We start from the raw sequence: 244,604 nt of genomic DNA on the forward strand, positions 1-244,604 counted from the left end.
AACCCGCTTCATATATAAGAACAACCGTGGCACAGTGAGATCGAACGAAGACTCCGGCATTAGCACACCCCAACAGTCCATGATCGAATCCCAAATCAGACCCATTAAAAAGATTTGTGAAAGCTCTGACCTCTGGAAGTTTTGTTTTTTTTATACTTGTCGATCAATTTTTAGAGTCAGTAAAGTAGAAGTCGATAAAGTAGAATACTGTAGAATATTGAACTATGATGTGCAAAGCTATTGATATCACCAAATGAGGCACATAGAATCCAAGTTTGTCACAATTCAAATCCACAGTGTTCAGGCATGATTCATAGCATAAGATACACACATGAAATGGATGTGTGTTCACAATAAGCGCAAAATTAAGTGTTGGACACATGATGATGACGTGTGGAATTTTTTGAGTGTGGTCTATACCAGCCTGGTCTATACAAGGTGTGGAGATCTAGCCCTGACGTATGTGTTGGTAGAGGGAAAAATGTAAACTTTGTGCGAGACGATGGTGACGGCGTCATAACACTCTAAAGCAATTTTGCGAAATAAGAAGGAAAACAAATCCTATCTATTTTTGAATGATGATTTTGCTTGCTTCTTTTGTAAAGTCGTCGGGAAATATCAGCTGGCGATTTGGTTTTTTTTTTAGAGAACTCCTTACTTGAAAACAGGCAAAAACTCACAAACAGGCTGTTTTTTCATGGTATACAGTGTGATAATTCCATAATCAATGAATTATCTTAACATTTAGTGGTAGACCATTCATAAATTTTGGTAGCATTCATAAAATCTAAAATCCATATTAAATTTCCTATGCAAGCGCCAATCGAGACAAACGTTATGACGTCACTACAAGGGTGATTGAGTAAACGAAAGAAACGAATCGTGCGAAGCGGAATGAAAGCCGAGTGAAAAACGAAGTACACCAATACATTCAGGCCTACAATTCCACACCTTGTGTAGATTGCCTTAAGAACTCTGGTGAAGGAGAAGCTTTGCTAGACTGCAGTTCACCGTCGGTCACATCTATCGTGTGCTCTGGAAGAACAACTACGCTGAGTCTGGGTGCCGGTGCCTCAGTCTACTTGGCTGCTGTACAGCAAAAAATTCTGAATTTTAATTTTGATCTGAATATTCATTCACGTAAATTTGTATTTAATTTCACGCAAACGCGCAACTTTTAAGCAATGTTGTTTACAAAAATGGGCTTTTGTATGCAATATTTCCAACATTTCATAAAAAGTATCAGAACTTTACACAGATTACTTTTTTTAAAGAGATTATTGTTTCAATATTCTAAAGGGTGATCGCCTTTCTCCGTCGTCTCCTAAGTCATTTTGTAATATTTGTATTTGGGGCGTACCTTAGCGTATATGATTGGGGCCTCTCTTAGCACTGTCGCACACAAAAAAATATAAATTTTAACTGTCACGTAAAATCTCCACTCGTTTATTTTTAAGTGATAGTTGCTATAAACAACGAAATTTTTTACAAGCTTGCATAACACATTGCTAATCTATGCGATATTTAGCTCAAACTTACATGAACTACCGTGAATTTTTCGTACGGTGTGGTAAAGACGCAGCAATAAAGAAATAACTGGAGGCAGCTGGGTTCGATTACCGGTCCGATCTAAACATTTTTCACGTATACACAAGTATACTAACGCAAAAATGATACAGGCTTACAAAGCTCTCAATTAATAATAATGCAAGTGCTCAAAGAATACTAAGCTGAAGGCTCACGTAAGTCTCAGTGGGAACGTAATAATATCATAGAAGAAAAAGATTTTGCAATTTTAGTTGCGAATCAAAATGGCCAAATTTCAGCACAATATTGACTCACTGCCCGTAGGGAACAATTGTGCAAAGTTTCATTGAAATCGGGATTGGTAAATTTTGATCGATTCCTCACTTGGCGTGGAAATACTCTGCTGCTATTTTCTCAATGTATAATGGTTAGACTAACATTCAATAAAAAAAAAGTTTCAGTAGAGAAATCTTCACCATTTGAAAGAGTGAACTTTTCTCGTTCTTTTGCGACTACTGATTGGTATTTCATATAAAATATAGGCCAATGCGCTTGATTATTTAGATCCTTTTTGTATGATGTCTATGATTTGACTACATCTAACACAGATCCATCGCGTTTCATTCATTGTACTTGAACATTAAGTCAGAGGTGCAAAATTTACATTTTTACTACAGAGATTACACCGCCTTTATCTCCCTAAAATTTTTATGACATTTTTTTTTTTTTTTTAATTCTTTATTTAAGAGATTTTTAGCCTTAGGCTAGTTCATCTCTAAATTTTTATGACACTTACCAGCTCTGCGAGCAGTTTAAAAATGGTTAATATGCGTTTTACGAAAATTCCTCAAACATCGCTCAACCATTCAGGCCTAATCTTGAAAATTCAGTCAACCATCTTACAAAGTTTAAGGAATTTTGATACACATCTTTTGGAGAGACAAAAAAATCACAATAGGGGAAATGGCTCTAATGTTGGCCTATGGATCTAAAATTGGGCCCATCGCTAAAAATCTGCTATTTATCAATTTTATCTAGATGAACGCGTCATTATGAAGGTACTAATTTATGAAGATGAATTTATGTATGGGCCCAAATTAGGGGCATTTAGGCCGACATTACATCCATTTCCCCGATTTGATTTGTTTTCTGTTGATCTTGTTTTCCGTACTGAGTACCAATCCTACCGATGGCCAGGGTTGGTCTCCGGTCCATGAGTTGATGGGTAGATAGGCAGGTTACAGGTGTAGAAGCTACACAGTTCGAAAAAGTAGTGTAAATTTCTGTTCAATATGATGCACATGAATGGAGCGTCACATGTCATATACGTTTACATTATATATCATGTAAAGTTCTGCACAAGCAGAACCCAGGCCTGCTGGGGTGAGAGGCAATCACGCTTACCACTACACCACCGGCGCCGCTGTAAAGACCATATTTGTAAACAACATTATTTGCTAGTTTCTCAGTTGCATGAAATGAAATACAAGTCAGCGTGAATAAATGTTTACATCACAATTAAAATTCAGAATTTTTATCTGTGTGGAGTTATCATACTGTATACCATGAAAAAGCAGCCTGTTTATGAGTTTTTGCCTGTTTCAAGTAAGGAGTTCTCTAAAAAAACCAAATCGCCAGCTTATATTTCCCGACAACTTTACAAAAGAATACAAGCAAGCAAAATCATCATGCAAAAATAGATAGGATTTGTTTTCCTTCTTATTTCGCAAAATTGCTTTAGAATGTTATGACGTCGTCACCATCGTCTTCCACAAAGTTTACATTTTTCCCTCTACCAACACATACGTCAGGGTTAGATCTCCACACCTTGTATAGACCAGGTTGCCCTCAAATGATGTTTCATTCATTTAAATTTCATATTAACATGTCCGCAAATTAGTAGAAGTAAATGAATTTTAATAATCAATGCATGCAGCAAACACGACGTCGTCCCCTACTGGGCGTTATATTGTGATTGCGATGTAGCATTTTTTTCCATCATAGCCAAACACGTGCCTTAATTTAACGTTTGCATTGAGGCACTTTGCTGTAGCTGCAATTTAGTACAGCTCGCGGCATTTTATCGCCTCCTCTATAGCGAGGCTTGATGTGAAAATTTGAAAACCGTTCCACTTTGATAACAAAAAATAAGGATGTTCATTGTTCCTATCATTTCATTGAAACTACGATGCATTGTTCCTCAGATGCATTGAATGAAAACTGTCGTAGTGTTTACAAATATTTTGACATTTTTCTTACACCTCCATTAATCCGAGATCATGAATGAAATGGAAAGCTCTTTCATTTCTCACAGAAACGTCTCTAATTTCCAATTGTGAGCAGTGCTTAATTTAATGTGGAACATTTCTCGCCATTGCTTGAAATTGTAAACCATCCTTTTTAAATTACCTATAAAACAATTGCTGTATTTACAACATGAGGCTGATGTTGTTTATGAACTCATTCACCATAACAGAGGGAGCATACATGCAGATACTTCGCATGGCAGGAGCGTCAACAACGCGAAGCGTGATGTACATATCATAACGAGCATTGTTTTAGAAGTTGTTGTGCTGATGATCACCATTTTTCGCAATGCAGGACGTGCCACAAGCGAAACTAAACTAGTAATGGAAGAATGGAAAGGCGGTCGTTACAATGGCAGTGAAATTGATGCTCACGAGCTTCGAATTTGTTTATGGCTTAATTGTATTTGCCTAAAAACAAAGCTTTCATGTTGTACAAGAGTGGCAGAATGAATGGGACACATTTTTTTTATCGTTTTTTGGGATCAAATTGGCATTAAAAACGCATTGTCGTGAACGGAAAAAATCAATGTTGAAATGTATGATTCTGCGAAATCATGTGTTTGAATGGAAATTATATACTAGTATATATTCTTCAACAGACATTGATATAAGTATGATGAATTGATTTTGTAACCTCCGGGAACTTCATTAGCACAATCTGATAGTGGTGCTACGTTCACGTCATTTAAAAAAATCACTCGTGAGATCCTTCCATTACGAGAGGGTTTTTAAAAATGTATGGGTTGCTGTTCATTTTTGAGTCACCAGCTGCTCCTGTGTGGGCAGCCAAGTTTTGGTAAATCGGGATTTATTTTATTATGGTAGAGCACTATTTCGTCGTAATTGGCTATTTCCGTCATATCGAGTGATAACATCAAAAATATTAATGAATTCACCGTGTACAAATCAACAGAACATTTGTATCGATTCTTCAGTGCTAAGCACCAATGCTAAGTAGCAGTTCCATTCAAAATTCCTGCAAAGATGGAATCTGACGCGTCCGTTTCCGATTTAAATGAAACTTTATCAATTTTTTCAACAGAAGGGTATTTTAATCTTCAATAGCTTTTTAGAGCGTCAAATCTTAAAAGGACGTATGTATTAAATGGGCACTACGTTTGGAAAACGTATCACTCAAACTATTGATTATACCGAAATGGTATCTACGGAGGAGTCATAGAGAATTGATTTTAAAACGTAAAAAATATACCTACATTGAAAAAAATTGAAAATTTATTTTAAAATTTATTAAATTAAACTTCAATTCAAATTATTGAAAACATGTTTATTTTTATTCTCTTTAAAAAAAATTCTGCTTCAAAATGTATTTATAGATTTCGTAGAAGACCAATTTTTCAAGGATTTGATATAGTCTATTTTTTCAATCCACTTATATCGATTTCTGATGTCATTTTTAACAAAAATACTCATGTGAAACATCTTTCTAAATGCATCCATTTTCGAGATATTTAGAAAATACATTCGAAAACTATTTTATTTTTCTGTGTTCAACCCTATTTCATATGTCTGTCATGTTGTACCATACCACCTTGAAGATTCAATTAACCGGTACGAAGTTACTGGCATAAAAGTTTTGTTCAGTTTTACTTTCTCAGATAGAATTTGTTAAACAGCATTGTACGCAGTATTTAAATATCTTTGGTAGGTACTATTATTTCTCTGCAGCTCATCTATTCGTATTAGAAAAAATGTAGGGTAGGTGCACCAGTATTGAAAAACGAGTCATGTGTTTTGTGGGTGATATGTATATGTACCCCGATGAACAAGATTTGAATCAACAATCTTATCACAACTTAAGATCTTAAACATGTAAAAAACGTGAAGTATCATCAAAACATATCCAAAATAGGAGCAAGGCCAAAATATGTTCGTTTCTCCTACCATCGTTTTTACTTAAACTAATTCAGGTGTCATCATCAGCCATCAGTTAGTTACTCACTTTTATCGTTGTAGCATATTAAGGTTTTATTAATTGAAAAAAAGATTTAAGTACTGAAGACCGTAGTAGTAGTAGTAGAAGTGTAGCCTTTGAAGCAATTTCTTTACCTTATTATTACCGGCGACTTAATATAATTTAGCATGAAAAGAACAACATAAATCATTTCAATTGCATAAGGAAATCAGAATGTAGAAAAATGCGAAAAAGTTAGGGATTTATGAATTATCTTAGACTTCAAAATAACTTTCAGAGACCATTACAACACAATTATTCACAGGCCAAATAACATATCCGGCTTTTGCTATAACTTTCAGCAGCCATACACAATTAAACACTATATTTTGCCTATGTGAAGTCAACACTTATTGCAGCATTATATGGTCTCCTTTTTCATTCATGCACGAAGAAAGATCAGTACAAAATCAATTTATATTACGTGCCCTTTGTTAATTAGGTTGGACATCATTTCCTCTTCCATCATATGAAATATGCTGGTGCATACAAACACTCAAATATTAAAAGAGCGTCGTGCACTGTTCGAAAAAGTAGTGTAAATTTCTGTTCAATATTATGCACATAAATGGAGCGTCACATATCATATAAGTTTACATTATATATCATGTCAAGTTCTGACACATTTCGTGCAATGTAGCATATATTGTATGCAAAAGCCCATCTTTGTAAACAACATTGTTTACAAGTTGCTCGGTTACGTGAAGTGAAATTTAAGTTTACGTGAATGAATGTTTACATCACAATTCAAATTCAGAATTTTTATCTGTGTGGATATGCAATGGTTTCAATTGTAAACGATATCGTTTCGCAGCGTATTTACTCAACAGAACTTTTGTCAAAATTACCTACTCGGCAACTCCGAAATAGAAATTCATTTGCCATGATCCATCATCACACAAAATATGCATAATTAAATCGCACGATGGCCTCTTTCAATCAATACGGCATAAATTAAAACAATATTTTAGCTCCATACGGAATTATTTCTCATTAGAAGGAAAGCTGGCACTACTTAATTTTTATTTAATCCTTTATTTATCTTTTCATATTATTAAGACAAAAGTGTTATTTTTATTTATTTATTTATTGAACGCCGTCTTCGACTACGTCGTACAGACTCATAAAACTTAAAACTATAACTTGTTTAATCTAAACCTCTTATTCTATTACTCAACACAAATTTGGACACAGTAAAATCAAATTCATTACAAACATCATTAAAGGAACGCAAACAGGAATTAAAACAGTTGTTGAATCCAAAGTTAGTTCTGTGGAATGGATTTGACAGTTACGGGGAGCTACGAAATCTGCGAGGAGGAATGTTCTATGGAATCCGTTCCAGGAGTTGCGAACAGTACACATTTCCGGTAGTTAGGTCGAAGATGAAAAGTCGTTGCAATTTGATACGCCTTGCTGAGAGAGATTCCAAATGAAACGGTTGGTGACAACGCAGCAGATATCTGCAATCTATTTGCTACTTCCTTCCAAGAAATTTACACCTCTTTTTCAAAAGATGATTGTGATCGTGATTATTTTGAATTCATCTCAATGTGCAGGATATTATGGCAACTATGAACAATTTGGATACTTCCAAAGGCTCTGGATCAGACGGTATTCCACCAGTATTTATGAAGAGCCTGGCACTGGAACTTAAAGCTCCATTATTCTGGCTTTTCAATATGTCACTAGATTCAAGAATCTTTCCAAAACACGAAAAAGCTCCATTTTTTTTTGCCTATTTTCAAAAGTGGCAAAATATCAGGAATTGCTATTATTTCCTGTATCCCAAAGCTTTTTGAAGCGATTGTCAATGAAAAACTATTTAATCATATAAAAAACAGAATCACTAACATGCAACATGGTTTCTTCAAAGGACGATCAACTTATACTAATTTACTTGAATTCGTCAACTATTATTTGATTGTAATGGACAATGTAAACCATGTAGAAGCACTCTATACCGATTTTTAGCAATGCATTTTATCGCATTGATATACCCATGCTTCTTTTTACATTTCATAAAAAGAAGAATTGAACCTAGAATTCTCAAATGGCTTGAGTAATATTTAACTAACTGGATCATTCCATGGGAGCTGACGTAACGCAAACCTCATGAAACTTTTCTGAACCCGTTCAATCGTGAGAGTATGCGTAGTGTAAAATGCAGACCACACTGGCGAAGCATATTCTAAGATACTACAAACCAGCGAGCAGGAGGCAATACACAACGGTGAAACCAGAAGCATGAAGACGAATGGTTTCGTCCAACTGTGTATGTTTTGGCTGTTATGATGCTTATGTGTTCACAAAACGTTAACCTGGAATCGATCGTAACGCCTAGATCGCAGATTGAGTTTACACGTTCTAGGGAATCCGGTCCCATGCTGTATGGATGAAAAGTAACGCTATTGCAGAGGGTGAAGGATATCACTTTACATTTTTTGACGTAGGACTCCGTCTGTGAAGTCTATATGGGGGTACACTTTGTGAAAACAGCAAATGGAACATGTAACAAAATTATGAAAGATTTTGAACGTTAATAACTCAACTGTCCCTGGACCAATTTCAATAATTTTATCACCATTCGATCAGAAATATTTCTACGCTTCTGTTAAATTTAAGACCTTATCATTTTTCAAAATGCCACTATTGAAAACTGCACGATTGTGCAACTGTTGCTGTGATAGTTAAAATTATCACCGATTGCCTGCGAAAAGTGATTTCCCTAACATAGATTTCAAGGTTGAATTCCATCCGGTCTCACCAAACGGTGTTTATCCAATCACCGCATGGTGAGTGGTGCTGTTCGCCAGTACACAACGAAAGGCTGCCTGCAAGCAGCGAGCTACAGCCCGCATGAGCATCCATAGAAGGAGGAAGAAGCCGCACCGCTATTGTTCTGAATCAGTAGCTCTTCGTGAGTCGCTGTTGGCCATCTATGTCAAGCACTTCATACTAAATAGTATAAACAGAGAGAACCTCGCTCAAATGCCTATTCCTTCACAAAACGCAAGCTCCTGGTGCAGATAACAAATAAGATTTATTATATAAGACCACCTAGTCCTACGTCATTGCGTACAACCCCATAGGGCTGTCCCTTGTAGTTTTTTGCTGTTGACTCGCAAGCCGTTGTCGCCGCACCAGACTAGCAAACGATTGATATCTTCTTGTACTGCAACACAGTCGGTAGAAGAAACAATTACACGAAAAGTTTTTAGGTCATCAGCATAAAAAAGGTTGGACGATGAGAGCAGCTCACACAGGTTCTTCACATAGATGATACAAATAAGAGGACAGAGAACACTGCCTTGTGGTACGCCAGATGGAGTGTCGAAGGTCCTGGAGCGTACGGAATTGATCACGACGAAAGCATTTTGGTCAGACACGTACGAGTTGTGCCATTTCGTAATCCAGGTTGGAAATGCTATATGATTCATTTAGCTGATGATGAGGTTGTGCGGTAATATATCGAAACCTTTCGCAAAATCGATGTAAACCGAATCCACTTGTTGTTTTGATGCTATATCACATGATATCGCTGACGCTGATTTGTCTCACAGAGCTTGAAGGACTGTTTTTAATGATTTTGTCTCCAGTCCCATGAAGAATAACCTTTTAGTGCCCCAGGAATGTGTATTAGGGCCTCTTTTATTTATTATGTATATTAATTACAGGCGACGAGTGACATTATTTTTTTTTGCAGATTATACTGTAACTGAAGATTTAGATGATGCCGTTTTAAACTTGAATGAAGATTTTAAGCAATTGTAATTTAATTTAGGCAAAACTAAATTCATGGTAATTTCACGGAATTGAGTTAATGAGAACGTCTCTGATGACGAGACTATTGATCGCGTATGGGAGATTACACATCTTGGCGAGATTATTGACATTAAAATTATGTTAATATCATCGAGATAATTGCCAAGAAGTATGGAATTCTATGTCGATTGAAACACTATTTAACTATTCACAGTAAAATACAGCTACCCAAATCGATCATCTCTACTTATCTAGTCTGTTGTACTTCCATTTTATTTTTGATTAGTGAAACACAAATATCGAGACTACAGCGGTTGCAGAACAAAATAATGCGTTTGATTTTAGGATGTGATAGCTTCACTTCCTCAATTTATATGCTGTACGCTTTGCAGCGGTTGTCGGTGAAGCAAAGAATTTGACTATAGTCCTCAATTTAAAAGTAGCTAACAGTTAACCTCGATATTTCTGCAATCGAATTGAAAGAGCGAGTGACTTTCATACATATAATTCCGTGCTTCACAAAATTCATTATATTATAAAGGATTTTTTTTGACGTAGAACTACGTCTTTGTCGACTATACTGGGGTGCAAGTCAAAAAATATGTGTGGTGAAGGAGTGTTAGGTTTTGAACGCTTGTAACTTTGTCATTTATAGATGAAATTAAAATCCAAATACGCCAATCGATAGGATATTACATTACAAACCTGTTGAAATAAATATTTTTTTCCAATTTTTCTGTAATTAAACTTTTGAAAATGTACAAATGATAATTTTATCACTGATTTCATGAAATAAGCCTTTTTCCCAAACCCAGTCATCATAAACGAATACCACTTGGTTGCACATCATTCTGCTTGAACCTGAAAAGATATACATCAGCGCTGCTCTCATGCCACTGCTCATTACCGCTTCGGACGGCGTGGCGCTTGGTCCTGCAGCAAGCAGGACCAAATCAGCGGCTTAAGGTGGATCACGGCGTGACCACAATGAGGAAAAGCACACACGCCCTTCACAACAATCTCTCGGCCCCCCCTCAACAACCTCTCCTACCCCCCCCCCCACCATCAAACCTCTTCTACCCCTCTCCCCACCATCAAACCCCTCCTACCCCCCCTCAAATACCTCTCCTAAACCCCCCCCCCCCTCAAATACCACTCCTAAACCCCCCCCCCCTCAAATACCTCTCCTAACCCCCCCTCAACAATAACCCGAAAACGAGACAGACTTTGACGATCCCTTTTTTCCGGGAAATAAATTTTAAACAAACCACAATCATTAGTAAAACCAAGTTTTACCAAATTTGAACAAAAAATTGCTTTGAAGACATGTTTGATGACATTCAGTTGGTGAATTACACACAACTGACGGTAAAACATATCTGGTACTATATATGCAATTATATTAACATTTAAAGTCCATCCTATTTTACATATTCTGCACAAAAGAAACTTTCTGCTCCGCCCCATTCATAAAAAACTGCGGGAAATCCTATCAGGTTCTGAACATGAAAAGATATAAAACAGCGCTGCTGTCATGCTTTTGCTCATTGTCGCTTCGGACGGCGTGGCGCTTGGTCCTGCAGTAAGCAGGACCAAATCAGCGGCTAAAGGTGGATCACGGCGTGACCACAATAATGATGTAAACCCCCTCCCCCTTTCACAACAACCTCTCCCCCTCCCCCTTCACAACAATCTCTCCCCCTCCCCCCTTCACAACAATCTCTTCCCCTCCCCCCTTCACAACAATCTCTCCCCTCCCTCAACAACCTCTCCTAACCCCCCACCACCACTCATCAACAACCTTTCCTAACCCCTCCCCCACTCATCAACAACCTTTCCCAACCCCCCCCCCCCCCCACCCCTCAAATACCGCTCCTAACAAATCAATATATATGTGTCGGCCACATACTTTAAATATGTATTTACATATAAAAACCATGCGTGACCACACATACTATTCATTTGCGTGTAAATTTCATGTGTACTTCTGAGTGGATTCTGTTTATGTGTGGTCAAATGAAAATCATGTGGAATTTCACATGGATATTTGTCAAGAAAAATGTGTAAATTGTTTTGAGTCAACCATAACCGAAACATTGAAATACTTGAAAATTTTAAAATAAAGTATAATAGTCAAAAATGCATGAAAAACATCAATTTTGTGTGGTTCTACGTCATACTGCGGTCGTGTCTACTTTTACTTCTTTTTTTTTCAATTCGATGTTCAGCATCAGCTACAGAATTTATGAACATTTGAAAAGCTAGCTAGTGGATTTCCTTTGTATAAATTGACTAATTATCTATATTGTCGATGTAATTTCTAACGGATTATTTTGTATGGATAACTTTCATAACGACTTTGTAATCATTTTTGTTGCACTGCAAAAACCTTTCTTTTTTCTTCACGCTGGTAATGATAGATTTTTTATATTTTATTAAATAGTAGATGTTAATAAAAAAGTAATATTGGGTAGTCTACACAGGTTTGAGCCTTGGGCGTGTATTACAGAGATAAAGGACTGAATTTAACAATTGATGAAAACAAAAATGGAACTTTAAAGCTTATTTGGAAGTAGTTAATTTTCTGGCTGAATAACGGAGGTTCCTTGAAAATACTGACATTGCTGAAAATAATGATACCATAAGATTGCGATTATTCACGAACTCGTGATTGCTGAAAATACTTGTGAATATTTGAGTTGGACAAAAAGGTGAGCAAAGTGGTGAATATCTAAGCATTTTTACATTTATATCGCTGCGAAGTTACTTTAAACTGTAAAGGGAACTTATATCTGTTACTGTTACCAGTTCTACCAGGGGACACCTGTTGATGGGTTTACAAAAATCGATATTTTTTAGCATTTTCGGCATTCTTATACCTTTTAGAATGATGTGTCAACATGCCAATTCGATACACAAAGGATATGGTAAAAAATATGGTTTCGAGAAAAATGCGTTTTTCTCGAAACCATATTTTTTTTACCTTGCGAGAAAAGATCTCGGAGACAATTCGATCATTCCGCTGATTCTTCTGTCCACGATGTAAAATAGAATTATCTAAAATCTGACAGAGGGTTTTTCAATTTTTAACGCGCATTTCCGTAGAATTTTTTTCAATGAAAAATTGAACGCAACCATTTTGGAAATTTTGCGAATTTTGAAAAAAATTCTATGTTAGATTTTAGATATTTTAATGAAGAACTAAAAACACTCATAAATTATTTCTCCGACGTTTCAGTACTGACAACGCTATCCCGCAAGTAACAAACATATCGCCTGCATCTGTCTGGTTGCAGGGCTGTTAACATCGGAAAATCAATATTTTAGGCTGAAATTTTTTGAAAATAAAGCTGAAATGTTGCTTGAAAACCCGAAATGATTGCAATGTTCAAGATCCCAACACGTCCCTTGTCATAATTATCTTAATCGTCCAGATCAAACCATTGCACATTGGTTTAAAAGTGAAAATGAATAAACTTAATTATTTTTTTATGAATGCTTACATTTTGGTGATTAAGTATTTTGAGATTGATATACTTTTCACATTTGTTATATCTTTTCGGCATGTTCAGTATAGTTTTTTGCAATAATTAAACAGGACACTTTGCAGAAGCCACCATGTTTATATATATATATATATATATTCTTGAGATATACGTATATCGATTTATAAGCGGGTGCACTTGCAACAGGTTTCATTTTAAAGCATTAAAAAATAACTTTATCTTTAAGGAGATCATTTTTATCCATATCTGTATTTAGTATCCTGGAAACGATCGGGTTGTAGTTTATAAGAAATTAAGATTAATTATGGCACAATTTACCTATAAGCACAGTTCCAACATTAGTATTAATGATCATCTAGAGCATTTTCATCATTTACAAAAGAAAAGACCACGCGAGTGAAACAAAATTGCCTAACAGGGGGTGCTTCAGTGGAATTATGGCCGTTGATTCGAGTAGTTTTTTCGATGGTTTGGCCCATTGTGCGAGTTTTGGCCCATTGTGCGATGATGGTGTTATTTTGCTTGATTTAATGTTCGTTGTTAAGAAATCTGCAAAAGAAGTGAAAAAAAAATCGACCCCTAATTTTGATCTTGGTATTTTTTTTTTCCTAATTCCTAAATCATGAACTATTCCCCAAATCTACAATCTTGGATAATTTTCGTAGCTTTGTAGCTTTTAATGCTGGGATCATGTTTTTTGTTTAAATTTTATAATTAATTGATTCCAATCTGAGTATGTTAAAATAATAAGTGCGAAATCCTCAAAATACCCTAGAATGTTAAATCCCAAATCGCAGAATTATGAAACAAAATCCAAATGGGCAGTTCCATGCCAAATTGCAAAAGAGTAAAAAACTGAATTTTCGACTCGACTTTCTGCGATTTGCACGAAAATTTGATTAATTGTTTGTTTTGGGCAATTATTTGAGTTTTTGTTATTTTGCCCATTTTGGATCACTGAACATCTGGATATATTGAAATATTTGAGTATTTATCTCTTTTATAAAATTTGTACTAAAAATTACTAAATGTTTGACCGTGTATGATTTTCTCAGGAACACTTTTTTATTCTCTAAAACTTTTTCTCAGAAGTGAGGTTTTCTTGCTACAATTTACTAAAAAATGTCAAAGGTGCAATTTTGAAAAAAGTTTCCAAGATCACCAAAATCAACCGCGTTACGAAAAGTGGTCAGGATTTGACCACTTATAACTCTGTCAATAACGGACAAGCCAATCGATTGGAGTGTCATCTACGAATCTTCTAATATGAACACTTTATCAATTTTTAAAAGGTCACTATTGAAAATTGCACTAATGTGCAACTGTTGCAATAATAATGAAAATTATCACCAATTGACTGCGAAAAACGCTTTCCCTAACACAGATTTAAAACTAAAATTCAGTCCGGTCTCACCCAACGGTGTTTATTCAATCACCTCATGTCGTAAGTGGTGGTATCCAGTGGTCATCATCAACAGCAGCAGCAGTTCTTCCGGCGCGGGTGCGTTGTGGATTGTTCTTCACTACACGACGAAACGCTGCCCGCAAGCGCGAGCTGTAGTCCACTTAGCGGTTCATTCGCCGAAGAAGGAAGTTGCACAGCTACTGATCGGATTTCAGTTGCTCCTCGTGGGCCGCTTTGGGCCATCTATGCCAAGCGCGTTACCCTCGACATACAGCTCACCAATCTTAACTGTGTAAAACATCTTAATAGCCCAGCATTACTCAACCATCACGACAAAACGGCCCTTGTCAGGACCACAATAAATTTTACAAGAGTATTTTCTAGACACTTCTCGCGTTAACTTTCAAATAGACAAATCTAAATTAGTAGATTGGTCTATTTGAAAAGTGACGCGTGACTTGTCAGGGTCATCAATCGGATGTAAGTTCCCATAGGTATAAATCTAAAATACCATGTATTTTAGGGCAACATTAGGGGTGCAATTTCAAAAATCAAAGTCGGCCGCGGCATGAAAGTCGTCTGATTTTGATCCAGAGATGATGAATTCTTATTATTAATACGCCAATCGATAGGATTTTTTTTTACGAATCTGTTAAACTTAAGACATTGTCACTTTTCAAAATGTCTATTGAAAATTGTACGAATGTGCAACTGTTGCTACACTTAAAATTATCACCGATTGCCTGCGAAAAGCGCATTTCCTAACACAGATTTCAAAATTTAATTCCATCTGGACTCACCGAACAGTGTTCATTCAATCACCACGTGTGGTGAGTGGTGGTGTTTTCCAGTACACAACGAAAGGCTCCCCGCAAGCAGCTAGCTATCAGGGCTGCCCTCAACTGCCGATCGGATTCAGTAGCTCGTCGTGAACTGCTGTGGGTCATCTATGCAAAGCGAGTCTCCCCCCAAACAACATACAGCTCAGCATTACTAAACCATCACGATAAAACGGTCCTTTTCAGGATAACCATATATTATTATAATGAGAGAGAGAGAAGGATTAGTATTTTCCATTTAATTCCACTACTTTATTTGCTTATCCTTGACAGATACGCGTATTTCGTCTACAATGTGCAGACTTCTTCAGTGTCTTGTACTAATAGTCGAGTATTAGTACAAGACACTGAAGAAGTCTGCACATTGTAGACGAAATACGCGTATCTGTCAAGGATAAGCAAATAAAGTAGTGGAATTAAATGGAAAATACTAATCCTTCTCTCTCTCATTATACAGGTATTCCACTAAGACGCCCACATTCATCAGGATTCATATATTATTGTTGTTTAAGAGTTGATTTGCATTGAACGTTCGCTCACTTTTCTGCCAGCCTCATCACCTCAAAGCTCTTTGATAATGTACCCAGCAACAAAACTTTCGTGGTCAAATGCGTCAAGTATTGAAGTGGTACATACAAAATTCTCGCAATGACCGAATACCACATGACCTTGTCAATTAGCCAGAAACACTTCAAATTAAGGTAAGGTTTTCTCTAGGATGCTAGAAAAGCAAAAAGAGTCGAATTTTAAATTGTTAATCACGAATAACTCGGGATTGGAAAAAATTAGCAAGAAATTCCTTCAATTAATTTTATTGTCTACACAGCAAAAAATTGATTTTGATATCACATCAAAGTAGTTCAATCGTGTCGAAATTATGGTGTAATATTACTTGCGAAAAAGGACAAAATTATCATTAATACAGTGCATCAACTGGCATTCCGCTGCTTTTACTGCATTTGTTTATTTTTGTGGTCATAAACATTACATGAGATTTTAGACATGATTGAAGAGCATCCTGATATGTAATATTTTGTGCGTTTCCGTGATGTGAAAAGTGGTTTCCCTAACACAGTCACCGAATATTGATTCCGAGCACTGAGCATGCCAGACGCCTTATGCCTTTTGATGCAAATTTTGAGCCTCCTATTAGAGAATTATGCCAAAAAAAATCTTGCCGAAGGAGCTTAAAATTTGCATCAAAAAGCATAAACGTAGGTACATATACGTCCGGTATGCTCAGTTTCTGTGATCTATTTGTTTCCCCTAATTCATATTTCATTTCCGCACCGCTATCATTAAAGAGGGAAAAATTCCACAGCATTGTTCTAAACTGGCTTCCAAGCTTCCAACCCATCGTGAGATAAATGACTGATAAAAAAGTTAACTAAAGAGTTCAAGTAAGAGCTTGTATCCAAGACATATCGTCCAGGACACCAACAGAGCACCTCAAAAACAGAAAATTCAAATTGCTTCTAAATTTCAACCTATCGAACTTTTTCACTGATAACGAGCTAATAAATCAGTTTAATATTTACTATGCTTTTGCTGTGACATCAAAACTACGTTTCGTAATCCTACGTCAAATCTACGGTCGGTCTAAGGAGACGAACCTGCACAGGGCTGAAAGTCTCCTTAATAAAGATATAAAAAATCGACGGTCGTGTCTTGGATACAACCTCTTACTTTTTTTCGATTTTTTTTTTCAATCTAAAGGGTGACAAGTTACGACACCAATATTATGGTTACGTTTTAAAAATTGCGTTATTGGTGGATCAAAGTTATCCCCTGTGGAAAATAGAAGATCTATGAAAGTGTTGATGTTTTCAAACAATTTCACGGGGAGTATACGATTACAATCTTAAAATTCATTTATTTAGCGCACAAAATAATTAAAAAAAAATGTTTTTTGCTACTTTAACATTAGAAGGAAACTCAAGGGCTACTAGATAGACGTATATGTAATATATAAAAAATTATTTCCTGGTTTATTGTCGTATACATAGATTTAAACTTTTCTATCACCACAGCAGCAACCAGATTAAAAAAAAATGCTTCATTTAGAAAATAAAAGCATTTTAAGAACTCACTTTTTTTGAATTCATCATTACTTTCATGGTACTTATAGACCCTTTTCAATTGTCGAGAATTGATCGATTGCGTTTCGATGAAATTTATGTTCAATAGGTACGTGATGTATTTTGTTTTAAATCCGAGTGTAATTAATGTTGCGTACTGCTTGAAAGCTTCTTGTTTCGGTGCTACAAATTATTGTTGCACGACACTCAAAACGTGTATAGAGATCAAATATTTCGCTATTTGCCACTAGAGGCGCATATGTACTGATGAAACGAAAGCTTTACTTCCGCAGCTGAGGCTGTTGCTCGTTGCATACAGCAGCATAGCAGTTTAAGCATTGTGCCTTATGTTGTGCCGTTTTGTAATTATTGAGATGTATTCAATGTTATTGTAAAGCAAATGTAATTCAGATGTTTCTTTTTGCTGACGTAAATAAGATCGTATCTCGTATGTACTTTTTTTAAATCCAGGAGCCTATTGCATAATGAATTTAGAAGATCTTGTAGTTTGAAGTTCCCATTTAAAATTAATTGAATAACATTGCATAAATTTTGCAAAATTGTTTTCTAACAGCCAGTGTTGGAAAAGTTTGCGATATTTCACGAAGTTCACCAAGGGAAAAGTTCGCGAGTCATAGAGAGTTTTCGCGAACTTTTCCATCACTGCTAACAGCAAACATTCCAATTTATGCTAAGCTTCAGCCCTTTTGAATCTTGCAATTTTTTTTTAAATAGGCGTTTTAAATTTTTTTCAATAAATCTTAGAAAGAAACGTCACTTTTAATCAATATGACGTCTGAGACAAAGTGGTAGGGAAAAATAAAGTATTTTTTGGAAAGATATACACGGTTTTTTTAAACAATTGTGAGTAAAAATTCCTTAAAAGTATTAATTATATAAATTTCTTGAAATGCAATAGTTCAAAATTTTTGAAAATATTTTTAATAACAATCGTATAAAAAATAAATATTTTGAAATATTGAAAGCTTTTCACACTTCAATTAACCAACTTCTGGTAAAATTTTCGAAAATAATGTTGTTTTTTATGTTTACACAGAAAACTATTTAATCTGTGCAAACCTTACAGCAATATTACAAACAAAATAAAAAGTTCCAAAGTCGATTACTAAATTTATGTATGGGCACAAATTAGGGGCATTCAGGCCGACATTGCATCCATTTCCCCTACTACAAACAAATTAAAAAAAAAATCAGTAGGCGAACGAGCGTTTCATTCTTCATAACACGCAAGCTACGAATGGGGAGTTAAACATACATTTAATAATTTTATGTACCTATAGCGCTGAGCACTGGCTAACCCCAGTTCTTCGAAATTTTCCCTTCATCTGAGTAGAAGTGGCTGTCTCTTTGAGTTAGCCTCATTGGCCGTGTACTATTCCAGGATGATCTTATTTTTCTTCATAGCTATTACGTCCTTACTGGAACTTTGCGCCTGCCCTCAGTTTAGTGATTTTTACAAAAGTAATCTTTGTCCACGGATGGGGTTTTACTGGTATTATTTTTCCGGATTCCTTTATTCCTTCGAGCTTATTTAATACACGGCCGTTGAATGAATCACAAATTTTATTCCGTTTATTCAAAATCGCAAAAACCACGGTCACTCATATATTGGTCACGCGAATATCAGTGTCTTTACTTTTTTTGAGTAAAATTTTACACAGTATATGAGTAACAGAGGCGTTTTACACACTTAGAAAAACAAATCATGTAAATTTAACTTCTCTGAGAATGACATATACGAGCGTCAATTTTGACATAGAATTGAGTCATAACAGACGCGAAATTCAACTCAATCAAATGTACTTTTCATCGGATAACGAATTTTTCAGTCTCGGAGCACCTAATTTTACATGAAATATTTGTTTACGTCTGATCCTTTATGTCAAAGATAGGTTCCGTCACGTGTAAAATTGGTTATTTCTAAGTGTGTAGGTGAATTTGAGTAAATGACACTCTAATTAGAATCAACTTCAACGAAAGCCTGAATCAATTTGGATGAATAAATTAAAATAAAAGGATACTTTTTGTGATGAATAAGGGGTCCCAGACCCATCAATAAATATTATGCGTGTGTGTGTGTGTGTGTGTGTGTGCGTGTGTGTTTTTTTTTTGCCAAGAAGGCCATCATGTCACCGCTTGACGACCGGGCGCACGGTCGCGGTGACACGGTGTGTGGAATTGTCCCAGTCGGCGTCACCGGGATGTTCTGAGGCATAACATCCCTGATGACGCTGGGAAGTAAAGCCGTTGGTCCACGGCTCATGAGTTGATGGGTCGATAGGTAGGGTCCAGATGTGGGAGCTACCTCCCTGGCGTCATTGCACAGTGGGCTAAACTTGACAAAACCGCGACTAAATTGAATATCTCGGTTGCCAAACGGTTTCAGTCAACATGTTATACATATTCTCAAAGTAAAAACTCTGCTGAATCGATTGGTGGTGGTCTCATTGGCCGGAGACTATTGCGTATCGAGATAGAGGGCTGTGATCAACCCGAGCTCTCAGTCTGAACAAACATGGAAAAAATTGCAAGGTTCTAGGACATTTTTATAATGTGGCCACTTTATCGGTCGTTCCGGGTCCTCCTTTAGGCCAGTAGAGTTTCCCTGAGGGCATATATGGTGTTTTTATGCCATATATACTTACTACTATCAATTTCCAGTAATATACGTTAAGTAAAGTGTAAAATTATGTCGATAGATAGTGGCAATTTCCAACTTTACCGGGAGCTCGGGTTGATCCCGGCCCTCTATCTCGGTACAGCCAATGAGACCACAACCAATCGATTCAGCAGAGTTTTTCCTTTGAGAATATGTTTAACATGTTGACTGAGACCGTTTAAAGCCGAGATATTCAATTTAGTTGCGGTTTTGTCAATTTTTGCCCAGTTTGCATTGGTGCTCAGTAGAGTGTTTCAGCGTTATATGGAAAAAAGTCAAACACAGGAATTTCAAACGCTACCCTCTGGAATGCTAGTTTGGGGGGTCAGAATCACCCTGCCAAAATTTGAAGTCATTTGGTTCACGGGAACCCCTCGCTCAAACGGCTTGAAGTTTGTATGGGGAAAATCGACAAAATGTATGGGGGAGCGAGCCACTTTCACATTCGCGGCTCTAGGTGGCGCTGTAGTGGGTTGATTTTCTTCGTGTACAAAATGTAGCACCTTTGGAGTATTGGGAACATCTTGGCTGAAGACCGGATGTGAATCCGAGTTACCCCCGAAAAGTTATTAGCGTTTCAATCGAACACCAACTGCTTTACTTCTGGTGACGGCCTAACGCGCTTGTGCAGTTTTTATTTTTACGAACAGGTATACGAATAGCAATGTTTGCATAGGTATAACTTTTTTGTTTAACCATGAAATTGGTTGAAATTTTCACAGTGAGTAGAAAAATGTTCGAAATTATGGTCTACTAAAAATTGGAACAGATTGGCCAAGTGGTTCCGGTTTTATTCCGGGTTTCCGAGAGGCCATCGGGGGGAGAAAAGGTACCAGTCGTCTAGAACAAGGTGGTGTTGAAAATCCACAGCAACAGGCATTTATGGGTAGTGCTGATTAATATTTGAACAAAATCAACCCATAACCTGGTTCTAAATACTGAGCGTCCACCGGAAGTCCTTCCGATGACCCGGATCAACCTTAATCTGGATTATTATGTATTTTTTTTTATCAAAGTAGGCCTTGATTATTCTCTGCAACTATATGAAATGTAGTAAATTAATGATTTTAGATATATAAGCGTTTCAATGGCTCCAAGTGGTCACCAGATGATCCGCCGGAAGATCCGAAACATCCGTAAAATTTAGTGCTACATAAATTCAATCAAAGTAGGCGTTGAGTTTTCTCTGCAACAATGAGAAATGTTGTAAAATGGTGAGTTGTTCAATGGCTCCGATTTATCACCAGATGGTCCGCTGGTAGATACGGAACATCCGTAAAATTGATTGCTGTGTAAATTTGATCAAAGTAGGCCTTGATTTCCTCCGCAATTATATGGAATACAGTAAAATGGTGATTTCTGAAATATTAGCTGGTCATTGGCTCCAAATGGTCACCAGATGACCCACCGAAAGATCTGGAACATCCGTAAAATTGATTTATGAGTAAATTTCATCAAAGTATGCCTTGATTTTTCATTGCAACTGTATATAATGTAGTAAAATTATGATTTTTTTTTATATAGGCTCCAAGTGGCTCGCCGAAAGATCCGGAAAATCTGATAAATTTATTGCTGTGTAAATTTGATCAAAGTAGGCCTTGATTTTACTCTGCAACTATGTGGAGTGTAGTAAATGGTGATTTTAGATACATTTGCTGTTCAATGGCTCTGAGTAGTCACCAGATGGTCCGTGAGAAGATCCGGAACATCCGTAAAATTGATTTATGTGTAAATTTTATCAAAGCAGGCCTTGCTTGTTCCCTGCAACTAACTGGAATGTAGTAAAATGGTGATTTTATATATATTCGTTGGTCATGGGCTTCGAGTTATCACCAGGTGGCCCAGAAAATACGGAACATCCGTATAATTTATTGCTGCGTAAATGTGATCAAAGTAGGCCTTGTAAAATGTAGTAAAACGATGCTATTGATGTTGCTTCTTACAGTCGTTAGTTAACTGCCTCCTGTCAAAGTTCATTCATGAATAAATATTCATCTTAGCTTTCTTCAAATTGAATTCAACATTTCAAAACAGCGAAAAAAAATGTGGTAAGTATAGGGTTTAACATATCATCATACTGCAATGCGATTGTATCTTCAAATATTATTACTGCCGCACGGCCGTAGAATTCAAATCAAATTTGCATTCCGCTCACTCAAATTCGCCAAAACACAGGATATTCATAGACTGAGTAGAATTTTTCCCGGTGTTCCTCAAATGAGGATTTTTCTCGATTTTGAGGAAAATGGAGGGAACGTTTGCTCAATCTAGGAGTATACCTGAAGACTGTTTTTATTATTATTATAATTATTACTGAGTCTATAAGTAACCTGCTTTCTAGAGAATATGAGTAACTGGAACTCAAATTTGAGTTGAATTATACAGCCGTGTGTATCTCACTTGTAAGTATATCAATAAAGCAGCACACCATAGTTTTACAAGCACCTATTTAAAATATCATTTTGATACGGATATGAACTTAGTTTAACAGAATAATTAGTATTCCTTAAGTATAATCGCTTATTGCTTTACAATGCATATTCTATCATTTCAAGTTACAATATATTTATTTTTTATTTTTACAACCCGCTCATCAACCAAAAATACGCAGGTTTCAACTGCATGCTTTACGCCGCAATGTTTGTAATGCGATCATGTTTTGAATACAGTCAACTCTCCATATCCTCATGTTCCATATCTCGATATGTGACAACTTTATTCTATATGTCGATGGTTATCTCGGTCCCTTCAAGCGGTCTAGTAGATCAATGGTGTTCTATATCTCGATTTCTCCTTGTCTTTATGTTCCCTTCAATATCGAGATATGGAGAGTTGACTGTATTATCAATTCCTTTGTTACTGATTTCAACTCTTTTATTGTTGATCCTCACTTATGGTTAGTATACCAATAGTAGACAAAGCACCTATTTTTAATAAACGATGTCTAATTCGAATGAAGTGTGAATTGATTGATGGATACATTTTTACTGAATTTTATAGTGTTATTAGTGTTGTTTAATGATTGATAAATGCATTTTCATACAATAATAATAAATACTAAGCTCCGTCTACTACTGAAACAAGTGTATGTTGTATGCGAAAAATAGTTGAAATTCCATTCTAAACAATCCAGATCCTCTTTCAAATAATGTATGTATATCTTGAAGAAACAATAAATACTATGTGTTTTTGTGCGTGCACTCATTGCACTAACTCGACTGCTCGAAGGTTAAATTAAAAATATAAACAAATGATGGTCAACCATATGTCTTTTACCTTAAGAACATCTTTAACAGTAGTGATTTGCCTAAAAGAGGTCAACTTTTTTCAATTGATTATTAATATAGAAGATCTGTCAAGTGTGTAGAAAGTGAGTTTATGTTAATTCGTTTTCAAAATAATCTCTGTGTACGACATCGAAAAGATTGGAAATCATGTCTAAAAGAACAACTCGTGATGAATCGTGCTCGGGAATTGTAATCCCAATACCGTCAATTACAGGGATGAAGCTACCATCGAATAAATACCATGAAGCTCAAGTAGTGGTAAAGAAACGGTGGACGGAAAACGGTGAAAGTAAACAGTAAGTTCACTATGCTTTCAAGTAATGTGGTCGTAAGAACACGAAGGTTCGAAGCAGCAGCATCAACACAATGCGATGTACCTGCTAAACTGGTGTAGTGTGTAACCAGTATCCTGATTAACTGGTTCAGAAGTTATTAGTTAGTAAGTTTTTGAAGGTTAAGGCCCAGTTAGGTCCAGGGGGATTGCCACCGTTTATTGGAACCCTAACCGATGAGTTTAGTTTCCGTCGGCGGGCACTCTCTAAAACTCATCGAGCCGGTACCTCATACACGGAACCATTGGAGTCTTCATTCCTTGAAGGACGACACCCAACAAACCATCCGCGACCCTATGTAGGATGAGCCAAAGAAGCTAAGTCACATACAATAACCGTGAGCCCAGTACCCACGATTCAGAGTACGAAATATCCATCATCTTAGGTATAAGTTTGATCATTTATTCCCTCCTCCTCGTATGTACTAGCGAAGCTCTTACCCTCATTTATGTATTTACCTGAATAACCGTAACCCTAGCAGCACACTTGTCGCAAACGGCAACTCCTATGTGATTTATTCCGGTTACAATCAAGTTGCCTCAACCTTTAGAGACGGAAGTGTTGCTTGGGAAATTATGCTTAGTGAGACTAACACACATTACAACCTGATTGTAAAACTCAATTTTGTGACTTGTTTTGGACACGGTATCTCTGTTCGAAACATAATTAACAGTCAGAGTACTAAGGATGCAAAGCGCGTGACAATGCTGTGAACAAGCATGGTTCTCAATAACGGGACAGTCATGGAGTGTTGCAGCATCGTCATGCATTTTGCTTCCTTGGTCTTCTGACTGATTAAATAAATAGTACCGTAAGACGGGGTGACATTGAAACTAGGAAGTCACATTGGGCCAAAATTGAAAAATGTTTATTGATGCAAATATCTTGAATATACAGAAAATGATGTCTAGTATATGTTTCTTGAGGTTCTGGAGTAAAGTGTAGATAACATTAACTAGATGTTTTATTTAATTTGTGCTGTAAAGTAAAGTGTCATAAACAGTAGTAGATTTTTTTAAATGTCCACAGGCAAACAAATGTTTGAACACACTTTTATGAAAATAGACGAAGGCTACAAGCGATCTTTAACCATACATACGAAGTACATTGTGATCATAACCAAGTGTACTCCTAATAGCTACGATAAATTTACATATTTTAAGATATGTTAAGATATTTTAATTAAATTTATGTGTTGGCCCAATGTCAGCCGCCATAAGGTTTTACATTTGTCTATTTTTTTTAATTAATTTTAGTAAAATGAGCTTTCAATTTCAATCAACCATTTCCATGAAAACCGTAAATATATCATTGATACACGCTTAACATTGTTTTCCTTGCTAAAATGTGAACGTTGTTAGGTAGGGATCGATTTTTTTTTTGATTTTTTGGCCCAATGTCACCTCCACTTCGGTATCACTGAAACACTTACCAAACAAAATCTTAGACTATCCCATTTAGTTTAAGGGTAGTGTCAAAATGTTCCGAAATTACATTTGAACACTACCCTGAAATGAAAGGGGATAACTTAAGGCTTCGTTGGATGTGTGGCTCAGAGCTACTGATTTTTTTTTATTATCCTGAAATATTTTATTTGATGATGAAAATGTGTGCCAACCTGTTTGCCAATCGATTTAAATACATGCGATGTTTGTGTGACTGGCACACCTACACACTTGCTAACGACTACGCCGGAGCTGTCATCATACGAAGCAATTAATTTTACTGATGTTACAATGAACAGCTAATATATAAAAAAAAATCATCATTTTACCACATTCCATATAGTTGCAGAGAAAAAGCAAGGCCTACTTCGTTCAAATTTACACAGAAATCAATTTTACGAATGTTCCAGATCTTATGACGGACCATCTGGTGACTACTCAGAGCCATTGAACAGCTAATGTATCTAAAATCACCATTTTACTACACTCCACATAGTTGCAGAGTAAAATCAAGGCCTACTTTGATCAAATTTACACAGCAATAAATTTATCAGATTTTCCGGATCTTCCAGCGGGTTATGTCGAGACCACTCGGAACAATTGAACAGCTAATATAACAAAAATCACCATTGTACTACATTTCACGTAGTTGCAGAGCAAAATCAAGGCCTACTTTAATTAAATTTACGCAGCAACACATTTTACGGATGTTCCGGATCTTTCGGCGAGCCACTTGGAGCTAGTGAACAGCTACTATATAAAAAATCATAATTTTACTACATTATATACAGTTGCAATGAACAATCAAGACATACTGGATGAAATTTACTTAGCAACCAATTTTACGGATGTTCCAGATCTTTCGGTGGGTCATCTGGTGACCATTTGGAGCCAATGACCAGCTAATATTTCAGAAATCACCATTTTACTTTATTCCATATAATTGCGGAGGAAATCAAGGCCTACTTTGATCGAATTTATGTAGCACTAAATTTTACGGATGTTTCGGATCTTCCGGCGGATCATCTGGTGACCACTTGGAGCCATTGAAACGCTTATATATATCTAAAATCATTAATTCAGTGCCAACATTTCAAAGGGGCGTAATTGCATTTGTAAACAATGGCTTTAGCCATAGATTTCTCGTAAATAAAAGCTCACTCATGAAAAATAATAACACCACCAGGTAGAGGAATGTTTCCTCTACCAGCTAGCATTGTAATTTTGGAGAGGTAAGATATCATTCGCGAGAAATTGACGACTAAAGTCATTGTTCACAAAAGCAATTACGCCCTTTTGAAATGTTGACACTGAATTTACTACATTTCATATAGTTGCAGAGAATAATCAAGGCCTACTTTGATAAAAAAAATACATAATAATCCAGATTAAGGTTGATCCGGGTCATCGGAAGGACTTCCGGTGGACGCTCAGTATTTAGAACCAGGTTATGGGTTGATTTTGTTCAAATATTAATCAGCACTACCCATAAATACCTGTTGCTGTGGATTTTCAACACCACCTTGTTCTAGACGACTGGTACCTTTTCTCCCCCCGATGGCCTCTCGGAAACCCGGAATAAAACCGGAACCACTTGGCCAATCTGTTCCAATTTTTAGTAGACCATAATTTCGAACATTTTTCTACTCACTGTGAAAATTTCAAACAATTTCATGGTTAAACAAAAAAGTTATACCCATGCAAACATTGCTATTCGTATACCTGTTCGTAAAAATAAAAACTGCACAAGCGCGCTAGGCCCTCCCCAGAAGTAAAGATGGTGGTGTTCGTTTGAAACGCTAATAACTTTTCGGGGGTAACTCGGATTCACATTCGGTCTTCAGCCAAGATGTTCCCAATACTCCAAAGGTGCTACATTTTGTACACGAAGAAAATCAACCCACTACAGCGCCACCTAGAGCCGCGAATGTGAAAGTGGCTTGCTCCCCCATACATTTTGTCGATTTTCCCCATACAAACTTCAAGCCGTTTGAGCGAGGGGTTCCCGTGAACCAAATGACTTCAAATTTTGGCAGGGTGTTTCTGACCCCCAAAACTACCATTCCAGAGGGTAGCGTTTGAAATCCCAGATTTGACCTATTTTGAAACACTCTACTGAGCAGTTATAGCATGTTAAAGCCTATCTTGTCGATAATTAATATAACATGTTATAATCATAGGGACCAGAGGATCCCGAAGAAATATGCTCAATTTTTTGGCTCAGCTCAGCTCAGTCCCAAGCTAATTCAAGCACCCCTCGAAACTTAAGAAAATTTCCGTCCCCCTCATTTTATCTATCAAATTTTCATACACCCAAAAATAAACGTTAATAGAATTGAAAAATCCATTGTTACAATTAAAAGTTTTCATTGGTTGTTTTTGACATAAACTCCTGAGCTTTCAATATAAACATGTGTAACCTATCATATCAAAAGTTTCCCTTCTTGTTAATTTTAAAAGTTGCAACATTTGAATAAAATTGTAGACTGATAAAACTGTCAAAATAAAAACCAAGGTTTTTAAATTGTCGTATGAATTGTTTCACACCAAAAGATGCTGGTTTTAAAGCAAGAATGTATATATTTTTTACCTCAATTTGGAATTATTTAAATAAGAGTTAGTTGTCATGATTGAAAAGAAAGTATCCAAACCTAGATCCAACCCCCTTTTTTTAATTTATTTTTTTTATTTTTTTCAATCTGTTTTTGTCTTGTTTATGGCTCATATGTCTAAAAAGACTCAACGGAGCCAAGTATCATAAAAAAAAAACAATTCAAATATTTTTGTCTCGTTCATTTTGCTGCGCTAGGTACAAAGCATCCACTTTCTGCTTGTAATCCTCGATCAAAGCACGTTTCTGAGTGACGAATTTTTGCAGTAAATTTCAAATAGTAATTTCTCATGCTTGTGCATCATGATTTAGATATATTTGGTAGCACTGGATAGCTTATACTGTTAGGTGTTGAGTAAACGTAAAGATGTCGAAACAAGAGAGCAATCTGTCAGCCGTTGTCGCTTTGTTGCGCGCCGGAGTATGCATGAAAGAAATAATTCGGTCGGTAAATGTGTCTGAAAGAACAGTGTATAATATTAAAAAAGGCTTGGGAAAGTGATAAGACGGACCACCTGCTCATACTGCTAATAAAGCACAGAAATGGCTTACGGAAAATATTTCGTAAATTTGGGAGGAAGAAATTTGGCCCCCAAGCAGTCCCGATATCAATCCGTTGGATTATTTTGTATAGGGCGTCGTCCAACGGGATACCAATAGAACCCCTCACACCACACTTAAGTCGCTAAAAGCTAAAATCAAGGCAGTGATGACATCTATGGATCGAAACATTTTAAAACGTGCATACTGCAGTTTCCGGAAGCGTCTAACTACAGTCGTCGAAAGGGAAGGCAATTTTTTTGAATAAATTTACTTACAACTTCCATATGTTGCGAAAGAAAATAAATCGCACAAAATTCATTGCTAGAATAACTAACTGGTGTATTTTTTCTCAAATATGCCATTTACTGCAAAAATTCGTCACGCACCCTGTGTGGTCACTGCGTGTAGGGACAAATGTAACTCACGGTGGTCAGGCTGCAATCACTATCACTGGAAGTTGGATCGTTCGTGTTAACTTTTTTCGTATGGTTGCTTGTTGTTTCCGATTCAACGGACCTTTGTCGCTTGTTCATCACTGCTCTATTGTTTATGTGTAGATCTGCATCAGTTACCGGTTTAGGAAGAGAAGGCCACTGCTTATCTTTAGCTGCGTCCGCAAGCTGGCTATTGCCGTTGGTCTTCATGTTGTTGTTGATGTTACTGTTGCTGTGATTTTTATCGCTGCTGGTGTTATTTTTCCCCATCTCCGATTGTGAATTCTGTTTTTTTGCTGCTGCTACCGCTGTTGCCACTTCGGAGCAACGTTGTTTCGGGTGAGATTTTCGGTCACAGTTACGGCAAGTTTTGACTTGGTGAGAGTCCGCTTTGAGAAGCGTCCGAGAACGGTTGTGTGTTTTTGCTCCGCTGCGTGCTTTTTTTTTAGAGCTCGGGCTATCTTTGTGCTGCCGTGTAGTTTTTCGGTGCTCGCTTTTGAATAGTTTTATGTCCCGGACGCGATAATTCTATTTAGAATGATTTGTGCTGATGTTTTTCCCCTGTTGCTTTGGTGCCTGGTGTGCTCTCGCTCCCTTTGTTGACAGTGTGACTCGACCGCGCTGATCTATTATTAGGTTTTTGCGGTGTGCATTGCTTTTGTGCACAGAGTGACATGAAGAAGAAAAGTGATATTTAGTTATTGTGTGTTTGGATTCGCTGGAGGAGGAATTGTTTAAAAATGACTAGAGAAAATTAAGCATCGAGAATGCGCTCCCGGATGTATTGATTTGGTGAGTACGTTCCAGTTGAAGATTGTTCTCTCTAAATATCCCTTTTTTGAATACGTTTCATCAATCAAACATTATTATATGTTGGGTTTGGGGGGGGGGGCAGCCTAAGGGTTTCAATGGATTTGTAGACTGGACAAGTGTTCGTGGATTTGCCAGTCCCTTGTCACGTGTTGATAGACGTACATCTTGTCGTTTGTCTTCCAAAGGTCTTCAATGAAGTTGATTCACCCAGCTGCAACAAACCATCAGGCAGAACTTTACAACCAGTGAAGTATCTGCAGTCATATGTAATCCTTGCACTGATGGTGGGTTCTATTCACATCACATGTTCCCCTATAAAAAAGTGAATTTGTGTCGCATATATTATAATCTCATCTGATTCTGGATTTTACAGTCAGCTTCACAGGTGTCAACCTCCTGCCCAGGAATAAGGAAAACTTCGTTAAAGTCTCTTATTGTGTTTCCCTTCCGACTGGGGGACTTGTAGACTTCGGGGCAAACTTTCTTTGACGGTGGTGGATTATTCCCTTCGTTCGCCTCCGTATCCGAAACTGGCTACATCTGTTCCAATTCTGCTTCAGCCTCCAAGCGAGTCTTGAACTCTCTTTTTTTCACTCAATTGATACGTTCCCACATTGGGTTTGGCATGGAGAACTCGTCTTGAGAGAGTTTCGCTACCGCGTTTTTTTTCCGGCCAGTGTAGGATTCCAGCTTCTTTCCAACCAGAAAGAATTACGGTTAGGCATGTTTCGCATCTTTCAATTGTTTGTACCACTTTAAATGGCATTTTTTCCGCACTTGAACTTGGACGACACTAGCTGACTCCCTTCCGAAACATTTTGAACTGTCACTTTTCTCCAGGCAACTTTGTCATCATAAAACTGAACGGTACCAAGTCAAGTCAAAATGGATAATAAATAAACAATAAGGTATTCAAATTTACTTTATAAATGCTATAATAAACCATTGTGCAGCGATGATCGAGACGTTTCCGTCGGATAAGATTATTTTGCGGCCGAGTGTCTAGGAAGCTATGGAAACCGAAATGGCTCTTGATTTTGTTTTATGCCCTTATAGTATAAACCACCATCGCACTTTGTGAGTTGCCCCAATAGAACCCTTGCTTTTGGTTTGAATCAGTACAAATTCGTTCTATTACATAAAAAAAAAGAAGTATACATATTCATTTTCTTCCGAACTAAATAAACCACCATCACACTTTGTGAGTGGCCCCAACAGCATCCTTGCTGTTGGTTTAAATCGGTTCAAACCGCTTATAATTAATTATTTTGGTCATTGATAAAATAAAATAAACCATCATCACACTTTGTGAGGGGCCCCAACAGTATCCTTATTGTTGGTTTAAATCGGTATACACACATCTAATAATGATCTACATCTCTAGACAGCCGGCTGTTTAGAGCATAAATCGAAAACACTTATAAATAACTACACAAAACAAAAGATCGCATCACTTATCAAGGTGAATCCTGATCCAACGAACCTAACCCACTAACAAAACCTCCTTCCTGTGACTTTTGTGGGATGCAGAGGTAAACACGGTCCCAAAACAACAAAAGTCACACACTAACATTCCTTCCCTCTCCCACCTGATTGCAAGGACGTGGCCGGTGACGTTATTGATCTTTAAAGGTAGGAGTCACTGGAACATGTACACTGAGAATGGCAGGTTACTACCAAGCCCCATTCAGTTGATTCTTTGTACAATTTCACTGGTTCAGATCAATCACGGAGTGCAACTATCGATACGTGCAGTCAGACTAAGCTAAGCTAAGCTAAAGCTAAGCACAGTTACGGCAAGTTTTGACTTGGTTTTTATATGACACCAAAGTCACTTCGTCTTCCACAGTAATGTAAGAGGGAATCGGATGATTAAGCTCCATCCTTACGACGCGAACTCCATTAATGAAGCCTGGAAAGTAGCTTTTCCAAACTTCACTTCTGATTGCAATTATCTCTCCATACTGGCGCATATGGTTAACGATAACCACATTATCCATATCCGACGGGAGATCGTGAATCCGTACGTCAACAGCACTGCTCTCGACGTAGATGGGTAATGGAAACTTTTCCCCCTCAATTTCAATACAATGCTTCAAATGATGGGCTGAAGCAATGTTGTCGGCCTCGTCCTTGTCTCGCATACCCAGGTACACAACGTTCTTTACGTTGTGAGGCTGGATACTTGTCACAAGCGACATAGTAAAGTAAAAAGCACACGCTCGCACGCCGCACAAAAGAATCTCGAATATAGTGTCTGGTGATAAAGCGACTGATCGGTTCGAGAGATGGATAGCAACTGCGATCCAACCTCACGTTTTTATCATTTTCAAGTATTATGTATATTTACCATTTCAATGAACAATCAAAAACAAACAAAACAAAAATAAGCAATCACCATAGATTGTTCCCGAGTTTTAAGATGACGACGATCGACATGAAGGTGGTGATTAGGGTGAAGGGCCACCCACATAAGATCCGTTTGCGTTGCGTTGACGTAAATTTGACAGCTAGCCAAAAGATTTAGTTGTCACTTTGCCGCAACGCGTCCGATCCGGATCTAATGTGCGTGGGCCTTGACACTTTGAGAAACGGCGTTCCCAATACCTCTCCAAGGTAGGGTTGTATATGGTTTCCCGGTCCAATGGTTCAATGGCATTCTTGCAAGATTGAGATGGAAGTTCTTGTTAATTTGCTCACACCATTCATCACTCCATCACTTGTTCATTCCATCAGTTTCACCGGAACATTATGACAGATGGTTAACAATGCAGAGCGTAGTTTTGTACTATTTTGGAATCTAAAATAACACTTAGTTGCACCAACCAATAAACTCGCCATTAAATATTCCAGCTTCTTACCTCTTTGGACGATAGTCGCTGGGTTTCAAAATCTTCCATGATGGTGATGGTGGTGTGTGTGGTCGACATCCATTTCCACAAATGTTCTACTTCGGGAAAGCAGTGGATACGAGTTTTGTAAATGCCAACAAAATGTCGTAAAACGATTGCTTCTGTGAGGAAAATAATTTTAATTATAAACAAACTCGTGAAACCAACAATGACTCCAACAAATTTTAACTTATTTTTTTGTTTTTTGATCAAACTTTTTGCTGTAGACGGCTGACTTGTAATGTAGTTTTAAAAAAAGCGGCAAATGAAGGCTCAGTGCTCCCAGTAAAAACGTGCTGTGAAGTCGTATTTTTGATAGTTGAACAACTTTTCTTTTCTTTCGAAAAATGCACTTTTATAATTACAAGTCGAAAGTGCAAGAACACTTTCAATAAGGATACATTTAATGTTGAATGTTTTCGTAGTTCAAACTACGGATTTTTGGAAACTTTAAATTTGAAAATGCATTATATTTATTCTGTACTAGGCAAAAAGCACGCGGATAACTTGAAATGCCGTGTACTGAATGTGTTCCAATTGATGTTTTTATTTTACGTTGGCTCTGTTCCACAATCGAATGCTAATCAATAATCGAGTGCCAGGGAGGAGACTTCCACATCTGGATCTTTTCGAACCTATCGGCTTTAGTTCCCTTCCTAAGCAAAACGTTGCGTTAGATTTTTCGGCTCAGAAAAATACCAACGACTTTGACACCAGGCACACTGGGTTGAGAAAGCAGTCACGCTGACTACTCAACCACCGGTTCCGTCAAATTAGTGTTTGTTAGCATTTACTTTTCTAAATTTGATCTGCAAGAAATGATCGCAAGGACACGTGATGCGAAAATTAAAAAAAAAAATGAATGGCAATCGGTGGGATTTTAAACTACAAATTCGATTCAGTTAGTACACGGGACCATTTCCATTTATGCTACGGATACCACTTGACGATACATACGAGTATTTGGCTAATGAACACATGTCGTTGCCACTTGAGAGTTTAAACATTTAAAATGTTAATTTCAACTTCTAATTTAATGTTTGTCTCCTACGGACCATCCTTAAATAACGTAACCGTTTAGGGTATAGAAGTAATCTGCAAAATGTGTGGCTGACGTAAATCGGTTTTCTGCCGTTTATTGAACACACATTAAATGGTACATTTATCAGTCGATGCTGTAAAAACGAGGTCCTGGTGCCCCGCACGGCTGCTCCCCGTGGACGATGTTCTAAAAAACGCTTTTTGCGGTGCCAACTGCGGCTTGTGATGTAATCATCTGAAATAAAAAAAAAAAACCATGCCAAATCGTTAAAGCATGTGTTAAACTAGTCCTTGATCGTTCGGTTTTTTTTTAATTTTTTTTTTGCAAAATGGCGGCCTTGCAAAGTTGAAGTGCTGATTTTTGATCCTTAAATTTTTTTTAAATGATAGACGAAATCCGAACGATCGTGGACTGCACAAAATAGTACTGAACAGAAATCAAAACGAATCGGACGAATCGAATGTATACATTTCGAGAAATTTTTGGCACCGGTTTTGAAAATATGATTCCGAGATAATCGCGTTTAAAGTTTCAAGTTGGGTTTAGTCCACTATAAGTGAATATTTTTGTACGTCGCATAACTTTCACAATTTTCATCGGATCAACTTGATCTTTTGAGGAAATATTCTTGACTTTATATACTTTCGATTAGGACAATAAAAAAATCGATTTTTTTTTTAAAGTTTGCAGGTAGGCGTAACCCCTTAAGCATAAGAAAATACGCTACGCTGAGAGAGAGGGGTCTGAATCAATGACAATTATATAAGGTCTGGGCCAAAGGGCTTATTGGTGTTAGTGAAATGTGCAAATGTTTAGTGGTGTTCGTATTTTATTGCAATGTTTATCTTTTTACACGAAACAGCTGTTTTCAGTGACGTATTTCTATCTGTTCGGAGATGTTCTGCAATGTTTACAACATTTTTGCTTCTAACACCAGCAAGCTGCCTGTTGGCCCAGACCTTATATAAATGTCATTGGGTCTGAAATTGGTCAATAAAATAATACGCTATTTATCGATGTTTTAATACATTGCTTCAAAAAATCAGAAAATATTATAGATAGGTGGCATTGGTGGCAAAACTAGACGAAACTGTTTGGAAACTTGTCCGAAAAACATCCCTTTTGGATTACAACAAAACGGGGCGTCAAGTGTGTCCAGTTTCCTCTAAAAAGTATGTATCAAAATAAAAATTTAATTTCTTGATTTTTTCTCATATCTACAACAAACTACCTACGCTTCGTTCATACTCCTCATTAGTCTACAATGAGCCCCAGACCAATTGAATGCAACCTCTGCGAGCAAGTCTCTTTCAATCTGCTCCCGTTCAGTCTGTCGGTTCGGTACCCGCCTTCCGTTTCGCGGTCGATTTTTCAACTAAAATTGCCATGACAGGTCTCGTATATATTAGGAATCTAGGTGCAGAAATCAAGAGGCAGCAGAAAGCTCCACTTCAATTAAAAAATTTTCTTGTTAATTATATCATAATTTTCCACGATGAATTATTTAATGACTGCTTGATGACTGAGGGCAAAGTCTACACCTCCCATCGCCACTGCCACATCGCTCGTAAACAAATCGTAGGACTATGCTGGTTGGATCGCTCATGCTGTTGTAGCGACAGGCCGACCGTTCTGAAAAGCGAAAGGCGGTTACCCGTATGTGTAGATGCTTTTGAAGAAATGTGCACACAGCGCCGCACTGATTTTTTTTTTCAATACTTAACCACTTTATTGCAGGCGCTACTTTGCACATGGTAACCCTTTCATGAGAGCTTGATGTACTTGGTCTTCGAAAGGGGTGTCCATGTAGACACGGTTTAATTCACGGACAAAAAAGTTGGGCGTTGATTTCACATGTCGTGTTCAATTAGTTTGTGTCCTTTTCAAACATTTTATTTTCGTGATTTATGACAACACTGCCTAATGCCGGTAAGTTCACCCACCAAGGAAATCTCAACTCACATGAGAATGAAAGGTCATTTTTAGTGTCCATATTAGCCACATGTTCCGGAGACTCCCGGGGATGCGATCAAAATCCTTAATTCTACACTATAAATCATATTCCTCACTATTGTGAAACCAGTACCGCGATGATATAATTCATAAATATAACATTTTTTTTTAAATGCAGTTTTGATCATTATCTTAGAACGCATTTTAGTTACACAAACAAAACAAAAGTCTTGTATTTTTATCGTTTTATGGTTTACAAAATAAATGCCTTTTTTTTCTTCCTTGATTAGTTTTCCGTCGATCTGGTTTTCCGTGCTGAGCACCAATGCTACCGACGCCAGGGAGGCAGCTCCCACATCTGGACCCTACCTATCGACTCATCAAGTCATGAACCGGGGACCAACTTCTTCTTCTTGAGTCTTCAGCCTTCTTCACCCGCATCTTCGCCTCTTTACACTTTCTTTAGTAACTGTCGCACATTTCAATAAATGTTCTTCCTGATTCGTCTGCATTTCGCTATTTTTCACTTTATATTCTTGATCTTCTTCCTCTTCTTCAGCGTCATTTTTCGTTCCGGCTTCATCTATGACACTTCGTTTTATCTAAAATCTTCTTTTCACCTTCTGCTTCTTCTTCTTCTACTTCAATGCACAATTCACGTTGTTTCTCCTTAATCGTTTATCCGCTATCCGCTTTGTGTTCTTCATAACATGACCGCATCAATTTTCTCCAGCCTCGTTCACCTTCATCCTGTTACATGTTACATTCTTCCTTCCTTCCTTGCTTCGTTACTGCTTCACCTTCTTGCCGCTACACCGGGTTTCGGCTGCTCCATCTTCTTCACATTATTCCTTCCTTCCTTGCTCCGTCATCAGCTTAACCTCATTGCCGCTACACCGAGTTTCGGCTGCTCCTTCTTCTTTTCTCTATAACCTCAATTTGTTTGGTAAAGTCCAGTTTGGCGTAGAAAATTTAGCAAATTGCTGTTTTGCTCCTCAGAGTTTCCTTACACATCTCGTAAGCTTGTTGTGTCAATGTCGTTGTCTTGTCGTTGCCTTTCGTAGTTTTGTACTGCAAAATCACGTGTCGCACGTCTAAAACCGTTCCACAACAACTGAGCGGTTGATAGCGGTCAATAAGAATGTATGAGACTGATTTTCAGTCGTGTTAGCACACGCTGGTCGAAAGTGCTTCCCCGTTCTGTCCACTTGTGCGTGTCGTCTTTGATCTCTATCAGTTTGGAGTCTCTGGTCGCAAACCATTGGTCGTTCCATCGTTGGCGTATTGTTTGCTTCACCATTCTTAAGGCATCTTCGCCTGGGATTGGTATACAAATAGGAGGTTCTGTTCTCGCCATGTTTGCTAACCGATCAGCTTCGTTGTTTCCGTGGATGCCGGCGTGTCCAGATATCCAGCAGAAATGGACGGATCTGTTTCCTGCTACTTGCTCCACTTCCTGAATCCACGTGTGCTTTCAGAGTCTGTAAGAATTACTAATTCGTTCGAAATGTTCGGGATGGAAACAGCTATCTTAATGGCGTACGCCTCCGCAGAGAAAACGCTACATTCCTTCGGGAGGCTGTACTTTCCCGTTAAACCATTGTTATGGAATGCGGCACCGACAGTTTGGATCCATCGGTGTAGACGACGGTTGATCGGTGGAAGCGGGTCGAAAGTAGTTGTTGCACTACCAGGCGGACTTTCTCTGGCGGATCGGAACTTTTTAAGGCATTTAATAACAGTCTTTTTAATCCTTTGTTCAGCTTTCTAGTTTTATTTCAAAAATTACGTGGAAAGCCGCTTCATATCTTATATTTGCTATGGGACTGCTTAACCTTGATGTTGACTGATTTTATTTTTATATATTTATGTTGTTATTATTAGTCTAAAAATTACCTTTGCATTTCGGTATTTGAACTAGCAGTCACTAATTTACAGGCGTCAAGCATACCTAAGCGTATGTGGGAAAAGCTATGATCGTTAACTAGAAGAACATCAAATGTAAGTTGAAAAACAGCAACCGGAAGAGTATTATACAGCAATGCATAATTGTAAACAACAAATGGTTAAACAACCCTCCCAATTTCAAGTGCAGGAAACACAATGTAGACACAAGTGCGCGATTTATTTTGACGGTGATTTTTGTGCCATAATTGGATTATATATTTGGAATACAGTCTCAAAATTTAGTGCAGTGAGTGTATTTAAAGTAGTGAACAGTCAAAACACAGGAATACAAATGCTAATACTTCCGACATCGTGACAGTCCACTTATATCTGGAGTTATTCCTAAGGAGCTCCTCTTCCTTATGTCTTCTGCTGGCGCTGCATGAGATTAGAAAGGTAGGCAGTGAATTTAGAAGAACTAAAATGTCGAAAATGGTACGCGTAACACTGACGACATTTAACAATATTTTATTAAAGATTCCTTTTCTTATATTAGCCTATCACAATATTTATAGTACATTCCTGATTTGTGGAGTAATTTTCAGCTTTAATAAATCTTGTTCAGGCTTTAGTTCAGCCAATTTTTTCTTTTTTTTTCTTGATTTGTTTTCCATCGATCTTGTTTTCCGTACTGAGTACCAATGCTACCGATGCCAGGGAGGCAGCTCCTACACCTGGACCCTACCTATAGACCCATCAACTCGACCAACGACTTTACTTCCATTTCGAAGGAAGGCGTGATTAGAGATTTTATGCCTCAGAAAATCCCGGCGGCACCAACTGGGATTCAACCCAGGCCTTTTGGGGTGAACGGAAATCACGCTTACCACTACACCACCGGCACCGCTAAGTTCAGCTATTTTAATGAGGTTGAATTATGGGGATTCAATTAGAATTATGCACTACTACTCAACTATATATTCATCCTGGTGTAAATCAGGTTTTTACAGCTTAAATCAACCAATAATCAGATTCTGTTTTTACTGTTCAACTTGAATTGTTACTTGGGTTGCGCTCATAACATATTATTATGCAATGTTAATCGGAGAAGCTCGAGTCTTATTTTTTTTTTAATAAAACAGCAAAAAGTGTTATCTTCCATTTAATTCCACTTAATTAATTTTGGTATCCACGACAGATACGTATTTCGACTACAATTTGCAGTCTTCATCAGTGTCATTCCCACTAAAGTACTTATCAAAATCTAACCCCCTTAAGTACTCATCTCCTAGGTAAAAGCAGGTATAAACATGAAACTACAATGTGTTGAATCGGAACCTACCTAACTAATAAAAACCAAAGATTTAAGTAAAGTTAAGAAGAAGGAATATCCCAAAGGCTTGGTAGCCATAATAAGTAATGAAATTGGGTTGTTAGTGAAATGCTTAAATAAAACCAATGGTGAACCACTGATGAAGACTGCACATTGTAGTCGAAATACGTATCTGTCATGGATACCAAAATTAATAAAGTGGAATTAAATGGAAGATAACCCTTTTTTGCTGTTTTATTTAAGCATTCCGCTAATAACCCAATTTCATTACTTCCTTATTTTTTATTTTTATTTTGACCTAGAGCTGGTCTGTGGTGATTACGTGATTGATCTTGCCGAATGCTGCTGATAAATCAGTGTATATAGATTCGATCTGGTGGCGCTCCACTAGGCTACTCGTACCGTACGATGTGAAACAACGTTCCTCCAAGGTAATCACTAGAAGAGGATGGTGAGCGATTTCCTTTACAAGTGGATCTGGTGCAGCAGATAATCGTACAGTCACGATCACTGAAAAAGCAAAAATCTAGCGTGACGTTGTTTTCGTTCACAACGTCGTTGATTTGCACTGTAGTTGTCTAGTAGTGCAGTGGCTCCACCGTGCAGAACCTAATGTTCAAGGTTTGGATGAAGAAAACCGCTATAGGACGCGCGCCATGCAATTCTCGGCATATTGAAGTCCCCGAGAATAATCACTTCATCGACTGCAGAAGCTTTTTGTAGAACATTCATCGCATAATCGTGGACACGATCGAGAGGGATGTATACAGCACACAGGAAAAGCATATGGTCAGCGAGTTTTATTTCGATCGAAACCTATTCTATGCTTTCCCATAAATTGCTCTCGATAATTCTTGCTATTAGAATGGAGTTAACGGCGATCAGTACACCACCAACGTGTGACATACGGCTGTTGGCTAAATTGCGGTCGCATCGGAATACCTGATAATGATCTGAGAATAATGGATTTAAAATTGATTTTTTCCTAAGAATTATCCCCTGGATTTTTCCCAGATTGTAGTATTTCTATGAATTTTGTAAGTGCTGCTACTTGGAATTCCAGAAAATAACTTTTAACCAGACATTATATAGTACCAAAATCAATCATAATATACCTCAATCCTGACTATGATACCGTAACCTTTTCTACGTGTCACAATTGAGTGGTAAAATAACTTTACAATAATAACAATCCTGATGAATGTGGGCGTCTTAGTGGAATACCTGTATAAAGAGAGAGAAAGAAAGATTAGTAATTTCCATTTAATTCCATTACCTTATTTGCTTACCCTTGACAGATACGCGTATTTCGTCTACAATGTGCAGGCTTCTTCAGCGTCTTGTACTAATACTCGACTGAAGAAAAACATCGCATTTTACCGTACATATTAACACAGGTACATTTTCACTTAAAAGCTAGGTAAACTTAAATTTAATTTTCTGTAGGACCAGGTACTCCGCTGCTTTGATTTGAAATCATATGTTAGGCCTTTTTCCTCTTGCAAGCGACACTGAAGAAGTCTGCCAAGGATAAGCAAATAAGGTAGTAGGATTAAATGGAAATTACAAATCTTTCTCTCTCTCTCTTTATAATAATAACAATACTTCCTAAGTATCATGTTGAAAACTTATTTAAAATAAAAACCTAATTTTGAATGAAAGTTTACGATTTATTTATTGATTTGAGAAGGACAGACCCTGGGAGTGCAGCAATTACATAATAACAATTAAATTAAATTTTTGATGTTGCTAAATTTGAGGTTATTTCGACGTGTCATATTCGAGTACTATAATGACTTAATTGCATTAATAAATGCTTCCTAGAATGTAATTCCATCGAATGTCGCATAATTTGTAAGAAACAATTCAAGTTTAGAATACTATCAGCGGCGCCGGTGGTGAAGTGGTGAGCGTGATAACCTCTCACAGCAGCAGGCCTGGGTTCAATCCCAGTCGGCGCCGCCGGGATGTTCTGAGGCATAACATCTCTGATCACGCCTTCCTTCAGAAGAGAAGTAAAGCCGTTGGTCCCCGGTTCATGACTTGATGAGTTGATAGGTAGGGTCCAGGTATGGGAGTTGCCTCCCTGGCGTCGGTATCATTGGTGCTCAACGCGGAAAACAAGATCGACGGAAAAATAACAAAGGAAAAAAATAGAATACCATCAGAAAATTTAAATTTTTGTGTTGCCAACATGTAGGCAATCTAAAATAGTAATCCTACTGAATTGATTTGTATGTTATGCCCATAAAGGATCACAAGTGTCACTTTGTTCACACAGCAGCTGTCAAAATATAAAAAAAGATTTTTCTTTTTTTCTGAAAAATGTATTAAAAAAAATCATGCAATGGCATCCCTGAGTGATAGTGATATTATTTATAATTTTTCTAACACTATTTGTGATAATGAATTTTTTATATTTTTCATGTTGAACCCGGTTCCAACCCGTGCGAACCTGAATTTTTGTTAGTGCAAACATCGACCCAAGCCAGGTTACAGAAAACAAACGATCAAACTAACGTTTGTCAAAAAATAGCTAGACCCTGTAGACTGCGCTGGTAGCTGAGTAGTAAGTGTGACTGCTTTATCACCCAGTGGCTCTGAGTTCAATCTAAGCCGAGGTAGTCGGGATTTTCTGACAAAAGAGAAAAATATCGAAACAGGGTTTGTCTGTGGCTCTAGCAAAACATGTGAAACAATCTTTTCCATGTCTAACTTTTGAAACATCCCTCTTCAAACAGTTTGCTCAACTATCCAGCTTCTTGTGGTACGCGGTCCGTTCTACAAAAGAAATTAAAAATTTGCATTTAATTTACTCGTCAGCATTCATCATTAAGTATTTAAATTTCCCTTTTGTATCACACGTCGATTCCCATCCTTTAATTGCACTTTCCAAGGTTTCCCGTCTCTATCTTTCAACGCAGCGAGCATATTTCGCCCGCTCTGCTTTTCCGATGTACGTGCATGAGTGAACAGGCAACATAAGAAAAAAAAAATTTTTTTCCATCAGCTCTACCATTTTAGGCCGAACTCATCATGGCTCATAATGCTTGACGGCACTCATAATTCATCAAAACATATACCCACACATACAAAAATCCATGCACGGGGTATGGGCTTTTCTTTATTGCAACCCATCCACAGTAATAATCATCATCCATCATCGTCGTCATTGCTGCAACCTATGAGAGGGCTGATGTATGACGGTCCTTATCAACAGCCAGTCGTGTACAAAGACAAAACCGCACATCCAACAAATTCGCGAAAATTGTTCGCTAGAAAGAGATGTGGCTTGTGGAAATGGAAAAGACACTCAAACTCGCGATATTCCTAAACGGTAAGCGTTTTCAAGATTCATTTTGTGATTTTCGCAATTAAAATAAAATATGCTCTTCCAACTGTTCCCATCGCCCTTTAAAAGTGGTTGGGCAATTTCAGATTTACTGCTAAACTAAAAAAAAAAAAGTACAAGATGTAACCTAATGTTGAAGCTTCTCTAAGCATAGTTGTAAAGGGGTGACTATTTAGCAAAACCATCATTTGTGATTATATGCAATATAGATAGTAATGAAATCAATAAGTATGTAAGAAACTCTTTGAAGCAATACAGTTTGTTAGTAAATGCTAAGATTTGTGGAAAACCATAGCTTTGTAAATATGATTCCATTGCATACTGAAACATTATGGTTAAATAACGTACTATGCAAAAACATAAAATCAAACAGTTATCTCCGAGAATACTATCAAGATAGGCTTATAACTCTGAGTGAGCGAGCGAGTGATCGTTATATCGCTTATTGTGACTATCTGAAAATGTAATTGACAGGTTTTTTTTTGTGTCAAAGGTATACTTTACAGCTTCTTCTTGTAACTAACAAGTACTGTAAAACAAGGTGAAGTTGATCACTACACCGTTCAAGTTTTGTTTCTCAATTATGATATTGTTATATGATAATTTGTTCATTATTTCATAAGGTAGTGATACTTTCCTAAAGATGCATTCTACCACTATATATTAAAAATTTTGTGGATGTGATAAAATATGCAACTTGTTCCTCAAAATCCGATCATAATCAGAATTTATGGCGCAGGGATCGGTAAAATAACTTATTTTATAGTTGAAGATGCTAATTTCAAATAACAGACTGAAGTGGTAATTTTTATACGATAGATGAGGAGATGAAAGTATAGAATTGATAGTTCCGTTTAGAGTACGGCAGTGTGAAAATTGCATATAGAGAGTAGAAAGCGAGCTAGACAACTTTTAGGAAGGTACAAATCATTTCTATCATCTCTCTTAACCAAACTCCCCCTTTGGAGAGGGATGGTCAAGGGTGTCACATAATTTATCAACTAAAGGGTGGAACGGTAAAAAATTGCGTGTTTTTTTTAAATCTTGAATACCTCTCATTTTGTAGGTCTGTACGTACGGAATGTTGCCTCTATTTTGTTTTTGTCATTTTCCATTCAGTTGTCAAAATGGCGTCGAAGCAAGAAATACAGCGTATCCAAATTTTGCTCGCTCATAAGCGAAATCCAAATTATTTCCACGCAGATTGATTGCGTCAGAAATGTGATTGCGTTATAATGAACGAAGAAAAATACATCAAGGCGGATTTCAAGCAGCTCCCAGTTCAAAAGTTTACACGGATAACTGTTCAAGATAAGTTTAAGCAGAAAAAGTTGTCAATGTTTCCAAGAAAATACATAGTTTGGAAGACGATTTGCACCTGTTGGTTGAAAAGCGTAATTTTCGTGACAACTGGCACTGTTAACCAAGATATTTATGAAAAAAGAAATGTTTGCAAAAACGGTTGATGCCTTTTTTGATGAAACACAGTTTTTCCGTGCTGTTTTAGCCAGACCTCTCTTCCCGTCACTACGGGAAAATGGCTCAGGAACGGTATGACGCCAACAACGTGCAAGTCGTACCCAAGGACAAAAACCCTCCAAACACACGCTGCACCCAATTGAAACATATCGGGCATTCGTTAAGCGGAACCTCAAGAAAACTCAGAAAACAGTTGAAAATGAGAAACAGTTCAAAGCAAATTGGCGTTCAGCATCAAATAAGCTTGGTACAACAGCGTTACAAAATATGATGTAAGGTGTGGAACGTAAAACCCGACAATTCGCATTTGGAAGATCGGAAGCCTAATCAAATCATTTTCCTGTATTTTGTAGTCATTGAACTTCAAAAAGAAATAAAGTTTGATAATTTATAAAATAACTTAATCAGTGTGCACTTAATCATCGAACTTTTGCCCACCTTACTCTATCGTTCTCAAGAAACGTGTAAGTTCAACAAGAAATTCAAAGGTGATCGAAAGGTGGAAGCAGTACAACCATAGAAGTAACTCTAAGACCAGAAGGTCCCGAAGAAGCAAGCTCAACTTTTGGCTCAGCTCTGGTACTATTTTCGGTCCCAAGCTAATCGATGCACCCCTCGAAACATAGGAAAATCAACGAACCTCTCAATATATCTGTCAAAGTTTCATAGCGAATCAAAACAAACATAGTGTAGTACTGGAATTTATACTAGAATGGGGTACGTTAATCGATTTGCTTAGGACCAATAGGCTAGTCAAGTAGTGAGCCAATTTAAAATCGTTAGTTTCGTATTGATTTTTGGTATAACGATGAACACCTGAATGGCGCACACTGGGCAGAATCTACTTTTGTTGAACAAAAATCATAGCGCTCCACCTAGAAAATATCATAAAATCAAATCTCACCAAAGATTCAGATCACGCTTGATTTTTGCAAAAAAGCAAACAACTGCGGTTGACATTGCAATATCGCAGCTCAGAATATCAAGCTAACAAATCTCACCAAACTGTGGTGAGATTGGGTTTCATGATTTATACTTTACAGCCGAACTCAACCGAAACTGGAATAACGGATGTCAGCAGTCGCTCCGTGTCTGCCATCGGCAAAAAGAAAAAAGAGATAGGGGAAACGCACCAGTATTGGCCATGTTCCTATTTTGGCCACCTTTTGAAGATATTTCACGTTGTTTACAATTTCGAGATGTTCAGTTGCGTTTAGTTTGTTAGTACAAATCATATTCATCGGTGTACACAAGCAATTCGTCCACAAAATGTACGATAATCGTAATTATATCAGTTTTCTGAAGTGTGATCAAAATAGGAACCTATGGCCAATACTGATGCACTTCCCCTAGCATTATTATACCTTCTCTTTCTAAGAAAACGAGATGCAACGGAATAATGTTTGCTTCAACTTTACACGGTATGAATAGTCTCGCAACATCAAAGGAGCTTTGAAAATCAACATCAAGCATGATATGTTGCTCCAATATCACGCGTGATATTGAGCGCGTATGAGAGCCTAAAAATATCAGTTTGATAATGATTATGTCATCACTGGTTTGGTGACTTCAGCAAAGTTGTTCGGGTGGATAAGAACTTCATTTTAACATAGTTAGTTTAGTTCCAGATCACGCTGTTCAGATTCATCCTAGCAAAAAAAAGTAAAAGATTGTGTCCTAGACACGACCGCAGTATGACGTAGAACCACACAAAATTAATGTTTTTCATGCATTTTTGACTATTATACTTTATTTTAAAATTTTCAAGTATTTCAATGTTTCGGTTATGGTTGACTCAAAACAATTTACACATTTTTCTTGACAAATATCCATGTGAAATTCCACATGATTTTCATTTGACCACACATAAACAGAATCCACTCAGAAGTACACATGAAATTTACACGCAAATGAATAGTGTGTGTTGTCACGCATGGTTTTTATATGTACATATATTAAGTATGTGGCCGACACATAGATATTGATTTGTTGATCACGTTGCAACAACTCATGTGTGGGACACATAAAAACAATATTTGAAATTTTGTTAGTGTTCAATGTTGGTTCAAGTATTTTTCCTGGAATGTAGTAAATTATGAAAGTTCAAATGTATGGTCCTAAACAAGCCGTTACATATTTTGGTGTAGACACTGGTAACTATTTGAATTTCCATTATATGCAATTAAGTTTTAAAATCAACTCTTTTAATTTTATTTGTGGTTCGAAAGAACCGTTGGGTGATGTTGATATTCGTCCCTTCTAGGATGGTATGTTTAAAATTTATTTCCCGGAAAAAAGGGATCGTCAAAGTCTGTCTCGCTTTCGGGTTATTTTTTGTTGTGGGGGGGGGGGGTTAGGAGAGGTATTTGAGGGGGGGGGGTAGGAGGGGTTTGATGGTGGGGAGAGGGGTAGGAGAGGTTTGACGGTGGGGGGGGGGGGGGTAGGAGACTTTATTGAGGGGGAGGCCGAGAGATTGTTGTGAAGGGCGGAGGGGGTTTACATTTATGCTTTTCCTCATTGTGGTCACGCCGTGATCCACCTTAAGCCGCTGATTTGGTCCAGCTTACTGTAGGACCAAGCGCCCCGCCGTCCGAAGCGACAATGAGCAAAAGCATGACTTTGACTTTAAATGATCTATATTTCTTGAATTTGTGTGGTTTACATGTATTACTTATCAAGTGACACAGACGCGTCTTTTCAACTTTAGTTCCTTTGAAATTTCAATTATTATTAATTACAGTTCCTAGTCCTATCAGGCCTGTTTTAAGAATGACCACCTTGGTGGGATTGGTTTGTTTTAAATTTGAAAAAGGAGACTACTTATAACTACTATTTACAACTACAAATAACCTACAACTACTATATACACCTAATCTACTATATACAAATTGCTTATCAAATCATGTTCTGATAAAATACATTTTTGTTTAAATTTGGTGCTAATTTCGTTTAATTTTGGAATCTATTTTGGCAATGTCTGCCTCTTCATGTAAATTTGTTATTCTAGTGTCGAAAGGACGATCAAGAACCATTCTCAGCACTCTATTCTGAGCGACCTGAATTTTGTTCCTGTGAGTTTGTGCACATGATTCCCACACCGTAGCTGCGTAGAGGATCGCAGGTGCTATGATTTGTTTGTAGACAGCCAGTTTGTTCACCCTTGAGAGGCGGGATCTGCGGCAAATCAGCGGATACAGACACCTAACCAAGGCAGAACACTTGACTACTGTTTTCTCTACATGCGAACGGAAGAGGAGCTTTTCATCGAACAACATCCCGAGATAGGTTACTTCGGCGGACCACTCAACCCTTGTGCCATCCATGATTACAGTACAAGATGGAGCCGGTTTAAGTTTGGGCGATTGCCGATGGAGGAACATGATCGCTTGTGTTTTGGAGGCATTGATTTTGATTTTCCACGTGGTGGCATAATCAGCAAAGGCGTTAAGGCATCGTTGAAGTTTGTTCGTTATTTCGCGAGGCATCCTTCCTTTGACGGCTATTGCGGTATCATCTGCGAACAGGAAAAACACGCAACCGTCACCGAGGGGAGGAATTTCGGAAGTGTAAATGCTGTAAAGCAAGGGGCCCAGCAGACTGCCTTGCGGGACTCCTGCTGGGATGGAAAACGTGTCTGAAAGACAACCATTCAACGATACCTTAAACGACCTTTGCTGGAGGTAGTTACGGGTGATTTTAATAAGATGTAAAGGAAAGTTGAAGTTACAAAGCTTGTACACAAGTCCATCATGCCAAACATTGTCAAACGCCTTTTCAACGTCTAACAAGGCCATGGCTGTGGACTTGGATACAGCTTTGTTACTTCGGATGTTATTCATCACCCGCACTAGCTGGTGATTGGTGGAGTGCCCCTTTCTGAACCCAAACTGTTCCGGAAGGAGAATGTTATTTTCCTCGACAAACTTGAGCAAACGATTGAGAATGAGTTTCTCGAACAATTTGCTCAGCACTGAAAGGAGGCTGATTGGTCTGTAGCTTGAAGACAATGTTGGATCCTTACCGGGTTTGCGGATCGGTATGATTTTTGCTACTTTCTAGATGCTTGGAAAGTAGTGCAGTTCCAAACATCTGTTGAAGATAGCGGTTAGAAGAGACTGCACTTTCATGCTGAGTCTCTTCAAGATCAAGTTGAATATACCGTCAAACCCGGGAGCCTTCATGTTCTTGGTGCATTTCAGCGCTGAGCAAATTTGTTGTACTGTAATCATATCCGCCGGAGGCACGACACAAGGGGAGGTATCTAGGTTTTGAACGCATTGCGCAACCTGATCATCGAGCGGACTTTGGATAGTCGAGCCAAGCAAATGCGATGAAGCGACATGCTCGCCGATCGCATTTGCTTTCTCCTGTGGGGTAATTAAAAGCCGATCGTCATCATTTTCGACTTTGAGAGGTGGAACGGGTTTGGGATGATTTTTCAGGACCTTGGCTACCTTGCAGAATAGTCTGGAGCGGTCATCCAGATTCTGGACAACACGCCCGAAACTTTCATTTCGGAGTGAGTCCATTCTGGAAGCAATCTGCCTATTCAGATCGGCCATTTCACGTTTTTTGCCCAGATCTCCAGTTCTCTGAAACTGGCGTCTACGAACATTTCTCAACCGAATCAATAATTGGGTGTGGGAATCAATAGCAACAAACTTACCCCTCACAGGAACTTGTCGAACACACGATTCGTCTGCCACGGATATGGCCTGTTGGAGTCCTTCCAACGCCCGGTCGATGTCATTTACAGTGTCGAGCAGTGGATTTTCATCGATGTTGCTGTCCACCATTCGTCCGTACTGCACCCAGTTGACATGGTGGTAGTCTTTATGCAGGCAGCTTCTAGCAGGAACCACATTGACACCGACTTCAGTCACCACCGATTGGTGGTCGGAGCTGAGATCGTTGTGCGCCTCCGGCTTGGATAGTCCGATGTTTGACAGGAAAAAGTCCAGCGTGGAGGGATTTCCCGCCGGAGAGATGAAAGTTGGTTCGTCCGGAAGTTGCACAGTGTACAGACCATGTTGTGTGTGGTCGAACAATAGACATCCGTTCCGGTTCCTCTGGTAGTTCCTCCAAGCTTCATGGCGGGCGTTCAGGTCACCCCCAACGATGAATCGGGAGCTAGTACGGGTGATGGCGGTCAGGTCCTTCTTGAATTGGATTCCTAATCCGTTGCTTGCGGTACACTGGCGTGGGCAGTAAACAGCGATGAACCGGACGTTTCCAGTTGGTGATTCCACCTCCACACTAATGGCCTCGATGATAGAAGTGCGGATGTGGGGCAGAGTGCAAAACTTGATTCCCTTTCTGACGATGACCGCTACACCACCCCCCCTGGAGCTGGTGCGATCAAGCCGGATAATGTTGTGGTCAGGCAACCAGAAGCTGTCACCGGACTTTAGGTGGGTCTCGGTTAGAAGAACCACGTCGATGCTATGCTTGCGGAGGAAGTCGGCAAGCGTTCCAAGTAGCGATGGTTAGCGGTTTAGACACCATACTGGATGATGAACTTACCGAGCACTTGGATCTGTTCGGTCTTATTGCGGCACTTACGTAGAGCACCGGTCATGTTGACGAAAATTTCCATTAGTTCATCCGCTGAGAACAGATCGGGGTTGTTGTTTTGCGCTGGTGGTTGTCTCCAGAATCCAGGGGGGATGGAGAGCTTTGGCCAGCAGAATCACCAGAAGTTGCTTGAGCGGAATGCACCCGCGAATTCGCTTGCCTTTGCTGAGGAGCACGAAGAGGCGGGAAATCCTCCGTCCGAAATGCCGGGACTTTGTCCTTCTTGCGTCCTGGTTGGTTGTTAGCTGCCACCTGTTTTCGGATGCGTTTGAAGTCCTCGCGTTTGTAGCACTGTCTGTCGGAACCTTGGTGAGCACCACCACAGTTGGCGCATTTTAACGCCACGGCTTCATCCGCAGGGCAGTCGGAAGTGGCGTGGTCTTGAGCGCAATTGCCGCAGCGTGGCTTAATGTTACAGTTGCGGGTGCCGTGTCAAAAGTTCAGACACCGTTGGCACTGAGCCACATCGCGATGGCCGCCACGGTATGGCTCCCAGCGGACGATGATGCAATTGATGGAGCGGATGGCTTTCAGCGCGTTGAGCGTCACCGTTCCCTTCTGGAAGTGTACCAGGAAAAGGCAGTCCGGATACGCCTTCACATTCTCGTCTCTTCTTGTCATCCGATAGACGGCACTTGGGGCCAGCTTGTACCGGTCCCTGATTTCAGCTTCGATAAACTTAAACGGGTCGAAGTTTGGTAGGCCCCTGATGACGACCTTGAATGGTTTCTCACCGGGAATGTCGTGGGTGAAGAATTCCACCTTGGAAGTCCTCAGGTGGGCGACGACCAAGTCATACTCCGCTTTGGTACGGAGCACCACCTTGGTGCCGACTCTGCCCAACTTGTATTCAGCTTTAACGCCCAGCGTCGCTAGATCCGCGATGAGCTCATTAAGATGAGCATTTTTGACTACCAATGGAGGTAGCTTCACTTTTGCCGCACTCGGGCCGGCAGAATTTTCGTTGTCGATGGTGTCGCCGAAATCACCGATGTCGCTGGCGTTCGTTGCTGTGACGTCATCACGTTCACTCGCACCATCGGACTGGCCTTGGTTTTTCTTCCTCTTCTTGGATCGCTTCACCGTGGCGGAGGTGGTATTCCCAACATCGGTGGGAAGAGTAGCGTACCTATTTGAAATAGGTACACTCGTGCTACACTCACCACTGTTCTTTTCCGCTTTCTCACGGAGCCTGCTCCGGGAGCGCTGTCTTCCCATCACACGATGCGACCGACACTACTGACTACGCGAATAAACGTTTGGAATAACTATCGAACAACTCGACAGAGCGAGCAAATACCGGACTGTACTGCTTGACGAACAAGCAGAGAAAATGATCGAGCAAAAGCATGACAGCAGCGCTGTTTTATATCTTTTCAGGTTCAGAACCTGATAGGATTTCCCGCAGTTTTTTTTATGAATGGGGCGGAGCAAAAAGTTTCTTTTGTGCAGAATATGTAAAATAGGATGGACTTTGGATGCATATATAGAAGCACCAGATATGTTTTACCGTCAGTTGTGTGTAATTCACCAACTGAATGTCATCAAACATGTCTTCAAAGCAATTTTTTGTTCAAATTTGGTAAAACTTGGTTTTACTAATGATTGTGGTTTGTATAAAATTTATTTCCCGGAAAAAAGGGATCGTCAAAGTCTGTCTCGTTTTCGGGTTATTGTTGAGGGGGGGGGTTAGGAGAGGTAGTTGAGGGGGGGGGGGGTTTAGGAGTGGTATTTGAGGGGGGGGGTAGGAGAGGTATTTGAGGGGGGGTTTAGGAGTGGTATTTGAGGGGGGGGGTAGGAGAGGTATTTGAGGGGGGGGGGGGGGTTTAGGAGAGGTATTTGAGGGGTGGGTAGGAGGGGTTTGATGGTGGGGAGAGGGGTAGGAGAGGTTTGATGGTGGGGAGAGGGGTAGGAGAGGTTTGATGGTGGGGGGGGTAGGAGAGGTTGTTGAGGGGGGGGCGAGAGATTGTTGTGAAGGGCGGAGGGGGTTTACATTATTGCTTTTCCTCATTGTGGTCACGCCGTGATCCACCTTAAGCCGCTGATTTGGTCCTGCTTGCTGCAGGACCAAGCGCCACGCCTTCCGAAGCGTTAATGAGCAGTGGCATGAGAGCAGCGCTGATTTATATCTTTTCAGGTTCAAGCAGAATGATGTGCAACCAAGTGGTATTTGTTTATGATGACTGGGTTTGGGAAAAAGGCTTATTTCATGAAATCAGTGATAAAATTATCATTTGTACATTTTCAAAAGTTTAATTACAGAAAAATTGGAAAAATATTTATTTCAACAGGTTCGTAATGTAATATCCTATCGATTGGCGTATTTGGATTTTAATTTTATCTATAAATGACAAAGTTACAAGCGTTCAAAACCTAACACTCCTTCACCACACATATTTTTTGACTTGCACCCCAGTATAGTCGACAAAGACGTAGTTCTACGTCAAAAACTTTCTTTGACAAAGTTGTTTGTTTCAACTGTTTTGACAGCTCTTCTCAAAATGCTAAAATTCCACAACCTACTGAGAATGAGATATTCTAAAATTTTATCAAATCCGCGAAAACATTTTTTTATTATTATTTTTGTCTCGAGAATGAACACTTTTAACGAAATACTTATTTTATTTGATGATTTTATTGCTCATTTCGTCAAAATAAGGACAGAATCGTATAAACTTCTGCTCACCATAAATCTAAAAGAGGCAAAAACGGGTAGCTCAGTTTCAGCTAACATATTCAATGCTTTCCAATAACTATCCTGGAGAAGACTATGATCATTTAGGAAACGAAATAGTCGGCAAATGCAACATTGTAAAGGGCTTGGGCGTAATACTGGATACTAAACTTACATTTGAAGAACCTTATAACACAATCATAAGCAAATCAAATAGCATGCTGGACTTCATTAAGAGGTTCAGTTGCAATTTTCAGGACCCATACAGTATAAAATTACTGTACATTACATTCTATCCGTGCCGACCTATTTGCTGCCTAAAGCTGCAACAAATTTAAACAGCACTTTTCAGTGCTCAATATACCTGCAAATTTTCTACCTTTTCCGACTCTTTTTCCTCTTCGATCCTTGTTTGGACCCTACCCGAGGTAATCCTGCTTGGATATCGATTTGAAAATTCCTCTTCAGTCCTTCAGATTCTTATACTAATCTGCTGGGAAGTCGATTTGGATAAAAGTTTTACTGTCGCCATGACATATCTTGATCTCCCTTCTGATGAAATTGATTTGAGCAATCAATTTGATTTGCTCACGCCTGATGAGAATGGTCCATAATCCAGGAAAAATTCTAGTTAACTTTCCCGTCCAAGAAGGAAAAGATTGGGGGTATTTTGATAACCACTTCCGATTTCCATGCTCTTCGCACGGAACTTTTGAACTTCCTGAAATTTAAGTTTTCACTGCAAATTGGCCGTCGGAGTGAATGCCGTGTATTGGTTGAAACCTTCGACGTATTCAAACGTCTTCTCAAGTATCTTACTGAGAAGCAGCACCAATTTTTTACTTACGACACCAAAACTGAACATCAGTTCAAGGTTGTCATGAAAGGACTGCCCAGTGGTGAATCCCTGGATCAGATCAAAAATGAACTGGCAAAATTACTTGGAGTTGTAGTAATCAAAATGAATATGAAATCCCGTCCTGGAGATTCATGCCACGGGATTTCTAATAATTTTTGTTTAGTTCACTTCAAAACTAGTGAACTAAACAACATTAAGGCCATAGAAAAAGCTAACCTTTTGCTCCATGTCCGAGTGAAGTGGGAACACTTTAGGAATACTGGAGGAAATTTCCAACACCTCACCCAGTGCCGTAAATGCCAGGGATGGGGTCACGGAACCAAAAATTGCTACATGCCAGCTAAATGCATGAATTGTGGTGATTCCTCTCACGCAAAGGAAGATCCTAAGAAATTTAAATGTTCAAATTGTGGTGAAAACCACTAATCCAATTTTCGGGAATGTACTGTTAACAACGGTCAGCGAGGAACAAATCCTACATTCCCTAGGTACAAATATCACCCGTGCTTCAAATTCTTCATCTATACCTGATCCCCTCGCTGCTAACAATGTTCAGCGAGTAAATGGAGCTACCTAGTAGGTAGAAATCAAAATACTAGCCAACATAATAATAACGGAAATTTTGATAATTTTGACTGCTCCTAAAATGGAATTTTTACAGAAATCATAATTGACATGATTAAATCTATCTCCATGTTTGATGCTATTCAAACTGGAGTAAAATGTGCAAACAATATTGTCATGACTTTGAAATTCAGCAAGTGATTTTAAATCATTAAATATTTTAAATTGGAATCTCTTAAAGATTATGAAGACGAGCTATTTAACTTTTTGACAGTTCATAACGTGTATATCGCCGTTATAACTGAAACGTTCCCTAAATCTGACCATAAGGTTAAAACGGAAAATTATTTCATTTAAAGAAAACTTAACTTAACTTCGACAGTGTTTGGCATGAAGGTTTGATTGCTAAATTGAAAAAGCTAAATTTTCCACTCTATATTATGAAATTAGTTCAACATTATTGAACTAACAGAACTCTACAGGTAAATTATCAAAATTCCAAATCTGATCGGCTACCTGTTAGAGCTGGAGTTCCTCAGGGTAGCATTCTTGGGCCAATATTGTACAATATTTTCACTTCGGACCTCCCTGATTTGCCTCAGAGTTGCCACTAATCTTTGTTCGCCGATGACACAGGCATTTCTGCTAAAGGAAGAAGTCTTCGTGTTATTTGCAGCAGACTGCTGAACAAATAAAGAGTTATAAAAAAATTAAAAAAAACTGTGCACTACACACTTAGAAAAATTCAATTAAATTTAGGTGCTCTGAGAGTGACATATACGAGCGTCAATTTGACATCAAGTTGAGTCATAATAGAAGCGAAATATAGCTCAATCAAAGGTACTTTTCGTTGAGCAACGAACTTTTCAGTCTCTAAGCATTTAATATTACATGACATGTTTTTTTTTCCTCTGTTCGGGACATAACACCACTGCGACCAGTAATTTGATCTATTGTAGTATAACATTTTTTTTTTACCTATATGTTTTCCAAATTTTCAACGCGATATTTCTATTTGTAGAAGACGCCTCCAATAATACCTATAAATGAAATAATTTTGCTTAATTTTAGGTCTTGTTGATTTTTTTTTTATCACTGTGCATCTTTTCCATAACAAATTATTTAATTAGGAATATATCAGGCTGCATAATTTGTACTTTTGATCCCTTTTGAAAGAAAGCCATGCTATCAAATTTCATTCTTTGTTCGTGCAAACTAATTTCTTCATTGTGTAATGCGATACCTTTCTTTTGAGATAGGTCCACACAATCTTGTGCTATGTTGAGTTTAAAACACGCTGCTGGAAGTTTCGAATAATCGTTGCTTCTGTTAAAACACTTTTCTAAGACTTCATCGAGCTAAATCGTGTTTCTATTCCAGGAACTATTCAGGCACCATAATCAAGCTAGGTCAATAGTCGAGTTGTTCCCACCGTGAATTTTTCCTCAATCCACATTGTTATAAGAAAACTACATTCACTCTCCTCTTGAAACCTGGTTTCCGGTGGGTTCGCATACAATTGTCACTCCAGGTCGGCAATTTCCTCCAATGAAATAATTCGATAATGACCAATGGAATCCGTTCCTTTCCAAATCGAGGCTGCTTTTGTTCGAATACTTAGGAATAAGATGTTAGCACTTTTGGACGTCCTTTCAGTGCATGTCAAATCCATACCGCCTGTACAGGGAATCACAACAGCCGTTGTCTTCTTCCTATCCGTTGTGCTGTGTATTGTAAAGAAAAGAGTGCAAAAGATATGTTTTCAAATATTTTGACGCTGATTCTAAGGCATGTGGACAGGACGTGCAGGATGAATGAGTAAATAAAGGTAAACATGTCTAAATAAGCATGGCAAGGTGGACTAAAAAAACACTCTCGTTCAGTGTGATTCGTTCACACGTTTTTTGTGGCCAGTTGCTCGTAATTTTTCTTTTCAAATCCGTAAAATATAGAGCTGTTAATCTGTATATTAGACTGATGCAAAATTTGAAATTTTCGTTCCACGGTTTTCAAACGGTTTCAAATCAGGTCCTGATTAGCCTCCAAAAGTTTAAACTCATTTGATAACAAACTGACTTGGCACAAACCATTTGAAGTTTATATGGAAATTACTATGGGAAAACAAAACTTTTTGTTCATTGTCTTTTAGCCTTTTTACATATTGTACTGTTAACAAATTCTATTGCCATTCTTATGTGAATTTTTATCAGCTACAACTTTGCAGAAAATTGTTTTTCAGTCAAATGACAAATTAAATAGTTATTAATTGTTTAAGAGATTGATAATCTTATGGCATGATCAAGCAACTGTTCTGTGGGCAACACTGTATTCTGCAGTGTGACATAGTAGGCATGATTTTTGTCCTCTATTCTACGCGCCATAAACACCAATGTTGCCTGCTGAACAGTTGATTGAGCATAATCATAAGACATCAGTGAGTTGAATCATTAATAACTTTTGTTCCTTACATTTGATCGAAAAGTGGTCTTGAACAAAGTTGTAGCTGAAAAAAATTTCAACAAGCTCAGCTATTATTTTCTAAAGTAGAGTAAAGTGGTGAATTTTGAGATAGATATGAACCGAAATTATGGTTTCTCCATAGTAATTCCCATATAAACTTCAAATGGTTTGTGCCAAGTCAGTTTCTCACTAAATGTGTTCCAATTTTGGGAGGCTAATCAGGGCCAAATTTGGAACCGTTTGAGCACTGTGGAGCGAAAATTTCAAATTTTGCATCAGTCTACTGTATATTCGGCTGATATAAGATTTGAATTTTTGGTGACTACCCCAACAAAAATTTCCAGAGTGATTTGAGATTTGGGCGTAATTGCTTTTGTAAACAATCACGTAAATCTCCGATTTCTCGCGATTAAAAGCTCAATCTCGAAAACAAATAACAAAATCAGGTAGAAAAATGCTTCCTCTAAATATCATTTGTTTTAGTTTGTTGACAGTATTGAACATTTATTCTCGAGAAAGCGGTGAATTATCAGTGTTCGGAAAAACTCAAAAACTCAAATCTCATGCATGAGTTTATGCGCTTATGAGTTTTGCCTTGCAAAATTCAACGTCGCAAAAATCACCGATGAATTTTCAAGTTCAAAAATTCATTGCTTTATATTTTGGAGTTATTCATTGTTATTACTATTGTTTGTGCATCAGGGGTTGGAAAACTAACACAACATGCATAGGCATGATATCAATTGACGTTTGAGTGGTTTTTATGAGTTTAAAGCTGGAATGATTGTTTGGCGTTGTGAGTGTGAGTGCGTGAATTTGCATGAGAATCTCAAGCGTGAATTTTGATTACCGCATTCGCACGCGAGTTTATTCTCGCAGGGAGGTTCAATGAATGAGATTTGAGAATGATTTTCCGAACACTGGCGGTGATTGACGTATTTGTTTACAAAAGCAATTACCCATAAATCTCAAATAACTCTGAACCTTCAGCTAGATAGAAATTCGTTTTCCCGGGGAATACCAGGTTCGCGGTAAGTGAATAAAAAAAAAAATGAAATTTTTTAAGAAGGGTTAGTTTCTTATTATTATTTTATTGCTTTTTTCATGTATGTTTAATTTTAAGAAATGATTTTCACCAGTCATTCACAATTACTGGTTTATCTACTATAAGGAATGATCGCAAAAAGGAGATTTTTCAATACTTTCATCAGGACATTCATAAATAATTGCATACATTTTAAGAATAACAAAAGACTCTCTCTTCAGTAGACAGTAACACACATTACTTCAAGGTTCATCTTTCAGGACTTATGGGGAAAGGGTAAATGATAGTTTCTGTTAATCAGTTATGGAGACGGGTCTTACGTAGAGATTAGTACCCATATCTCACACGCTAACGATCACGAGTTCAAATCACATCCCCGACATCCTTTGCGTACCTTAGGACTAAATTTGGATAAATTTCAAAATTTAAATACACTGCCGTTGAATCTGACTCATATTTGAGCTCCGTTCACTCAAATTCACAAAAACGTAGTGTAGGAAATATGAGGGGATGAAGTAGGAGGAAGTAAAGAACACTGACAAATTATCGAAAATTAGGACACAGATAAATTAATCTAGTTTTTTTTTTCAAAGCATCCTATAGAAATTCTTCTGACGTATTGCAGTACGATAAGGAGTGTTTATTATTTATAGTTTTTCGACTCGTAGATCACTCATAGACTGAGTAAAATTTTCCTCAATTGTCCAGGAAAAACTTATTGAATATGAGAAAAATCGAGAAATATTTCACTTTTTTCACTATTAGTAGACTAAAATGAGTAAAATTTTCGTCGATTTACCTTATATCCGCGCAGATTGTTGAGGAAAATCGAAGAAAATTTTACTCAGTGTATGTATGAGTGACCTACACAGATAAACATATTTTGTAATTTTCAACTGCGAACTGGAGCAGGTTTTTCAATATTAAATTACACGTTTATCGATCTGAAATTCAATAAATTAATGCTGAAATATACACGTTCATGTAAATTTATATCATAATTGGTTGAAAATTAATCCCTTTCAATTGAACTTTTGACTTCCATGTAAAAACATACATGCATACAACAATCAAAGCAAATGAATGTATTATTAAATACTTTTATGTAAATTCATGTTTTATTGCTGCATAACTACGTCATAAAATACATCAATGTGCCACATTTAAATGTTCAAAGTTTTAACTGTGTACGTATTTGTGATTGAAAAACCACTCAATTTTGAAAAAAATGTGTACATTTTCTGCACAACAAGTTGCATTTTTTCGGGAGTCTTGTCAGGTTTTTGAATCCATCAAGAAAATTGTGGTTTATTACACCAAACCCTTTTTAAGATGTTCAAATAAAACCAAGTTTGATGCAACTGATGTAAAAAAATCAGTAACAACTCAATGAAAAACATAGTACCTACAGACAACTAAAACTGAAAAATTGTACCCGCGTTAAGATAGGTTGGGTATACATGGAACCCTTTTATGGTTCCATTTGGGTTTTTTTTTTGTCTTTATTATAGAGATTTTTAGCCATATGGCTAGTTCATCTCTTCGATTCGATTTGGGATCCCAAACAACATTTGTTTTTTTTTTTTACTTTATTAAGGATATTTTCAGCCGAAAAACTGTGAAAAAATTTTTGGATGATTGGTTGTGACCCAGCTCTCCGCATTGCGTTTGAAATTCGTATGGAAATTTCAATGGGAAAACCTACTTTTTTGCATTTTCATCCCTAAACACCACAATGTTGAACCTTGCATCTAATGCAACTAATCACGTACAAATTTAGACAAACAAGTGCCTAACAACTTTTCCGAAGCAAGATGCTAGAATGTCTAAAAGAAGTAATAACTCTTTAAAGAGTTATGATATGAATCAAATAGGGGAAATGTCGGCTTCGGCAATACTTTAAACTATTATCGACAGGGGTAACTAAAGTCCTAGAACACTCATATTTGACCAATAAATGCTTTGAAATACAATGTATCCACATGCCAAAATTGAGCTCTCATGATGTTTTTTACCCCCTGACGATAATAGAATAAGGTATTGCCGAAGCTGTCATTTACCCTACCAAAACTCACTTTTCTGCCAACACTGCCGGTATACTAATAGAGCATTTTACTAGACGTTTCTGGTCCAACTTATGAATAAATATCATCAAATTCTGTTAGGTAAACTAGCTCCTGTCATGGCCGAAACGAACTATGGAAGTCAGATTCCAAACTGAAATAATTTCCTAGTTTCTCATCTTAGCGATGTTGTACGTTGACTTGAATGAGAGAGAGGGAGGCTTACTATACCCGACCCCCAAAATTGCATTTTGTCAGAAAACCTGGGAACTCACCCTCCAAATGATAGCTATAGGTGTTACAAACAAACTTTTGTATGACGCAACTTTAGGAAATGTTGTTTAGAGGTCGCCCGGAAAGATTTTTGAAAAAAGTCAATTTTTCATAGCTAACATTGAACACATATTTGTAATTCTTCAAATTTCAGTAAAACCTTTTCCTTTTATATTTTTTAAATATTCCTCAGATTTCAAACTAGAAAAGAAAAATTGTAACGGCATGTTTTGAGTACATTTTTTTGGCATTTAATTCGAAACATCGATCTTTGAACCTTTTTTTAGAGACATTCTAGCACTGTACATCTTTTGTAATTTGTCACTTCATGAACTATACTTTTACATAATTAGTTGCATGGTTCAAGCAACATTGTGGTCCCTACAAATAAAAATGCTAAAAAGAAGGTTTTCCCCTACAAATTTTCATACAAATCAAACGCAATGCGGAAAACCGGGCTACAACCAATCGTCCCCAAGTTTTGCACAGTTCTTTGCGACTCCAAATGAAACCAATATTTAATATTTATTTTTTATTTTTTCTTAAATGCCTTCACGCCGATGGCACAAAAATATTTTTATGTTATTTTTCACATGTTCTGGGCATTATTCTCATTATTTGAAATCATAACTAGCTCATTTATTTACTTCTGTTCATAATTTAATTGTGGTCCTAAAAGTGAAAAATTCGTTCCTATGGGATACAGCCAAAAAGTTGTGCTTTAGAGGTACGATGAAATCAGATAGATAAGCAGGTAGATACAATTTCAGTTGTGGATGAATAGTACTCTTATTTGAGTAATTATTTTTTAGATATACGCTGTAATGTGAACGGGGTATTACATTGGAAGTTCTGATCTACATGATACTAGATTCCCTTTCACAGATTTCATAGTAGAATACCTAACTTTAGATTAGCCCGCCTTTAGAAAACGAGCACCAATCATGCTAGGCAGTCCGAATGACCGAAGTAACAATCATGTACCCATCAGGGTTACCAGTGATATTCCAGTCGAAATACAAAAGAATCAACAAAAACCGCCTGGGTTGTACGCGCCTTGGTTAATCTGAGGGCAATCATAGTCATACTAAAGAGAATAAACAGAGAGAACCCCGCTAAAATTCCTATTCCTACACAAAACACAAGCTCCTGCTGCAGTTAACAAAAATATTTATTATATCATACCACGTTGTCCTACGTCATCATTGCGTACAACCCCATTGGGTTGTCCCTTGTAGCTTTTTTTTTTTCGATAGGTCATATTACCTGCATCTTTTATTCACATGATAAATTTTAAGATTTTTTGATATGCGCAAAGTTTCATACACATCGCTGTTTGGCGTGGAAATGCTCTAATCTATCACAGTAAAAGTCAGTTCAATCGAGCAGATAGCATGTCAAATGGGTGAGATGTCATCTCATTACCCAATGTAATTTTTTTAAACTCTGAAATGTACCAGAAATTGCGCAATCTGTACAAGAATATTCAAATTTATATGTCCTTATGAGATTGATTTACTTAAACATGCCCTGTAATCAATATGGGATAATTCATTCTCTCACGCGAGCACCGCAGAAACTTGCAAACAGATTGCCGAACGAGTGTAAATTCTTCCAGCCTATTGACTCTGCACTGAACTGAACTCGAAACTGATTGCAGTAGAAGGAACGAAGGATGGATAAACTGAATGGTAGCCGAACAATTTTTTCTACCGAGGAGAACCCGATATAATTAGGCGAGTGAGATATTTTTGGCCTCAGTGATTTAAATCAGTTGATTGACAACAGCAACTGATCCATCTGGAGCCCCAGTTGGTCCGAAGAGATACAGCAAGGGCATTGCTAATTGCAGATATTTTGCAAGGACGCACCGATTGCCCTGTTCTTCTTCAGCAAATTGACATCAATCCCAAGTAACAATTATGGTTTTATGAGGGTTCTGTAGATCATGTTTTAGACTTGTAGAATGCTACTTGTTACTTGGGATGTTCAACCCAGAACCCTATACGGAATAATTCAATGCTGCGCCTGTCCATACAGCGAACTAATTATAGCATGTTCAGCGCAATCGGTGGTTTACAAAGACTCTTCAATAGGGTATCCGCACTATTTGACGTTGACCTGACTCGCCAGCTGCTTCGCCGCAGGTTTAGTTCGTTTTTTCTAGATCAGATTTATTGATGTTTAGTTTTAGCATTTTTCATGTTTAGTTTAGGTTACATCATTGGGGCCAATGACGCCTGTTGATGTTAAGTCATAAATAAATAAATAAATAAATACCGATTCAAATGTGTTAATTTATGTTTGAGCTAATAAATATAAAGTGATTCTTTGTGCAAAAAATTTCACACAGATTACAATCATAAAAGACTCAGCATACAAAAAAAAAATGCGGAATCATCCACACTACTGCACTCAAAATCAGTCATGGTACTTACTTTGTTGACTCCATGGAACAGGAAAAGTATAGATATATACTTTATAAGCTGTGATATAACCACAACGGGATGGTTCAACGGATGTGAAATGAGGGAACAATTAAATTTAACACGATTTAAAATATTTCAATGCAACAGTAAATATGTTTACTAACAATTAACACATTTTGCCAACTGTTATCTTAACTAATTTCTGGAAGTATTTACTTCTGTGTTATACAAATAATATCAATGTTCCGTCATATCGTATCTTCAAGTGATCCTCGCAAGCTCCACATTTCATTGAGGCTCTTTGGAACTACATCACTTACTGACACATGAAATCTGCCTCGACCAGCCTGGCAGAACGTGCCCTTATCCTCACTGAAGCAATGGGCAGGGCGGGCAGGGTCAGTGGGAGCTGAATTTATAATAATTATCGATATACCGTTTTATTTGAGTAACTTTTGCTCCACTTGCAAAAATGCAACTCAAGTTCGCAACTCTATTTAACATTTTCAATAAAAAAAACCCGAATTTATCCACCTATGGTGTGATCAGACCCTTCTTACTTATTCAAGTTTATTTATTTTATTGTCATTATCAGTGACCTAGCCCCCCACCACCGTGTCATCCAGTGACGCTACGCCACTGCCTGGGGGTACCCGGAATATATCCGGGTGTAGTCTATTTGGTGAGGCTACCAATCACCTTTTCATCGTATTTTAATGTGATTTAATGGGTTTTAATTCAATTCATATTCAAGCAACTTCCCCGGGGTACCCGGAACATGTCCAAGTGTGTCCAATGTGGTCTGGAACACTTAACACGACTTGCATTGATCTTATTTTTGAATTCTGTAGTAATTTGATGTGTCGCATGATGGTTTTGATACGTTTTCCGTTAAATCCAGCGTGAAGGCCCATATTCACCGGATCTAATTCCGGTCATATCTCCGGAACCGGTTCACTGATTCCAAAACCGTTCAATAGCGTTCAATGGGACCCCAAGACCTATCATTTGGCGCCGAGTTTGTCCAAATCGGTTGAGCGGTTGCTGAGAAACGTGAGCGCATTCATTTCGTTACATACACACACACATACACACATACACACGTACACACACACACACACACATACATGTTCCGATCTCGTCGAGCTGAGTCGAATGGTTTTTCAAGTGATATCTATACCCTTCTTTGTAAGAAGGGTAAAAACCTTCCTCAAACTACGCCAAGTAATTAAGTTGTTTGAAACTAGCGAAGTCAGGAATACTTATTAATAAGTTCCTGTTGCTTTTCATCGAACACGCATTTAAAGATCAATTTAATTGTTTGTTAGTTGGTAGTCTCACCGCCTATGGCGCGTATAATCAATTTCCTTGCGTTTAACGTTTACACACTACTACCATCTGTTGAGCGTAGTGGTTGTGTTTTATTGACGATGTTTTACAGTGAAAAGTACACGATGCGTTATGTCTGTTTGTCTGTGACTAAACTATATATTTAATAATAGGTTAAATGAAAATTCAATTGGATTTTTTCTTAAGCATTATATATTAAAAAATAGTGGAACATTCCGAAAAGAGCGATCCATACCTGGTCGCATCAAACATGCACAGAAAAAAAATCTGAATTACTGGTGATGTAAAAATCCATGCGTTTAATATTGTATTCCATTTCACGTCAATTAGCAACTTTCATATAATATTTGGAATAATTCATTACTTGTCTCATAATTTGATACGATGTATAATATAAACTTGTATAATACATGATACGCCATTTACATATGTGCAACATATTTCCTATTTCCAATTAAACACATATAATCTCATAGTGATAGCAATGTTTAACATATTAAGCAGGGTTTTAATCATACAAAGCAGATTGCTAGCTAGCATGCTAAACATACTGGTTTTTGTTATTATACGTCGTTTGGTGGCTCCCTAATGTTACTTAAGTCAAAGTGTATTTACCAGGATATTCGGGAGAATTATCAATCACGTCTCCTTACGTGCAGCCCATTCATTATTTTAGGACTACCGAAATCATCATAGCAACAAACAGTTCGACTTATTCACTTAAATAATGAGAAAGCGAAATGATGAACGTACACTTTTCACACAATTTGTAATAGCGAACCCCGACTACTTTTTCAATAGGGCCTGTGTAGAAAAGCGCTTATAAAATAAACATTTTAATACATTGCAAAAACGGCTCGCTTGATTGCTATGATGTCTTGGGGAAAGTTGTGCAAAATTAAAATGCGATTCTTGAAAAAATATACACGGTGAAAAAACATGTGTTTTTAATGAAAATATAAAAATAGTAAAATTTTCAAAATACCATAACTTTTTTGTTTTAGAGTTTAACATCACCAAACTTTGCCAGTTAGTAGCAAACATTATGAGCTTCAATGAGGCTTAAAACGAAAATTAAAAAAGAGGGATTTTTGAGAAATTAACCTTTTTTATTAATAAATATTTTTTTTTAATTGATACAAACGAAATTTTTTACAATGTATATTTTTCACACAATTGTCAAAATAATATCTACAACTTTGCTCAAGACACCAAATCAATCGAACAAACCGTTTCGGCAATATATATTTTTAAACTCATTAGTACTATTTTTACTCAGGTCTTTTTTCAAAAAGTAGTCGTGATTCAATATGAAAAACTGAGAGCACAAAATGGCGCCTTTACAAAAAATGAACAACTGTGCAAAGTTTCAGCGTAATTGGAAATGATCGGACAGGATAGATTTGCGAACCTTCGTGGAATGCCTCTGCTGTTACACTATAAACTGTCCGAATTTAGGATCACATCCCATTTTTAAATTTATTTACCAGTCAAATTGTTTTTGACGTAATCGCCTTCTGATCAAAATATTTTTCGATGTTAATTAAGTCACCCGATTTCTATGGAGATGCCGTTTGTCTTAAGTAACAGTGCAGAGAAACCCGTGAAAAGTGTACGTTCGTCATTTCACTTTCTCATTATTTAAGCTAATAAGTCGAAATGTTGCTATGATGATTTCGGTAGTCCTAAAATGATGAATGGGCTACACGTAAGGAGACGTGATTGATAATTCTCCCGATATAAATGCGATTCTTGAAAAAATATACACGGTTGAAAAACATGTGTTTTTAACAAAAATATAAAAATCGTGACAACGGCGCCGGTGGTGTAGTGGTAAGCGTGATTGCCTCTCACCCCAGCAGGCCTGGGTTCAATCCCAGTCGGCGCCGCCGGGATGTTCTGAGGCATAACATCTCTGATCACGCCTTCCTTCGGATGGGAAGTAAAGCCGTTGGTCCCCGGTTCATGAGTTGATGGGTCGATAGGTAGGGTCCAGGTGTAGGAGCTGCCTTCCTGACACGTCGGTAGCATTGGTGCTCAGCACGGAAAACAAGATCGACGGAAAAAACAAAACCAAAGGAAAAAAAAAAAAAAAATAAAAATCGTGAAATTTTCAAAAAAAATCATAACTTTTATGTTTTTGAGTTTACCATCCCCAAACTTTGCCAGTTTGTAGCAAACATTATGAGCTTCAAAAGGCTTAAAACGAAAATTTTCAAAAATGCACTTTTTGAGAAATTAACTTTTTTAATAACAAATATAATTTTTTCATTGAAACAAACGAATTTTTTTACAGTGTATATTTTTAACATTATTGCCAAAATAATATCTACAACTGTGCTGAAGACACCAAATCAATCCAACAAACCTTTTCAGCAATATATATTTTTTAACTCATTAGTACTATTTTTACACAGGCCCTGTTAGAAAAGTAGTCGTGATTCAATTTGAAGAACTGATAACACAAATTGGCATCTTTACTAAAAAAGAACAACTGTGCAAATTTTCATCAAAATCGGAGCCGACAAATTAAAAAAAAAATGAAAAATTCGTCAATCTGTAGAGAATTGCTCAGCAGAAGCATCGATTGACACTGATAGATCAAATTTGTTTACCTGTGTTACTTTCGACGTAATGAAAATTTGCTCTTGAAATATTCTATACCAAAGCCCATTACACCGTTTGAAAAATTCATTTTAATTTCTGCGAGATTATAGCGTACATAAAATTAACGCTTGATTTGGCATAAATTTACGCAATATTTCGTGTAAGCTGGTAAACGATTTCGCTGTTTATGCCAAGTATAGTTCAAAATTTTACGCGATAATTAACATTCAGAATTTTTTTCTGTGTACTTACAAGTTGCTCGTTTATGTGAAATGAAATATAAGATTACGTTAATGAATGTTTATTTATTGCAATTAAAACTCTGAATTATTTTCTGTGCATAGATTTTCACGTCACCAGTAAATTCAGATTTTTTTCCTGTGCAGCTGAGAGCTCTGTAAAACTCATTGCCGAGCAGGCGAGCTGCTCGGCGATGCCAAAATTGCCGACATTCGGCAAACAAAACTAAGTGCGAAGTATTCATTTAACGACTGGCAGACGTCAAGCTCCAGGCAAGTAACAGAGATGGCTCTGATTATCTTGCAACTCCAATGCGAATGTAGCATGAATTTCGCAGGAGAAAAGCAAATAGCAAAACTTCAACCGCGTATCAACACAGCCAATCGATAACGAACTAATTACTGTTTTAATTAACATGTTCTCATTGTTAAATCCGTAATAAAATTACAGATTTTACGAGAGACGCCGGATACCAGCGAGATCGTTTGGAACCCTTAATCACATACGCGTCGCGACGCATACCAGCACATCACTCAAACCATCCGAAACACCTCCATTGTATGGGTTTACTTACAGAATGGTTGATGGTATCCGCGGGCCATGTTCTTTTTCTCCAACCCAACTCTCCTCCTCCGTTATGTATATTCTTGCTTTTCATTCATTCTTTTGGTTTGCCGAAGCGTATCAGTAGTTGTAGTATACACGACACCACTGATTATCCCCACTCTGAAACGATACGATACTTATTAGCAAGTGTGAGTGACATAGTCGTCCGTTGGCTACGCCCCCTTTAACGGCAACACCCATTTTTTTCTTGCAGTTGGAGGGATGATTTCTTGTAGTAGGGCTTTTCGTTTCTGCTCGGAAACCACATGATTATAGGAGACACAGCTAGTCTCAATCGGTGTCTGATGCTTTTGGTTGTGATGGAAATTTGTTTTTCTATCCTACTCACAGTTTGTTTGACGGGTTTACCTCTGCTTCCATTCCTCTCACAAATCTATTCGAAAATGAGTAGCCAATTCATGCTACCAGGCTGCTACCATGAACCATAGCCGGCTCTCGTAGGGCATGTGTGTGCGTGAGAGAGCTGGTTGTTTTTATTTGCGTACGCTTTCTTCCTTCTTTTATTCGTGTACCATATGGATGGATGTGTATTTTTCATATTTTGCATCAAACATAGCTCACTCGCGAGCGTGGTTCTTTCGGAAAAAACTCAGAGCCACATAGAATTTCGACCTCGTCGCGTGTGATGCATCTCGCAGTAGCCCGGGTGTAGTACGAACACGAGATTCCCGCCGCCAACGCCAACTGTGATCGTATATCAGTCCATTTCTGTGTATGCTTTTGTTTATCATCGCGTTCGCGTCGTGTGTACGGTGATAAATTATTTTATGTACGTGCGGTCATGAACATGATTATGATGACATTTAAATTTTAGTTTTACCGTGATATCACAACCGTTCGGATGCTTTCTGCACTTTTCTCCGCGCGATACTCGGTGATGTTATGAGAAAAGTGAGTAAGTTCATGTTCTAATAAGATTATTTGGAACTTGATCGCCGGGGATTGTAACGAATTTCTTGTGCATTTTGCCAGTTTGCAAAGTAGTAATCATAACAACGAAAATTTGTCTGAAAAATATATTGATAGTGATAACAAAAAAAAAAAGAGTGAATACGATGTTGCGTAGTGTGCCGTCGGTTTTTTAGTTTAAATTGTGAAAATACTCTGTACTGTGAATTGTGTCTGTAATAGGATTTATTATATCACGAGGAAAACATTGTTCACCAGAATACTTCAGATCATCAAATGATGCATTAAAAGTGTTCGAGTACAGAAGCCTACCTATAGCTTCGTTAGTGAATTGAAGCAAAGTAAACAATGAATTTGGACTCGATACCTCGGCCCGAGACAATTCACGTTACAGCTCCAGGGGCCACCAGTCGCCCTCCTCAAACCATGCCGCAACGTTCACCGTTTGCTATCCAGGAGCTGCTTGGATTGAGCGACAGTTCCAGACCTAGTGGCGTGGTATCGGCAGTTACTCCGTCTCTCTATCCCAGCGTTGGACAAACTACGTTCTCGGCGGATCAGCATCAGATGCAGATGGCGGCCTCACGGATGGCTTACTTCAATGCTCACGCGGCTGTTGCGGCCGCATTTTTACCACATAATATTGCAGCAAGTGGAGGTCCTCTACAGTTACATCCTCAATCCGCAGGCGGTAAGTTAGCATACAATCGAAAGATACAGTTATATTTATTTGTGAACATTTAGTGGCTAGTTGCCCTAAGAAGGTTGTATTCGCGGATACATAATTTTTGTTTACATTATCCAAAATCTGGTCTTATATAAAGTAAAATTATATTTTTGGTTAATTTTTATACTGCACATAATTGCTGACATTGTCTGATTATGTGAATTGAATTTAATTTCAGTGTCTTTCTGCAAAATTAGCATCTTTCGCCGATTTCTCGTAAACGACAATATTGATTTGTGTGAGTTGTATGTGAGAAATCGATGATAGTGAAAATTTGCAGTTAAGTTGTATTGATAAATGATAATCTTGTATTTCAATCAAACTACAGCATGGTATTATCATTATCCATAGATCAGGTATTCACTCGAAATAATGTTTTCATCAAATCTGTTGAAACTACAGTAATTCCATACATCGGAGCATAGTTGCAGTCAGTAACAGAGCGGCATACCATGCCAGAGGCGGCCGGGTTCGATTCCTGCTCGCTACATTTGAGGGTTGGGCATGCCCTGTTTATTGTTATAGTTTCACATTATACGAATACGAAACAGAATAAAAGCTTCGAATGCTCTCTACATCTACCGTAGAGCTTGAAGATCCAAAAGTTGAAGGCAGGTGTAAAGACTCTTTGGACTTAATAGACTATAAAAAAAAAAGAATGAGAATAATAAGAAGAAGAAAACATTCAATATTTTGATTTTGTTAGTCAATCTAAAGAGTACTTATTAAAATAATTTTAACAGATTGTTACCATTAATTACAAAGTTGGTATTTATTTATTGCACACCGTCTTCAACTACATCATACTGATTACTTAAAAGTAAAACTTGTTTAATCTAAACCTCTTATTCTATTACTAACACATATTTGGACATAGTAAAATCAAATTGATTACAAACATCTTTAAAGGAACGCAAACAGGAATTAAAAAAGTTATTGAATCCAAAATTAGTTCAGTGGAATAGAATTGACAATAACGGGGAGTTACGAAATCTGCGAGAAGGAATTTTCCATGGAATCCGTTCCAGGAGTTCGGGACAGTGCACATTGCCGGTAATTAGGTTGAATATAATTTGATACGCCTTGCTAAGAGAGATTCCAAATCAACCAGCATGCATCCGTCTGGATAGCTAGGAAGAATTACTGGATCATTCCATAGGAGCTGACGTAAAGCAAACGTCATGAAACTTTTCTGAATCCGTTCAATTGTAAGAGTATGCGTAGTGTTAAATGGAGACCACACTGGGGATGCATACTCTAAGATACTACTAACCAGCAAGCAGAATAGTGTCTTGAGGCAATACACATCGGTGAAACCAGAAGCATGACGACGAATAAAACAAAGCAAAGTGTATGCTTTGGTAGTTATTATGCTTATGTGTTCACAAAACGTTAACCTGGAATCGATCGTAACGCCTAGATCGCAGATTGAGTTTACACATTCTAGGGAATCCGGTCTCATGCAGTATGAATGAAGAGTAACGATATTGCAGCGGGTGAAGGATATCACTTTGCATTTTTTGCAGTTGACTTGCATGCCGTTGTCGCCGCACCAGACTAACAAATGATTTTTATCTTCTTGTACTGCAACACAGTCGGCAGGATAAACAATTACACGAAAAAGTTTTAGGTCATCAGCATAAAACAGTTTGGGCTTTTTGTTAAAAATATTTTCAAAATATGACACTCACGAATAACATCTCAAAAGGGTAAAAAATGCTCTAATTATGTGATAAGTAAATTTTAACCTACGAGTATCTCGAAAATAACAACTTTGGGAAATTTAAGCACTGAGAGATTTTTTATTGTAAATTTAATGTGTTTTAATAATCACACCATATCAGAGATATTCGATAAATGTAGGTAGTATTTTGGAAAATAGTACTTTTTCCGATAATTCATCCTGATGAATGTGGTTGCCATGCCGATAATTCATATTTTTTTTGTTTATGAATTGCCTAACAAATACACATTGTCAGTGAGTAGAACTTTATCTAAACTACAATATAAATATAAAAAAATAATTAATTAATTGATTTTTTTGTAAATGCTAAAATAATTTTTTACAGTGTATATTTTTTCTTGAAAGGCACAATACTTGTCCGCAACTTCGCCCAAGACACCATCTCGATCAAACAAAACGTTCGTGAGATATGTGTTTTTCTATTGATACGTATCATTTTTGCATAAGCCCTTGAAAGTTAGTCGTTCCACACTTTTGGTACACTTTCGATATAAATGTCGGTCGAAAACACTGAATTTTTTGCAAAAATAGTTGCGAGCGAACCAACATCAACTCCAACCGTGCCGAGCTCTTTCACGTACCTTACAACGTGTAAATATACTGAAATAAAAACTATCACTCGTGATGCCATCAATGTCTGGTCCAGGAGATAAAAAAAAACAAACAACGCAGATAGCGACATCTCTTCTGATGCTTGCAAACATGATGAATCACGTTTTCTTTATCGATTCTAAAACTTCCCAGAAAGCGACAAAATCACCCATCAAACACGTATAACCGTCCGGAAGGCAGAGTGCCAGAACTAATCAGGCAAATGCAGCCGAAAACTATGAAAGCGAACGCACGCACGAAACAGAGAGCAAACTTAAAACACAACCGTATCCGAAGGGGTTCTAAACTGCACTCCATCAAAAATTGTTTCTTTTAATATTAAAAAAATATCCTATCGACCCATCAACTGATAGACCGTGGACGAACGGTTTAAATTCCAGAGATTGTATGCCTCAGAAAATCCCTGTGGCGCCGACTGGGATTAAACCCAGGGTGAGAGGCGCAGTCAGGCTTACCACTACACCACCGGCGCCGCTAAGAACAATATATTATCTGTCAACTGCTTGGAAAACGTCATTTCAATCGAGGTCAAATGGATAAGATGTCGTCATTCTAAATACTCTACTTGGCGTAAGTGCAAGACCAAAGTCATCATATTAAGAAGACTGGCAACATTGTCGACGGCGGCGCCGGTAGTGTAGTGGTAAGCGTGATTGCCTCTCAAACCAAAAAGCCTGTGTTCAATCCCAGTTGGCACCACTTGGATTTTCTGGGAAGTAAAGCCTTTGGTCCCCGGTCTATGAGTTGATGGGTCGACAGGTAAAATAGATTGTTCCAAATTTAGCGTATCGCTACTCTCCTTCACCTTAACGCCAAGTCCACCAGTTCATAGTGGTTCCAAAGTCCAAGGTCCAGGTGTAGGAGCTGCCTTCACAGTGGTGCTCAGTACGGAAAACAAATCAAGGGAAAAAATTGGTGACAGATACAGTAACACCAACCGGTGGAAACTAACGATTTTAAATTGGCTCACACTTGACTATAGCCTATTGGTCCCAAGCAAATAGAATAACGTACCCCATTCTAGTCGCAATTCTAGTACTACACTATGTTTGTTTTGCTTCGCTATGAAAGTTTGACAGATAAAATGAGGGGTTCATGGATTTTCGTGTGTTTCGAGGGGTGCATCGATAAGCTTGCGACCGAAGATAGTACCAGAGCTGACCCAAAAAGTGGAGCACGTTTCTTCGGGACCTTCTGGTCTCAGGCTTACCTCTATGGTAACACTACGCTTGAGCGAAGGTGGGAGTAAGGCATCTAAAAATGAGTATATACACAAACATGTCTTCTTAGGATACATTTTACTGTCAAATTCGTTTAGAGCATTTACCTTTGAGCGGCAGATGACGCGATTATGTCTGTCTTATAGCGGTCGTATAAGAAAACGGGAGAATTGCCAACCTTCTTGATATGTTGCCCTGAAAGTCGTCGATTAATCATATCAGAAAGTTGTCGGCTTCGAAATCAATCAATAAATAATTATTTTGAAGGTCCATCAAAAAGTGATATTGAGCAAACTGACCAGTTCCAGGCCAAACAGGATAAACAAAATCAAAATTTAAGGTTCGATCTTATCTGATTTGCATGAAATTTTACGTAATTATGTGTTACGAACAAAAATTCGTCCATGTTGGATCCCCAAGTAACAATGTTGGTTTTATGAGGGTTCTGTAGACCATGATTTGGACTTGTAGAATGCTTTAAAACCTCTATAAAGCTTGCAATGTTACTTGGGTCTTGTTACTATATTTTTTTTCCTTTTAATTCCGTTATAATTGCTTATATTTTGACAGATACCCGTATTTCGTCTACTACTTGCAGACTTCATCAGTACCAAGTACTCAACACCTTAGTACTTGGCACTGATTTAGTCTGCAAGTAGTAGACGAAATACGCGTATCTGTCAAAAGATAAAAAAAAATATAACGGAATTAAAACGAAATAAATCAACACACTCAAAAAGCTCTTCATGAAGGGGTTCCGTTAAGAGGTTCGAAAAAATTAAAAGATTTTTTTTTTGTAATTTTTGAGTTAGTTGGGTTTTTAATAATCGTAAATGTTTGCTCAAAATTACTTCATCAAAATACCATGTATATTTTTCCTAGGAAGACATCATCCAACACAGCCGAATTTTTGTAAAAATGTGAATGATTGTCGAAAACACACATTTGTGCAAAGTTTTATGCAGATCGAAAATGGTAAAATTTTTGCGATTCGTCATATGGCATGGATCCACTTGTAGCTGAAATTTCACACAAGCACAGATAACAAGCTTACGCGTAAATTTTAATGGCGAAAGGCTAGGCCGTTGTGTTCAAAAAGGTCACTTTTCCAATAGTAATTCCCATATAAACTTCAAAGGGCTAGTGTAGTATGAGATCGTAACAAAATGAGCTCATGTTTCAGGATCGATATTTTGATACACCTTAATAAATATAAATTGATACTTGGTGGCTTCAGAGTCAACCATTCTTATCTTTTCTTGAACGTTTAATGAACTATGTCTAATGCACAATTTATTACCATTTATTTGCGCAGTTTCTTATTTTAGGGTTATAAAGCGAACTGTGGCTGCCTGTCATGCTTGTGAAGTTTTTTGTGTGTGTCTTATATGCTTGCTTTCGCATTAGATTTATATACAACGATTTATAAGTGCAGGCAGCGTATCCAAAAATGTTAAGCTTGATAGGTATATGCAAATATGGTGATCTTCTTCTTCTTCTTTTTAAGGCTTTTTTGGTTTCTGTAGCGAGCGTTTGGTCGGTCCTCAACTTAGTCTTCTAGATGCACTTCCATTGTTATTAATTGAGAGCTTTCTATGCCAACTATTCATAAATTTGTATATTGTGTGGCAATAATAAAGAAACTCTATGTCCAGGGAAGTCGAGAAAATTTCAAACCCGAAAGATTTTCTCAACTGAACCGCCGAGATTTGGACCCGCCGCCTCCGACTAGGTAATACCGCGACTTTACTGTAGTAAAGTGTAGTAGATAGCGTAGTCGCTATCTGAGGCCCTTGGGTGATACAATGCGTGATTAATGCGATGCCGCCAAATGCAGTTTAACGAGTATTGTTCGTTCGAATGTCGAATATCCTCAAAGCCGACTGAAGAGGCTTCGTATAACGTCACATATAATCTCGTAAAGCGCTAGTGTCAGTGTCTTATACAACGCGAATTGCGTTTTCGTATGCGAGCTATGGGACATCAGCTATCCGTAACGCAGTCCATTACAAGTCCTATTTGCAATAGAAGTTTATGGGGATTAGCCAATTTGGGCCAATCTTACTCAAAATGGCTATTGATGATGATATGGAACTACCAGTCACTGTAGCAAGACAACCGTGGGTAGACTGTGGACTATCCTCGCTGTTCGACGTGATCATGTTTAATAACCTCTAATTGTACTCATTGCCATTGTATGAAGGGCCAAAACGGTTTGGGTGAATCCGTGGGAAACATCACCCACTTGCATCCACGGGATAGATGAGAATCTCCTTCCAAAAACAGGATCATACAACCCGTCAAAAAACAGGCCATCCAACAGAAGGATGCCCCAATGAATGGGGAGAAGAGCCCGGCCTCTTTTCACGAAATGTTGGCATTTTCACTCTCTCCATCCAGTTAGCTTCAATCTGGGCACCCGATCTAGACCCTCCCGTACCCAGCATTTAATGTTTCATATAGTAATGGAATAAAAGTTAAAAGAAAAATAAGTGAAAACTCCCCAACAACAATTAAACACACTGTAACTGCTCCGACTAGAGGGATCTCAGCAGAGAAAAAGGACTGCCACCATTTTCAAACACCAATCTGGAAGACGCAGCACCAGCCTCTCAGCGGCCGAATCAACTCGCGACCAACGCCGATATCAGAACCAACAACTCCAACAATCGAAAACAAACGCCAGCTGACTCAAAATGACTATTCCGCATAAAGTTTTAAAGTTCATTAACGCAACACATAGTCAGATGGAGTAAAACTAAATATTTTTAAGACACGCTGGATCTAGTATAGATTTTAAAACATCCTAGTTAGATGAATTTGAGAACTAATAAGAAAAGTTATACTCTGCCGCTTATTAGAATCGAAATAGGACACGCTGCAAAAATGACGTGATTTTGATTTACTACGTCGTTTTCTTGTAAAAATGTATCAACATTACATTTTCAATAATCAATAAGTAATGCCTTGTTCAGACTGCAGAGATATAACATGTTACAAGGGTGTTATAATAATTATCGACAAGAAAAACGCCAGCAAGATAGCCTTGTAACATGTTATAACTCCGTAGTCTGGTCATATCATAAAATTACTTAAGTGGTATCAAAAAGTGCATTATGTGATAATGATTAACGTCCTTCCTTTCCATTGCATAAACGAAAGACAGCAGTGTGTTCCAACAAGCACTTTGCAACGCTCAGCTAAAAGTAATTTTTCCTTTTCGTCCCTCTAGATTTTATCCGTTTAAATTCAAATGATCATTTTAATACTCATTACAGGTATTGTACGAGTCAATCAGTCAATTTATTACCAGTGGTAAATAAGCATAAATAATGCATTGAAGCGGGGCTAAAGGCCTACTGGATTTACGGTAGAGCTTACTTACTTACAAGTCAGGCTAAGACCTGGGTGTTCTTTGCTGTACACAGAAGTCGCCTCCATTCCACTCGATCCATGGCTGCCCGTCACGAGCTTCGCAGTCCGCAAAAGATCCGCAGATCGCCTTAGCTCGTCGTAGATTAACTTATCACATCCCAGGTTCCGAATTTCCAATCGTAGTCATTTTTATGCCCCCACGTTTGTTAATGCTATTAACGTCAGCAATGCAAATTTCCATTACAGGCGATATCGACCGAAAGGCAGCCATGGGAATGGTGAAGTCGAATTAAATGTAGAAACGGTTGCAGCCATGAATCATTGAATCATGTAAATTATAATTTGCTGCGCGGGTGCCACGATGAAGGAAATTTCTTGTTGTCAATGTTCTCTCTGGAGCATAGATTTCTAGCTCTTCCAATATACTGGGTGCTCTTATCATGATAAATCCTTAATCTTAAAACGGAACGCACAAGAGAACAGTTTTAAGCTCTTAGGCAAGTTGGGTCACGGAATCCTTCGAAGTTATTAAACTCGAGTTGTCTGTTAGTTTTAGCGATGGTCGCAGAATAATTTAGTTTGAATATAATTTTCGAATCGAGCGTAATTATTAAATCACGGTTACTGCCACACGATACAAATGATCATTGATGTTTGTATGGTCAAACATTATTGGCTTTTGCTAATATTGCATTTTTGGAACGTGACAAAGTTCCTGGAATACCAATCCTCGAAATCATCAATCAGATGCCGCAACTGTAATTAGTCAGCAAGGCTTAGAACGACCGCCGATTAGAAGAATCATTCCAATCTCGTGAATGGATATTGAAAATAGGAATAGTTTGATTGCGCAGCACTTATTTTAGACTAAGACCTCGATTTGTCAGGTATGATTTGGACCAACGAATAAAGTCCTGAGATACACCAAGCTTAACCCACCCCTCCCCCCCCCCCCCCCCCAACTAAGCAAAATAGCATCATCAACTTGATCAAAAGCTGCTTTGATATCCATGTAACGGCGCCCCTTTGCACTCCAGCTTCCATAGCATCCGCAAGAGGATATTAATGGTGCAATATTTGTGGAAACAGATCTGCATAAATTTGATTTTTGGACATAAATACGAATATTTGGTAACAGGGGGCGACCCCGGCGTAGTGGTTAGCATCCATACCTCTCACGTTAAAGTCACGAGTTCAAATCTCACCCCCGGACAAGTCACAAATGACCCAAGAGCGTTAAAGTGACTAAAAAAAAAAAAATAATAATATAATAATATGGTTGGTAGTTTTTTGGACTATAAAAGATAGATAAGTTAAACATTTCATAATTTTATAATTCATTTCCTGGTCATAACTCGAGCAAAGCTGGAGATCAAATTGAAATCAAAATTTGCTGTTATGATGTAACTTACTTTGAATACTCCAGTTGATCTAATTTTGGTTGACTTAACGGTTAACACAGCAAAAATGAGAGCAAAACGGAAAACTAATCTTGCAATTTGATTACTGATTTTGCATTCATAATGTTGAACTGAATACGGGCGTGGCGTAAATGGTTAGTATCCATGCTTCTCACGCTGAAAGAGTTGAGCTCAACTCTCACCCCGGGCTAGTCATGAATGACCTTAAATGTGTTAAACAAAACAAATAAACAATAATCATTAGTTCAACGACAGATGAACTTAAATTAAATTTTAAACAAGACGGTAACAGCAAAACTTCAAGTTCGCTTTCATTTAAAAAGTTTGACTGCATAATGAAAGCACAATATGATATCAGACTTATGTCGCGACAATTCAAATTAAAATGAGTTTTCATTATGATAGGAACTGCAAACTTTAATATCGATTTGCTACTACCCAACTAACATTTTCAGCTATATAATTCAACTTTCGCACAGTCATGCGAACAGTAACTAAAAAAAGCAGCAATATTGCTACAAACAGAAGCTAACAATATAGTTTTGGAGAGCGTTTCATCTTGTTCACAACAATTATTCAATCTGTCAGTCGCACTGTATAGCAACATCCAATAAACGGAAATGTCACTTTTATACTGATAATCAACATTCAACTAGTAACTGCAAAGAAATCTGATAAAGTGAGCATACTAGATTACTTATTGGATGGCTTCTACACAACCAACCACTGAATAACATAAACATCAAAAGTGCTTTTTCGACTACTAAACAACTTGTATTCAGCTAATAAACTGTATTAGAACAGTCAACTAGTTCTATTTTTAGATGAGTGCGGTTTTACAGCTTTTACTCCACTCCTTTTTTTCTCTTCATTATAGGACTGGTTCAACTCTTTTCACTCCACTCCTTCTACAAAGCTGAATAAACTAGTCAATACAAGTGTTTCACACCCTTTACTCAGTGATCTTGTAGTAGAATGACAAGTAGATTTTTTCAAGTCAGCTCTAAGTGTTGGCGTAGCGAAGTTGTCCAGGTGCAGATAATTTGGTGGTGTTGCTTAAACTAATTTCGATGAATTCACATACTCAATCAAATAAAATCAACAAATTCCTAAATCATATTTAACTCGACTTCATAATAAAGGTGCACGATGATTATTGAACTATTGGGAAAAGGTTAAATAAGCGCATTTCAAGTTCAATTCCTTCAATTATAATATAAACAGAAGAATAACAGCTGTAAAGAAGCGTCTAATTGATATGCAATAAATACTTTTCCCAACAGTAAAAGTACCTGACTAAGTTCTCTAGATTTGCTTGTATAGAGCTTCAGTACACGTTGCATCGTAACTATAAGCATTTGAATACAGCTTGAAATTGTATAAATGAAATAAGCAAAGCGTTTACATGGAAAATGCTAATTGGGAGAGTTTATGGCCCTAGTGATCCTCTAATTAGCCTCTAAATCAATAATTTCACATTTTTTCATTCTTACTTATAGAGGCTTTTAAAGCTTCTATAGCAAGCGTTTCGCATGCTCTCGATTTTATTGTGTCAATAAATGCATGAAATCGAATATTGTATGGCAATCACAATGATACTCTATGCCCAGGGTAGTCAATAAAATGTCCTACCCGAAACATTTCCTCGACCGGACCGGGAATCGAACCCGTCACCGCAAGCTTGATAATATCAAGCCTTTACTGATTAGGCTATCTGAGGCTTGCAAATACTCAATTCAAATTCAGAATTCTTCAGAATTATGATACATATAAGATATAACAAGAGGTTGCACTAAATTTTAAAAATAATATGCTCAATGGTGTAAGTGGTACCTATTTTGGATTATGAATAAAACTATCGAAAAGTAGAAATTTATGGCAGAAGATCAATTATGCTTACTCAATTTGTCATAGTATAAGTGCTTGAAGGACATATTTTTAGGAATGGATCATCCGGAACGCCCCGTAAAGTTAATCTTTTACATACGAATAGTATAGAATACATCATTTTAACAGAGTCTAAGGTAGCACTTTATGATGAGGGGTAAGTAAAGTTAGTGAATTCAAGCTTTTTCAATACATCAAATGATCGAAGCGCTAAAGTAGCCAACAAAAAGCCTCTCGTAATGTAATTTATGGATAAAGCTATATTTATTACATATACTTATAAGTTATGCATTTATTGATTTGTGTAGCCTAATTGATGATAAAACGAAGGTTTATTGGTCTGAAAATTTTTGTAAACATACTTCTTTCAGATAATCTGGATGCAGTTATTTGCATACATTACTTTACACAGCGAAAAATGTTTTATGTGTAATTATTATATGTGTATCTTGCTAAACTTATCAATGCTGATGGAGAATCACGATTAACTTATGAAAATGGCTTATTTTCTACAAAAAATTGATTTTGATGAAAGTAAATTTGAAATATCTCGAAAACGGTTATATTTAGGAAGTTTATCGTTATGAGCACTATCGTTTGAAATGATTTTTATAATCATATACTAACATCAAACTGAACATTTTGCCGTAAATAATTAAATTTTCAAAAATGCCTCAAAAGTTGCTCTTTTTTATTGAAAGTTTGTCCATCCTAGAGTTGTTTTCAAAACTTCTACTTTCTATTTAAGTTTTTATAAAAATAATATAAAATAAATTAAAAATACATTTTTTTTTTTTATATTTGAATTTTGAGGTTTATTTTTAATTTTTTTTTGTAAAAAAAAACGAAAAAAAATTCCGTGTATATTTTTGTTATAAAGCCTTATTAGTTTCCTACAACTCCTTCTTAGTAAATTTTTTTCTACAACCAACTGTTTTCGAACTAATTTTTTTTTTAAGTACGTGTGCAAAAACACATAGGCCCTTTTCAAAAATTACCCTTGAGTCAAAAGGGTCTCCTCTCCTGCGGAAAATACTTGGTCTATCATACTGAAAATATGGGCAAAGTATGATCCAAATCGAAGATGGTCGAGCACGATTTCAGGTTTTTTCAGCTCATTCTGGATTAAATCCCTCCCTTAAAATTCCTGTTAAAAAGTGTTAAATCCACTGTTCTCACTTACTTCGTATTTTCGCTTGCCCCTGTGTTCTTGTAAGTAAAAAATGGGATCATAACATTTCTTGATTACATTATTCTGAAAAACGTGATATTATGCAAGATGAGAATTTTCAATCCGATATTACTATTGGCAAGCCCAAGTAACATTGCAAGTTTTATCGAGATTTTAACCCTCATAAAACCAAAATTGTTACTTGGGAAACAATTGTGTAAAATGTCAGTCACATCGGAGAAGGTCGTGTCAGATCGATTCGTTATTTGGCGTGGAACTTCTCGACAGTGCTACACTGGAGCATTAGTGCCAAAACTGACACGCTTACCCCAACTATTCTTTAACATAGAATACTAAGCAATAGTATTCTACAAGTTTAGGCTAGTTTTGAAAAATGTCACCACAAATAAAAAATTGATTACTTTTTCATCAGTTTCCTTGAAACTTGTAATAATGGTCAAAGTCTTCTGTGCAATGTGCACATCTTCTTTTCCTACAACTATTAACTCCGGAACAGCTGTCTGTGATTCTGTATGACCCGTCTCGTACACTGAATGCGAGCTTTATTTTTCAAATCGATTCAAATGAAAACAAAATTCCTCAGCTTTTGTTCTGCATAAGTTACTCTCGTAGCACGGTTAATGCACGAAGCACGCTAAACGATAAAGGTAGGGAGCAGTGAAATTTAATACTTTTCAATGGACCCTTTTGTGCGAGAAAATTTCTGTTGTATTTTTCGCATGTTTCACAGTCAAATTGAATGCATTAATTAACTTTACCATTGCTTATTAATTCATCAACGGAGATAGAATTTCTGACCGTGGATTTGATATCCGCAAAAAAGTCTCTTTTGCAACTGGACATTAATTGCCCTGAGGTACTGTGTTGCTATCATTATAGGACAATTTTGCGGTTAAGAATAGGCTGGGATTGAGAACCGTGCCTCTTAAACCCCTGCAGTTACCGATCCTACCGAGATACAAAAGGCAATAAAACATCAGAGATTAACCCACTTTTTCATCTTTGGAATTATGCTAATATGTTCGCACCAAGTGAATTTCTAGCGTTTCTGCTCCAGGACCGACTTCTGCTGCATACGTGGAGGCTGTGTGTGTCCAGGGCTAAATTTAGGCAATCATACCACGGAAGGTGGTTATTGATTCAAGTGCATCTCTGTAGTCGTCTCTGGAAATGAAGGGCATATGAAAACGGATGGAGAGAAGACGTAAAGAATAACTCACAATTCTGTATTAACATAATTGAAAACAAAAACTTCGTACCTACATTGGCGTGGGGGATAATGAGAAAAAGAAGTGTCGCGTGAATTTGCCCTCAACACACACAGACAGCAGAAAATATTCGTAGGGTTTGCTTGTGTTGGAAAACGGTGCACACAACGGGTAATTATAACGAGTGATAAAGTTGACATCAGATCTAGGGTAGAGATCTACTTCGGCCTAAGCGCCCATTTTGGGCCTATTATGCAGAAAACATCAAATAAATGCATGATTTCGGTGTTAACAGGTAAATTATACTTTAGTTCAAATGCTACCGAACGAAATCAATAAGAACGCGTGATATGAATGTTTGCACCCAATATTCTCAAAAACGAACGCTTCGAACGAATCAATTTTTAACTTCATTCATTGGCATTTCAATGCGTTAGAACGAGTTTAGAATATGTAGGCCGAGTTTGGCGTCAAGAAGCAGCGTTAGACTTTTAACAATATCTCAACAATTTGTTTCCCTTCATAAAATCTTACGGTACGTACTGAAAGGTAAATAAATTTAGAAGCCATCAGTAATAATAAAATTCCGTTTGGTGCTAAACTACGTTTTAAATGTTTATGTTTAAAAAATGATTATACTATGGTACTTCAAGCCCCGTAACGTGGGTAGATCACCTTTTTGTGGTACGTTAAGATCTAGCTCCGATTCCTAGTCCTGACTACTTCAAACTAGGGGAACAGGATTTTTTAGTAATCAAAGGAACACATCTTAGTCCTTGTTACTTTTATGCCTTGTTGATAGTGACAAGACTCGGCTTTGTCCACCGAGGATGATCTTGCAACAAGGAAAAAGCTATTTTCAGATGGTCTTCGTTTCTTTTTTAATATTCAACATAGTGTGGGCCTATGAGAGTAACATACTAGGGCACTAGGTATTAAGTTTTTGGCCCTAGAGTCTACATCAAATTTGCAATATTTTTTCATGCACCCAACCGGTGGATGTAAGATTCGCTTACAATTATGTGGGAGTCATCATCAGAGGATGTAAGTGGAGACCGCATGAACCGAGGATGCGATATACCTAGCTGCGGTCCAATGCAAGAAAATTAGAGACCGAAAAATGTAAAGTGTATTAGTGAGGTAAATTTATTATGTCGAAAAAAAATAGGAAAAAGGTTGCCGACTGGACTCGAACCACGAACGTTGCAATTATCAGACCTGTGCTTTCTCCACTGCTCTCTCCATGCTTCTGAATAAGGATAGCCTAAAAGCAAACAAGAAGCGTTCCTTTCTTTTCACACTCGACTTCGTATGCTTTTTCTGCTGGAGAGATTCGCGGCAAGGGTGTGCGTCGTTCTACCATAAAAATCAAGGCAAATGCTTGCTTGTGTAGGTGAAAGCACAGACAGAACACGAAATAAAAAAGGCAAAAAAACCATTACATCGCCTGTAAGGTCAACTTCTAACATTCGCTGCGATGTTCATGAACAAAGGATGATAGGAAATGGAACTAACATTCATTGTAATAGATTTTTGGTTTGCGTGTGCCATATGGATTCATATCAATCTGATGTATTTTATATTCAGAAAAGTTTGGGAGCCATTAACAACTCAAATTTTATGTTATCAAATGTAATAAAATTTCTAAACCAAATGTGCGTATCTTTCAAGAAACTTTAAAGCAGCCCTTGCTTACGATCCTCTCTAAATTAACGCCATTCATTCCTACATTGCATGAGCAAATATGTCCTCACGGTTAGTTAGCTCTGTTGCAGCACAATTATTCCTATCTGTATAAGTGTGCATTCGAGACAAATGTGCATTTCGCAGTGCACCAACACAAATTTATAGGCTCAGCAACAGCATTCATTCATCAGCTGCCGTGGTGAGCACTAGTATCCGCATGAGGAGCAATGAATGGTAGCGATCCTTCAAAATCCGTGATGCACAATCATAACGGGGTGATGGAAATTGAAGTTTCACATACGCGAAGCCAGCTCTCCTACAGTACGTCCCTACAATGTTGTCTGTCATTAAACCGATCTGGAATATAGACAGTGTAGGAAGAAATCACAGCATGGTTCACAGCAGCCGGATAGCACTGTGGCAATTATCCAGAGGTATCAGAGCATAAATCATCGTGACAAGTACAGGTGTGTTCCGGTTTTATCAAGTCTGCCTTTGTTTCTCATTTACCACCCCACAGCGTGCTTACTATGCGTCTCTATAACGGTTTTTGCACCCGGGACAAAAATACAAAGCCGCTGTGCTCTTGTTTGCTGAATGCTAGGAAAATATTATTAAGTGCAAAGTTGCCGGCGAAAATATGTTCTTTATTTGGTGTACAAGGGGGTAGTAAACGTTGCAAAGTAATAAAGGCTACGCGAATTGTCATCTGACTGTTTATTTTAGGTTTTTGGCTGCATTTCTAACACACATATTTCTTGTCATATGTACATTGTTGCAAGATAGTAAGTGCTTGCATTGGTATAGATTCAACACGTAAATATTGGATCGGATTATAATCTGTTAACAACATTTCAGTCGAACAAGCGACTTGTAAATTTAGTCTGACATCAATATGTTCTGGAAAATGCATTCTACACGGAATTATAGTGCGCTAGAAATACATTTTTTTTTTAATTTCATCGTAAATATAAACTATTCGGAAAATGTAACCAGCTGTTAATTTTAAACGGCTATTTCAATGTAATTTAGCTGGAGTTCAAAGTAGTACAAAATGATCAACATTGCAATTGCTTTTATATCGAAATTACATGATTTCAAGTAGCTACTTTGATACGCAAACAACAGTACACTACATTTTCAACATTTCCATTGCTTAATGCATGCAATTCATTTCACGTCAAAGTTTCGGCACATCCACCAAATCTCTTCTTTTTCTTCTTCCTCGAATTCCAAGCTTATTGCTTACCATATATTAACTTATTGTGTGCTCTTTTAGTGTTCTAGAGGCACTTCCACAGTTATTAATTGATAGCTTTCGATGCCATTTTTGTATTAGTATAATTGTGTGACAAGTATGGTACAATCATACTCTATGCCCTGGGAAGTCGAGAAATTTCCAAACCGAAAAATTCCTAGAACGGACCGGGAATTGAACCCAGCCACCTCCTTCACCATGGTCTTGCTTTGTAGCTGCGCCTTTACCGCCTGAGCTAAGGAAGCTAAATCCCATGCAAGTCAATTTGATAATATTTTATTTTATTTATTTGTCGTTAATCAAGAGTACACAGTTTATTTACAATAATAATTACAGAGTGATGACATAATCATTAGCAAATTTATATTTTTCCACTCTCATACGCTATCAATATCACGCGTGATATTGGAGCAAAATATCATGTATGATATTGATTTTACAAGCTCCTTCGATATTGCGAGACTACTCACAACGTGTAAAGTTGAAGTTGAATTAATTTAGCTTTATTTAGGAGGCTTTCAGCCTTAGGCTGGTTCGCCTCCAAGAGTTGAAGTTGATTCCGTTGCACCTCGTGTTCTTAGAATGAGGAGGTATATTAATGCTATCTATTTTTTTTTCTCTTCACCGATGGCAGACACGAAGCGACTGCTGGCAGCCGCTATGGAAGTTTCGGTTGCGTTCGGGTGTAAAGCAAAAATCAAAAGCAAAACTTAATCTCACCAAGTTTGGTGAGATTTGCAGCTGGTGAGTTTTGTTAGCTTGATATTTTGAGCTGAGATATCACAGCTTGCAATGTCAACCGTAGTTGTTTGCTTGTTGATTTTTGTCTACGAAAATCAAGCGTGATCTTGTTCTTTTATGAGATTTGATATTTTGATATTTTTCCAACACTGCAATGATAATTGCATGTTGTTTCAAAAGAACTAGTCCAAACAGTATCTGGTTTACATTGTATTACTTTTGCGTGTTTGTGATTATCGAATAGAATTGAAGTATTGCTTCAATTTGGTTTTTGTCAATGCAAAGTAATGCTTATTATAAGTTGTCATCATCTGATTTAAAAGTCAACATTTGTCATAATTTGTACGACGGTGGCTTGTAATAAAAATATTTCGGTTTCGTAGCAGTGGTAAAGTTTCAAAAATCATCAAAATTACATAAACTCTATTATTTTCTTTCACTCGATGATTTTGAAGATTTGGATAATCCAACAATGTTATTTTTAGACACAATCATAATGTTTAATGATGTTATGAGCAGGGTTGCCAGATATACCGATTTATCGGTATTTATACCTATTTCCAAACTAGATACCGATATACAGATAAGGTTCCTCAGAATACCGATTTTTGAGATTTATACCGATTTTTTTTTCGAATTTCGGAGAAATTTTTTGTTAGAGACTTTTAGCTTTTTGAATAACTCATATTTTTTTAGCCTTTAAAATTCTAAACAATCATCTCTAAAGATGCCTTATGCTTGATACTCTTTCGACTAATGTTTGCATTTCCTCACCGTTTTTTAGCCGTTCAATCGAGAAATAGTCCATGGCTCATTCCGGTAATTCCTAGGAAATCGAGAAATATTTTTTAAACATTATTTAACTTACGTAAGTTTTTATTAATTTTTAAACTTCCTGAAGTTTCATGCAACTTCCTGGAATTTTCTTCCACCTTACCTTGGAAGTTTCTTCAGCCTTCACTCGAATGATTATTTCATCTTCTCCCGCCAGTTTTTTCAACTTTCCCGGAACTTCAAGGATGCTATCAAATTTTTATTGCGGATTCACAATAGCTGCAGGAACATTTAAGAAGTTCTGAAACTTCGGAAAAGTCCAGACTTTGGTGTAAGTTTCGATAAATTAAAGACAGTTTCATTAGCTTCTGTTAATATTCGAAATCCCGGAAATTTCAGAAAAGTCCACCGAACTCAGGAAACATCATAAATATTCATATCTAACTTGGCAAGTCCAAAGAACTTCAGGGAAATTTAATGGTCTTCAGGAACTTTAGTGAAGCTTAGAGAACATCAGGACAGATCAATTAATTTCAATGAAATTGCTGAAATTATAAAGGAATTCCTAGAAACTCAGGCAATTTCCGAAAACTTTAGCAATGCCCTGAGGGGCTCATGCAAATTTAGGAAACGTAAGGGAAGTTACACTAACATTAAAACCTTTTACGGGAAGTTCTATGATTTTTAATGGCAGTGTCGATAACTTGCTGATGCTGATGTTGCAATCAATTCAAGAAAATTGTGAGAACACTTAGAAGATTTCGTAATCTTCAAGAAAGTCCAGAGACCTTCAAAAATTATTAGAGATATTCCGGTAGCCTTGTTATAATCAAGGAAGTTCCGAGCACTTCGAGGATGACCATAGAACTCCAAAACAGCCCCTAATTTCAGGAAAATTACAAGAACTCTTAAGGAATTTCGAGGAATTATGGAATATTCCTAAGTACATTTCAGGAATGTTCCGAAAACTTCAGGGAAATTGAGGAGTCTTCGGGGATGTTTTATGAATATCAGGAAAATTTTCTGGATCATTAGAACATCCCCCAAGAATCTCTTTCTCCCGGAATTATGTCCTTGTTCCTTTCGACTGTTCCGTAAGCGCTCTGGCTTCCGATTTTCTTCAGATGTTTCTTCCAGTCTACCTTAGGAAGTTTCTGTCAGCGTCTCCAGGAAGTTTCATTTGTCTTCTCCAGGAAGTTCAATTAATTCTCCCAGAAATTTAATTCGTTTTCTTCTGGAAGTTTGACCATAAGCCAAAGGTTTTTTTTTTTTTGTTCGACTTCTACTGGAAGGTTTTTTTGGAGCATCTTCTGGCTTTCCCTGGAAATGGGTACTTCTGGAAATTTACTTCCGGTTTTCGAAACTTTTCTGGCTTCCTTTGGTTGTGACATCCGATTTTTTCCCGATAGTTTATTTAAATTTTCGCCACAAGTTTCTCAATTCGTGTCTTGGATGTTTTCCAGTTTTTCTCGAACTTCATCCAGGAGAGCTTCTTTCGTCTTTCTCTGGATGTTTTTTCAGCTCCATTCAGAAGCTAATTCAAAGATTCCCAAGAGTTTTCTTCCGGAATTTTCCGATCATAGTTAAAAAAATGCTTTGATTGACGGCTCAAAGTCTTAAAACACGGCTCTCAGTCTTAAAACACTGCAACGACTACGATGTAATCTGCCGGACACATCGGTCATGGTTTGTGGCTTTTTTTCAAGGGAAAATATTGTTTGTCGTTGTTGTGACTGATTTTCCATATTTTTGTTTCATTTAATGATATTTAATTGAAAAAAACACTGCTTGTTCACAATTTTGATCACCACTTAAACAACGATAATTTAAAAAATTAAATTAAAAAATTAAAGAGTGTTTTAAGACTGAGAAAGCCGTCAAACAAAGCAATTCCCTCAAATCTCAGTCGTCACCATCATTAAAATTTTCGCTTTCAAAAACGGTATAAATATAAAATTAAATAAATAGTATATACCGATAAATACCGATTTTTTAATACCTTTGATACCGATAAGCTTTATAACAATCTGGCAACGCTGGTTATGAGTTTCCGTAAAGCATAAAATGCTCAAAAATTCTGGCTGTGGTGGTCGGGGGAATACCCCTCAACATCCCTCTACAACGGAGGAGTTTGGTAAAGAGAGATGATCAAACCGATTTTACCTTCCTTAAAAGTTGTCCTTGCTCGCTTTCTACTCTCTATTTTTTACTCGTTTTTTACCAGGTTTTTTTACACGGTTTTTCGCGATTTACGTGGTACGTTTTTAACGATATCTCGACAACGATACAACCTATCAACTTGATTTCAATCACATTATCCATTTCAAGCTATAGGTAATCATATGTACTTAGAAAAAAATCAAAATTTTTGGTGTAAATACAGACATTTTTAAAATATTTCTATATGGACCATAGCATGCTATAATTACAAATGGCATGTAAAACATCAAAAGGTTTTTTTTTTACACGGTTTTTTTACACGGTATATATCCCCCGTGTAAAAAAAGACCTGAGTGTATACAATTTTCACACTGCCGTATTCTAACGGAACTATCAACTCTATACTATCATCTCCTCATCTATCGTATAAAAATTACCACTTTAGTCTGTAATTTGAAATTAGCATCTTCAACTATATATAAAATTGATAAATATCAGATTTAGATCTTAGATCAATCTTAGATCCATCGGAAGCTACTACACACTTGACTATTTCACAACTAAAAATTTATAGGTTTTTGAGAATGCACTTAGCTGAAACTGCTACTGTTACTGCGGAGATTCTAGCATACACGTAAAATCTTAAGATTTATGCTCTTGATATTGCGAAGTGTGATAAGAAAAACGACTGTACAAGGAAACATCTGACGAAGCACTCCAATTTTATGAGCAGACTTAAAAATGGCTTCAGATTTGCAGGTCAGAAACAAATAACGGGTCCTTAGTCGATTTAGTAGAAACGAATTTACATTACCGTATCAGGTAAGATGCAGTGCATAAATTTCAAGGTCAGTCTCAAAATTTCCTCAGAACTATCCCAAAATTCCAACAATATCTAGATTAAAAATGGGATTCTTTCGAAATTCCCTTGAAAATCACTTTACTGGTATTTCTCTGCAGAATACTATTCCTATTGTTTTCAGCCATTCACTTTACAATTATCTCACAGGGTATTCAATATTCTCAGAGAAAAGCAAAGCATAATTTGTCAGACAGCTGATTGAGCGTGTGAATAGCCGTTTTCAGCCTGGCTTAAGTGGTAGCTAAATCTGTTTCAAAGAACTACAATCCTAATCCCATTCAAAAACAATGTGATGTTTTCCAGTTCTGCCAATATCACCAGCAGATTATCCACTCAATCATGATGGGACCGATGCTCACTTTGACATCCCGTATCAACAGCAATTTTGCCCAGGAAGAGGAAACGACTGGAAAAGAAGAAAAAAAAAACAAGTTCACCGCAAAATCTCGGTCGGTTTCAAGCAAATTCCGAAAACAAAACGCCTACAGATGTTTTGTGGTACGCTTTCTTCACACTTATGTCTCATTTTTCAGTAGTTTTTTCTTGAGCATCCTTGAACAGCGAGCAAGACAGATGAAAACAAAATGTAATAAACACAAATGAGATTTTTTTTTCTTTCCGTTGATTGTGAGGTAAAGGAAAGTAAGATTAATACCGTACAAATTCTAAAATAGAACAATCATTTCGTTCTGAAGAAGTAAAAAAACCATCGCTATTCATTGACATCCTATTAACTGCATCACATGTCAAAAGGTGGTTTTCTAAGTGGATGATGACGTTGCGCGATAATAGTAGGCGAGCTGAATTCTTCTGAACGTAATGCGTCTCGTTTCAAAAGGTTTTAAACATGTAGTGTGGCACAAGTGAGGAGTATTGTATGTTCCTACGGTAGCATTTTATCGACGTTTTCGTTATTTGATACTTTTTTTTTTGGCAACGAAAGTCTGGAACGCGACCGCGTTTGCCTTTCTTCTGCTTGGGTGTGTTCTATGAATGGCATTTTCGGTTTTCTTTGAATGAACATTGTTCTAAACTCCGCTGGTGTTTCAGTCAGGAAATGATTAAAGTGATATTTTGCTTAACGCGAAGTTTACCACCAAGAGAATAACAAAAGTTTTGCTACGGATTCGATCTTGGAAAAAGATATAAAAAAATCCAAGAAAATCAGTTTTTTTTTGCTGTAATTCTTAAAAAAAAAACTATGTAAAAACATTTATTCCATTTCAAAATTTAAAAAAGTTGTATAAAAAACAAAATCCTAAGGTCTGGTTTTGGGGTATTTTATACCAAACTTTTTGCTATCGTAGAAATATTTTTTTTAGCGTAATTTTTTTTTTTAAAGAATAGCAGGGCTTTGTCAGGGCTCTTTATTTATCCACTGTAAATGTTTTTCGTCCATTACATCTAAATTTTCCCAATATTTCTAATAGTTTTAATCAAATCAACTCGAAAAATATGAATGTGGATAGGATAGTGGCCGTGCGCCACGTAAATTCTTATCATGATCCAGTTGTGCTCCGCCCGTGTCTTGCGTTTAATGTGTGTTGCGTTTAATGTGTACCGAAGCCCTGCTATTGTTCGACCGTAGTAGTGATAGATACTGTGAATACAACTGAACTAGGAGATTCGACGGCTGAAACCACAGGACTGCAACGTCTGTCATCTGCGAACAACTTGAGTGAAGCCAAATTTCTCTGGTGCTCTGGTGCTAATTTGACAGCTCCTCATTTAAATTTTACGTTTTTCATATGTAGATCGGTTTGAAAGTTCTAATTTCAATCCACATACAACTCTTATAAGTAGTATAGGCTTTGGAAGTAAATTCCACTTTATTTTCATGTAGCATCTAAGTGAAAATTAGTCAAAGTGAAAAGATCTTTGCCCAATCCACTAGAAAGCAACATAGATTTTATGGTACTTTCTAAGTAAATTGTATTATGTTTTCACTTAAATTTTAGTGAATTTTTTCTTACCATCATCCATTGTTAGGAATTTTAAAATTATTTTATTGAAATAGTAAAAATTGTATTGTTCTGAAAGCTGATCATACATATCTTATGTATTCCAGCAACCTCCGGCCAGATACACTTCCTCTGCCAATCTTTTGGGTGAGATCATTCCTCGTCCGTCGATTCCTCGTTCTAAAAACATACCATAAACAAATGGTGTATCATGACAAAAATAAAGCAGAAAATTCAACAAATCATAACTCACAACTCTTCAGCAAGCAACGGCGCCGGTGGTGTAGTGGTAAGCGTGATTACCTCTCACCCCAGCAGGCCTGGGTTCAATCCCAGTCGGTGCCGCCGGGATGTTCTGAGGCATAACATCTCTGATCACGCCTTCCTTCGGATGGGAAGTAAAGCTGTTGGTCCCCGGTTCATGAGTTGATGGGTCGATAGGTAGGGTCCAGGTGTGGGAGCTGCCTTCCTGGTATGTCGGTAGCATTGGTGCTCAGCACGGAAAACAAGATCGACGGAAAAAACAAACCAAAGAAAAAAAAAAAAAAACTCTTCAGCAATGTACCGTTCGGACGCCATGTTGGTTTTGTTTGTGCCATCACCACTCAGAAATTTTCACATTATGAATTCATGTAGAATCTAAGTGGAATTCACTTGAAACTTATATACATTAATTTAAGTTTCAAAGCTTATTACATTGCTTTTAATACGATTTGTAATAAATTTTATTAACGTCATGTACTTTACAGACAATTTTTAATATCTGAAGGTTACGTGTTTTTTTTCCAGTGAAATGTATGTGACAAATTTTTTGAGTGTACATAACGTTATAGGAAAGCATGATTCACGCAAATTGTGCTCGTCAATTCGAGAACAACAAAAGTTATTTTTTTAATTCTCAATTAAATGGTTTTGAAGACATTACACTCATAAAATAAATCACATAACCAGCGGAAAATATCCATGTGAATTTCACATAACTTTCATGTGATCCCATAATTGGAAATTGCACCACTAAATCACATGAACGTTATATGTCCAATGAAATCTATATGATTTCTCATATAGAATTTCTAATGCTATGTGATATTCAGGTAATAATCATTGTTTTTATTTTTGGAAAAATACTATGGGCGTTCCTAATAGAAACTAAGTGAAAACTTTTTTCAGTGTACATTTGTTGCCACCTCGTCGCATGTAATGTTACATGGTTGAAGCTTAAATATGTTATGGATCACCAGCGCTGTTGATGTTTTCGGCAGTTTCAAGAACTGGATCGCATTGCAGGGGGTTGGCTGAAACATGAAGATTTCAAGTTTGTCAAATTGAAATAGTTATTTGGTAAAATTGGAGACATAGGGTGAGAGAGGGTCTTGGATAAGAGAGGAACAGATTCAAAATAAGTTGATTTGGCAACCTATGCCTAGGCAGATTATAGCAACACAACTAATGCAATCAAGATAGGTGCTTCTAAAGCCCTACAGTAAAAGTATGGACGTCTGTCAAAAGTTGTACCGTCAAAATGCACCTCTTTGCTCGATTGGAACAGCTTTTTTTCAGTTTTGTGGTGACAGTGTCCATACTTTTACTGTAGAGCTTTAGGTGCTTCTCGATTGGCTCTGGCTTTGACAGTTCGTTTGGTTTAAAATTAGTTTACACACAAAATTTAAATCGCTGAAAATCAGTAAAATTTTGCTGATTTCAGACTTGATGAAAGAGAAGCAAACTTTCTAGCAAAATAATGCTGCTGTATCTTCCAGCAATGCCAGCTTTTGTCAAAATGACAACATATGATCGAAAACCAGGTTTCATTTTTACTGATTTTATCAGCAACCCCAAATTTTGTCATTTAGCAGTATTTTGCTGAATACTCAGTAATGTAGCATGTAGCTTCTGAAGAAGATTGTTGATACAAATATACAAATAATAAAGAATCACCGACAAGATCACCATGATCTTTGCCATATATATTTTATTAGATATAACCAGTGTATTTTTTCCAAAACACATATAAGAAATCCAGTAATGCTCTCGATTTGAACTATTTTTCTTACCTACATGAAGGGGAAAATGACGTATCAGTTAAAAATATCACTGTTAAAGAAATTTTTATGACTTTTGAAAGTCTCGATGCTGGCAAAGGACCTGGTCCTGATGAAATACCTCCATTTTTATTGAAAAAAATAGCAACAAGTTTTGTTAAACCATTGTTTTGGCTTTACAATTTATCTCTCAAAACAGGTGATTTTCCAAAAATTTGGAAGAAATCATTTTTAGTTCCAATATTTAAATCTGGCAAACGGTCAGATATTAAAAACTATAGAGGTATTGCAATTATGTCATGCATTCCTAAAATGTTTGAAGCAATTGTTAACCAGAAAATATTTAACCAGGTTAAGCATCGCATTTCAAATAATCAACATGGTTTTTTTAAAGGTCGGTCAACGTCTACTAATCTGTTGGAATTTGTAAACTTTTCTATTGAAGCAATGGATAGAGGTAATACCGTTGAAACCTTATACACTGACTTTAGTAAGGCCTTTGACAGAGTAGACATTCCCTTACTTCTTTTTAAATTAAAACGTTTAGGTATGACAAGTACACTTTTAAAATGGATTGGATCATACTTGACAGAAAGAACACAGATGGTCCGCTTTAAAGGAAAAATATCTTCGCCAGTTAATGTTACCTCGGGAGTTCCACAGGGATCTCATTTAGGTCCTTTATTATTTATTTTATTGAAGTTTGTGTTAAATCGTTTAAATGTGCTCATATATGCTGACGATATGAAACTGTACATGGAAATCTTTGACAATTCTGATTTTTTTTTTTTTTTTTATCTAGTTCGTTTATTTGGAAGGCTCAATCGCGTTAGCTTTACGGAGCCGATAATTCATTGTTCACTGTGTGTAACAAAATTCACTTAATTCTATGTCTAGTAGGAGTTGGGCCGATTACTCGCGGCTTACTCGAGGTTAGAAGGGTACATTTTCGAAGGATAGGATCAGGGGAGGAGCTTGAGGTAGGGTTTCGTTGTCTCATCAGAGCGTTGTCGCCAGTATGAACGGTAGTGCTGTTCTAGCTTCGTCCGGAGTTTTACCGGCTATAGTGGGTGACCAGTGGGCGACGATGAGACTCATCGAGACGGGGGGACAAGACAAACAAAAACTAATAAAGAGAGACAAAAGACAAAAGGAATTAAATTCTTATACTAGACATTTGAAGAAAGACATAAACGGACTGCATATAGCAGAGATCACGGGTTGCCAACACGTCTCTGATAGGAACATAGGGTTGTCTTCCTTGGGCCTCGAGGGTATTCAAAAGTCGCTCTCTGGCGGCGTCATTATCCGTACATTGCCAAACTGCGTGTTCGATGTCATCGTAACCGTTTCCACACCGACAGATGTTGCTGTCCACGAGGTTTATTCTATTGAGATGAGCATCTAGCGAGTAGTGGTTGGACATAAGTCTACTCATCACGCGAATGAAGTCACGACTTAAGCCCAAGCCTTTAAACCACGCTCTCGAAGAAACATTAGGAATAATTGAATGTAACCACCGCCCAAGATTTCCAGTGTCCCAATCGGTTTGCCAACTCGAAAGGGTACTCTGACGCACTAAATGGTAAAATTCATCGTGTGAAATTTGCCTGTCATACAATTCGCCTTCCTGCGCGCCCACCTTTGCGAGAGAGTCCGCCTTCTCATTGCCTGGGATTGAGCAATGTGAGGGGACCCATACAAAGGTAATCATATATGATCTTTCGACCAGCACACACATCTGCTCCCTTACCTTTGAAAGGAAATAAGATGAGTGCCTACTTGGTTTCATCGACCGAATAGCCTCAATGGACTATGAGACTATCCGAGAAGATGAAGTAATGGTCTGCGGGCATGTTGGACATCATCCCCAATGCGAAGTTGATTGCTGCCAGCTCAGCAACAAAAACGGAACAAGGTTCCTGAAGTTTGCGGAAGGCGCTAGAGTTTTCATTGAAGACACCGAAGCCAGTGGATCCATTGAGACGGGACCCGTCTGTAAAATATCTTTTCATGCAATTGACTTGTTGGTACTTTTCAGTAAAAATACGCGGAATAATAATAGGTCGAAGTTGATCGGGAATCCCATGAGTTGCTTGTTTCATGGTCAGATCATATTCAATTGAGGAACTGCGATTGGTGAAGTGAGCACGGTCTGGAGTGACAATTCTGATTTGCTACATTTTAAAAATGAAATTGATGTTTTCTACAACTGGTGCGTTAAAAGTCTGCTGGATATTAATGTTAAAAAATGCAATATTATATCATATTCCAGAAAAACCACTACTCTAGATTTTACATGTACTCTAGGAAACCAGCTGGTTGTAAGGTGCGATAAAATTAGGGACTTAGGAGTAATTCTTGACTCGAAGTTGACATTTGTAGATCATGTGAATACCACAATTCACAAAGCAAATAATATGTTGGGATTCATAAAAAGATTTAGTTATCATTTTAAAGACCCATATACCATCAAAACACTTTATATAGCTTACGTGAGATCAATTCTCGAATACTGCAGTGTGGTTTGGGCTCCATACCATGAAACTTATATAAATCGTATGGAATCAGTTCAAAAACAGTTTTTGTTATTTGCTCTTAGGAAACTAGGCTGGACTTCTTTTCCCCTTCCTTCTTATGAGTCCCGTTGCATGTTGATAAACATTGAAACACTTAAGAAACGAAGAGAAATTTCCATGATTTCCTTTGTCAATGATATTATCTCACAACGCGTAAATTCAGAAAAAATATTAGCAAGATTAAATTTTTACGTACCATCACGCATGTTAAGAACTCGAAATGTATTTCAACTGTCACCTCACAGAACGAATTATGGTAAAAATGGACCAATTAATAGAATGATGAGAGTGTATAATAATTATTGTGAGCATATAGATCTAACGATGTCTAAAGATACAGTAAGGAGAACACTAACTGCTAGGATTTCATCTCGTTAAGTTTAAAACAATTTTTATTTTTTAGATATTTGTATATGCAGTCTACATTTGCTGACAATTTCAAATAAAACGTATGTTTTAAAATAGTAATAAGGCAACAGCACTATTGTAAAACGGTCTACACTGATTGACGACAAATAAATAAATTTACCAGCATAATTTTAATTATTTCCTCCTCCTCCTCCTCCTCCTCCTCCTCCTCCTCCTCCTCCTCCTCCTCCTCCTCCTCCTCATCCTCCTCCTCCTCCTCCTCCTCCTCCTCCTCCTCCTCTCCTCCTCCTCCTCCTCCTCCTCCTCCTCCTCCTCCTCCTCCTCCTCCTCCTCCTCCTCCTCCTCCTCCTCCTCCTCCTCCTCCTCCTCCTCCTCCTCCTCCTCCTCCTCCTCCTCCTCCTCCTCCTCCTCCTCCTCCTCCTCCTCCTCCTCCTCCTCCTCCTCCTCCTCCTCCTCTCCTCCTCCTCCTCCTCCTCCTCCTCCTCCTCCTCCTCCTCCTCCTCCTCCTCCTCCTCCTCCTCCTCCTCCTCCTCCTCCTCCTCCTCCTCCTCCTCCTCCTCCTCCTCCTCCTCCTCCTCCTCCTCCTCCCTCCTCCTCCTCCTCCTCCCGATGTGAACGGTGGTAGGGGAAAATAAACTTCGGCCTAATCGCCCATTCCCGGCCTATCGAGCACAAAACATCCAATATATCTATGATTTCGGCGTGAACGTGTCAAACAAACATTTAGTACGATGCTTCTATTAAATAGCTTCAATAACGCAAAATAAGATCTCGAAAACAAAAGGCGCACATGAAGTGTACAAAATGCGCACGCGAAATCACTTTTCTTTCCGTTCGATAGGCCAAAGAGAATCCCAATGGCGGTTCAATGGCTTATAGGCCCAAGAAAACCCGCAGACCAAGTTGAGCCGCCAGAAGCAGTTTTGTAGCAGAGCTACATATATGGAAAGGTAAATAAATTTGGAAGCCATCTGTAATAATTACATTTCTTTAGATGCTAAACTACGCTAGATTAAGAAAGACTAAGTGCGGGTTGTGCTTAATAGGCTGGAAATGGGATAGTTTACTCTATGTACGTATGCAAAGATACTTGCGACTGTGACGCTAAAAGTTTGACAGCTAGGAGTCCAGCAAACCATTTATGTTAGCTGAATTTTTCGGTAAAAAATATCGTTTGCTTTTTTTCAGTAAAGCATTGCTTTGCTGATCATGATCCTGCAATCCGTTTTACTGAAATATAAATCTCAAATTTGGTGTGTAGACCCTATCTAGGTCAGATCATTCCAAGGATCATTCCATTATTATATGTTCAATATCATATATACCATGCATTACAGCATAGATAAGTATATTAATATAACTTGAAGCGTTTGGTACGATTTGTCCAAGCATCCTGCCTTTATTTAAACTCGAATCATTTAACATAATCATCTTTGAGGCAAATGCAATGCATTAAGCCTAGCCGTTTTGATGCTTGTGTCATATCTTAGATATGCTACAAACATCAATGTTCGCAAGATATATGTTTGAGGGCTATTAAGGATTTTCCAGGGTGCTATCTCGTACTTGGCTGCGTTTGTATTAGATTAGTAATTTTGTTTAAGAATCACTGAAAAAAAGCTTATTTTCTTGAGTTTTTTTATATCAATTTGGGCTATTTTTAGAAAAATCAAAATGTAATTTTTTTGCCGGCGGCGGTATACTTCGCCTTAAAACCCTTTTTGACTCATTGAAACAGAGAACGGATGAAACATTAATGTACATAAATTGCATGCAACTTTAGCCGAAGTTGACCGAGAAGGGGCGTGTATGTTGTAAGGCCAGCAGGTAAATCCCTGCTACCACAAAAATAGGGCTCAGAAATGGGCCTGATGAAAAAGACTATAGCAATTGGTAGAATGCAAATACGTGCGGAACACCGTTTAACTCGCAACAAGACAAGTACAGTAATTTTCATATTTTTGAAACTCCTTTCCACAGTTTTTCGCGTCCCCAATTGGTTAGTTAGTTTTCTTTATTAACGAGACTTTAGCCGTGGGTGTCCGAATTGGAAATATTTCACCATTTTATAGGCTAGCTTGAATTTTAATCGGTGGAATTTCTGGAAAACCGTATTGAAGAAGAATAAAAATATGTTGAAAAATGGACTGACAAAATCTGATAATTACTGTATTTCATTTCCACCAATCATACATCAATTGTCGATACCACAAAACAAACCAATTGAGTTTTTTTTTTCAAAAACTATTCACTAGAATCGTAAGCCTCCTTCTTAGAAATTCATTCACCCAAGCAAGCGTTTTCCTCTTTGGCAACTCCTCCACTCTTCCACAGTCACCGCCCTCCTACATACGAGATGAGATAGCAGGAGGGCAAAATTGACATTCGAAACCACAGAATAATATTCTTGGTCACAACGTAGGCAGGAGTGAAGCCAAGAAGGAGAAATGTAATTATATCGCCTCCGCTTTCTTATTATTCAATTATATGGGCAATAAAACCAAATCGTATCAACCTGAAAGGTCCGAGTCGTATAAGTTCCTCAGCTAGTCAGTAGTGTTCTTTCCTTCCTTGCACGAATCGGGATAGCACACTTGACAAGCGCTAAAGAAAAAAAAAAAAGGCAACGGTAAAGCGGCAATCGAATTGATTGGATTGTGTGGCATTCGCCGATAAAGTGGAATTTGTTCCTATCAAAAGGTTTCATGTTTTCAGCTATCTTCCTGTATCAGGATTGATTTTTTCAAGCTTCTTTGTTAAGACCAAGTTGTGTTGTTTGCATATTTAAACATGTATGACATTGAATTCCTGGCAGGTTATACCTGTATTTACATGTTCCATCCGATTTTCACTGTTGATAGGATCAGCTTTTCCACTACTGTTCACTAGAATAATGTTCAAGGTGTGTCTTTTCATAGCTGAAAGTCACAAAATATTTTTGTTTAATATTCATAACTTTCATTAAGCTTACAGTAGTTTTGTGTGAAATGCAATTTTTATAGTTTAAATTTTTTATCGATTACAATTATGTTTTTCAACACCTTGAATTGCATGTCTCTTTCTATTCCAAGGTGACCTGGCATTATTGTTTAGGATATGTAATAAACCAAGTAATTCAATGGTAGATGAAAATGTTACATTTGTCTCCCCCTTTATTAATCGGCAATAGGATCGAAGTTTTCCATCTTGAAGGAAATTTGTTCCATTGAAACCTAGGGGTTGAATAGTTTTAAATGAGGGAGAACAGTCCTTAATGCACCCCTGGGTAAAATGCCCACTCATAGAAAAACAACGATAACTTTCCTTCAGATTCATTTTCCGGGTAACGGATTGTGTTTGTTTTCAACTGAAGGTTTCGCAAATAATTTCTGATCATAAAATGATAAATTGATCTACTGATTCCTTTAAAAAATTGCATTTTGTTCCAAACATGACGGAGTTGTTAAGATCATCGACTGCATGTTAAGCTTTTAACAGTTTTACTTCAGTTTAACATTCTATTGAGACCTTATTTCAGATGTAAATTAAAGGAATACTCATTTGAAACACCTCATGCTTTTGCATTCTCTCTTTGCAGGGGTTATGGTTTGTCTACCATGCGGTGCATTTTACCGCAATGTTGTGGTGCGTTTTAGCCATTGTTAACGTGAGTCTTGCACCATGAATCAGGCGGGTTGCCCCGCATTTTGGAACTGATTTATAAAATACCTTGAAAATCATGAAACATCATCGTTTTGTAGTTCGTAATCACTCAATCTTCGTAGAGAACATGGTAATGAACCATACACCATTACTTTTTCCTTGAGTTTAACTTCCATACGCCAGAAATTGACGATTTAACGGTGCGTTTTGCACCATCTTACCCTTCTAATGGCTTAAGCATAGCGCTCGAGCAGTTTTCCAACATAGATGAAGGAATCCCATCGTGCGAATGTGTTTGTTTGTTTGCACTTCCATGCTGAAAGCTGCTCTAATTATTCCAACCAGTTGAATCGTCAAAAACTGTTGTAAATCGTTTTCAAATCGCGTTAAGCTTCTCAGGTGAGTGTGCCTTTCTCGGCAACCGGTTCTCTTCGGTAGACTTTTCATTTTAAACACGTGACAGACTTACAGTGGTTCCTAAGTCTTCTATAGGACGAAGCAATTGTTTGCGCGTAAATCATTAGTTTTACGTTAATAGTGTTGCGGGGAAAACTTTCCATTTGTTCTAGTCAATATTATGATGTAAGTGAAGTTAGAGTCGCAGTGGTTTATGGCTAGCCAAAACCTCAAAAATGTTTCGCAAACCTAAATCTAAATTTTTATGGAATTTCGTCGAAAATCGATTATTCTATTGACGTTTTAGTATACCGTTACCAGCAGTTTCCGGTAAATTTTAATTAAGCTTAATTTTAATGCTTTGCTCCACTAACGATAGAAAGATTGCTCGTGTTGATTTAACCAGTAGTAATGTTCCTGAGCATTTTTTACATCACATGGATAGAAAATATTATGGTCCATGGTTATGGCATTAAAATTGCACGTGCACGTTTTCAATTTAACCCGTTAACGCCTAAGTTGTTTTTGACTTCCGACAATGCGCGATTTTTCAGGAGTAACCCAAGGATTATTCTCACATTATTTGAAAACAAGATGATAAGGATATTCCAAAGATCATTCTAGTGATATTGAAAACATAATTTACGTTCCTAATTTCTGTTAAGACATGATAAATGAAAAATGCTGATCTATAAATAGATCACTGGGCGTTAATGGGTTAATTTCGTTAAAACACAGATTTTGTCAAATGTTTCAGGCTAACAGTTTGCAACATAAGTGCAAAAAAAAACTTAGACTTTTAAATTGCACTGAATTACATATTTGCGCGATTCACATTTTTTGTTGATATATTTCAATCCAGAATCATTAATACATTTCCAATTAAGGACTGTTCATTAATGAAAGTAGACACCTGTTTCTGAAAGCAAAATATTTATTTTCGAACTAATTCAAAAGTTTACTTTATATAAATGAAACTCAACATTCATATGACTGATTTCTCGTGAGTTTGAATGTTAACTTCTCATTTCTGAAGAACACTCGGACTTTTCTCTAGATACCGCCCATTAGCTTCTGCACAACTTTCTACTTAACTTTTCGTTGTGCTACAGACCAAATTCTCTTGAAGCAGTCAACAGAGCTTGCTTCTCTTCCATGTTTCTTAAGATGCCGTTTAATTATTGTATCTTTCGATAGGACGCAGTTCAGGACAATTTGGGGGATTTTGGAATTTTTCAACAAAATCTACTTGTTCCTCCTTGAGCATCTTCAACGTAGCAGAAGCATAGTGAGCAGATGCCAGATCCGGGCAAAACAACACACTTAGAAAAAATCATGTAAATTTAGGTGCTCTAAGAGTGACATATACGAGCGCCAATTTTGACATAAATTTGAGTCATAACAGACGCGAAATATAGTCCAATCAAACGTACTTTTCGTCGAGCAACGAACTTTTCAGTCTCGGAGCACTTAAATTTAACATGACATGTTTGTTTACGTCTCACCTTTTATGTCAAAGACGAATTCCGTCACGTGTAAAATTAGTTATTTCTAAGTGTGAATGGAGGATCCGTATGCTTTCGGTGGATGGGTTAGAAGCTAATTTTTGATGCATTCTTTTCTGTAATTTTCACCATTGATTGTGCCCGTTGTGAATTACGAAGAACTCAGGAGCAAATGGCTTGCCACACCAAAACATTTTTTTTTTTCAATTTTTCGGTTCGGATGTATCGCACATAATCAGGCACATCTGACCTCTCCTCAGCGTTGAAAAATTGCAGCCCGAGAAGTGTACTGGTATCCAATTTGACGTACGTCTTGCCTTCCACCAAAATTCACCGGTTCGGCTTTTGAAGGAGAACGTCATATAAGTTCCGTGCCCGTATTTTCGAAGAAGCTTTATGTGAATCCGTCCTTTTGGGTGCTTTTTGCTTCTTGTAGGTTCTGATATTGTTACGTTTTTTGATATTCTGCACAGTTTCGACGCTAATGTCCAATTTTTTGGCAATTTCTCGAACGGAACACGGTTTATGCGATTTCAAAAGGTGTACTGATGCCAGCTCCTTTTTCTGGTTTGCGCCCAGATTTCGGTAAATCTTCATTAGAAAACGTTTCTCCAAACTTCTTAACAATCTTGAATTAACTCACTGTAGATTTACTGCACTTCACGCTTTTTGCCGAAACGACCACTTTTCGGAAAACCATTTGTGCAGAATTAATCTGCGAGTTGATAAGCTGATCCGACCCATCGTTCGAAATTTCTCACTTTTTTATTTTATTTTTCAGGTGTGTTGCCAAAATAAACAATGTTTTTACACACTGAGCGAAAATTCACAATTTTTCGTTTCGTTTTAACCCTAAACCAATGATAAACAGGTGTCCACTTTCTTTAATGAACAGCCCTTATGTACTCCATATTTGTATTTTTGTTTTCAAAGCAAGCTCCATTCAATAGAAGTTGTAACTTTAGTTTTCATGATCAAAAATGCCATCTTTATTATCGGAACTTGTGTTTGGCGGACGGAGATTGAACTTATCCAAAAATTTAAACTGAACATTGCATTGGGTCCTAGATGGCATTGACGGCTTATCTTCTTCTTTTCCTTTATTTAACGTCGGTCTCTGTTCCGCAATCTAGTGCCAATCACCGACGGACATCGATTGCCATCCATTGACGGCAACCGAACGTGCAGGAAGGCAGCTTCCACACCTGCGTAGGATATCGCACCCATTCACAACACACATGGGCCGGGACCAACGGCTTTACTTCCCTTCCGAAGGAAGACGTGACCAGAGATTTTTATGCCTCAGAAAAATCCCACCGACCTCGGCTGGGATTGAACCCAGACCCACTGGGGTGTTAGAAAGCAGTCACGCTTACCACTACACCACCATCTTCGTAAACCTACTCTTTGCATCCTCACTGTCATGTTAAGACATTCCCAGCTAATTTCAGTACACACAGCGGTGAAACAAGATATTATCTAGCATTTTATACGACAAACACGGCAAGAAAGGATCCATGAGGAGAATCGGTCAATGTTGCTGGGGACCTGATGCATTGTTCAGCTTGAATTGGAAAACAAATGAGGGTAGTGTGAGTGAAGAGATGTCATGGATGTTGGTAGGTTGAGTGAATGATTCATGCTTGGGTGACTTCTCACGCAACATTCTCTTCATCGACTTTCTTTTGGTTTATCATGGCAAAATAAACGTATTTCTCGCTATACTCGCAGCACAGTTCGGCAGCAGATGATGTTAGCTTGTGCGTGAAACAACACACTTGATGGAAAATTCATTTACATTCACGTTGTACGCAAAGGTGAGGGCTAATGAGGAGAGTCGGTCAGCGATGATGGACCCTTTTTCGTGTTACGTATTGTGTTTGTTAGTTAGCGTGTTGCCAACTAAGCAGGCTATTCAACCTGTATATTAAAATAATTATCTATTTTTCAGCCTACGTCTGGCCTTTTAAAAATATTACATGTTAATATATTATATTATTTTATTTGCTTAACAGTACGCAAAATAATTTATTTTTAGTTTCAGGAATTCCTTTCAATGGAACAAAATTCATTGTCGTGAAGCAGGATCTTGCCTCCATATTATTATATTAAACTTCTTTCGGTTGCTCTGCTACATTTTACTCTTCCTTACTCTATCTCTCCCTAACTGGATGACCTCTTCAATATTAATATATATTTATTATTAATACTATACATTTCATTTAATAAATTGTATTCCTGCATCTTTTTATATTGATATATCAGGTTATACTATTCATTTATATCATTCATAAATTTCAAACAATACAATATTAGTTGCTCTCACTAATTACTTGGAATGCCCAAATTAATGCTACATCCATATAAATGCAAAGAGGGCGTTTTGCTTCAGTGGGGCGTTTTATACACTCTTACCCAAATTCTGTTTCGATGAAAGATGTGTAAATAACTGGACTGGAACTGAGTTCAGACCTTGTGGGGTGTGTCACGTTTGTGCCTTTGATTCATATTTAGTTCCGTTGAAAAAGTAACTTCAAACTTTTTCCGACATTTTTGGTTTACAGGCCCACTCTGCTGGTGAAGGTGGAATTTTCTTACGAGAACACCTTCCATCGCTTTTCAAAGAAACCAACGAAAAGCGCAAAAGAAAACTCGACGTGAGTACTGCTACAGGAGAAATACTGCCATTCTCCTCTGGAAGCACTTTTCCAATTGTAGTTACACACGAGTCAGGAACGGTTGACGAACATAAATCTGTATGTGGGTGTATATGTTTACATGCCACTGTACAGTTTGCTGCCATCGATTCCTAGAGTTTCAAGAGTGATTGAGGGGTTCAAATCAATATAATAATGGAGCTTACCTTCAATCAACTCGTTAGATTCGGTTCCACCAAATTGATGTTTATTCAATACGAAAATGTGTTCTCATTGCAAAAACGGGTATAGCGATGGTCGGCTGCTCTTATTTTTTATGTATGACCAACACACTCAATGATTGATAGAATCGCCATTGCGTATCGATGCATATTATCAGCTTTGCCCTTTTCTCTGGGTGATATCGTATGCGGAGTGTAAGATGTCATCCTTGGTATCGGGAAATTTTAAGTGAGAAACCATAAGAAGGGATTTCTTTTCAAATAAATCTGCAGCATCTCATCCAACCTTTATACCTATTTTCAGAACAGGGGTAAGTGGGTAATATAGCTCTATTCATGCTTCAAGTTGTATATTCTCAGCAGTAGCGTTGAAGATAACCACCCATATTCTCGTTTTCGTTCAAACCGTTCTTCCATACAAAAATAAAACATTTGTTTGGAAAATACGGTTCTAACTTGTTACCGAATATGGGTGAATGTGAAAATAATGTTGATGTATTAAGTATCGCCTACAAAAAACCAGGCATTGGCTAATCGCACAGTTAATAAAGTTATTATAATTTTAGATGTGTTACTCTAAAATTATCTCGTATTCAACGCATGATTCGAATTATAGTCATTTGGAAAATCAAAGTAATCAAAAAGCGGAGAATAGAACAACTATGAACATAATGATCATTTCAAAACTTTGCACCGCGCGGTATAGGAGTGAATTCATAAAATGCTTTTATTTTGCGAATGGATTTTTGTTTTCAAATCTGGTTACTGCTACGGCTGATAATAATTGTAGATTAGACAATATTAATTGTTTTCGTGATATAAAGAGCTCAGTGACCTCGTGGTAACCATTTTCGCTTACTGTGCAGAAAAGCATGGGTTCCATTCCAGCGATGCAATCAAACGACCACATCACTTAGGGTCACATTGCGGAATTCGAATCGATATTTTTTAGATTCGAGCATGATGAATCAAATGATCGTGTTGATCATGAGATATTGCTTGAACAGCTTGAAAGACTTGTTCAGATAATAACTAACGGATCGGAAGCTCATTTTAAAGATTAGAAGTGAATCCTCTGACTAACTTATCAGCCTAAGGCAACTTAGGCCCTTTATTGTTTACTATATTCATCAATAAGCAATCTAAGGCACTGTCTTCCGGTTGACGGTTCTATGCTGATGATGTCAAAATGCTGTGACCTCCATCCCCATGCCCAAGGACGATTACTTTTATTTTATTCTGTGGACTACGAATTTTAATTTTTATGTTCTATGTATGCTTCGCTTTCTAAACTTTTTATATAGTGAATTGATACGGAAACTGTCTCAGTAATTCATAGAAATATAGCCTGATAACAAAATTCCACGAACATTTTCAAGGTGGAGGAATAATATAAAAAAAATATATTCTTACTTTAAAATCTCTTATTTTTTAATGATGATAACTTCAAAGTAAACTCTTTCCGTTTTTATGTTAAGGCTCACACACATTGCATGTGTTATTAATACATTGCGACAAACTGAATGCAAAAACAAATTACTGATACTCATACTGACGAAATTTTACCTTAAGCTTAGAATTCTTTTAACATGTTATTTTTTTCTGACGCACAGAAGAGGGGCTCACAAAAAAATCAGGGTATTGGACTAAATCATCATTGTGCTATTAGAGCTTTGGATAACAGAAAATTTTCGGAAAATTCAAGTTCAAAGAAGTCCGGTTACTCATACTAAATATCATACCAATGACTAAATAGTGTAATAACAGTCCGCCACCGTCATATAATTGGTAGCCAAAATTACCCGCCGAAAAAAATCTTCAATCCTAAACGTACAAGTTTCGAAACCATGTTTGAGAAACGTTTTTCGTCTCGTTTATTACATTCAATCGCAGTAATGATCATGTTCAAGCGTTGTTCAAAATAAATACAGTCATGTTCGGTACTAGTGGCTACTGCCGACTAACCGGTCGTTCTATTTAGTTTCACAATACCTCTCTGCCCGCAGATTGCTCCATCCACGAGAAACGGTGGATTGCTTTGTTATACCACGGTCTAATACTTCAACAGAAGAGATAGAGAAAAAGCATTCGATGAAGTAATAATGAGTCAAGAGGTTAAAAATGCGGAATGTAGGCGTATTTTTCTTCGGAAATTATAACCGCTAAAGCAAGCAATACCAAAGTTGCTTCCAGTCATGGACTACCCATCAAAGGCCCTCACCGTACACGGCAGCGGCGGCGGTGTGGTGGTAGCATTAGCATATAATTAATCAATTATTCTATCAATATCGATTTAAAATGATTACTTGTACTCTCCCTTTCCTTGCTTTCCTCCTGCTGCTTACTAGTTTCACGAACAATTCAATAAACAACAAAAAAATCTTGGAAGTTTTTCTGTTGGCTGGTCAGTTGTAGGTACCTTCGTGAAACATTGTTGGTTTTCACCTTAGGAATATGAAATCGAGATTGAGTGTCAGTCATAAATCATATCTATCATTACGGTGTGGTGTATAATTTCAAGTAAGCTTGTTATGCGCAAAGACACACTTACTGGCAACTTTTTGTTCGAAATACGGATCCCAAGGTAGTCATGGTATGGTGTGATTTTACTTATATCCGATGACGAACGAACAATGAGCAAGTTTTATACCGGCTAGAACGTGCGATGATTAGGTGGCTTTGTTGAGTAATTTTATGCTTCTTTCAAGCATTTGTAGCATAATGTTATCGGAAAGATCTGGGGATAATAATTTCAAGTGGGCATTTTTTCCACGCAGTTTCTCAAATGTTTATTTAATAAGCTACCTTTGCGATGTCGCGTCATGGTGATACGTAAAACGAAGAAATGAGTTTACTTGCACACCACTCAAAGTTTGTTTGCAATTACGATTATAGTAATTAAGAGACATGCGGAATCGATGTTTACTGTAAGGTAATTATTTATAACATACATTATAACCAGTTGCGAATCACGATAATTTTAAATTTGAGAAATTTACAAACAATCTTCGTTTAGTTTCACTTTGAACATTTTAATAATTTTAATGTTGTACTTTACAATCATTGTTTTTTTTTCTATTTTCAGGTTTTCCACACCTCAAGCCTACATTTGGTTCCGGTGGAAGTCCATGTTTACCGGGTAAGTTCTAAAATGTGCCAATAAAACAATTATATTTAAGTCGAGTGAGGTAAAACCTTATATAGAATACCTATCTACAAACCAGATATCTTTCAATCTTTAACAAAATTAGGGTTGTGAAAATTCATTCCAGATAATAAAAAATGTTTTTCAAAATTTGAAATCATTAAATTTATTATTTCTATGATACAAGAAGAGTTTGTAAAGAATGCGTTTGACACATTAAACCTGTCCATTCCGCTGAGTCACAATCAGCGATTTTATCAATTATCAGTTACTCACTCACTCAGTGATTCGGAATAACTCTCACTTTTAAAATTCGTCATAACGATTAAACGCTTGCATGAATTTTTCTATATCGATATATTCCAGATATACTACATATATAACCTTCAACTAAGCATGCTTTAATACAAATCTCTCTCCCTTTACCTTTAATTACCAGCCACATTTGTCACGAAAATAAACCAAAGCTGGCAGCATAATTCCTTTTTACCTCTATAATGATGGGAAACATAAATGTTTTATTCTTTCGAAGAGATTTCAGTTTCTAAAAGATAATACACGAATTTATACAGATTTATGACATGCTCCATTTTCAAGTCCATGGCTGCTTGAAATCAAAATAAAAAACGAATGAAATTTCAAATCCTTCTTCCGATACAAGCACACTTTAAAACAAAAATGCTTGAACATATACCCATTTTACTCATTGAGAATTGCGTATTTGGGAAATCGGTGACAGTTATACTGAATAAAGCTGTAAAACCTGTAAAGCTCAACAGTAAACAGTTCTTAGACATCCAGGGATCTCTATTGATTGTGCTAATCATAGTAATTTGATCATATATTATATCTCTTCTTTACAAAAATTGCATTTAGCAATCACAAGTTTTGCCTTTAAATCGTGATTTCTGTAAAATAATCGTTATTTTTTAATATAAAATTCGATGGGTTTCTTATAATTCCCCTTTCGTTTTCAATCAATCAATTGCTATCGAATCAATATCAATATCGAAGACAACATATCAAGGAGTCTTGGATCGCTCCCGTTTTCTCATACGAAGGCACAATCGCTTCATTTGCCGAACGAATTTGTTAACAAAAACCCCAACCTCGGAAGAGAGATTTGTGTATTTGCTCATTTTTCTATGCGTTGCTTCCCCCTTCACTAAAGTGCAATGCTACTGTATCTGTCACTCATATTCTGGCAAAGCTGCCAGTCTTCTTGATGTGATGTCTTCGATAATAACTTCTAATAGGGGCTGTCCATTACGTACGTAGACAGTGTTGACGTAGAACTACGTCTTTGTCGACTAAAGGGTGATACGGTCAAAATTTGGTCAATATCAACTTGACGTATTTCTTTCAATTTTGCATTTAAAAAACCTGAACACCCCTCATTTTGAAGGTGTGTGTGTGTAGAATGTTGCTCCTATTTTGATTTTGGAATTCACTCTTCAGTTGTCAAAATGCCGTCCAAGCAAGAAGAGCAGCGTATCAAAATTTTGCTCGCGCATCGCGAAAATCCGAGCTACTCGCACGCAAAGTTGGCAAAATCGCTAAAAGTTGCCAAATCAACCGTTACAAATGTAATTAAAGTGTTTGGGGAACGTTTGTCGACAGCCAGGAAGTCTGGATCGGGGGGAAATCGAAACCGGAAGCCGCTGAGACGACAAAGAGAGTTGCCGGTAGTTTCAAGCGAAACCCTAACCTCTCTCTCCGAGATGCCGCAAATAAGCTGGGTGTATCGTCTACAACCGTGCATCGAGCCAAAAAACGAGCCGGACTATCGACTTACAAGAAGGTAGTGACTCCAAATCGCGATGATAAACAAAATACGACGGCCAAAGCGCGATCCCGGAGGCTGTACACGACGATGCTGACGAAGTTTGACTGCGTGGTAATGGACGACGAAACCTACGTCAAAGCCGACTACAAGCAGCTTCCGGGACAGGAGTTTTATACGGCAAAAGGAAGGGGAAAGGTAGCAGATGTTTTCAAGCACATGAAACTGTCAAAGTTCGCAATGAAATATCTGGTTTGGCAAGCCATCTGTACCTGTGGCTTGAAAAGCAGCATTTTCATAGCTTCCGGGACTGTCAACCAAGAAATTTACGTGAAAGAGTGTTTGAATAAACGTCTGCTGCCTTTCCTGAAGAAACACGGTTGTTCCGTACTGTTTTGGCCGTATTTGGCATCTTGCCATTACGGTAAAAAGGCCATGGAGTGGTACGCCGCCAACAACGTGCAGGTGGTTCCCAAGGACAAGAACCCTCCCAACACGCCAGAGCTCCGCCCAATTGAGAAATACTGGGCTATTGTCAAGCGGAACCTAAAGAAGACCAAAAAAACTGCTAATGGCGAGCAGCAGTTCAAGGCAAACTGGCTTTCTGCGGCGAAGAAGGTGGACAAGGTGGCTGTACAAAATCTGATGGCAGGGGTCAAGCGTAAGGCCCGGCAATTCGGATTTGGAAAAGCGGAAGCCTAACTGAATATTTTTCCCTTGACCAAATTTTGACCGTATCACCCTTTATACTAGGGTGCAAATCAAAAAATATGTGTGGTGAAATAGTGTTAGGTTTTGAACACTTGTAACTTTGTCATATATAGATGAAATTAAAATCCAAATATGCCAATCGATAGGATATTACATTACAAGTCTGCTGAAAGAAATATTTTATCAATTTTGCATTAAAAACTTTTGAAAAATGTTTAAATGATAATTTTATCACTGTTTTTATGAAAAAAAAAGTTTTCCCCAAACCCAGTCGTCATAATCGAGTATCACTTGGTTGCACATCGCTCTGCTTGAACCTGAAAAGATATAAAACAGCGCTGCTGTCGTGCCTCTGCTCATTTCCGCTTCGGACGGCGAGGAACTGGGTCCTGCAGTAAGCAGGAGCGATTCAGCGGTTAAAGGTGGATCACGGCATGATCACCTTGACAACCAGCGATGGGGTGGAAGCAGACTTGGGCCCGGTGCAACTAAGGGACTATTCATTAACTACATAGAGACTTTAGAGGGGAGGGAGAGGGGGTTTGGCAATTATCCACGGCCCATACAAATTAAAACAAAATGTATGAACAATTGCCTACGCAGGGTGAGGGAGGGGGGCAAGAATCCCTAAAAACTATCTACGAAGTTAATGAACAGCCCCTAATACGAAACGCGCAAAATCAACAATAAAATGTGTGATGAAATAGTGCCAGTTCCTATTGTACACACATAGAAAAATTAATGTAAATTTAGGTGCTCATCCTTTATGTCAAAGATGGATTCCGTCAAGTGTAAGATTAGGTATTTCTAAGTGTGTAGTCGATGTTGATGTCAAATTTAGTGCACATTGATCACAGCAAAATAGCTCAACATTGATCAACCCAATGTAGTTAAGTAGGGAATATTCTGTCAATTCTTAATAATTACATTAAATTTAAATACATTATCTCATGCGTAAGATGAACGCTGGTCTGATTATGCTAACACGAATTGTCGCGAGTTTTGAAATACTTGAAAAATTTAGGATGAAGTATAATAGTCAAAAATGTATGACATACATCAATTTTGCGTAGTTCTACGTTAGACTGCGGTTGTGTCTAGGACGCAAACCTTAAACCTTTTTAAAATTTGTATGGGCCGTGGATAATTGTCCCCCCCTCCTAAACTTTCTACGTAGTTAATGAACAGTCCGAACTGTGTGATGAAAATAGCTTGAAATGGGTTATTGCAAAAAAAAAACCAACTTGTTTTACATGCATTATAACATTTGATTATAAAATTATCCATCACTCTATTATTCCACTGAAGCACAAGTAATTGCTTCCGGTAGTTTATTTTTTTAGTTTTGGATCTCAGAGACACCGTATTCTTCTAAATTGATAATAGACGTTAAAAAACATTTTTACTCTCGTGAACATATTTTAAAACCATACATTCTCGGAACGTTCACGTGCCGTCGGCTTAATTCACTTGATTGTCGAAATTCATAACTAATTTTAAAGCTAAATAATACTAGTTGGTTGTACACATTGTTAACGACCCACAACCCGTAAAATTTTGTAAAACAATACCTCGGAAATCGGAAGAGCTGCTTCAGCCAAAATCCATTTACGACGTTTAAATGTATCAGTGTGTGCTGGGTCATGAAGTATGTGTGTATGAGTATCAGAATACAGATTACTCATCATTATCAAATTACCTCGAGTGCCTTCTATTAGGTAGCAATTTCCAGCTCAGTTAGACACAAATTAGATTCAGTGTGGCGACGACGTCCGAATCTGCTTTTCCTGGCCTGTTGTAACAACCCCTTCCCAAACAGTTCACCATCGACATACGACTGCTTTTGTGTGTAACCTACACATCATTAGAAGATTCCCCTCAAAAGTTGAATCATGCGCAAAATCGTCGTCTATATAATCTACCCTAGCGGTACAACGTTGCATCGATTGGAGGGGTTTCCCTTATATACTTATACGTTGCTACAGATTGTATATACATATAAAATACAAGTTCAAATTGCTCAGCAGTGCCAAGCACCGAACTCTCGAGTAGGTATAATGAGATTGTACAAATTGAGTTTTGCTCTCTTTACTTTTATTACGACCGTCGAGCTAGTTGAATAATTCCCAGACATGGAGTCGACTGCGAGACGAGCTACAATGGCAGGTTTCTTTCGTGATTTTTGCTTCCCCTTGCTTTGTTCGGTCAGAAAGGAGTTCTCAGTGTTTTATGTTTGCCATTCAAAATTTTGCGAGTTGAAAAAATATGGCTGATTATTACCGCAGCATTGCACGCTGACGACCATTTCCGTTCTAGAGAGCATTACAAAGTACTAATAATCTTAAACTGGTTCATATTGTATAGATGGTAGGCAACTTGTTCGAATTATATTAAGAGAAGGATTTAGTATGGCTGGTCTGACTTCCCTGGATGTTGGTTAATTGAATTATTAAATAAGTGATCATTGCAATGTAACTAAATAAAGTTTGAAGCGTGTTTCTGTTTTGTATTAAAAATTCGTACGATTAAAACATGAATTTTATGAGACATGACATGGGTTTTCAGAGCAAATCATGCGAAAACAGAATCTCCTCGAGCGCAATGCATCAATAATTGATGCATTAATTATTGTTCGGCCATGGGTTTAACAAACACTTGTTTATGTACAAGTTTTGATAGAAGTTCGATATTTAGCAAAAAGTAAATAATGACCAAATTGATGAAAACGGAACATAGCACATATTGTTGTTTGTTTTGTTATTTTTTTATGTTGGGGACTCAATGTGCTATGAGCTAACCGGAGCCGAAGAGCAGATTTTTTTTTTACATTTAGGGGGCTTGAGTTTTTTGACGTAGGACTCTTTCGGGAACTGTGCCAATCCAGGAAAATGCATCGAAAATTGGTCAGACCTTAAATGCTAATAACTTGGCCAATAATCAATGGATCTTTACTGATCGATCTTATATTTGGCTCTAGAATCGCTCCACTGATTAAATCGGTACCAAAGAATCGATCTTTGGTAGATCGATCTTTTGATTTTTTTTTAATACGTTGGTATCCCAAGAAATTCTTTTCCTTATAATATTCAAATAAATCACCGGCCAGGAATTTTCCTGTTTGGTTTCGTTTTCGGTCTCCGGGGTCGTCACGTCCATTTTCGCCACCTCTTCATGCAGCACCTCTATCGTTTCCACTGTTTAATGGCTGATGCTGTCCAACGATGCACACCCAGCCGCTACACTAGTGTACGTACTGCTATCAAACGAGCTGTTATTGCCTTGTGCTTCGTCCTTGCTTTATATCGCCTTGTGCTTCGTCCTTGCTTTTTATCAACGTTCAGTTGTTTTTCAAGCGACTGCTGCTGCTTCCGGGCTATCTGCTTGGATTTCTTCCGTTTTACATAGAAAGCATTCATCCTTATGCCCAGCGTAATATATATTCCTCTTCCGATTGATCGATTCCTCATCCATGTACACACTTCGCACACCTGTGTACATGTCGGGCCCATCTCCGTAGGGAATTTCTTCCGGATAACACGTTCTCCGTATTTTCCTGGCACAAACGTAAGATCATCATCTGATACCTCTGATACGATCTTATATTTGGCTCTAGAATCGCTCCACTGATTAAATCGGCAAAAACGTAAGATCACCATCTGATACCTCTGATACGATCTTATATTTGGCTCTAGAATCGCTCCACTGATTAAATCGGTACCAAAGAATCGATCTTATTGCCTTGTGCTTCGTCCTTGCTTTTTATCAACACAGTTCGAAAAAGTAGTGTAAATTTCTGTTACTATGATGCACATAAATGGAGCGTCACATATCATACAAATTCACATTACAGATCGTGTAAATTTATGAGTCATTTAATGAAATATTCTAAATATTGCATGCAACCATCCATCTTTGTAAGCAATATTTCTTGCAAGTTGCTAGTTTACGTTAAAAGGAAATTTACATGTTTCAATTTTAGCATGCATGGATATTTACATCACTATTAAAATTCATAATTATTTGGTGTGAACGTTCAGTTGTTTTTCAAGCGACTGCTGCTGCTTCCGGGCTATCTGCTTGGATTTCTTCCGTTTTACATAGAAAGCATTCATCCTTATGCCCAGCGTAATATATATTCCTCTTCCGATTGATCGATTCCTCATCCATGTACACACTTCGCACACCTGTGTACATGTCGGGCCCATCTCCGTAGGGAATTTCTTCCGGATAACACGTTCTCCGTATTTTCCCGGCACAAATGTAAGATCACCATCTGATACCTCTGGTGGAAAATCGTACACTCGCACTATTGAACGTTGCCTCCGCAAGCGACATCCCTACTTTAACTGCCTTTCCATTAGCAAAATGCAATATTAATTACTCGGGGCTATGCATCAGGGCATAATACAAGACAAAAACCTGCAATGTCACCTGGAGTTGCATCCAATGCTTTCACGAAATTGGCATGGTGAACTTTGCGCTTCCATTTCCAATGGCGATGGCAAAGGGCACTGACCGAGCTGCAGGCAGTGAACAAAGTGCACTAAAAGAATAACGTGACCGAGTAAACAACTTTCGATTGTTCGATCGACACCGAGAGATACCAGTGCAGTTTTGTTATTTTGTGAACCACTAAAACTTAGTGCACGGCAAGCATCGTGAGATTAGTTATAAACATATACTGTGCGGTGCACATGTAAACGGAAGTAGGTTCAGGAATAGCAACCAATTCTCGACCAATAAGAAAGTGGCCGGGTGTTATGGCAGATGGTTCATGGGCGTCTAACGAGTTAGCGAAAAGTGGACGTGAATTGAGTACTGCTTCTATCTGCGTGAGAACAGTGTAGAATTCTTCGAAATTGAGAGAAGCATTGGTCAGAATTTTACGCAAATGGGTTTTTGTACTCTTCACCCCAGCCTCCCACAATACTCCAAAATTGGGTGACCGAGGTGGAATGAATTTCCAAACAATTTCGCGGGCACAACAGAACTCATTGATTTTTCCTTTCGCTTGATCATCACGGAACATCAAAAAAAGTTCGTGAAGATCGGATTTAGCACCAGCAAAATTTGTGCCATTGTCGGAATGTATTTCTTCCACTAGTCCCCGACGGCTGACAAAACGCTGTAATGCAGCTATAAAAGCTACTGACGACAAGTCGGAAACTAATTCCAAATGAATTGCTTTGGTAGCAAGGCAAATGAAAATACAAATATAGGCTTTTGTTCGAACGGTTTTTCGTAGACCGACCTTTATGAATATCGGGATCGTCAAAGGTTTCAAGGGAGCAATTCTTGATTTACTGCATAGCAACGAAATTGTTACATCGGTATCAGAAACAACTCTCAAATAAACAGCTGCTCCGTAAGCACGGTTGGAAGCGTCAGCGAACCCATGTATTTCGACGAATTTAACGTCCGTCAATCCCACGTAGCGGGGAATCTTGACCATATCAATATACTTCAACGAATCTCTAAACGTAAGCCAATACTGCAGAACTTCACCTTCCAATGAGTCATCCCAACCCAAACCATCTTTCCACAAACACTGCATGATTTCCTTTGCCAAAACAATCACCGGAGCAATAAGACCCAAAGGATCAAATATTCGAGCTATCTCAGAGAGGACAACTCGCTTGGTTGAGATAGGCGACGACTGTAACTTCAATTCGCAATGGAAACGGAAAATATCCTCATCTGGATCCCATAATAGACCCAAGGTTTTGATAACCTTGTTGACATCTGAATCCTCAAACTCTAAGAATCTTTCTCGGTCTTCTTCAGGTACAGTATCGAGTATGGCTGGGTCACTTGCACACCATTTATGAACAGGGAAGCCTCCAGAGTTCAACAAGTTTGTCAACTCCAAACGAAGATCCTGATACCACGTCATCCATATAAACATCCTCTTCTAAAACCTTGGAAGCTATTTGAAAATGGTGAGATTCATCACGGGCTAACTGCAACAATGTTCGTGTGGCCAAGAATGGGGCACTGGCTGTTCCATAAGTAACGATTGTCAACTCTAGGATCTGAAGTGGGTCATCAGGGTTTTCCCTCCAATAAATCCTCTGAAGGGGAGAATGATCCTCAGCTATCTTGATTCGCCTAAACAATTTTGAAACATCAACCTTTAATGCAAAACGGTGTGTACGGAACCGCAGGTTTAGTGCAAAAATGTCAGGCTGAACTGTCGGACCAATCATCAAAACATCATTGAGAGATGGACCAGTTGTTCGAGCCGAGGTATCGAAGACAACTCTTAAACGGGTGGTGGAACTACTTGGTTTGAAGACCGCATGGTGAGGTAAATAGTGAACCAACTTCCCAGGGACGTCATCTACCTCGGAAACTTCCTTACAATGGGACAATGATTTATACTCGTTGATGAAATCAACGTAAGCACCTTTCAAATCGGCATTCTTGCTGAATCGATGCTCTAGAATGAAGAAACGCTTTAGGGCCAACGATCGGTTATTACTTAGCTCACTTACAGATTCCTTCAACGGAAGGTGGACAGTGTAGGTACCATCAGGGTTTCGAACAGAAGTGGAACTGAAAAGCTGCTCACAATCTTGCTCCTCCTTAGATACGACATCCGCATCCTCAATGGACTCGACAGACCAAAATCTTTCCATACATTCTGATAGCGGACGTAGTGTGGCTGCATAGCAATGCTGATTCTGATCAATATCCTCAGTACCACCAGCAACAACCCATCCCAGACGGGTTTCCTTAAGAATTGGACAATCATTACCCAACACTAACTGTCCGGGTAGCATCAAGTGGAAGAAGAGTTTAATTCCGATCAAGAGATCAACTTGTCCGGGGATGTGGAAGGAAGGATCGGGGGAATACTCCAAGAAAGAACATCCAATTTTCTACTAGGGATAGGGCCAGTCACCACATTGGTGACCAAACATTCAATCTGGGCTTCATATTCCATACAACGAGAACGGAACGAAAGCTTTACTTTTTTGTCCAACACTGATCGTTTACCAGTTGCTCCGACGACTTCAACATGGGTGGGAACTTCGTCGATTTCCAAACACTCAATCAAGGAACGGGAAACTAAATGTAGTTGGGAACCACAATCGAGGAATGCACGGCAGGGATGCGGATTTCCACGGCTGTCAAGAACATCAACCATGGCCGTTAGCAAAAGCGTGCCATCCGACAAAGGAACCTTATGAATTGAGTTGGACGATCGATGAAACACTTTCAATAAGAGGAATAACTTGGGAACTTGAGACAACTTGGTTTGGTTCAGGCTGGGGATTCAGACCTTCAACTATGGGTTTAGGGTTATCAATGGGCCTTGAACTATCAACGGGCTTTGGATTCTTGGGCTCTGAAGTAGAGTGTTGTGTCTACATTGACACTCCTGGCAAGATTTTCCTGAAGGGCATTTTGAAGCAAGGTGGCCCTTCCGCAAACAATTGAAACAAAGGTTAAGTTCTCTTACCTTAACTCTCCGCTGGGGTACCGTCAAAGAAACAAACCTGTCGCACTTAAAATTGGGATGATTTGCACTACAGACATCACATTTCACTTCACTATTAGCTACGGGTGTAGCCATAGCGAATGACTTTGCTGGTTGGGGTTTTGAGTAGGGTTTCAGGTTTGACACCTTCGATGACTTCGGTTGGCTAACTTCGCAACGTTCCAACAATGAACATCGCTCCTTCAAAAACTTGATGGTATCATCATACGTTGGAATCTCCTTATGGGGAATGGTCACTTCCCACTGCTTTCTCGTTTCCGGATCCAGTGCACCGGATAGGACGACAATAACGAACCTTTCGGAAACTCATTCCAAGTTCTGCTCCAACAGCCTTAATCCTTCCACGTGGTGGGTTACCTCGTTCAAAAGCTCCCTCAGCTGCTTGGAACATTCCTTGCTCATCCGCTTGAGACTCAATAAGCCGTAGATATGAGAGTCAACTGCCTTTCTTTCATCATCGTAAACGTCAAGCAGTAACTCCCAGGCGTGGACGAAATCTCCATCACTAAGCGTCTTTGGGTCGATAAGTTTGGCAGCGGAACCACCCGCTAGTGCTCTTTCAAGGTGGTGTAACTTAACAGCGTTGGAGTCTTTAGACCTTGACATGACATCCGAAAACACTTGCTGGAACCTTGGCCAATTTTCCGGTTTTCCATCGAAGGAAGGGATGGGAACCGGAAGTGGCTGTTGCTGAACGATTATTTGCGGTGGCTAACTACTCAAGGATTGGGACACGGGCACTACCACAGGAGGTGCGGTATTCGGGATCGAATCTTGAATTAGACTTTCCACCAACGCAGAGGTTTCAATGTGGAGGGATTCAAATTGCAAGTACGTAGCGTCGTTGTCATCTATCTTCTCCGGTGGCAACAGGCCGGTGATTTGATGATGTAGTCTAAGATATTCTTGAAAATGTGCCTCCAAATTTCGGGAATACACCTTCAGCTGTGCTAGGGTCAGCTGCACGACGCCAACTTCTGCCAATTCTTCGATTCTTTTCCGAATTCTGGTCACTTTGGCTTTTGCTTGGCCCCGAAGGTGCACAAGCGTCTTTAATTCGGTCATTTTTGATCGTTTCCACTTTTTTTCTTCAGCCTAACTAGGCTCACTAACACTACTACAATGTTCAGCCGAAACTTGTTCGGACGTGTTTCTTCAGCCTCACTAGGCACACAAACTGTTCAACCGATACATGTTCGGACGTGGTTTAGCACAAAAAGTTTCACCAGAGTCACAAAACTCTTCCTCATCAATCCATCCACACACGGGCAAACACACCGATGCTGCTATCCGGGTCGATGGACCAAACTATGTGCGGTGCACATGTAAACGGAACCCGGGCGAAAATTAACTAGGACGATCCAACTTGGCAAAACAACAAATTCCCAACCTACAGCGTCGGGGATAAAGGCAATAGGGTGTCCAATAGGGAAGTCGAACCGGTATTCACACTAGATTACCACGGGTGGGGTCCAGTTGTGAATCGGATCGATCGGACGGGACGCTATTGACCTTCCTGTTGGCTCCAGGTGCAACGGCTAGAATGTGGACTGTATGGCAGCGATTATCAACAGCAGCAATCGTGTGCTCCAGTGGCAATGGACATGAGGATGAAATTATGCTCGTTTGGTGATGGTTTAAATATTAATTTATTTGATGTTTCTCGTTCGGCAGTTACAATACTAATGATGCGCTTCGCGCGAAATGGTTTGCTTTTATACATTTTTATTCTCTGCATTCGTACCGCTGTGTAAAGTTGACTTCTCGTTCTTGCGTGGAATTGACGATACTAGGAGGAGTCTGCTTCGCTTCACAACAGTGCAAATCGTTTATGTAGGGGAGTGTAGGGAGAATTAATACATAGATTAAACGTTCGGAACCGAACATATACCTTATTATAAATCAATGTCAAACATAATAACATAACATAATATAGAATTATTATGGAGTAAAAATCCGTTATTTGTTTTACTATTTTCACTTTAACACATTTTATGTCATACGTGAGTGGTATGGATGCTAACCGACATGTCAAACCCGTCCCGGAATTAAAATTTGTTTGAAAACTTAAAAATCAAATTCATATTGCTTGGTTTGGCTTTCTGTTACTTCCAAAAGAAAACAACCGCTTTTAATCAGCCCAAATTGTTTGTTTACAGGGTAGCTTCCACTCACTTAATTATAGCTTAATAGTGTAATGTAGTGTTATATAATTTTTCGGAATTATGAAATCATAAGATGTTATAATGAAATTTTATACTTGTAAGACACAATAAGAGGTTGTGAAGTATGTGTTTGACGCATAAAACCTGTCAGTTTCGTTTCCAGAGAGTCACAATCAGCGATTTCATTATTCATCAGCGTTCACTCTGAGTGAATGCTTAGCAATCGTAGAATTGATGAGTGTGACTCTGTGAAAGCGAAATTGTAACTAACAAGCACAAAATATCATTAAGGAGAACGGAGGCGTCATTAATTTTTGAAAATTTAAAAACAATTTTATCGTTTAAAGCCGAAATTCTGTCAATGAACATATGTCCACAATGTTCCAGTAGGCAAGAAAAATGCAATGAACGCATTCCCATGAACGTAATTTTAGTGTTGAACGAAAAAACTGATTTTGATTTTTTTTTAGTTTATGAAGTCCACTTTCATCTTAAAACTTATAATCAGTGTTGGGAAAATGCCCTGTCCAAGGATGAGGGGCTTGATGATGATTTTTCAAGTGTCGCTATGATTTTTTTTTTTGCATTTTTTTTTTTAATTTTAGTTTTTCTTCAGTTTATTGATTTGAACGGTTCAAGCGAGTTAATTTCACGGAGCCGTAAATTGTAGTTTTATCATAATTTTAATATTAGCATAAAATAAAATAGTAATTTTAAATTCGCTTTTGTAATGCTAAGGTAAATAGTTTGCTTTGAGTGTAAAGTTAATTTATAAGAAAATTCTAACAGTTTTTTTGCACTTCGAAACTTGACGGGTCATACCTCTAACATAGTAGCAGTGACAGTGTCACATGTCCTAACAACAACTGCCTGCGACTAGTGTTCGAGGGGCCGACAGGGCTGAATAAGCGTCAATCCTAACAAAACTATAACACTAACATGACCCCGAAACTAACGTTCATCCATTGCAGTAATAGTTATAATGTAGTTGTACTTTCCTAATAACCCATCTATCACAGACAAACAGACATAACTCTCGCAGGTTGTTCATTGAACACGCATTTGACGGTCAATTTGAGTGTTTTTGGTTGGTGGTGCTGCCACCTGTAGCGCGCACGGTCGGTTCCCTTGAGTTTGACGTCTGCACACTAGCGCCATCTGTTCAGTGTACTATCCATCACATGATACTCAACAGATGGTGGTAGTGTTTTAGTGACTATGTTTTGTGGAGAGAAATATTAAATGTGTTATTTCTGTTTGTCTGTGCATCTATGTTTATTTTTCGTTGTGTGTGTGTTGGGAGGGGGGGGTTCTCTCTGTTCTTTTATTCGTTTTCTATATCCTTTCACCATCACCCCATATCCCATCATCTTGACGAGAGATGAGTTACTTGCATGGTGCACGCCCAAGTCGTACTACTGGATAATATGCCGAGCGTGGTTATATCACAAAAACCACGCAGGAACGGAAATCGATGGAGCTGAGGAATAATGAGGTGAATTCTACATAGTATTTTAAAGGAGCCAACTCTAAGCAGGTAATAATAGCAATTAATAATCAAACAACCATAAAAAGGTAAGAATGAATTTATTTATTTTAAATACAGTAATGACCCGATTTTGTGAGCCCTTCCGCGCTTCAGACTTTTTTCTTACAATAATTTCACATACCCAAAAATCCAATTTTTTCTCATTCATCGTTAAGAGGGATATTTAAAGTATACTTTGGTCCAATAGGAAGAAGATTACTGAAAAAGGGCATGGGTTTTGTAGAACATTGGAAAACATTTTCAAAAAATGGGGCTGACAAAATCGGGACATTACTGTATTCCATTTACAGATTACTGAAAAAGGGCATGGGTTTTGTAGAACATTAGAAAACATTTTCAAAAAATGGGGCTGACAAAATCGGGACATTACTGTATTCCATTTACATTTACATGATTTATCACATATTTCTGGAGAGCTTCGAGGTTGGAGCGTAGTTGCTTTTGTAGATGGGCACGTCATTTGCCGGTTTCTCGCGAATTGGGGCTCAGCCTGGAAAAAATAATATTTCAATCAGGTAGAGGAATAGTTCCTCTATGATTTGGTATAGTTTGTTTGCAGGATTGGATCTTTTGTTCGCTGGAGACCGACGATTCACGTGTTTGTTTGCAGGGGCGATTGCGCCCAGATCTCGGGGTTCTCCGGATTTATGGTCGTAATTTAATACACACAGTTGATCACAATGCTAGCGTAAAAGCTGCAGCACCATAGCTCGAGTCGTCTGTTAGTATTGTGTATCGCATGGAGACCTCAACCGAGATGCTAGCCTATTAAGACTGCAGTTGGTCAATTCTCGAAAAAAAAAGAAGTCTACTTTCATTTTAAAACTTATAGTCAGTGTTGGGAAAATGTAAAATTTAAATCTCAACAAAGAACATGATCATATTTGATTTTCGTATTCAAAAATCAATATGCAAACAACTGCGGTTGATATTGCACGCTGTGGTGATGTCGAGACTCATGATTTTTGCTTTACATCCGAATACAACTGAAACTTCCATAACGGGTGGCAGCAGTCGCTTCGTGTCTGCCATCGATGAAGAGTAAAAAACAGCATTATTATACCTTCTCTTTCTAAGAAAACGAAATCATTTTTGCTTATCAATTTACTAATGATTATGCCATCACTGCTTATAATTAGTTCATTATTCCAAAAAAAACGGTATAGTAGAGTGAGTGCAAGCATTTCTGTTTGTTGGGTATTCTATTGTAGAAAGAAAACATTGTATCGTCCAAAAAATGCTAGATAGTTATTTTCTTGAAATTTGTGAAGTTTTGTAACAAAGTTTTTCGTAGATCTTCAATAAACGTTATAGCAAAAAAAAAAAACAAAATCGATTTCAAGGTGTTCCCATATCTAATATAATCTAATATAACACCAACACAGCCAGTTCATGAAAGCATTCTGGAAAATGATATATATACCTACATCATTTTTCTTGTCTATTTGATATAACATATTATGTTCCACATCGAAGATACGTCACACATATCAAAACGGCCAGGCCTACTGTGCAGCATTTAAGGGCCAAGATGATTCAGAAAACATCGGGCCTGTTTAAATCGAAGATTTAAACACGATGCTTCAGAATCCAATAAATGGATGAAACGTGGACATCTCGTACCGTACGTTCCGATTTTGGTAATTATATGATTGGTTGGTCGTTGGAAGCATCAAAGCTAGAAAGATTAAGTGATGCTCCATTTTCTTCTGACGGTTGGGACATGAACACTAACTCTTGTCCTAGCCTTTTATGACTTATGGCTATAGCGCCATTATTCGCTTCTGAAAAGAGAAGAGGTAAAGGAAAAGGAGAAGGACAAAGGGAAAAGGATTATGTGAAATCTATGAACACAAACAATATTTTTGATTTGAAATATAAAATATAGAAATGCAAAACGGCGGTGGTCACTACCCGAGTCTTGTCACGATTATCAAGTCATAAAAAGTAACGAGGAATAAAATGTTATCCTTTGATTATTGGAAAATCCTGATTCCCTAGTTTGAATTAGTCACGGCTAGGGTTCGGTGGTCGATCTTATACCAGTAACGCACCACAAAAAGGTGATCTCCCAACGTTACTGGTTTGAAAAGATAAAAATTTAATGGAACGAACTCACCAAGTTTAGCTGCTTGACATGTGTTGATGTAGAAGTCCAAATTGTAGACGAAGATCAACATGAATTTATTAAATTTCATATATAAAAATGAAATTTATACATTGATATTTAAGGGATCATAGAGTTATGGAGAGTTGACTGTAGCAGAGCAACCGAAAAAAGTTTAATATCATCATCATCAATGGAGTTTAGATCCTGCTTCATGACAAGGACCGATCAAACAGATGTCGGAGTTTGACGTCAAAGTCCATCTTCCATCCAAACAACGGGGGAACAAAAGGGACCTCTCATACCACGGCGCATTGCGAAGAGCCCTTCTACCACTTCCGCGAATCATCATTCCGGTGCTCACACTCTAATTCAATTGGCGTTGACGGCACCTTCGAAAAACCGTGTCTTTTAACAATGTTAAATAGAGCGATTACATTCGCAAAAAATACCATCTTAGTGCCCCTCGGTGGGACTTTGTATGGGAGCGAGCTGTCAATTTGATAGTTGAGTGTTTTTTTTTTTCCTTTATTTAACGTCGGTCTCTGTTCCGCAATCTAGTGCCAATCACCGATGGACATCGATTGCCATCCATTGACGGCAATCGAATGTGCAGGAAGGCAGCTTCCACACCTGCGGAAGGGAGCTTCCACACCTGCGGAAGGCAGCTTCCACACCTGCGGAAGGCAGCTTCCACACCTGCGGAAGGCAGCTTCCACACCTGCGGAAGGCAGCTTCCACACCAGCGTAGGATATCGCACCCATTCAACACACATGGGCCGGGACCAATGGCTTTACTTCCTTTCCGAAGAAAGACGTGACCAGAGATTTTTATGCCTCAGAAAAATCCCACCGACCTCGGCTGGGATTGAACCCAGACCCATCGGGTGTTAGAAAGCAGTCACGCTTACCACTACACCACCGGCGCCGGCATATAGTTGAGTGTCAAACAGTGATGTTATTATCTTCTATTAAATCTTGATTTAAAACTCGAGATAAAAGTCTGTGGGATAGAAAAAAATATCGTTGTGCTCAGAAAACAAAGCTCTTTCAGCCTGGATCAGCCTTCAGATGGTGTATAAAAACAGAAAAAAAATTTCTTCCAATTTGGCATTGTCTAAAGGAATCGTTATCAGCTTTTCAAAAATCACATCCCTATGTTTCGGAAACTTTCGAAAGTTAGTGCAAAATTATGTTTTTTTGGTATCAAATCTAATGAAAAAAAAAAAAAAACAAATGATTCGACGCAAATACAAGCCTGGCATCGAAGTAGGCTATGACCATCGGTAATTAAATTGTAATCAAATAACACTCAATTATGTTTTTACGCTATCTCATTTTTTTTATTTTGCCCTTATGCAGGATGGGTACACATTTTTTAATTCCATCATATTATTCTTGGTTTTTATGTTTTGAAACATGTTGCATTACACCTGGTAGCAACTTGAGATTACACGATTAAAAATAGAGACGAAAAAAAAATCACGTTACAGAATTAAGTGTAATGCAATAAAAATGTCTCATGCTGAATTTTATTTCACAACACATTTTGATCATTTCATTGAGAGTGACAGTTCTCGAATTTAGCCAAGTTGGTTGAAAATGGTTCTTAGCCTACACAGTTGAAAAAAGTAATGTGAATTTCTATCACTATGATGCATATTAAAGGAGCGTCATGTATCATACAAGTTAACATTCAAAATATTGTTTGCAACATTTCTTGCAAGTGGTATTATGGAAGAAATATACTTGAAATTATCATATTAGAGATAACTGAAAGCAGCTTTAGTCCGGGAATTAGAAGGTGCTAGCTCTACTATTTATCCAGAAACCCCTTTTAAAATGTTTGATAATTTATACAAATTCCGAAGTCACTTTCAGAAGCCATAAGCTCCACATGTCTACAGTTCCGATATCACATGGCTAATGGAACTGCAAGCACACCTTCAGATTCAGAACAATGCTTTGAATCCAGCGCGTATTTAATAAAGCATGATGTAAAACACGATTGGGAATATCCATTTTCATTAAAATAATATGAAAAGATCTCACCAAATTAAGTGTCTATAGATCCTGTCTTAAGACATTATTGTCGCCATCATCCTCCTCCTTTTGCTTGTAGATGCTTTTTTCGCAGCAGCACATATCAAAAGTTCTATTCAAAGGTACTAATTTCCTACTGTATAGCTTTAGATATTTATAAAAAATGCAAAATATTCGAAAAAAGTGACAGAAGTCAACGAAAAAACAGCGACCGAAAAAAACAAAATTCCATTTGCCATTTTCTTAAAGGCGAAACAGTTGACCGGAAGAATACTGCTTAGACATTTGAATATTTTTTTAAATATTAATTTTTGAAGCGAAAACTGTAATAATAATGGGTAGGACTCTTTCGTAATCAATTCAGGCAGCACCTCTACTAACCGATTTTCTGCACACAAAATAAATCCCCTTAACTTTTATTCACAAGTGTTATCTGCTTCCATTACAAATTGATGTCTTTGGTAATGCTTATGGAAATGTTGACTTTTATGACTTTTTATAACATTTCACAGTCACGCAAACAAGTTAGATTTGTCAAGTAGTATTCTAAGAAATTTATTTTTAGTCCACTCTTTCATCAGATGCGCCTTTAACTTATTAAGCACTTCTTTCAAGACATCTGACTGTACAATAAAACGTATTTTTAGGAATTCCTAAACCATTCTACGTAGATATATAATATGTTCAAGTAATACATCTTGTGATCATAATCACAGAACTGCAATGACTGATTCTCTTCATCGATTTTCTCATTTTTTTAATTAAATCAGCAGAATCAACATTTCTCGTAGCGCTAGCCAATACAACATTTCACATCACGGTATTGGAAAACAAATTTCCAAAAAAATACTTTACTTAACTGTAGAAAATCGATGTAGAGGATTGATCATCGCGGTTAGGTCCTTTTAATTCTGAATTCTAGATATATTCGACCAAAGTTAAGACCTAAAAAGATACTTTAAATACAAAACCGTTCGCATTCAATGTTATACGCAAGAGACTGAGCTGATCCAAGACACGATTAACAAAAAGTAATAAAAAATCTTTATGAACAAAATTTCCTCTTTGAACTGCTTAATGAAAATGCATAGTCCCATAAGCACAAACAGGTTCGATGCGGTGTTGTTCTCAAAAAATCAGCAGCCATCTTGGAACTCATAGGTTCATTCATAACAAACCATCATAACTGGCATTGTTTCAGTGGTAAGCCAATGTGGTAGGGTTACGGCTTCTTTTTTTTGTGTAAAGATTCCTCACCGCGGTTGCTATGTCACCGGGAGTAGGTATTCACAATCATAATCATCATACCTCCCACCGCGGCCCGTCGCAGCCGTCATCAGAAAGTATGTAACACATTAGTCACACGGTCTGCTAATGCGATACCTACCATACTCGCGGAGTCATGATTATGCCTCTTTCGGTTGGGTGTGCCTATGTAGGTACGTATGTATGCAGCCGTACATACATTGACATATGGAACCGTAGTACGTACTGCAGGTATGCAAAAATATGCGAAGCGTGCAACACTCTTTATTATCCAATCTAGCGCAACCCCAATGATGATGTCGACAGTCACAAAATTCTTAATTATCGCGGGGGTTCGTCTATACAAAGATGAACAAAGTGGCACATACATACGCGACGAGTCATAAACATTCTCTCGTTTTCTCTTCACTCTTCTCGTATAGAAGAACCAAGGAGGCTTTCCACGTTGAAACCCACTCCATAATGCTCATTAATGTTTGCCTCTTGTATACACAACAACAACGCGGCCATCATGGAGCATGGCAGATTCTACATAGAATGGCGATTTCATGGTTAGAATTTTGAGAAGTGGGATTATCACAATCATATCTTGAGTAAATCAGCTTTGCGGTTTAAAGAATTACTGATTGTATGAATCATCGGCATTGGCTTTTGCGGCTCTTTAACACATCATTATGTGACTTTGTTAATAATATTAAATATTTCATTCACCATACAGCAATGTTGAGTTAGTATGGTTAACAGTAACACGTAAAAAGGAGTAAAAATATCATGTCGGAATCACCGAACAATAATTGTTTTATTATATATTGTTGGGGCCTGTCCATATTCCTTGTGGACAGTTTAAGTGGAGAGGAGGGTTGGCAAATTTCCAAGGTCTGTACATTTTTATGAACATTTATATGGATAATATGGATCCACGCTGCAGGTGGCGGAGGAAGAGGAGGGAAACCCTCTCAAACACGGTCCACGTGGAATGTGGCAGCGCCTTGGGACATAAAATTGCCTTAAAGGTACCGTAAAACAGAAAGTCATTGCGAATGCAAAAAATCTATGTACACATAACAAATATTTTTAGGAGTCCCTTTAATCTCAGAGATTGAAGATGTTGAATTTCGTTCAGAATTCAGTGTTAACACTTTCGCATAATTCTTGTGGTATTGAATGTCATACTTTCTAAGTGAAGCCAAGTTATTTAAATAAACTTGATAGTCACGTCAAAACTGCTTGACAAAGTGGTTCATTCTGCATGCTCTAAGGTAATATGAAGAAAATTATGGATATTTTTTAATTCCAAATCCATTTAGCTTGTCTAAAGATATTTCTGTAATATGCCATAGGACTGCCGAGCCAGAATCCGAAAGGTCAATAGATTCTAATTCAGTCGTAGATCAGTAACCTAATAATAAAGACGGCCAATATTACGGGAACAAGCTTTAACCAACGCATTCAGGACGCGTTAAGGCGCAGCATAACTAGCAATGTCTTGCTATTTTTTTAAATTTTCTCACGTACGATTGCACCAATTTCAACCATCAACCAAACTTGTCTGAAACTAGAACTCACGAGAAAATTCTGGCTTAAATATTAGATGTATCTGTTCGGTCTAAAGGTTAGTACGTTGGAATTTTCTTTTAGAAGCTTAGAGCATTTTTTCAATGTTTTTTTTTTTTACTGGAAATCATAGAACATATTTTTTCAACATAACTTTACAGAATGATATTGAAACTGATTTATTCCAAATGTTCATGTATGTAAATGGTAGATAAATAGGGTATCTTTTTAACCATTGGTACAACATTTGTTTAACAATTCGATTTTAATTTTGGTCCCAGCTCTTCAGATTTACCCCGGCGAGGTTGGTGTGGTAATCATTATTTTCTTAAGTTTAAAGGCTATATTTTGAACCCCTACCGCAGGTCGCTGGTTGGTTGCGATGAATGCTTCGGAAAAAAAACAAATCTTTGGTAAAGTTGTTCACATGGACAAGACCTATGGGTGGACACATAGACGTTTCAGGAGAGAGTTCCCTCTCCATTCAGCGATAATATTAAATTTTACGTAGACACGGAACGGGGAAGTTTTTACAAATTTCCACAATTTTGAATGGTTTAGAAGGGATACGAGGACACCTGCTTTAACTTGACAGCTCGACTAGGTAGAAGTTTGATATCTTTCGAAAAGTTGTTCATATGGACAAGAAAAATTCATGATGAAAAGTTCAGTTGAGATTTCCCTCACCAGATAGCGCTAGCTGCCATTTACTTTTTACCGTTGAATCTGACTCATATTTGAGTTCCGTTTACTCAAATTCGTAAAAACATATGTTACTGCATTATTTTACACACCACCAAGAGCATTGAGTTTTACGCTCCGTACCAGTGCTCGATAGCAAACACCAAACGTAGCGAACAAGGCACCAACAAGTTACAACCCTACTTTTGAATCAATTTTGAGAAAACATCGTTGGGACTCTGATGGTTGTGCAAAGACGCTTATATTTATTTAGATATAACTCAATGTCCAAATCTGAAAACGTCTTTGATTAATCCTATTTCACTGAATAAAGACGATTTATTGAATACTCAACTTTTCTTTAACCATGAGCTTGTATAATATAAAGGTAGCTTTCACTCAAGGACGAACCTGTCTCTGGCTGAGATCTTATTCAATAGTGGAAATCTCATAATCTAAAGAACAGTAAAACAAATGCAATTTGCTATAAACACTAGAGTGATTCAACATTATAACGGTAAAATATTGCTACCAACATAAACTAACTGAGGAAATTACGATTTGTATGAGGTGAACGTTATAATAGGCTTAAGCAATCAATCCAGTATAATACCGTCTTCAAAGCGTCTCCTCCGAATATCGCCATTGTCGGTGCTCAGTGAAAGTAGCAAAGGAAAAACAGGAAATTTAATGAATGCAAATTGATAAAACCAAATTAGTAATTTATTTTTCCTGCCTTCCCGATTCAATATAGAGCACGCGGTTTGCATCGCAGTAAACCGTGGTTGTTTGTGTTTTCATATTCTGGGAGAATACTCAGATTGTATCCGCAATCTTAAGCGAATCCTTGAAAATTGCAGCAGAGCATGTTTTAGAAGCATCTCGTTCACCGTTAGGTATTTAAAATACTTACTACAGTGCCTTATCGTATTTGGCAACATGTGTGTTTTGTTTTCTTTACTTTCTATAAAATCCATCCAAACAAAATTCCAATTTATTACATTAATAGAATGATCTTTAGAGAACCTTATGGGGAAAAATGCCTCCTCGCCATTTGTCAGCGCTTTACCGTTCGAAATTCGTGAATTTGACGAGTAACTTTAGTGCTCAGTATACCAACTACCATTTCTAGTTACTAAAATCCCACAATTAAGAACAAAACTGCGTTGAAAACCCACGTGGCGCCATTTTACCCCAGGGACGAGGGCGTATTATACAATTTATCCTATATAGATGGATGGAATGAATTAAACATTATCCACATTGGCACAAAACTGGATAAAAACTAATGAAATCGTGATGCCAAAAATAGGAAGGTACTGTATTTTCAATTGCGGGAAAATGAGAAAATCTACATTGAGAGGCAGACGATTTGATTAATAAAAAACCGCTATTCAAAACTAGAGTCTGCCGATGGAGGGTACTAGTAGTACAACCAAGTTTTATTAAGATACCATTGTAAATATGGAATTTCGATTCGCTCAATCAAAAACTTCAAAGCAATAAAAACATAAGAAATTAAAGAAAATAAAAAAACGGCAGCCCATGCTGCATCCAGTAAACGCTGAGCTAAATATGTATGTGTGCGGGCATGAGTATTACCAGACTCAGTAATGGAAAATTGCATAATTGGAAATTGAATTGATGAAAAGATTTGCTCAGCGAAGTGCTCCCTCGAGGGGATGTATTTTTAATGATATTATTCTCGTTTCGCTTTTATTTTCCAAATTTACCTTCCAACCATTGCTGATGGTCGTGTGACGTCTTTTCAAGCTCTATGGCACTTTTTCCATTCGACGTCTTGCTCAGTTTCGTTGTCTGGAGGCATGCTACGTCTCACTTTGACTCACCATAACGTTGCCCGGTGATCGTCAGCGAAATAAGCAAAAGAGGGGGATCCATTCTGTGCGCAAAATACCTTAGAGCTTACCGTCCTACCCATGCATCCTGGCCCCGACTCTATTGGTACTCTTGCTGATTAAATAATTGGATTGGGTAATACAGATGCTGTGTTCATTATGGCGGAGTGTGGAGATATTGTTTTCCAAGTATTTTGTGGTTTGGGAGAACCGTTTTTCACTCCACACCGGCAAACAAAGAAAATGTCTGCCGCTTTCAGACAAGCCCAGTTTGGGTACCTTACGATTGAAACCGCAGTCTTATTGTATTCCAAAATCTTAAATCCTATTAATTAAGATGTTGGAATATTGATCTTTTAAAGTATATAGGAGAATTATTCAAACAATTCATAATCCTTAATTAAACCTGTTAAAGGCTCCATATTACCAGAATAATATTTTCTCGATCGGACCGAGAATCTAACTTGCCGCCCCCATATGTCATGTCGCACTTTTACTGAGTAGGGTGCTTCATTTTGAAAAAAAAGAAAGCTTGATTCATGGCCCCAAAATATGAGTCTGTGCTAAAAATGGTAATGATTGATAAAGGTTTAGAGGTCGCGGAAATGGTTTGAAGTTTAAATGGAGATTTTAGGGAATTACTATGGTAAATTATTTGATTTCATTTACATCATTCTAACTTTGGCTCTAACTGTCCAAACGTTGAACAAAATAATAACATGTGGTTGCCACAGCAATGATCAACACGCCTGCTGTTTTGTGACGATATTGGTGTTGTTGTCTGGCAAATGTTCAACCATCAATTTACCCTCTTTTGATTTTTTTTTTTTTTTTCGCACAGGCAACAACATTGTAATAGCAACCACATATTTCTTTCAGCATTCTAGAACCAAAGTTAGACCGATATAAATTAAATTTAAAACGCTTCCATAGTAGTTCCCATACAAACTTCAATCCATTTGCAGCACTACTTCTAAACCTTCATCAATCTTTACCATTTGTTGCATAGATTGCACTTTTTAAAAATGAACCACCGTAATGGGCAGTCGAAAAACCCTCTACTGGGTTGCATTCGTTGAATTTTGCTAAATAAGCCCGTTATGTAGTGACCATGTTATACATATCTATCGGTTCCGTTTGTTCAATAATAACATGTTTCGCAAAGTTAATCGATAGATCAGGCTCTTGTTGAGAGCAGTTTTGTTGCCTTAGCAATGTTACAGTGGACCAGAAATACAATCTAGCTGGACATAATTAATAACTCCAAAATTTTTTTTTCATTTGCGAGATATGGTGGCTGCAGCAAAGTTTTTTTTATTATAATGAGGACCATCTATTGACAAAACAGATCGTTCGAAACTCACCCATATATATGACACCATAATAGAACGTTTCTCTCTAATCAATGAAAACTCAAAGAGAAGTCCAAATGACTAAAACAATAAAATCTTAATGAAAAAAGTCCTCGAAAAAATATCCAGAAGGCATACTTCAGCAAATTCGGAAGAGTCAAGCCATCAAGTTTTCTGGGCCAGCATTTAAAGCCGGTTGAACTTACTCTCTATTCTATGGATATGTTATGGAAGTGTATCAAACTTACTATTGCTTTTTTTTTTCTGAATCTGATATTAAAATTTTCGAGAACTACCTTCTAAACCACCAAAGTTCATCAGAACCGATACCGTACCTAATTTATAAAGCTCATCGGATATGGCGCTGAAATCCGCAAAACTTGGCTACAAAACTATATTAATCAGTCTTCGTTGCTTATGCTTTGAAATCTTCTGGAATGACAATCTATGTTCCGTGAAACCATCCTCCACAACTTTTTCAATTTCAAGACTTTTATGAGTAAAAGTAAATGGTAACTAAACTAAGAATTCAATTGTAATTGTAAGGACATTATAAATAACAAACGAATTTTGAGGGAAATTTAAATGACAATTCCATGGGGTTTCTGATTTCAATTCCATGAAAATTCTGCTAAGAGCCCCAACGATCTTCTGACATGAATTGCAAGAGAATTGTGATAGTAACTGCAAGGGAATCTGTATCTGAAAACAGTTCCAAAGGAAATCTAAGGAGAAAATTATGTGTTGGATAACTTACCTAGGAAATATTAATTAGGGAATGTTGAGGAGAGTTTCCAAGGAACAGAAATAAGAGTAGTTATTAGCGGCGCTGCCAGGATTACTGAGAAAAAAAGAGGGTTGTAAAAATGACATGATAAAAAATTTAATTGTTATTGCAATTTTATGATTTAGCTGTATTTTGCATACCAGGTACATCCAGGGAAACTATTCCCGTGAATTTTACCAAAAATCACGTATCCCAATTCTAGGGATGCTAGGTCCATTCCCACTTATTCGAACAGTAGAGCAGAACCTTGCCTGATTGGTAATTAAAGGGGGAATCAACTAAAAGGGCATTCTAAATACACATTCTCACTGAGAAAAGAGAACACGGATCAGGAAACCAGGGCCATATTATCCATGTAGATCTATCAAGATCATGAAAAATTTCCAGTGGAAGCTGATGTAAACGGTTTTGAGAGATTTAAAAGGACATAATGATACAACTTTCGAACAAAGTTGGACGAAACATCCAGGGGAATGTTTATAGAAACATGAGGAGGAAATCAGAAGACGTTTTCGGAGCAACTCAGTAGAACTCCTGGGGAAGTCAGAAGTAGTTTTCACGATCAATTGCAATAATCTTCGGTAGGAGTCAGAAGAAACATCTGGATGAAGTCTGGAATAAAAACGCACAGATGATATCGGAAGACACTTTAGAGAAAGTGACCTCTAAAATAAGGTGAAAGAATGTTCCGGTGGAAGTCGTAAGATACTTTCTAATAAAACTGGAACTAGCTAGAAGAGACATCTTGATAAAGTTTTTAAAAACTTCCGGAAGTAGTCAGAAGGTTGAAAATAAGTAAGTAGCTGGAAGTTATAAAAAAAAACTTCAAGGTAATTCGGAAGAGAGAGAGAGAGAGATTTGTTATTTCCAATTAATTCCACTACCTTTTTTTCTTATCCTTGACAGATTCGCATATTTCGTCTACAATGTGCAGACTTTTTCAATACTCGACTGAAGAAAATATCGCAACTTACCGAATACATATTAAGCTAGGTACATTTTAACTTAAAAGCTAGGTAATCTTAAATCTAATCTCCTGTAGAAACAGGTACTCCACTGCTTGCTCGATGATGTGTTCTAGCTAGTAAGTTGAACAGCCATGTGTGTCCTCCGTCGATGTTCGTGGTCCTCTAGTTGCAGAACACATCTTCCTCTGTTCGATTTGTGGTCTTGAGCTGACGACGTGAATACGTTCATTGTCCGATCCGAATACAAATAAGGCTTGTTTCGGTTAGCTCCAACTGGCAATATTAGGGAAAACACCCACTCCTCTGGTGGGGAGTACTCTTGCGGTCAGACTTTCCTCTGGTTGATTGGCGGTCTGAGTTTATGATGTTAGATTCCCAAGTAACAATTTTGGTTTTATGAGGGTTCTGGAGACCATGATTTAGACTTGTAGCATGCTTTAAAACCTCGATAAAACTTGCAATGTTACTTAGGTTGTTTAGGATCTGGCACATTTTTTTTTTCGATAAATCAAATAATGGTGTTCTAAAGATGAATTTGAATTTTGAATTAAAATGTGAAGAAAAATGATGGATATGTGCATGTGATGGATGTCGAAAGTGCAATGTGATGTCGGCCTAAGTGTCCCTAATTTGGGCCCATACATAAATTCAGTAATCGACTAAATTTTCAATAGCGACCAAAAATATCCATTAGTACCGTCCCAATGACGCGTTCATCTGGATAAAATTGATAAATAGCAGATTTTTAGCGATGGGCCCAATCTTAGATCTATAGCCCAACATTAGAGCCATTTCCCCTATATGTCATTTCTAATTAAAAAAAAAACTTGAATTTAATGCAACCTGTGGACAGTCAGAGCTCCAGACGACACTCCACCTTGATGTTGGCATAAGTGTCTCTAATATTGGGCCCATACATAAATTTCGAAGAAAAGCATTTTTTGTAAAATTTTCACTGGCAACCAAACATATCCATTTATATTGTCCAGATGACGCATTGTTCTAAGAAAAAACATTAAATTTAAATGAACGATGTGTGAGTACGATTATGAAATACGTTGCACTTTTCTTGGCGGCACAGTACGTGCGTACGTAAGCCAACTAGAGCTTGTTAATACAACTGAGTCAATAGTGGGTTCTGTTGCTTTTTCAAAACTGTTTTGCATAATTGGTACTGGGTATGCAACTGAATCAATATTGAACAGTGTAGGATCTTGTTATTAGCTCATGACACAGAAACGGGGTTCTTGGAACATGTAGTAAAATAATGAGTGTTTTTATTGTCACAGTTATATTGAACATAACTGTGCTTTTATAGACCCTAATCCTTTAGTGGATCACCTAGCGATAAATATACACAGAAAAAAAAAAAATAATTTTTAAAGGGGAAATGGATTTACATCCATCCTGTCGGCCTAAATGTCCCTAATTTGGGCCCAAACATAAATTCAGCAATCGACTAAATTTTCGATAGCGACCAAAAATATCCATTAGTACCGTCCCAATGACGCGTTCATCTAGGGGAAACAGCCCTATTGTTGCGGTACGTTAGCAGCGCTAGAAGCTTATTGTTGTGTATGGAGACCTCCAGACTCGGTAGAGCTTGTCAAATGCTTTTGAGCTTATGTAGTATAGAATTTGTACGGTACGGTCGGGAAATCTTGAAATGATTGATACGTCCGTTAAATTAACTAATTCGATACAAAGCTCAGTAGTAAGTTGAATATCTCGGGAGGAAACCAAAATTAATACACATGCCAACATAGGCTATCACTTTTATTTTGGTGGCACTCTTTAAATGATAATAAGCCTTTTTTTCGTTTCGGTTGTTTTGCACAACGTTTGGAATTCGCGTGGTTTTCGTAGCTTATGTACATAATTTAGATATTTTGTTCAAACGGATTTACTTATTCAACTGGATTACTACGCGCGTATCTACGCGCACACGTCACAGCATTGTATCACTATCTTGATACAATACACATGGAATCCAGTGTTCCAGCTGCCAACATAGGCTAGTCCTTGTATTGTATTGTCAAAGATAGAAGCACAATTTATTCAAATGGGTCAAGTTTTGAAAACAAAGCTGTCACGCAGCTCCAGCTTGATCACCAATAAAAAAAATCTGGGAGAAGTACACTCAGGTCTTTTTTTACACGGGGGATACGTACCGTGTAAAAAAAACCTACGAGATTTTGATTTTTCACATGTTTAAATGTTTTTAAAAAATCGGATTTTGATGCCATTTGTAATTATAGCATGCTATGGTCCATATAGACATATTTTAAAAATTTCTGTATTTACACCAAAAATTGTGATTTTTTTTCTAAGTATGCCATTCAATTACCTATAGCTTGAAACGGATAATGTGATTGGAATCAAGTCGATAGGTTGTATCGTTGTCGAGAAATCGTTAAAAAAATACCGTGTAAATCGCGAAAAACCGTGTAAAAATAACCGTGTAAAAAAAAAACCGCGTAAAAAAAACCGTGTAAAAAAAGACTTCAGTGTACTTAAATACAACAAAGAATGACTAGGATGAAGAAAAATAAGTAAAGCATCAAGCATTTATTTTCTTTAATTACAATTTCACACATTTTTCTTCCGTTGAAAATAAATACCGTTTGACAATAATATAATTTTTGTTTTGAGGTTTAAAATCATAGAATGACTGTGTCCCAGAAATTTGGTTCACTCGTGTGTAACGATTTTTCAATTTTCTTTCCATTTTATTGTAATCTGGTTTAGAAGTAGCCCATGAATAAAGTTCTTGGGTTGTTGTTATATGATGGCCTTGCAAACTCGCTTTCGCAGCGTTTCGTTTCAATACTCCTCCCAAAGCATCACAAGGACCCTTTCCATGACAAGTAGCGAAAAAATTTCACTCGGCAGGAATGCCAAAATATTTTTGCATGTTGCATAAATTAAAAGCTGTCATCTTATTTTTATATTGGCTTCCTGATCCATCTGCGAAAAGTAAATCGGTTTTAAGTCTGACAATTTACTTTTTATGAACGCTAGACCATGATCCGACAGGATTGTGTTTAGTGAAATCAGTGATTGCAATAAAACTAGTAAATTTCAAATAGTTTGATCCTTCGTCTTTAAAATAAATAGCACAAGGGTGAATAGTACATTGGACGTTTGCCCAATGAAAGCCTTGAATTGCATCCTGCACAACGAAAGAATAATTCTCCGAAAAATCACAAATTATGATGCATTATGTAGCTTTCAAATTTCAATAATTTGCCTGTTACTCAGTTATAAAGTTATGCGGCAATAAATTGAGTAATTTTTCTAAAAAAGTATCAATAAACCCCTGTGTGTCCATTTCAAATAAGTCCATAATGCATTTCTCTACTTGACGCCATCGTTTTAATTGTATTGATTAAACATGGCCGTTACTAAGAATAGTCATTAGTTCTGTGGACAAAATTTGCGTTCCTGCACACTTAGAAATACCTAATCTTACACGTGTCGGAATCCATCTTCGACATAAAGAGACGTAAACAAACATGTCATGTAAAATTAAGTGCTCCGAAACTGAAAAGCTTGAAAGTACGTTTGATTGAGCTGAATTTCGCGTCTATTTGGACTCAATTTTATGGCAAAATTGATGCTCGTATATGTCAGTATCAGAGCACCTAAATTTACATGAATTTTTCTAAGTGTGGTAACAATTTTCGCAAAACTGCAGCCAGCATTGTTCACTTGGATTTTGACAAATTATTTTTATAAACAAATCGTGATAGAAATCAACACCATCTGCGAGTGATTGTCTGTTTTGTAGTGTTTTAAAAATAAGTTTAAAGTTCTGATGATATATACAAACGTATACGGTATGCATGCCACTTCTCTATGCCGAAATGCAGTGTTTCGGACGGTTATTGACGAACATGGAAAATCCTATTTTAATATAAGGATATGGATTTTTAAAGATGGAGTACGCCTCCTGCAAGTTACACAAAACAAATCTTCTTTGTACGTAGATTTCCCCTTCATCATTTTCATATATTAAATAATCTCTTTTCCCCGGACAAACACGACTTATATTGGCACTATTGTAAAAATCACGAACAAGCATTATCGTTCTAATTTGGCTCTGTAAAGTTTATTTGATTGAGCCTGTACAAATAAATAAATTAACAAAAAAAAGCATTATCGTTTGTTCTCCTAATAAAGCTCTGCTTAACCACCTTACAGGCCCCGACATTATTCCGTTTCTCTTGATGCAGTGCTTTTGCTGGTTGGCCATATGTTGAAAAACATTGAACTCCTTCATAATTCTATATGTAGACCAACTTTTGGGAAGTGTGGTTAGAATCCTGTATCGCTCATTGCTCTTTCTTGTTTCTTTTTATTTATCCTTAAATTGTATAAGGAATTCATTTTCGTCCGACAAAGGTGCGTTGTAAGTGGTAACGATCGATTCAGAACTGGTTGTTTCCACTGACTCTGAAAATAAATATAAAAAATATTGATTATTAGAAAAAAAAAAACATACATATTTATTTTTTTATTTTTTATTTTTTATTATTTACCTTGGCAGGGAAAAGGAACCATTCGGAAGGCCCCGCAGCTGGTTGCTTCGATGGAACGGCTTTTTCGGTCACGGCATCATTGATTTCATGATCATACAGTTTGTGGTAGCAACGTTGACAAATGAAAGAGCTACTCTCATCAATTTATCCTTTTTTCCACTGCATAATCGTAAAATTTATTTGTGATTTTTCTGGAACATGAACTCAAAATCCAAACACCACACATTGAACAGATATTCTTCGATTCAACTGTTGTAGAAAGAAAATTTGTTTCTAACTGATAATTTCTTTCATAACATTCCTTGTTTCATGTGAAGCATTATATCGTACCTATGAGTGAGTGATATACCTACGAGACTAAGCTGTAACTCATAGGTATATCACTCGTTCGTAGGCATAGGTAAATAAATGAACATTGCGAAGAAATACAAACACCACCAAACATTTCCAAATGTCACTAACACCACGAAGCCTATTGGGCTGGAGCTTATGTAAAAGTCATTGCCTACGAACGAGTGATATACCTATAGTTACAGCTTGGACTCGTAGGTATAGGGTTAACTACCCCATTCCCGGCCTATTAAGCACAACCCGCACTAAGCCTTTCTTAATCTTGCGCAGTTTAGCACCAAACGGAATGTTATTATTACTGATGGCTTCCAAATTTATTTACCTTTCCGTACGTACCGTAAGATTTGATAAAAAGAAACAAATTGTTGATATATTGTTAAAAGTCTAACTGCTTCTTGACGCCAAACTCGACGTATGGATTCTAAACTCGGCCTAACGCATTGAAACGCCAATAAATTCACTTCGGCCTATCGGATGAAGATAAAGATTGATTCGGTCGGTGCCCTTCATTTGTTTTTGAGAATATTGGGTGCAAACATTCATGTCACGCGTTCTTATTGACTTCGTTTGGTAGCATTTGAACTAAAGTATCGTACCAAACGCATAATTTACCTGTTAACGCCGAAATCATGGATTTATTTGGTGTTTTCTGGTTGATAGGCCCAAAATGGGCGCTTAGGCCGAAGTAGTTCTCTACCCTATCTCTCACTCCTAGGTTCTTATGACGCATTTCACACCAAATCGTATTCGGAGCTGGCAGCACCCTCTAAGATTGTGTCGATTTTTTTCAAAAAAATATTATGGAAAAATGACAACTCCTACAAAAATGTGTTGTATGGATGACTTTTAGGAAATTGTCTAAAAATTCCATTTGAAAAAATCGATTTTTAAAATTTAAATCCGATTAAAAAAAATGGCCATGTTTGATTTGGATGAAACTTTGCCTAAAGATATGTAATTATGTTTACTACCATCCGTCCATACATCGCGAGATGGGCACTTTTAAGGAAAAAAAAAAGTTTTTCTTACAAAATCTTTTTCATGTCTGAACTAATTTTTTTAACGTACCATTTTTACACAAAACTAAACCAGTGAAGCTCAAAATCATCTCAGAACCCAGTGAAGCTCAATTTGTGATACAATTTTGTCTGAGAGGGTGTTGCCAGCTTCGATTCGATTTGGCGCGAAATGCGTCTGATGCAACATGCAAAAAGATTTTGGTATTGCTGCCGTGTGGATTTCTTTTTCTCAACTTGTCATTGAAAGGGCCCTTGTGATACTTTGGGAGGAGTATTGAAACGAAACGCTTTAAAATTTTATTTTAGAAGAGTATACGAGGAGGAAGGTAAGCTAATGCTTAAAATTTGGTCTACGTGGTTTATGGACAGCCCCTAGGCGGAACTGAATGATGCACGCAGCTTGTTAATTACTCATAGATTTCGTTAGTCACAGCTGATGTGACTCGATGGAGACGCATTGTGAACTACCTTGCGTCTTTATTGTTTTCATGCAATTTAAAAAAAAAATTGTTTCCGAAACGACTTCTCCGTCATGGTTATCTTTTTATAACGTTATTAAAGTATATTTCAATTAAAATACTAAAATAAGAAGTTATTGAAGACCCCCGCAGTGAAAATCAAGAAAAAAGGATTTGTAACGTTTTCTTCATTCAAAATCAAATATCACTGAGTGTTTCATAATTTTCCTTAAAACTAAATTAAAACATCTTTCATTGTTGTTTGGGCTCTGAAATTTCATCCATCATGGCTTACACAGTTGCCTTCTGCCATCCATCCTATTTTGATAATATGGGAGATGGGAGTAAAATTGACAGGTACTGTTAAAATAGCAGGTAGAGAGTGGTAGGTGTTTCGTCGGGAAAACGTTTTTCATAGAAGGCTCAATTGTTGAAATTGAAGAAAAACATTAAATATCACTATTTTGATCATTGCTACCTTATTTTATGACAATATAAAAATTCAGCGATTTTCTAAAGCTACCAATTAATGTCCAAATAAATAAATCATGTGCCACCATCATAAACATGCGATCTAATGTTTTTTTTTTTTCAAAATGGAATTTTACATGCAAAAAGTGCAAAAACTGGTATAACCGCTGCCTGATTTAAAAAGTTAAGGTCTTCAGCTTTAAATTTGCAGCTAAAGATGAACAAATTGGCTTATCATAGTTCAATTTCAAACTTTAAAAAATATGCTGACCGATGGATGAAAATAGACACAAGTTTTGCACATGACCAGTTATTTCTAACTTCAGAATTGCATATGATGATCATTAAAAAAATGTTTAAATTTTACTTTGGTAAACACACCTAAAGATAGATTACTATAGTTGCTTATGGATACTCCATATGGCTATGGATTTACCCTCCCTACTAACAAACCTACAAACTCCTGTGATACTTATGAGAGGTCGTAGAGTTTTCAGCTTCTCTCTCAAGTAAGTGTCCAACTAACAATCCTTCCCAGCCTCAGCATTTTCAAGGATGTGGTGAGGAAGTTCTCGATTTTTTTAGATACTGTTACTTCCATCTAAGAGGCCGAGATCAATACGGTAACGAACGGAGGAGGCAATACTGTATAGGACTGGTACCACCTAAGAATTTGTGCATTTTGTTAAAATTATTATTATTAATATTATAATTATTATTATTACATCGCTCCAATAAGTCGAGAGGAAGGGAAAAATATAAATAACAAATAATTATTATTTTGTCAAAAAAAAAAATAATTTGTGTAGTTTTAGGAAAAAGCGCAGGGTGAATAAAAGTTTTGAATAGGGCTGAATATTGTTTGCCTCTTCCATATTTTGTAATTTTTGAAGTGGGAGTAACATCAAATAAAAATAAAATTTTCATGAGCCTTGTGAATAACAAATAATTTCCTTGAAAATCGAATTTAATAATTCCGATCCTTTAATTTATACTGACGTCTTTTTCAAATGTTATGCGTGTATTTCAAGCATGTTGTCCAGCTCCTAAGGCATCACTTTTAGCAACTTCACTATCAAATAACCATCGAAAATGCTTTTACCAACCATTCCATGTTCCCCAACGCTTGTCCGTTTTACCCTCAACGCTTGTCCGTTTTACCCGAAATGAAAATTAAAAAAGTTCTGTTCTGATTAACGCTTGTCCGTTTTACCCGAAATGAAAATTAAAAAAGTTCTGTTCTGATTAAAAAATAACATTATATTTTCAAGAAAATATCTGTACTTAATATCAAAGAACATAAGTTAAGCGAATGCGCATGGTCGGTCCGCCGCACAGTGGGACGAAATAAAAAAATAGTGGGACATGGCTATTTTAAAACTTTCTCATAAACAATTAAATTAACTGCAAAGTCGCTGAACCGTAAAATCAAAGTAAAAGCAATTCATGATATTCATCACTACGGCCCGGTGGTCGGAGGTGAGGCTGGCAGCTCAAATGTTATATTCATACTTAGCATGTAAGATGTACAACAAAAATGAGCTGTGTTTGTTCACATCGACTGATACTGAGTGGTTGCGGTACAAGCACATATCGTCGATAATAGACGATTGTTGTGTATCGGAGAACGCTTGCGCAAAAAGACTAGGTCATTAGCCAAATACATCCGTAGACCATAGGTCCACCGTTTATAATTTGCAATGCACCCGTGTACTGAATGGGAATTGTGGGTTCGAATCCCACCGGTGCCCTTAGATTTTTTCGCAAATTTTCTCACACACACGTCGCTTACCGATGATATGTGCTTACCTCTCAGTATGTTCAAACTTTCTCATAAACAATTAAATTGACTGCAAAGTCGCTAAGCCGTAAAATCAAAGTATTGAGTGTAGTATTTTGATGCAGCAGTTTTTATTAAGGGGGGTATACACTAAGATAAAAAAAATAACTTTTTTATATCTTGTTTAAAATGATAAACATGTATGGAAACATTGTAGAAGCTTTGTACAACATTTAAATTTTCCATCTCTCAAGTGGACGAAGTTATAGGGTGAAAATGGAGTACAAACGCTAGTACCTCCTTAAAAACCGTTTTTTACCCTAACTTTTTAGGTTGAATTTTTAATTTTTGTTTTCAATGTTGTAAAGTTGCAAGAGCTCTAAATGTGCAGTTTTAGAGCACTTACAACTTTGTAGAACATTGAAAAAACATGGAAAATTCAAACTAAAAAGTTATGGCCAAAAACGGGGTTTAAGCTACCGTTTGTACTCCATTTTCACCCTATAAATGTGTCCACTTGAGAGAGAGATCGAAGTAGTCTGCGCTCGAAGACTGACGTGTGAATTTTAGCTGGGTGTTTTTCTTCCGCTGATTTATCAATTTTTAATTTAATGCTGTAATGCTTGTAAAGTGTCGCGAAGCTTTTGAATCAATGTTGAAAAGTGCATAACAGAAACGCGTGTGAATTGTGTGCAAGATCAGTGAGATTCAAAGCTCTTGCTGGGTAGCATGAGCAGCTGGCTTGTGGGGCACGAAGCAGAGGGTTGCCAATATGAATGTTTCGTTCTATTCTGCTAAGTTTCCCGAAATATGTAGCCACTGGGGATCGTCAAAAGCCTGGAGTATGGGGATTTGAAAGGTTCATCCATTCAACATGACGCAAGAAGCAAACAAAGATAAGTTTAGTTCATTTCTAGGAATCTATCATTTGATGTTCACCCATGCAACCATAGGCACGTTATTTCGCCTTTTTGCTATATGCGGGCCTCATCAGAACATACAAACACTGATATAGTCGTTGTTCAGCTGTGCCTATGGTTACTTGGGCAGTTTATAGTCATAAGTACGTGCGTGCGTGCAAAGAATCATTACCAACATAGGAGAAAATTCGGTAAGATCCTTCCATTGCATTATTTTATAATTCTTCAATATTGTACAACTACACGGAAACAAATCCGATTCCATTTTCATGAATTTAGCTCATGATTTCAACTCGGATGATTCAAGATTTTGGTAATGGCGTTACGCAAAAGTTGCTCATGATATCATGAATATTATTCATGGTGTATTTTCATAACAGGAATTTTTCACGTGTATTTTCATAACAGGAATTTTTCCCGTGTATTTACAAATTACACACAACTACACATAGTAACTCGGAGCGTTTGGTACGGTATGTCCACGCATCCTTCCACCCCTGTAGATTCAAGAAATGTTCCCATTCATTTCTAAGAATCATCCCAAGCAATACACTTCCATCAAAATAAGTTTTGCAACTTGTTTGTGACTGGAATAAGTTGCATACAAGTAACAACAATTGTTCAGTGACATGTGTGCTGCTAGGGATATTTGCGGCAAATACAACGCAGTAGTAGCAACAATCAATACGAAACTAACGATTTTAAATTGGCTCACTACTTAACTAGCCTATTGGTCCTAAGCAAACGATTAACGTATCCCATTCTAGTCGAAATTCTAGTACTACGCAATGTTTGTTTTGATTAGCTATGAAAGTTTGACAGATAAAATGAGGGGTTATTGGTTTTTCCTATGTTTCGAGGGGTGAATCGATTAGCTTGGGACCGAAGAGAGTACTAGAGCTGAGCCAAAAAGTTGAGTTCGTTATTTCGGGACCTTCTAGTCTTAGAGTTACCTTAGGTCGTATTGATGTTTATATCATATCTCAGATATGCTGTAAACATCAATTAGACAAGAAAAATGATTAGACCTTATCTATCCTAACCATTTTCCATGATGCTTTCTCCTACTAGCTGCGTTTGTATTAGATTAGATTAGATTAGATCTGAGGATTATAACTTCGTCCACTTGAGAGATAGAAAATTGACGTCGTGGACAAAGCTTCTTAAAATGACTTCATCTACAATGTTGTTTGATGAATGATCATCAATTTTAACAATACACAAAAAAGTTTAAATTTTTATTTTAGCAAAACTATTTCAACATTGCAATAAAGTATTTAAAAATTGAAGAAACATTCTAGAAGACATCAAAATGTTACACTCAATAGTTTCATCGCAAATGGTTATGTTCGTTTTTTATTAATTTCGTCCCACTGTGCGCTATGACGTGCTTTTTTCTGGTTTTGGGTTATTATGGGTTTTTGTGATCGAATTGTTCCATGTTATCAGGAATGACCTCGATCGAGCACGTGGTTGGTGGGATGTGCCAGGTTTTTGTTCGTGCGAGTGTGGTGTGTTTGAAAAAGAATAGATACCGCAAACACGTTCGACCGTGCAGTGTTTGAGATTGGATCTTAGCTAGCTGGACTGAATTACCGGGATTAGCTGTTACAGGGCCCGTCTACTTTATGCATGTATGTATATATACATTGTATATATTTTATATGAGTTGAATGTGGTGCAATTTGAATCTATACCATTAGACATTGATCATGGATTAATTTGGTTAGTTCGTTCCAGGTCAATTTTTTTAAAGTATATTTATTGTAACGGTTATTGATTGCCATTTGCAACCTGGTGTCGTGCGTGATCTATTGTTCGGTTGGTGGTGGTTGGGTATGTGTGATTAGTTGAGCTTTTGTTTTTGTTGAACATACAATCTTGCTACATGACCAATTAGATTTCGATTTGTTTGGAAAAAAAATGGCGAATCCTTACTGTTTTTTCGTAGCTTCATGCCTCCGGAATTGATCGTCGGTCGCAGTGATTTGTTCCAATGGAAGGGGCTCAGTTATCTAGTGCACAACTTCATAATATGCTTCATTTTTTATCGTTTGTTTAGGATTACGTCGCATGTAATTTTCATTATGTTTTAGAGTGTGGATTTTCAGAGGTATACTTGATTCCTTGTAAGAACGTGAATCAAAACAACAATCCCCTCCCGGATGACCATGAGGACCTTGCCAGCGCCGATATTGATCTCTTAAGTACTGGCTCACGCGAGTTTGCACACTGCATCGGGTTTGAATGGTTTTAGTATCAACTCGATGATAAGTTGTGTGCTGTGATATGAGGGACTCGTTTTTGCTTACTGAGTAGAAAATCATGGGATGAAACCCAAGCCCCATCACAATAAGGTGTTTTATAGTCATATAGTCGTCGTCGGTACCGGGTTTGAATGGTTATAACAACAACTCGATCAAAAATGATGTGATGTGATATAAAGGGCTCGGTGGCTTTAGAGCGTCCGTTTTTGATTACTGAGCAGAACATCATGAGTTTAATCTCTGGCCTTATCACAATAAAGTTTCTTTAGTCACTTTCTTTCTTAACATGAACCCATCACGTTAGTTCAGCTTACCGTTTGCCAACTCGAACCCTTGTGCAAAACCGACCCGTTTATCCAACATTCCTGTGATTTATCGTGGAAGTGCAGAGGATTTCTACCACAAGGCGAGTATCAGGTCAACACAGTCCTACTCATTATTTAATTGATCTGCATTCGGATGTGGTGCTGGTATTGCCTATTATATACTTTGAGATCACATTGAGAATATATGCTAATTCCAAGCATCATCTGTTGGTTTTCTGTGTGGCAGTAACGGAGTAGCGACCGCTGGCGATCAACCATGCCTATGCTCATGCTACTTGCTTACTTTTTGAGCATTTAATCCTACATAATTTATCATATTTTCCATTGCATTTGTGCACTACCAGTTGAATACAGAATTACAGCCTAAAATAAATGTCTCTTCTCGAAACTGTAACATCATAACGAGCTTGTTTTAAAAGTGAAATTACAATGCCATGCTCACATATTTACACTGCAACTAGACCAATGAAAACACGACGCACATGTAAGGGTCACACGGTTCCCTTCTTTCCCTAACTCTGCGCTCAGTTGTTCAAACGAGGTGCCAAGAATAACACACTGCACCGACCAACGATGACGACCGACAACGCGTTAATTGTCCCATCTACATCAGCGATACAGCCACCACAACGAATGACACTGACAGCGGACAGACTGTTTGCTATTGATTTACCCTCTGTTGACACTCAGTCACTCGGATATGTGTGTATTATGATCTTCATCAGATTGTAACAAAATATAGTATCGTATTACTTCAAGAAGCATCTCTCCTTGTGTTTCCCGTATGGTAGCCGCCGCTTGTTGTGTATAGCAGAACATGTTGATGTGGGAAAAATGTGAATAATTGATGCATTGCAAACCCCCACTATGTATCGTGCAAACAGATTGCAAGTCAATTAGTAAATATGTTGTGATTGAGTAGGTATGTACCACGATTCGTTTCGCTTGTTAATATCTTGATTTATTTTATGCGTAAGAATTCAACTTTCTATAATTCAAATGCTTATATGATCATCGACAGGCTTGGGACTCATGCCTCGTTCAGACTACAGCCTTATATATATATTTTTTTTAATAATAAACGACAAGTAGAAAAATTCATCAAGGTAGCGTTATAACAATTTGCAACCCCCCAGAAAAGGGACGAACCTTAAATCTCTAACAGACGATATAATTATACTAAACATTCAGAATTTAACATGACGGTAATTTATTTTTCCAGAAATTCAACATCTGAACCTACGGTAAAACTTTTGAAAAATAATTTCAAAACGCATTGAATCTTGTTCAAATAATCAAGTCTTGTAGTCCTATAGTGGAGATTCGTTTTAAAGTAGCTTTAACACAATTAAATTGAGTTGCCCAAATTTTAACGAACAGTTCAGCTAATGAGATTTCGGTTATGTCAGCTATAATTTTTAGCATATACACCCTCAAAGGGTTATTCTGTAAAATACACCCCAAAGGGTTATTCTGTAAACTAGTTGAAAAACGCAAATATTAAACTAGAATATCAAATTAGACAAAGATGAAGAGCCAGGTAGGCTAATCAATTAAAATGTTAAAATCAATGTCAACAGAAATAAACATAGTTTTACTGCTATGGAATTAGAATTCGTTAGGTCGGTGTTTGAATGTGTACTGATTTCTTTCAGTGACACACACAGTGACAGTGACATGACACAGTGGGACGACTCCGTACAAAAAACGGTTGAAATTTTGTTTTTGTTTAAAATCGTAATCAACATCAGTAATTTGATGCTCCGGAATCCAAATTTTGCGTTCAAAATAAGATATTTAAATATTTAATATTCTAGGGTGTCTCTAATTTTTAAGGATGACTTTTTTATATAAAATACCATGTAAAGTTGAAAATAATAATGGCATATTTTTCTGCGTCGCTGTTTAGGGCTGTTTAAACATCCATATTTAAACAGTTTTAGCGCTCTAGGTTGGTTTTAAATATAATCGAAATGGAAATTGTCAATTTAAACACAGAAGCACAAACTTATGCAAAAAGTGGCGCATATATTTAGAAAGGTCACGAAAAACCCTTCTGACGGTTTAACCCCCATATTGATTTAATTGGGCGCATTGTGTAGTTGTCTAAAAATTATTTCGATTTAAAATATTTATTTACTAACATAATAACATAGTTAAACCACGTTAAACAAAGCTTATTGCGGATTTAACGACTATTTTGTTTATAAACTCATAGATTGCATCAATAAGGATGAGAAACAATGATGCCATTTTTTTTTTTCTCCCTTTGGTTTGTTTTTTTTTTGTCGATCTTGTTTTCCGTTCTGAGCACCAATGGAAGGCAGCTCCCACACCTGGACCCTACCTATCGACCCATCAACTCATGAACCGGAGACCAACGGCTTTACTTCCCATCCGAAGGAAGGCGTGATCAGAGATGTTATGCCTCAAGAACATCCCGGCGGCGCCGACTGGGATTGAACCCAGGCCTGCTGGGGTGAGAGGTAATCACGCTTACCACTACACCACCGGCGCCGCTAACCATTGAAATTAACTATTCATATTTATTGAATTTGAGGAAGATCATTGTGTGCCTTGGTCAGAATTTACAGTCTTTCAACGAAGTTCTTATAGAATTATCCTAAAATTTAGCATTAGTGGTTAAACTATATTAGCCTAGGGGCATCCGACTCTAAACTTTAGACCTAATATCAATCAAATATTTTTTAAATCCCCCGTAAGTATTCTTAAGTATTTTTCAGTATTTTAAACCAATATTTTATTTTCATCGTAGTAACACTTGTTTTTCATGTCGGGTTGCTAGTGTAGTTGTTTTTTGTTGACTTGTTGTATGCTAGATAGAGCCGTTCGTCATGCATTTTTACAAATTCATATGAAATTTCATGTTAATGGGTAAGTACTTTTATTATGTCTACAAATATAATAACTTAATTTATATTTTTCAGCGATTCACAATGTAGATGTAAGGAATTAAAAACGTGTCGCAAAATCATCCGAAGGAATTCAAGCTGACCAAACAAAGTCTTCGTGAAGGAAGCGCTGCTAAATCGGCAGGAGTGCGAAAACGTCTGATCGAAAGAAGGAAAAAAGTTTGACGGTCTTTAGGGTGTCTCTATTGACGAAAATGTTCCATTAATATTATAATAAATAATGTTAAACAATGTATTGCTTGTTTTGGATTAACGTAGGAAAAACATAATAGTTAAATCGGATTATTTTAAACATTCCCATAATAGTTTCATGTTATCGTTTAAACATACCGAACAACCCAACGAACAATTTTAGCTGAAGGTTATGCAGCCAAAAATTGGCTGATACAGCTATTTTTTACCTTTATAAGTTAGTCTGCAGCTAAAACTGTTTGTTGGGTAGTCAACCATTATATCATACGTCCACACCTTATTTTTTTTTTACAAAAAATGATTAAGAGATCATGGAGTTCATAATCGATAAGGGATATAAACTATATACTCCCGGGAAGTTAAAAGAGAGCTCTGCTGAAATCATAAAACGGTTCAAAATAATTTAAAAAGAGGTTCCACCTTTGGATCAAAAGGACATCTCGCTTTGATCGTATTCAGGTAAGATGTAAATGAACTCCATTTAGAAGGTGAAAAGCCAAGAACGATTAGTTACAAGATTTGTCTAATTTTCATTTTGCTTAGATTAGGCTATAAACATGTAGTCATTGTCACTCGGGCAAGAATCTAGCGGACGAAAAAAACAATTATATCCTTCATTATAACGAGATAGGAAATAAAAATGTCAGGATTCTAATGTCTATCAGACCAGAATGAATTCCTTCTGGAACAGGACGAACAGATTATACTGAAAACGGTCCGTGACATATACCCAGCTGCTCCTCTCACACTGTTAATAAAATGAACGTTAATTTCTTAACAAATTTTCCAAACTCCACACAATTCTCCTGACATTAGTAAACAAACAAATGAAATCCTTATAGCAACCGAACAAATAATAGAATGCTAGATATTTTTTTAAGTATTTGTAAGTATTTTTAGGTATCTTAGATATCACTGAGAACTTTTTTGGTATACGGGGGAAAATACAAAGTTTAGAGTGGGATGCCCCTAGATATAAGCTAATTTTAAACAAAAATGACAAACATAATAATTCAGGAAAAATAATTTCAATTACTAACGGCTTCGCCCCATTGTGCATGGATCTCAACGACAGTATGAAAATCTTCGGTAACCTTCTATTTTATAAAAAAATAAACTACTAATGACACTGTCTAAAATAGATCAGTGGACAGTTTATTATTTGTGACATGTTTTAAACGATAACTAATACAAGCATTGATCATCGACCGTTTACTGTATATTAAGAATAGTGTGTTATGATGCTGCTTAAACCATATCATTTAAATTTAAATCATAAACAAATCATAACGCATTTTTATCTCTTCTGATAGGTATATTCATGTTTTCATATAGGTAGGGAAAGTGGATGTAACGTCGGCCTAAATACTCCTAATTTGGGCCCATTCAACAATCGACTAAATTTTCAATAGCGATCAAAAATATCCATTTAGCGATGGGCCCAATCTTAGATCCATAGGCCTACATTAGAGCCATTTCCCCTATATCACTTTTACGGAAAGCACTGTATAGCATTGATTAAAGCCTCATCAATTAACGCTCAACCTAATTGTCAAGTCATTGGTTAAGTATAGAATCATCGGTATGCAAATTTGGAAAATTTTCCGCTTGCATTACCGAATGACATTCGATCGGTCTCACTGCACACTCAGCTCTCGCCAGCTGGATAAATATTTAATTTAAACGTTATTTCACAACAATAATTGTTTTAATTAAATCCAATCTAGCACTAGTCTGGTGATTTATCGATTATCTGCCTTAATTAAACGAACCGGCGCTCTCATGTGTGTTGATGGTTAATTTGTGAAATACCATGAATGCCTCAATTTTTCACACACGCATTCCTCTCCTACACCGAGTCCCAATGTATGTCACCCTTTCCCGAATAGATATGATGGTGTGTAGTACACACATGCTAGATTGTCAGTATGACCAGTAAGTTCCGGGTGATACATATGTACGAATACGAACATGCCCGGAAGTTATGTGCCGCACCCACAAAGGTGGTACTACATCTACTGCCGTTGAATTGATGGTTCCAAATGTGTTTAGAGGAAGTGTACACATCCCACGTAGCGTCAGGATTAAAGTATGTTTTCATACAGAGCAAAGGGGTACATAAAACGAACATGAAATGTAATGAAAATGAAAGTTTTGAAGCAATAGCAACACTGTTCAGTAGGGTAGCTTTAGCCGTATAGCCATGGCTAGTACATGTTGGAATTGAGCTAATATTATGTCGGTGTAAATACATCAATACGACCAACGATATGAGCAACTTTCAAAGAAATCAACATATGTTATAAGCTGAACTTTGTGTCCTCCTGGGTCTTGGTTACAGCCTAACTGTTTTGGTCCTATTTACATTTATCACTCCTGATTGAACTGTCAAATCATATCAATCGTGAAAAAATAGCATTGAGGGAAACCCCCGAAAAAACAGAAATAAATAAATATATTAAATCAAACCCTTACGATATCCGAACCAAATTGCATACATCTCTGGTCTACCAAGAACAAGGCATTTCAAAGGTACTGTGTGGTTTCTGACAAAATGACAAATGACTTGGTTTCGAATGGGTAACAAGACAGCTACCTATATTCTGGTTTACTTGCGAAACGGGTTTTTTATGCTAATATAATATACATAAAATTCAAACAAATTAAAGAATATGGATGAGTAGCAATCTACCTCTTTCGACGGTATATTCTTCGCACAGAGCTCCACATATATAGCATCTTAGGGGCTGTTCATAAACCACGTAGATACTTTATGTGGGGGCAGGGGGGGTTGGACGGTTGTCTACAGTCCGGACAAATTATCAAAAATGTGTATGGACGATTGTCTATGCAGGGGGAGGAAGTCTAAAACCTCTCAAAAACGGCCTACGTAGTTTAAGTACAACCCCTTATTCTTTTGCAGCCCGCAGAACATCCTGAAAGGGTTGCAAAATTTATTTTCTAAGTTATATATGTTCATTATTGTGTAATTAATTTTCCTAAAAGGACTAATAAAACGAAATTAGGAAAATTCTTTACACGTATGGTTTCGACATATTAAACCTTTCGTCTCGGTCTCACGTGTCTCGGTACGTTTCCACATACGATGGGTAGCATAAACAACAACACCACCACCATCACCACATCGACCAACGGTATATTTCTACGAACCACAGCTTACAATTCCACCCCACGTTGAAACACATTATTTCGAGCAGTTTTCGGCCAGATCCTTGTCCGAGTCAAGCATGCCATGCCAAAAACGTAACGTGATTTTAGAATGCTTTTCGCCAACTTCGTTACGCGACTAACACACTTACAAGCATTGGCAGTGTGTCATCTCGTAGGGAAGAAGGGACGAAAGAAATTTACTCTGCGCAGAAGCTTCAAATTAGTTATTAGGCTATGGTAAGCGGTGTGGAAGCATTTGAGACGAAGCTTTTTGTTTTATTAGTCAACATTTTCCCCCCCTTACCATCGTTGACAGCGTGCTTATTGACACGAACCATGGCCAAAGGAATGTTCGCAACATGCAGCCTGAGGACTGAAAGTACATAGCATATATGTTCTGCTGCTGTATAGTCGGAGGATGGATTCGCGTCTTGTGTGTACCGTGTAGCTTGGTGCTGAAACGAGCAGGAAGTTTGTCTGTCAGTTAATGGAAGTTAAGATTTAATGGAATAAATAGCTTCTATGCTCCCAGCCTACGCACGATGAAAAGATTCGTAAATTATTGCCTTATCCGACGGCTTCTGACGGATTCAGAGTGTGCGCTCATGAATATTAAAATTGCTGATTACGACTCTCTGAAAGCGAAATTGACAGGTTTTATGTGTCCAACACTTGCTTACCAACCTCTTATTCTATCTTACAAGTACAAAATAGCATTATAACATCTAATGATTTCATAATTCCGAAAAACATTTTTTATAGCTAAATGAGTGGAAGCAAGTAGAGGTAGACAGAAACTTCTAAGTAAGAGCTGAAAAAAAAGTTTCGGAGCACGTTGGAAAAAAATTTCAACAGAACTCGGAAGCCGGGGAATTCAGAAGAAACTTCAGAAGAAAGTCGGAAAACACTTCCAGGGAAAGTCAGCAAGATTACAAAATACCAAAATTTTGGAAGCACCTGTGGAAAGTGACACACTAGGTAAAATTGCTCAAAATAATCGCAGTTTTTGAATTGAAGTTTTATGTACTGCAAATATTTTAAACATTTTTAACTATTATGTACATTTGTTAATTGGGTGGGGATGGTAGAATTTTGAGAAATTTCAAATTTAAAATCTCAAAATTGAGCTGAAATGCAAATTATTAGTATTGCTATTATTTTGAAAAAAAATTAGCTAGTGTCTCACTTTCCGGCAGGTGCTTCCAAAAATTTGGTATTTTGTAATCGTTTTGTAGTTCTGTGGCGAACGTTTCAGCTCAATTTTGTATGGAAATCGGCATGCGCTGCTACTATATTGAACACAGGTGTATGTCTTTCCTGATCGCCTGGTGGCCAAAAATAGCCTGTGAAAGGACCAAACCTGAAGTCACCATCTTGGATATCAAAATAATGTTATACATTGACCATACATTTTGTTAAATGGTAAAAAATTATATAACATATAACAGTCTTATGAACGAATTTCAATAAAATTTATGGCGTTTGACTATAAATATGCAGAATTTCAGTTAATTTGATTAACCTATTTCTTGAAAAAGCTTTAAAAAGGATACTAAAAAACAAAGCATTTTACTAAAATCAATAAATCTTGAATAGTTACTCAAACTGCAGCAAACATTTCAGAAATATTGTTATTTTATGAGAAATAAATCACGATGCTGTAGATTTTAGTCCGGTACTATAGGTACTGGTCTTAGCGGGACACAAATTTATCACCTGGGTAAAATTAATCAAAATGCCTGTTTTTATCTGTCCCGTAGAACATTTTCGGTAATATGTCATGAGAAATCTTTCATCAAGGGACTCTATTGATTATTCTGATGAGTTTTTATCAACAAAAAAGTATATTTTATTGAATAAATTTCAATTTTATTAACCGTTAAATGCATAGTGTTGCCATTTGGCAACATAACTATGTTGTATTTAAACATGGTGAAACAACAATTTAATAGAAAGCGCAATATATAAAACAAGAAAAAAAAAGTCACCCCAAAATAAAATAAAAATCATGCATTTAAGGGTTAAACTGGCGTTCAATAGCATACAATATCATCATTCAATCAAACAGGGCTGCAACGACTGTTGTCATAAACTGGAAAGTGGGTTTTTTGGTAAAATATAGTGTCTTTAAAAACGGAGCACCGTAAGAATGGGTGACATTAAGCTAAAATTAAAATTGTTTATTCCTGGGGGCGAGCCCGGCGTAGTTGTTAGCATCCATACCTCTCACGCTAAAGTCACTAGTTCAAATCTCACCCCCGGACAAGTCACAAATGACCCAAGAGCGTTAAAATAACTAAAATAAAAAAAAATTGTTCGTTGATGCAAATACAGTGCACGACACAGATGTAAATAATTTAAAAAAAATGCGTTCAGATTTTTATAGATTTAATGGTCACATTATAGCTGTATGTACTTCTTTACTCCAGACCACATGTGACCATGAATACACTATTTTATAGTGGGGTTCAATTTAATTTTTGAGCATGGATTGCTTCAAACATGATTAAAGTCAGTTCGGATGGTCTGCCTAATCCCTAATGCATTAATTTCTAAGCATGTCGATATTACTACCATGACAAAACTCGTCGATTTTTTTTGGGTGGCGGGTGGCAAGTTTGTGAATGGTCAAATGCCAAGCAGATCTTCTATCACCTCTTGAAACATACCACAAATTTTCCACGAAACATGGCGGTTTGCACCACTAGTTGTAATTGAAATTTTCAGCAGTGACGCGTCAAACGGGAGCAACACGGAAACAGTAGTCTGGTACGCTTTGGAGGTGTATCATACTTGCAGACCGGCTTGAATGTGTGAGTTTAAATTAGAAGAACATTTCAAGCTGTACATTGCATTAGGTCCTAAGTAACATTGACAGATTCTCTTAATCGACTTTCTCTTTGTATTCCCACGGCCATGTAAAGACATTCCCAGGCATTTTCAGCTCACAGATCGATAAAAGAAGCTATTATCTAGCATCTAAAATGACAAACACAACAAAAAACGGTTATGTGGTCAAGTTATTAACGAAAGAGAAAGTTGACGAAGAGAATCGATCAATGTTACTTAGGACCTAATGCGATGTTCAGCTTGATTTGTGATGTATGGGTGCCTAAGGTGTGCAATTCTCGCAGTGCACTTGGATATCTGATTGCGGGCAAAGAGAGTAATGAAGAAAGAGATCGCAAAAGCTCGCTTTCACTCTATTTACAGTTGTGAATCTCTCAATTACCGATGGTTGCACCGGTGCGCCTGTCAAAACTTATGAGCTTCCCCTGGCTCATTCTGATAGTGTTGTTTTGATGACTAAAGAGTTGATTAATTCAAGTTTTCTACCCACACGGATAGAAATCTCCTTATACCTTTTGGCAAATTTCTATTGCTAATTATTCATAAAATGTATAAGTCAACTAATAAGCAGACGCCTTGCAAAAAGTTTATGAAGATCATGTGTCAAATGAAATGTATAAGGTCACACATACCTTTTATGCATTTTTATAGGACCTATATGGTTTGTCTTACGGAATGTATAAGGCTGATGTTTGGCAAAAATGTATAAGTGAAACACATGAATAAAATAATTGATTTTCGTTTCGTGCAGGGGACTACATCAATTTTTTCTAGATTTTGACACTGTTTTGTATCAAACAATGTTTTCGGAAGTGTTTGACGGATATTCTTCATTACACGTCAATTGAAAGAGTTAGCCTTGTGATAAAAACGAGAATTAGTTAGGTTTTGCAGTTCCTCCTGCTTTGGTTAGCACGAAAAGGGCCATACAAGTGTTGTTTACACAAGATGATAGACCCTTCAAATGTTACGTTAGGTAGTGATTAATATAGTAATTGAGAATATGTCCCTCGAATTCATGGTGATGGTAAACTATAGCGAACAAAGCTAGGTGCACAGGTAAACAAATGAGGCACGCGACGACTCTGTAGCAAATATCTTGAATATACAGAAAATTATAACTAGAACTTGTTTCTTGAACTCCTGGAGTATAATGTATGTAACATTAACCAGTTGCTTTATTTAAATAGTGCTGTACAGTTAAGTTTCATAAATAGTAGCACACACACGTTTTAAAAGTTTCTACCGACAAACAAAAGATTGAACACACTGTTATCTGCATAGACGCGATCTTTAGTCATACATACGAAGCGAATCATGCTGATAATCAAGTGTGCTTCTAATAGCTACGTTACATTAAACTATTTTTACGATATTTTAAGAAAATTAATCCAAACCACCCCACTTCTCCCTGGGGAATTTGTTGGTATTTTGGTTCAATATTTATTGCCGGGACATGTTAGATTCTATCCCAGATTTACATAAAAAGCATACAGAATTTTAAGGTTTCACCGCATGAGCATATGCTGTAATGTAGTTGTTGGAAGTTTTTTTTTTTTATAATTTGGTAATTTTTATGTTAGCAAATTTTTCCAACAAAGTTTGTTTCTCCAAATGAACTGTGTCTAGAAACTCATCTCTTGATGGTTTTATATGAAAACATTAATTCTGAAAAAAAAACTTGCTTGTGCGCTACATTACATTTGCTTTAAGTAATCAAGTAGAAATGGACCCTTGAATTAGATTTTGTTTATAATGCGTTTATTATTCCAAGCTAATTTGCCGTAGCTTTGCGGAGCCGATATTCATTGTTTAGATTACAAAATTACTTAAAACTAACGTTAGTAAAGCTGGGCCGATTACTCGCGGCTATCTCGAAGTTAAGGGTAACAAATTGTAACAAATGGATGGCAGGGTAGGGATTGAGAACACAAGGTTTGGAGAGCAATGTGCTCTTAACAAGGTATGGAGAGCAATGACGCTCTTGTGCGAACTAAGCGACATACTAATGAAAAAGACATACATGGGGGTACACCGATGGGGAGATAACAACTTGGGAGAACTCAAGATGACATTAACTACTAAATCCTCAGATCTATCCATTCTAAAACACATAATCTTGAATTTTACAACAACTTGCTACAAAGATTTCAGCAATTTTGAAGCACGTCTAGAAATATGGAATAGATAAAAAAAAAAACAATCACGATGTTATATTTAGGAACGATTAGGAACCATAATATGCTAATTAATTCCCATTCGTTGTAATTCTCCATCTCGGTTTTAGATTTTTTAAATATCCAATAAGAATATTTTTATTCGATTTATGCATTAGCCTTACAACCCTAATCAAAAACATGGCTTCCTGGATTTTTTATAACAATCGCTCTCACTTTAATGGAACTTCTATACTCGCAAGAAAAAAAAAAGAAAAAAAAATCAACCACAATGATTGCGAAAATCAAAAACAAAGCAATTCGCAGAATTAATGGAAGTAGGGGTAGGAAGTCATTCTCTCGAAACGATCTGTCATGTTACGAGAGGGAGCCAATAGGGTACACTGCGGCAGTGTAAGCTCGATTTTTTAGCTGTACAATATGTTTACACTTTTAAAGCAGACATACGAATGTTGATTACAAATCTAGACTAACATTTGAAAGAGGCGAAAGAGCCAAAATATAGAAAACAACATATTTTGCCACATAATAGAGAAAAGTTCACAAACTACTTGAAAAACACGAAAAAATAAACAGCAAAAAATTCTGAATTTTAATTGTGATGTAAAGATACATTCACGTAAACTTGTTTTCATTTCACGCAAACGAGCAACTTGTAAGCAATGTTGTTTGAAAAGATGGGCATTTGTATACAATAATTGCAACATTTCATGAAATGCATCAGAACATTACACGATTTATAATGTAAACTTATATGATATGTGACGCTCCATTTATGTGCATCGTATTGAACATAAACTTACACTATTTTTTCGAACTGTGTATCATTTCAAATCATCATTTCCAATTTTCAACTCTATGACGCATCTGGTTTGCACCAGAACTACGAAGAATATTGTTGTAATATGCCAAACGTACTGATTCTGTAGTATCTAGTCACGCCCGATTCATTTGAAATGCATACAATTGATATTTCACGTGTAAACAACGAACAAAAAGAAGACCAAAAAAATCTCCGGGCGTAATTCCACTCCCACAATATTTGCGAACGAAGAACAGAGGCGGAACCAAAAATCCCGAGGGTGTATTTCCACGGTGTAGGATTAATTTTTAGGTCATCACAATTCGGAAGCGGTTTTATCGATATGGTGAGTTTGGAATTCCGCCCTTTTCAAATGTTAGTCTGGAAATATAACCAGGTACGAGCTTTATACAAATTTTCCATACTTCCCCGAAATTATCGTATTCAATATCTTCTCGATTACCATGGATTAAGACTCTTTAAAAGTAGCATTGTGCTAGCCATAAAATAAGAATGCATACAGGCTTAGAATCCTAGCACTAATTTGAGAGCACACATATAGTTCCAGTTGGAACGAAGTGGTAAAATAATTAAGAATATGAATAATAATAATAATAAGAGGAAGGCATATTTTACAAAAACAAGCTTTAGGACTTGTAAATGCAAAATAGTAGGTACCGTTGAAATTTGAGTTCCGCAAGAAAATTTTGGCTCAGTCTGTGGAGCGTACATTGATTGCATAAATATGTGCATTTGACACATGTATCAGAACATAAAGAAAAATTTCCCTTTTCAGTGCGAATAAAATTGTCCTGAATAGACAGACATACACTGAGCTGGAAAGTGTCAGTTTGCGAAACACCTCGGAAGCGAACGAAAAAAGCAAAACTACGAAAGGGTATAGAAGGACAGAGAATGCTGCACATAGTAGCACTGCGCGTTGAGAAAGCACTTCCTTTATGTCGCAATGATATTTTGGTTGACAGAACGACAAAAGGCAGAACTCTGCAGACATCGACACAAGCGCAAGCAAAACTGCATTGCTATAGAAATGTTATATTTATTCTTTCGACCTTTCTGCTCCAGCGACACGACGATGACTACCGACGCCCGTTTTAAAAAAGGTGTGTTACTCAAAAGCAATTTCGGTTGACATGATTATAATAATTTTGTGATAGTTATTTAATGCGAGTAAATTGACACGCTTTGAGAACGTAATCAAAGTGTCACAATATTCAACCCTTTTCGCAGATGGCAGGGATGTACCTGGGTAATTTTGTGGTGACTTCCAGGAAATGCGAAAAGAAGGGAATCATGTTCATTGTTGCAAATCGGAAGATGTTTCGGTGTTTGAGTACCAAGTAGACTTTTTCAATGTCGATCTCTTCAATGTTAATGTGATGACATTGACGACCGCTTTGATCAAGACTAGCGAGAATTGTATTAAGTGAGTTCACGAAAGTTCAATTGTTTTCACTTATACGTAAATATCTACTACAGTAGTATGTATTCCGTATTTGGCGACACGCTTCTCGTTTTCAGTTGCCAAAAACGAAATCATGCCAAAAGCGGAATAATTTTCAAATTCAATATATTTTGTAGAAATTGTCAGTACTAAACACATAAAAGCTTAAAACAATATAACAGTAATTCTTTTCTACAAAATGAGTGTATATATGTTATTCCTATTTTTCTGTGTAGATGATAATTTCTTAAGAAATATCATCGGTATGATGATTCCAACGTTGAAAACTCTTTTGAAGCAACTAGCTTCTTAGTGGCCATTGCTTTCTTCGATCATCAACATTGATGGATAGAATTACTTGATTTTAAGAATTAAGTAATGTTTTGTTTGTTCCTGTATCAATTTAAGTGTCTGTTCTCTCATCCTTGAGATCCAGAGCACTTTCTCGTCAGCGCAGTGCACCTCCCACAGTCAATCATCGATAAAAATCAATTCAACGGCGATCGAGATAAATGTATTAATCGCATTCTAGTGTACCTCTTCCATAACCCCTCCTTATCTGTTAAAAGTTTGTGGCCCCTAACCACGAGTAAGCTGCGAGTATTCGGCCCTACGAACTCTAGTGTTAAGAAATATTGTTAAAAGTATATTTCGGCTCCACAAAGCTTCCGCATTTGAGCCTTGGAAAGTAATTAAATTGTACATAATATTATAATGTCTTTAAGTGCTGATTTTTTTTCCTTGATTTGTTTTTCGTCGATCTTGTTTTCCGTGCTGAGCACCAATGCTACCGACGCCAGGGAGGCGTTCCCACACCTGGACCATACTCCCAACTCATGAACCGGGACCAACGGCTTTATTTCCCTTCCGAAGGAAGGTGTGTGATCAGAGATGTTATGCCTCAGAAGATCCCGGCGGCGCCGACTGGGATTGAACCCAGGCCTAGTGGGGTGAGAGGCAATCACGCTTACCACTACACCACAGGCGCCGCTGAGTGCTGAAAATTTGAAAATTGATAACAAATCAGAGGGGAACCCATAATAAAAAAATGAATAAGGGCCCCAAGGGTGGTTAAGACGACTTTGGACTATAAACAAAATCGATTTGTCGATTTTTGCGATTTTGAGTCCAACTTTGTGCCATAATGACATAGATACAAACAGTTTATGCTTGAATTCTCTTTTACAAAAATAGAAAAGAATCTGATTTATTTAGATTATTTATAACTTTTTCCAATATTTTTAGAAAAAAATCAAAACGTATTTTTTATTCGGAGAAGTAAGCTTCCCATTAACAATATCCTTTATACAGGATACCAGGAGGGGCCTACCTCATGGTACGGGCTATTATTATTATTATTATTATTATTATTATTAGTGTTACGTGAACTGTTCTATCCAGCAGATGAATCTCGATTCTTAGATAGTTTCACTTTTGTGAAAATCCAGACAAGGTCAGAATATATAAAAAATAAGATTATCGACACTTTTTCAAAAAATGTTAAAACACTTTAGGAGTTCGTCACCAGTGCACTGCAGTGCTTGAAAAGCTAGTTTGAGTTTTAAGCGTAGGTGAAATCGGCCCTTAGATTGCAAGATTGAAAGCATTGCTCAATTTTTGTTCCGAGTGGGTATTGTTTCCTAATATCGTCTCTATATTCAATTTTTATTTCGAAAACCAAAAACTGGACAACTGTTTCGAAGGTCGCAAATATATAGGAAGCATATTCATGGGGATAGAGATATTGGCCACAATACCGGCTTCGCTGCCCAGAGTGGCCGACTGAAATGTATTACGACATTTGGCCAGCGAATAATACGGCAAACATACTTTTGAGTATAAAAACCAATAAATGATACATAACAAATTTGAAACGCTCCCTAAAATACACCCAAATGATCCATAAAACACCGCAGGAAATCTCTTAAAAAGTGTGAATGATCCTTAAAAAAATATAAATATGATAAATATTTTCAGTAAAATTTAGCAACACTATTGTAAAAATGTACCGCTAAATGTCTAATGAAATGCTCATTCAAATTTTAAGAATTACCCATATACATATTGCAAATGATCCATAAAACATTCAGCAATGAACCTTAAACTAATGAAAGTGATCCATATAAAATCAAGTTTGCGCTCTTAAAAATATAGGCATGATCCATAAATTAGAAATATACTGCTCATTTTTTGGACTCTAACTTTTTGAGTTTGTTCCATAAACCTTGAAAAGATGTTCCATTACTACGTAGCTACTTAGATTTACTGACATACCCGTGTTTTTTTAAAGTTAGAAGTGCCAAGCGACGGGTAAGCGTCTAGAATTAGCTTCCAAAAAAAGATTCTATAAAAATCTTTTTAACACTCTGAGCACGATGCCTCTGGTCAAATGTGTAACGGCAAACTTGTAATGTTTGAAAAACCATAGCTCAGCTATTTATTGACGAATTTCAAATCAATGGGTGCCACTTGAACAAAAGACTTTAAAGATTTATTCGGTATGAATAGGTTTAAAATCTTTTGATAAATAGTTGAGTAATCATTACCAATTTTCCGTTACACATTTTACCGGTTGCATCATGTTCAGAGTGTTCAGAAGCATCCTAGGAAATATTTTTTAGAAGCTTCTTTTAGATGCTTATTCTAGATGCTGGTCCATCGCTCCGCTCTTCTAACAAAAAAAAACACGGGTAGCACAGTAAACCAGAGTAGCTACGTAGTAATGGGGCAATTTTCGAAAGTTAATGGATCAAATTTAAAAAAAAATATATATATATAGTTTTCAAAACATGAACAATACAGGGGAAATGCAGGTAATGTAGGCCTTAGTGTGCCTAATTTGGGCCCATACATAAGCTCAGTAATCGACTAAATTTTCAAAAACAACCAAAAATATCCATTAGTAACGTCCCAATAACGCGTTCATCTAGATAAAATTGATAAAAAAAAGCTTATTTTTAGCGATGGGCCCAATCATAGATCCATAGGCCAACATTAGAGACATTTCCCTCTATGTCTAATTTATGAATCGTGTCTATATTTTTAAGTTTGCAAGCTTGATTTTCACTTTCATTAGTTTAAGGTTCATTGCTGAATGTTTTATGGATCATTTGCAATATGTTTATGAGTAATTCGAGCAATTTCAATGCTCATTCTTTATAATTTAGCGGTACATTTTTACAATTGTGCTGCTAAATTTGACATAAAATATGGATCATATTGATATTTTTTATGGATCATTCACACTTTTTAAGAGATTTCTTGCGGTGTTTTATGGATCATTTGTATGTTTTTTAAAGAACGTTTTTCAATATTTTATGGATCTTTTTTTCAATAATACAAGTTCGGCAGGCCTGCATTAGAGCATTTCTGCTAATTCACAAGTATTTAGTTGTTTTCTTCCAAAGTATGGTGCACTTAAGATATAGGTGTGTCAATGGAAATTTCTCAACAACCACAAGAACATCCTAAACAACCTAAACCACCCACATATCGATATAGTTAATTTTTCAAATGACCCTTCTCTCTCGTCGATTGTACACCGCAACAGTTTCCCTATAGAGATATCGAAGTAAATATTCAAGCTGCTGCTACTCTAGACTGAATGTAAAAAGAAACTCGACATCGAATAATATGATTCTTACAACAGTCAACCTTTCGCAATTCATGCGCATAGAATCCCAAATCACAAAAGCCAAACCATTGCAGGGAAGGAAATTTCGTTCAACTGTGTTATATAATGAATAAAATAGTAGAGCAGGGCTGAGAAAAGGTACTCTCCCGATACGACTTCTTTCAAACGATCGTTATCTACCGTTTCTTTACTCTTCACCTTACAAAGAAGAGAGATAGTTCCTTTCCTGCTTTCCCTGTTGTCAAACGTTTTCATCCCTCTTATTTGGCAAATCTATTTGATTCCCTTTTACGAGCAATCAACTACTTTACATTTTTCTCCTGATCGCTCGTAAAGGCAAACTTAATGAAATGGTTGATTCGGGAACAATTTTCGTCTTCACTTTTCTGCGTTTTCTGCAAGCGTTAGGTAGCTAAACAGACAAGTTGTTCTTTTTTATGCTTATGGTAGCCATTGATCTGAATCATGCTTAGTAAAAGTAAACCAAACATGGAATTGAAATTTCGAAATTTTTAACCTTAATGCGCACGAAATTCACCATCTGTGTTAATAACTAGACTATAAATTTAAATGTTGTAGTTATCGTTGGATTTACAAACCACTATTTTGCTTTCTTTTTCTCTACAGGCGGCATAGATTCTTCCAAAGACTTTACGTTAGAGAATATCAACGGATATGGAAAGAAAAAGAAAAAGAAGCGAAGGCATAGGTAAGATATTGAAATATATACTATTTTGCCCCCATCAAAATAGATCTATGAAATCACAGTGGTCGTAGTGATGAATATACCCAACACGTAATTTATATAACTATTTTTCAGCTACTAGCTCTACACCAAACAAATAGCTCAACTAACTCTCTATGAACATTATCACTGAGTTCAGATAAACTGGTGATAATGTTCATATGGAGTCTGTTTGTGCTTATCTCATGACCCCAGAAAAATCACATGGGCGACATGCATACATGACGTAGCATATTTTTGACCAATTTGAGATCCCCCCTTTGCAATACCTAGGCTGTGTTCCATTTGGTGAATTTTCACTTAAATTTGATATTTCGAAAATAAATTATTATGTTCGAAAATCCATCTGTTGCTGATCGTGTGATTTTCGAGAAGGTGTTTGTCAAAATTGATTCTTGGTCTGTCAGAAATAAGTCAGAAATAATAGCAGGTTTATTTGATAATTTTCTATACGTCAAATCTAAGTGAAAATTCAACAAATGGAACAGAACTCTAATAATGGCCGGTGACAAATTCCACATAACCCCATAAAATGCTACGACATACACTTAGCATGCCTTTGCAGCGATGTCCTGCTAGGATCCTATCCAGCATTCTTGGTAGTAGATTTCGTTTCCGCACATTCGGTGGACATGATATTTTACCCTCGTGTAATTTTAAACTATATTTGGCATAAAGAACGAGCTTGTTTTATGCAAGCATCACATTGAAAATGAAATCGACGCTTTGTTTCCGAAATAATGTTCTAAACAAGTTCTAACATTTTAGTAAAAATTGAACTTCTACAATGTTGTTCAATCTTTAAAAGTTACCATTTTGCAAATTTAAGGGGTCAAGCCTACCTTGGAGGCTAAAAAAAGCGAAATAGTGATTTTTTTTCTTCTCGGAAAGTGAGCGACATATTTCAAATCGGTTTTCACACAATTATTGTTCATACATTCGTCTTTTAAAATTATTACATTATATGGTGGTTGTTCCCTTGTTTCCTGTTTTGAATTGGCTCTTAAAAACGAATTTTAATAATATGATAATATGTGAAATCCTAATGACCAAGGCCTCAATAAAAAGTTCTAAACAATATACAAAAACAACTGAACAAATCGGATGCATTGAATTCGAATAATCACGAACACCGACTTTGAAAACGTGATTTCGAAATGGTCGCTTTAAAAGATTTAAGTTATATTCCCGGTATCATGGACATGGTACTCTTCAAACTCGTATAAGTTCGTCAATTTTTATCGGATCAGTTTCAAATTTTGGGAAAATAATTTTCAATAAAAAATAAATCGATTTTTTGAAACTTTGCAGGTAGCCATGAAGAAGAAGAAAATCTTTATAAAAAATATGTTTAAAAAAATAACAAACATGCTATTGGAGTTTTTATCAGTTTTTTTTAACAACATTTGGGATTACAGCAAAATCTCTGTTTTTTTTTTTCGACATCAGGAGTCGGAATCTGATTAGAAATCGGAGTCGGAATCAGTGTTGGTGAAAGTATTTCTACTCCGACTACGACTCTTATGTATAGAACCAAAGATAGAATTCATATTGAAAATAAAGATCCTCTAAAATTTACATTTTCTGTCAAATTCAATTTTTTAACATCTGGAACGACAAAATTGTTCTGATCGAATTAATTTTACGATGCAGATAGGTACGCGTCCAAGTAATTCAGTTTCTTGACAAACAGTTTGGTCCAATAAGAATCCGTATGCACAGTTTATTTTATATCAGCGGCCCTAGTGGTTGGTTTTGAAATATTGTGAAATCAGTTTGTTTTGACAGTGCTCCTCCTGTTGAACCATCCTGCTGCCAGTCGTCTCTCAATAGTAACGATTCGTACAGTTTAAAAAAAATGTGCCTAGAGAAGAATTTGATCTTGTAGTTACACCTACGTCACAGGCCGATACGTACGATGTGCATGAGGAGACGCCCCAGGCAACTATAAGTTCATTTTCGATTAGAAATTTGCACGGAAATCCATGATCTGGCATGGCATTTGCAGCAGCGGACGAAAATCCCAGACTTTCGTCAAAAACAAGACAATGGACTCGAATGGACAAGCAAGAGCAATCCAGAGATATTCTGCAAATTATCAACCGGAAGTTGAAGAAAACTGATAAGGTGACTCGAGATACTGCAGAGATGGCCAGACGTTGGAACAAACTAACCGCTGTGGTTAACCAGCAGCGTGCGCCGCAGGGTTGTAAAACAAAAAGTCGAGGACAAAAGATCGGAATCGACAACAGGTTGAACGAACAAAAGGTCAAATGGACAGAAATTCGAATGGTCAAAAGGGGATGGCCCCGGCGTAGTGGTTACATACCATACCTCTCACGCCCCGGACAAGTCAAGAATGACCCAAGAGCGTTGAAGTGACTATAATAATAAAAAATGGACAAAAGGTCGACTGTAATTTAAAGGGACGAAATGTCGAAAAGGTCTAATGGGGAAATCATCAACTCATGAATCGGGGACCAACGGCGTTACTACTAGGCGTGATCAGAGATGTTATGCCTCAGAGCATCCCGGCAGCGCCGACTGGGATTGAACCCAGGCGCTGGGGTGAGAGGTAATCACGCTTTCCACTACACCACCGGCACCACGCCTTCTTGGCTCTCTCGACCACTGTCCGAATTTTGTCCACCGTTGATCTCCCTTTCCGGAATCCCATCTACCCAAGGTATGCTTGGCATACACAGTTTTGGTCACGAACTGCTCATTGGTTCTTTTTTAAGCAGTATATATAATAGAGTTTAAACTCGCTATAGATACGTTAAAAAAACGTAGGTTTTTATTCTTGTAATTAACTGTACCTATTTGTTTTTGCGTTGTAAAAATGAAGTGAGAAATGCTCGCTGCACATCACGCACTTTAAGTGCAAAAATTCATTGGTGTTGATTCAAATGTTAAGATTTACCTACTCCCAAGATAAGATCCCAATCTATCAATTACTTAAAAGAAAAACAAATTTCGACAACTGAGTGAAAAGTTATTAACAAATGAGCAGTTAGTGTGTACAACTCTGCATGTAGAGCATGACATAAGGCACGTTATTTTGCTTTTTTGGCTATATACAGCTGAACAACTGCTATACCAGTGTTTGCAAGTTTGGATGAGTCCCGTGTATAGCCAAAAAGGCGAAATAACGTGCCTATGGTTACTTGGGTGCATCTCCGACAATCCGTGCATCTCGTCAGCCTGTTTAGGATGATCCTCTCCAAGAGTTTTCCGAGTGTATCCAGTAAGCATATAGACCTATACACCGCTGGATCCCCAACACTACGTTGGGGATTCTATCCGGACCGAGTGTTTTCTTCACCTTCACTCCTTTCGCCACTGAAACGAGTTCCTCATTGGTGACTTCGACGTTATATTCCTCTCACGCTCCGTGGCCAAGTTGTTAAGTCGTGCTTCGGGGAAAGTCAGCGTCTCGACACAGCTCCTTAAAACAGTTTGACTTGCTCTACTTTATCTCTCGTTTAAGTGAGGCCGCTCGAAACACTCCTCTACGGTCCTCTCTGTCTGCTTCCGTTCTTGATCTCTGTACACGTCTTCTGGCTCTGAGATAACTAGCGCGGAGGTTGCTAAGTGCCTCGTTCCACCAACTCACTAACGTTTCTGTCAGCTCGATCGCGTTCAGATCCACGGGGCCCCTGTCCACACGGAGTGCTTCAACGAAAAGATCCTTGTCGAAAGCCTTCGTCTTTTATCGCTAATCGCAAACTCTCCACTTCTTGTTTGCCACCAGCGAGTGTGTTTGCACTACCATTATCCATTCATATGATAAAGGCATTGTTTACATGCGGGGATTATTGTATGTAAAAGTGACCTCGGAATGGATGTGAATTACCAGGCATTCTGAAATGGGTTGCTGGATCTGCAGTCGAATTATCACCTTCTAACTCCCGGACTAAAGCTGCTTTCAATTGTCACTACAAATATTATTGCTAGCAGATTTCTTCCATACTACCACTGCCGGCCAGTGGGTGTTTGATAGTATTTGAAAATTGGCATTTATAACTGATTTACAATCATATCGTTCCTATTTTTTTAACAACCGAACACTTCACTTAAGCACACGCAAAATTATTGAGAAACTTTCAGTTCGTCAAAAATCCACCAGTTACATCTTTCTTACAAAATTTTCACTGAACAGTAAAATTGTTGTGTTATTTTTCTACCAATAATCTATTTTCAGTCGAACAATTTTTACCAGTTACCAGCTTGACGAATTAGAAAAGGCCTTTAAGGAAGCTCATTACCCCGATGTGTACGCTAGAGAAATGCTTTCGCTGAAAACAGATCTTCCAGAAGATAGGATACAGGTGAGTCAATAAACTATTACCTAACACATTTCTTGGATCACGGTCTTGTATGAACGGCTATGTAGTATGATTTTCTAGGTCAAGGGTTGATTTGCATAATACAATCGTCACAAAGGTAGGGAAAATGTACTCAATTCTACAATGTGTTTCTCGAAAGAATCTGGAGAACTGTATTAACCCTTCTACCGGATAGAATAAAAACTCGCCATGTACATTACTTCACTGTCACTGAAAAATTTGAAAAATGCTAATGCTCTTTGTTCCAAAATTAAACCAAGGATCATGAACCAGCAACGCTGCCTGTGTCGTGTAAACCTATGCCAGGCAGAGAACAATCGTCATTAGGAAAGGAATTTCAGCAGCGTAAATCATCCTACTCTGCGATGCCGTCGGGTGTTACTGCTGCTGCGTGTGAAGAGACACACCAAAACGGTGGTTGTAATTTAATCTCTGCTCTTTCAGGAAGCAAGAAAACGAGCCAACTTCACGCTTGAGAATAAAGCCAAGGTGTTTGTGTTGGCAAAATATTTCCAATATGGCTACGCGCGATATCCCTTTTGTCTTAATTAACAATCACGATCCTTTTGTTATGTCCGTTTCACTTTTTTCGCACTCTCGCTCTGAACTTGAGGTTCAACGTTAAAGCTGCTGCTTTGCTTCGCCTTATGAATCATTCCATGGTGCACAGATGAGAACTTCACTCCCTGTCATGAAGAGCGAACGATGAATTGAATTAAATTCCTTTTGTTGAAGACTTTTCTCCTCCACGGTGCACTGGCACTTATTGAGTTATTTAATTAAAAAAGACAAAAAATCACTTCTCGCTTAGGCTTTTTTACAATCATAAAATGTCACATCACGTTGTCATGTTACGAAAAAAAAGATGAACTCTGGAAATCAAAAAAAGACATCGTCCATCGTGCACAGTTCTCCGAAACGGGCCGTTTTCTGCTAATAAAGTACCGGTACAATTAAAATGTAATACACTTCATATTTTGTGCAATAAATTGAAGCCATTTTGGGATTCATAAATTTACTCTAGTTCACCACTAAAGTGAGCAGGAAAAAATGTGCTAACAAGGGCAACGTCAGAGGATAAAAAACACGTCTGATAAAAGGCAACACTGTAAAATTACCAATTAGTTCGCATGCGCCACCATTCACAGCCTCCTCACGCCACCCACAGTCACCCGTCATCATCGCGTCGTAGCCTGAAGTGGTGTAGACTCTCGGCAGTCTGAGCACGTTGTAGCAGTTTCCCCTTCGTGTAGTAACCGCGCTACATGACATGCTACCATAGAAACCAACCACAGTCGAAGAGAGAATTTATCTCACTAACACAATCTCCGGTCGAGTTACAATCACAACCAAGAGAAAATTGAGTTTGTTCAGATATCTAAGTACAGTCAGGAATCCTTATTGCCGGGGTAACGGGGGCGTGAATAAGGAACCGCGAATAAGGATACCCACAGCTTATGGGATTTTCACTAATGGGGGCTGTAGTGGATTATCTCATTTGTTTCAATTCATAAAGCTATACTGTCTTCGACAAAGTTGCTGTACTGGGTTAGACCAACAAGCCTGTGCCATTGGATTTAGGTTTAAATTGAGAACTACGCCGCTAGAGGCGCTTCACTTTTATGTTACTTATGACGGGCGCTATAATATATGGATCATATTTCCAACATAGAATATTTCGTGATCCTGACCATATAGAAAGTTACTGTCTTCGACAAAGTTGTTCAGGTGACCAAGTCCTTTCAGATGATCGCCATATTAGTTCAGAACTCTCTCACTACGCAGCGCTAGTGTGCATGTGCAATTCCTATATAAACTGTATCTCGAGAGCCTGGCCATATAGAAAGTTGCTGTTTTCAGCAAAGTTGTGCAGGTGAGCAAGTCCTTTCGGATGATGTTCATATTAGTTCAAAACACGCTCACTACGCGGCGCTAGTGAGCAAGTAAATTTCCTGTATAAGCTGTATCTCGAGAACCTGGCCATATAGAAGGTTACTGTCTTCAACAAAGTTGTTCAGATGACTAAGCCCTTTCGGATGATCGTCATATTATTTCAGAACTCTCTCACTACGCAGCGCTAGTGTGCAAGCGAATTTCCTGTATAAGCTGTATCTCGAGAACCTGGCCATATAGAAGGTTACTGTCTTCAACAAAGTTGTTCAGATGACTAAGTCCTTTCGGATGGTCGTCATATTAGTTCAGAACTCTCTCACTACGCAGCGCTAGTGTGCATGTGCAATTCCTATATAAACTGTATCTCGAGAGCCTGGCCATATAAAAAGTTGCTGTTTTCAGCAAAGCTGTGCAGGTGATCAAGTCCTTTTGGATGGTGGCCATATTAGTTCAGAACTCTCTCACTACGCAGCGCTAGTGTGCATGTGCAATTCCTATATAAACTGTATCTCGAGAGCCTGGCCATATAGAAAGTTGCTGTTTTCAGCAAAGTTGTGCAGGTGATCAAGTCCTTTCGGATGATGTTCATATTAGTTCAGAACACGCTCACTACGTGGCGCTAGTGTGCAAGTGAATTTCCTGTATAAGCTGTATCTCGAGAACCTGGCCATATAGAAGGTTACTGTCTTGAGAAAAGTTGTTCAGGTCACTAAGTCCTTTCGGATGATGGTCATATTATTTCAGAACCCTCACACTACGCGGCGCTAGTGTGCACATGAACTTTCTTAATATGTTATGACTCCAAAGCTTGTCCATATAAGATGTTGCTGTGCAATGTGAGAACAGGAATCGGAAAAAGGATGACGTGTAGAGGTCGGAAATCGATGTCAGATGCCATTTTGGAATCCAAGATGGCGGCCATTGGTTCAGGAAAAACTGTCAAATACCGTACAATATGGATATTTTTGGAAAGGGGATGACGTGCAGAGGCCGGAAATCGTTTTTTTTTCCTTTGGTTTGTTTTTTCCGTCGATCTTGTTTTCCGTGCTGAGCACCAATGCTACCGACGTGCCAGGAAGGCAGCTCCCACACCTGGACCCTACCTATTGACCCATCAACTCATGAACCGGGGACCAACGGCTTTACTTCCCATCCGAAGGAAGGCGTGATCAGAGATGTTATGCCTCAGAACATCCCGGCGGCGCCGACTGGGATTGAACCCAGGCCTGCTGGGGTGAGAGGTAATCACGCTTACCACTACACCACCGGCGCCGTTGGCCGGAAATCGTTGCCAGACGTCATTTTGGAATCCAAGATGGCGGCCATCGGGTCAAGAAAAACTGTCAAATACCCTATAATACGGGTATTTCCGGAAAGAGAACGACGTGTAGAGGCCAGAAATCGATGCCAGACGTCATTTTGGAATCCAAGATGGTTGCCATCGGTTCAAGAAAAACTGTCAAATACCCTACAATATGAGTATTTCAGGAAAGAAAACGACGTGTAGAGGCCGAAAATCGATGCCAGATGCCATTTTGAAATTCAAGATGAAGGCCATTGGTTCAATAAAAACTGTCAAATACCCTACAATATGGGTATTTCCGGACGTGTAGAGGCCAGAAACTAATGCCAGACGCCATTTTAAAAACCAAGATGGCGGCCATCGGTTTTAATAAATACTGTCAAATATCCTACAATGTAGGAATTTCCGAAAAGGGACGACGTGTAAAGGTCAGATATACATTCCAGACGCTATTTTGGAATCCAATATGGCGGCAACATGTTTTCCATAAATAAGGCTTACCAAGCATATTGCGTATATTTTATTGTGTATAGCGTATCATTGAGCAAGATCGCAACGTAACGTGGAAAATTCCTCAAAACAATAAAATGCTTTGATTTGTTTTGTTTTTTCTATCGTAAGCTACAGATTTATTCCACATTTTATTTTCACTTTCGATAACAAAGAACCAACCAGCGCTGTCAAGTTTTATGCATTCTAGTCACTCTCGTTCTTCCAACCGTGAGATGGGTCTCGAATTCCCTTAGCAAATCTTGCATTTTTGCACTCCGTTCAACATTGCTGTCCAATGTGCAGAAACTTTCGACCTCGGAGAGTTGATTTAGTTTTAACTCGATTTCTGCCGCACCAGGTGGTGAATGAAAATATCAACCATATTCACTGTAGAGGGGTCCAGGAATAAATTTGTAGCTGACGATAGAAAAAAAAACAAAACAATTAAAAGCGTTTTATTGTTTTGAGGAATTTTCCACGTTATGTTGCGATCTTGCTCAGTGATACGCTATACATAATAAATTATACGCAATATTCTTGGTAAGCCTTATATATGGAAAACATGTTTTTTTAACTAGTTCGTTTATTTGGAAGGCTCAATCACGTTAGCTTTACGGAGTCGATAGTTCATTGTTCTTTGTTTGTAACAACATTCACTTAATTCTATGTCTAGTAGGAGTTGGGCCGAATACTCGCGGCTTACTCGAGGTTAGAGAGGTACATTGTCGAAGGATAGGATCAGGGAAGGAGCTTGGGGGTAAGGTTTTGTTGTCTCATCAGAGCGTTGTCACCAGTATGAACGGTAGTGCGGTTCTAGTTTCGTCTGGAGTTCGATCGGCTATGGTGACCATGGAAAACATGTTGCCGCCATATTGGATTCCAAAATAGCGTCTGGAATCTATATCTGGCCTCTACACGTCGTCCATTTTCGGAAATTCCCACATTGTAGTGTATTTGACAGTTTTTCTTAAACTGATGGCCGCCATCTTGGATTCCAAAATGGCATCTTGCATCGATTTCCGGCCTCTACACGTCGTTTCCTTTCCGGAAATACTCATATTGTAGAGTATTTGACAGTTTTTCTTGACCCGATGGCCACCATCTTGGATCCCAAAATGTCGTCTGGCATCTATTTCCGGTCTCTACACGTCGTTCCTTATCCGGAAATACTCATATGGTAGGGTATTTGACAGTTTTTCTTGACCCGATGGTCACCATCTTGGATTCCAAAATGGCGTCTGGCATCGATTTCCGGCCTCTACACGTCGTCTCCTTTCCAAAAATATCCATATTGCAGGGTATTTGACAGTTTTCTTGAACCGATGGCCGCCATCTTGGATTCCAAAATGGCATCTGACATCGATTTCCGGCCTCTACACGTCATCCCTTTTCCGGTTCCTGTTCTCACATTGCACAGCAACATCTTATATGGACAAGCTTTGGAGACATAACATATTAAGGAAGTTCATGTGTACACTAGCGCCGCGTAGTGTGAGAGTTCTGAAATAATATGACGATCATCCGAAAGGACTTAGTCATCTGAACAACTTTGTTGAAGACAGTAACCTTCTATATGGCCAGGTTCAGCTTATACAGGAAATTTACTTGCTCACTAGCGCCGCGTAGTGAGCGTGTTTTGAACTAATATGAACATCATCCGAAAGGACTTGCTCACCTGCACAACTTTGCTGAAAACAGCAACTTTCTATATGGCCAGGCTCTCGAGATACAGTTTATATAGGAATTGCACATGCACACTAGCGCTGCGTAGTGAGAGAGTTCTGAACAAATATGGCAATCATCTGAAAGGACTTGGTGACCTGAACAACTTTGTCGAAGACAGTAACTTTCTATATGGTCAGGATCACGAAATATTCTATGTTGGAAATATGATCCATATATTATAGCGCCCGTCATAAGTAACATAAAAGCGAAGCGCCTCTAGCGGCGTAGTTCCCAATTTAACCTGAATCCAATGGCACAGGCTTGTTGGTCTAACCCAGTACAGCAACTTTGTCGAAGACAGTATAGCTTTATGTATTGAAACAAATGAGATAATCCACTACAGCCCCCATTAGTGAAAATCTCATAAGCTGTGGGTATCCTTATTCGCGGATAGCCCGGCAATAAGGATCCGGCAATAAGAGATACCGGCAATAAGGAATCCGGCAATAAGGATTCCTGACTGTAATACTACCGCCCGCCGCCGGCTGTAATGCCCAACAGAAGTAGCGCTTTCCAAGGGTGGTAAATATTGCTACGAGCACGAGATTCCTCTGCCTCTTCATCTCGTTTTTAGTCGTCGTAGAATATTGATAGCTAATACTGCAGCACAGGCTAAATACACTGCTACTTACAACACGGCGCGCGCGTTCCATCCTCCACAGCTTCTTTCTGCAACGATAGCAATTTGGTGGCGTCTAGTAAGGTACTATACTACTACAAAGTAGGCCATGTACGACTACAGAAGCGAAGGTGTTTCCAAATTAGTTGATTGGTTTTGTTTGTAGATGACGCGTGTGGGCAGGAAATATGCCAAAAGTAGGAGTACATGAATCCCCCGTATAGCGCGGTGTGTGGTGCAGTCCACCAGCTAAGAACGGTAGACCTTTCACAGATGCGATAGAACTCTACGGTAGCCGCCGGACGGAAATTTTTCTTAAAATTCTCAATCAGCAAATCAGCTCAATTGGGTTGTTTAGGGGTATTGAGGTAAATACATATTCGTTATCTGCATTGAAAATGAAACCGAAATCCAAAATTTCATTAATTTTGGTACACTGGAACTATTTTAAATAAGTACGATTACATTAGCAAAAATCACCATCTTAGCGTCCCTTGGTGGAACTTTGTATGGGAGCGAGCTTTCAACGAATAGATTTAGTGTCAACGATCAAAAATATAAATCTTGGTTTAAAAATCGAGATGAATGTCTACGGGATCGATAAAAATATCGTTGTGCTCAGAAAACGAAGCTCTTTCAGATGATGTATAAAAATTGGTATATTTTTCGACATTAAACAACCCAATTGGACTGCAACATCCATCGTAGTATTCGGGGGATTCCTATAGGTCTACTTGCATTGTATTTTAAATATGATTGTAAGAGATGCGATAATTACACTCAATAAAACTCCTGTTTTGTTGCTCCGGTGGTAGAAATGCGGCTACACGACTAATGAAAAATGCCGTCGGTCTTCGAGCTGTAATCAGTTTTTGATTTAAAAACAAAAGAACAACGGAAGTGAAATACCTAAATGTTTTGCCATTAAGAAGATGCTTTCAATAAGAAATTCAAAATTAATATTATTACAAATCGGTGAAACTTTTCTCAATGGATTAATGTAAGCTGCCAATTTTAATCTCACTGCTACTGACAGCATGGCGCCACATTCCTATGGGCAAAAATCTATTCTAAAATATATAGGGTTAACTACCTCATTTCCGGCCTATTAAGCACAACCCGCACTTAGTCTTTTTTAATCTAGCGCAGTTTAGCACCAAACGGAATGTTATTATTACTGATGGTTTTCAAATGTATTTACCTTTCCGCACGTACCACAAGATTTGAAAAAGAGAAACCAATTGTTGAGATATTGTCAAAAGTCTAACACTGCTTCTTGACGCCAAACTCGGCCTACGGATTATAAACTCGGCCTAACGCACTGACGAGTGCACGGATGGATTTGAGTTCACTCACTCGACAAAAAGTGACACAACAGCGGGGCCCTGTTTACTAAAAATGAACACATATATGTTCATTTTTAGTAAACAGGGCCCCGCTGTTGTGTCACTTTTTGTCGAGTGAGTGAACTCAAATCCATCCGTGCACTCGTCAATTGAAACGCCATCGAAACGCCAATGAATTCCATCGGCCTATCGGAGGAAGATAAAAATTGATTCGGTCGGAGTGTTTCTTTTGTTTTGGGAATAATGGGTGCAAACCTTCATACCACGCGTTCTCATTGACTTCGTTCGGTAGCTTATTTACTCAAGTATCGTAACAAACGCATATTTGACTTGTTAACTCTGAAATCATGGATTTATTTGAAGTATTCTGCTCGATAGGCCCAAAATGGGCGATTAGGCCGAAGTAGTTCTCTACCCTATATTTACGGAGAAATGAATTTTTTTTCCAGAAGTAGCAATTTTAGAAGCGAAACAGAATAAAATATTTGGTGGGCCAGTTCGGTAAAAATAAAAGCTACCCTACCACTCGTACCAAATTTTATTGACATCTGTTGCGAAAATCAACCCCTACTGTTGATCTATTAGCGGTCTATGCTCCTGGTTTCTCGGCTTCCTTCAATCCTCGGGCCTTATTATGGAAGTCGATTCGTAGTAAATTTCGTATAATCACTCGTAATGTTAAAGCTGCGGTTGTCTAACAATCTAATTTTTCTCTGAACTGACAATATTAATAGTAAGTTTCTTAATGATGGAAACATAATGAAAGTAGATTGATGAAAATGTTCAAGATTTCCTGAAAAAATATGGAGCGTGACGAAAGTGAGTGGTAGAACGGCACCGCTTCAGATTTAGAAGCAAGTAATAAAAAAAAAGTTTTTCGCAGATTGATTGAGATTTTTCAAGCATCTTACTAAGGTAAGGTAACCAATCAGGCTAAGGCATTGTTATCCTCTGTTGTCCGCAGAAGTCGTCTTCGCAGCCTCGTAGTCTGCGAAGGGTCCGCAGGTCGCCCACCCCTTGATCGATCCACCGTGCCCGCTGCGCGCCTCTTCTTCTTGTTCCTGTTGGGTCGCTTTCGAAAACCATTTTCACTGAGTCGTCGTGCGACATTCCTGCGACGTGCCCAGCCCACCATAGTCGCCCAATTTTTGCAATGTCGACGATGGATGGTTCTCCCAGCACCTGGTGCAATTCGTGGTATATTCGCCTCCTCCACGTTCCGTCATCCATTTGCACTCTTAGGCTTGCAATTTAGATGTAACACTAAATTCCGGATTTTCCGTGGCAAAAAATCTATTACCATCACGTCTCCTTCGAAATAGTTAAAACACCGTTTCAACACGTTGGTCCCGACCAGAGCTGGTAAATATCACGGTCGTCATGCGACAATCAGCTCCTCTCACTATCACGAGCCGATACTAACTATCATGAGATTTCTTGTCTCTTTCCAATGATCAAGCACTCACGAGAATAATTGTCATACGGTTTTGACATTAAATTTCTAACTGAATTTGGTCAAGCAACAATATGTAATCGGTAGAGTGAATATATATTTAAGATTTACGTGGCACAAGTAACAATAATATTAATAAATGAGTTTTCCGTCGATCTTGTTTTCCGTGCTGAGCACTAATGCTACCGACGCCAGGGAGGCAGCTCCTATAATACCTGGACCCTACCTATCGACTCATCAACTCATGAACCGGGGACCAACGGCTTTACTTCCCTTCCGAAGGAAGGCGTGATCAGAGATGTTATGCCTCAAAACATCCTGGCGGCGCCGACTGGGATTGAACCCAGTCCTGCTGGGGTGAGAGGTAATCACGCTTTCCACTACACCACCGGCCCTGCTAACATAGCCATGTTCTGTCATTACAAAAAAATCGATGAAGCAAACCTCTATCATGGTTTTCTCATCTTATGATAGCGACAGAAGTATCTCTGTAAACATCGCGTGAGATCTTTCATTGAAAATGATATTTGCTTGCCCTGGTCCCGGCCCTTGTGCTGATGGGCTCGAGATGTAGGATCCAGGTGAAGTTGCCTCCCTCGCGACGGATATTTGCATATTTACGAATTGCTTTTTTGTGATGACTTACTTCTAAGCTACTACTATTAGATGGTTACAAAAACTGATGGAATAGAGAAAAATACAGAAGCCCAAACAAATTGATGAGTAACTTCATGTAGACGAGGTTTAATTTGAGGAAGCATATTTTTCAAATTTAACAAGTCCTTGATTGAATAACATAATTTGAAAGTATTTCTTAGAATGAGTTTCATTCTAGGCAGCTGCTTTCTATCACCTCTTGAGTCGACTTGCTTGATTTCCTTGTTGAGGATCCATGAGCCCCTTCTCTGCTAATTATATACCGCCATAATCAGGAATTAGAAGCCTTTTATAGCCTACTTAGTAGAGGAATGGTAACTATATTACCAAGCTGGAGGTTGCGGGTTACATTCTCGGTCCGTTCGAGAAAATCTTTCGATTTAGAAATTGGAAACGCTCCCAAACAAAGCGTAAAAAGCCCAGTAGAGTTTGAGTGTTTTTCGCAGATATGCAACACGTCTTTCTGGCGTATATTAGCACAGATTTCATATTGGGATTGAACATCCAGATTTTGGAGCGTTTACTAATCTGCTTTTATAAAAGCAGCCGTAGCCTACCAGACTGACGCTATCTGGATGCCAAGATAGTGGACACTTCCAACTTACTCACTGCTTGCCCAGCAAATGTTGGAAGGGTTGTCCGTGTTGACATCCAATTATTTGATGGTGATGGTGAGAACTGCCGTAGAAAAGCGTTCGGCTAGGTCGTCGAGCTTAAGATCCACGAACATTGCATCCGTTAAGAACCACCCACATTAGATCCGTTTGCGCATTTTGACAGTTATTTGACAGTTAGACAATAGATTTAGCTATTACAACCGGCAATAAGGATCTAATGCGGGTGGCCCTTTAGTGATACATTGCAGCAGAGTGACAACCAAATATATTGTCCAACTGCCAGATTTTCCGCAAGGGTTCACCATCGGATGTATATCAGAGCACCAGGGGCTGATCATAAACCACTTAATACAAATTTGCATCAATAGATTATGTCAATATTGATATTTGAAGTGTTTTCTCGGTTAATAGGACCAACCACAAACACGCGTCATTTTCCTTCTCCGCCACTCTTTTTCTCTTAGAGAATCAGAACTATTTAATTGTGCTTAAATTGGAATATAGAAGAAAAAAATCAATCTTATAATTTAGAATCTATTTTATGTTTGAATTATTAAGGACAAGATTGATAAAATCCTCAATTTCTAAAAATCCATAAATTTAACTTAAATTTGGCAAAACTGTGATTTTTTTTCCAGAATATCATGTTTTCTTGCAAATAGTTATTTATGCACCAACTTGCAAAATGAAGATTTAATCAGCACGTATTACGACGAGTGCTGAAAAAATCGAGGTTTGCAACGAGTTGCATACAACGTTTTATTGCATTTTTGAAAAATACCCTTTGAGTTTTAATTCAGTCTTTTAACAACTAATGTTCAAAGTATTATATCTGTGATAAAGAATATTGGAAGCAGAAAATTAAACATTTCAAGAAAGTGATTTGTTGAGGCATCTTCCAAAGCTGATGGAATCCCTCTTCACACCTATTCTTTTGAATGTTTTTAGAAGATAACTGCCCAATCAATCTAGAAATAGAGTTTTGGTAAAGTGTTGCCAAACCTTTATTTCTGAGTTTGAAAACTATCAATATGTTTTTTGCATGTTCAAAATGTATGTAATTTTATTCGTCTTGACCGACAAACAGACAGCTTGTTAGTTCATATGCTGATCTTCTATCACTTATATAAATGTAAGTTTATATTCAATGTAGATTTGAAGAAAAACCTCAAGTCCCCATTTCCATTAATGTATAAGTTAGGTAGAGGAGTGTGCATTTAACTAGTACTGTCGCATTAATGGCCCTTCGCTTAATGTCATCTTCTATTCAATTTTCATACTGCCGTACTCTAGCGGAACTATCAACCTATCCTCTTCAGAACTTTCTCTAGCTAATAAATTATCACACAGCTTCATGTTGATATTAGTATAGCATTTCCAACCAACTCTGAAATAAGTTAGTTTATATTTTTGATAGTAGGTTATGCAGCCAGCTCCAAGACAATATTCTATCGCCTAAAAGATAGAAATGTTCGGGTTGTACTGATGCTTCACATCTAGTTATTTTATCTTAAACGCAAAACACATAAACTGCCTATAATCACATATCAGTTCATTATGGATTTTTGAATTTTTTTAGATAACAACGATATGCACTAGCAATTTGTCTAGATGACTGCCATTTTCCATGGGATACACTGCGCTGGTCATTCACTAATTGTTTTTCCGCAGTAATTTGAAAAAAATTCTCACAAATTAATTTTTCAATACCATTTACATTTCGGATAATGTCTGCCATCCCCCTCTTGTCCATCTGTTGCGTTGAGCGATGTCCATCTGAGCCGTTGAGTGAAGATAATCATTATTTGAGGCATTTTGTCTGTCTGATTTGATTCAAGGAAATAAGTAATAAAAATTCCAATCGTTCGAAAGAAAAGATCTGGAGAGTAATTCAATTTGCTTTGAAAAAACTTGAAAAAATACACCTTCTAATCATATTTTGTATTTTTCTTTCAAAACTCTACATCACAGCAACTATATTTTGAACGTTTTTTGTTTAATCTGTCTTGTGGATATAAATATTTGATTTGATAGCACCATCGCGTTCCACAGACTTTTTTTTTACGTATCAGGCATAACATTTGATAACGGCACAAAAGCATTTGTAAACAAACTTTCTAAGGTCCTCTACACGCGAACCAAAGTACGCCCACGCAAACCAATACCACTTTCGAAAAGGTGATAGTTGCCCCTATCCGATGATGTTGTTGGTTTGCATGGGCGTACTTTCGTTCGCGTGTAAAGGATCTTAGAAAGTTTGTTTATAAATGCTGTTGTGCCGTTATCAAATGTTATGCCTGATATATGTAAAAAAGGTCTGTGGAACGCGACAAATAAAACACTTATCCCCACATGCAAAGCCGTTCTTCTTCTTCTTATTCGCATTTCAAGCTTATTGCTTAGTTCATATGATCTTATTGCGTGTTCTCAACTTAGTGTTCTAAATGCACTTCCTCAGTTATTAATTGAGAGCTTTCGATGACAATACCAATGCATGAATTGGTATATTGTGTGGCAAGCACAATGATACTCTATGCCCAGGGAAGTCCAGAAAATTTCTAACCCGAAAGATTCCATCGACCGGACCGGGAATCGAACCCGCCGCCTCCGGATTAATAATACCGTAATAGGCTCCTCAAGCAAAGCCGTTGGTCCACGCCAATGTGTGTTGATGGATGCGATATCATACGCCGGTGAGGAAGCTGCTTCCCTACACATTCGATTGTCGTCAATGGATGGCTTGTTGTCCGTCGGTGATTAACAAAAAAATGCGGAACAGAGACCGACGTCATCCAAAAAACATTCCATTAATGTTTTTAGATGGACAATGTATCTTAAAATTTGGTAACACTATAAACTATTTATTCTTGGTTTTATGTATTCTTGCTTCAAAATACACTTGAAACAGTAGGCGAGAAAAATGAATTCTTTTACTCAGAAGAGCAGGCGAAAATTAAATTTAAAAAATAGTGTTTCTCATCATTTTTGGCATTCTTTGATTCAAAATGTTGTATCTCAGGAAATACGCAAATTACTTTTTCTGAAAAGTGTTTCTTATGTATAAAAAAGGAGAACACCATGGTGCTGTCAGAATAAAAACCTAAAAATAATCATTCTGAGAAAATTATATACTAAGTCTTTAAACGCCCATATAAAATATTCGGCAACATTGAACAGTGAAATTCATATTTAGATTCCTTGTCTAATTAACTCTATAATGTTAATTGTAGCTTTATTTGTTCCGAAAATATTGATAAAATAAAGTAGCGCGTTCTTAAAAATTACGAAAAATTTATAATGCCCCCCTTGATCTCGGTGCTTTGATTGGCACAAAAATTTGGATTCATAAAAGTTAGACCAAAATAAACATCTCCAAATTTGGTACAAATCGGAAGAGGTCAATTTTACTTATGTATTTTTTTTCTCGGTCACTCGGCATTGAATGACCCATTTACAATTTTCCATTTGATGTAAAAAACATTAGAAGGACTAAATTATTCCAAGATAACAGAAAATTTCAACTGATTCCCTCTTTGTGATAGCCAGATAACGCAAACTTATGGATATACAGAAAATATATATTCAGTGCATGTCCGGAGAGAAAAAAAAAACGTCAAAAGTGTTGGAATCCTTCTGTCTGCCTTCATTGTTGGCCAAGTTCTGAAGGAGATGATAGGGTGTTATAGAATGCATTGCATAAAAAATACCACAAAATAGATGATTACTCGATACTCTTATAAAGCGCTCGCCCGTCGTCTGATGCCTCTCACATTTCTCCTAATAATAGCCAAGTGGAAAAGTGATGAAGAAAAGTATCGAAAATTATAATAATAATCCTCTCCATGGAATTGCTTTTGTTATGCTCGTTTGGCCCTCTGATTTGCTGCTTCTGCTGTTGCTGCTGGTTGGTGGTATCCCCTCTGTGGATGATGGTCGATACGGTTCAGGCCAACCATTTATTGTGTTTCATTTTTTTTTAAGCATCCACTCGCACTCGTCTATCCACCAGTCAGCTCATAATCTTGTTGTTGCTTTGTGAATCGGGAAGGTGGTTAATAATATTCAACCGGAGAGGAGAAAAGATTTTGCGGTTAGTTGCTACGTGTGTTTGTTGAGCCTACTAGTCGTTGTGGCGCTGAGCATGACTAATTGGATTTAAAACACTGAAAATGAAGGGTTTACCAGTATATGAGCACGTGCCTCCTTTTTTTTTTGCTTCTGCAGTTCATTCTGAATTAGGAAATTCGATACTCTTTGGGAAACAATATCTCAATTTTTCCACAACTATCTCACTTTCCTGGCAAAACTGGCGAATCCCTACGGTTTCAGTTTGCCACTCTGCAAAAGTCATTTTAGGTGTCAATAATTTGGTAACGTGATCCCACAAAAGTGTGGGCTCGTTGAGTGGAGGTGCGAATTCGGGTAAATATTCTCATTTCAATGGCAATCGAATGCTAGTTAAGCGCTCAAATAATTAATTATAACTATCGTAATTTGTTCAAATAGCAACACGTCCCATTCACATGGTATCCAGTTTCGGTGTCATTAGAGTGGGGCTTTGAAGTGACCTTGTGTAAATAATAGGTCGAGTGAATAACTAAAATCGCAACGCAATGGCTTTGCACTCAATTAACTTCCATTGGCAGCGGAAATAATTGTTATGTTCACGATTGATAATGCCGCATTCAATGGTCTATATATTAGTTTTCGAAAAGTAGCAGTTTCCAGTCTGCATTTATTTAATGTGATAAAGTAGTTTAGTTCATTGGGTGGATACGTTGATACGTAAGAAGAAAGTTATTAGACATTTGATTCGGTTTTTTATGAATGTGTTCTAAGCGGAATGCTTAAATAAAACAGCAAAAAAGATTATCTTCCATTTAGTTCCACTTAATTAATATTGGTACCCATGACAGATACGTATTTCGACTACAATGTGCAGTCTTCATCAGTGTCATTCCCACTAAAGAGAGTTGTATACATTTTTCTCCTTTGCCTTACTTAAATCTTTGTTTTTTTTTAGGTAGGTTCTGATTCTACACATTGCAGTTTCATTTTTATACTTGTGATCTTGACATTTTTTATCTAGGGGATGAGTACTTAGGGGGTTAGATTTTGATAAGTCTCTAGTGACACTGATGAAGACTGCACATTGTAGTCGAAATACGTATCTGTCATGGATACCAAAATGAATTAAGTGGAATTAAATGGAAGATAACCTTTTTTGCTGTTTTTTTTATTTTTTCATTGGACATGTTTCGCTGCTAAGGATATTGTCTCAGTCCTGGTTGATCTAAGGGATCAAATTAGCCATTTTGGGTTATATCCCTTAGCTCAGTCGGTAAAGGCGCAGCTACAAAGCAAGACCATGCTGGAGGTGGCTGGGTTCAATTCCCGGTCCGGTCTAGGAATTTTTCGGGTTAGAAAATGTCTCGACTTCCCTGGGCATAGAAGTATGATTGGAATTGCCTTGGCACACAGTTATAGGGTAACCAACTTGAATTGGACCCCTACATATTTTGGACCCTTTTCATATATTTTCCTCGCTTACTGTCTAGTTTCTTCAAATTCATCTGGGTTGATGTTGTAATTACATTCTTTCAATTACTTGCTATGTCTCAAGATCATTAGTTCACCTCAAATTGCTTACAATTGCTCAATTTATGCAGTTTTAGAAAATGTTATCGAAAAAGTTTCATGTTTCGACGTTTGTCAAGAGGAATCGGCGTTAGTGGACATGTTTTAAATTTGGTCTAAAATATACAATTCAATGATTTTTTTTATCAAATCAGTTTATCTGACTTTGGAAGATGTATTTCACGTGTTTATAAAGATTTCACCTTAAGATTTTACTTAAAAAGTATTAAATAAAAAGTGTCCAAAAAAGATCGTAAAAAAATGTTACCAACATATTTTGGACACTTATCAAATGAGAATCACCAAAAGAGCGACAAAAAAATTCCGGTTGGTCGATCGTGCTATTATCTCAGCTTTCTGATTAAATTGGTAAGTAAATCAATCAAAATTATATGAATTCATTGTTTTTAAATATATTTCTTGTTTATCAGGCGATTCAAAATAGGAAAAACGGCAAAACACGTAGAGTGGTCCACTCTGAGTTTTCCTAGTTTTCCTAGTTCCTAGTTTTACACAAAAGTTTTCCTATCTCCCAAACGCATTTAACTAAGGGGCTGTTCATAAACTACGTAGACGCTTTAGGGGGGTGGGAGCGCTTGGCAGATGTCTACGGTCCATACACTTTTTTAAATTTTGTGTTTGAGACTGTCTTCTACGGAAGGGGGGGGGGGTGGTTGAAATCTCTCAAAACCGTCTACGTAGTTTATGAACAGCCCATACAAAAAATAATATGGACTGCAAGCATAGAGTCAGGTCTCCGTATTAAGATTTACTTCTGAATGATTTTTTTTATGTTATGATCAGTTGTTTCCTTATGTTATGTTATATTTCCTCCGTTACTCGCGCCAACTTTTGTAACACGAGTACTCACGCGTTGTACTTTGTACAACAGTGTGAGTTTTCCATTTCCATTTTGCAGCCGAGCTACCAATCGATCTGAAATCAAAGAGTATTCCTCAAAAAACTTGCTTTTAACTAAACAAGCTAAATATTTATTACAGTTAACCCCCAAAATATGCGGATAACAGAGAAAATGTAAATGGAAACCGCGTAAATGGTGTCTATACTTCGAGGGTTCTGACTTAATTGATTACAACATGGAATATCTCGAGATCCTGACCAGATAGAAAGTTACTGTCTTTGCCAAAGTAGGTCTAGAGATCATAACCTTTTTGCTGGTGGACAGTAGTTCAAAATTTACTCACTACATAGCGCTAGTATACATGTGAAGTTCTCGCATGTGATATATCTCGAAATCCTGACCAGACAGAAAGTTACTGTCTTCGGCAAAGTTGTTCAGGATGTTAGGATCTTTTCGTTGGTGTACAGTAATTCAGAATTTTCCCTTTACGTGGCACTAGTATGCGGGTCATTTAGAGATATTTTATATGCAAGGATTTCACGTGTCTTTCAACGTCACCTAGTGAGAAAATTATGTACTTTCCACCAACGATAGGGTTTGATCTCCTGGACAACTTTGCCGATTACAGTACATTTTTAGCAGGTATTGAGATATATCATATCTTAGAATTGCACGTATATACTAGTACCATGAAGTGAAATATTCTGAACTGCCGTCCACTAGCCAAAAGGCCTTGATACCCTGAACAACTTTGCCCAAGACAGTAACATTCTATCTTGTCATGCTCTCTAGATATTTTATATGAGAGAATTTAACGTGTATACTAAAACTACATAGTGAGAAAATTCTGAACTATTCTACACCAAGCAATAGGCTTTGACCTCCTGAACAACTTTTTCAAAGACAGTAACTTTCTATTTGGTCAGGATCTCGAGATATATCATATGCGAGAAGTGTATATGTATACAAACGCCACGTGGTGAGAAAATTCTGAACTACTGTCTACCAGTCGAAAAGTCTTGACCCCCTGAACAAGTTTGCCCAACACAGTAACTTTCTAGCTGGTCAAGAACTCGAGCTATTGTATATGCGAGAATTACACGTATATACTAGCGCCTCGTAGTGTGAAATTTCTGAACTACTCCACCAACGAAAAGAGCTTGACTTCCTGAACAACTTTGCTGAAGGCATTTACTTTCTATCTGGTCAGGATCTAGAGATATTTTATACACGAGAATTTCACATGTATACTAGCACCACGAAGTGAGATAATTCTGAACTATTGTACACTAAAAAATAGGATTTGACCTCCTGAACAACTTTGCCGAAGACAGTAACTTTCTATCTGGTCAGGATCTCGAGATATTCCATGTTGTAACCAATTATGTCAATCCCACGTAGTATGGACACCGTTTAGGCGGTTTCCATTTAAATTCTCTCTATTATCCGCATTTTGGGGGTTAATTGTAATCAAAGTTTAGCTTTTTTAGTTCAAAACAAGTTTTTTGAGGAATACAAGTTGGTTTCAGATCGATTGGCAGCAACGAAATGGCAATGGAAAACTCATATGTGTTGTACAAAGTACAACAGCGCGAGTAACGGGTATAGTTGCTATATGAATATGAAATTTTGGAAACCGTTTTCTCGTGACTCAAGGCTCGCCTACCTAAACTAACACCATCTTTGGGTTGGCGAAAGTTTCCCCTATCCGACGGTGCCGGTAATTTGCGTTCGATTGGCTAGGAAAGAATAATCAACGTTTTGTTTATAAAAGTTCATAGTACCTTTTTAATTGTTGGTCTAAAATATATTGAATTGGTTCCGCTTTACGGTAGATCGTAATTCTATACGCCAGACTATGAATATAGCGACTATAGTAACGGGGGGTTAACTTTTATGCATACCGTAAAACGGGGTGTAATTGATCAGCGGGGCAAAATTGATCGCTATTGTTTACATGTTTTTCGTTATTAAGTTTACGAATGTATATTTGTATACATTGTAAAAATATTATGCATAAGTACAATATTGGGTATACTCAGCGATCAAATTCACCCCGCTGATCAATTTCACCCCGTTTTACGGCATCTTCTTTGAAAATTTTCCCACCTAGACGGACCTAACAAATGCGACATAGGATATATATTAACATTACCGTCGTAATTAATCATAGGTTAATCATAGGTTGAAAGAACTTCAGCATGTCCAAAATATATTCGTTCCCATTCAGTGTATCCAAAATATATTATGGACACTGTCCAAAATCAAGTGGAAGGGTCCAAAATATGTGAATATCATGATGTGAAAAGAATTATTTCGAGTATATATCAATAAATAAAACATCTAGTGACATTTTACATCCAAGATGAGTAGCTTTCAAACACAACCGCATGTAAATTGCATAATAATAATAAACAAATAATATTATTTTGACATAAACGTGATCTCACTTCCTCTAGGGGTCCAAAATCAGTTGGTTACCCTACCAATGCAAAAATGGTACAGGCATCGAAAGCTCTCAATTAATAACTGTGGAAGTGTATCTAGAACACTAAGTTGAGAGCACGCAATAAGCTAATATGCTATATACAATAAGCTTGAAATGCGAAGAAGAAGAAGAAGAAGATGAAGGGTTATATCGAAGACATCACATCAAGAAGACTGGCAACTTTGCCAGAATCCAAGCGACAAATACAATAGCGCTGCGCTTGGGTGAAGGTGGAAGCAACGCATAGCAAAATGAGCAAATACACAAACCTCTCTTCTGAGGATGTAATCTTTGCTATTAAATTCGTTTGAGCATTTACCTTTGAGTGGCAGATGACGCGATTGCACCTGTCTCATAGTGTTCGTATGAGAAAATGGAAGAGTTGCCAGTCTTCTTGATTTGTTTTCTTCGGTTATATATTATATACAGAGGAATTAGGTTGTAATAGATGGGCATGTAATTCATGAATCTGTTCCGGCATGTTTTGTTGCTAAGAACATCGTTCAACCCTGGTTGACGGATTCTTCATATACCATAAAGAAGATTATTCAAAGATTAGTATTCCAGAATAAAATGTTGGCCTATAAGATATCCCAAATGTATGATTGACTATTGACTAATACAAACGTATTCAGATTTCTGTGTGCGATACACAGTAAAAAAAATCCCTATTTTTCACTAATACTGTTTATGGTTTTTCATGAAGAATTGTTTTTTTTTTATTTCATAAGATCGTTTCATGCACAAATTACATCAGTATTGCGTTGAAATAAAGCTAAAAAATAATAAAAGTTGATGTTCTAAGATTTTGGATAATTTTACTGTAATCATTGTGCCCAAAGTCAGAAAAGTTAGAATTTTTGCCGTAAGTTTGAATATCTTAAAAATGCACTTTTATGTTAATGAAGTTCTAAGCAGCTTTTATTTCATTTGTGGACAAAAATTAGACGTTTTTTTTTTACAGTTTGAATTTTTTCAGAAAAGGCAATCTAGTTTCCACAATTTTGTCTCAGACGTCATTCCGATTCGATGAGTCGTTTTCGTGCTATGATTCATTGAAAAATATCGAATGCGACATTTTGAAAAATTAGGCGGGAGTCAAAATAGCCGAATCCCAACAAAAACTTGTTTCATTGCCATATCGAACAATTATGCGAAGTTTCATTAAATTATGAAATTATGAACGGTTCGCTTATTTGTGTGTTGTTTGGCATGGATTTGCTCTTGGGTAGTAATAAACGGTGGAACTGCTAAATAAACACTAAATTGAGAACACGCATGAGTGTATATGAAAAATGTATTGAGATAGAAGAAAAGTAGGCTATAAGTTTCTTCTGTAGTCAATTTTGAATAATCTTTTTTAATCTCGGAATTTTTAAAAAGATTACTCAAAATCATACAAATGTAATGTATGAACATGATCTGCTAAATCTCTCATGTACAATTAATTAAATATGTCTTTAGCGTGACAAAATGACCTACGACATAGGTACGAGCCAAATAATAATAGGTGATCACGGTAAGCAACAAATATATATATATATATATATATGTATATATATTTTAACTTTGCTTGTAACAAACGCAGTTGATAACATACTATAGCTTAATCAGAACGGTGGAGTGACATAACCAAAATTTCTTCGGTGATTTACATGTTACATCAACCGCGTTTATTGCAAACAAACTTTCAAACATTTTTATCTTTTCTTTCCACCACTATGTTGCAGAGAGAGTTTGACATGACAATCATGGCAATCTTTATTTTATTTCGTTGTTTCTTCTCTGTGTTTTGATTCCCTGCTCATGTGCTCAAAAGTAGTTTCAATCTATAAAACTCTAAAGTTTGTTTCTATTGTTTCATCATGCTTCATTAACTTCTTACATCTTACATTTGAAAATTAGATGATCAAAAGATCAGCCGCATACCGGTTGCAGTACTTGTAAAATTAAAATTAAAAACAAAAACACATAGCTGCGATTCTAAATCCATGCGGACTAAATGAGCCACCGGGTAACCTCTGCTTGTTGAAATTCCAACAAACCAATTGCCTTCCAAAAGCAAAAAAAAAGAAAACATCAGATCGAGTATATGTACCACGGTATGGGAGAAAGCAATCACGATTGATAAACATGTTACACTGTTCAAAAGTATTTCAAGCACTGGACATCTATGAAATGTTCCACCGACTACCTCGGCCACCACCGTAGATCCCCACGATGCGGTGCCATGAAGATACGACGAGGAGATGATACCTGCCGCCACCGGCTGCCTTGATCCAAAAAAGCACTCGATAGACGAAAGCCTGCGTGAGAGCCTGGCCAGTGTGAGAAAAAGCAGAAGTGGCTCATCCGAAGAGAGGAAACCGAAAAGCTTACCGCCGAGAACTTCTAAGTTAACACTTGAGCAAACACTTGCGACTCAACATCAGGCAAATAGCTTTTCGTTATTGTTAATTATTATTTCACAACATCAAAGCTCGTGCACCGACTACCACGCGGTAGGACTTCACAACTGGTGGAACCTTGGAGAAATAGAGTGATGTTCTGAAACTATCCAAGCGGTTTTTTAAGTTTTGAAAAACAGTGACGACCTGCAATATCGTAAGAAAATAACAAAAATTACCTAAAATGGATCACCGTTTCTTCCTTCATACTCGAAGAGTTTTATTCGAACTGTGTAAAATGCCGCGCAATACCCCGTTCACACTACAGCCTATATTACGTGATATACAGTATCTTGATAAAAAACGTCATACATATGATCTCCAGTGAAAACTAAATATATGGATGCTGATATCAAGGTAGACTATATCACGTAATATAGGTTGTAGTGTGAACGGGGTATAAGCCTCTCGAATACTTCAAAATTTATTTGAACTCAAGTGCACTAAAAGCTTCAAAATCATCTTAAGTGAGCTGATCACCGGAATCGCAAGCAGACACACAAGCATATAGCGAACGATTTATAATTGTAATTAGTATTTACGCCAATAAAGCTGAGTAAACAGCCCGACTCAGACAAAGCGCGGCATGATGGCATGAAAAGGCTTAGCCCGTCCAGACGATGACTTACTTTATCCCATGGCTTTTGGTAGAAATACAAACGATTCGATAGAAATAAGCTTACGTGCCATGGAGCCTGGCGGATTGATTCATGTGTGCTGACTGTGTTGTGTCAAGTGTTCCCGGTGCCCTCCAGATAAATTCTTCATTATTTGTGGCGTCCTGAACATTCATTGAATCTAACATGCAGTTCATGAGAACGGAATAGAACCCGAAATACGTAAATAATATAAATAGGGACAGATTTCCAGTCCCGGAGGGTTGAATCAATCAGTTTGTGAATAAGGAGGCTTTTGTTTTATGAAGATTTACATATACAGTGCGTGTCATAGCAATGGAACCAGTTGAAATCTTAAGTCAATAAAACTGATATTTTTCTGTTATTTGTTAACCAAACTGTATGAAGTTTCCTAGACCTGGACAAGCCGAGTTGCTGTTGTTCAGGCATTTTCCAACTTCAACTTCTAATAGATAGGCCGTTATGTAACATTGAACATTCCAAAGGGATGTTAGCTGTTTCTCTTTGTGATGTTGACATATTTACACACAAAAATGGCTATGCATGATCAGAACACCAATGAACATAACTACAATATTTCACAGACATAAGTTTGCAGCACCTTTTTTAACTCATTTAAAATCGTGCAAAAGATTTAAAGTTTATATAGGGATTACTATCAAAGATTTTTCAATGCCACTGATATCGCTCTAACATGGGTTCAAGTTGAAGAAATTTTGTCAAAGTTTAATATGTTGTTGCTATGACAATGACCAACAATGTTTTTTTATAGTTAGTTTGATAGCATTTCTTCCATACAATTTATTTGTTAATGTCTATTAATGCTCTACAAAAAAGAAGGACTAGCGTTCTGATTCATATTTCGGACACTTTAGACATGTGCTGCAGATAACGCATATATAATTTGTGGAAACATCAGAATCAGAATGAAAGAACATACCCGACCATGGTTGGCTTTCACCAGCGGAGGCTAGCCAGAGCGCTACACTATCGTACCTGTTCAGGATGATTTAGTAGTAGTATCTGAACTTCAGGATGATTTGAAGAACGTCTTGTTAACGTTATTATTACTTAGCATTATTTACGAGAATTTCAGCTCCAAGCTGGTTCATCTCGGTATCTTATTAAATTGTTATGTATGCAAAATTATATATCATAGAACTATGGACCTGGCTGGATATCTTTCAACATTGAGAATATCGTCTAAGACTTTACTGATCACATTCCAGTTACGTATAGGGCCATAAGTTGTGTTGAATTTTTGAACGCAAGACAACTTTGAGCCAACTGTAGATCCTTTGTGAAAAACCGTAATTTTCTAACCGCCGAGATGCATTCCGCATATTGAATTGATAATATCTATTTCCAGGGTATGAGCCCGGCGTAGTGGCTAGCATCCATACCTTTTACGCTAAAAGTCACGAGTTCTAATATCATCCCCGTAAAACTCACAACTGACCAAAATGTGTATAATAATAAAAATCTGTAAAAGTTATTTTTAAAGGATGAAGTTCATCATTTGTATTTTGAAGACAAAATGAAAACAAGATAATTATTCTAGGGAGCAGGGAATCCAAAATTTCTAAAACTGACAAACTTACATGGTCCTAACGAATTTTCAGTAACCGTAAGTAATAATGACAAAATCGTATTGGTTTTTTTCATGAAAAACTCCTTCTGCAATAACGTTTGATGTACCGTGGATGAAAATGATAAAATTGTTTAAAAAACTTCTTCACAACATACGCGAGAGGTGATAAACTTAAGTAAATTGAGAATTTTATGTTGTGTCACATCACTGTTCGAGTGTTCCGATCAAGCTATGTCGTCAAACGCATTTGTTGCAACAAAGTTTGCAAACAATATATCGTTTTCTTTTCATCGTTCCGATCAAGCTATATTGCAGAGAGAGTTTATCGTCACAAGCGTTTTGTATTTCAGTTGGTTTCTGTGTTTGGATTCCCTGCTTCTGAGTGAAACACAATGCTGAAATATTTCACTGCAGCATTTCAGTGTATCTATTATAATGCCCTTTAGCTATCAATTATTAAAACAAAACAAAATACTGTAAAGGCTCGATGTCCGGACAGTTAGTTTACAAACCCGGACGCTTTTAAAAGTTGATTATCTCTACTCTGCCTACTATGCCTGAAATAGCTCGTAAATTTTATTCATGACTTAACATTTAATAATAAATGCAATGGCCAGATCAACGAACCGTGCGGTATTCAGTGAATTTCGATATTGAAAACAAAGTTATTTAAAAATGTTGTGAGAAACAACATGTAGATGTTCAAATATGAATTCAAGAAAAAATTGGAAATATTATATGATTATTACTATCTCCAGAACCAGTTGAACGATTCCAAAAATATGCAATATCATTATATGAGATCATGGAACCTTTTATTTGGTTCTAATATGTCCAATTGTGATTGCCGAGAAACCATTATCACAAATTATGTTCCGTTCAGTAGAATGTAAGAAATTTCACCTCAATCACTGTCACTTCTTAACATGTCTAAGGGTAGTGCTTAATTTTTGCTATGAGTCATAATAGACATTTTTTTTATTTATTGAGGAATTCCAATATGAGCATACACTTAAAAACATACAAACATATCGATCCTATGGACAGTAGAAGCGGTTCATTCGTTTTTCATTGCACTGCATTCATTTACAGCACCACTGGATAGTGGCTGGAAATTGAATATTTCCGTTTCCCTGATTCAACAACCGGTAGATCAATCTACTGACAGAGCAGCCACTCTGGTAGATGCAATTAACACTATGCTGGAATAATGAACTAAATATCCGTGAAAATCAAGCACAAAGCTTCCATCCAGTGAAATACCTGCTCTGACTGGCAGAGCAAAAAAACGAGACAAGCAGCAAAGAGCATCGCAGATTCACTGTTCGTGTAGCTACCATCCCGTATAATGCAATAATTTCCGGTACACTCTGTCGGATGATCCTCCTACCAAGGCAAAAATGGAGAGTAAAGTTTGTTACTATGCTTTCCTGTTTTGAAATTAGATCGGTTAGTTAGAGCCCAAATGTTGGTGAAATGCAACTTTTCCATTGCACATCGCAAATGCGGAACTATCGTCTTTCAGTCGGCAGCCAGCACTGTGTATCGACCCTGGCTTATTTGTGGATTTATCGTTGCATCCCATTGGAAAGCAAAATCTACAACCGGAAACTGGATCGGAATCGTTCGTATACAGTTTTGCAATGTGGTGTTGTGCCAGAGCATACAGTTTCACCTGATAAGTTGGATGTAATAATTTTGAAATTTCCCCAATGCAAAATTGGAATATCACTAGTTACTCTGATATAGGCGTACTGTAAAGTAGTCGGCGAATGTGCTACTGCGACAACTAGCATGTAACAAAATTCTCCCATTTTGATATGGAGAGGCAGTGCAAAAGCGAGATTATTTCATTATAAATATTATCAAATTATGACTGTGATAATAAATTGTACTAGTCTTTCGTTTGGGGACGGTTTGCCGTTGTCGGTTGCTCTGTGCTGGTTTTCAATGGGCCTGCAGGCTGGTTGGAGCGCTGAAAATACTGATGCCTGTCTAACTCAGCAAGAAGTTCGGGCAAACATAAATGGGTGGTGACGGGTGACGAACTTTCCGGGGGATCTTTCAGCCAAGAAAAACGAACGCCAGGCACTCTGTCAGCCGGTCCCATCCGGGTATTTGTTTTGGCGTACACGAGGGAAATTGAATTAAATTACGATTATTGCTTTTTATCGCTTCACATAAATTTAATAAATTAAATCAAAATCTTTATCACAACATAATAAACAATGCAGTTAATGGTGTAGAAAACGATTCTATTATGGAAATAATCGCTGTCAGGTTTAAGTGATCTGTTGCCATCAGCCAACGCAGGGTGCAAACAAAGATATGAGTTCACTTTTGACACAGATTATTTCCGGATCAGATTTCGAATAAATCTTCCGGAGCAAATTTTCGGCCACCATAAAGCATCCGATAATCTTCATTCTAGTATGAGATGAAAAAGTTGCGGAGGTAATGTAACGCAAATAGCCCATAATTGCTGAAAAGTTTTCGTATTATCAATAATGGTTTGTGTCGAAAGCATATGGAAGCAGAGCTGCCAGGTGGTTTTATAAAAAATCTGTATCAACTCTATTAAAAAATCTGTATTTTCTGTATTGACGATTTTTTTTTCTTAATTAATCATGTTTTGTTGTTTTACAAATACAGTGCATACAAAATAACCATAAAAAGTGCTTAACCACCTATTCGGGCTATCGTACTAACCATACGGGATATATTTGCGCCATTTGTGATATCGTCCGTACTTATTTATAAGAGTGATATGAAGCCGTTTGAAAATGTATGGAGATTTTAGTTTCTATTCATTATCTTCCTGATAAGCAGTTTTAAATGCAAAAAAGTGCACGAGCTCATTACTATTTGATATTTTTAATATAGATGAATACAATTAATTACATCATTTGTGTGGTAGTTACACCGAAAAGTCGAGAGATGTCACCCCGCCAGTGCTGGTAAAATCATTTTTGCAGTATGGAGAATATCAGAAAATCCGCAATTTCTTACGAAATACATTTTCAATGCGAAACTACCGTGACGGGCGTGACTGCGTTTTCTGTTGGAGGGAGTGAGAGAAGCATAAAAGAAACCAACGCCTCGAGCAGATCCCACTGCAAAAAATATGCACAACAATTAATTTTGGAGAGAAGGGGGTACGCTGATAAAATCGAGCAAGTTATTTTGTTTTTATAAATTTGGAATTTTTTTTCTCAAGCATTTTATAAAAATCTGTATAAATCTGTATTGTAATTTAAAAATCTGTGATAAATCTGTATTCTGTATCGGGTCTGTATTAAGATTAAAAAATCTGTATAATACAGATAAATCTGTATAAATGGCAGCGCTGTATGGAAGTCAAAGTGGTGATATTTCTCGAGTAACATTTGAAAATGGCCTATCCTCGTTGATTGATTCTATTCATCGACTTTCTCTTTGGTTTACCACGGCAACATAAACGATTTCGCTCTAAGCTCGCAGCACAGTTCCTCAGAAGATGATGTTAGCTTGCGCCTGAAACAACACACTCAATGGGAGATTCGCGAAAGAGAAATCGATCAAGAGAATCGATCAACAATGATAGGCCCTTTTCTCGTGTTGCGTGAGATTTCTAGTTACAAGATGGTGTACACGGTAAGAAAAAAGTACCCAACGGAAAGTTCACTTTTACTTACTTTTGACTAGTTTGTCTCCTTTTCTCCTTCTAATGTTGTCAAAAACAAAGGAGCAAAACCATCCAACATGGGTAGTAAAGTGTGGGAACCCAACGTTGCGTATAATCATGTTTACCTACTTTTGGGTACAACTAACTTACTTTTGGGTAGAAAGCTAGTGAAAAATTCCATACGAATTGCACACAAGTATATGAAAACTACTTTGGCCCACTTTACCTACTTTTGGGTTCCTGCACTATAGTGCCGAGTTGAGTGAAAATAACATACTTTTGGGTACTTTTTTCTAACCGTGTACCAAGCACAGAGTCCAGAAATTATTTAGATGCCCATCATGCCATTTAATTTTGACGGCTCCCTTGAATACGCATTGTCACGCCCCTCAGCGGCTACGTAATTGTTTATTATGCACGGTAAGAAAAAAGAACCCAACGGCCAGTTCACTTTTACCTACTTTTGACTAGTTTGTCTCCTTTTCTCCTTCTAATGTTGTCAAAAACGGAGGAGCAAAACTACCCAACAGGGGTGGTAAAGTGTGTACAACTAACTTACTTTTGGGTAGAAAGTGAATTGAAAATTCCACTCGAATTGCACACAAGCAAATGAAAACTACTTTGACCCAGTTTACCTACTTTTGGGTTCCTGCACTATAGTGCCGAGATGAGTAGAAAGAACTTACTTTTGGGTACTTTTTTCTTACCGTGTGTAGCTTAGTAATATCAAACAGTATTTCAAGCCGAACAATGGATAAGGTCCTAACAACAATGATATATTCTCTTCGTCGATTTTCTCTTTGCATCCCCACAGCCACGTAAAGACATTTCCGGTTATTTTCAATACACACACACTTAGATTTTTTTTGCCGAGATGGACACCACCGAGCAGCTCGGCATTTTATTTTGCTGGAAATTCAGCAAAAAATATGTTTGTTAGCTGTGATCTCGGCAAAATTCCCGTTTGTTAGCTGAATCTCGGCAAGTTTTTCACTGAGATCCAGCAAAATAAAATGCCGAGCTGCTCGGTGGTGCCCATCTCGGCAAAAAATCTAAGTGTGCAGTATTATCTAAAATCTAATACGGTAAACACGACGAGACACGGTTTTGTAGCTACGTTAAGAGGCAAATAACCATAACTCGATTTGCTTTTGCTTCTTCTTCTTGTATTCCTAAATCATCACTTTCTAAAAGTATTGGTAAAATTCGTTGGTAGCGTGCGTCGTCGTGCCAAAACAGTCAATGAATTATAAATATCAACTGGTATGGCGAGCAAAATCTACCATCTATTTTATTCTTTTACTTTTGAATACAACAGCAAATGTGACGACGCACATGCACGTGTATAAGAATGTCGTAGACAAAATATTCACACTGCCAGACCACGCTGTATGACATTTTGTTTACACCTCTGAGCGGGAAAGCCAATAACAGGCTACATGCAATGTTGCCATCTCTGTTTGTGTTTAATTCAATCTTTGTAAATTGTAATTGGAACGTTTAAGTTCCAAAAAAGGTCGTTTTAGTTTTATTTATTCAGTTTTTGATATTTATTCACCATTAAAAACATCCACTCATCTAAGTTATTGGTTTAAACTTCGTAATTGCATGTTTTAATAAACTTATATTCACTAATAGAGGTAATACATCTGGCAACGCTTGTTCAATGATTCTTTTACGTTCGCTAGCAAAGAAGTGGAGTCGAAGTGATTTTCTTGGTGTTTTATTTTGTTCACCAAGAGATTTTACCTCCAGTTTATATTCATTTTGTGTATTCGATTACGTGAAATTGTGGAATGCTACGAAGAACTAATGTAATGTAAATGCATGGATGGTGTTTTATCCAGAAAATATACGATGTAAAATCATGAAATACTTGCTTTAAATTTTCGGATGGCGCGTGTGTGAATATATGTGTATACTAATAAATATTTCAAAAACAAGAAGAATTGATTGACTCTGTCTTGAACCTAACGAAAGGGAAAGTCTATGAAGAGATTAGATCAATGTTACTTGAATGATTGGCAATGTTGATCATTGCACAACATATCTAGATGAACATTTGGAAAGAGTAAAGCCATATGTAAACAATGATGGATTGTTTGGTCTAAAAAAATATGCCAAAAGTGACAATATCATGACTAAAATCAATTTTTTTTTAATCAGGTGGCTTACAGCAGGAAAAAGTAAGTGGAGTTAATACCGATGGCGCTCTAACAATGATTGATAAAAAATCAAGATTTCAGAACGAGATTATAGAGCTTGCTCCATACGCCACAGGTGTTTGATAAGCCTTTGTCATTAAGAGCAAGACTCTGCCGGAACTAATGTTAAAAGTACTTGATTATGTCATCAAAATTGTTAACTATGTCAAATCTGGCTGTCGAATCGAACGCTCGTTTATTCAAATTAATTAAGATCACGTGGTTCTTCTTTGCTACACTGTTGTGCGCTGGTTGTCCAAAGACAATGTTCTCAACCGTGCTTTTGAATTGAAAAACGAAAACAAAATGTTCTTGGAAATTCAAGGGAAAAATGATTTCATTGCTAATTTTAGTGTGGAAGGTAGGCATAAGCGTCTCGCTTGTTAAATATTTTTTTGTGCATCAAAATTCGCTGGACGGTAACGGGGCCAGTAAACTTTTTATTAAAATACTTTATTAATGAGATTTTTAGTCGATGGCTAGTTCATCTCAGAGGGCTAGCAAACCCATCTAATTCACTTCCAAGATCTTCAAGCACTCAAGCAATACTGGCCCCGAAAGGTTAGTATTGGAAATGTTGCCATGATCCATAGACTCTGAAGTATGATTGACAAAAGAGCGAACGAGCTAAATTCGGATCTTTAATCAGAAATTATTGCTGATTTTCACTCACTGGATCAATGTGAGCTGTGTTTCCCTAAGCTGATACAAGAAGATGCTGATGTAGTCCGCAATCCGTTTTCTTCCTCAATGGATGTGGAATTCTTGATGAAACAGGATGAATATTTGGACCTGAGAAATGATTCCTCATCTCGTGATTTCTTCCGTGAAAAAGATTTGAACCAGTGGTTCTGGCGTGCCATGTCGAATTCCAAAGTCTCCTAGTAGACATTGAAGATCCTTTTCCTATTTGCATCTTCGTACGTACGTAAGAAAGCGGATTTTCAACTCTTCTCCACATTAAACCATGACAAGAAACAGATTGAACGTTGACGAAGATATGAGATGGACATTATCACAAACGCATCATCGTAACTAGATTTGAGATCTACAACAATCGCACTGAACGAGTTGTTGGCTGTTGTTAACATAGTATTTTGAAATAAAACGAATAACTAACAGGTCAAATGAATGGTTTTTATTGATCTCAGCGTAATTTATACAAGGTACCTCCCAGAGGGCCACGGAAAACCCAATTGTTCACCAAGGGGGTTGCGGAGCTGAAAAGGTTGGAAACCACTGCTATATCAGATGGTGTAGTAAGATAGCGTGCGTGTGTTTTCATTCATAAGAAATAGATTTTGGGAATTAAATCGTGTTTATCGACAACCAAAATAAAACATGCAATTTTGGGTGTAAAAACAGAATTATGACGATATGAACCATACCTTGCTGTAATTACGTTAGGCATCAAAATCCAATTTTTGTGAAATATTTTAGCATGCGAAAAATCAAAATTTTAGTAGGTTTTTTTTTACACGATACATATCCCCCGTGTAAAAAAAGAGCTGAGTTCAATCAATGTTTTTCAATTCGAAATCCCAATTTTCTAATATTATTCTATTTTTTCTAGAAATTGTTTTTAAATTACCTTTCATTTGATATTTTGATTCCAGTGGTTCAGTGAAAAATATCGCTTTATTGAACCACTCTAACATGGAAATGGTCACCCTAATGACAAAATAAAAAAAAATTGCAATAAGGAACAGAACTACCAATTTTTACGAAATTTTAAGAACCACTATACCGTTTTGCTATGTTTATGTTTTCTATATTATCCCACATGTAATTTCACTAGTTCTGATCAGTAACTATGTACGGCAACCTCAAAGCATTGATATATTATATATAATTTCTTGAAAATTATTTTAAACATGAAACACTCAAAAATGCCAATTGCATGCATTTCAAATTATAATTTCCAATTCCGTTCACTGCAATCGAAGCATGTCAGATGTTAGTCAAATAACGGCAAATTTCAACACAGAAGCAAAACTCGATGAATAAAACCATCCTACCCAATCGACCTCCATTTTGCATCTCGTTTTACCCATTGACTCTATGGGAGCCAACCTACTAGTCGACACGGGTAGGCTTTCCGCAGCAGGTGGGCGAAGATCTCATCTTCATAATTACGGTGGAATAATTGGCGAACGTATGCAACAGAAGGATCTCTCACCGGAGCCCACGCAGAAATGTGTTGTAATATTATTTATTTTTCCTCTACTTCCACTTTTTGCCACGCTCTATCTCCCGTCTGTCTATCCGATCGAACAAACTCAGACTGCGTGCCTGAAGATGAGATATGAATAATCATCCAATAAGGCACGTTCGTAACATCGCAAAGGCAACTGTTCAATTGTTTTCCATGTCAATTCGGATGCTCGATGCCTAGATTTGTTTGTTGTCACGTGCCACCCACGCCCACCAATCGTTCCAATCCGAAATTGTCGCTGGTGGCAAGTGAATTATTGACGAATGACTGTTGTTAAATGTTGTCTAAGATGAGTATGAATCCTTGAATATTGAAAAAAAAAACGTCTAAATCTTACCCCTTGACTTTACGCTTTGGTTGTAATTAACAGTTAGTGGTACCGATGAGTAGATCATAATTGATAACATTCTCATAGTTCAATCCCACAGAGAAACCCAAACTAGATGTGTAATCTCACCACACGGTCATGGGATCAGCTTTGAGAGCTGTGACCATTGTGTGTCCGGTCCCTATTGTGGTGCATTCGATCTAGTGTTATTTCATTAGATGGAAAATTGGAGAAGAAAAGTCCTCTTAATAACACCACAAAATAATTGGCCAATGGTAGGACACGTGTCGGGGTGAATAACGTGTCGCTACCGGGAGAGTACCCGCTGTGCTACCGTTGTGCATTCCTAATAGGGTGCTAGTGACGATGTAATGATAAAGTAATACAAATAGTAGCAAACAGGTCTCAACATATATCCCACCCCTCTATGAAGGGATCCTACCTTTGGTGGTAAACAAGTGATAGTAAAGAATATAACGTTTGCGAAAGTGGTAAAACCTGTCTAAACAGTTGTAGTTCACAAACCGATTAAAAGTTTTTTTTTTAAATCTTTATTTTAAAGATTTTTAGCCTGGCATCTCTGAACCGATTAAAAGCAAAATTACATGGTTAAAGCACTTTGTCGGTTTTATTCCTCAAAAGACACAAAGAAATAACTATTTTTAAACCCACAAAAATCGTCTTTGCTGTAAATCATAAAACGTAAATAAAAATGTCATGTAAAATAAAGTGTTCCGAGACTGAAACATGCAATTCTACTAAAAGTGCGTTTAATTGAATGAATTTTCACGTTTCTATCAACTGATTCTTATGTCATTGGGGACGCGTGCGTATTTAGAGTTAAATTAGGTAGGGAACTATTTCATAAGTTGTAGATAATTATGAGTCTAAAACTTCTATCAGGTCGTTTATTCAAATTCATGTAACACAGTGTTCGGAAAAACTCAAAAACTCAAATCTCATGCATGAATTTATGCGCCTATGAGTTTTGCCTGCCAAAATGCAACGTGTATGGAATTGAAAGTTGGAACAGTGATATTATCTGTTCCCCATTTTGCCCGTTACATTTTGATAGAGCTACGTTTTACAGCAAACAGGATTCACAATATTATTAACTCAACATGTTTGTTGTAGGCAAATTGTTTCCAAAAGTCTTCTTCTTCGCATTTCAAGCTTATTGGTTATCGCATATCAGCTTAGTGTTCTAGATTCACTTCGACAGTTATTAATGGAGAGCTTTCGAAGTCTGTACCATTTTTGCATTAGTATAATTGTGTGGCAAATACAATCATACTCTTGTTCAGAGAAGTCACAACATTGTCCAGACCAAAAAATTCCTAGACCAGACCGGGAATCGACTACCAGTCACTTCCTGCAGCATGGTCTCGTTTTGTAGCTGCGCCTTTACCGACTGTGCTAAGGGAGGCCCAAAAGTTTCCAAAAGTATAAACAATAAATAAGAAAGTTTGAAAAACTGAATGAATATTTGGAATTCTAATAAGGCTTTTTTTTTGGTAATTTCTACACACCATGTTTCTGAATTATTAGTGCAAATTTCCCATAATTGAATAGAAAATCAGCTAATAAGGAAGATGTATCAAAATGAATTGCCTATTAGCATCATAATAAAAATAATATCTGACTTCACCAAAGAGTTCCACTATTCCGACAGCGGTAACGAACAATGCTTCCAAATTAAGGTTGAGCACGACTCAACGGAATAACTTAATGCTAAACAAACACTACTTACCGAACATCTTTCTTCCACAAATTAATCCACTTTTGCGTTTTAATACTTCATGAGAACAAAACCATCCGTTCAACCACTGGGAATGTTACTTTTTTCCGCTTCTCGAATCCGTCCATCATCTTGGTGGGGCACGATTCCGATGAAAGAGCCAAGAAAAGAAGGTGCTCTTTTGTCCGCATTGTAAACACGCTGACTCCTTTCCCGAGAGCAGCCTGCCAGTCTGGTTGTGGTGTGGCTATGTGATGTCGAGTCGAGTGCATCCCTCTTGTCCGCTGATTAACGTTTTCGAAATCCGTCAGTGTTTATTTTCCAAGTGCATTTCGATATTTTTTTTCTCTTCTTGAATTGGAGAAGAAAAGAACATCGCAGGGCGTAAAATGCACACCTCATCGCCACTTCTCTCTTACAGCGAACCGAAACGGTGCAACTTCTTGGCTTGTGCACGCGCTAACAACGCGTTGATCGGTTGATATCTTGTCCTGTCTCCTTGCGAACTCAACACCCCCTTTAGAGTTAAGTCGATCCTCTCTCTCCTGCTCCTGAAGCTACATTTCGTACCATTTTTTGAGGCCAACCCAAGTCAGAGGCGCACCACCGTTGCAGATACAACTCAACCTACCTACATCGAGTATATTGTTGTTTCTAACAAAGTCGAACCAGCCAAGCAAAACCAGCCGGGGTGATCCTAAATATGCAAAATCATCAAATGGCGGGATATGTATAATTATAATTGAATGAATTACTAGTCATCGGCTTTGTTCATTTCATTATACGCCGTGAGAGGAGCAGAAACGGCCAGAGAAAATGTTATAATGCAAACAAGTTAGTTAACACATGTTTATACGCTTTGAGAAATGTAATTTGGTTAAGTTTTGCCTTCTTATTGCTTTTAGCTGGGAACGTCGGCTTCTTGTGTCAAGATGATACACTGCACACACAGTGGGCTGATGAAATGGTCATGATGACATTGTACAATTTAATTTGTTTCTAGAATATAGCAATGTTCAGACTAGAGATCTTTGTAAAATGCTATTGTAATTATCATTAAGAAATATAAAATCAAGATATAGTTCCAACAAGCTATAACTCTCTAGACTAAACAGAGTAGATCAACTATTTAACCCTTCAGCATGCACCGCAAATTTGATTCATCTTAGTGTACCTGACCGACCTGAAGGATGGTTGGTTCTTAGTAGAGAGGGTCTAGGATAAGAGAGGCGTGGATTCAAAACAAACTGCCTTGGCAACCTATGCCTAGGCGTTTTCTATCAACACTGGCTTTGACACTTCGTGTGGCTCAAAATCAGCCAGCACGCTCCTCTCTTATACTAGACCCTCTCTAGTTCTTAGTAATGTTTCAATTTCCCGGCAATTTATGGGTATCCGGAAATCAGAAACTGCTAATGGCTCTTCCAGAGAATTCCCGGGAATCGGCGAATATTTTTTTCCATTGAACAGAATTTTTTTTGAGAATTATCTATAAGAATGTATATTTATTAACTTCTATCAATCTATTCGTAAAACTACTTTTAACCTAAATATTTGTTTTTCTTGTAAATTTTCTCGAATTCACCCTGAATGTGTCTCCTGACTTTGCACGAAATTTTCTTTCAACTTACCCCGACAGTTTTTCCCGTCTTTCCCAGAATTTTCTTCCAACTTTCTCCCTGGAAAGTTTCGGTTTGCTCCAGAAATCCTACTGGAAACCAAGGTTGCAAAAACTCATTTCAGCTAAAATAATGTTTTTCGGAATAATAAAACCAAAAGATGGTATGATGGCATGTTTTACTTGTAACTTACAAGAAGAGGTTACAAAGTATGCGTTGGAAACATAAAACCTGTAAATTTTGCTTTCTATGAGTCACAATCAGCGATTTGCTGATCGCTGAGTGAGTGAGTGAGTGAGTGAGTGAGTTTGTGAAAAATCGCTGATTGTGACTCTCATGAAGTGAAATAAACAGGTTTAATATGTCAAACACATTCTTTGCAACCTCTTCTTGTATCCTACCAATTCAAAATTTGATCATGGCATCTAATTATTTCATAATTTAGAAAAACATTGTTTTAGCTGAAATGAGTCTTTGCAACCTTGCTGGAAACATCTGGAAGGGGAAATTGCTTCCTATATCCCCCTGAAGTATCTTCTGACTTCCCCTAGGATACTCAAGAGCATCTAATTTCAGATTTTACCTCTCAGACTTCTAGGAAACTTTGCATAATTGTTCAACTTCTTTTTCAAAATGGAGTATTCGATATGTTTCAATAAATCATAGCACGAAAACGGCTTATCTAATGGAAATGACTTCTGAGACAAAATTGTATGAAAAAAGTTGTTCGATGTGCTAAAGCTTTAGCTGGTCAGTGGGGTCGGTAAGCAACTTTCCAGTAGTGCCTTTCATTGGCATCCTTGGGTTCTTCTTTGCGTCACTCAATCGTCGGTCGTGAGGTGTCGCAAAGAAGTCGAATATTGTTAGTTGTTGCGGCTTTCTCCCCTTCGTCAGCTAAGGAGTCCACCCATGCTCGCTTGCCTCATATGCAAGATCAAACGCTTTCTTCTCCAGAGCTGAGTACAACTGAGGGGCATCGTTCTTGGGTCCTCTAGTTCTCGCCGGTTCTATCGTGACGTTTATTTCTCTACGTTCTTCAATCTATCCTCTTTCCTCTATCACCCTTTTTGCTAAATACGCAGCTCATTCAAGTTATTCTCATTCGTCTCGATATATACATTCTTAATTTAAGGGCTGTTCATTAACTACATAGACAGTTTTTTTTTTAATTCTAACTAAAAGAATAAAACTCGTTTGAAAATGTCAAAACTACACGGCCTAGTTTTGCCGAGTTATTTGATAAATAATACGAAATTGTGAAACAAAAAGTTTTCTTATGCTATGTTTGTGCTACACGCAAACCAAAAATCTATTACAATGAATGTTAGTTCCGGTTCCCTATCATCCTCTGTTCATGAACATCGCAACGAAGGCTAGAAATCGACCATGCAGGCGATGTAATGGTTTTTTGTCTTTTTTTATTTCGTGTTCTATCTACGCTTTCGACTATACCAGTAAGCTTGTAGAACGACGCACATTGTAGAACATTGTAGAACGACGCACACACTTGTCTCGAATCTCTCCATCAGAAAAAGCATACGACGGATTTCACGCCAACTCGTCTTCGGAGTTGGCAGCACCCTCTCAGAACCTTATGAAACTTTGTGGGTGTGGAGACTTAGCAATTTTAAGCAACTTTGAGTACTTATTTTTTTCAAAATTTATCTCGCCTAACATTTGATAAGGGTCAAAGTTTTTTGTCGATTTTTTTTTCAAATCGATATAGCTTAAAAATGACAAGCCCTACAAAATAGTGATGTATGGCGAACTTTTAGCAAATAATCTGAAATTTTATAAAAAAAATTAAATAAATTAAAAAATTGGTTTCTACACTCTAAAAAAATATATTTAAAAATTAAAAGTCATTTTCCCAAAAATGGTACCCCTCAGATTTGCTTGATATTTTTTCTCATGAAAGGCAATATAATTACCTAACTTTTCTTGATACATCGCAAAGTGGGCGCTTTTAAGGAAAAAAAGTTGTTCGAACAACAACTTTATCATGTTAATTTTTTTTTAGCGTGTTTCACTCAAAGTCGAATAGTAATACGCGCACAACCTTATTAAAATCCGTTGAAACTTAATGAGCATAAAGATTTTGACCTTTTGATAATCTGGGCGTGCTTAAAACAAAAATCTAGCCTAACATTTGAAAGGGCCTAATACAGAGGATTTTCCTGCATTTCGAATGGTGTTTTAATAAATGAAAACTCTAAATTTTTTTTTAGTGCATAATTTATTTTCCTATAATTCTCCATACATAATTTGAGTTTTTCATTGATTATTAGTCTATCGGAAACAGAGTGAAATTTTTCGGAGTTTCCTTTGAATGTGAAAATCGCTTAGTAGAAATTATGTTTTGATGCGATGGATCTGTATCTGTAAAATTAAAGAAAAGAAAAAAAAATATTACCACACATTAATATATAACGCTGTTAAGGTGATAGTACCATGAACGGGGGTGGTTTTGATAATAGGGGTAACTTTGGTAATGCAGCTAAGCCAAAAATTTATGACTTAAGGCACATCGTACGCAATATTTTGGATAGGAAACCGATGTTCCCTTCCAAATTAATGAATACGAAGAGCATTAAGTCATAACTTTTTGGATTAGCTGCATTATCAAAGTTACCTCCATTATCAAAGACATCCCCGTTTACGGTACATCGAAGCCGCATCTGAATTTTCCCCATGTTTGTGGAGCACGAGCTGCATAAACCGCATATCGTACAGTCGTGAAAATTTGATAGATTGTTCACCGAGGTTGGCCTACCAATCGATCAAATTTGTACGATAAGCGGTTCATCCAGCTCGTGCTCTAAAAAAATGTTGAAAATGAAGTTGTATCTTCGATGTACAATCCTTAAACCACACAGTTGAAACAGTTAAAGTTATTATTATTTACCTAGTGTATCATCAAATTCCTGATGTTCTGATTGCTGATGACTTGTTGATGGTTGCGGCTCTTTAAACTTCCGAGCATGGCTTGATTCTTTTCCATCCGATCGCCTCTTTTTCGGGAGAGGTGTCCTATTGTGCACTAAAATTCCACGACACGATTTACAAATACGCATTGTTACATCCAATTGATGATCAAAGCTCCATGAATGTATTTTCTCTATGAGACTTGATGATAAATTACGTAAATTATTGCGGCTGCAATTGGGATTGTTTATGTTGGCACTACATTGCACCCTTTTAATAATCAATTCAGCAGATTTTTCCATTGTTGTATATATAAACACTTTTTCGTTTCAACAACTATGCAGCACTACACTTTCAACAACTATGCACTACAGCAACTATGAGCATTGTTGTGATATCACCAAACTTAAATATTAGGTTATGTCGGTAGAAACAGACTGCGGTGCTTTAAGTTTATACCTTATATCTCTCATGTGACTACCTGCGTTGTTATATAACTGCTATATAGCAGGTAACTTAACGATTATTTTAGGCATGCCTTAAATAATCGTTAAGTTACCTGCGCTATTATATGTATTCACTTGAGAGATGAGGTATAAACATATATGCATATTGCTTACTAATGGACACACCTAATACATAAAAATAAATTAATGATTATTTTTCTAATTAAATTAATCACAAATACATGAATTGAAATCTTTTCATGAATAAAACATACTAAGTGATTTTTACTTAGTTTACCTGTTGATTTGGAACAATTTGAGGGTGGTTTTATAGAAGTTGGATAGAGTGTATGCATATATTATAATACAATCCATCACAGGAAAGTGCAAACCATGCTGAGATGGCTGTTCCTCATTAGAACGTTTTGTTCTGAACTCTTATTGGACGATTTGCAGGTAACTTCTCTGTACCCTTTTCAAATGTTAGGCTAGATTTCGCCCAGATTATCGAAAAGTATACCCATAAAGTTTAATCGAATTTTAATAAGGTTGTGCGCGTATTACTATTCGACTTTGAGTGAAACACGCTAAAAAAAAATTAACATGAAAAAGTTGTTGTTCGAACAACTTTTTTTCCTTAAAAGCGCCCACTTTGCGATGTATGAAGAAAAGTTAGGTAATTATATTGCCTTTCATGAGAAAAAATATCAAGCAAATCTGAAGGGTACCATTTTTGGGAAAATGACTTTTAATTTTTAAATATATTTTTTTAGAGTGTAGAAACCGATTTTTTATTTTATTTAATTTTTTTTATAAAATTTCAGATTATTTGCTAAAAGTTCGCCATACATCACTTTTTTGTAGGGCTTGTCATTTTTAAGCTATATCGATTTGAAAAAAAAATCGACAAAAAACTTTGACCCTTATCAAATGTTAGGCGAGATAAATTTTGAAAAAAATAAGTACGCAAAGTTGCTTAAAATTGCTAAGTCTCCACACCCACAAAGTTCCATAAGGTTCTGAGAGGGTGCTGCCAACCACTGGATGAGTTGGCGTGAAATCCGTCATACGAAGTCGAGTATGCGAGAAAATGAGCGCTTCATGTTTGCTTTTAGTGTATGCATATTCAGAAGCATGTAGAGAGCAGTGGAGAAAGCATAGGTCTGATAATCGCAACGTTCGTGGTTCGAGTCCAGTTGGCAATCTGTTTCCTATTTTTTTCGACATAACTAATTTACCTCACTAATACACTCTACATTTTTCGGTCTCCAATTTTCTTGCTTTGGACCGCAGCTAGGTATATCGCATCCTCGGTTCATGCGGTCTCCACTAACATCCCCCGGTTGGGTGTAAGGATCTATAACATGTCACAAGGCTTGTTGAATCTTGATGACAGTTTTCTCGTTTATAATTTTATAACACTCTTTTACGATTTTATTCGATAGGAGAAATGGCTCCAATGTTGGCCTATGGATCTAAGATTGGGCCCATCGCTAAAAATCTACTATTTGTCAATTTTATCGAGATGAACGCGTCATTGGGACGGTACTAATATATATTTTTGGTCGCTATTGAAAGTTTAGTCGATTGCTGAATTTATGTATGGGCCCAAATTAGGGGCATTTAGACCGACATTACATCCATTTCCCCTATGTAAAGTTATATATTTTCCTGATGTTAATGCTCACATAATATAGAAATACACGCAGAACAAATTTTTCTTTCATTCAATGTATGGTTCAAATTATTACATCCTCTACATATATTTCATACATCAAATGTAATGGACTGCAGCGTACAAGAAAGTTTTTCCAGAATGCATATTTTGTATAAAATGGCTTAGATCTAATTTTGGGCCTACTAAGCGCTCCCTTTGCCTCTATTTTTCAAATGGATTTTTTTTTCATCAAATGGAATGTTTTCACTGCAGGTGACTTTTCAATTTATTTACCTTTTCGTACATACCTTAAGATTTGCTAAAGAGAAACTAGAGAGAATTGTTGAGATATTGTTTAAAATCTAACACTGCTTCTTGACCTCAAACTCGGCCTACGGATTCTAAATTAGGCCTAATGCATTGAAACGCCGTTAAAACGCCATTGAATCCACTTCGGCCTATCGGATGAAGACATAAATTGATTCGGTCGGAGGGCTTATTTTGTTCTGTTCTGTGCATTTTAAATCAGGAATAAATATAAGCTATATCTAAATAGATTGAAAAAATGGGGTTCTATCCAATATTCATGATTTGTTTTTCAAATAAAATCAGCAAACAGTAGGCCAAAAAGTTGTTTATTTTTGTAAAATAAACAACTTTGCCGAAGTTGTCAAATCTCTAGAAAGTAAGAGTGAAATGTTAGATTTTGGCACCATCCATACAAATGAGTTTTGAATTATCTGCCTGCGTCAAAATTTGGTTCTCAGTATAATGAGAAACTTCGCTGTAGACACCAAGCCACACAAATATTTTTTTCGGAGTTATCACTGATTTTTCCTTCATAAATTGGTCGGTTAATCTTGTCTATCAGACTACACAACCCACTGTGTACCTTCATTGGTCGGTCATTAGAATGGAAAATGTGCAAAAAAAAACTTCAAGTATTGAAAGCGCTAGTGCTTCTTCCTGACCTAGCCCACTGCGCACTCGAGCTAACGATGATGAAGCGAGAGTTTGCGCGCCCCGGAACGGATAACATGTGACTGCTGCTTGTCTAGTTGTAGCAAAGTTCGTTTCTATTGAAAGCTACGTGCACCTTAACCGTGTGAGAAGCACCTTATTTTTACACCGCCTGCTACGTCTAATCGGCTCCATTATGCCACGAATGAGGTGGGTAACGCAAGCGGGAACGAATGCTGGTGATGTTGATGATGAAGTTTTCTTTAATTTATAACAATAATAAAAAAGATAATATTTGTTCAAACATCAAAAGCCGCGAAGCTGCGGTGATATGGCTGAAGTTGGTAAATAGACTGACAATTTTGGGCGATTTAAAAAGTGCGTAATTTAAGAAGTGCGTGATGGTTGGGCTAAACTTTTAATTATCAAATGGTAAAAAGGTGGATGAGTGAAAGAGTAGCATCCTGTTTTAAAATTATTTCTGAAATTCAATCTCGTTGCGATAAATAATGACATTTTATTTAAAAAAAATAATAAGTGTTAAAGCCGTCCCTCGACAAATTAATATTTATCAAAGGAATAGGACCTAATTGATTTTATTTAGTAGAAAAAGGCAAACATTTTCACAGTTTTCCGCATTGAAAGTAGTTAACCCATTGTCAACACCCTCCTTAATGATCCGGTATGATGACGAATATTTATTACCACATAGATAAGGCGATGCTCAAGTTCGGCTGTTTATCACAAAACCATAACCCACATTGTAGCATTCAAAGAATTCTTAGCAAGAAGTGGTAGAAGCTATAAATACTTTTGCAACAGTTTTGCTCCGAAGTGATGGCATTGGATCGAAAAAGCTACAACAACGCCATGATTCTCGTACAACGTTGAACATGACATCCCATAATTTATTAGACCACTTTTCGAGAATCTGCTTCTCGTTTGCATTTGTCTTTTCAAATAAATACAAAATGTTTCTAATATGCGAATTAGAGCCTGCAATTCGTATGCAATTATTCAATGTAGGTGTAGACCAAAGAACGACAAGCTGAACAAGGCTAACCGTAGCAGAAAAAGTCCGTCCACAATTTAATAATACTGCTAATTCAAACATCTCGTGGACAGTTCAAGAATGTCATAACTCTTCCGTGGCAAACTTCTTTTTAACTAGCAAGCAATTGCATTTTTATGCAAATCATTTTTAATTAATCAAGGGTTTTTCGTTATGTCCGATGGAATTAAATAATTGAACCAGGAGCGAGGAATCATCCACACCGCATTGCTCTCGTTTCATTATTATGCAAATTAAGCTTATAGCACTAGTTTTCCACTCAAAATCAATTTCCTTGCTTGCTCACTCATTCATTAAAAATTCATAGAAAAAAATGCATCTCGAAAGCAGCGGTAACAGCAGTTTTGAATCTCAATGAAATGCTAATTGTTTTACTCGCTCGGAAGAAGTTAAACTACGAGCACAGACAAACAGACATAACACATTGAGTATTTTTCACTATAAATCATCGTCACTAAAACACTTCCGGCATCTGGTGAGTACGCTGTCATGTGCAGTGAGCTCAACAAATGGTGGTAGCGTGTAAACGTCAAACACAAGGAAATTTACGGCACTACTAACTATGAAAAAAATTGAGCGTTAAATGCGTGTTCAATGAAAAACATACAATATTTATGTCTGTTTGTCTGTGCTACGAGAAAAGACAAGCACGCGACGATCTTACTTTAAATTACAAACTTAACCATATGACGAGAGTGACGGGACAGAAGATGAAAACAAAAGTAAGCGTCCAACCGGGCAGTCAAGTATCGTGTTACTGTTTATCATAACAAAGCAAATGACATTTTAGACAACCTCCAACTATTTTCACCTTGTCACGCTGAAGCCACTCGATGCCAATTGTTCCTCTTTGAAGATGGTTGTGTAATGTTTGGGTGGCAAATCGGTGTGGTCCAGGTTTACGGGACAAATGAAAGCCTGTATCGCTTCAGCGATCTTTGGCCGAAAATAAACAAAACAAAGTAAGAATAATCAAAGGAGATTACTTATTGATTTTGTATAACGATCTCGTAATTGACATGGACTACTGTTATGCTTATCGTAAACCAGGTTGACTTTGAATAGAAATGGTACAGGCTTTGAAATCTCTCAATTAACCTATGTAAAAAAATGTCAACGGCTGATGATTGCAGGTATAAAGTTCCAGTGTGATCCGCATTCAAACATCAAACCATTTGCGTGACCTCTAAAACTTCATCAATCTTGCACATACTTTTTACAGAATGAAGCACCCTACTGGACATGATTTCTATCGATGGTTCAAGTTTTTTTTTATTATAGCCATTTTAACACTCTTGGTTCATTCGTAAATTGTTCAGGGATGAGATTTGAACTCATGACTTTGTCGTGAGAGGTATGGATGTTAACTAGTACGCCAGGATCGTCCCCATTGATGATTCTTGCTCAATACAACGTACAATTTAATATAATTGACTTGAGAAATGTCTAGCGTTTAAGCCCACTACTCGAAGTTTGAGGCTTGTATGGGGTTAGTTTAATTTGTTAAACCTTGGCTTGGAATCATTTTGTAAAGCGGCTAACAACCAAAGGAAAAGTCCAATCCAGCTGAAATTGATTGTTTTGATAACATCTAGATGAGTGAACCCGATAAATATTTACCTAAATCGATAAGCAACACTTTACTGCCCACTAGAGAGTACCACTTTCTTGTATATATCTTGTATCTCAATCACTTGAACATGCCTCCCTCGTTCAGGCGATAAGTGCACCACAAGTACCAGCCGAAATCCTTCCCATATTCTTCCTCGGTTGATCGAAGGGAAGAGCGGTCATGAATAGACTCCGACTCGTGCGTCCTTAGCCTTAACACCCTGCGCGTTCAGTCCCACCATTTGATTGTCAGACGGTCCGTAACGAAAATGATGGATCCCTTGGAACGCATCTTCTTCACCAGTTGTTACATTATTTTGTTTCCGATTCCTGTGAACTGATGGGATGCTAAACGGTTTGCGTGTAAAGAGGGAAGGATACACTTCGAACTTTTCCGATTCGACGAAGGGTGCCGAAAAAACGGTTTGTATGCTGACACGCGTTTTTTCGGCTCCGCTATGAATCGCTAGATGGTAATCATTAAGGTTAAATGTACCGTCAACTTGTTGTTTGCATTTATTATGCAGGAGGGTGTCGGTTGTCGGTTGTCGGCTACTGTTGTTTATTTATTAATTATGTTTGTCTAGAAAGTGATTAGCGAGCAACACTTGCAACATTACATATATTACAGACGCATCGAGATTGGACTTGCAGTGTATATCTTACCACATGTCGATGATTTGCCTTTAGAGATGAGTACCTGAGTTTTGATTTTAAACAGGATGCTTTGCGTCTTCGTCCATTTATCTAGAGGCGCTTTCAAAATAACGTCCATTCTTCATACGTGTTTTGATTTTTTTTTTTTTTTTTGTAAATTACGTGAAATTCGAAAACAAGATGGACGTCATATTCGAATCGCCCTTTACAAATATCGTCGTTGAGTGATTAATTTTGGTCAAACTGTGTCCTGGAATATAACGCATCATGCATTAAAATGAATACTCTAAGACTTCATTCTGACGAATATAGTTAAACCAGAATATTTTTGTTTTCTGGAGCCACTTGCCCTACAATCTGTTCAAAAAAATCATGTAAATTTCTGTGATATCTAGCGCACATGTTGTAAATGAAATTTACACTAAACATCGCATATTCTTCTTCTTCTTCGGCGTCTTTACTGGGACTTTATACCTACTCTCAACTTAGTAATCTGTGAGCATTTCCACAGTTGTTAATTGAGAGCCTTCTAGTATGCCTACCAGGAATAAAGCACTTCAAACGATTCGGAACAAAGTTCTGAAGATGATTTTGAAGTTGCCTCCCTGATACAATTCTAGCGAGGTACATAGAATTTTGAATGTTGAGACTTTAGAATAAATGTCCAACAAAATAATTAATAATTTCAGGCAAAAATCGTTTCCATCCTGAATTGCAACGATTAGATTAAGATTAAGATTAGATTAAGTTTTAGTTTTTAGTTTTAAGATGTCAATTGTTATACTGACATGCAGGTATAGAAAACCTGTTTAAAATACTGAATTGACAAGGCAGAAATAATGTAAAAACACTTAGATATATATCATAACAATTAAGGCTGGTAAGTTACTGTAGTAGCTGGAGCACCTAAGTTAAAATGAAACGTAATTTATTTTGAATTTGGAACAAAATTAGTAGAAGTTAAAAAATAAATTGAACTGTTTGTCAATTCCAGAATTGTTGCGTAAAATCTTTAAATTCGCTTCTGCAAAGAGTTATCGTGATTTTTGAACATGTTTAGAGTAATTTTCGCTATTCATCCGCTATAGAACAATTTTAAATTTTGAAATTTCATATGAGATCGGTTGTCTGCTGGCTTAGCAGCTCCCGCTTTAATCTCTTTAGCCCTTCTGGTAAGACAAACCTATGTAACATGTGTCTATTTCTTTCAGCGAGAAATTGGGAGCATGAATCAATTGCAAATTCGACATCCACTTAGTTTGTGGTTAGTGGTTGAGTTGGTTTATTTGGATTCACTGGCCCACTCAACTTTTGCGCCATTGCTATCATTGTTTATATAATTAGATTTTGGACATCCGTTTCAATGAGTTGATGACAATGATGCTCACATAATAAACATAAATATCAATTAGACTCTGCAAAACGAACGAATGCAGTACACTAGAACCAACAAAACCATGTTTCACGCATCATAAGGCGCACCAGTCCCACTTGACTTTATCGGGGTTGTATTCGCATATCCTATACACAATGCCACCACAACCCACCAAAAGTGAAACGTAGGGGTGCATCAACATCATCACAACCACCGTCAGCGTTGTAGGGTATAATAGTGGTGATAAATTATCGATGAACTTTGTTGTACTGAAATTAAATATAATATTTGGTTTTATTGCAAATTATAGTAAAATACTACGAGCGGCGACCGGCTAGGCAAGTGTCAGTCTGCACATCCCGACAACGTTGCTGGATTAGCATAAGCAAGTGCGTGAATTTGTGAAAATATTTTAAATTTAATTATATCCGCTGCAACTTGTGCAAAGGGCAAAATGCGTCCCGACGACGACGACGACAAGTTGAGAACTATAAGCTGTGGTTCGAGAAAGGATTTACCTTATCCCTTGCACGTTTTAGGGGGGAAGCAAATTCTTGATGGAATAGATTTTTAAAGCATTTTAATTAAATCATGCTACGCGCGCTAAAAGTCATGACTTTCTAATGGGGTAATTGAGTTAGTGCGCGTTTGTTTTGTTGTGTACAGATTGGAAGCATTTTAATCGCTTTTGTGCTCATTCGGGCGCGGTTGGAAAAGGCATTTCCTTCAATAGAACGGAATATGATGTGGATTGCGAATTGAATAATTAAATTACACTAATGTGTGTCCTTCATTCGGGGTTTCGATTCACCAGGAGAAGGAAAGATAAGTCAAACCGAAATGTCCCCCGATCCGATCGTCTTGGTTTGACTTTTTCGCAGTTTCTATGAGTAGAAAGCGATACATAATGTTGTTAGTTCCGTATCAATCACGATTGAAATGGCTCGGTAGGCGTGGACCGGATAATGGGAGTGCTTGATCAGAGTCAATTTGATGATTGAGTAATCATTGTTGAATGTCCAGCGAGTTCAGATTGTATTTTGTTTTGGTATTCTGTTTGCATAGTTGGGTTATTGTAGTGTCTTTTTAGGCTAAAGAAATGTTTTCTAAAAATTTAAAATAAAACCACGCTTTGTGAACTTTCCAGTGCAAATATTGTATTACGGTGGCAGTTGGTGCATTACAGTGATCCAAATTTTAATTAAAACTTTCAGGTATGAATGCAGCATTTTCACTGCGAAACAACAATGTTACTCCAAAGAGAAAACATCAACTTCATTTGTGCTGTTTCTACCCTACATGATTTGTGTAGGAGAGAATAGTCCATAATGCACGCCTGGGGCAAAATAGCTCCACGTAGTTTTTCGTTGCTTTCCCATTAAAAAATTCGGGATATTTTATGTGCCAGAATGCTAGTTCAAGTACTGAACTAGCAATGTTGCTCGTTAAATTACGAATTGACAATAAGAAAGTTATGAATAACAACACGGACTATTTTAATCCAGGGATGCGATTTAGACCATCCTACCATTTTCACGATTTTGTTCTGTTTTATTTTGGTTATTACCACTTTTACAGTTTCAAGATCTTTCTTCGTTACCTATCGGCGATGGCTGATAAGATAGTAAGAATTTTCCTTTGAGTCACGGTGTATTTGTTAGAATAACATTAAAACAAAAAGGGTCCAGCCCCGGCGTATTAACATCTATACCTCTCAAGCCAAAGTCACGAGTTCAAATATCTTCCCGGACAAGTCACGAGGGACCCAAGAGTGTTAAAGTGCCTAAAATAATAATATCACTATATAAATATTAAAACAAAACAAATCAAAATAACCTTCACCATTCAAAATAGGCTCATTTTGAGACTATTTCTTAAAATTTCTGGAACATTTTTATTGCAATTCTCGACTTAGTGAAAGTGGGGATGAAACAACAAGAAAAACAACTGGTCACATGTCAGTGTTATAACAGTCCAAAAATCATGATGTTGATCAATATTCTAATAGGGTAGGTACACCAGGAATGGCACTATCCAATTAACACAATGGTTCCAGTTTATGACACTGCTCTAAACTCCACAGACGATAACTAATGCATATCATAACTGGTACATTTTATAGGTACATCTGGTACATCTCCTAAACTATTTATGCAAATTTTTCTTAAATTTACACATTATCACTAGAAATCTTCAGAGGAAAAGATGAGCGGAGAGAATGTTTGAGCTAAAGGAACTGTCAAAATCAGAGCCATGCGAACATTCCCATTAGATTTTTTTCGAGGATTTTTTATCTTACTAGATCATGTTTGAGAGTATTGTAACCAAATAGAAATTTTAGAATAAAAAATAATATTCTAACTCTTGATTAGTTGACCTTTACTGGTAAATAAATGCGACCATGAAATGTGCAAAACATTGCGATACACTAAATTATTATTTTGTTCGTACATAGAATCGAAAAGAATAGTCATGTTGAAGGCTAGCTTCCAGCAAGGGTTGCAAGATAATTTATATACAAAACCCTGCTGCCGGATTGTATTTTGTTTTCTCCGCCCTAGGAAATTAAGTTCACTCAAGAAAAAAGAACAACTAATCTACAATTTGTGATGGAATGAAAGCAGTCTCAGCCAAATTGGTAGAAGTTGGACACAATGAAAAAAAAAATGAAAAAGTTACACTGATTTCTCAAAGGTTGATAACCTTTTATAAACAGCCTTAAGTTAAATTACTAAGAGAGCCTTACCATGAAACTTCGAGAGTAGCTCCCACAAAACGTATAATAATGGAATTGCTACTTCCTTTTTCCAGTAAGCTTGGAATTCCGGTTTCATAATTGTATATTTAGTGGTAGCTTTTGAAGTTTAAGCTAAGGCTTCCTTAGAGATTCACCATAATAAAACTATGTTCTTATCAAAAAGGTAAACCTTGTATTTTTTATTCTGCCGTGTGAGAATGTAATATTTATAATACATTTTCAGTCAGAAATATTGACCGACATTCAGCATGAGAGTATCGCATTCAGTAATTACACATCTATTATTTTTGATCTACCGGTTTTATAGATGATCAAAAAAGCTCATGCTGGCAAATCAATCTTCGAAATATCTTCTGTTATGTTTCACATCTAAATCCATCTACCAGCATCGCGCTAATTTTTCAAAATCATCATCAATCTTTTTTTTTGTTTCTCCATCTTACTGAATGACGCAAATGTTATGACTCTATTTTAAGTCAAAATTGACGCTCGTATACGTCAGTCTCTGATCACCTAAATTTACAAGATTTTTTTTTTGTGTGAGCTCAGCGCATCTCACGACAACAAACCATAATTTTCCCTGTATCTTAGCTAGAGTCGTCTTTCTGACTGGCATTGGAAAAAGTTCCCGATCACTTTCAGGGAAAACTATTTGAGCTATGCGGGTAATGCTGCCATTCGTGTCAACATATTTATCCGAATCTGGATTTTAAACCTGATTTTCCACTATGTTACAGATGAATTCGAACCATTAGCAGACTAGACGTTAAAGGTGACATGTGATTTGCTTTTTCAACACACAAATATAAAGATTTAGGCACAAACAATCTCCTTTTTTTAGGGGGGACGTAGGTACAACAATTTTGGAAGGGGTACATGGAACGGAAAAAGTTGAAAACCACTGATGTAGACGTAAACATGTATAATTAATATGTTATAGAATTCACAGCATTAAGATAAAAAATCTCTAGCCTGTTCCTAAAATGAGGCTATGATTCTTATTTTTTTTTTCAAACATGTTAAATATGTTTAAAGTCAGCTGTACTGCAGTGGGCTTTCTCCTGTTTCAAATGAAGATAATTTCATATAGGGGAAATGACGGCTTCGGCATGACAGACTATTTTCGGCAACCCAAATTGAAACACTATTTTCACTGGATTTTCTTACGAAAACACTTCGCTGAATGCATGCAAACGATTTTTTATGCTTTCAGCTTCAATTTGACTATATTTTTACCACTGAGAAATAGCAATCTAGCAAGGTTTTCTTGAAATGCAACACACGCACTACAAATTGTAGCTGATTTCGAGTTGCCGATAATAGAACAGCAGATTTACATGCAGTTCAAATGGAACTGTTGCCGAAGAAAAACTGGTTGCCGACAATACTCGCTCTCACTAGAGAAGATTGGAGCTTTGTAAAAGCGTTTCAAAACAGTTTTTGACAATTCTTTCGACTGAAATTGTTAGAGCAGCTGGCAGCAAAAGATTATAAACAAACCAATACTGCATATGTGTGCGTTTCATAGAGAAAAAGGCTGTAGAAAGAAGGTCGCTGCTTAGGTTGCCGAGAATACGTAAATTCCCCTATATTCATCACGTTACCCCTAACTTCCTCTATCTCTCTCAGCACAATGAGTTATGAAATTCCAAACCACCCAAAACAGTTTCCTTATTAATGAGCAATTATTCAATTTCACACTACGCTCTTCTTCCACCCAACCCATACACGAACAACCACATGGAAGCAGCGATTGTGGTTCCATTGAAAATTTAAGAGGATGCCTCTCAGCAGCACTATATCTCAATATATGTATGGAAAATGCCACCCATGCAGATCGTCGTCGTCATGCAACGTTCCAGGTGCCAGCGATCAGAGTTTAGGAGGTACGTACTACTACTCTACTGTCTGCCACTGATGTGACCCGAAAAAGACGCATACAATTTTCTCCGGAATAATCTCACCAACCACCACACCGCGGCATGTCGGCTAAATGTGAAAAGTCAAAAGTCAATGTCGAGCATGAAGCAGAATCTCAACCGCGGATGAAGAGAGGACGAGGGACGCCTAGCAGAGCGCAATGGATAGAATTGGAGTGTGATTGACGTTTTCATCACGCTTTCCATCCATCCAGGGCGGCCGAAACGTGGCCACCGGGTGCGGTTGGGGTTCCGAAGGAGAAGGGGACATGGTCTACGGTAGTTTTTTTTTTGCTTATCTTCCTGAGAAATTGAATACAAAATCCCGTCCAAAAAGGTGGGAACAATCGCCACGTCAGCGCAATACGAGCAAAGCAGACGGTGAAACAGCAAGGAGGAGAAGAGCAAGCAATGATGGTTGAACGAAAGCATCTCATTTTCGACTTAAATACTTGAGTATCATAAGTGGGAGTTAATTTCTGTGCATTTCCAAGTAACACTTAAAAGTGGACTTTGACGATTGAGGGAGTTTTTTTTTGTTTCTCTGCCGCCAAACGTACTGTTTTTGTTTCTTCTGTTGAGAAACGCACTTGGATGATGTGTTACATTTTGTAGAAAATGGTACCAAATACGCACGTCCAGAGGGAGAGCACTGTTTCGGTAGCGTTGGTTAGTGATGATGTGCGAGAACTTAAGCTGGATATTATATTTCATTCTGAGTGGATAGTATGGATGGAATAGAAAGTGTATGGTTTGTTTGGTTACTTAACAAGCAATCACTGACGTAACTTAGGATAAGCATTAGGGAGGATCAAATTATAAATTTTACTCACAGCGCAGTTCAATTCCAAATTATTCCCGTTGCGAGCGAAAGTGGTACGTAAGCCATTTTTATAAAGTTTGTTTTCTTTTTTTATAAACGGCATCAGAATGCAAAGTTCTACAAGAAAAACCACAAAAAATGAAATTTGGCCATTTAAATACATGTTTATGAACAATTTAAGGTTTAGTACATGTCACAATGGCCATTTCGTTGCGATGAAAAGTGGTACATGTCCATATAGAATTTGACTTCATTGGTTCAAGCGTGAAATATCTGATCCTGGCCATACAGAAGGTTACTATATTGGGGATAGTTATTCAGTTGACCTTCGGGATGTTGGGCAGATTAGTACAGAATTTTCTCACTACGTGGCGCTAGTGTTCTTGTGAATTGCATGTATAAGCTGTGTCTCGAGATCCTGGCCATCTAGGAAGTTAGCATCATCGGCAAAAATGTTATAGAGATCAAGACCTTTCGGCATGTCGCACAGATTAATTCATAATTCTGTAACTACGAGGTGCTAGCGTACATGTAAAATTGGTGTATAAGTATAAGTATAAGTATATTGATCATGTACAAAGTTGCTGTTTTCTGGAAAGTTATTCAGGTTGGACATGTTTTTCGGATGGTAGACAAAGATTCGGAATGTTTACTAGATACATAAGCTGTATTTTGAAATCCAAACCATCTTTGTTCGAGAATTTTATAGTTGTGAACAAGGCCTATCGGATGCATAGCTGCCAAATTGAGTTCGTTCACTCAAATTCACCAAAACGTCGTTAACTCAGAGGCTGACATTCAAAGTGTGTTGTTACTTCGTAAGTTAAGGTAACGATTTTCAGACTTGGGAGGAAATGCTATACTTATATCAACATGAAGCTTTAGTGCGATAATTTATTAGCTAGAGAAAGTTCTGAAGGGGACAGATTGATAGTTCCGCTAGAGTACGGCAGTGTGAAAATTGAACAGAAGTTGAAATTTAGTGAAAGGCCATTAATGCGACAATACTAATCAATCGCAAACTCCTTTACCTAGCTCATTGAAGGATGAGGGGATTTGAGGTATGTCCTCAAATTCACAGGCTCCTCCCATATCAGAGGCTGAGTTAAATTTTCCGAGCTTTTGTTTCATAACTTGAAACCGATTTGAAAAAAAACATTCAGACCACGAAGTGTAAAGTTAGTCGCAAATTGCTCTGGAGTCCTTTTTGATTAAGTCCTATGTCCATGTGTCGATTCACAATAAAGATACGTACTATCTTTAATGTAATCTTTGAACTTTTGATTGCATGTATCAATATTGCTAATCTACCACTCAGTCACAGTAGAAAGCAGATCAAGTTAATCGATTCTTTGCTCAACTAATGAACATCAACTGTTGTAAGCTTGTTTTTCTATTTTTTTTTTTTTTCTATTATAGTCACTTTTTTCTATTATAGTCACTTTAACGCTCTTGGGTCTTGACTTGTCCGGGGGTGAGATTTGAACTCGTGACTTTGGCATGAGAGGCTAACCACTACGTCGGGGTCGCCCCCAAAGCAAAACTTGCTAGAGCCAATTCGCACGAACCGAAGTACGCCCACGCAAACCAACAACATCAGGGGTTGCAAACCACGTATTTTGGTTAGCAAGTTTTGTTTACAAAAGTAAACAATTAATTGTAAATAATTTATTTCTGGCCTCTATACGTCATTTTCATTCCAAAAAAACCGAGGTTAGCAAGTTTTGTTTACAAAAGTAAACAATTAATTGTAAATAATTTATTTCTGACCTCTATACGTCATTTTCATTCCAAAAATACCCATATTGTCTTGTATTTGATAGTTTATCACAAACCGAAAGTCAACATCTTAGATTTTTTTTTAAATCTGGAAGTCACCATTTTTTATACGCTTCGTTTCCGAGCCTAAAATACCGCTATTGTAGGCTACTTAACGGTATTTTTTCACATACTGGAAGTTGCCTTCGTGGCTTTTTGAAAATAGGAGCCATCATATTGAATTTCGAAATTTGTAAAAGCTCCGAATACCCCACAATATGGATATTTTCGGAATATGAACGATGTGCGGTTTCCTTATGGTGTTTCGCTGTGAGATCCTTATTTTCGTAACCACTTCGAAACTTTAAGTGCACAAATATCAGCTTCTTCGAAACGTACCACATTGAAACTGTTACTTCACGTTTGCTGTACTGCAGCATACATGAAGTAACAGTTTCAGGTGAAATGGAGCATTAATTTCCGAGATTAGTGAGATTGAAAATTTGAAGTGGAAGTGCATGTATAGCCTACATGGCGGCCATTTGTGGACTCTACAAGGAATCGCCTTATATGCGATCCGTATTATGGAGGGATACCCGAGCAAAGTCCAGTATCAACAAATTGAAATCAAATTTTGATATCAACATAAAACTGAAATCATAATTTGATTTCGTCTACGTGATTGAAAAATGTGATAACAACTATTGTTTTTTTTTTTTTTTTTGATGTACATTTGCTCTTCTAAAATATGTTGATACAGTTTTGTTTTCATTTCCTTAGCAGAATATCAAATACACACCACTGCAACCTAGCAAGAAGTAAGGTCGACTTGTTTCGCGCTCCGTTAATTTGAAAGTTTTCTCGCTATTCTCTGACGTAAATTATCAGTTTTTTTTTCTCACTTAGTGATTCCTGGCATAATTCCCGGTAAATTTATCAAAAAGTGAGTTTTTTTTATTGAGAAGAAAGTGTGTTTTCGGCATTATTGAAAATTGTTTTTGCGATTGGCAATTCGCCAACCATCGGTGCGTGGTCACGCATACCTGCACGCGGATCATCGTCATCGAGTGTCAGCATCTGCCACCACATTTAAACCGTTCATCCATCATCGTGTGTTCAGCTGAGTACCGAGCCTCATACAAGCACACACCATCGAAGACACACACCACCGCACACGCGGTCGCTCCGCTGCTGCTGTGTAAACGCTCGTTGGTACACTAATAGAATTCAACACATTTTTATTAACGGCGCCGGTGGTGTAGTGGTAAGCATGATTACCTCTCACCCCAGCAGGCCTGGGTTCAATCCCAGTCGGCGCCGCCAGGATGTTCTGAGGCATAACATCTCTGATCACGCCTTCCTTCGGATGGGAAGTAAAGCCGTTGGTCCCCGGTTCATGAGTTGATGGGTCGATAGGTATGGGAGCTGCCTTCCTGGCACGTCGGTAGCATTGGTGCTCAGCACGGAAAACAAGATCGACGGAATAAACAAACCAAAGGAAAAAAAAACTCGGATTTATCCACCTATGGTGTGAATAGACCCTTCTTACTTATTCAAGTTTATTTATTTTATTGTCATTATCAGTGACCAAGCCCCCCACCCCCGTGTCATCCAGTGACGCTACGCCACTGCCTGGGGGTACCCGGAATATATCCGGGTGTAGTCTATATGGGTTTTAATTCAATTCATATTCAAGCAACTTCCCCGGGGTAGCCGGAACATGTCCAAGTGTGTCCAATGTGGTCTGGAACACTTAACACGACTTGCATTGATCTTATTTTTGAAATCTGTAGTAATTTGATGTGTCGCATGATGGTTTAATACGTTTTCCGTTAAATCCAGCGTGAAGGCCCATATTCACCGGATCTTATTCCGGCCATATCTCCGGAACCGGTTCACCGATTCCAAAACCGTTCAATGGGACCCCAAGACCTATCATTTGGCGCCAATTTTGTCCAAATCGGTTGAGCGGTTGCTGAGAAACGTGAGCGCATTCATTTCGTTACATACACACACATACACACATACACACACACACACACACAGACATGTTCCGATCTCATCGAGCTGAGTCGAATGGTATATGACACTCGGCCCTCCGGGCCTCGGATCGATAGTCGGTTTTTCAAGTGATATCTATACCCTTCTTTGTAAGAAGGGTAAAAAACACATTTTTATTGACGAATTTCCATGTAAAATTCCACACGATTTTCATGTGACCACACATAAACAGAATCCACTCAGAAGCACACATGAAACATATGAGTCAAATGAATAGTATGTGTGGTAACACATGGCTTTTATGTGTACACATATGAAGTATGTGTCCGACACATAGATATCATTTATTCATTGCAAAATTTCATGTGTGGGACACATAAAAACAATCTTTGAAATTTTATCAGTGTAGTAGTATAGGATTATCAGATAAGTTTTTGTTCTTGTTGCTTTCTTTCGCCCATCAGCTAAATTTTAAGTTTGTGTTTCTGTGTGTATTTTTTTTTTTCGTGTATTGTGTCGAGTTATTTTGATTATCGTTGCAGTGGTAGAGCGTTTTTCGCTCCCACTAGTACGACAAAATGGAAATTTTGTCGGAAGACGAAATGGACGTTTTGTCGAATGATGACACCACTTTGCCACGCGATAGCAAGAAGGGTTGAAAACGTCTGTCATCCCAGAAATCATATGATGCCATCCCTGGTTCGTCATCTCAGTCTGGTAATGGACGATCGCGAGCCTACCCAGAAGATTTGACTTGCCCATGGGTTGTTTACTTTCAGCCCAAAAAGAAACCTTTGAATGTAATGCAAATTACTAATAATCTGACGAAGCGGTTTTCGGCCGTGACCGAAATCTCGAAGGTGAGGTACAATAAACTTCGCGTTGTCGTCTCTAACCTGAAACAAGCTAACGAGATTGTTGCCTCCCAGCTCTTTACACTCGTGTATAGATTGTACATCCCAGCTCTTAATGTGGAGATCGAAGGTGTGGTCACCGAAGCGAGCCTGACCCCCGAGATCTTGGCGAAGCAAGCGGTTGGCCGTTTCAAGAACCCCTTGCTTCCAACGGTTGAGATACTGGAAGTCCAGAAGCTGGGCTCAGTATCTTTCAGCGAAGGTAAAAAGAGTTTTACCCCCACAGACTCGTTTTGGGTGACCTTTTCTGGTTCAGCCCTTCCTTACTACATCGAGTTGGGAAAACTTCGGCTACCTGTGCGCTTGTTTGATCCTCGGGTCATGAACTGCCAAAACTGCAAACAGTTGGGACATACGGCCTCTCACTGTGGCAGCAAGGCACGCTGTTCCAAATGCGGGGAGAAGCACGAGGATGGCTCCTTCACAGTCACTGCACCAAAATGCGTGTACTGTAAGGGAACTCCTCATGGTCTCTCGTGGTGCCCGGCGTACACACAACGCGGGAGAAACTAGAACGCTCTCTTAAGGAGCGTTCCAGGCAGTCTTTTGCAGCAATGCTAAAAACAGCCACACCATCATCCAACGGCAAAAATCCCTTTGCTGTTTTGTCTGATGACAAGGCTGACTCTGACTTGGCTGAGGAGGGAGTTTCTTTCATTTTTCCGGAAGGTTCTGCACGGAAACGAAAACGCATCCGTTCGCGGAAAATTGCAGATAAGGAACCCCAAATCAGCTTGCCCAAATCAAGGAGTGGTGTAAAAAAGGAAGTTTCAACTCCTCCTGGTTTCCGCAGAACTGACTATAACCAGAATGTTACATCTCTTCCTGGGACATCAAAGACCCCTGATGGCTCATTTTTAAGAACAGAAGCCGCTTCTTCATCTGGGTTGTTCTCATTTGATAAAATTGTGGACGATATTCTGAAGTACCTCAACATTTCTGATCCTCTCAAAAGCATTGTTCTGGCACTGCCTCCTTCTGTGAAGACCCTCTTGAAGCAATTGACATGGAAGTGGCCCCTCATTGCAGCAATCATTTCCTTCGATGGATAATTTTCCAAACGAGGCCTGGGCTTTGATCACTGTTCTACAGTGGAATTGTCGAAGTCTCATTCCTAAATTAGATTCTTTTAAGTTTTTAGTTCACAATAATGATTGTGATGCATTTGCTCTTTGTGAAACTTTGCTCTCTTCAGATATCGATCTTCCTTTTTATGATTTTAACATTATTCAACTGGATCGTAAGGATTCGCGTGGAGGAGGGGTACTTCTGGGGATCAAAAAGTGCCACTCCTTCTATAGAGTAAATCTTCCACAATTTTCAGGTATTGAAGTTGTCGCATGTCAGGCTATTATTAAAGGTAAGAGCCTTTGTATTGCTTCTGTTTCAGTTGCCAGTGGGTTCAATCCGTCGGACCCGTTAACGTCGCGTTCGATCTTACCCGTAATATCGATTGGACAAAGTTCAAGAATGTGATAGAAGATGCCCTAACGTCGGTAGAAGGGCTTCCACCGTTGGAGGATTATAACTTCCTCTCCAATCAGATCTTGGACTGCGCGCTTCAAGCTCAAACTCGGCCGGTTCCAGGAACGTCTTTCCGTAGGAAACCTCCTTTCCCTTGGTGGGACCAGCAATGCACTGAGGTTTATCGTAAAAAGTCCGACGTGTTTAAGCTTTTCCGAAAACGTGGAACACCCGTACATTTCGAAGCGTACTCGGCTCTTGAACGCGAACTCAAGAGTCTCATCAAAGCCAAGAAACGCGGATACTGGCGGCAATTCGTGGACGAAATGAAGCGCGAAGGATGCGTAACGGGTCTTCAAACAACGAGAGCGAGGAGTACTCGGATAGTTGGATTCTCAAGTTCGCGTGAAAAGTATGTCCTGACTCTGTGACGGCACAGATGATTCCTCGCGAAACGACAAATTTGGTAGACGAGATCAGCCAGCCTATTTCAATGCTGGAGCTCTCACTCGCGCTCCTTTCGTGTGGCAATTCGGCTCCGGGGGCTGATAGAATCAAGTTCAACTTGTTGAAGAACCTCCCTGTCGTTGCTAAGACGCGGTTGATGAACTTGTTTGGCCAGTTCCTGGAGCTTAATATTGTCCCGGATGATTGGAGGCGGGTGAGAATTATAGACATTAAAAAGCCTGGAAAACCCGCGTCAGATTACAACTCGTATCGTCCCATTGCGATGTTATCGTGCATTCGAAAATTGTTGGAGAAAATGATCCTTTTTCGCCTGGACAAATGGGTTAAGATGAACCACCTACTCTCAGATACTCAATTTGGTTTCCGTAGGGGTACGGGAACGAACGACTGTCTCGCGTTGCTTTCCACTGAAATTCAGTTGGCTTTTGCTAAAAAAAAAGAGCAAATGGCTTCTGTGTTCTTAGATATTAAGGGGGCTTTTGATTCAATATCGGTTGAAGTCCTTTCAGACAAACTCCACGCTTGTGGCCTTTCTCCATAAATTAATAACTTTTTGTACAATTTGCTGTCAGAGAAACATATGAGCTTTTCTCATGGAAACTCTACAGCTTCACGATTTAGCTACATGGGTCTCCCCCAGGGCTCATGTTTAAGCCCCCTTTTGTATAATTTCTACGTCAGAGAAATTGACAATTGTCTAAGTAACAACTGCACGTTGAGACAACTTGCAGATGACGGTGTAGTGTCTATGACAAGGCCCAAAGGGGTCGACCTGCAAGGACCCTTACAGGATACATTAGACAATTTGTCAGCTAGGTATCGAATTTTCCACGGAGAATTGGTTGTTAGTCGTTTTTTCTAGGCAGCATAGCCCAGCACAACCAAAGCTTCATCTTTTGGGTAAACTGATCACTCATCTGGTTCGATTCCAAATACACCTAGAGATCCCACATTGAGTATCTGAAGCGCAAATGCCAACAAAGGATCAATTTTTTCCGTACAATTACCGGAACGTAGTGGGGAGCCCATCCGCAAGATCTTCTAACGTTGTAGCGGACAACGATTTTATCGGTTTAAGAGTACGGTAGTTTCTGCTTCCAGTCGGCGGCTAAAACGCACATCATCAAACTGGAACGGATCCAGTATTGCTGTCTTCGTATCGCGTTAGGATGCATGCACTCGACTCATACGATGAGTCTTGAAGTGTTGGCGGGCATGTTGCCACTCTCTGATCGGTTTTCGGAATTGTCCCTCAGGCTCCTCACCCGTTGTGAACTTATGAACCCACTGGTAATCGAAAACTTTGAAAAGCTTCTTGAGCTGAACCCTCAAACTCGTTTTATGTCATTGTACTACGTGTACATAACACAGGATGTCAGCCCTTCGCAGCATAATCCCTATCGTGTTTGCTTCTCCGACTTCGGCAATTCTGTTCATTTTGGTTTATCCATGACGCAAGAGATTCGCGGAATCCCAGAGCATCATCGTTCCATGATTGCTCCGTCAATTTTCGCTGCAAAGTTGGCCAAGTTGATTCCGCAAGATTGTTCTTCACAGATCGATCACTAATAGAGGCGTCAACTTGTTTTGGTATTTATAACGAATTTCATAGCGCCTCTCGAATGCTTCATGCTCCTTGTTCCTTATATGTTGCTGAACTGGCGGCAATACATTATACGCTAGAAACGATCGCCTCACTTGCACCAGATCATTATTTTATTTTCATGGATAGTCTCAGTTCTGTTGAGGCTTTTCGCTCCATGAGGCCGGTAAAGCACTCCTCGTATTTTCTCATGAAAATACGAGAGCTTCTAAGTGCTTTATCTTTAAGATCTTTTGTCATCACCTTTGCATGGGTCCCATCTCATGGCTCGATTCCGGGCAATGAGAAAGCGGACTCGCTTGTAAAGGTGGGCGCTATGGAAGGCGATATTTACGATCGACAAATCGCCTACGACGAATTTTTCTTCATTTATCGTCAACAGTCACTCGCCAGCTGGCAAAATAAATGGAGTGAAGGGAGTTTGGGACGATGGTTATATTCAATCATCACTAAGGTGTCGAAGTGTCCTTGGTTCAAAGGTTTGGAGGTGGGTCAAGACTTAATTCGTGTGATATCTCGCCTCATGTCCAATCACTATTCGTTAAGCACTCACTTGTTCCGTGTTGGGCTTTTTTTATCCTTTATTTAACGTCGGTCTCTGTTCCGCAATCTAGTGCCAATCCAAGGGGGACGACTCTAGCTACGATGCAGAAAAGATTTTGTTTTGCTGTGGCTAGCTGTGCACACGCTGAGTAGATAGAAAGAAGATTGATGACGATTCTGAAGATTTCCTGCAAAAGGATGATGTGCGATGCAAGTAGATGCGACAAATGAAAGAAGATTTTTCGAAGATTGATTCGCTAGTGTGAGATTTGTTGAGCATCTAAACTTGAGATTTAGCTGTGTCGCCCCCCTCGTGCCAATCACCGACGGACATCGATTGCCATCCATTGATGGCAACCGAATGTGCAGGAAGGCAGCTTCCACACCTGCGTAGGATATCGCACCCATTCACAACATACATGGGCCGGGACCAACGGCTTTACTTCCCTTCCGAAGGAAGACGTGACCAGAGATTTTTATGCCACAGAAAAATCCCACCGACCTCGGCTGGGATTGAAACCAGATCCATTGGGGTGTTAGAAAGCAGTCACGCTTACCACTACACCACCGGCGCTGGCTTCCGTGTTGGGCTGGGGGACAGTAATCTCTGTGAATGTGGACAAGGTTACCAGGACGCAGATCACATGATTTGGTCATGTGCTGAGCACCGTGGAGTCAGATCCGAGTTGTACGATTCCCTTCGGGCTCGAGGTAGACAACCTAATGTCTCAGTTCGGGATATTTTGGCTAAACGCGATCTGGAGTTTATGCAACTCATATATGTTTTCTTTAAAAATATTAACCATAGACTGTAAGTTCTATTAACCTTGTGTTTAGTTTGTATTGTGTGTGTGTGTTTGTGTTTTTTTTTTGTATATTTGTTTCTGTAAAAATTGTATAATTACAGAATTGATATAACGTCGATAGGATTAAGTATATGTTTTAGAAATAGTGAAAATCTCCTTTTCCCTCTCCCGATCCAAACAATTGTCATCCACTAACCTCGAGAAGACCGCGAGTAATCGGTCAAATCCTTTAATTTTAGATTTAAGACATTTATGCAAAAAAAAGAATATCAAATTGAATACTCATTTTGTTTTCAACAGCAAAATGTACATCGAATTGAGTTTTAAGTTTATATTTATAGCAGAATTAGTTTTCAATGTGATGTCACAGAATAATTTTTTTATAAGACCAAAACGACAGCAACCTGAGTAATCATAATCAGCGTCATCACAACATCAAATCTAGTTTTAAATTTGTTCTGTTTGCTTCTGCTCGGGATAGCTGTGTGCATAGTGAGCTAGTTCAGAGTCTAGCATTCTGAGGGCGTTTATCACCTGAACAACTTTATCCAAAATAGAATCTAGTGCCACGTGGACACTAGCGCCACGTAATGAGATAATCCTAAACTAATCTATATAACATCCGGAAGACCTAGGTCACCTGAAAAATTTTGCGAATGACAGAAACATTCCATATGGCCAAATTTACGAGATATCCCGTACTGGGATTATCATGAACATGTAGGTATCACTTTTGCTCGCAATGTTTTCTGGTTTACGGTAAATTTTGTTCGCAGTAAAAGTGGTACATGTTCATCAGGCACAACATTTTTCCAGTTGTTCATTCAAATTTCGTTATTTTTTGTATGATCACATCTATTCAACTCCTCTGCAACACATCTATGCAATTTAGTTGAGAAAATTTGATATTAGATTTTATTATATTTTTTAATATTTTTAACAAGAGCATCTCATGTAAAACTACTTCAGCATAAGCGCCCATATCGCGCAGAAACATCAAATATATAAATTATTTCGACTTGATCGAATCAAAAGCTACAAAACAAAGACTATATGAACGGATAATATGAATATTTACATTCATTCTTCTCAAAAACAAAAGAAACGCTCCTAGCGAATCCATTTTCCATCATCCTTATGCCTAAGTGAATCCAATGACGTTTCAATGTGTTTGGATGGAATTGAAACTCGTGTGACGGAATTGGAATCAAGAAGCAGTGTTATATGTTTAACAATGTTTGAACAATTTGTGACTACTTACCAAATCCACCGGCTATGGAAAAGTAAATAAAGTTATCTTTGATAGAGACATTATTTTTTTTAACAAACTCGTTTAAAAAAGAGAGGTAACATGCACACTTAAAAAAATGTATGCAAATTTACGTGCTCTGAGACGGACATATACGAGCATCAATTTTAACATAAAATTGGGTCATAATAGACGTGAAATTCAGCTCAATCAAATGTACTTTCGAACTTTTCAGTCTCGGAACACTTATTTTTACATTACATGTTTGTTTACGTCTCATCCTTTATGTCAAAGATGGATTCCGTCACGTGTAATATTAGGTATTTCTAAGTGTGTTTGGGTTGTGCTTAGTGTGACATACACTGTCCTTAAAAACTGACAAGTTTCCTTGCTTCATCTACGGAATCAAGTTAGGCTATGATTCTATAAAGACCAATACTTTGCTAAACAGAAGCCTGTAAACCAAACGTTCAGCCTGTCAACTATTAGCTCATCCCCTCGTTGCAAATGATTGTACGATAATGGTTCGTAAATGTGAGAAAATACTATCAAGCGAACGAAAATGAATAACATATGATCAAGTCTCGCCGTGGGATTTACTGGCATATCCAGATAACAATGAATATCAAGTAGCATCGCATCGTTTCCCCCTTTTTCAGGAAACATTCAGTACCCGGTTCGCTGTTATTTTGATATCTTCCGCCGAACAAAAGGAAATTCTCTGAGGTATTAAATTAATTTTACAAATTTGTTTTATTTTCTGTGAATGTGAGAATCATTTTCACTCAGCGAATCAGGCGTGAAAATATATACCGAGCTCTATAAGGTCCACTGGGACTGTGGGCGTGTGGAAATGTATGGTCTGCCATGGGCCAATAATGCGGTGGTACTTCGTCGGAACATCATTTGTATTAAAATTAGTCTTGTTGCGGATTGCCAAATTTCCCCCTCCTGCTACGCTGCAGTGTAAACAGCTCAACTTTAGAAACTGTCATATCAAGCGTGAAAATTCAATTTTCCTGTTTTCAAACTTCTTTTCTCTTCGGATTCGAAATGGGATGAGAACATGAATGAAATTGAAAAATTGCCAAAAAGAGTACGTAACGAGAATGAGAGCTTTCTTGTCGCAAACGTGACATGACTGTGGCATTCTATAAATCTCCGCTCTGTTTCCAAACAAACCTGCGAGCAGACGAAAGAGACAAAAAAGATTTATAATTGTGTTTGCTTCGCTTGGATGGTCCAAAAAAGGACAACCCCCGAAAGAAGACATTGCAGAACGCTATCCACTCACACACAGGCACAGTGCTGGTGAATCCAAATTGAAAAGCGAATGAAAACTGTCGCCGCTTTTGCAACCACCCACTGATAAATTAATCGAATTTTCTCGTCTCCCCGCGTTGATGCTTCGGGCCAGAAGGCCCCGGTTTTTTTCCCGCTGCTAGGTTTCTTTCGTCTCTTTGTTGGATTGCTTGCCAATGGCTAACCGCGCATATGGGGAACCCTCTGGTGTTTGGGTCAAAACGAGATTGGCAACCGAATTGGGATCTCCGCTTTGCCAATTTGCCAGCGTGGACAAATGGCAAAACCAGAGCGAAAGAAATCAATTCCATTTAATTTCCTTGCCCCAAGCGGAGATTTATTGTTACGGTTACATTTTTCAATCAGAGCTATATATTTTAATTGAATGATTTATCGTTTCGGAGCTGTGTTGAGAACTGTGTGACAGAGATAGCATAACCTAATACTGAAAGAATATAGTTGGAGCTCAGTCTCTGTCTCATTAGGACAGTGGATTTCACATATTATGTGTAAGAAAACAACGCCATGACTAAAGCTGTCCACACTCACTGTACGAGAGAAGCATGCTTTAAATTGCTGGTATTATATTGAATACACACAGTCAATTCTCCGTATCTCGATATTTTTCAAACGCCCCTCTTCCAATTGTTAGGCTTACTAATATTTAACAAAATCCCCACTCTCCCCATTTGTTTTAGGATACAGTCCCGTCCAACCACCGCTATTTCTCGGCTGTCCTTCAACCTATTTAGCTCATTATCTGTAGATAGTACTAGTCACAAACAAAAAATCAGCGTTATTGATTCAATGAGAACTATTCCACAGCCGCAGTCAGTTTATGAGCAACAAGAGCGACGCACATTTTTGCCTGTGGACTTGGAGACATACTTGAAGTCCCCGCGTACATCGTACGGGCTAGGCAAAAATGTGCGTCATCTTGAAAACTGTCGCTTTAATGGCCCTTCGCTCATTTTCAACTTCTATTCAATTTTCATACTGCCGTACTCTAACGGAACTATCCACCTACATTCTTCTAAAGATCATTCTCTAGCTAATAAATCATCACACTTAAAGCTTCATGTTAGCATTTCCAACCAACTCTGAAAATCGTTAACTTCGCGTATGAAGTAACATAAAAAACACTTTGAAAATAAATTTGGGTTAGTCAATTTAGCTGGAAAATTTTGGTTTTACACATTGTCCCGGACATGGAATACTTTGATAATTCATAACTTATCCATAGCAATAATGCTTTGATAATTCATAACTCATGAATACGATGCTTGGGTAAAAATAAAATTTTAATAGTAAAGTCATATGGAAATTATTCCAGCAATCTACACCCAACCGGAAAATGTAAGATTCTATTACAGATTTAAATGAAAAACATGCATAGTTTTCAATGTTTTGCGACACAAACAAATTTTATAATGTGTTCGAAGATTTTTAATATAATTTTGTAATTTTTATGTTAGGTTACTTTTCGAACAATGTTTGTTATCCCAAATGCATTGCGTCTAGAAAATCAGCTCGTGGAGGTCAATATTGATACCTGATCCAGGTTGGAACTGAATAATAAATGAATTCGCTACAATTGAAAACAAAATATTATACCGATACCCGATTAAAAAATTCCAAATAGCCAAAAACTCAGCAATCTAGTTTTTTTCAATTGTGTTCATACAGTAGTTTTGCTAAAATATAAGGACAGCAGTATGTTCAATTTTGAGATACACTGCACACTAAGATTTTGTTTCCGTGTTCGGTAAATTTTACCGAAATCAGAACAACTGAACGTTCGGTAAAACTTTGACCTTCATTTTGAAGGCTATTGAAATTGAAAATAATATCAAAACATGTTCAACCTTGTTTAAATGATCAAATCTTGGGTTGCCTTGTCAGGAATACCTCAAGGAAGTCACTCTATTTCAACTATTTGAATTTGGTCATCGAAGGCCCACGACTATCGTATGTATACGATCTTAATCTACTTTCGGATCAGCTCGATTTATGACTACCATCATCGTCAGTTTGAATCATTTGCCAGCTGTTTTCTGATGGCGATACTACATTTTTTCCCCTTTCAAGCGGCATTTTAAATTTTTGCCATGGAAAAAAGTAAGCAAACTTCCAACGCCCTGTGATCTGTTTATAGATCAGCATTTTTTTTCTTAACCATGTCTTAACAGAAATTGAGCACGTAAATTTTGTTTTCAATATCACTAGAATGATCCTTGGAATATCCTTAACATCTGGTTTTCAAATAGTGTGAGAATAATCCTTGGGTTACTTCTGGAAAATCGAGCATTGTCCGAAGGCCAAGAACGACTTGTGTGTTAACAAGTTAAGAAGACCAAGTCCATACATTTTTATTATTAGGTTTTGATAATTACAGAGGTGACACCAGCAATTACTTTTATACATTTTCATACCAGGTTTGAACCCCTGATGACGCATCGGTAGTTATCGAAAGCAATTGGTACAGATAGTTCTTAGTACTCTGTCAATGTGGATACTTGACGTCTCCGGGAAAGTTGTTTATCTTGAAAATTCTAAACCGTCAAAGTTCCACAGCTTACATTTTCAAGTTATTAGGAGTACAAAATTAAAATTTGTTAAAAAAATGGTGGAATTCCGAAAAATTGTTTTTTACTCTACTTGGTTATTTTCATTAACATTATTATTATTTATTTTTTACCTGATGCAAATGCACAAAATACATAACTTTTGCTAAGGTTTAAATTAGATTTAATCATAATTTTTTTAAATGAAGATATTTGCAGAAACTATTGCTACTAATTTGAAAGCTAGAGGTCAGACTTTTACCTTGAATTGATTTCAGATCGAATACTTGGAAATACACTCAGATTTTTGTTTTAAACGGGGATTATGCTGCCTATAATTGCATATCAGTCCCATATGGATTTTCGTCAATTTTAAGATAACAACACTACAATATCAAATGGCATCTACTTTCATATTATGTAATAAAACTACGAACTTTGATCATGAAAAATGAATCCTTGAATTCAATCGTCCAGAGGTGAGGTTACAGTTCTGTTTTCGAGTCGCTATATTTTTCACTGATATAACATTACATGCAAGCTTCGATGCAACTGATATTAACTTGAAAAAATGTTAAAATAATTTACTTCGATTTTTCAAATATTTACATAGGAATCGCACTTCGCAGCTTCGACTGCCATTTTCTCAATGCCTACTTTTTCTATATGGGACTGATATGGGATTATTGGCAGTATGTACACACTTAGTTTTTTTCTACCGAGCTCGTCTGTTCAAATCTTGGCAAAAATAAGTTTCACTGAGATCTCAGCAAAAGTGACATTTGATTGCAGAGTCTCGGATAGTGCTTTGCTGAATCTCAGCAAACAAATTAAATGTCTGACAAACGGCGCCGGTGGTGTAGTGGTAAGCGTGATTACCTCTCACCCCAGCAGACCTGGGTTCAATCCCAGTCGGCGCCGCCGGGATGTTCTCAGGCATAACAGCTCTGATCACGCCTTCCTTCGGATGGGATGTAAAGCCGTTGGTCCCCGGTTCATGAGTTGATGGGTCGATAGGTAGGGTCCAGGTGTGGGAGCTGCCTTCCTGGCACGTCGGTAGCATTCGTGCTCAGCACGGAAAACAAGATCGACAAAAAAAACAAACCAAAGGAAAAAAAAAATGATTGCTGAGATCTCAGTAAAACTTTTTTTGCCGAGATTTGCACAGCCGAGCTCGGTAGAAAAAACTAAGTGTGATCTACCGTGTAAAAAAAAAGGTTAAACGTTTTGGTTTTAATGTCAGTACTAATATTAGCATGCTAGGGACAAATACACATTTTTAAAAATGTCTGTATTTACACCAATAATTAAGATAATTTTTCCTTGACCTTAATAATAGTTTGTCAACTTATTGGTTATCGTTACAAATAAATATACCTATGACGTAAAAAAAAGATTTGAGTGTATCGAAATTTTTAAGCTAGTCATGGTATAAAATTGTTATTTTTCAAATAAATTATGTAATCAACAACGGGGGCGACTCCGGCGTAATGGTTGGCATCCATAGCTCTCACGCCAAAGTCTCCCCCGGATAAGTCACGAATGATCCAAGAGCGTTAAAGAGCACTACTTCGGCCTAATCGCCCATTTTGGGCCTATCGAGCAGTAAACAAGTCAATTATGCGTTTGGTACGATACTTTAGTTTAAAAGCTACCTAACGAAGTCAATGAGAACGCGTTATATGAATGTTTACATCCATTTTTCTCAAAAACAAAAGAATGCTCCAACCGAATCAATTTCTATATTCATCCGATAGGCCGAAGTGAATTCAATGGCGTTTGAATAGCGTTTCAATGCATTAGGCCTAATTTAGAATCCGTAGGCCGAGTTTGGAGTTAAGAACCAGTGTTAGATTTTTAACAATATCTCAACAAAAATTTTCTCTTTAGAAAATCTTACAGTAAATTTAGAAATCAACTGCAGTGATAACATTCGATTTTGTGAAAAAAAACGTTCGAAAAATAAAGGCAAAGGGCGGGTTGTGCTAAGTAGTGCTCATGCAGGACATTCGGAGGTCCGGCACCGATTGGGACGAGCCTATCGGGATAGCACTTCGAGAGCAGTGGTATAGATGGAGTCAGTTGTTGCAGCAGTTGGGAGCCGTAGAAGACCCTAGATGTTTTTTCAGTGGAGCTAGCAGTGAGTCGCTGGATGACATGCAGATCCATGTATTTGTAGACGCCAGTGATACAGCATATTCATGCGTCGTCTATCTTCGCATAGGAGATGTGGGTACTCCACGGTGTACATTGGTTGCTGCTAAAACGAAAGTTGCACCATTGAAACCACTTTCGACACCCCGATTAGAGCTGCAAGCAGCGATGATAGGCAGTCGGTTAGTCCACAACATATGTACATCTATAAGCCTCCCTATCAAGCAGTGTTTCCTGTGTGTGGATTCCGCAACAGTTTTAGGCTGGTTAAAACCCGATGGTCGTCGCTACCATCCCTTCGTTGCATTCAGAATAGGAGTGATTCTCAGCTTGACAAATGTCGACGAGTGGCGGAAAATTCGATCGAGCCAGAACGTTGCTGACCTGACGACCAAGTGGGGCACTGCTCCAGAGTTCAGTAAAGACAGTCGATGGTATAGGGAACCTTAATTTCTGTGGAAACCCGAAGAAGCCTGGCCGACAGAGGAGAAAATATCGGCAACAACGGAGGATTTATGTGCTTTCTACGTCCATCATCATGCGGTAGTGGAGCTTTGATCGATATCAACAGATTTTCGAAGTGGAAATATTGACTGCGAACGGCAGCATACGTACCTAGCCTTAATAATTTGTTATGGTTTTTTTTTGCTTAACGACGTGTTTGGGGTATCATCCAAACCATTTGTGGAAAAGTTCGACTATTTGGGTTATTGTTCGTTTATGGTATTTGTTTATTAGGGAGAGCGGTTAGCTGTTTCCATCACCAAAAGCTCATTGGCATACTTTCTAGTGAGGAATGGTTTGGAGTAGAGAATTTTCTTTGGCGGCAAGTGCAGTGTTATCCAGACGAGTACGCTGCGCTCCATTAGGTACAACAAAACCTATCGAGGCAAAGAACCGATGATTTTGAGCAAAGTAAGTCCTCTCTACAAGCAGAGGCCGTTCTTCGATATCTACGGTGTGATTCGGGGGAGCAGTAGGATAGGAGCTGCATCTAACGCCCCCACCGAAGCTGAGTATCCCATTATTTTACCAAAAGGTCAGTGTCTAACGTTCTTCCTCGTTATCACCGGCAGTTCCTGTACGGCAGCAACGAGACCGCATTCAACGAGTTACGTTAGCAGTTGAGGATTCCACATCTGCGGTCTATGATCCGGTATGTTGCCAAGGAGTGTCAACGATGCTGTATTATAAAAGCTGTTACACGTCCACCAATTTGTTTATTTGTTTATTTGTTTATTTAATAATTCAACTGACAATTAATGTCTTAATGAATAAAACTTAATCTAAATAGTTATGGTCAACGAAACGAAAACGGTCAAGTAACCGGCGACGAAACACATTTGCTGATACGTTAAAGTCAAATTCGCAATAAAAGTAGTTAAATTGTCGGCTGATTGCACGAATTGGCTCATTCTGCGTATAATTTCTGCCTCGTGGCTCCAAAAACAGAAATTCGCGTTGACAAAGAGGTCTCTCAGGAGCATACATATTTAGCTGGGCCAGCAACGTTGGACAGTCGATGTCACCCGTGAGAAGCTTTCCAGCAAACATAGCTTGAGCGACCGTCCGTCGCACCACTAGCGGTTCGATGCCCAGAAGACGGCAACAGTACATCAGAAAGTGCCTACAGTGTTACAAAGCAGTCCTGCGTGATGACCATTCGCCGATTTATCGCCCGTCGTGGGTCCCCTGAAACGTTTTATTCGGACAATGGGACTAACTTTGTCGGGGCCAGCCGTCTGCTAGCAGTCAGATCAGAAGCATCAACGAGGGCTGTGCGGTGACATTCACGAACGCAAGGACGAGTTGGCGATTCAATCGTCCTTTGGCACCGCACATGGGTGGTCCATGGGAACGAATGGTGAGATGTCCAGGTAACTTTGGCAGTGATTTCGGATCAACCGCAGCACTTCAGCGATGAGGTGATCGAAACGGTGATCCTAGAAGCAGAGACAGTCGTGGAATCCATGCTCCTCAAATACGGTTCACTGGGTTCAGCAGAAGGGGAATCACTTACACCCAACCACTTCCTCTTGTATGGCACGAAAGGTACACTCGGATGGAGTTGGAGCTCTAATAAATAGCTGGAAGCTGGCACACCATCTGGCGGATAGCTTCTGGCAGCGACCATATTTGACTAAAAGGACAAAGTGGCATGAACTAGTCAAGCCTTTGCAACCAAGAGATGTCGTCTTAGTGGTTGATGAGACTAAGCGGAATGGATGGGTCAAAGGTAGAGTCATCGAAGTATTGGAGGAAAAGGATGGTCAAGTTCGTAGTGCTACAGTTCGTACGGTTCCCGGGATCATCAAGCGCCCTGGAGTGAAGCTAGTCCCTTTCGGACATAGTTTTTGATGGCACTTCCGGTTTGGATCATAATAGAACGTGTTTATGCTCTGTAGATGGATAATTAAGTTTCTTAATAATTTGCTGTACACACTTAATCACGGTTTCTCTGTTCGGTAATTTTATTTACAGTTGAACTGTAAATCATAAAAACTACAAACTACTGACGTTCAATAGCTTTTGCGATAAACTACTGAATACGGTAATAGCAATTACTGGATTTACGGTAACTTAACAGCTTTACGGTGAATGACTAAAACTTTACTGGAACAGTCATCAAACTTAATTTCAAAATTACTGATCACACCAGTAAATTAAATTATTTTGTTTACGTCACCCTCCTCCGTTCCACCTCGTGCACTTGATTTCCGAAATGTATGTGTGAAAACAGCAATCGTTTGTGAAAATCAACACAGGAGTGCAGAAACAGTCACGGAATTGAGTAGTTTCTGCACTCCGGTACCGACTTTCAGGAGATTCATTAAGTTTTGAAGCATAAATAATCAAGTGCCTGTAGTAGAGCTCCACATTTAGGCACGCCAAGAAAGTAACCAGCCGGCTAAACCACGAGCAAGTGTTGACCACTCAAGCTGGACTAGCTCTGGATTAGCTCAAGTCTGGACAAATTAAAGCGTTATTGCTACTCCGCCTCTAAACATGCTAACCTAAGTCACCAAATAAACATCGCTAATATTTTATTTATTCATCAAAATACTGCAATAAAAATATTGAAAAAGTCAGCATCCAAATAAGTAAACTAATATTTTACTGACAAATACAGCAACTATTTACTGATTAAAGCGAAAAAATTTGACAGTTCACGGATTTTGCGATTTACTGAGTTTTCAGTTAAAGCAACAACTACTGAATTGATTACTGAAAACTCAGCTGTTTAAAAAACCCTGTAAAATTTTAACGACCTCGGTATTCTAAACTCTGTGTGTGTAATTTAGTTAAAGTGATACGTAGGTAAGAAAATTCATTATTGAAATGTACACCGAGTGAAACAGGTTTCCTTTATTTTTCAGTAGCTAAAAACATTTATGTATTACAGTTCAAATCCGCCGACTCAGTCCGAGTTAGTCGCGATACCGTTAAGGGACCTGAATGATATTCGCAATTGGATTGAATGTTTGATTTGATTTTCAAAGTGATCATAACATTATTTGTTAATGTATAGTGCAGACCCACTACAAAGACTACAACGTATCTGATTGTTGCGGGAATTGTAAATTAGGCATCGCACTGAAATGTAAGAAATATCACATTAAATCATTTCGTTCCCTTGTAACAATTCTCAATAATTTTTAGCTTGATTGTTAATGTTGCTAATAAGAAGTGTCGATATTGTCAGGAAAACTTCCCGAACAGACAGCTTTAAGCTTTTTCATGAATATTTCGTGTAATTTTACAAGGGCGTTGGCAAGTGTCTATGGTCTTACAAATACAAAAAGTTTGTCTACGCATGAAACCTCTCAATTATTGTTTACATAGTTTATAAACAGCGCCTTTTGTTATCGATCAGGAACCTACCGGTTTCTCAAAATATGAACCCAGAAAAAAATAGGTTATTTAGGTATGTAACCACGCTTCACTTTAAAAATATTGGTTTCATCATTTGCCCTTTTCACCAATAAAGGACTAAAGTTTTTCGTTTATTTGTGCTATTGAGAACTACTTACATTATCCTCCTGTGGAGTTCTAATATGTTTAGGGTCCGACTTGTTGCCAGTTACCAGCTTACAAGCTATAGTGGCTCGAAACATGCTGATCAGAAGTTATTTTTAGTTGAACACATTTAAGTTGGGACACGATCCAGGCGATCATTCTCACATTTACCAGTAATGACAAAATGCTGAATAATTATTAAAGGTGACGGTGGGGTAGCCTTGCTTAATGTTGCTAAGTTGAATCTGTCTGGAAGAATCTAGGTACCTTTACACTTCTCATCCTTCATATCAGTAAGATTTGGAATAAAAAAAATGTTGTAGCACAAAAGCATGCTTTAGAAACCATATTCAAGGAAATCCTCCTAATCGAAGTTGCCTTCATTCAGGTTGACCCATTACTGTTAATAATGCACATGCCCAGTCAAAGTCCTACACATACTGCCGATTTTCTATAATCACCGTCTTATTGTATATTGCACCTAATAAAACCTAACTAATCGATTTGCACGTACATGAACGAACCCCTTCAACGTGGAACAAATCAAGAGGGTGGCTACAGCACAACAGCTTAGCTCAAGTGAGTAAATTTTAATGCGATTAGTGGCAATCGAAAGCATATTATATCTGTTGTCGTGATGGAAGTCGACAGCCAGTGAACCTATGCGAATCACAGGGACAGGAGATGGCTCATCTGTATGGATGTATGTGAGTGAATGCCACGAAGGATTTCAAATTCCAATAACAGCATCCTGCTATCAACTGTAGCGTGCAATATTATTAATTTTGTGCCAGCGTGCACAAATGGCCTTTTATGTGACAGCAATCAGACAAAAGGCCATAATAATTAATATCCCTAATCCGTTTTCCACCGAGCTAGCGCACGCACTCCTCAAATTCAATGTTACGGGGTTTGAACAATTTTCTCTATTCTATCTATTTGCAGGTATGGTTCCAAAATCGAAGGGCAAAGTGGCGTAAGACTGAAAAATGCTGGGGCCGAAGTACCATTATGGCCGAATATGGGCTCTACGGTGCTATGGTAAGGCACTCGCTGCCACTGCCGGAAACCATCCTCAAATCGGCCAAGGAGAACGAGTCCGTTGCACCGTGGCTTCTAGGTATGGAGATGAAAAGTAAATATCTTTCTATTTCTACGCTCATCCCGCTGCCAGATTAGTCAAGTTTCTTTGGGAATGAGAAATTTGTGCTCGTCAAAGATGTTTCATAGCTTTCTACTCATCCTGAATTTATTTTATTAATCTTGCACTTAGTTTGTAGTTATTAGTTAGATCATCTACATTCTCGATGTTCTCGAAATGATACCTTATTCCCTTTTAGGCATGCACAAAAAATCCATGGAAGCGGCGGAAACTCTAAAAAACTCAGACGATAACAGTGATCGGGAAGAAACTCGAACAGAAGCCAGTGATATTAGTGCCGGTTCAAGTTTGAACAATCATGGTAGCTCTCCAATGAAATCACCTGGAATAAACCCACCAGGTAGTACGAACAGCGGAAGTACGAGTAGTTCCAGTCATCTCTGTTCTAGCTCAAGTAGTGGCCAATCCCATAGTACTCACCAAAATCCAACAACGAGTGCTGTAGCGCACCTGTCACCTTCTTCGGCTCATTCTCCAATCAATAGTTCTTCAACGGCTTCGATAACACCACCCCCATCAGCATTAACACGACATCGAACATCTCCTCTAGTTTCGTTAGCCGGAGGTCAAACGCAATCTGGCCCATTAGGTCATCCGCATCATCACCATCACCATCCACACCCAGCACATCATCACAGTCCGGTGGACAGTAAGGAGTTCAAACTGACCACCACAAGTCCAACAGGAAATAGTTACCACCCCGAAAACGACCCCGAAGCGTTTAGGTGGGTTGACTACCGAGATCCTGTTTCCTACATACGGTGATTTGAATTTATTATACTATATTTCATAAGCTGCTGCAGCACAAAGATCAGTCATATTCATCATTATTGAAGTAATCTATCAATGAAGAATGAGTTAATCAAACAGTCAACGTTACCACTAACTCATTCAACACATAGTTTATTGATTCATGTAATTTTCATGTAATGCAGTTTTTTTTTCGGTTTGGGACAACTTCTATGACATTCATAAAATTTAAAAAATTCGCAATTGTATTTCAAAGTCAAACAAATAATGATGCCTATATTGACTGAAAAGAGGCCTTATTAATTCAAATTATTAGCAAAATTGCGTTGGTGGTTTAGTTGTAAGCGTAACTGCTTTCTCATCCTAGTGTGTCTGGATTCAATCCCAGTGGAGGACGTTGGGATTTTTCTGAGGAGAAAAAAATCTTTGGTCACCCCTATTGAAGAAACGACTTCTTGACGATTTTATTCAACTGCATGTTTAATAATACAAGTGCAATTTTTTATAATAACTTCTGTTCAGGCTTTGTTCACACAAATCTGGAGAATTTATTCAACCACAACATGGTGTTGGTTAAAGTATGTCGAGAAGCTTTTATTTGACTTCCATGAGTTGTAACAGAACTTATTCGATCAAATGTTTTATTATTCATCGTTTATTGGACATCTTTGCTTCCTTAACAGTGATGATTTATACGCTTGATTATCATGTGAAGTAAAGTTTAAATTAGACACTATTATACATTTATTAAACGATTGTTCAACTGCAGGAAAATTAACCCAAAAATAAAGAACGGTAGAAGAAAGACAGAGTTGTCTTTTCTTTAGTGATTGTTTTCACTATTTCTGACGAAACACGCACCACACAGATACTAGAAAATTTATTACATACATATAATATGGGCTTCGAACAATGTACCTTCCGATCACCAGCATGTTGCCTTGCCATCTGAGCTATCCTAGAATACATCATATTAATTTATTCATCGTTGAATTTATGAGACCAATTCTACCTCTTTACCTCTCCAATTTTCAAGGAAAGGATGCTGGGTTATTTATTAAACTAAATCAATGAATTTGTTGTCGTGAGTGTTGTGATCGATGAATTACGATTTAAAACACAGATAAAATTTCTGATTTCGTTAATGTTGTTGGACTGAACCAGTGTTGTATACCTTCATACAGCAATATTGGTATTCAGGTATTCAGTTTGTTATTAGATCAAACATCTGGTTCTAAATCAGGGAGATAATCAACGTTTATAAAACTTCCAATAAGTAAATTAATCATATCAGAGCAAACGACGGAATAAAGGCGCATCTATCGATCTCAATGAGCTTTTTTCAGCACATAATTCGACATCCTGTTTTATTCAGCATTGTACACTGTTATACAGCATTTATTCATATGCTTATTTGTGACTTTGAATTGTTTGTTTGGACGTCTTCCTTCGGAAGAGAAGTTAAGCAATTGGACCCGGCCCATTTGTTGGTGAGTTCCATGGGTTCCAGGTGTGAAAGTCACCTCCCTGACATTCTATTGTCAACAGTAATCACCAATCGTCGCACGTCGGTGAATGGCATTCGATCAATGACATTTTTATAAGGTCTGGGCCAACAGGCAGCTTGCTGGTGTTAGAAGCAAAAATGTTGTAAACATTGCTGAACATCGGCGAACAGATAGAAATACGTCACTGCCAACATACTGAGAACAGATAGAAATACGTCACTGCCAACAGCTGTTTCGTGTAAAAAGATAAACATTGCAATATAATACGAACACCACTAACCATTTGCACATTTCACTAACACCAATAAGCCCTTTGGCCCAGACCTTATATAAACGTCATTGGCATTCGATAACTGATCACAAACCGATGTTAAATAATGAAAAAAAGGATGCAAAAATCGAGGGGTTTCTACCAGTGTTAACTACCGGTCAGTGCCAGTCAGATGTCCAAAAATTTATCTGATTACTTTTCAATTAATTAAAATTGCTTTATTACTTTGAAATTACTTTTATTACTCTCGATTACCGAAATTACTACGATTACTTGAATATTTTAGGACTTACTTTGGAATTATTGAATTAATTTTAATGATTAACAATGTTTCCATAGATGGAATTGTTAGTGAAATATGACAAAATCCAAACTCGATTAATAAAAATGAAATGCCCAGCAAAAAACAAAACTGGTATCATGTTAAACTCATATTTCAACCTGAGTTAAAAAAAAGAAAAGTTGAAAGTTTTACAGTAAATACTGAATTTCAATATAGCAAGACTCGTCTGTTGCTTTTATTTCGGGATTTGAACATTTACGCGCGTTGATGCGAATGTCAACAAAATTGGCAATCAAATCCTAAAAGGAAGAGGAGGCTATATACATATAAATACTATAGATTCCATAGATAAACGGAGGCAAAGTATAATGTAGCCAAACGAACTGTCAGTTCGTGTAGTCAAACGAGCATGACGTCATCATGGTGCTGATCGAGGGAGAAGTATTGTAATATTATAAGCACAAGACGCTTTCCACACTCCACATTCCGATTTATTTCACGGACAACGGACGAAGGAAAGATAAAGCAAACCATTCCTCGATTCATTGTTGCAAAGATTTGCTTTGCACTTCATTTTGAACTTTTGCGCACGAAACAAAATAAAACTGCGCAACGAAGAGCTCTATGATGGCATGAACTTTTTTTACGGATGCAATTCAGATCATTTATTTTTCATGGGTGCCAAAACAACTTTTTGTGCCTCCGCTTGTCTATGGAATTTGGAATT

At 37.6% G+C, this 244,604-nt stretch overlaps 1 protein-coding gene across 1 annotated transcript; it reads left to right on the forward strand.

Moving 5' to 3' along the window:
- Window positions 1-66,777: 66,777 nt before the first annotated feature.
- Window positions 66,778-241,826, forward strand: LOC135712850 (visual system homeobox 2-like; the record flags this gene model as incomplete). Its single annotated transcript, XM_065235915.1, has 6 exons — window positions 66,778-67,848; window positions 106,482-106,535; window positions 162,855-162,936; window positions 167,177-167,303; window positions 240,849-241,023; window positions 241,244-241,826. Coding segments are annotated over exons 1-6 (1,364 nt in total), but the record flags the coding sequence as incomplete, so codon positions are not given.
- Window positions 241,827-244,604: the final 2,778 nt, after the last annotated feature.

This window comes from Ochlerotatus camptorhynchus, unplaced genomic scaffold, assembly GCF_037179485.1.
Source record: "Ochlerotatus camptorhynchus isolate MF236.1 unplaced genomic scaffold, CSIRO-AGI_Acam_v1.1 ptg000509l, whole genome shotgun sequence".
NCBI lineage: Eukaryota > Metazoa > Arthropoda > Insecta > Diptera > Culicidae > Ochlerotatus > Ochlerotatus camptorhynchus.